This window comes from Prionailurus viverrinus, chromosome D4, assembly GCF_022837055.1.
Source record: "Prionailurus viverrinus isolate Anna chromosome D4, UM_Priviv_1.0, whole genome shotgun sequence".
NCBI classification, from domain to species: Eukaryota; Metazoa; Chordata; class Mammalia; order Carnivora; family Felidae; genus Prionailurus; species Prionailurus viverrinus.
The window spans coordinates 25,103,037-25,346,829 of record NC_062573.1 but is presented as its reverse complement, the minus strand read 5'-3'; the positions used below and the strand labels follow the sequence as shown (position 1 = coordinate 25,346,829).

The 243,793-nt window shown below is 40.1% G+C and overlaps 2 protein-coding genes across 7 annotated transcripts; both read left to right on the top strand.

Moving 5' to 3' along the window:
• The first annotated feature begins 11,759 nt into the window (after positions 1–11,759).
• LOC125150876 (tomoregulin-1) lies at positions 11,760–138,638 on the top strand. Of its 6 annotated transcripts, XM_047831321.1 has the most exons (11): positions 11,828–11,944; positions 26,954–27,404; positions 78,421–78,530; positions 85,546–85,675; positions 90,207–90,233; positions 92,542–92,638; positions 108,723–108,871; positions 111,449–111,514; positions 123,760–123,883; positions 133,666–133,824; positions 137,614–138,638. In XM_047831321.1, exons 2-11 carry the CDS (start codon positions 26,987–26,989, stop codon positions 137,696–137,698), a joined length of 1,365 nt encoding a protein of 454 aa, XP_047687277.1. In that variant the 5' UTR covers positions 11,828–11,944; positions 26,954–26,986; the 3' UTR covers positions 137,699–138,638. The 6 variants fall into 6 exon arrangements, with proteins under 6 accessions (XP_047687275.1, XP_047687277.1, XP_047687274.1 ...); XM_047831317.1 differs by lacking the exons at positions 11,828–11,944; positions 26,954–27,404 and adding an exon at positions 56,660–57,112; XM_047831316.1 differs by lacking the exons at positions 11,828–11,944; positions 26,954–27,404 and adding an exon at positions 56,660–57,112 and having other exon boundaries at positions 92,539–92,638.
• CAVIN4 (caveolae associated protein 4) lies at positions 137,966–148,894 on the top strand. The gene is made up of 3 exons (XM_047831323.1): positions 137,966–138,053; positions 139,199–139,654; positions 147,273–148,894. The coding sequence occupies exons 2-3, from the start codon at positions 139,247–139,249 to the stop codon at positions 147,948–147,950; spliced, it is 1,086 nt and encodes a 361-aa protein (XP_047687279.1). The 5' UTR covers positions 137,966–138,053; positions 139,199–139,246; the 3' UTR covers positions 147,951–148,894.
• The last annotated feature ends 94,899 nt before the right edge of the window (positions 148,895–243,793 follow it).

The following is a 243,793-nucleotide window of genomic DNA, read 5'->3' as shown; positions in this document are numbered from 1 at the left end:
GAAAGAAAGAAAGAAAGAAAGAAAGAAAGAAAGAAAGAAAGAAAGAAAATTCCTCAGGGGAGAATGGATTGTCAGGGAGGCCAAAAATGAAATGGAGGTGGAGATAGCAGTAATCCAGGTGGGAAGTTAGACTAAGGTGGTGGATGGTGATGGAGAGACAAAGAAAAGTTTGAGAAATATGGGGGGACATAAAATTGAGAAGACTTTGTAATATACCCGACATGGTGGTGTGGGAGTGGGGACAATTACAAAAATTCTGAGATTTCTTGATTGTAAGACCGGAAAGATGGAAAGCTTTCTGGAACTGGGACATTATAAAATAGTCAATATGGGCCGCTGACTGGTTAGGTAGAGTATGCAACTCTTGATCTAAGGTGGTGAGCTTCAGCCCCACATTGAGTGCAGAGCTCACTGAAAAAAAATTTTTTTTAAGTCAATATAAGTAAAAAAAAAAAAAAAAAAAGAGATTTGGCTGCTTTTTTTAATGAGTGAAAGCCTCTATATTCTGGAAAGGAAGGCAGTTTAGGCAGTTAGAACAATGGGAGCAGAAACTATTTCTACAATTTAGGTTTGTTAATTACTAGGGGAATGTGATACGCCTGAGGAGGAAGAACTGGAAGGGAGGGCAGAGGGGTGACATGAAGTAGACAGTGAAAAAATTGGAATTTATGCAAAAATGGCTCAAGTTGCTGCAGATTTGAGAAACTAAAACTTTGGACAAAATAGAACTGCAATAAAAATAGTTTTTCACAAAAATACAAATAAACAAGGGAAATCATATTTTTCTATCCATTACTTATTTATTTTGCTTTCTCCTAGTTAACAGCACAGCATGCTGTTTCCATTCTTTAATTTTTCTTTTTGTCAAAGATAGTGAGCTTCCTGAGGGAGGCGCCTCACTTTCTCAAGTATTTTGAATATGTCAGGCCTGTCTTTACCTACTTACTTTGAACCACAGTGATAATCCTGGGGACCAGTGTGAGGATTGTGTGTCTTCTACAAACCCTCTCCAGCTGTTTGCCCCTCCATTGAGCGCAGGCTTTCCTCATCTTATATTGTGGTGGAGTGTTCTAAGCCCACTAGAGTGTAAGCTTCTAGAAAGCAAGATTGACGTTAAGTGCGGAGTAAGTACAAGTGCCATGGAGAACAGAAGAGAGTGTAATGGAGGCTTTAGAAGCAATCTGACTACCATCTCCCTCGTAGGTGTGGACATGAACCCTGACTTAGGCCTATATTTCCTCCTACTGCGTTAGATATTGTCATGCATGGGTGTTGGGAGGGAGGGGGGAGGGGGATTTCAAGGAACATCTTTCACATTTCCTAGTCTGTCCCTCTCACATGTTCTATCTGTCAAATGCGGGAGCCCAGGGAGGACAGTATTCATGCCAGGTGGGCTTCTGCACACAGTAGTCACTAAGACTTATTTCTGGAATAAATGGATGGATGATGAAACTCTTGTGCATGGAAACATCTTGAGGTTCCTTCCCGGGAAGAAGCCCACTCCCCACCATTTATTTCCGCAAGCCCAAAGCCCGGGCCTCTCGCAGTTTACACAGAGGCCCCACCCACCTCCAGGCTTGGCCCCGCACCCAGCGCCCCTCAGCACCGGTCCCTTGCACTTGAGGATGCGCGGAACCTTAGTCAAATTCCAGGCTATAGTGCGCTTGCGTTGGAGGCGCCCCCCACCCCCACCCCGGCTGGGGGGCGGGGCCTGCGGAACTCCGCCTGCGGTCATAAGGAAAATACGGATAGGATCCGAAAAGGAGTCGGCTCTGGCTCCTCGGAGTTAGTGAAGGTGGGGCCGCGTAGGGGGTGTCGGCGGATACTCAAAGGGAACCTGTTGGAGACTGACCTCAGTTTGCACACGATGCGCCTTTTACCGCTAACTGTAGAAGTCTGTTGATTTTGCCTTTCAGTTAAATTTAATGGTCAAGAGCTCATGCTTTGTGGGTTCCAATCCATTTATGACTTAGCGTGACTGTGGCTTTGGGCAAGTTAATCGCCTGAGACTACCTGGCTCAATCAGGTGAGCATCCTACTTTTGATTTTGGCTCAGGTTGTGATGTCAGTTGGTAGGTTTGAGTCCTGGGTTGGGCTCTGCGCTGAGGGTGCGGAACCTGCTTGGAATTCTCTGTCTCCCTCTCTCTCTGCCCCTCTCTCTCTCTCAAAAATAAGTAAATAAACATTTAAAAAATAAAATAAAATGGAACCGATAATAGTCATGGACTGCAACAGGCTTTTGTGAAGATTAAATGAGACTGTGTGTAAATTGCTTAGCACTCTGCCTGGCACACAGAAAACCCCCGATAAGTGATAAGTACTATTATTATCATTATCATTATTAATAGCATAATAGTCATCATATTGTGGTTTTTGTGCCAGGATCTTTTGTTTGCCATTGCTATGCTAGTAATCCTTGGAAAATGTCAGAGTATGTGTGTAGTAACAGGAAATTCAAGACTGGAACATGTTCTGATTTTAAAAAGGAGAAAAAAGTAATCTTGAAAAATGCCATCTAGTAATCTTGACTTTTACTGAGCACCCATACACACCCAGAATGGATCATATCAAAGGTAATTTGTAGGCATTTAGAAAAAGAACTAGTGTTCATTATGCAGCAGTCTGCAGTAAGAATAAATCAATCCTGGTAGCTTACTTGATAGTCAAGTAAGCTATCAGCTCAGGTCATGATCTCACATGGAGTCCTGCCCTGTGCCTCTATGCTGACAGTGCAGAGCCTGCTTGGGATTCTCTCTCTCCCTCTCCCTCTCTCTCTCTCTCTGCCTCTCTCCCATGTGCAAGCGTGCTCTCTCGGTCTCTCAAAAATAAATAAACATTAAAAAAAAAAGAATAAATCAATCCATACTAACCTTTTTGAATGGAGAGTAATCTGATAGCTCAGTGGAAAATCTTTTGTCTTCCTGGGCTTCAGTCATCTGAAAAAATAGCCTGAGGTGCTACCCCATTGTAAGCTCCTTCCCTGTCAGCAAGTCCCTTTCCATTTGACATCAGTCTTATACAAAAAATGTTTTTTTACTTACATAGGTAATATGTGTATACCTTTATGTTGTAAGAGATTCAAAAAGTGAAAATGAAGCTAAAGCCTCCCAACATCTCCTCCCCATTCCACTCCCACCTCCAGTTGTCTTTTATCAGTTTAGTCTACACTTTGTTCAGATATTTTTAAATCTATTTCCACACTTGTATGACTCGTGGCAGTTAGGACTCTATTCAGCCAACTGAATACCCAACAAAAGAAGGCAGTTCACTGGTGTCTTCAGTAAGAAGCTCAGGGGCAGACAGGGCAGAGCCAGCAATGCAGGACAGCCCTGTGATATCATCAGGAGCCCAGGCTCTTTCTTTCATTTCCACCATCCACAGCATTTGGCTTTTGTCCTCACAAGCCACAAGGTGATTGCTGCGCCTCTAAGTATGTGTCCACACACTAGACAGGAAAGGACAAAAGTCATCTTCTTGCGAAGTTTTTTATTTTTATCAGGAAAGGAAGCCTACCAGAACATCTGCCTATAATTCATTGGCCAGAGCTGTATCACATGACCCATCTATCAACAAGGGAGTCTAGGAAAGTAATTTACCTTGCAAGTATCTGAAGTATAGAATGGCACAGTAAAAGCAAGTTGTGAATATCTTTTAGGTAACCAACTTTTCAGTGTCTGCTACAGAAATATAGAGGCTGATTCTGCTTTTTCCATAAATGAGCTCATAGTGTATATATTTCTTGCAACTAGCTGTTTTTCCTTTGCAATATGAATTAGAGCTTTGCATGGTAGCATATATGAAACTGCCTCGGTCCCTTTAGCTGTGGCCTGATATCCTTGTTTCATTATTCTAAGGCACACATTTTCATTCACATTTTATGATCTTTAAAATTGGTATGCACCTTACAATTGCTGTCAGCTAGGCAGCAATAGTGATGTATCTGTCATTGCCTGCTGGATATGCTTCAAAACTTGCAGAATGGATGTTAGCAGCCTGGAATATTGATGATTCGGAGTCTAAACATGATTCAGAAGGTTCAGGCTCTGAGAAGAAGATTTAGATGTGTCTTTATTTTGTGAATACTTTCCTTTTAGTGTATGCACAAGGATGATATGAAATTTTGAAAAAATCCATGCCTTAAGTCTTAGTTGGCTTTCTGAATAAGTATGAAAAAAAATATGAGTGATAAGTGTGTCATAATTAGGAGCATTTTTCTTAGTGATACATAAAATAATGATGTCTATAATTGATGATGCCTGTAGTCAATGAAATGTGGTGTTCTACACTATGGCTATTCCATAGTTTATTTAATCATTTCCCTATCAATAGATGTTTTTTACTTTTTTTCAAATAATGCTCCAAAAACCCTTGTCTGTACCCTTTTCCCATATGTGCAAGTAGTATTTCTCTAGATGGTCAGAATTTCACAATTAAAAATTCGAATAGTTACTTCCTTCCCCCAAATCCATAACCCCCATCTAATATTGAGAAAAACTGAGGGACATCCTATAAAATACCTAATACTTCCTGAAACTGAAAGTCATTCCAAACTAAAGATAGTACAGTGTTTGCATATACCCCCCACACCCAATTTTTCCTATTGTTAACCTTTGATACTAGCATGGGGCCTTTGTCACAATGAATGAACCAGTGTTGGTACATCATCATCAATATCATCATCATCATCATCATCATCATCATCATCATTATTGGATTATTGATTATTGATTATTATCATTATCATCATTTTTTTTAACCCAATCTGTTTTCTATCTTGCAGTCAGCACTCTCCCCACTATGTCCAGCCTGAGGTTGGGAAAAGGAACACTGATAACATTATTATTAACAAAAGCTTATACTCTATTCAGATTTCCTTTGCCTAATGCCCCCCCTTGGTTCCCGGTTTCATCCACACAGCACATTATATATATTTAATTGTCACATCCCCTTCAACTCCTCTTGGCTATGAAAGTTTCTCATATATTCCTTCTTTTAATGACTTGGTCATCAAATTTTTGACCTTGTCCAAATTTTAACATTTTTATTTTACTGAAATTATAACTGAGAGGATTAATAAAATCAATTCCTTTATGAAAAGTTTCTATTTTCTATTTAATTGGTTAGCTTTTCTGCTATTTGAGTTCTAGTTTATAATTAGCATTTCTAGTAAGTTCTGTTTTTGCAAGTCAAAGTTGGCAGATCTGACATCTGCCATGTGTACTTTTAGCCACTGTCAACTTAATTTTGTATTGTGTCCACCAGAAATGTTTATTATGAATTGGATAAAATACTGACAGTTTATACTAATTCTTAATTTGTGAGAATATGTAAGGAAATCCTTTCAGGTGTTCCAGAGGAGTAAAATCTCCTTGTCATCTTCTGTAGGTCTATTGCTTTTTTACCTTTGCTTACAGGACCAGCTATTCATATTCGCTGTAGAGTTAAGAGCAAGCTAACTTTTTAGTTGCATCAAAATGGATCACAACATCCTTAGATCACAATGTCCTGGGTGAAAATATGCCCAAGACTAAAATATGTACCAGTTTAAAATTGTGGAATCAAAATGACTGGGCAAAACCAAACAAAACCAAAATTAAGCAAACAAAAAACCCCACATCAATAGAATGCTTTGTTGTCCTATAAAAAAAAAATCATAGTTTATTGAAGTATTCTCCTATTGATGGACCCTTAGGTATTTTCCAAAATTTCCTTCTCCCTTTATCCTTTTCTTTCCTCATCCTTTCCTCCTCTCCTCCTCCTTGTTCTTCTTCCTTTCTGCATCTCTCTCTCTCTCTCTCTCTCTGCCTCTCTCCCTCATGCCTTCCTTTACGTTCCATCATCAAAGCTGCAGTGAACATGCCTCTTGGTAACCACAGGTAAATATTTTTCTAGAAGAGACACCTAGCAGTGGAATTGCTGTGTTAGAAATTGGATAGTGAAAGGAAGACAGGAGTGGCGAATAATGCCAAAACAGCCATCGAGGATGTAAACCAAACTCTTCATTTTTCAGGCACTAAACCTCCCTCCCAAGGTTTCACAGCCTATTAGTGGCAGAGGAGGTCTAGAAATACAAAACAGTGTCAAGCAGTTTTATGAAAAGTAATGCAGGCTTGCCCCAGTGTCTTTGGACAGTTTCAAGGGGTTAGGCCTGACGTAATTGTGACAGCTTGTGGAACAGTGTGTTCAGGCTGCTGTTGCCTCGAGTCTAGTGTTGAGCCTGGATGTAGATGAGATGAAGGACAGACGAGCACCTGTGAGGACAAATTCGGGTCTACAAAGAACATTGGAATCTGCCTCTTGCCCCAGCTGACATCTTGACTGAAACCATCTGACAGACCTGGAAGAACTGTTCAGCTAAGCTGCTTCCTGCCCCACTGAAACTGTGAGATAATAAATGTTTGTTGGCTTCCGCCTCTAAATTTTGGAATGATTTGTTACACAGCAATAAATAACTAATACACCTAGGTACCAACATGTTCCCCAAAACCACTTCAATGTTAACGTCAAATTACTATGGCACCAGCAATTTTAGTGGCCAGCAGCTTGTGAATCCAGCCACTTTAAAATAGACAAGGTGGGGCACCTGGGTGGCTCATACAGTTAAGTACCCTACTTCAGCTCAGGCCATGATCTCATGGTTCGTGGGTTCAAGACCTGGATTGGGCTCTGTGCAGACAGCTCAGAGTCTGGAACCTGCTTCAGATTCTGTGTCTCCCTCTCTCTCTGCCCTAGCCCTCTCTCTCTCTGTCTCTCAAAAATAAATAAACATTAAAATAAATAAATAAATAAATAAATAAATAAATAAATAAATAAATAGACAGGGTGGGGGAGGGAGTCGGTGCCTGGGTGGCTCAGTCAGTTAAGTGTCCAACTTTGGCTCAGTTCATAGCCTTGTGGGTTGTGAGTTTGAGCCCCACATCAGGCTCTGTGCTGACAGCTCAGAGCCTGGAGCCTGCTTTGGATTCTGTTTCTCTTTTTCTCTCTCTCTCTCTCTGCCCCTCCCCTGCTCGGTCTCTTTCTTTCTCAAAAATAAACAAACATTAAAAAAATTTTTTAATAAATAAAGTAAAATAGATAAGGTGGGTCTCAGGGAAAGGTAGAAGGCAGTGTTCAACTCAGGTTGAACTCCCTGAGTCCTGGAAGTTTCAGGCAGCCTGGATTTCACGTTGGCCTCTCCCCCCATCACTTTCTGATCTGACACTCCTCTAGATTGTTCCATTAACACTGGCTTTTGTTCTTAACAGCTTCACCTGTAGCCTCTTGTTCAGCGCTCCATGCTCTGTGCCCCTCATTCCTTCCCTCGACAGATAGGTCCTGTAAACTGAGGCATTTTTGTTGATCTCAGTGCCCACGTCTTATGAAAGATATTTGGATATATGTGGCCATTGAAGAATAATAGCCTACCTTTCTCTAACTTAGGGAAGGAGATGTTCAGATAGAATATTAACTCAATGCCCTCAGTGGTAAGATCCTAGGAGGAATCCCTGAAGCTTCCTAAAAACTATCTTTCTGCTTATCTGTGCTTAATATTGTATTTAAAGAGAAATGTGCCAAGAGACAGATGGACCAACAGTCAGGGATTGCCTGATAGTATAGTTGCACCTTAGTAGGATCACTACAGATAGGTTTTCCACTATGTGATAATAGCTTGTATTATATGGGAACTACTTAAGTGATTTTTATATACAAACCTCAGTCCTCTAAACAATTCTGTGATGTACGTATGCTGCTTTATAAAATCACTCACCATCTTAGAGTAACTAATATTTTCCAGAAAAGTCTCAAGTTCAAAAATCTGTGCTTATTATTGTCATTAGCTTTCAAAATGCTTCAGAAGTTTTGATATTTTAGCATCAGAACTAGATCTCCTAGATTACCTCTACCATCAGAGAATGGATTGCAAATACTCTTAGTACAACTTATCCTGATATTTGGCTCAGAAAGTATGATTTTGGTGCATCTATCCACCCATGCCCATATCCAGTGAATACCCCCACTCCCAGTGTCCGTTGTGCTGGGTGGTTATTTTTGTACTGGATGATACCTCCCTTATATCCCACAACTGCCGATTGAGTCAGAAATGGACTTCTAGTCCCAAACTAGTCAATTCATAAGCTGCCAGCTTGTGTCCTGGCGTGAAATGATAAGCTAGACCAATCACATTTTTTGTGTGGGTAAATATGAACCAAGAGACAAGGAGGAGGTTTCTACCCTAGGCCAAGGTACCCATGATGGTCAAGTGCAGGTAAGTAAGCAGAAGGAACAGGCTGGGAGATAGGGGAGTACATGGACAGAGGGAGACAAAGGCAGGCCACGACAAAGAGAGGGGACTGAGAGACAAGAAGAAAAAGTCAGAGAGGTAGAGACAGAAAGATACACCTCAAATAAGAGAGAGAAATGTTCCTATTGGCTCTTAGGTGCCTGTGAGGCCCTGTTCAACTTGGGTTCTTGTCTTCCAATTCACCCGTAATTCAATAAACATCTTTTTCTTTAGCAAATTTGAATGAATCTACTCCTTACCCCCCAAAGAGCCAGATGAAAGAAGTCTCTAATGTCTATACTTTATTAGATTTTAGGAAGACTGGATCTGGCCGGTCAAAATCAAAACAGGCACATGGATAAATGAAATACCAGTGCATTAATTTTCAAAGAGAACTGTACTTTCTCAGAACTCTAGAGTGTTCAGTTTAGATGATCCGTCTATTTTTCTCCTGTAAGGAAACTTGTGTAGAAACCAACTCCTATGTCGACTGCTTGGTGAGACTGGACCTGAGTGTAGAGGAGACCATTTGCAGAGTTGTTCTCCACATGCTATCAGAGCGCAGTCCATCGTGTGCCTCCAGCATGGGGATGGACCATCTGAGGCAAGCCCCATGCTCTTGGGGAAGAGATGAGTCACCTGGATGTGTTCTTTCTGTAGGACTTCCTTTTACTAGATATGTGGACCTTACCCTTCTGTTAATATTTTCTACAGAGAAGTTATAACAGCTGTATTGTTATTATTAAAAATTTTTTAATGTTTATTTTTGAGAGAGAGAGAGAGCACGAGCAAGCAGGGGAGGGGCAGAGAGAGAGAGAGGGAGTCACAGAATCCAAAGCAGGCTCCAGGCTCTACACTGTCAGCACAGAGCCCCATGTGGGGCTTGAACTCATGAACCGAAGTCTGACACTTAACAGACTGAGCCACCCAGGCACCCCAATAACAGCTTTATTATTAATAATGAAATAACAGCTAACATTGATTAATTATTTTCTATGAAACTTGCATTGTGCTAAGCCCTTTAGAGACAGATAACAGTACTGAGTCATCAAACAATCTTGTTAAGTGGGCATTGCTACTCTACTTTCCAGAGAAGTTTCAGACAGATTAAAGAAGTTTGTTCAAGGGAAAGGAACATGAAGAGAACTCAGTTAGGGACACGGAGAGAACTGGGAGGGCAGTGACCACATTACAGGTCTGAGTAGATTCCCTGGTCATGTTTGTTTTGGAAAACGTTTGCTCTCTTGATTCGGGGAGGAGACACATGATTAAATATGAGTTTTCTGGGGCACCTGGGTGGCTCAGTTGGTTAAGTGTCCAACTTCGGCTCAGGTCATGATCTCACGGCTCTGTGCTGACAGCTCGGAGCCTGGAGCCTGCTTCAAATTCTGTGTCTCTGTCTCTCTTTGTCCCTACCCCACTCACGCTCTCTCTCTCTCTCTCTTAAAAATAAACAAACATTCAAAAATGTTTTTTAATTTAAATATGAGTTTTCTGTGTTTCCTTAACAGCATTTCAGCATGTGACTCATGTCAATCATCATTACTTTAAATAAACAAAAATAACAATAATGATACTGGTCATTTACTGAAGTCAAGTAGGTTAATCTACCCTGCCAAGTTAGGTATTATTATTCCTACCTTAGAAATGAGAAAACTGAGATTCAAGGAGTTTAACTTAGTTCACAAAGATATAGGCAGTAAAGTCAGGATTCAAACCCAGAATCTATCTGTTAAATCCACCGTTTTTCCCATTCTGTGCCATCTGTCGATCACATTTCTAATCCCAATTGACACTCTTATTTTCACACCCCAGTTGTTTTCTCTGGACCATATCCCTCTTTAAGAAGGAAATATTCATGGATGTCTAATGTGGCACTGGGGTGGAAAACTATAGTAGAAATGGTATCTTGCCTTGGGTTCCAGGGACGTGATTGTCATAAAGTTTATCAATAGCAACTCCCTCAGGCTGGTCTTAGTTTCCAGGTTCTCTGGAAAATTTCAAAGCCACTTGGATACTAGACAAATTATTGTTATGATAATAAACAAGCAGTAAAACTCTTATAATATCTTCATTTTTACTGGAGCTTTTGATCCTGGGAAATCCTAGGTATGTATATCTCAAAGAATTGAAAACGGGCACCCAGTCAAATACAATTACAGGCATGTTCGGGGCAGCACTATTCACAAAGGATGGAAATAACGGAAATATCCATCAATGGATGATGTATAAACTAATTGTGGTATACATACAGTGCAATATTATTTGTCCTTAAAAAGGAATGAAGTACTGATAGATACATGCTACAAGATAGATGACCCTAAAAATATCAAGCTAAGTGAAAGAAACCAGACATAAAAGGCCACATATTGTGATTCCATGTATATGAAATGTCCAGAATATGCAAATCCAGAGAGACAGAAAATAGATTAGTGGTTGCCCAGAGATGGGGTGGGGGGGGGGGGAGTGAGGAGGGAATGGGGAGTCACTGATGGGTAATAAAAAATTTTCAGAACCAGACAGAGATGTTGGTTGCTCAACATTGTAAATGTAATAAATGCCACTGAATTATTCATTTTAAAGTAGTTAATTTTAGGTTATGTGAATTTCACCTTAATTAAAACAAAAAGTTCAACAGCCCTTTCCGCCTTTCTGAGCTTGGAATCTTCTCGACGGATACAGGACATAAGAAACACCTAGCCACCATCCTTGTGGGAGGTGCAATAAAACGTGCCTTGTTGTACACTTCGATCTGTTGTGCATTCATTGATCTGCGCGTGAATTTCCACTTACTCAGCACAAAGTGTCTGACCCAGGTCCTGGGCTCCAGAGGGCACACACAGTCCTTGCCCTAGGAGCGCGCAGCCTAGGGGGAGACACATCCCGCAAATAAAAAAACAAAACAAAACAAAACTCCGTGATGAACCAAGCACACGAGGGCCGGCTGTTTCGAGTAGCAGGGAGTCCCAAAAGAAAAGAGGAAAAGGGGGCCCTTTTCAGACAGAGGACTTGGACGGAGCTAACTCGTGTCCATGGCCGCCAAATCCCTTGTGACAAATGGATTCTTTTGTTGTTCAAGGAGATGAAACACAGTTTCTCGGGGCCTCCAGGAGCCCCTCCGCAGAGGTGGGAAGAGGGAACTCAATCAGCACTGGGATGTCAGCACGGAGGAAGACGGTCGGGTGGGCGGGGGACACCCCGCGCCCCGCCCCGCGCCTCGGGGGAGCCCGGCGGCCGCAGCTCAGGGAGGTGGGGACTGCGCGGGGCCGCGCTCCCGCCCTGCTCCGCGCCGACGGACCCGCAGCCGGCGGCCGGCCCGCGAGGGGGCGGCGGCTCCCGGGCTTTGTGGCCGCGGCGCGCGCGGCGGGGCCTGGCCGGCCGGGGGCGCGCCGCCGCTGCCCGGTGCTCCGGAGCCCGCGGCCCTCCCGGCCGCCCCGCCTGCGAGAGGAGCCGAGGCCGCCCGCGCTCGCGCCTCGCCGGCCCCTCCCCCGGTCGCCTCGGCCGCCGCGCCGCCGCTGCAGGTAGGAGGCTCCCCCGCCGGGCGGGCCGCAGCGGGGCGGGGGCGGGGGCGCGGGCCCGGCGTGCGGGGGCCGCGGGCCGGCATGGCGGGTTTCCGGGCCGAGCCACCGCGACCCCAGCCCCGCAGGCCAGGCGGCCGCTTCCGCGCGCCGCGATTGGGACTCGGTGAGTGGGGCCGGCCTGCGGCGTACAAAGCCCCAGGGCGCGGACCTCGGGGTGATTCGGCGGCGCACCCGGGGTGGGGGTGGGAGGACTCTGGTTTCCCCGGGCCGGGGGAGCAGCTAGGGAGGAGTCCAGGCGACCGCAGTGCCGCGGTCTTCGCATCCCAGGGTCCCTGCTCTTTGCCAGACACTGTGCTCAGCGCTTTTCCATACTTGTCTCCTTTAAGGCCCCCCGGTGCCCCGTCCGAGGGTATAATGGGAGGGGTCCCTCAGTCAGAGGCCGAGGGCCGAGCATCATCATATCGGTGCCCGCCTGACCTTGGGAAAGCTTCTTTACTCCGAGCCTGGGCTGCTGCTACTGTGAATGGGGTAAGGAGGAGGGGGTGCTGGGGTTTGGGGAATGCGTGATATAATACCCACCCCCTGGTACTATTGTGAGAGATAGTGTACATAAATGATCATAGCCAAATTTTGAGTACTTTTTGTGTACCAGGCCCCAGGTACTAAACAGTTGGTATGAGTTATCTAAATCATCACACCAGTGCTATGAGGTAGCTACTGTAAATTGCACGAATAATCTTTATTTAGGAGTAGGAAACCATGAAGAATTTATTTAGCCTACCTCTTCTGATCGGAGAGATTGGTTGTTTCTTAGATGTGGTAACACTTAAGATTACAAACGTTCCTGCAGTACGGGAGAGGGGTTGGATGCAGAGCTCTATTCGTCACACACTTAAAACCAGGTGGAAAAATACAAGAGCCAGTGATGTGGATTTCAGCATGTCAGATGAGAGTTTGTGTTACCAAGGGAATTGTTGAATATGAATTCAAAACCATAGTTCCTAAGTTAAGATTGAGGGCTGTTATGGGAGTTTGGGACCAGGGAGAGAAAGGGGTGGACTGGGGAGGGGGAGAGAGAAGAATTCTGAAGCTCTCGAAGATGTTGAGGAAGGGACCAGAGTTCACTACCCCAGAAGCATTCTGGACCAAGATTCCATCCTGCCCTTAGAGACCAGGCATCCTGCTCCCAGGGAGGGGAAAGGGATGCTGGGATGAGATCACAGGTTGTCTTTTCTTATACCCAGGCCACCCCAAAAATATTCAGATGGGTTGAGAGCCAGATGATTGGGCTTCCTAAAATGTCATTGTCCCTTCTTGTGAATCCTGAAATTATTTTCATGTGTTTCAAGAGATTGGGGTACTCACAGACGCTAAAGGTTGATAAGACACTTAAAATACAAAGGTCTGACCGATGTAATGAAGGAGTGTGTTTTGAACACAGTTCACTTGGGGTTCAGTTTGAAATGGGGAGAACTTGAAGGTTTTGGACCCTGAAGACTGGAGAGAAAGGCACGAAGGCCTAGTGACTGTACCCCAGGGAAAGGGACTGGCAGGGGGAGCCCAGGACCTCACAACACCATCTGCAGAATACCTATGCAGCCTGCTCAGTTCTCACCTACCCCTACTGAGAAGGTGCCCTTTCCTCTCCTGAATTGTGGCTGTTTCTTAGTTGAGTGTTGTGGAAGGTCTGGGCTGGACCTGAATGAGTAGGAAAGACTTCTTGGAGAAGGGTTTTTTTTAAACCAGACCTTGAAGGAGTGGATATTTGAGTAGATAGTGATGGTGAAGGTAGGGAGCAGTGTGCTAATGGAAAGAGCAGTTGCTTTGGAGAGATAGTTTGGGGTTCAAATCCTGGCTCTGCCATTTCTCAGCCATGTAATTTTTTTTTATGAGGATAAAACAATGTTTTTTCAAATGCCTGGTAGGGAGCTCACCCAACACTAGTACCCTCTTCCCTGTCCATGGTGACATTCATTCAACAAATGTCTGCTGAGTACCAGTTGTCTGCTGAGTCATATGCTTCCTGCTGGGGATACAGAGATGAGTCAGAAATTATGTATTCCCTTATGAATTTCTCAGTCCAGTGAGGGAGATGGACACAAAGAGCAAATTACAAAAAAATATGGGAAGTGCTACAGTATAGTCATATACAACTGGCAGTGAGCTCACAGAGGAGTAACTAATTCATTTTGGATAGAAAACTCAGGGTCAAATTATCTCTAACAAGGGGAGTATGAGACATTATGATAGAAGTTTTGAATGCTACACCACTCCCTAGCTTCTGGGTTTTTTTTTAACCCTTGCCTTATCTTTGTCCTGATATTCTCTCCCTTAAAAAAAAAAAAAAAAAATATATATATATGTATATACACACACATACACACAAATATATAAATATATACACATACATATTTGCAGTGTGTGCATGGTTTGTCAGCCACCTCAAACTCCTTTTAAAAGGAAACTATTGTAAATTAACATGACAGCCTGGACTTTAGTTGAAGAAGATGTCATAAAAATGCCATGAGAGCTGAATCTTGAGGGATGAAAATTAGCCCTTGGTGGGGCACCTGCTGGCTCAGTTGGTAGAGCATCTGACTCTTGATCTCAGGGTTGTGGGTTCGAATTCCATGTTGGGTGTAGAGATTACTTAAAATCTTTAAAAAAGAGAAGGGAAGAAAGAAAATGAACTCTTGGTGGACCTTGGATTCCAGCCAGAGGGAGCCCCATGTACAGAGTCATGAGAATACAGCATATTCAAGGGCATGAAGGTGAGTTTGGTCTGCTGGGTTGAAAAATATAGGGAAAGAGGGGTGGGGTGGAGGGGGTACTGTAATCGGGGCCAGATCTGAAAAGGCCTCGAATGCTATATGTGGAGTTTGGACTTGATCACTGAGGAGTGAGGGAGATGTAAGAGGTTTACGTGCAGGAGTTATGGCATGATCACTGAGTTTTAGGAAGAGCCCTCTGGCAGCTGTGTGGAAGAGGGGCTGGAAGGTGGGAGATGATTTTGAGAACTGGGGCCTGACCTCAGGAATATAAGGCAATAAGGATGAGAGAGGAGATAATAAACATTAAGGTAAAATGTACACTAGGTCTTAGTGATTGGTTACCTGTGATGGAAGAACATGCTGAGTTTTCTGCTTTGACCCAAGTTAATGTGGCTGAAATCATTGGCGATCAGGAGGTTTAGGAGTAGGGGAATAGTTCATTGCTTTTTGTGCACGGAGAATTGGAGATTTCTGAGGTGCCCACAATGGACAGCTAGACAGAGGTAGCTGGTGGACAAGTGGAGACGTGTGTGGTGCTGAGGGGAGAGAATGGAGCTGGGGAGAGAGGATCTCCCTGACACCCTTACTTTCTTTTGAACAAACACTGAGAATCTGCGGTATGCTAAAAATACAAATAAAACGTAGTTCCAAGCCTCAAGAGTTCACCCTCAGATATTGGTGACCCTTGAGAACATGGATAGATCATAGTACTGAGTAATTCTGAGTGCTGCAGAGGGGTAAATACTTGGGATCCCTGTCCCAGAGATCTGAGAGCCCCTGGTTGTTTTGAAGTAGTGGGGGGAGAGGAGCGAGTACCCACAGGCAAGAAGTGGGCTGGAATGGGAACTTACTGTATTATAAAAGCGCTTTGTGTAGATGATACTTTAAAAATGATTCGCGGGGAATTTCAGGGAGCTTGGGGTTGGGGTGGGGAGACGGTTTAGGTTGGAGCTGTGAGGGAGGGAAGGTACGGGTAGGGACTTTTAGGAACCTTCATCTGGTCTGTAGAGGAAAGTGTGAGGGTGGAAAGACAGGAGGTGTAAGTTCATGCCTTAAACACAAGGCTGGTTCTGGTCACAGTCACACTCAGACACAGATGGTAAAAATAAACACTTCCAAGTTACATGGCTGCCTGGGGTGGGTAGTGAAGGGGAAGACGAGGGGGAGCATTAGAGGAAGCAAGTTCATGGCAACGTATAAGACTGTAAAGCCCTCTGAAGGAAGGAGGCGGAGAGGGCCCAGGTGAGTGGCCATCTGGGGTGGTCAGGTCTGGACTTGTGAGAGCAGGTATACGGGGAGGTGGGCACAGGCACCGTAAGGTCTGATCACTCCTACCTCTGGATAGAATGAAATCATGAAGCCATCACCGTCATAGTGCAGCTCTTAGAAATTTGGCATACAGTACAATAGCATTTACAGGGAGAAGCAAGGAAGTAATTTCTATTATAAATCCTCTATAAAAGGGCAAATTTTAGGTAGTAGAACAATTAGATATAATTAGTAAAAAAAAATGCAAATGGCGAGCAGGTTAGTTTCAACATATATCCCACAAATATTTATCAATATTTATCAATATTTGGCGCCTTCTGTGCGCCAGCTACATTCTAGTTGCTGGGGCTACTGTAGTGACGAGGTCCAATCACCTGTTTCACCTGGAACTACTTAACATCTAGGTTAAACCTGTGTACGGGCCTTCACTGGCCCGTGTTCATAAAGTGCTGAAATGGCTTTACTCTGTTGTTTCAGTGTTCTCTTTCATTGGCCAGTAGCACCACCAGCTTCATAAATAACCAGAGATACCGTTGATGTGTATTTGGCAGAGAACTGTGGAAATTAGGTTGCAGAAAACCCATCATAGCCCCAGAGTTACTACGGACTGCCAGGACTGGATGGGGCTTTAGAGAACACCCACTTTAGCTTCATAATTTCGAGATGAGGAATTGACAAGGAGGGAAGTGGACTTGTCCTAATTGTCACAAATTTAATGTCAGAGCTGAGAGCAGTTTCCTTCAAGTTCCCGGATAGGATGGATAGCGGGGAAGGCTTGAGGGCACCTCACAAAAGGACATCTTGACCATGAGAGGGTCCCAAAGAGGAGATGTGGGGGGGGAGGGGTTGAAAACAAATGAGGAAGCTTCGCTTCTAGTCTCCTCTGTTGCTAGAATCCCAGGAAGCCCCCTATTTTGCTATGAGCCCCAGTTTCCTCATCTGTAAAATGAGAGGATTGGACTTAGTTTTAACATGTCAGGATCAGTGTTGTGGGGATGCCGAGTGAAGACACTGAGGCAACAGACCAGGTTAGGAAATAGCCTGTCATCCGTATTCTTCAGAGCCAAATAATCACGCATAACGTGTTGCCAAGCCTCTCTTAAGGGAATGGGTGCCACATCTGCCTCCCCTCCGCTTACCCACACATCTGTATGCGTTCCTTCAGTCTCTCCCAAGTCGTGGCCCTCCTTTGCTCCAATGCTAACTCTAATTCCAGTCTGTTCTAGTAGGAATTAAGGTTCTTAATCTAGATCCCCCCCAGTCCTGGAGTAGGGTCCCTAGGCACATCTCTGTCATTGTGCTTATCACTGTCACCAGCCTGCCCCACACAATAAGCTGTACTATGTTGTGTCTTCATTGAAATATGTATGACCTCCTCGATCCTAAACAATACCTCTCTTTCTGGTGCCTGCACAGAGTGGGGGTTCCTGTACCCCTGTTGCTTCTGCTTCCTCTTGATCCCCCCACCCTCGTGCAGACACACACACATGCCCTGGTAATTTCTCACTTTGAAACAGTCTCTGGTGTGCACCTTCTCCTTCCCGTTAACATGGTCACCACTCAGAGTCTAGGCCCTTATCAATTATTTATCTGAATGATCTCCTTCAACTCTCTGTGTTCATATCCTCTACATTCTTAAAGATCTAGCTCCAAAGTCCTCTTGTTCATGAAGAATGCAAATTAACCTCTTCCCTTCTCTGACTGCCCAAGGTGCTTTGTCCTCTTCTGTGGTGTCTGTGTCATTGTGCTTGCCTGTTATCAGTTTAGGCATGCCAGCGTTCTTTCCAGGCTGTAGGCTTCAGCTTGTTTTTGTGTCTCCTGCATGCTCTAGGACAGTACATAGCCTTTGGCAGGAATTCATTACATTTGTTGAATTGTGTGTCTGTGCAATAAAAGAGCCAATAAGTATTCGAGTATATCTTGTATATAGACCACTATTCTATTTTTGGAAGCAGCTTAATATGAGTGGGAGGGATGGAAGAAACTAAAATTTATTGCAGCTTTAGTCGATGTTTCTTCTTTATACCCATTGAAGGGTAGCTGAGGGAGTGAGACAGTGTAGGGGTTTAGCCTCAGTTTACAGTGAAACACTGGAGATTAATTGACTTGGCCAGAGCCACACAGCTAAGTGAGTGCTCAAGGCAGGATTTGAGCCCAGGTTTTCTGCATTCAATGTCTTGGTTCATGTCACTTCACGAGCAATAACTCATTAAGGTTTAAAAGGTCCTGACATCTCTCCCAGGTCTCAGCTCTACACAGATCTTCAGCCACGGTTCCTATTCTGAGTACTGACTTCAAAGAACTCCCTTTTCCATGAAAGGTAATACTAAAATCTGGCTAAGTTTCTCTCGTCTTGGCTCAAATTTTAGGACTTAGATTGACCCTTGGTGGACTTAAAATATCATTAGATGGTGTGTTAGTTTGGACTGTCATAATGAAAATACCACAGGCTAGGTGGCTTAAATATCAGAAATGTATTTCTCATAGTTCTGGAGGCTGGGAAGTCCAAGATTAAGGTGCCAGCAAAGTAAGTTTCATTCTGAGTGAACCTTCTTCTCTAGGCTTGTAGGCTGCTGCCATCGCTCTGTGTGCTCACGCGACCTCTTTGTGAGCCCCTGAGAAGACAGGGAGAAAGGGGACAGGGAAGGAAGGAGAGACAAAGGCAAAGGGAAAGAGAATGTTGATGTCTCTTGTAAGGACACTAAATCCCCTTGAACCAGGGCCCCCCGTTTATCACCTTATTTAACCTTAATTACTTCCTTAAAGGCCCAATCTCTAAATACAGTCACTGTGGGAGTTAGAGCTTCACCACATGAATTTGGGGGCTACAAACATTCAATCCATAACAGATGGATTTTTGTTTTAAAGTGATATTAAATGTACTTATAATCTTCTGGTGGTTTAGTCAATGGTAGTGTTTGGAGAATTGTGCTGTATTCTCTGGGGTTTTTTTGGTTTTTTTTTTTTTTTAGTTTTTGTTTTTTCGGTATTGGATTCATGCTCTTATTTAGTCCTGTCTATGAGTCTTTGCCTGGCCCAAGGGCAACTTTCATTGCATTTGGATTTTGCTATTTTTTTTGACCATTTTTACTTGAATGCAGCTTTTGATGTACAGACTATTATGTATGATACTCATTCTGTGCATCATAGGCAGTTTTATGCCTATATCAAAATGTATTCATCCATTAAATGGTTTTTAAGTTTATTTATTTTGAGAGAGAGAGCACAAGCTTGAGCGGGGAAGGGGCAGAGAGAGGGGGAGAGAAAGATCCCAAGCAGGCTCCACATTGTCAGCGCAGAGCCCAGTGTGGGGCTCAAACCCATGAACCATGAGATCATGACCTGAGCCAAATCAAGAGTTGGATGCTCAACCAACTGAGCCACCGAGGTGCCCCTCGTTCATTAAATGTTTAATGAAGGCCCACTCTGTGAGGGTCACTGGGCTGCTAGTTGAACCACAACCACGCATCAGGACCAGTAGCACTGTTGTCTCCAGAACAGCAGACAGAAAAGATGATCTATATTGAACAGAGTTGGGGGACAGGGAAGGCCCATCTTTCTCTAATAAAAGCTGATGCAGCAGAGAAGGCTTGTTATGTTGTCGTCTATAACTAATTATGGACATTGCTGAGTAGTTTTAAGCTAGAATGTATTTTCTAGCCTTGACATTTCTATTAACAAGCTTTGCCTGGAGATTTCTTACTTTGGGAAGTTTGTTTACTTAGGACTGTCAGATGCTTAAGCTAAATATTAATGTTCCCCTGGGGCTTAGACAATTTTTAAAGCTCCATATCATCTCTTGAGTTCGAGCCCCAATCGGGCTCTGTGCTGACAGCTCAGAGCCTGGAGCCTGCTTTGTTCTCTCTCTCTCTCTCTCTCTCTCTCTCTCTCTCTTTTCCCCTCCTCTGCTTACGCTCTGTCTCTTTCTCAAAAATAAATAAACATTTTAAAAAAAATTTTAAAAAGCAAGCTCCAGGGGCGCCTGGGTGGTGCAGTCGGTCAAGCGTCCGACTTCAGCCAGGTCATGATCTCGCGGTCCGTGAGTTCGAGCCCCGCGTCAGGCTCTGGGCTGATGGCTCAGAGCCTGGAGCCTGTTTCGGATTCTGTGTCTCCCTCTCTCTCTGCCCCTCCCCCGTTCATGCTCTGTCTCTCTCTGTCCCAAAAATAAATAAACGTTGAAAAAAAAATTAAAAAAAAAGCAAGCTCCATATCATCTCTACAGTTACGTTTCAAACATACGTTCCCATCAGATCAACAGCAGAAATTATTTCAGAGCTCTGGTTAGAGAACCGTACACTGGGGCGGGGTGGCTGTCTGGCCCTAGGTCTGAGACATAGAGGTAGAGGTGATGGGAGGGAGGGGAAGAGGCCCCAAAAGGAGATGGACAGAGGCGGGAACATCTCCTGAGTAGCTTTACCCTAAGACCTTTCCCTGCTAACAGATTGCTAATTGACATGTAATTCGAGCAGGGACACAAGCAGTCACTAGGTCTGAAGAGGAGAGCTAAGCAGGGTGGAGTGCAGAATCCTGGTTCTGCCACTTACTCTTTGTGTGGCCACAGGCAAGTTACTGAGCCTCACTTTTCTGATCTGGGAAATGGAAGTGGTTACTGGGAATAAAGAGCCTCCTTCATGAAGCTATTGGGAATCCATAGGGGACCTTTGGGGTACACCATCTCATACCAGAATCCTTTACAGCCCTGCAGAATGCAACCACATGGCCCAGGGAGGCCTGCTGTTCTACAAAATTAAGCAAAGTAAATTGGTAACTCTGGATTTACTTAGCTAGTGATTAAATAACAGTTTAGTTAATAGGCTATTAATGGTCCCCAGGTGTTAGTAATTCTGAGTTTGCTTTTGAGAGCAGTTGTATAATTTCTTCTGGTACTTTAATAAAGTCTTTTTTTTTTTTTTTAACAGAAAATACTGTAGTGTAACAAATGGTAGTCTCAGGGACTATTTTTGGGAGGATTAAATGATAGAGTGCATATTAAGCACTTAGTATAGTGTCTAACCCACAGTAAGGACTCAATAATGGTTATCTGCCACTGTTATTGTAGTTATTAGAGACTCAAGTGGTCACACACATCAGTAGACTTCCCACAAACGCACCACCACCTGGTGGTACCTTACGGTACTGCATACATTGCAAGGTGGAATCTAATTGCTTGAAATTAATTCTATGGGGTTTCAGTTCCACCAACTACCTCAGAGACTGTTTAGAGTGTGGCTTATTTGCCTAAGAGCAGGAATTCATATTTCATTAAACAGTGAAGCGACATTTTGCACCTCCACAGCTGGGATAGAATAAAAAAAATGTTAACAGCAAGAGTAAATGGAGTGGGGAAACAGAAGTGCTCATGTGCTATTAGTAGGAATGTAAATTGGTACACCATTGCTGGAGGACAGCTGGTGATGTAACAAAAGTCCTTTTTTTTTTTTTAAGTTTATTTATTTTGAGAGAGAGCACGAACAGGGGAGGAGCAGAGAGAGAAGGAGAGAGAGAGGATCCCAAGCAGGCACTGTGCTGCCAGCTGCCAACGCAGAGCCTGATTCAGGGCTCAGGTTCACAAACCATGAGATCATGACCTGAGTGGAAACCAAGAGTCGGATGCTTAATGGACTGCAACTCAGGCGCCCCAATGTAACAAAAGTCTTAAGTGTTTTCATCTTTTGTGGCAGCCATTCCTCTTTTAGGAATTTATCTTGAAGAAATAAAGTTATTTTAAAAAATGTTTTCTTAGAAAAAATATAGATACATATAAGTAAGATAGCATTACCTATGTTAGAAAAAAATAGGGAACAATCTCTTTTTTCATTTGTGAATCAGACTTCTTAATCCTTAGAGCAATGATTCTTTTTTTTTTAATTTTTTTAACATTTATTTATTTTTTGAGAGACAGAGAGAGACAGCGCGTGAGCGGGGAGGGGCAGAGAGAGAGGGAGACACAGAATCTGAAGCAGGCTCCAGGCTCTTGAGCTGTCAGCACAGAGCCCGACGTGGGGCTCAAACTCATGAACCGCGAGATCATGACCTGACCTGAAGTCGGTCTCCCAACCGACAGAGCCACCGAGGCGCCCCAAGAGCAATGATTCTTTTTTTTTTTTTTAATTTTTTTAAGTTTATTTATTTTTGACAGAGACAGAGTGTGAGCACAAGCTGGGGAGGTGCAGAGAGAGAGAGAGGGAGACACAGAATCGGAAGCAGGCTCCAAGCTGTCAGCACAGAGCCCGATGCAGGGCTCGAACTCACGAACCGTGAGATCATGACCTGGGCCGAAGTCGGACACTTAACCGACTGAGCCACCCAGGCGCCCAAGAGCAATGATTCTTAAAAAGAGTGGGAGTGTGGGGGCACCTGAGTGGCTCAGTTGGTTGAGTGTCCGATTTCGGCTCAGTTCGTGATTTCTCCATTTGTGAGTTCCAGCTCCATATCGGGCTCTGTGCTGACAGCTAGAGCCTGGAGCCTGCCTTGGATTCTGTGTCTCCCTCTATCTCTCTGTCCCTCCCTGCTCATGCTGTCTCTCTCTCTTTCTCTCAAAAATAAATAAACATTAAAAAATTTAAATAAAAAAAGTGGGAGTGTGACGGAAGGTAGGCATATTGACATCTGGTGCAGAAAAGCTGGGATGGGGTGGAATCGGAGTCTGCTCTAGGAGCTGTGCAGTTTAAGAACATTCAGTATACCTATTAATTTTATAATAAAAACTACATAAAGTTGGATATAGGTATCTTGGCAGTTAGAGATACTACAGAAGAGTTATATTGTAGCAGGTGTGTATTAATAAATTTCCGTTTGGGGAATGTTGGTTAATAGGGAATAGGAATATTGATGTAGGCAAAAAGTTTTGGACCTTTGGGGAGGAAGGGGACTGGTTATTATAGGGACATTAGAACAACACGATTTTCAAAAAAAATTTTTTTAATGTTTATTTTCTGAGAGAGACAGAACATGAGTAGGGGAGGGGCAGACAGAGTGGGAGACACAGAATCCGAAGCATGCTCCAGGCTCTGAGCTGTCAGCACAGAGCCCGATGTGGGACTTGAACTCACCAACTGTAAGATCATGACCCAAACCGAAGCTGGATGCTTAACTGACTGAGCCACCCAGGCACCCTGAACGACATCATTAAAATACAGGCCTGGGAAGTTAAGGGTTCAGTGATACATCCCCAAAGATACATTTCTCCTTGTTTAGCTTTGTCCAAGACCTGAGGGTCAAAGCACTTTGACATGTATCTGAATCTCTTGATCTGTGATACTGATATGCCCACAGTGAATGTGAGGCAGGGTATCTGGTATGTGGAGATGCCAGTCACACTAGTCCTTCATTCTAATCTTACCTTTTGGGATGAGGTGGTGCATAGTGAGAGACCCTGATCAGGTTCTATTGCCTTCATGTAAAGCCCACACTCCTTGGCCTCAATCTTAAGGCTCTCTGATATGGCAGGATCTCCTCCAGCCTCAGGTCTAAGATTTCAGCTCTTCACAACTCTCTTAGTAACCTCTCCCCAGGCATAGTATGTGAATAGCTAGCTTGTAATAATGTGATTTTAAATTAGTATACCATGTATTTAAAAGTCACTGCCTTTGTTCCTTAACTTTAAAAAAAAATTTTTTAAAGTTTATTTTGAGAGGGGTGCCTGGGTGGCTCAGTTGGTTAAGCATCCAACCTCGGCTCAGGTCATGATCTTGCAGTTTGTGAGTTTGAGCCCCACGTTGGGCTCTGTGCTAACAGCTTAGAGCCTGGAGCCTGGTTCAGATCCTGTGTTTCCCTCACTCTCTGCCTCTCCCATGCTTGTGCTCTGTCTCTCAAAAATGAATAAACGTTTAAAATTTTTTTTTAAGTTTATTTTGAGAGGGAGAGAGAGAGAGAGCATGAGCAGGAGAGGGAGAAAGAGAGAGAGAGAGAGGGAGAGAATCCCAAGTAGGCTCCACGCTGTCAGTGCAGGGCCCTATGTGGGGCTTGAACTCATGAACCATGAGATCATGACCTAAGCTGAAACCAAGAGTCAGATGCTTAACCACCCAGGCACATCCCCCTAACTTTTTATTGTGGAACTTTTCAAACATACACAGATATAATAATTTAATGAATATTTGTGTACCCATCGTCCTTGTTGATGTTCAGATATTCCATTTTTTGGCTAGTGGGACTCTTTTCAAGTGATTCCTAATTCTTTTGATTTGAGTCGATCAGTTTTAAATGGACTACATCATCAGAATCTTGATGCTTACCTGTTATTCTGAAAAAATCAGAGGCTTGGAAAATAAAAGGACTGAGGTGTCTTGGCTCTTTCCACAAAGGGAAATATGCAATGCTCAATTGCTGTATTCAGTGTTACTTAGGAACATTCTTCCCATAATGTATTTGAGAGATTAAGTTTGTAGGAAGCTTAAGTGGAAAAAGTGTGGGGTCACAAAACACACATAGGTTGAGGGGAATAAGACATTTACTAAGCACCTTTCGTTTGAAAGATCCTGGCTCAGTGATGGGGAGGATGGTAAGATGACCTAAGGTAATCATGGTTGTTGAGAAATTTGGAATCCTCCAACGTGAGAGTCCAAGAGATAGTTGTGAAATGACACAAACAATACCAGACTATTTAAACACACCTTACCGGGGATTGAGGATGCGGTGGGAGAAATGGGAAGATAATAGACAAAGGGTACAAAGTTGCAGTTATGTAGGATGAATAAGTCTATGACAAAAGTTACTAATACTGTATTGAATACTGGAGATACGTGAGAGAGTAGATTCCAGGGCTCTTGGCATACACACAAAAATGGTAGCTATTTTGGGGCACCTGGGCTGGTTCAGTTGTAGAACATGTGACTTTTGATGTCAGGGTTGTTAATGTCAAACCCCATGTTGGGTGTAGGGATTACTTAAAAAATAAAATCTTGGTGCACCTGGGTGGCTCAGTTAAGTATCCAACTCCTGACTTTGGCTCAGGTCATGATCTCAGGGTTGTGTGATCAAGCCCTGTGTCATGCTCTGCACTGGTTCTCTCTCTCCCTCTCTCTCTTTTCCCCTCTCCCCCACTCACTTGCTCTCTTCTCTCCTTCAAAATAAATAAACACTTAAAAATAAATAAATATATAATACATAAGATCTTAAGGTAACCATGTGAGATATGTTAATTAGCTTATAATTATTTCATTATGTATATGGCTGTCAAATAAAATTTATGTATGTTAAATATCTATTTTTTAACTAAACTTAAAAAGGTATGTAGACTTATTCTTAAAAGATAATGGAGAAAATGTATATTTCAAAAATTATAAATAATATATAATTGTAACTAATTGTAATATGGAACAAAGACTTTATTTTATTTTTTTTTTCAACATTTAGTTTTTTTTGGGGGGACAGAGAGAGACAGTGCATGAACGGGGGAGGGGCAGAGAGAGGGAGACACAGAATCTGAAACAGGCTCCAGGCTCCGAGCCATCAGCCCAGAGCCTGACGCGGGGCTCGAACTCACGGACGGCGAGATCGTGACCTGGCTGAAGTCGGACACTTAACCGACTGCGCCACCCAGGCGCCCCTGGAACAAAGACTTTAAAGGAATATGCATAATAAAATGGATATTTGGTGTGTTCAAAAAAAAAAGGATACCAGATTTTTAGGACAGTCCAGGTTCTTGACCTCCCAAGGTACCATCTTTGTGATCTTGGGCAGTCCAGTTCACTCGCCCTTAGTTCCTTCACTTGAAAAGAGTGGTAGGGGCCCCTGAGTGGCTTAGTCAATTAAGTGTCTGACTTTGGGGGCACCTGGATGGCTCAGTCATTTGGGCATCTGATTTCAGCTGAGGTCATAATCCCGCAGTTCGTGAGTTTGAGCCCCATGTCGGGCTCTGTGCTGACAGTTCAGAGCCTGGAGCTTGCTTCAGATTCTGTCTCCCTCTCTCTCTGCCTCTCCCCCAGTCATGCTCTGTCTCTCTCTTTCTCTCTCAAAAATAAATAAAGCTTAAAAAAAATTAAAAAGGGGTGCCTGGGTGGCTCAGTCGGTTAAGCATCCGACTTTGGCTCAGGTCATGATCTCACAGTTTGTGAATTTGAGCCCTGCATCGGGCTCTGTGCTGACAGCTCAGAGCCTGGAGCCTGCTTAGGATTCTGTGTCTCCCTCTTTCTCTGCTCCTCCCCCACTCATGCTCTGTCTCTCTCTCTCTCTCCTTCAAAAATAAATAAAAACATTTAAAAAAATTTAAAAAACTAAAAAAAAAAGTGTCTGAGTTTGGTTCAGGTCAGGCGGCTCACGGTTCGTGAGTTCAAACCCCACATTCAGGCTCTCTGCTGTCAGCACAGAGTATGCTTTGGATCCTCTGTCTCCCTCTCTCTCTGCCCCTCCCCTGCTCACTCACTCTCTGTCTCTGTCTCTCTCTCCCTCAAAAATAAATAACCATTAAAAAATTTTTAAAAAAAGGAAAGAAAAGAAGGGTACTGGCCCTTTCACCTCTGAAATTATGTGAATTATTTACATAGGACTGTATACTTAAAAGTGGCCTCAGACCTTAGGGATCATAGACTCCAAGCCCTCATTTTAAAGGTGAAGAGAAACTGAGGTTCCTATTGGGAGCATGGCCCTATCCAAGGTCACAGATGGAAGTGATGGAAATGTCAGTTCTTTTTCAGGTGATTTCCTGATGATTCTGAAATCTCGATGTTTATATTATCCATTCTATTTGGTTACTCGGTGGCATTTCTTGTTTTCAGCTGTGACAAAACTTTGAGAAAGCTGTTTAGTTGAAAAGCTGCCTAACATGAATTTGGGGAATGATCAGTTCCCTGATATTGAGCAGAAATGAATTAACAAATTAAGAGTTGTGCCTAGATGTTCAAGCTTTCTTTTCTTTTTTCTTTTTTTCTTTTTTTGCCGTGGCATACAAGATAGTCACAAAATGGCCAAGAACTACAACAAAGGACCTACTTGAAAATCTTCTTTGAAGTAAAACCCCACTCCTAGTGAACTTCTGAATGTTTTCCTGAGAATATCATAATTCAATACTAATGGGAAAGAAAGTACTGTATTTCAGGCAAGGGAATCAAAGTCAGGGATTAAGATTATGTGATTTGCTGACATTTTTATTGCTGGGGTTAGTAATTATTGTTTTGAACTTCCTTTTACAGGATAGCTAGCAGCCAGGAGAAATATAGTGGAAAATGCAAAACAACGAAATTATAAAACCTGCCAAATACTTTTCGGAATTGGAAAAGAGCATCCTGCTTGCTTTGGTAGAAAAGTACAAATATGTCCTGGAATGTAAGAAAAGCGACGCGCGAACTATTGCCCTCAAGCAGCGTACCTGGCAGGCGCTTGCCCATGAATACAACTCTCAGCCAAGTGTGTCACTGCGGGATTTCAAACAGCTAAAGAAGTGCTGGGAGAACATCAAGGCTCGGACCAAAAAGATTATGGCCCATGAGAGGAGAGAGAAGGTGAAACGGAGTGTCAGCCCTCTTCTGAGCACCCACGTCCTAGGGAAGGAGAAGATTGCCAACATGCTGCCAGAGCAGCTCTACTTCCTGCAGAGCCCCCCGGAAGAGGAGCCCGAATACCACCCCGACAGCGCAGCCCAAGGTACTGACTGGTTCTTGAGGCCGGCGTGCGTGTCCTCCCTGGGTACCTGCTGGACTTGGTGATTTTAAAATCTTTAATTTTGAGGCAGTTTAGTAAAGAGAAACTTTCACGTCAAACTTGATTTTCCCAAGTCAAAACCTCCAGATTATATGGAACATTCTAGTCGTGTAGCACATAAAAAACAAAAGGATTTGTTAATATCCTTGTTCTCGCTCTCTCTCTGAGATCTCTCATCTTTATTCTGAAGAATAAGGAAAAATAAGAGGCTCTAGTCGTATAGTTATGAATGAAGGACCCCTGTTGCTTATCTCAGCCTATGTCATGTATATTAAAGGGAATTTCTTTGAGAATCTGTATTTATTCACTCAATCTTATTTTTTGTGAAAATGATTTTTTTAGGACCTATTAGGTGCAGAGCACTGCATTTAGTCACTCAGAGGCCACATTAAAATAAGTGAACTATTTCAGACTTAAGAATTAAGTAGAAAACAGTATAGCAAATACCTATTTAACATTCATCTGGGTTAAAAACCAGCCTTCCTACCCATTATAGTATTGTGATGCACAGTTTTGGTGTGTGGTACTCCAGCTAACTTGAGAAATTCTGGGAAAAATTCATTTTAGCTTTTTTTCATCTTAGATTTAATATACTTTCATTGAAAAAGAAAAATAGGTTATGCGTAATTCTTAGGGAAGGAAAAGACTGTCATGGAATCGAGGATATTATGATAGTGTGTCATAGCTTGGAAAGGCTATTGAAATGACTCAGCAAGGGGAGGGTGGGAATGCATATAGATAAATTGCCAATAATTCTTGCCTCCTTTAAGATTGAAACGGCCAATTTATATAAAGATTCATTGCAGTTTGCAGAAGGCACATCTTGAAGCAGAGGAATATTCCTGGTGAGGCCAGAGGGCTGCTCCAAGGACCCAGCAAGCACTTGTCTAGGAAAGCTGTGATCCTTGGCTTGCAGGATGAGAAATTCACTTATTAGCGTCTCCAGAGTAGATTGAGCTCTGAGGCAGTGGTTAATTAAAAGTCACAAGAAACTATCTGAAACCAAGAACGTTATCCACGTGGAGTGAAAAAGATAATAACCAAGTGAATTGAATACATGTTTTTGATTAGCACATTTTTTCGCCCTGTAGGCAAATCATCCTGGCAAGCTGCATTGTGATCAAAAGTTTGCTGATCATTTACCAAGATTAAGTCCAGGGAACCAGTTAGATGACCATAGTGTCATGAACCTCACGTACTGTTTTCCAGTGTAGAAACCTTATGTGAGTTTTGATTCTTGAGTTCCCAAGCTGGGTATCTCCCAGCAGACAGCATTTATATGGACACGGCCAATTCTCTCTTTCCTCCCTTCCATGTTACTTCTGTGGTGGATGGGGCCCACTGCTAACTGACAGTGTCCATGCTTTGGAGATATCCCTAGCGTTAGCCAGTAGTTACTCTCCATCTTGTTGGCCTCAGAGCCATTCATTCTCTGCAGGCGGTGAGGGGAGTGGGTGCTGAGGGAGGGAGGCAGGTGAATCAGCAGGGCTGCTTGTCAAATAGCTTCATTCCCTGGGAGATGTTGCCGAGGAAGATGCTGATGTAGACCACTTTCAGTTAACTTTGCAGATCTTTGATCTGGATTACTGGGTATTGATTTCATAGGGTTATTCTAAGGGGACAGTCTTATTTCCCCATTTTCAAATTCTAGAGTAGGATCTAGAAAGTTCACTTCAAAAAACCCTTTCTCTTTCTTTTCAGAGGAACTGATGTAATTCATTTACTCTTAAAACACAACTTCTAAATTTCCGGCAAGAAGGGAATGAATGTGGATTCTCAGTGTCTGTAGTGACATTTCTAGAGACTCACTTGTAAAAGGGATTTATTTTAGAATTCAGTGTTTGTACTTATATGACACAGGAGACTTCTCTTTTTGCTAGTGATTATTAAAGTATAGCCTGTGCTGACTATTCTTGTTTCTGGGCCACACCGTGGAGAACCAGGGTGCTTTGTCAATTGGGGAGTGTGTCCAAAGTAATCTGTTAACACTAGTAGTTAAGGTGCTAGAACTCTCTTTATACATTAAAACAGCCTTGAGGTTACCTTACTCATTTTTATTTCAAATTACTTTCAAGAAAGAAGAAGAAAGCTATAATTGTCAGTCATCCCTTCAGGGTCTTGGGGGAATAAGTTGAAAACTTGCTGTAGGGTATGGCTTTCATTTTGTTGTATTTCATTTGACATGTGGACTCTGTGGTGTGTGTGTGTGTGTGTGTGTGTGTGTGTGTGTGTGTGTGTGTGTGTTAGTTTAGTTAGTGTCTCTAACCCTGGGCTGTCCAATACAGTAGTCACAAGCCACAGGAGGCTCTTTAGCACTTGAAACATAGGTAGACTGAATTGAGATATGCTCTAACTATTCACACTGAAATAGAAATGCTGTTTTTAAATTTTATTTATTTAACTTAATTTTTTTATTTTTTGAGAGGGAGAGAGAGCACAAGTGGGGGAGAGGGGCAGAGGGAGAGAGAGACAGAGACAGAGACAGAGAATCCCAAGCAGGCTTCATTCTCAGTGTGGAACCTGGCACAGGGCTTGATCCCACGACCCTGGGATCCTGACCTAAGCCAAAATCAAGAGTCAGACACTCAACCAACTGAGCCACCCAAGGCACCCCTCGAGAAGACTTTATACCAAAAAGAGAATGTAAAATATCTTACTAATAATTTATATTTTGATTACATGTCAAATGATAATGCTTTAAATATATTGATAAAAATATGTTATTAAAATAGTTTAATTTTATCTCCTTTTGCTTTTTAAAATTTTAAATTACACATGTAGCTAGTATTATATTTCCATTGGACAGTGCTGTTCTAACACCTTACACATTGCCTATTACAGAGTTAGGTGATTAGAGATTTGTGGAAATTCATTGAACAGGATGGAACCTGGCAGGATTCCACTAGAGGCCTCCCTCCAACTATCTCTTGTGCGAGGTGCTTTCAGCTGTGTCATCTTGATCGCCATTCCCTGGATGTTCTTAGCTTTGTCCACAACTTTCTTGAAATCTGCATCTGTATTTGAACACAGTAGTCTTAAGATTTAACACTAAGGAATGTATTTTCTTATACAAAACAAACAAACAGTATTTTCCCCTTCAATACATTCAAACAATTTGTACCCTATAGATTTATAATATGGCTTATTTGGCTGTGACACCTATCTCCCATTATCTTGCGGGAACAGGTTTGCAGAACAAAGTAAGGGAGCCAACAAAATGTGCTATAGGGGTGGTCAGGGGGGTAGGTTGACTAAACATCAAATACATTTAAGAAAACTAAGCTCTCAAGTACTCAACTATCTTAAGAGAACTTCCACTTAATTTCATATTCTATTATTTACTGTAAAGCTATATAAGCAAATAATGCAAACATGGGTACACAAAGCTATAATTAAATAATGCAAATGTTTATTAATAAATTCCATTATTATTGGGGTGCCTGGGTGGCTCAGTCAGTTAAGCATCAGACTTTGGCTCAGGTCATGACCTCACGGTTCGTGAGTTACGGCCCTGTGTTGGGCTCTGTGCTGACAGCACAGAGCCCGGAGCCTGCTTTGGATTCTAGGTCTCCCTGTCTCTGTCCCTCCCCCACCCCTGTTCACACTCTGTCTTTCTCTCTCAAAAAGAAACACTAAAAATAAGCAAATAAATTCCACTACTATCACTTTTTAATCCAATCCCCTTCTTTTGGGGATGGGAACTCCAGTACAGAGACTGAGTTACGTATCCAGTCATGGCACATTAACAATCATTGGTCTGTGAAAAGTCCCTATTTTGTGTTCCTTATGTGTTGATTCCCTTGTCATTTGTCACCATTCACCTCATTTATTCTTTTCTTCTGCCCCCTAATCATAACAATGTGCTCGTGCGTTCTCTCACATGTTCTTGAGAGCAGGTGTTGGTGTTTGGTGTACATTTATTTTATTTTATTATTAAAAATTTTTTTAATGTTTTTATTTTTTTTTTTTTTGAGAGTATGTGTGTGGGGGAGGGGCAGAGAGAGGGAGACAGAGGATCTGCTGACAGCAGCAAGCCCTACGTGGGGCTCGAACTCACAAACCATGAGATCATGACCTGAGCTGAAGCCAGATGCTCAATCGACTGAGCCACCCAGGGGCTCCTGTGTGCATATATTTTAAATTTACATAGATTGAAAATTGTGCTTTAGATAACATTCCTTTTCTTTTTTTTTTTTTTTTTTTTTTGCTTTTTTCATTTAGAATGTTTTTAAGATCTGTTCCCATAAATTTGTTTCTTTTAGTTGATGCATGACATTCTGTAGTATGCACTCACTGCATCTTATTAATCCATTTTTCTAGTCAGGTCTATTCCCTTTGTTCTACAGGGGAGAAGAGCTGGGGTTTGGCCTGTGCACAGTTTCCTTTCCATCCATTTATTGCCATAATAGGTATTTTCCTGCTGATATTAAACTTACTCAAATTGCCCAAGTGGAAGAATACCTCCTTGCAGTGTCCTCTGCCCCCAGGAAAGCCCTTAGGCCATCCTATCCATTTTGCACAAGACTGAGTTGTTTTCTATGTTGGGTGGCTTTGTTTTACCTGGGAGACAGATTACATGGTGTGTGTTTTTAGCAGGTTGCCATTCCCAGCATAGTCTTTTTCCTAATAATTAGGAGAAGATTCTCCCCATCTGAACACTAGCTTCCATTCATTGGAGCTAATATTTGTGTGAAAGTTAAGTAACTACTCCATCAGGCTCCTCTAGTTTTAAGCTCCAGCTTCTGCCAGAAGAGGCCTGGATTTTTAAGAGCTTCTGCCTCTTAAGAGGCCTGGATTTTTTTAAATATTTATATATTAGTACACATTTAAACTGCAAAAGAACAGTTTGAAAGTAGAGTCATTTATTTCTCTGCTCCCAGACATGACTGTACTTGACTTCATGTTCCCAGCTCTATAGAGACAAATTTGGAGATCAAAATTTGGAATATGCACCCATATTCTTAATAATAAAGGGGTTTGTAGTGGATACAACTTGGAGGCAGCATTTTAAGATGCATAAGTGGTCAGCTGAGCAAGGAAGGAGGGAGAGGCTGGGCGTTGTAGTGGTTGAGCTTGGATTTTGGAGTCGTGCAGACCTGGATTAGAGTGCTGGCTCTTTTAGCTAGCCAAATGACTTTGGATATTGTATTTGGTTTTCTCTAATAATACCTCCCTCAGAAGGTTGTTTAAGGATTAAATGAGGTGATGCTGCAAAGCACTAGCCTAGTGCCTGGTTAGCTACTCAGAAAATGGTAGCTGCCTTCACCATCATCATCATCATCAGGCCCCTAAAACTTGGAATCGTTTAGACAAAAATGAACATTTAGAAATGGGAAGAGATGAGCAGCATTGTAAGGGGATGAACTTTAAAGACTTAGAGGAACATACAGAACTATCTTCTGGAATGGAATCAAAGAAAACAGAGGCGGAAAGTGCCAAAAAATGTCGTATGTGTCCAGTCTTCAAAGAAGATACTTTCAGATCTAAGGCTAGATGGGACGCAGATGAGGTAACCTCTTTGCCGTTGTTCACACCTGAGGGATCTTATTCCCAGGGTGAAGCCTTTCCCATTTCCTTGTCCTGTGCCTTGGCTCCACTCAGAACACTGTCCTGTCTACACAGTTGTGCTGTGTTGGGAGGGATGTGACCCACCGCAACCAGTTCATTCCCACACATTTCTGACATGGCCAGCATCGTCCAGGCCCTGGAATGCGTTCTCCACGAGGATGAATAAGAGACACTTTCTGTCTTCAGAGTATTCAGAGACTGGATGGGGAGGTAGTTAAGCCACCAGTTTTAACAAGTGCTCTGCCAGAGGTACGCTCAGGAGGCAGCAGGAGCATGAAGGAAGGACATCTAATTAAGGCATAGCCCTTGGAGTTGGGAAAGATTCCTAGGGAGATATTTTCATTATCTCTGGATGACACAGAAGTACTTTTAACCTTCTCTTTCAAAAGTGAGACTTCTACCTTCTTTCTCTTTAATCTTAATTAGGGACCAGTTATGGTTGTTACCTAACCCCTTGGAGTGAAATAATCTAAACAGTAGCCATTTTCCTTTTATTAACAGAGTATTACGAGTTAGGTTTCCCCCAGTAGCCATTAACATTCCCGGCATCCCATCTTCTGGAATAATGGAGTGGACATAATAATGTAATCAACTCTGTTAATAAATTGATATTATTTTTCTCCAAGGAGACAATTCTCATTATTGGGAACATAAAGCTTCCCAAGAAAGCCTTGGAGTCACAGCTGGAAGACTCCATGGGTTAGTGGAGTTAGTGTCTTCCATATTGAAACTCCTTAATTGATAAAATGTCATTGCCCTATAAAAATACTAGTATGAATGTGGCACCAGCAAAACTGGCATCCTTTTGTATCCATAAGCTCTTCTCCCCTGTGTTCAAAGCTTCAGTCAATAAATATTTACTAGGCATCCTCTATGTACCAAGCAAAATAATTGGTGCCCAAGGATAAAAGAAATGAATAAGGCATGGTCCCAAAGTAATACTAGAACATGGTAAGTGCTATTACAGAGGAGTACTCATAGAGAAAGGAGCGATCTGGGGTTTCGCAGATGCTGAACAAAGTGGGGGTTGTGGGGAGGTTGAAAAGGAGAGTCTGGAATAAGAGTGCATGCTTGAGTGAGTGTGGGGTCCTGGGTGGGGAGGGAAGAGGGATGAATAGCTGGCCCAACTTCAGGCTGAAGGAACAGAGACAGAATTATAAAAAAGAGCATGGCCTTTAAAGAATGTGAAGTTTTTGGTACGATTGAAGGGCACCCAGGGTATTTTGGAGTAAGGCGAGAAAAAGGAAGGTCAGAAACCAGATTATGAGGGTTACTAGGCTGCAGTGAAAACTGAGCCAAAAATGGGAACCCCAGAGGAATATTAAGAGGTGAGTTGCAGGTGCAGTAAGAGTCTGAGTCCTGGAAGGAAGCTTGAGAAGGAGCAGTCGGAGAGGAGGTGTCGAAAACTGAGGAGAGAGCCATGGTGTGGAAGCTAACAGAGGAAAGAGATTTCAGGAAGGATTGTCAAGGGCTAGGGAAAGTGTTCACGGCCAGATGAGAAACTGAGACAGAGAGGTCAAACTGACGGAGAACTTAATCTGAAAACCCACCATTGCGCTCGTACCATGGTGTTCTGCTTATTCGGAGTTGTGCACACTTCGGTTTAGAACTTAGGTCAACAGTTCTTGATAAGCACAGTCTCGGACCACTGTTCCTATAGTTCACAGTTCTAGAAACCACATGACGAAACCCTTTATCATTGCTTCTGGAGGGAACACTGGTTTTGACTTGTGGGTTTTGAAAAGTCAGGTGTGGCAAGAGTACCCATAGACAAAGCAGGCCAAAGCAGACACTGTTTCCGCTACATCCTGTGATGGGGGACCTGTCATTTGGAATAGGATTGATACACTCTCTGCCTGTAAAATCTTTGAACGTATGTTTTCTGCTACTGTTTTTCAGAATCATTTGCTGTTTCAAATAGAGAACTGTGCGATGATGAGAAAGAGTTCATACATTTTCCTGTGTGTGAGGGGACCTCTCAACCTGAACCCTCGTGTTCAGCTGTCAGAATAACAGCCAATAAACACTACAGGAGCAAAACCTCTCAGGAAGGTGCTTTAAAAAAGATGCATGAGGAAGAACACCATCAACAAATGTCCATCTTACAGCTGCAGCTGATACAGATGAATGAGGTGCATGTGGCCAAAATCCAGCAGATAGAGCGGGAGTGTGAGATGGCAGAGGAGGAACACAGGATAAAAATGGAAGTTCTCAATAAAAAGAAGATGTATTGGGAAAGGAAGCTACAAACTTTCACCAAGGAGTGGCCTGTCTCCTCATTTAACCGGCCCTTTCCCAATTCACCCTAAGACTGTGGGGGCGGCTCCCTTGTAACCAATCTGTGTCGGCAAAGAAAGCCTGGAACATGAACTTGCGGTCAGTAACTTGTAACAGAGCTACAACTAGGAAAATTAGAGCGGTAGTAGTCACGTATTTAAGAATACATTCAGGTAAACTGCTGCACCCCATGTACCCCTTCAGTGGCAAAGAAGCTGATCCAGTCTCCTGAAAACTATCACTATGAGTGCTATGATTCTGAATGTAATGTCTCTTAATTAGAATTCATACAAGAACCACGTGTGAGTGTTGTTGTTGTATTTTTTTAATCAGATGCAAGTGTGACTATAAAGGAGTGTGGCTGATTTTTTTTGTTTGTTTGTTTAATAGCGGAACTTTTCTATCCAAGTGAACGCGTTCCCGTTGAAAGTGGCTGAAAGTCCCTGGAGGCCACATGTTTCTCCAGGGGTGATGCTATTGCTCAGAACTCGCTGGAGGTCTTTAGGGAAACCTCCATGAGAGCCTTTTTCCTTCCCCCCACCCCCAGTGTCATTCTTTGAGTGGCTTTTCTGATTTTAAACACCCAACATTTGGAAGGATATTTTCTCATGTGGCTCATGAACTGCCTTTGAAGTCCTTTCCCCAAAGAGGGGTTCCAAATAATGGCTCCAAAAGCAGTAGTTTTGTTGGAACTAAGGATGTAACTGCTTTGAGGGACAAATGTTCATTTAGATTTCTATAACTTATCATGTTTGTTTTATGAAAAGATAAGACTTGCAATTTTATAGTCACACTATGTATGTTTTTTAAAGGTGCTGCCAACCCCACTGTGCTCATTTTTGCTTTCCCTCTGTAGTTTCCTCCCAACTTTGTGCTACTGAGTTAATGGGTGCCCTGTTTTTAATCATTGGCCACCTAGGGAAAGGCCCTTCCCTCACCATGCTCATGGTGCTAGTTATTAGTAATGCTGTGGAGTTTGCATCACACGGTTAGCATTGGCTTTTTAAGAACCCGTTACCAGCATATTTGGAACTATGGATTGGCAAATGGATATTTTGATTTAGTTGTGAGATAGCTTCTCCTGTAGCCTAGTGTTAAAACCAGTTCTGGGATGTTGGGCACAGCAGTAGCTGGAACAAGAAAAGTGACACGTGTCAAGGCAGGTCAGCAATTTCTGAGCATGAAATTTCAAGGCCACGTGCTGGGGAAAGAAAATATGTGTGGCAGAGGCTATGTAGGGGGGTGTAGGGTGAGAAGCCATGGCCTGAATTCTGATCTTGGCTCTGCCTCAGAGTGCTGTGTGACCTGGGGTACCTCCTTTTAATCAGTGCCTGTAATAAAGTAAGGCATTGGTTTAGATAATGTTTAGAATCTTCTGCAACTCCTTGACTGTGGTGTGGTCTGCATAGTCTTGAATGGGTACTGCTAACATCTGAATCGTCCAGAAGGTATGGGTCATTAGGGAACAATTGATGACTGCTTTGGCTAAGCTTCCCGCCTTCCTAAGGTTTGAATTTGGGTCCTGGGGACTATAAGTTGAGTAAGATAAACATATACTTGTTATTTAATTTACGCACTACATAAAACTTAAATGGATATCAATTTATACTCTGATTATATTTTAAATATCTTAGAAGCACTGGTTATTTGAAGGAAAGCTATAAAGACTAGATTTGAAAGAAAGGATCCTTTTGTAAGGATTTGTATTCTTAATTTCATGTTTACAAAATGGACCCTTTAGAGAAGACACATCTAGGTAAAGTCCCAAGCTTAAATGGTTTATGGAAGACAGAACTTGATTCTCCATGCCCTCCTACCCGCTCAGGATTAGGGCAGGGAATGGCAGGCCCTCAACACAGATGTGAACAGAGTGAAGTTTCCCTTTGTTTCACCTACTGATCCATCTGGAAATCTTGTTAATATGCAGCTTCTGGAGTGGGGCCTGAGATTTTGCATTTCTTACAAGCTCCCCAGTTTTGCCAGTTCTGCTTGTCTGGTCCCCACACTTCCACGTAGCAAGGTTTTTTAGAGGACTTTGTGAAGTTTTTACTTATCATCCTCCCCAGACTCTCCCAAATTGGGTTAGGTACACTTTGTGTATAGCAGTGTGCTGGACATTATCCTCTCTCAGAATTTATCACTTAGGCACACAAACAGCAATGCAGAACAACACAAAACATGCTCACACACATAATGAAATTATAAAAACAGAATGAATTCCTAACCACATAAAGGATAATTAAACCGAAGCCTAAAGTACCATGCTCTACTGTTAACGGTATTTATGAGTTTATAACGGTAGTTTTCAACCTTAGCTATGCATAAAAATAGTATTTTATAAATAATTAGTCCCACCTGGTCCCAATCCCAGAGGATTCTGGTTCAGTTGACTTGGGTTGGGGCCTTGTCCTCTACATTTTTCAGAAGGTTTATTGGAGGTTATGATACATCACTGGGATTGAGAACCAGTGGTGTAGAGTTCACAGTTATGTCTCATTTGATCCTTAATCCTGTGAGGTCATGCAGAAGTCAGGAAATGATGCTCAGAGAAGAATCATCTGGTACCAGACCAGTGGCTGGTAGATGGCAAAGCAGAACTTCAGTCCTAGGTCTCTCGACTCCAAAACAGATAGTCCCACCTGCCTGCCCCTATCCCATCCTTCAAAATTATATCATGGATTTGTTTTATCCTGAGAGTCAGATCACACCTGCAGTGTACTTTGGTGTCTTCATTCATGGGCAGGTATATGTTCATTTCACCATTGAGCAGTTCCTTACTGAGGTGGATATGCAATAACCAATTCTTGGTAGGTGCTGTAGGGAATAGACAAATTTTAAGACAGTTCACCATCCCCCACCCTGCCAAATCGTGGACACACCCAGTCGGGGAGGTAAGACTTACACGCAGTTGTCATGTACTCCATTAGTGCATGTCTTCAAGTGCATTTGTAGCTCAGAGGAAATGCCTCCTCCTCCGGGAAGGAAGACCTCTTGGGAGAGGTGGTATCTGAGCTAAGTCTTTAGAGTTGGCATTTGGACAGGTGGAGGTTCAGAAAGAAGAGAACCTTTGCTAGATGCAACAGATGCAATCTGTTGAAGATTCAAGATGATGAGACACATAATTGGGAGGCAGTGAGAACATGGTGAATTTCCAAATTGGGCAGCAGCATGAACGCTGTGCTCCAGGAGGAAGATGAGAAGGTGCAACTGAGTTTAGGGAAGATGGGAGTGCAGGAGATTAGGTAGGAGGGTCTTGCCCTGGTCAGGATGAGATGATAGGATCTAGAGGAGGCTGTCGTCAGACAGGGAGACCAATGTGAAGGGCACTGCAGAGGTGGAATCAGTCAGGCTTGGCAGTTGATTGCTCTTGTTGGAGAGGAGGGGTGAGGTGTTAAAGCTATGTGCCAGAAAGAACCATGCTGCCGATTGAAATGAAGAAAGGATGCATTTCTAGCTCTGACCCAACCTAGGAGGTGCCGAGAGATGAACTAACATTGTTGCCTCCATGCAGCCTTGAACATGGAATGGGAGGGAGCACCTCTACCCATCTCTGCCGTGGCTGGCCTCTCTTTGCTCTGACTTCTTCTTCCACCTGTCCCTCCGATGACACTTTAGCCCAGGGTCTTCGTCAGCCCCCTCATTTGGTGCTGCCTCGGCCACCAGTACCTCCAATGCAGGTGGTGGTGCATGTCACCATCACTTACAATGGCTTTGCCCTAGAAAGATCAGAAAAGGTCCTTTCTTTAGTGTCCCACGTTGTATAAAGGGGCATTGGCCGAGAGGGGCTGTTCATGCCCATGTATGCCTATTACAGCCCCTTTATAAAAGTCAAACATGGAATTCTACCCTACTCATCAAAGTTTTAGGGAACGTTTTAGGAATTTTGCAGAGAGAATCTTGAAAGGCATTGACTTTGTTGTTGTTGTTTTGTAGCTGTTGTTGTTGGAAGAAAGAGACTAGAAGAAGAGGCAGCATGGTGGGAGAGTGCATTTGAGTTGTCAACAGCCTCTGCAGTGTCAGGTCAATTACATCAGCACTTGGTTTGGACCAGGGGAGAGGGAATGGCTCTGCCTCCTGGGAATGTCAGAAGGACCTGATAATTATATTTGGCAAAGCCACGAGGAATGGCTCTGTAATGTCATTGTGAAGAATTACCCTTTTAATAGCATTTCTGGATGCCTGAGCTTTTCACATGGAGTGACACTTCTTTTCTGCTCTGGCTTTCTTCGTTGGGCTGCCTCCTGTGGCTCCTCCTGTTCTTCCTCGCCCTTGCTTTGATACCAGTTCGTGTTTTCTGTCTTCCACCTTCCCAGCCCTGTTCCTCCAGCCCCTCCTCCTGTACCCACCATAGCTCCTACTCTCCCCTGTTTTAGAGGTGGAGTCATGTGAGAATGTGTGTGAGGGAAATACTGGCCAAAGGGCAGCACATTCAACATCTGGTGTCAACAAGGAGAAGCGTAGCCGTAGACTAGCCACACTGAGGACAACCTGCTTCCATGCTGCATCTGCTACTTTTGTGTTGGTGGGACTCAGAAGTCATGGGGCAAGATCACCAGTGATCCGTGACTGCAACAAATTATTTTCCTAATCGTGCCATATATTATGCCCTTCAACACAATTTACTAATCTTTGCCTCCGTTTCTCCATCTGTGAAAGTGGTGTAATACTTATCTACCTCCCTTAAATGTTGTGAAGATTAGTCTATGTTAGTAAAGCACTTTTGAAATAAAGAGTGATGTAAAGCATTTTAACATTATTGTTGTCATTGTGGAATGGATGCCCTCCTGTAGAGAAACTCCTTTATAGGGGAAGTACCCAGGTGCACTATGGTTCAGGAACACCCAGTGTAGAAAACTTACATAAAGTTACAAGAGTGAGATTATTTTCTTTGTGAAAAATTTCAACATGACATTTCCTAAAACAGCCCTTTGGTGCATTTAGAATGAGGTTCAATTTATAGAAGGGTGATTTAAGTAAATTTTTTAAAGAACATACCTGTTGAACCTCCATAACCCACTGTAACTGTCAGGATTGCAAGCTGACTGTTACCCCAACAGTGCAGTTTATCATCATTAGGTGGAAAACTTATATTCCTACATTATCCAGATACCCAGATTCTGTGTGAGGGTTCCCTCACTGTTGCCACTCATTGGAATGGACGGAATGGTGATCCACTACTTCTGAACGAGAGGATCAGAAGCTCTAGTTCTGCTTGCAAGATGCCTTGACAGCACTGCCACTGTGTGTGTGTGTGTGTGTGTGTGTGTGTGTGTGCGCGCGCATGTGTGTGTAAGATTAACCTGTACCTTTATTAAAGGGCTCAGGGCGGGAGGTTCTCCATCCATAAATATGGGCTTCCTTCTCCTGGTGACTGCCAAGAGATTTAATTGGGTTCTGTTCTGAGTTTTCTTTTTGTGGGTTTATTGAGGTGGGGGGGAGATTCCAAACCCTGTTAAGAGATAGGTTACTTTTGATAAAAAGAATGCTTGTTAATAGAGAAAGTACTGTAAGTAGCAGAAGTCAGTAGAAGTAGAAGGTGTCAGGTTTTGTCCCATTCTTATGGTTCAGCTTCCAGAGTAACCAAGAAGGAAGCTCAGTGGTTGTTGCTCTGCTGGTGAAATACATACGGATCTAGATTCTTATCCTTGAGTATTTTGTTTGTTTGTTTAAGTTTCTTTATTTTGAGAAAGAGAAAGAAAGCACAAGCACTCGTTTGTGGAAAAGGGGTAGAGAGGGAGAGAGAGAACACCAAGCAGGCTCTGTGCTGTAAGCACAGAGCCCAATGTGGGGGTTGATCCCATGAACCCTGAAATCATGACCTGAGCTGAAACCAAGAGCCAGATGCTTAACTGACTGAACCACCCAGGTGCCTCAAAATTCTTACCCTTGAGTCTTTTTTTTTAATTAAAAATTTTTTTAATTTATTTATTTTGAGCGAGAGACAGAGAGAGAGAGGAAGGGAGGGGCAGAGAGAGGGAGAGAGAGAGAGAATCCAAGCAGGCTCCACATGTCAGCGCAGAGCCTGACATGGGGTTCGAACTCACGAATCGTGAGAGCATGTCCTGAACTGAAATCAAGAGTCACCAAGCCACCCAGGCACCTCTTAATTTTTTTTTAACATTAATTTATTTTTGAGAGAGACAGCATGAGCAGGGGATGGGCAGAGAGAAAGGGAGACACAGAATCTGAAGCAGGCTCCAGGCTCTGAGCTGTCAGTACAGAGCCTGAGGTGAGGCTCGAACCCATGAACCCCAAGATCATGACCTGAGCTGAAGTCGGACATTCAACCAACTGAGCCACCCAGGCACCCCTCTTATACTTGAATCTCGAAGAGTGTCTTTGATTTTTATTTTTTTTTTTTTCAACGTTTTTTAATTTATTTTTGGGACAGAGAGAGACAGAGCATGAACGGGGGAGGGGCAGAGAGAGAGGGAGACACAGAATTGGAAGCAGGCTCCAGGCTCCGAGCCATCAGCCCAGAGCCTGACGCGGGGCTCAAACTCACGGACCGCGAGATCGTGACCTGGCTGAAGTCGGACGCTTAACCGACTGCGCCACCCAGGCGCCCCTCGAAGAGTGTCTTTGGATGGGCTAGTATTAGATCTTCTGTAGGATTGGAGGGTGGTTACTTCACACTTAACCACTGAGAAGTCTAGGGAGTAGCAGGGCAGAAGCTATTCAGGGGAAGCTCTTCTCAGTGTGATAGCAGAAGTACAAGAGGACAAGCCCAACTGTAGAAGCATTTTTATTTCAAATTCTGGTGTTAAATCTGCTAATATTTCCTTGGCCAGAGCAAGTCATATGGCTGGGCGCAAAGTCAAGCAGAGGGAAGTAGAGTCCTCCTAAGAAGGTGAAGTGAAGAGGTGAATATTTTGAACAATAATTTAATCTACCACAGTATCACAAGTCGAAGGGAACCAGTGGAATACCAGACTTGAGACCATATAATAACAGAGAATCTAGGAGGAAATGCTTCCCTGTTTTTCATCTTCTACTGAGGCACTCCTTCCTTACTTCTTTCACTCCTCTTTCTTCTGGAGGAGAGCTTTTAAAGTAGTGATGATAATAGATAATAGGGATGTTGGATTAAATGAGTAATATGTATTTAGTTCTATGCATTTAGAACAGAGCCTGGCACATAATTAACACTAAGTTTTAGCCATTATTTTTTTCTCTCAAGTTTATATGGCTTCTAAATGGGGCCAGACAGATTTAAACCCAAGTGGCCTGGCTCTGGAGCTTATGCTTTTTTTTTTTTTCAACGTTTATTTATTTTTGGGACAGAGAGAGACAGAGCATGAACAGGGGAGGGGCAGAGAGAGAGGGAGACACAGAATCGGAAACAGGCTCCAGGCTCTGAGCCATCAGCCCAGAGCCCGACGCGGGGCTGGAACTCCCGGACCGCGAGATCGTGACCTGGCTGAAGTCGGACGCTTAACCGACTGCGCCACCCAGGCGCCCCTGGAGCTTATGCTTTTAAGAATCATAATACACGTGGGGCACCTGGCTGGCTTAGTCAGTAAAGCATGCGACTCTTGATCTCAGGGTTGTGAGTTTGAGTCCCACATTGAGTGCAGAGATTACTTAAAAACAACAAAGACAAGCAAACAGACAAAAAAGGGATCATAATACACCGCCTTGCTATTCAGAGCCCTAGTTCAAATCTTAGTTTTGCAAAGAACATGACCTTCTGAATATTAGACCATCATCTGTATAATATCTATTTCCCAAGATTGCTATAATGAGACTACAGATATGGAAGAGCCATATAAACTATAAAAAAAAAAATCCCTAAAACTCTCTTCTGATATTCTGTGTTACAAGAGAATCCAGGACTTTCTTCTAACGTCACAAAACTTCATCTTAATCTCTCCTTCCAGCCTCCCCACTCTGACACTTCCTGAGTACATTCATCAGTCTCTCCATTTCAGAGCCTGGCTCTGTGAAATTACTTCCATTGATCCCTCTACCAGGAGTGCTGTCAGCCTCTCCATAACCCTTTCCCATCACCTATGCTGCTGAAGTGTCACCCATTCTTCAAAGTCAAGTGACACCAGGACACACTCCTGGAACCTGGGCTCTGGTCCCAGGTTTGCTAGTAACTCATCATGTGAGTGAGGGCCAGTTACTAGGTCTTTCTTGATATTAATTTCCTTATTTGTAAAATAAGGCTGTTGGAGGAGAGAATCTCTAAATTCCCTTCCCCTGTTCTTTTTTTAATTTTTTTTTCAACGTTTATTTATTATTGGGATAGAGATAGACAGAGCATGAACGGAGGAGGGGCAGAGACAGAGGGAGACACAGAATCGGAAACAGGCTCCAGGCTCTGAGCCATCAGCCCAGAGCCTGACGCGGGGCTCGAACTCACAGAGTGCGAGATCGTGACCTGGCTGAAGTCGGACGCTTAACCGACTGCGCCACCCAGGCGCCCCATCCCTTCCCCTGTTCTAATTAGTCTAATTCTCAAGGTAAACTAATCTTTTCAATTTACTGCATGTAACCCAAGTTTTCAATTTAGCATCTCTTTAAAAGATTATGTGCACATAAATGGAATTCAAATACTGCATCCGAGTGGATCAGCCCCAAGGTTGAAAGCTCCACTTGTAAAAGTTATTGATGTTAGGATAATGATTGTACTTGAATTGTTTCTAAAGCAATCTAAGTACAGTCAGTGCAAGAACTTCTATATAATGGGCACAAAAGGGTTGCTGCTTCCCAAAATGTAATTTTCCCAACAAAATGCAATTGGGTACTCTTTCCTTTAGCTATTTCAAACTGGCAAATGCTATAGATTATAGAATAGTTTTATTTTACAAATTGCCCTGTTCTAAGGCAATAATATGTACATTTTTATATATGCTTTGAAATTCTTATCAGTTGATTTCAGTAGATGACATCTGTTGTAAAATCAGCGCTGTCTGAAATCTACTTAGAATGAAAGGAAGGGAGTTAGCATTTATTGAACATCTTCTGTGGGTTCTAGGCATGTATGTGTATCACTTAATTCTTTTTTAAAATCTCATTTAATGCTTAAAATACTCTGCAGGAGTAGGTAATATCACCTATATTTTAAAGTTAATGAAATGGAAGATTAGAGAGGTTAAGTGACTTGTTCAGTATCACATATCTGAACTGTATGCTTAAAAAATTGTTAAAATGGTAAATTTTATGTCACTATAAGAAAAAAATCACATACCTGGTAAATAGCTTAACTAGATTTAGATACCAATTCAGTTTGCTTTGATTGTCCGTTTACAGCATGTGAGAAGATAAGCAACTTTGGTTATGTTTATCGAATATCTTCCACCACTGAGGAGCCAGAAACAAAGAGAAGCCGAAAGAAGAGCTAAATGAGGTTAAGGGTGTCAGCAACAGCAAAGCTAGTAGCTCAATTCTGTCTGACAACAAGCGGAGAATCAGGACCAAGACGAAGAAGAGAGGTCACCGATCAGTTTTGACGTGTAGATTAGTGTTTCTCAAACATTAGTGTGCATGGGAGTCACCTGAGCATCTTGTTGAAATTGCAGATTCTGGTCCAGTAAATCTGGGGTGGAGCCAGATTTTGCATTCCTAACAAGCTCCCAAGGTGCTGGTGATGTTGCTGATCCACGAACCAAACATTGAGTCCAAGGATTTTAGATCACGGTAACCTCCACGGCAGTGAAGTGTGGTTTTCAGATCCCTCTCACCAGAGAAAGTGAGGGTGCTTTCACAAAGCAAATTCTGGGCCCAACCCAGACCTACTGAATCAGAATCCCTGAAGGCCGGACTGGAAATCCACACTTTTTTTTTTTTAATAAATTTTTTTAATGTTTATTTATTTTTGAGAGAGAGAGCGCAAGCAGGGGAGGGGCAGAGAGAGGGAGACCCAGAATCCCAAATAGGCTCCAGGCTCTAAACTGTCAGCAAAGAGCCTGACATGGGGCTCAAACTCACAAACTGTGAGATCATAACCCGAGCTGAAGTCGGCCGCTCAACTGAGCCACCCAGATGCCCCTATACTTTTTTTTTTAAGTTTATTCACTTATTTGAGAAGGGGGGCCTCAGAGAGAGGGAGAGACAAAATCCCAAGCAGGCTCCACGCTGTTAGCCCAGAGCCCAGCTCAGGGCTCAAACCCATGAACCATAAGGTGAGATCATGGCCCGAGCCCAGATCAAGAGTTGGACACTTACCTGACTGAGCCACTCAGGTGCCCCTGTAGATCTACACTTTTAACAAGCTTTCCAGTTGCTTGTTAGGTATAATACAGTTCTGGAACCACTGCTAATAGGACATCAGCATGGCATGATAATAAAAATCACTTCACTTGCATACTCCTTTCCAGTTGATAAAGCCTTTTCACATTCTGTTTCTCCTGTACCTACAGCAAGATGATGAAGGCAATACCATTAGCCCCACTTTGCTGACAGAGAATCTAATATCTCCTGTGGTTAAGTGCTGGACTCAAAGGTCTTCTGACTCCTAGGAAAGTGTTCTTTTTATTATTTTGTGGCTCTCTCTCCCACTTTACCATATCTTCACTTATACTCCTACACAAATTAGAAGTTCTTTTATGTCTAAAAAGCTTTGCAGAGCAATTTTCTTGCTATGATGCTTTTAAAGATTTCAATCTAATTTAATTTAGCACATTAAGAAGCACAGTTTATGCTTATAAGCATAAAGCTACCCAAGGTCATGGCAAAAAAAAAATGTTTGATGAAGAAATAGACTGCATTGAGTATTTTAAAATATTTTTTTTTACCCTCCACCTAGATTTACCAATTGTTAATGGCTTTTCTCTCTCTCAAGCACTTGAAAGCTGCAGATATTATGACACTTTGCCCCTAAATTCTTCAGCATGCATGCACTAAGAACATGTTCCTACATTACCATGATCCCATTATCACACCTAAGAAAACTAATATTAACTCAATAATATCATCTATGTGTAATCTACATTCAAATTTCTCAAGTTGCCTTAAGAATGTCTTTTATTGCTATTGATTTTCTCAGATTCAATCAAGGCTTATTGCATTTGGTTGGTTTTGTCTTTTTAGTCTATTTTAATGTAGAACAAACCTCTCTTCTCTCCTTTTTTGTTTTTCATGACATTACATTTAAAGTCCAGGCCTTGTCAATGTGCCCCACATGCTGGATTTATTTGATTTCTTCCTCATGATTAGATTTGATTCAGGTTAAACCTCTTTGGCAAGACTAGCATGTATATTATGTTATATTCTCATTACATGATGTGGGGAGTTACATTGGTGAGGCTAAATTTGATCACCTGGTGAAGGTACTATCTGCTAATTCTCTCCATTATAAAGTTGTGTTTTTCACTCATAGGTAATAAGTTATCTGTGGGGTGATACTTTAAGACTCTGAATATTCTGTCCCCAACAAACTTCCACCCAATGGTTTTAGCATCCATCAATGATCATCACTCTGATGTTATTTCATGGGGATTACAAAATCATTATTAAATTAGTCTTGACTATTTGCCAGCATTCATATGGAAAGAAGGTATGCCAGATCTGAGAAAAATCTGAATTTAGTTCAGAAAGCAAAGGGTCCCCTTTGCCCCTTCTTAAGAAGCTGTCTTCCTTAAGGGCGCCTGGGTGGCTCAGTCAGTTAAGTGTCTGACCTTGGCTTAGGTCATGATCTCGTGGTTCATGAGTTCAAGCCCTACATCGGGCTCTGTGCTGACAGCTTGGAGCCTGGAGCCCGCTTCAGATTCAGTGTCTCTGCCTCTGTCTCTCTCTCTGCCTCTCCCCTGCTTGTGCTCTGTCCCTCAAAAATGAATAAACGTTAAAAAAAAGAAAAAGAAGCTATCTCCCTTAGAACTCCTCTGCTGGAGGTGAGTAGGAAGAGGGGTAGGTTTTTCCTCTCCCCCCACCCATGTTAATAAGTGCACACCTGAGATAAAAGGCTCCTAACTTCCTTTTCCTAAGCACTCCTGCTTCTGGGTGCCTTTCTCGTCTGTGCCTCTGGTGCTGTGGATCTCTCCTGAGCTATGCTGGGAAAATCACGTTTTCTTTCCCCTTAACATCAATGACCACTCTTCTCAAATCTGACCCCATGTTTCTCTGTAGTAGAGCAGTAATATGGCTAAGAGAGAGGGCTAGGTACCTGATTTGAAGTGGTGTCTAGTACATACATTGCATGTTTTAGGTCAGTTTTTTTTAAAAAAAGGAACTTTGCATAAAAGATAGGGAGAATGAGATTGTCCACATCAATGATGGTTGATGAAGACTGGGGTAGAAAGGCTAAGGAGGGAGTTTATGGGATTACAGTGGGGCCAAAGCTGCCTTCACCTGCCTTTTGATCCAGCCACTTCCCCCACCCACCATGCCCACTCCACCCCTATTTCCCTTTCTTGTCAGAGAACATCAAAGCCAGGATCCAGGAATTTCTTCGATATCTCAATACCATATGTGTGATACCCACATGAGTCAGCCTCCATTCTATCTTCCCTCTTGTTACAAAGAAAGTGTCTTCTCTCAAGTCAATCCCTCCATCTGTGCTTTGAATTCCACCCCTTCCTGTCTTCTCAAGTATCTTGAAATTATCCTTATCCCACTACTGGTTATCCTTTATCCTGTTTGTATACTCAACTCCCCCCACCCCACTGGATCTTTATCATCATTATTTAAATACTGTACAGTCTCATCTCTTAAAAAGTCCCTCTTCTACCTACAGTCACCTTCTCTTCACAGCCAAGCTGTTTAAACGGTCTTCTCCATTTTCCACTTATTACTCATGTCTCAACATGCTCTAATCTGGATTCTGCCCCTACCACTTTATTGATGGCTTTTGCTAAAATCACCGATGACTTCAAGTGGATATAGCCATTGGACACTATTCAGGACTCGTCTGCTTGATCTTTCAGCAACATTTGACTGGTTGACCATGTCCTGCTTCTTGAAATACCTTTTGGTCACTATGACATTGTTCTTTCCTCATTTTCCTCCTAATTTTCTGGCAATTCTTTCCTAGTCCCCTCCATTGGAGTTCCTTCCTCCGGGCTTCAGCCTAGGCCCTCTTCTCATTTTGTAGAATCTCCTACACTTTCAAGTCATCACATCCACTTCCGTGACTTCAATTAATTGATCCTTTGATGACTCCCACACTCTATGCCCAGTGTAAATCTCTTAAGAACACCAGACTTATAAATCCAACTGCTACTGATGGCTTGATACAGATACCTCACTGGCCCCTCAGACTCAGTGTGCCTACAACTGAACTCATCATCCTCTCTCCAAACCTGCTTCATCTCTGAAAATGGCTATTTTAGTGAATGCCACTGAAGGTAGGGCTAACCCTGGCTTGACACTTTCTCTCCATCAGCCCCTATATATCTAGTTAGTCACCAGATTCTGTTGATTCCCCCCTCCCTTAATCTAATTCATTTACTTGTCCACATCTTCTCTAGTCCAAGCTACCATCATCACTTACCACTGCAATAGCTCTCCCATGGTTTTCTTGGGTACACTGTGCCTTTCCAATCCACTCTGTACACTGCAGCCCAAGTGATTTTTTCAACAGCATCACTGAGATATAATTAACATACTTTACAGTTCATGCCTTTAACCAAGTAATCTTTTAAAAACACAAATCTGAGCAGGCTATTTCCTGTTTATAATCTTAGGATGGAGTTTGAATCCTTATCCTGGTTTAAAAGGCTCTGTGTGATCTGGCCTGTGCTTCCTGAAGTCTCCAACTTCATTCTTTTTTTTTTTTTTCATCTTCATTCTTTATGTCATTCACCTCCTCACTTTCTAAAACTTCGGCCACAGCTGTCTTCTCTGTTTCTAACCTTGCCATATTCTTTCGTTTTTTTAATGTCAAACTTTCTTCATGGAATACTGTTCTCTTTCTACCTCCTTCTAACTCTTCATCAGTCTTCCAGCCTTAGCTTAAATGTCACTTCTCTGGAGAAGTTTTCCTTGATACTCTTAGCCCCTGGTATGTAAGGGGTCTCTGTCTGATGCTTTCACACATACTTTGCAAAACCCTTCACAATTGTAATGGATTGTTTAAACTCTGACTCCCTATTGGACTCTAGGACAGGGACTGTGTCTATCTTGTTCACTTGTGCATCTTCAGTGCCTAACACTGGCACATAACAAACACTGTTGGATGGATGTTGGATGAATGGCACTACTGTCCCCACTCTCCATACCCTACCCTGACCCCTGCTCCCACTGTTGTTGAAACCACCACTACCAGAGCTGCCCTGAGTCTTATTATGATTGTTCTGTGTTGAGAGAAACAGCTCCAGCATGCAGTCTTTGTTTCACCTTTATAACTTCCTTAATTAGGAACCCAGACTAAGTGCCGAGTCTAACTGTATTGACCCTGATGTTGAGTCCTAAGGCCATCAGACTGTAGGAAATAATTTTCAACTTAGAACCAAAGGAGGAGAAATAAAAAACAGCTGACTCAATTTAAGCTCACATGTACATGTACCGATGATTTGCTATATATGGTGATGTGTGCATGGATACACACATGTAAATGTGCATGTACAAACACAGAGCCCAGCTGTTACACTTAGATTTGCATACATACACCCTCTCAGAGAGGCAACCTGATATATACTCATTCCCCACATATGTACACAGAGAATAAAATGGCATATGCTTGGCACTTTTGCATATGTACAGAGGCAAGCTGATATACTCATTACATATGTACACACACAGGCAAATGACATATGTTCCATACATATGTATACATACAGAGGCAAGCTGACATACTTAAATACACACAGTGGCAAAATGTAGTTATTTAACTCCACTGGGCTCACTTTAATTCCTCCACGTAGTTAGCTCCTTGCTTTCTCTCTTTTTCATGATTCTTAGCTCAGTGGATGCCATTCTCAAGTTCCCAGACTCTTGGCTGTAACCTCGTGTCCTTCCCTTTGACCCACCTGGCTATTTGTCACCACTTTCCTCCTCCTTGTTTGGCTGCCTCCGCCAGTCAGGAGGCTGCCCTCCTGCAGGTCTCTCCGGCAACCAGCCAGCTCATATGAACTGTTTTGACTGCTGACTTTATCTCTTTTGAGTTTTTTTTTTTAGACCATAGGCTTTCGAGTCAGACAGACCTTGATTTCAGCATCAGTCCTGCTGACCGCTCACTGTGTAACCTCAGGCAAATGATTTAACCTCTCCAAATCTCAGTTTTCTCATATACAGAACGAGGATAATAATACCACCTTCCCCATTAGGTTTTTGGAAACATTATATTAGATAATACACATGAAGCTCTTAGCCTAGTATATAAATGCAGTTAACGGCTACTGCCACTAATAAGAACTATCACTTATTATGTGCTTACTTTGCCACGACTACTCCTAGCCAATTATTTATTGAGTACTTACAATGTACTAAGCATGAACCTAGGCATTTTGCCCATACAAACCCATTTTCTTCTTAAAACAACACTGTGAGGCAGATAGAAGTTTGATTTCCACGTTACAGATTATGCAACTGAGGCATAAAGAAGTTCAATAACTTGCCCATGGTCATAGAGGTAGCAAGTGGCAGAGTTAAGATGCAAAACTAGATGGTTTGGTTCCAGAGCTTACACTCTTAATTACGATGCTATACCTCTTACTACCATTTATGTGTGATTGTCAGAGAAGCTATTTCTTTGGTACAATCCTTTATGAGTTAAACCCTGGGAGAAATTTTTGAATTGCAGCTGAAAATTTCCATTTGCTGGAAGATGAGGAAAAATCTTAATTCTGTATTCAGGGCAATACTGCACAACTGAACGACAAGAAGACCTGCAGGAGAAACCCAGAGATGCCGCCTCCGTCTCCCTACCCACTCATAGAGACTGTTTGGGTGAGAAGCCTTTCAAATTGACAGAATTATAGTAGTGAAGCCTGTTCTCCAGGCGGAGTGAGGCTACTTCTCTGGATTCCCATAGCACTTTTTTGTTCAGATATCTGTAACCCTTGCCTCCTTGGCTTCTGCCCATCTATGTAATTGAGGACCATTAAGGGGATGTGGGTAACAATCATAGTGCTTTCAACTGGAGTTGTAATTACAAGCAGTGTAATCACATTACTGTAATCCCTGCATGATCACAAGAAGCCCCAACTAAAGTCTCCTGACATGCTGGCAGGGGGCTCAGGACTGTTTGTGCACACTCCTTGGTGCTGCAGTCTCAGTGGTGACAATCTTTGCTCCATTTTGTATTAGATGATGATGCTTCTCCACCAGCTCGCTCACCTTAGTGATGTGGCGGGGCTCTGGAAGCAGAGTCAGGTGACTCCAACTTCCTAGTTTTGTAGTTTGAGTAGTCACTTACCCTCATAAACCTCAATTTCCTCATTTATAAAATGGAAATAATACCTACCAACAGGTGGGTGGGAAGATTAGTGACAACAAATACAAAGTGGCTGGCAGTACCTGGGATGTAGTAGGTCTTCCGTGAATTATAGTTGCTATTGTTATGGCCTGATCCAACAATTATTCTCTCCCACTGGTATTATTGTTATGAGGTCTCCTCACTAGACTAGAAATTTTATAAGAAGCAGGGACTTTGTTTTGTTCACTGCTGTTTCTTGGCATCTAGAACAGTGCCTACATCATAGTAGATACTCAGTAAATATTTGTTGAATCAATGAATGAGGTTTAAAACAAGCTGACCTTGCTGTCTTTACTACACTGGCTGACATTCAGACCCTTTTTACTCACAGGCATTTGCTCATGATGTTCCCTCTGCCTGGAACACTCCCTCTTCACTTGGTTAACTTTATTCACCCTTTTTGTAAACCTCTGAACTTCCCCTTCATAGCATTTATCAACATTGTTGCAATTTCACTTAAAAAATGTTTTTTTATTTATCTTGAGAGACAGAAAGAGAGAGAGCGAGCAGGGCAGGGGCAGAGAGAGAGAGAGAGAGAGAGAGAGAGAGAATCCCAAGCCAGTTCCATCGGCTCTGTCAGCACAGAGCTTGATGCCAGGCTTGATCTCACCAAGAGCGAGATCACAACCTGAGCTGAAATTGAAAGTCGCTTATGCTTAACTGATTGAGTCACCCAGGTGCTCCGCAATTTCACTTTTATTTGCATAATTGTTTAATATTTGACTGTAAACTTCATTAAGACAGGGACCAGGTCTGTTGTGCTCACCATTGTATTTTCAGGAATGAGAAGTAGGTCTTCAGTACAGACTTAATGAATGAATGAATGATTTCACTCTTTACTTTAAAAAAAATTTTTTTTTAATGTTTTATTTATTTTTGAGACAGAGAGAGACAGAGCATGAGCAGGGGAGGGCAGAGAGAGAAGGAAACACAGAATCTGAAGCAGGCTCTAGGCTCTGAGCTGTCAGCACAGAGCCCGACGCGGGGCTCGAACTCACAAACCACTCACAAACCGCAAGATCATGACCTGAGCCGAAGTCGGATGCTTAACCGACTGAGCCACCCAGGCACCCCTACTTTTTTTTTTTAAAGGGTTGCTTTCTCTAGGAAGGGGAGTCCAATTTCTCAAGAGGGCTAGAGGTCAGCCCCAGGCTTGTGTCAGTGCTGTACCATAAATCATTTCAGTGTTTCTGGACTGAGCTCAAGTGCTGGGACTCTCTCCTACTAGGGCCAATTTGTCAGTCCAAAATTGTCTCATTACCATTTATCAGGCCTTCATTATGCAGCTAGACCCTGCAGCGGGAGGTCCAGAAAAGCCCGAATTTTGGCCAGGCTGGGAGTGTGGAGTAGGATTTGCCATTTACTCCTACCCCCGCCCTCATGCTCCATTTCAATCTAGTGTTTATCACACTGAGTTGTAATTGCTAATTTTCAGATGTCCTCCCCTCCTCCTCCTGAGACAGTGAGGCAGAATTATCTCTCACCCCTCAAGGCTACTGTGGTGCCTAGCACACAGCAGATGCTCACAAAGAATTCTTGAAGGAATGCGATGTTTTCCATGAGTGAAGCCTTATTGAGGACAAAGCCAACTCATAGGAGAGGGCACTACTTTTTGCCTTTTTTTTTTTTTTATTTGAGCCCATAAATCCTTTTTTAAGTTAATTTGGGTTGGTTTTCCTGTTACTGGGAGCTGAAAACATTCTGACAGAGCATAAATAATGACATTCAAGTACAGGATTTCTGATAGATTATTTTTCAAAAATATTCACCCCGTATTCACTCCCTCTCACTCACCTCCACAGAGTAGAGTTCCTTACTTGTTGTCTTTGGGTTCAGCTAGGAGACTCGACTGAGCCAGTGGAATTTTAATAGACAAGTGTAAGCAGGAGTGTGAAAAAAGCTTGCACAGTTGGGCTTCCCCTGCTGCACCACTGCCAACTCCATAAGAGTTCCTCCGGGTAGCTGCTTGCTGCTCCTTCAGCTGGGACCCCCAAAAGAATAATATTGGAGAAGATCAGAGTCAAGTTCAGCTAGATCTGCAGCTTGAAGCAGAGCCATTCAGCCAAGCCCAGTCTAGATTAATCAACCCCCAGATTTATGAGAAATGAATGTTTATTGTGGCACACTGCTAAGGTTTTATGGTTGTTTGTTTTGGAGCCGTGACTGATCAAGGTTAGATCAGGGGTTTCCAAACTGGCAGTGCATGTGAGGTTCTAGAGAACTTTAATATAAATAAGGGATACTTGAATAACCCCCCCTACCCCCTGACTCCAAGCATGTCTGGAGTGGTGTTCAGAAATCTACTTTCTTCTAAAACTCTCTGGGTGGTTTTCATGTAGTGAGTCCCATACTCTTTTGCTACCTGACATTTTGGGGTCACCAATACTAAAGCACGTGATGGTTGTATTAGATGACCACTAAGATCTTTTTTTCCTGAGGTTGGATAATTAAGGTCAGAGAAATCCTATTTCTGAAGTATAGTCCTTTTCAATTTGACAACTTTTGAGAAATCTATGCTGAATTTTTCCTACCTAATTTGGAGGAAGGTGCAGATGTAAATTAATTTGTGATTTATGGCCACAGTGTTTTTGCTTTTTATTTAAGGGTTGTCTCCTCTTAGTTTTTATGCCTGAGCTGTGGTTAGCAGTCAAATGAAAATTAAAGGCAGAATACAGGGGGTGAAAGAGCCAAGACAGAGGGCAAAAAAGAAGCATAGAAGAGGTCAAGATTAGCAGAGAAGCTATTGAGGGAATGGTCTGAGAAGGAGCCTTTAGCTAGCTGTGGCTTAGCAGTCAGGAACCTGGGATCATACCTGAACTGGAAGCCAGAAGCTGAATTTTCATTGTAACAATTGCTATGCCACTGCTAACAGTTCAGAGGTTTGAGGCAAGTCTTAACAAAATGTTAACAATATGAATTTATATAAAAAGTCTGTTGAAAATACAATTTGAAAGAAAAGAGAGTTTTAAATTATAACAAAAATTTTCATTGAAAAAAAATTCAGACAAAACAGAAAAATATAAAAGACAAGGGCCACTCATAAGCCCAATAGTCACAGTTAATATATAGCTGTATATTCTTCTTGACTTCTTTCCTATGGATATGTGCACACACACGTATATTTTAGAAATACAGGATTTTATTATACTCATCAGTAGCCTGCTGTTTTCCATGTCAGTAAACTATGATGTCAGTTAATCATCATAGTTAAAACTGCAAAATACTCCTGTGTACAAAGAGGCAGGATACTTTGTTTTCCAGATGGACATTTAGATTATATTTACTATTATAAAAAAGCTCTGATGAACATCCATATGCACATTTTTGGGTGCTTGTACAATTATTTCTTTAAAAAAATGTTTATTTTGAGAGAGAGAACATGTGTGTGCGAGTGGGGGAGGGGCAGAGGGAGAGGAGAGAGAGAATTCCAAGCAGGGTTCACGCTGTCAGTGCAGGGCCCACTCGGGCTTGATGTCATGAACCATGAGATCATGACCTGAGTGGAAATCAAGAGTGGGGTGCTTAACCTACTGAGCCACCCAGGTGCCCCATGTACAATTATTTCTTTTGGATAAATTCCAATACCCAGAATTCCTAGGTTTAAAGGGTACACATATTTTAAAGGTTTTTGATATATATAGTCTAATTGTCCTCCCCAAATGTATAAATTAATAGTGCTAGGTTTTGTCAATTCTTTTAACTATTGTTAATCATCTTCAGGAAAAAAATCTTGTGGTTTTAATCTGCCTTTCATTACTAGTGGGTTTAAATATCTTTTCATATATTTACTGTATTTTATGTGAATAAGACAAATCAGCTCCTCTTCTCATTTTTCTGTTGTGTCAACTGTTTCTTCTTGATTTATGTTCTTTCTATTAAGTACATTGTCTCCTATTCACATTGAAAACATTTCCCCTGATGTGTTTTTGCTTGTGGTGGCTTGTCCCACACGCTAAAAATTTTGAGTCATATTTATCAGTTTTTCAGTGAGACTAAGAAATTTCTTCTTAGGGGAGAAGCAGCATAGTCTATGAAAAAAGTCAGAGACCCTCGAACAATTCACTCCATAATCTTACTACCTGAGGCTAAATCTCATCTATCATGATGTGATAGGGAGAGCACTGGATTGGGAGTCAGATCACCTTACCTCTCTGGGTCCCAACTTCCTCATCTGTGGAATGGGGATGAGAATGAAAACTCCCTTGTAGGGCTGTAAAAAAGAATTGGAGGGAATGCTCTGCTCGTAAAGGGCTTCGTCCAGGTCTTGCATATGGCAAATCTGCTCTCCACGTTGGCTATTATGAGTGGGAGAGGGCAAAACAGATTTTTAAATTCAGTTGGTGTCTGTGGGAAAGGGTGGGGGTGAGGAGCCTAGAAATTTAGCCCATCTCTAGGAACTGCAGAATTGGGGGTCGGAACTTGGGTTCCAATTCGCGTCCTGGCCATTTCTTGGTTTGTGACCTTGGACAAGTCACCTTCACCTCCCTGTGGCTCAGTTGCTTCACCTAGAAAATAGATGTATAATAGACCACCTGCCCTTCTTTCCCAGCCTGGCTGCTGAGCGAAGGAAATGCTTCAAAACCACTTGCAAAGGGCGGCAAAAATGTCTGTCAGGGTAATGCCTGCGGAGCATCCCCGCGCCCGCCAGCTCCCCGCGGCCGGGCGGAGGAGCGCCTACGACCCCCGCCCTCGGCGCTCCCGCCCCGCCGCAGGAACAATAGCTCCCCCGGAGGCGGCGCCGGCCGCGGGCGGGGGCGGAGCTGCCGACGCGAGCGCTGGGGGTGTGCGCGGGGCGGGGTCGCAGCCACCCCTCCCGCCCGCGGCTCTGTCACGCGCCCCTCACCGGGCGGGCCGGGGTCTTTGTGACGCGGTGGCGACGGCCGCGGACACAAAGGGAAGGCGAGCGGCGAGTGAGGGGCTGGGTCTGCCCCCGCCCCGCGACCCCCGCCCGCCGCGCGCGCGCCCGTTCACGCCCCAGCCTCGGTCTCCCCAACGCGGGCTCGCACCCTCGCGCGCACCCTCGCGCGCCCGCGACCCTCGCACGCGCCCGGACCCTCTGACTCCGTCCCGAGCGCGGCGGGCCGGGGCCTGGCGGGCGCTGCGGGTGGGACCGGGATGCTGAGGGGCTGCTCCCAGGCGCAGCGGCGCGGCTGCTAGGAGGCGCCGAGGCAGCGGCGGGGCTCCCGGTGCGCGGCTGGATGCCCCGGGCCTGCGGCTCCCTGCGCTTCCCGCCGTCCAGGGGCGCCAGTCATGGGCGCCGCGGCCGCTGAGGCGCCGCTCCGGCTGCCTGCCGCGCCCCCGCTCGCCTTCTGCTGCTACACGTCGGTGCTTCTGCTCTTCGCCTTCTCTCTGCCCGGGAGCCGCGCGTCCAACCAGCCCCCGGGTGGCGGCAGCGGCGGCGGCGGGGACTGTCCCGGCGGCAAAGGCAAGAGCATCAACTGCTCAGGTAGGAGCGGCCGGAGCCCGCCTCTGCGGCCCCTCCCTCCCTCGCCGCCGCTGCTGCCCTCCCCGTCCCGGCGGCCGCGCTGGGAAAGGCCCGGGCCCGGGCTTCCCGGAGAGTGTGGCCGGAGGGTGAGCGAGGGCGGAGGGCAGGGCGCGAGCGTGAGGCGCGGGCTCGGGGCCCGGCGTTGGGCATGGGGAGTGGCCGTGAGTGCGACCATGTGTGTCGAGTGTCTGGGAGAGAGCGGCCCGGCCCGGCGTGCTCTGAGGTGGTGGGGACGGGACCCGGCGAGGCGGGGGAAGCCGGCCGGGGTTCCTGGTGTGACTGTAGGTGTGCACGCGGGAGCGCGTGTCTGTGTTGTGAAGGCACAGGGGAGGCAACGAGCGTGTGTGTGTGTGTGTGTGTCTGTGTGTGTGTGTGTGTGTGTGAGAGAGAGAGAGAGAGAGAGAGAGAGAGAGAGAGAGAGGGACAGAGACAGACAGAGACGGTGAAGGACTGGGGGTGCCGAGCCTGAGGGCCAGGGGAGTGACCATGTGCTTTGGAGGTTCTTAGGACACTGGGGAGTGGTCGTGTGGGTAAAGGTAACGGGTGTCCCAGAAGACGTGGTTTGTAGAAGTGACTGTGTGTGTGTGTGTGTGTGTGTGTGTGTGTGTGTGTATGTGTGTGCGCGCGCGCGTGTGTGCGCGCGCGCGTATGTCCTTTGGGTTTAGAGGTGGGCTCTGGGGGCTAGGAGTGACGGCGGGTCTGTGGATGTGAGCAGGGAAAAGTCCTGGGGCCCAGGAAGTGACCCTATGTTTTTATGCGTCTTGCGTGGGGCTCAGGGGTATACCCTGGGGTATGCATTGAGGAGAAAGGATGGGAGTCCCGGATTGAACCCCGTTAGTATCCTTCCAGAGGGAGGGAGCTAGGGAGTCATCCTGTGCAGGGTTTGGGTATTGAAAGAGGTAATTAGATCTCAGGAAGTGCTTCTGTGTGACCCTGGGTTTTTAAGGTGGTGTGGAAAGAGGGAACCGGCTCGGAGAGTATGGTCCTGTGCGAGTGTTTGTGTTCTGCTGGAGGGCCTGGAGATTGGCAGCTACGGGAGCAAGGGAGTGACCTCTCCCCTTCTCCAAGGCAGCCTGTCCCGACCCTCCCCCCCCCCCCCCCCCCAGCTCTTGGAAACAAAGAGCTTGCTGGGGCTCTAATGGATAAGAATGGGGAGGAGGTATCTGAGCAGTAAAGTTCCTTCCTCCTTTCAAAAGGGGTCCCAGAGGAGCCCTGGGGCAAGGAGAAGCTTCCAGGTCTCATTTAGGAGTGGGTGGGTCTTCCTGGAGCTGGCCTGGCAGATGGTAGTGGTCCTCAGCCATGCCTTTCTAACTTACCCTTTTATCAATTCTCAATTCTCCACTTGTCTTCTTTAAACCACAGGGGCGGAAGAGGAGGCGTGGTGGGGGTGGGGAAGGGGGAGGAGGGGAAAGGAGGAAGGACTTCAGGCCACCTGGGATCTACTGGTCTGTCTGCCTGACAACCTTTGTACCTTTGGGCAATGGAAGGGGCATTGTTTGGGGGGGGGGGGAGTGAGGAGGGAGTAAGAGGGCCTCAGCACAGATGCTGCCCTCCATGAAGAAAACCTTTGGCTTGCTGTTTAGATTTCAGGGTCTAAAATCTTTCAGTAATTTTCATAATGGTGTGTTTTATGTTGGGGATGGGATTTTGAGCACAGTAAACAATGGCATGTCCATTAAAAGCCTTTCCATCGTGTAATAACTTTAACTTTATTCTTCTAATGTTAAGTGGGATATGGGATAATGTTTAATAAATAATCACGCATTCATGGTTAAGAATAAAAACCATTTGTATATTAGAGTGCCTTTTTGTAGTAAATATTTGTTATCAAACTTGTAAGTGATCACACCATGTCAAAATATTTCACTGGCTAATGTGCAGTGATTATTTGTTCTTGCTAAGCTAATTTGTCCTTAGCAAAATAGTGTGTTGACGGATGTTTTTGTGTATGTATGTTTTCTAACTCTTTAGTGCAAAGTATAACTTTTAAGAAAGGAAGCAGAGGGCTGAAAACCCACATGGTGTAGGAAAAGGAGACAGATTTGGAGATCCTGACCCTTGCTAAGCAGCTGTGCTATTTGGAGCCAAGTTACTTAATTTTTAAAAATTTCCTCTTCTATTAAAAGACGGACTTGGATTTAATACCTAGCCTTCTTTCAAGGATTTATTGATATGTCAATAAATTAGGCTTATCAAATGAAATGTTTTCTAATGCTAAGATGCATTTGAATGACTCTGGGTCTAAAGCTAGAGTTTTAACTAAGTGATATTTGTAGATTCTTGTTATAACTATTTCTAGGATGAAAATCTGGGAGTGATTCATATGGAAAAAGATAATTTTTTTTAAGGAGTATAGAAATCCAGTGTGGTTTTCTGCATCTATTAATGAATGAATGCATCTTGAGATTTTACATAGTTTTTTTTCCTAGTTGCTTTTGTTACCCAGGTATTTCCCCACATAAACCGAAGTTTAGTCCTTCATAGATTTGAGTTTCAAAATCTAAATGCTGGTCTTGACTCCCTGTTAATTTTCATTTTGAATTTTGGATCATTTCAGCCTACTCTGACCTTTTGGAGCCTGATTCTGTCAGGTTGTTTGTCTTTTGGGTCACTCAGCATCGTGGCCCTTGCACGTCTGAAGACCAGGTCTGTGCTTTATTAAATTAATAGAAGATGTCTAGATCATGGGAAAAGATACCACTCTGCGATTTTTTACTCGAGACTTCCTTTCAAATGGGTTGATGTTGATACATTAATCAACCAGATGTTCAATCGGCTATGCACGCTTCTGGTAGGGTTGAACAGATTTTTGAACTTCTGCTGTTCAACATTTTCTCATTTTGTTCACTAGCCTATTATTTAAAGATTCTGTCAGATCATCTTGTTAGAATCAGTTATGTATATGTATCATCCTCTGTTTTTCCCATTTTAGTGATCCTATCAAAAAGCAAATGTTGTATAGCCTGCCTTAATAAAGAGCCCATAGTGGCTTTTTACTTTTTATTGTGTTCAAAAACTTACCTACACATTCTAGACTTTTTCAGGGGATACATGGCAAGTTTACCCACTGATGTTTTCCTGGATCGGCATTTCTCTTTTTTTGAAAACTGAGAGTTTTCTTCGTTTCTGGTCTTCTGGCATCTTGTCATCTAAAAGTTTTTCAGTGTCGTAGAGTGTAATTTGTTTATATCAGGATGCAAATTCTTTTGAACTAGCTCCATATTCTGTTACTGTCCTTTCTTCATTGCACTTACCTGAGATGTTAGCTTCCTTTTATCAGAGTTCTGCCCTTCCCAGTTTGAAGATCATGGTCCTTGATGAAGATTACCAAAGCAAAGAAGAAACTGAATGGGTCTGTATTTGTCCTTGTCATCTCTTGACTATTACAACATCTTCCCAAAGCAGTGGACCTTTTGTTTATTTCTTCTTGTTCTAAACACACCTTTTTTTATTGTTCTCATGCCTCGAGTCTTCAATCATTCTGGACTTTATAATTGTTGCTTTGGTCTTCTATTTTTTTATTTGTACTTATTCTTTGAAAATTTAACTTAATCAAAAATTTCCCTGTTCATCCAAAGAGAAGAAAGTTGGGAAATACATGATTTACGTGAAGAAAGATGAATTTTGAACTTGAGAGACCAGGTGACCTTAGACATGGCATTCTTTTCTTATTTGCAACATGAAGATAATGATGGTTCTTTTTGACTCTAGGGTGTTTGAGGAGAACAGTTGAGGCTAAATGTGAGCATTTTTGTCTTAAGGAACGTGGTTAAAGGAGTGGAAAAACATACTGAGAGACCAATAAGTGGCATTTGGTGATAGATATAAGGTAGAGAATTTGGATTGGATTTAAAAAATGTCACAGAAGTTAGAAGTGGGTCCTCTGGATTGTGATATGGTGGTAAGGATGGTATGAATGGATGGTGTAAACTTCATATTAAGAGACATGCCTTGTTAGTGGCAATTCAGGATTTGGGGGCCAAAAAGTGAGTTTTTTCAGTCTGTTTGGAATCTTCTAGATCTCTGGTATGTAATATGTGGGTATTTAATAATTTATTTATTGAACTTGATTGAATACCAGCTTAAGGTACTCTACTATGCTAGATGTTAAGGGAAATAAATGAGAGGCCATCCCTGCCTTCAGGGGCTTTATATTCTAACAGAGGTAGTTAGTTAGCCTCTTATAAATCTATGTGAAGAAATTTCTATTTAATACATCTGGGCTTTCTCTCCTACCCCAGTTAATAAGCTGCTTATTGAACACTGACAGCAATGGGATTTTTTAAAAGATACACAATTAAATATACTCACAAAGTTGTACAACCATCATAATTATCTAATGACAGAACATATTCATCACCTCAAAAAGAAAACCTTTACTCCATGTTCCTTTCTTTCCACAACCCCTGACGAATGCTAATCTACTCCGTCTCTATGGATTTGCCTGTTTTGGACATTGCATTTAAATGGAATTATATAATATATGGCCTTTTGTGATTGTCTTCTTTCACTTAGGATAATATTTTCAAGGTTCATCCGTGTTGTAGCATGTATCAGAACTTCAGTGCTTTTTTTTTCTTTTTTTTACAAAATATTTGAGTCTTTCATAGCATTTTATTTTTTTAATTTACATCCAAGTTAGTTAGCATATACTGCAACAATTATTTCAGGAGTAGATTCCTTAATGCCCCTTACCCGTTGAGCCCATTCTCTCCCTGACAACCCCTCCAGTAACTCTCTGTTTGTTCTCTATACTTAAGAGTCTTTTATGTTTCGTCCCCTTCTGTGTTTTTATATTATTTTTGCTTCCCTTCCCACGTGTTCATCTGTTTTGTATCTTAAAGTCCTCACATGAGTGAAGTCATATGATATTTGTCTTTCGGAACTTAAATGCTTTTTATGGTTGAGTAATATTCCATTGTATGGATACATACCACATTTTGTTTATCCATTCATCAGTTGAGGGACACTTGAGCTGTTACCACTTTTCATCAATTATGGACAATGCTGCTATGAACATTCATGTAGAAGTTTTTGTGTGGACATATGTTTTCAACTCTCTTGAGTGTATACTTAGAAATAGAATTTCTGAATCACCTGATAACTCCATGTTTCACATTTTGAGGAACTCCCAACCTGTTTTCTAAAGCAGCTGTACCATTTTACATTTTCACCAGCAATGTGTGAATGTACCAGTTTGCCCATATCCTGGCCAACATTTGTTACTGTCTTTTTGATTATAGTCAACCTTGTGGGTGTGAAGTTGTATATCAACGTGGTTTTGATTTACATTTCCCTAACAACTAATGACGTTGAGCACATTTTCATGTACTTATTGGCTATTTATATATCTTGTTTGGAGAAATGTCTATTCAGATACTTTGCCGGTCTTGATTTTAACTTTCTGGATTAGACATTCCCTTAGTAAACCATTCTAATCGATTCCCACAGCACACAGATGCTCAGGCTGGTAGATTAACTCTAGTTTGCCCATGTATCATTTATTTCTTTGCTTACCAAGAAAGAGTCAGTTGTGTTTGTTTTCAAATTTATTTATACCAGTGGTCCTTTGAGTATAAATTAATAAAAATCTCTCAGATTGGTGCAATATAAATGTAAAATGTTGTTTTTTATGAAATACTTCAGAAAGAGTTGATAAAGATGAGAGGCTGAGAGAATTGCCTTTCAGTGAATTTGACTGTGGTCAAGACAACTGAAACAGATTGGGGAAATCTTACAAATCTCTGGAAGGATTCTGCTCCTACAAAATTTTGCAGGTATTTTTAAGTCTCCCTTTTACTTTAAAGGAAGGGAAAGTGGACATTGTAGATAGTAGATTATGGGTGTGGCTTATCCAAGAAAGGAGGGAACGGCATTTTGTAGACCCAAAGGTTTTGGTGCTACATAGGAAAATGAATATATGTTTATATGTGTGAAGTTAAAAACAGTTAAAATGTTTAATTTTTAACAAAGTATGTCTTATTTTTAAATGATTTTCTCCTTTACAAGACTTTTCATTAATTGATCAGCAACCACTCATATATGTTTGAAAGGAGTTTTCACTGTACAAGTGTTCTAAGAAAGATAGTAGTACAGTGTTGAGGGCATGAATAATTCTGATTTGAAGGAATCAAAAAACAGTCTTCCCAAGTACATGGCACGCAGTTGGGCCCTATAGTCCCAAGCTGAGTAGAATGTCAGCTTGAAACACTAGGCACACTTTTGCCTGAAGCCTTTGCTGTTGATATTCTTTGCTTGGAAACTTCTTGTCCCAATTATTTATCTCCTCAGCTCCTTCAGGTTTTTAATGTCGCTTTCAAAATGATGCATTAAAATTGAATCTTTTTCCACCTTCCATCCCCTCTGCCCCTTTCCCACCTTAATCTTTCTTAATGTTTTTTTCTTGTGCCAAAGCACCCTTTCCTGTGTGACTTAACTATACATGTTATTATCTGTCTGCTCTGTGTAGCTCCATGAGGGCAGGGGTTTTTCTTTGTTTTGTTCACTGCTATATTGACTGTACCTAGTTAAGGGCCCCTTATATATTTACTTGTAGAATGAATTAATAACTGAATAACACAGAAACTGAGGAAATCTGGGAAGGGTAGGTGTTCTAGGCTGTGGGAATGGTGATAGAAAAGATGGGGAAGCAAAGGGAATATTTTGAGATACTGAAGTGTGGGGATTAAGGCAGGAGATGAGTTGCACATTGCCACATTAGTGGAAGGCCTTGAAGGCTGAGCTGAAGGTTTGGCACTTGCCTTGAAGACAGAGGGAAACTTACAGGATTTGAGCGACATCGTGGTTTTACTTTATTTTTTAAAGTTTATGTATTTATTTTGAGAGAGCGCGAGCACGTGTGAGTGGGGGAGGGGCTGAGAGAGAGGGAGAGAGAGAGAGAATCCATGCAGGCTTCAAGCTATCAGTGTAGAGCCCGACTCCGGGCTGGAACTCACAAACCTTAAGATCATGTCCTGAGCTGAAACCAAGAGTCTGAAGCTTAATCAATTGAACCACCGAAGTGCCCCTGGACTATTTGTTTTTATAAATATTCACCCACTTAAATGGGTGTAATTAAATGAAGTAATTATGATATTTGTGTTACCCTCCATCATCATCATATAGCCTTCTTTTTGGCTATTATGAATACTGTGAACATTCATATACAGATTTATGTGTGGACATATGTTTTCAGTTCTCTTGGGTTTATAACTAGGAGTAGAATTGCTGGGTCATTTGGTAAACCCTATGTTGAACATTTGAGGACCTGACAAATTGTTTTCCAAAGTGGCTGTGCCGTTTTACATTTTCTCCAGCAATGTGTGAGGGTTCCAGTTTCTCCATATCCTGCTCAACACTTGTTACTGTCTGTTTTTATTATACCCTACCATTTTCTTTTTAGTTCATTTCTTTAATCCCTCATTTCCCCTGTATATGTAGTTTCTTTAATGGAATTTTAAATTCTCAGTTTCTTTTAAGCTGGATTGGGAGATAATGTCAACCCATTTATCCTCTTCCTCCCCCTCCTCCCCCTTTTTTTCCTGGTTGGAAACATTGTTTTAACAGAGCTATTTTCGTTATTCCTACAATTAGTTCCATTATTAGCTTCTCTCATGGGATAAATGAGGCATTTAGGAGTTGGCATACATTCTCTTCTCATGCACTTTGAAATTGTTTGAATCTTAAAATTCCCTCAGTATTTGCTTTTAGTTTATTAGATGCTTTACTGTTAATCCTTTGTTACTATTTGAATATATTTCTTTTTTACAGGTGTCATGTATTTTTCATGGCTCAGCTGTTTCATCATTTTTTGAAAAGTCATTTCAGGTTCTGAAGTTCTTAATACATTCTTCTGCCTTCAGAAACTTTGACAGGTATTATGTTTTCAACCATAGCTCCATTTCTCTTATTTTTGTGCAGATATTCTGAGTTTTCTTTTCCATGGTTAAAAAGAAAGAAAAACCCATCTTTTTTGTTGCTGTTGTTGTTACAAAGGCAGCATTTATTGGATGTTAAACACATGAGGAATATGGAAAGATATAAAGAAGAAATCTGTGATGATTGCCATTCTCCTGTATAATATTTTAATGTTTATACTGAAATTGTTTCATTTTATACCAGAAAAAATTTGAACTTTTCTCTCGATTTCCCCTATTTGCTTTGTCATTTTTATGTTAACCTGGAGATCTTGTTCACAGGTTGGATCACCTTTTCGAATTTTTAAGTTCAGTTTATTTTGCATGGTCAGCTTTCATCTAATACTGCTTTGCAAGTATTATCTAAATAGATATCTATCCATGTCTAAACTGCTGATATTTCTTTATCAGTTTGGTTTATAGCCTAAATGATACGTTTAGATTCCCCATTGTTCACAAGACACTTTAGTCTGTGTTTAGTGTCCTGTGTTTGGTTTTTCATACTTTTTTTCTTTGAAGTGGTTTAAGGTATTTTTTTAGGTGGTGCTGTGTGTTTACCATTATTGTTCCCTTCTTCAAGTTCAGATCATAAGCATTTCCTAATTACAATTAGACCTAGTTGTGTGTGTGTGTGTTTTAATTTTGTAAATTATTTATTTATTTTTTAAATTGTTATCATTTCTTTTTAAAAAATATATTTATTTTTAATTTACTTTTGAAAGAGAGAGTGCAGGGATAGGGGGACAGAGGATCCAAAGCGGGCTCTGTGCTGACCACCCAATGCAGGGCTCAAACTCATGAACTCATGAGATCATGATTTGAGCCGACGTTGGACACTTAACCGACTGAGCCTCCCACGTGCCCCTGTGTGTGTTTAATTCTTCACTATTTTACAACAGTTTTTTGAATTTTAAGGTTGTGATTGTGTCGTTTTAAAGTTGTGGTTCAGCGCTTGGGTATCTCAGTCTGTTGAGCATCTGACTCGTGATTTTGACTCAGGTTGTGATCCCAGGGTGATGCTGAGCGCAGAGCCTGCTTAAGATTCTTTCCCTCTGCCCCTCTCCCCCCCACCCCCCCACACTCTCTTTCTCTAAAATAAAAGCTAAAAAAATGTTAAAAAAAAAAAAAAGTTTTGGTTTTAGTTGTTTCACCTAAAGAGGAAAAGTATCCTGTATAGTTTCCATTTCTCTTTTGTAAAGATTTCATTTACTCCTTGCAATCCAATGAGGGATTGTTAATACCATTTTTACTTAAGGGAACCGAGATTTGTGAGCGAGATTTATTTAGGGCTTGGCCAATATCATATAGTTATTTTATCAAATAATTGGAACTCCAAGTCTGGAACTCTTCTTAATGCAGCAGAGTTTTGTGAAGTCTTTTTTAAATGCACTTTGAAAATAATGTCAGATTCCCCAGTGCCAACTTTTAGCTTGTTTTATAGATTTTTGTCTTTGTGGGTGACTTCCCTGGATTCTGGCTACTGCCTATTCCACTTAGTGTTGTGCACACTAAGGAATAGTGGTTGAAAATTGAGCCAGAGGGGGATATTGTTGTGTTTAGATTTATTTATTGATATTTATTGATAAAAAAACTTTGATGGAGGAAATGTGTTAATTGTACCTACAAAAATCTTAAAATACATATGTAAACATGTACATGTTGTAAAATCTAAATTGGATTATAGCTCTGTATAGTTTTACAACCTGCTTTTCTTCACTTCACAGTGGATCTTGGTCTTTGGATATCAGTGTATATGTTTCTAGTATCTACCTTAATGGCCACGTAGTATTTCATTAATAGTTTATTTAACTAATTTCCAACAGATGGATGCTTAGGTGGTTTTCTACTTTGCTGTTATAAAAAATGCTGCTGGGGCGCCTGGGTGGCGCAGTCGGTTAAGCGTCCGACTTCAGCCAGGTCACGATCTCGCAGTCCATGAGTTCGAGCCCCGCGTCAGGCTCTGGGCTGATGGCTCAGAGCCTGGAGCCTGTTTCCGATTCTGTGTCTTCCTCTCTCTCTGCCCCTCCCCCGTTCATGCTCTGTCTCTCTCTGTCCCAAAAATAACGCTGAAAAAAAAAAATTAAAAAAAAAAATGCTGCTGTTAACAATCACCTATGCATTCATTTTTGTATGTTTTTCTTCTATCCCTGTTATAATTTCCTAGAAATAGAATTGTTTAGTTAAAGGGTAAAGATTATTAAAACTTCATTGTTTATTGCCGCATTATTCTGTGAGAGGTTCTACCAATTCACACTTAAAAAAATTTTTTTTTAATGTTTACCTTTGAGAGAGAGAGAGAGAGAGAGTGTGCGCGCACACAAGCAGGGCAGGGGGAGAGAGAGGGAGACACAGAATCTGTAGCAGGCTCCAGGCTCTGAGCTGTCAGCACAGAGCCCCACGTGGGCCTCGAACCCATGAACCATGAGATCATGACCTGAGCCAAAGTCGGCTGCTCAACCAACTGAGCCACCCAGGTGCCCCCAATTTACACTCTTATAGTTGGTTTGAGCGCTCATTTTCCATACCTTCTCCAGCAATGGTGTAAAAAATTAAAAAACAAACAAAAAAAAGCTAACAGTATAGCACTTATGATGTGTCATGCACTGCTTTGGGTGCTTTCCATATCTTTATTTAATTCTTTGCCAACATTATGAGATAGGTACTTTTATTATCCCCATTTTACAGATGAGAGAATAGAGGTAGAGAGTGGTAAATTACTAAGGTTACAGAGCTGATAAGTGTAGAGCCAGGGTACTGATCTTGGCGGTGGGTCCTAGGGTCCGTTTCTTAAACATCAAATTATAATCCCTGTTCATTTCTGTTTGTTTCATTTTTTTTCACAATTTAATAAGATTGTTTTATCTGATTATAAAAATTGTTTTTTATTGAAATATAATTCACAAAACTTAAAGTTTTGAAGTACACAATTCAGTGGTTTGTTTTTTTTTTTTTTTTGAGAGAGAGAGAGAGACAGATTGAATGAGGGAGAGGTGGAGAGAGAGGGAGACACAGAATCTGAAGCAGGCTCCAGGTTACATGCCGTCAGCACAGAGCCCGACATGGGGCTTGAACCCATGAACCGTGGGATCATGACCTGAGCCAAAGTCGGAGGCTTAACTGACTGAGCCACCCAGGTGCCCCAATTCAGTGGTTTTTAACATATTTAATATGTTGTGTAACCATCACTACTATCTACTCTGTAATTATAGAACATTTCCATCACCCCAAAAAGAATTTCCATGCCTATTAACAGTCAACCCCAACACCTCTCTGCCCCCATCCTCTGCAACCATGTAGACTTCGTGTCTGTATGGATTTACTTATTCTGGACATTTCATATAAATGGAATCATACAACATGTGGCCCTATGTGCCTGGCTTTGTTCACTTAACATAATTTTTCAAGAGTCTTACATGCACATATTTGTTTTATCTGATTAATTTTTTTAAAGTTTATTTTGAGAGAGAGAGAGTGAGCGCTCAAGCACACATGAGTACGAGTGGGGGAGGGGCAGAGAGAAAGGAGACAGAGAATCCTAAGCAGGCTCCACGCTGTCGCTCCATGCTGTCAGCGCAGAGCCCGATGTGAGGCTCAAACTCACCAACAGTGAGATCATGACCTGAGCCGAGGTCAAGAGAGGGACGCTTAACCAACCGAGCCACCCAGATGCCCGTCTTTTGTCTGATTTAAAAAGTAATACAAGTTCATTCTGAAACTCAGACAATTCAGAAAAATACAGAATAAAGAAGAAAGTTCAAATTCCACCAAGTGATAACTGTGGCTTGTATTTACATGTATATACCTTTCAGATTTTTGTATATAGGCATTATAAATTAGTTTGTGACATACATTTTAAAAAGTCTGCCTTTAAGAAAAATTTACTGTGTTATGTCAGGAAATAGGGAGATTCTTCATCATTCTTTTTAATAACTACAATGTAATAGTTTTTAGATCCACAAGAGGGAAAACTCACACAAGTTTGCCAAGCTAGTCAGAAAAAGGAATAGGAGAGAGTATTGCAGTTTGGGATCTGTGGTTAGTACTGGGTAGGGCTGGGAAGACCCTGAGTATCTAATACCCAGCTTGAGATCTGGATTTTTTGTTCTTTCTGATCCTGCAATAGACAGTCCTTCCCATCATTGCCAGAAGCAGAGGCATTTAGAATTGAGGCAGCAGGGAATGATTTTAGGTGTTGGGTGGAGGATTGACACTTTCAAAGTGGTGCTTAACAAAGGGTAGTTTGGCAGTAGTGTGTAGAACGGGATGAAAAATATCAGAGTCAATTAATTGGGTGGCATATGTAAAATTTTTTTTGTTAACTATAGCTTAGAGAAGTTTTAGTCATCTCTACCGTTAGTGCTTTTTAATATTAATGTAAACTACTTTTGGATTTGTATCATGAAATACTTAGTTTATTTTCCCTCATATCTTTATCATAGGGGATAACTAATATAATATGGTTAATTTAATAAACAAGCTGAAGAGAGTTTAATTCCTAATTCATCTTATTTGCTTGGACAAAAGCCATCATTTACTAAACTTACTGTTTGATTTTTACCCTGAAATGTATTTTCAGTGATTTGTGTCATTAAAGGTGTTCCTTAGATTGGTCTGGAGAAAGAAAGACAGAACATTTTTTGTTGTTTACCTACTTGTTCTAGGCATTGTTGCTTTTTAGTACATATCTATCATTATAATATCTAGGAAAGAGAAGGTGTTATTATTCTAAGAGGTGAAGAGCTAGCATGTGAACCTGGCCCTTGTTAACGTATAAACTAGTGCTTTGTCCATTATATAGGCAACCTCTCTTTGGGGCTGTGTTTGGAATCACATTGAGTTTTTTCCCCTATTAAGTATAACCAATATAGAAGCTTAAAAAGAAGGGAAAATAATCTATTGCTCAACTGGTATAAAGACAGTACCTTTACCATTTTGTTTTTTTCTGGCTGGGTTTTCCTATATGTGTTTTTTACACAATTATGGTCCACGTGTTGTCTTCTGCTTTTTCACTTGACATTTATAAGCATATTTCCATAGTGCCACATAATATATGCAGCCTTTTAAATAGCTCTATAATATTCCATGGCTGTACCACACTACTTCCTGGTGTAGGGTGTTTTAAATATTTAAATATTTCAAATATTTCTGCTGTTTTCAGTGTGGATATTGTGGACTTTGTCAGAGACTTTCTCATCAACAGTTGGATACAGGGTCAGGAACATGCCTGCCTTGTTTTGGGAGTGAAACCATCCAGCAGGATGTCTAGTCAGATTGGATTGGTGTGTTTTTCTGAAAAAAAAAAAGGGGGGGGGGAAGGTTTTCTCGAACACTGTTAACATATAGACTTGTGTATAAACCCCTTGAAATGAGGTTATTCTTAAGAAGAACAAGGTAAAGAGTTTCAACATGTCCTGTAGGGAGTCAATAAGAAATTAACTGGAGATGAACTAAAGATTCCCACATGTTGAGTACTTTGCATTCATTATAGGATGTTCCCCCTGCAGTGCTCTGAGGACTGGCAGTGACAGGTGAGATGATTTTAATAAGGTTGGGGGAAAGCAGGTTTGAAGACTTGAAGTGGTGTAAGTGAGATGAGAATGCTCAGAGAAAAGAAGCAAGACAGGACACAGTGGGATGGCTAAGAGCAGGACATTTTTATACATAGTAGGAATCCTCTTGTCCTGGTGCCTTAAGATTCTTGTAAGTTAGTTGGTTAATCAAGAAAGTCATTTAAGGGGCGCCTGGGTGGCCCAGTTGGTTAAGTGTCTGACTTCAGCTCAGGTCATGATCTCACAGTTCGTGGGTTCAAGCCCTGCGTTGGGCTGTGTGCTGACAGCTCAGAGCCTGGAGCCTGCTTCAGATTCTGTGTCTCCCTCTCTCTCTGCCCCTCCCATGCTCATGCTCATGCTCTGTCTCTCAATAGTAAATCAAAGTTAAAAAAAAAGTCATTTAAGATGGGAGTCACAAAAATGATTTATAAATGTGTGTAGAATTTTATGTGAACCTAAAAATATACATACATTTATCACTTTTTAAATTTTAATTTTATTAATGTTTTATTTATTTTTGAGAGAGTGTATGCAGCAGGGGAGGGGCCAAGGGAGAGTGGGATAAGAGGATCTGAAGCAGGCTTTGCATTGACAGCATAGAGCTGGATGCAGGGCTTGAATCCACGAATCATGATATCATGACCTGAGCCAAAGTTGGACGCTAAACTAACTGAGCCACCCGGTGTCCCTGGAGGCAATATATTTAGGTCCCTCTATTGAAATGAAAAATAGCCATGGTCAATGAGAAAGAATGAAATCTGGCCATTTGCAGCAGCGTGGATGGAACTGGAGGGTATTCAGCTAAGTGAAATAAGTCAGGCAGAGAAAGAGAACCATATGTTTTCACTCATATGTAGATCCTGAGAAATATAACAGAAGACTATGGGGGGAGGGGAAGGGGAAAAAAGTTACAGAGAGGGAGGGAGGCAAACCATAAGAGACTGTTAAGTACTGAGAACAAACTGAGGGTTGGTGGGAGTGGGGGAGAGCAGAAAGTGGGTGATGGGCACTGAGGAGGGCACTTGTTGGGATGAGCACTGAATGTTGTATGGAAACCAATTTGACAATATATTTAATATAAAAAAAATACCCATGGTAATGTGCAGAGCTCTTGGAGATTGCTGCTTATTTGACTTAATTTTCTTTATAGTGAAGAGAATGAAACATAAAGCCTTTAATCAAGGCTTTGGTCATCTTTGATAGTGGTTCTCAGTGGATGGTAATTTTCTTCCCAGTGGACATTTGATAATGTCTGAAGACATTTTTGGTTGTTACAGCTGGGATAGTCCTGCTGGTATCTAGTGGGTAGAGGGCAGAAATGTTGCTAAACATCCTCCAGTGAACAGGATAGCCCCATGCATCAAAGAATTATCTTCCCCAAGATGTCAGTAGTGCTGAGGTTGAGAAGCCCTGAATTCTATTGTAACATTTTGCAAGGTTTGTTCACTTTTGGCTCTCCATTGGTGTTAGCTATCTTATAAGATTCCCTTCTGTTTAATGGAGTGGTGGTAGAAAAGTCCTATCATTCTGGAGGGCTAAGGGGGTCCATTTTTTAATTAAAAAAATTTTTTTTACATTTATTTTTGAGAGACAGAGAGAGATAGAGCATGAGCAGGGGAGGGGCAGAGAGAGGGGGAGACACAGAATCTGAAGCAGGCTCCAGGCTCTGAGCTGTTCGCACAGAGCCCGATGCGGGGTGTGAACTCACAAACCGCAAGATCATGACCTAAGCTGAAGTTGGATGCTCAACCAACTGAGCTACCCAGGTGCCCTCTAAAGGGTCCATTTTGAACTGTAACCTGAACCTAGTTAGCGCTGCCAAAAGTTGGGGATTTTGGCTGCTCAGGTTCAGAGTGATTAGGGTTCCTTTCTGTAGTGTTTATGGTTTCCCAGCTTTGAGATCTTAATGAAAATTGAGACAGACTTTTTGTTTCTTTGTTTTTCTGAGAGAAGTTTTACATTTAGAGAATTGTGTGATGGGCACATTTGCAACCAGAGCAAAATATTTTTGTTTTGAGCCACTTTTCTGAGTGCTTCTTTGTGTAAAATATTTCTGTTTGGAGAATTGATTTTTGAGGGCCTTAGTAATGGCTCATCTTTTTTGCTGAATTTCCATTTTGGGTTCAGGAAGGCAGCTATGTAATCATCATCATCATTGACAGGTAGTAGAGTGCCCTCTTGATGCCTGGTATTGTACAGAATACTTGAAAAGAAGTAACATTCAGAAGATGATCCCAAAATAGAATTCCTTCTGTACTGAGTTTGAGCTAAGGCATTGGTTCTCAAATTTGTGATAGAAATTGGAATAGCAGGAAGTCATGTTCATGATAAATTAATTTTATCATGTGGACTGGAATGTACCACCAAATTATTTAAGGTTTTGGCTTAGAAATATCTATCTTAATTAAATTTATATGCAGTCATTATGTCAGGATTATGTTTTACTACGTGTATCAGTGACCTGACCAATGGTGGCTTAAATGATAAGGGCTTTATTTATTTATGTGTTTATTTCCTATGACAGTAAGTCTGGATGGGTGAAATCCAGGGGAGGTGTGGTGATTTTATAATTCTCTCTTTCCACACTCTTGCTCCTGTCCTTCTGGTCTACCATCTTTAGCTTGTAGCTTTCGTCATCATATATGTAGGATGGCTGCTACAATCTTAGGCAAGGGTTTTACTCTCCAGGCAGGACAAAGAATGGAAGAATGAAGGAGGAAGGGACAGTGCTTACATATGGAACTATGGTACATTGCAAGGGGGTCTGGGATATACAGATTATTTAGCTGAGCATCTTGCTTCCTTGAACAAAGTTGGGGTTCTTTTACAAAGTAAGAGTAGATCCAGGGTAGGCAATTAGCTGTGACTGCCACGATAACAAAACAACTTAAAATGTACATTCATGAGCTTGTGTTCTCATAAAACACTGTTGGAGTTTTGTTTATTAATATTCTTTATTTATTTGAGGAACATTGGTTTTGTTGACAACTATCAAGGAAGTAATCTCAGATATTGAAGGTTTAAGAAATATGTGAAAAACTTTTAAAATGAGAAAATTCTTTCCATTGACTTTTTTCCCCTTGCAAATGAGAAAATGAAACTCTTACTTGATTTTAATGTACATTAAATGTATATTTAAGGTACAATGTAATCTAAGAGAGCAGTTTTCATAAGGACCATGGTTTGGGAACCGCTGGTATTCATATTTATGTGTACGGTTTATTTATTTGTGTCTCTACTTTCACTTATATTGTTTTCCTAGATAAGAACATTCTCTTTCAGTATTGTATGGTGTGGGCAATTAAAACATTATTTATTAAAAAAATTTTTTTTTAAATGTTTAGTTTTGAGATGGAGAGAGAGACACACAGAGTGCAAGTGGGGGAAGGGCAGAGAGAGAGAGGGAGACACAGAATCCGCAGGAGGCTCCAGGCTCCGAGCTGTCAGCACAGAGCCTGACATGGGGCTCGAACTCAACAAACTGCAAGATCATGACCTGAGCCTAAGTCAGATGCTCAATTGACTGAGCCACCTAGGCACCCCGAAAACATTCTTTATTTTTAAATGTTGTTTCTAAATTCTGTGTAATGATCCTGTATTTTTTTTTTTTTTAAGTTTATTTATTTATCTTGAGAGAGAGAGAGAGTGCACACACTAGTGGGGGAGGGACAGAAAGAAAGGGGGGGAGAGAGAGAGAGAGAGAGAGAAAATATCCCAAGCAGGCTCTGCACTGTCAGCACAGAGCCCAATGCGGGGCTCAAACTCATGAACCACAAGCTCATGACCTGAACTGAAATCAGATGCTTAACTGACTGAGCCACGCAGGTACCCCTGTTTTGTTTTTTTTTTTTTTTAAATCCTGTGGTTTTTTTTTTTTTTAATTTTTTTTTAACGTTTATTTATTTTTGAGGCAGAGAGAGACAGAGCATGAATGGGGGAAGGTCAGAGAGAAAGGGAGACACAGAATCTGAAACAGGCTCCAGGCTCTGAGCAGTCAGCACAGAGCCCGACGTGGGGCTCGAACTCACGGACCGCGAGATTGTGACCTGAGCCGAAGTCGGACGCCTAACCGACTGAGCCACCCAGGCGCCCCTAAATCCTGTGTTTTATAATCAGCAAAAAAGTCTTACTAATTTTTCAAAGTCAGTGCAAGTCTTGACATCCTTGACCCTGCATCCTCTGCCTCAAATCCATTTTTATCCACTTCTTTTTGTAGAAGTTTATTTTTTATATTTTTATTTAAGTGATCTCTATACCCCATGTGAGGCTTGAACTCAAAACCCCGATATCAAGAGTTAGATGCTCTTCTGACTGAGCCAGTCAGGCAGCCCTTTATCTCCTACTTCTTGAAACTCCTAGAGCAATTATAGCCTGTACAACAGCATTTTCTCCTTATAGACTATATTGAACGCATTAGTAATTGTTCCATATGTTAGCAAGATCACAGGCTCCCTGTTAATATTTTTCTGTGTGCCCCAATTTCTTAGCATAGTAATAGATATATAGTAGATACTTGTTTCCTGATCAACTAAATCACATTTAACGCATTAATACACACAAAAATATCATGAATTTAATAACAGGGTAGGCATAAAATGAAACATGACTAATAGCCAGAGTAATCAGAATTTCATGACTTTTGCCCTCACCTATTAATGTGGAACCTCTAGCTTCCCCAGATTGCTCTCCCTCCAGGTTTATTCTTGGAATCACCAAAGGGTGTTTCATGTGGGCTCACTAATGTATTCTGGCCACTGCCACATGGCACATCTTTTTCCTCCTGCCATGTTTGCTGCCCCTAGATATCAGAGGTGTATCTCTACGCCTGATTATCTCTTTGGCTTTGTGCCATCCTGCCAGGTGTGGTGCTGATGCTGGGGCTTTTGAGGTGTCCCAGCCTTTTTTCTCCCCCGCTATTCTGTCTTGTGTGGACATCAAAGCAGAACTCTTTATACCTTGTTGTTTCAGAGCTTTCAGCGAAAGCTGCTATTTAGTTTCTCACTGTAGCTCCTCTGTTATGTTGAGTTCTTGGGGCTGGGCTGGGGGAGTAGTCCAAGTGATAGACACCATCTTGTGCACAGGACCACTCCTCCTGTTCAAGCTCTGTTTATTGAACCAAGCTTTTCTGCCTGTCTTTAGTAAGGATGATTATTGTCCTAAAATGTTTCTTAGTCCTTCATGCAAATAGATGCTTTGAAAAAAAATTGTTTTAATGTTTATTTTTTTTGAGAGAAAGAGACAGAGCGTGAGAGGGGGAGGAGCAGAAAGAGAGGAAGACACAGAATCTGAAGCAGTCTCCAGGCTCCAGCTGTCTGCACAGAGCCGGTCGTGGGGCTCAAACTCACTAACTGTGAGAGCATGACCTGAGTCGAAGTCGGGCACTAAACCGACTGAGCCACCCAGGTGCCCAAACAAATATATGCTTTGAACAATCCTCAGTCTCCAGAGATGTGTGCATCTTAGTATCAGGGGTTGTTTAGGTTCTAGATTTCAAGGCCATTGTATAATTTTATTTATTTATTTGTGGGGTGGGTGGGGAGAGGGGCAGAGTAAAAGAGAAAGAGAATCTCACGCAGGCTCCATGCTCAGTGTAGAACCTGGTGCGGGGCTGGATCCCACAACCCTGGGATCATGACCTGAGCTGAAATCAAGAGTTGGATGCTCAACTCACTGAGCCACCCAGGCACCCCACTGCCATTGTACTTTTAAAATACAATAAGTAAAACATACCTCAAAGATTCTCAAGCCCAAGTAGCAAGTCAGAGCTACTCAGACCATGATCTTGATCCCCCCCCCAAAAAAAAAATTTATCCCTGTTTTATATGTCTGATTGTATTGGAACCCAGTGTAAACCTTAAGGCTACAAAGAAAAGGAGGAGAAATGCACTCAATTTTATTTCTCAAATTGTACAATTCTTTTTATTTCTATGGCCCGTAAAATTGACTAAGCCTGTAGTTGAACAAAAATATTATGCATTGTTATCCTCTTCTCCAAAGCGGTTCTTTATTAATATTTAGTTAATCTTCCTTGGGTTTCAAGATGTACATTAGAGTGTATTTGGAACGGCACCTTGTGCAAATTCCCAGTAGGAATGAGGGTATATAGAAAAAAAGCAAGCCCCACACTTAGGATTGAGTCTCAAGTACTAATGCAGGTCATCAAGGAGGAGATGGATTAGTAAGCAAAAATTGGGAGATGAGGGGAACCAAGAACATAGAGCCTCCATAGCCAGACAGCCAAGGTGAAAGGAGTTAAAAGATGATCATCTGTGCCTGAAATAGTTTGTGAAACAGTGAGAACAACAAAATAGCTCTAGTAGTTTCCTGTTGTTTTAAGTTTCAGCTCATGTCTTTTTTAAACATGTGAGTTTCATTTAAGGAAAAGAAAAAAGTTTTGTAACCTATAGTTACATAGATGTATACTTAACCTAGTGTGCAGTGCTTGGTTGAGAGTGGTTATTCAGATAAGTACTGTGGACTCCTTGGGTATTTAGGTACTTGACTGCCAGTTCCTTGGAGGGTCAGTTCTGAGGAGTAGGACACCCAAGACACCATTGCAGAGCAGTGAGAACAAACGGGGCAGAGAGATCCAATGAAATGTCACCAGGACAGATGCCATTAGATACAGAGACACTGGACTCTGTGTCTCTGAGTCCACTGAGTCCTGCTTTGAAATCTAGAAATAGAAAACAATGGAGGAAGGGGGAATGCTGGAGAAATGCTCCCTGAGATCTGTTTGCCAAGACTTCATCATGATCTAGAGGTTCAGGAGACCTTGTGCCCTTCCCAGGGTCCCTCAGTTACTGAGTGACAGAGTCAGAAGCTACTTTAGGCCATCCTGCTCCCAGACTTCTTTCTTTACCTGTACAATGGAATGGGTTTTCAAAATAATCATTTATTTATTATTTGTTATTGTTGCTATAATTTTATTGTTTGTTGTTTGTTGTTATATGTCTCATTCCTAATAGAATATAAAAATTGCATTATAGTGGTTTTTACTTACTTCCATATGATTCTAGGTAGCTTAATTTGATAGTTCCAGAGCAAGACCGATGGTCTTGGAGCAGGAGCAAAATGGCCACAGAATGCTAGTATTGTTGATTGGAGCTACTTCCTGTGGTAGAGTGAAATTAAGTCATTAAAAAATTTTAAGAGTGAGATTTTTAGTCTTTTTAATTCTGTGCACATAAATGCTCCATATATATCAATTGTATGATATTCAGGTTTACTTTAGAATTCTTTTCTAATTAAATTAGTTGGTCTAGAAAGAATTATGTTCACCTGAAATTTATTTAGGTACCAAAAGAATTAAGATTTCTTCTAATTATTCTTATTCTCCTTAAAAGTAACTTAATCACTAGAAAAATGATCTAAGGGAGTGCCTGGCTGGCTTAGCCGTTAGGGCATGCTACTCTTGATCTGGGGGTCATGAGTTTAAGCCCCACATTGGGTGTAGAGATTAGTTTTTAAAAACCTATTAAAAAATAATCTAAGATATTAAGACAATGGTAAGAAAACTGTCTTAAGCTGTTGGTAGCCAACTAGAAAAATTCTGAGATTTACCTTTGGGAATTCTGTGAAATCCTGAAATTTTGAGTTTTATTTTGGTTTGGGTTGCTTATTAGGCATATTATTATGCAAGGTTCTCTTTGGGGAATTTTGAACATTTTGTGTCCTTGCTTTTCGTATGTTATGCCTTGTTACACTGTGAATGAGACGATGAACACATTTTAAGGTTTTTTTTCCTTTTATATATGGACATTTGGATACAAAAAGACATGAAACATTTTTTTCTCTTTTTCAGAATTAAATGTGAGGGAGTCTGATGTAAGAGTTTGTGATGAATCGTCATGTAAATATGGAGGAGTCTGTAAAGAAGATGGAGATGGTTTGAAATGTGCATGTCAGTTTCAGGTGAGGAAACCAATCCTATTTTGAAGAATTTTACATTTTTAACATTTTATCATTCTACATTTTTCAAATTAAAAAGCTTAAAGCATCTTGAATCCCATAAAGAAGTTGGACTTCCCAGCCCACTGATTTTTTTTGTCAGATGAAATACTATTATTTGTACATTCTTTGCTTCTTTCTTTGAGTTAAGAGGGCAGACTGGCAATAATAGATATGAAGATGCTTTGAAAAAATATTAAAAGTTCTATTCAAATGTAAGTTCTACTTGTCACTGAAAAGAAATGAGTTTCTTATTTAAAACGTTGGCAATTTTCCCCCTTTCCTTCTCTTTCTAGTTTTTTTGCTTTCCATTAAATTTTTTTTTTTTTAAATTTGAGTGTAGTTGACCCACAGTGTTACGTTAGTTTCAGGTGTACAATATAGTGATTCAGCTTCTTTTTTTTTTTTTTAATTTTTTCTTCAACGTTTTTATTTATTTTTGGGACAGAGAGAGACAGAGCATGAACGGGGGAGGGGCAGAGAGAGAGGGAGACACAGAATCGGAAACAGGCTCCAGTCTCTGAGCCATCAGCCCAGAGCCCGACGCGGGGCTCGAACTCAAGGACCGCGAGATCGTGACCTGGCCGAAGTCGGACGCTTAACCGACTGCGCCACCCAGGCGCCCCAATGATTCAGTTTCTTTATATGTTATGCTCTTCCCTTCCATTTTTATTTGCTACTGTCTCATCTCTTTATGCCAAAGAACATGGCTGACTCAGTGCCTCAGGGTAGGTCAGGGTTAGAGGTAAACTAGACAGAGGAACCTCAGACTAACATCTTTGCTTTTCAGATGCTCTTTTAGGTTGTGATTGTGTTGTCTAAAAAAAAGCTAAAAAGAAGGAATGCAAAGGCTGTTACATTCAATTCTTTTTATTTGCTGGGATTAAATTATAATCTGGCTTCAAAAAGTTGCTCAGAAGATGGTCCCTGATTTAGGATTTGAGATGAAACAAAGACAAAACTGGAATTTTTTTCACTTATCATTTTATTCTAATTGGACCCATCATTTTGGATTTTAAAGGAAGGAAAGGGTACAGAGATTAGAGACAAAAGCATAAGACAGTCAGTATTTCCAGTAACCCTATAACCTCAGCAAGTTCTTAGATGTTCCATCTGAAAAGAGATGTTTTCTACCTTTTTTCTACCCTTTTTTATGTTTTCTACCCTTTTTTATGATACTGTAATGAGAATCAAAATCAGAGAGGCTGCATATGAAATCTCTGAAAACTTTAAACTATTGAAGGAAGAGTAGGGAGGGAGATATACTATTGTCCAGCTACATAGACCCTTCATAGTCAAAAGGGACTTTATAATGCACTATTTATTCACAGTAGCTATCTTTGATGTGGTTTAGCTGACCTTGTGCCCGCACCTACCTGGTAACTCATGCAATGAATGTTCTCTTCAATGTGTTATGTTTGGCTTCCCTGCCTGCTCCCTAAACACTCTTGAAAGGGATAGCAACTAAAGTGGGCTTCTTTCCTTAAAAGAAGGTATTGGTGTATATAGTGTTACTAAGCCCTCATGAACTTTTACCTCTTTCTGTTCTTCACCTTAGATAATTTTTTTATGATCTGCCTTCAGATTCCCTAATCTTTTCTTCTCTTCTCCATTCAGTACATCCAGTGAGTTTTTATTTTCAGATATTTTATTTCTAGAATTTATAGTTTTGATTTCTTGACTGAGATTTCCTGTCTTTTCATTCATCACAAGCATATTTTCCTCTAGCTTAGATCCTATTGCTGCTTCAAAATCTTTGCTAATTTCAGCATCTGGGACATCTCAGGGATCATCTCTGTTGATTGTCTTTTCATTTGAAAATGGATTGTGTTTTCCTTTTTCTTTGTATTAGAGTAATTTTGAATTTATTGTACACATTGTGAATGATATGTTTTAGAGTGTTTGAATTTTGTTATGTTCCTCTGAAGAGTACTGTCACTTGGAAGCAATTAAGTTGGCTGAACTCAAACTGCACATTCTCTTCCCTGTTGTGGGAAGCAACACAAATATCAGTTCATTTCTTTTAGTCTTTGCCTGGGCTACTTAGAATCTGCCTCATGAGTGGTTTGGGAATCAGCCAGAAATTTGATCTGAGTTTATATACAGAATCTGGAAGGCCCTTCTGACTCTTTCCTTTCTGGGTTTCTTTTTAGTGGCTCTGATTGCCCTGAACGCTATTCTTTGGTTCATTGAGCCAGAAAGATTGGAGGTTTCTTACTGGTGTTTTAGCCACTCCTGTATTGGGACGACTGAAGCTGTTCCCTCTTCCAGCTGTCTTATATTTCTTTAGGTTAAATTCCTTGATGTGGAATTGTTGAGCCGGTGGATGCTTATGTACAGATAACATTCTCATCAATAACAGTACATTTGACTGCTGGTTTCCTCTTAGCCTCTTGGTAATGGGTTTTGTCAATCCTTTAAAACATTTTTTTATTTTACTGTTTACTTATTTTGAGAGAGAGTGATCATGAGAGGAGAAGTAGAGAGAAAGGGAGAGAGGGAATTCCAAGCAGGTTCTGCGCTGAAAGTACAGATCTCATGAACTGCAAGATCATGACCTGATCTAAAGCCAAGAGTTGGACTCTCAACTAACTGAGCCACCAGTCACCCTTCAGTCCTTTTAAATTGTAAATCTGTATGGCCAAAAAAAAAAATTTTTTTTTAATTTTCATTTGATTGTTAGAGAAATTGAAAATTTGCCATGTGTTTATTGACCATTTTTTTGTGAATTCATATTTCATATTCTTTGCCCATTTTTTGGAGTATTTTCTTTTTTTTTTTTTAATTTTTTTTTTTTTTCAACGTTTATTTATTTTTGGGACAGAGAGAGACAGAGTATGAACGGGGGAGGGGCAGAGAGAGAGGGAGACACAGAATCGGAAACAGGCTCCAGGCTCTGAGCCATCAGCCCAGAGCCCGACGCGGGGCTCGAACTCACGGACCGCGAGATCGTGACCTGGCTGAAGTTGGACGCTCAACCGACTGCGCCACCCAGGCGCCCCATGGAGTATTTTCTTTTCTCCTTGTGTTGATATGTGAAGACATATGCATACTCTATATATAGTATACCATTTGAGTACTTATATATTGCTTACTATGCTGAGCATTATCCATTAATAGTTCTAAATGTGTATATACATATGGATATATATATACACATGTGTATATATATATCCATATATATAAAAGCCTCTATAACTCATAAACTCCCATGAGAACCTGTGATATAGGTACTGTTTTTATGTTTTTTAAAAGAGTAATGTATGCCCATTTACATACATTGAAAGATTGACAACAACTTGAACATTATATAAGAAGATGTATATGGGGTGCCTGGGTGGCTCAGTCAGTTAAACGTCTGACTTCAGCTCAGGTCACGATCTCGCGGTCTGTGAGTTCGAGCCCCGCGTTGGACTCTGGGCTGATGGCTCAGGGCCTGGAGGCTGCTTCTGATTCTGTGTCTCCCTCTTTCTCTGACCCTCCCCCGTTCATGCTCTGTCTCTCTCTGTCTCAAAAATAAATAAACTTAAAAAAAAAAATTAAAAAAAAAAGATGTATAATACAATGAAAAATGTCTTTCACTCCAGACTACCAATTGCTCTTCTTTTTTTTTTTTTTTAATGTTTTTATTTATTTTTGAGAGAGAGAGAGCATGAGCAGGGAAGGGGCAGAGAGAGAGAGGGAGACAAAGAATCGGAAGCAGGCTCCAGGCTCTGAGCCATCAGCACAGAGCCCGATGCAGGGCTTGAACTCACAGACTGTGAGATCATGACCTGAGCCGAAGTCGGATGCTCAACCGACTGAGCCACCCAGGCGCCCCTCAATTGCTCTTCTTAAAGGCAACATCTGTTACTTGTATTTCCTTCTAGAAATATTGTACGTTCTATAGGCATATGCGATTGACCCTTGAACAACACAGGCTTGACCTGTGTGGGTCCACTTATACATGGATTTTTTATAGTACAGTCCTGTAAATGTATTTTCTCTTTTATGTGATTTTTTTCATAGCATTTTCTTTTCTCTAGCCTACTTCATTGTAAAAGTACAATATATAATACATGTAACATACCAAATGTGTGTTAATTGTTTATGTTACTGGTAAGGCTTCTTGTCAATAGCAGGTTATTAGTAGCTAAGATTTTGGGGTGTCAAAAGTTATGCATGGGTTTTTGATGTGCGGGGGATTGGTACCCCTAACACCCATGTTGTTTAAGAGTCAATTGTAGGTATTTTAGTTTCTCTTTTAAGTTTTAAACCACTCAGTAGTATTTACCTTAGAGTGTTCCTTTTTAATTGAGAGTACAAAAATTTTGAAGAAGTTATTCTAGCGTCATTTTCATTTTGTTTATAATTTTTAATATAAATAATTTTTAATTTAAATTCATGTTAATATATATATTATATGTGTGTGATATAAAGAAGTTTAAATTTTTGTATCATATTTATTTTATTTTTGTCTTTATGATTCTGCTTTTCATTAATTGAAAGTCTTTCCTTGCAACTTTAAGATTATAAAGAAATAGCCTCTTTGACCTTTGTCACATATTTGGACAGCTAGAAAATCCTTGTATGATCTGTCTGAATCCTTTGCATTCTTACCTGGTGGCAAAGCAAGAAAGAGAAATAAAAGTTAGGAGTTGAGATCACTAGATATTTATCCAAGCCTTTATCCGAGGCTTGCTTTGTGCTTGGTGCTAGATGCTGAGGATATAAAGATGTTTAAAGACAAGTTGCTTGCCCTGTAGGAGCAAACTGCCTCAGGGCTTACAGCATGATTTGATCCTGCTGCTGAACAAACCTTCCTTTGACTATTCTGCCTTCTTATAATTTATAAATCCGTTCAATTTAGACCTAGGTGATTGCCAGTTGAAGAAAAATCACCTCCTATGTCCATTAAACACTTATTTGCTGGTTTCTTTAGCAGTATCTTTCAATTAATTTAAAAAACTTGCTTATGATTCAGCATGCTTTTAGTGTTAATATTGTTTATTAACCATATTATAATTTCTGGCTTATAATTTAAATACATTTTAACAGATAATAACAGGATTTTAAATAAAGTCTAAAATTGTTTTTTTTCAGTCTGCTAGTAAGAGCTATTATATCTTGTGACATTATATACACAAAACTACTTTTATTTTGTACCAAGAAAAATGATCAGTATTGCATCTTTCTATGAATACTTGGATTATATCCAAAGAGGAGTGCCTACAACTTTCCTCCTATTTTCTTTTTTCCTCTTTGTCCTTCTCCCTGGAGTACTCCAGACTGTGTTTTTTTTTTCCTGAATTTATCAGTGTCTGCTATTGCTAGGTGTTGCATGCCCTCTTATTAGACCTTTGTATTAGAGTTCTCCAGAGAAACAGAACCAATAGGAAATACACACACACAGAATGAGGGGAAAAGGGAGGGGACGATATATTTTAAGGAATTGGTTTGCTTGATTATGGAGGCTGACAAGTCTCGTGATCTGTTGTCTGCAAGCTGGATGTCCAGGAAAGCTGATAGTGTAGTTCCAGTCCAAGTCTGAAGGCCTGAGAATCCGGGGAGATGAAGATGTAAGTCCCAGTCTAAGACTGAAGTCCTGAAAACCAGGAGAATAGCCTTGTCCCAAATCCAGCAGTCAGGCAGGGAGACCCAGTTCTCCTTTCCTCTACTTTTTTGTTCTATTCAGGCCCTCAGATCGATTGGATGATCCCACCAACATTGGGGAGGGCACTTAGTCAGTTGATTCTAACGGAAATTCAATCAGAAACACCCTCAGAGAGCATCCAGAGATAATGTTTAATCTGGGCACCCTGGGGCCTAGTCAGGTTGACACATAATATTGACCATCACAATCTTGTTGCTATTTTCTTACTTATTATATTCAGCAAAGTTCTTGACATATAATAGGCACACAATACATGCTTGAATGGATGTGGCTCAGAGTTGTACACTCCGCACCTTTCTAAACTACTTCAAATTACATTCTTCTAGCTAAATAGAAGGTATAGGGAGAATTGTTTCCCCCAGCAAGTGTGGCAGTATGGAGGAGGCAGACCTTAGGGTAGAGTCAGTGCCCATGTCAGAAGTTGCATGTTGTTAAAATCGCCAAATCCTTTCATTTGCCTAGAGCATAATGAGAGGCTCCTAAGAGAGACCCCTGGAAACAGACTGACCAAAGAACAGCAGGTCTTCTCCTTCCATCTCATGCTCACTCCTGGGTATGTGCTTGTTAGGTTGAATTTCAGGCACGATTTTAAGCTCCCTGTTCACTACCACCAAATGACACATGGTAACACCCTGCTGAATAACTCAACTGTGTAGTGGTTAGAATACATCACTTGTGAGAAATTGTGGGTCTCCCACTTACTAGCTATGACCGTGGGCAACTACGTAAGACTCAGAAGTGATGATAGCATAGCAAAACCAGCTAATATTTACTGAGAATTTACCATGGCCAGATATAAATGCTAAAGATGGATTTCTCTTATTTAATCTTCACAACTTTATTAGGTAGATGCATTAGGTGGAAGAAATGGCAATGATGCTAGCCTATAGTTACGTGGATGGTAGACCCAGAGATCATGTATTTCTTTGTGTTTTCTATAGCATTTATCTTGGGACTTTGCATTCCAGTGATATTGAATAAATGAATTTTGATTTTAATAAAATGACATTATATAATTAGTGCTTATTAGCTTATTATAAACATAGCCAAGAATTTCTCTCTTACCTCATTGGATTTTTATAGCAAGCAAATGCACTAGATAGCACAGGGATTTTCTTATCTTTATGGATAGTTGATAGTTATTTTCATTATAAATGTGAAAAAAGGTGTGAGAAAATGCTATAACTCTTTTATTTAAACCAAACAAAAGAACAAACTATTCTGTAGAAGTATGTCACAGTACTATGGTATTACATTCATAAATATGAAGTGAACTATTAATATTCCTGCTTAGTTTTGAAAGTTTATTTTTGTTTTTTTTTGCAGTGCCATACAAATTACATTCCTGTCTGTGGATCAAATGGGGACACTTATCAAAATGAATGCTTTCTCAGAAGGGCTGCTTGTAAGCACCAGAAAGAGATAACAGTAGTAGCAAGAGGACCATGCTACTCTGGTATGTGTGATACTCTTCTGAATAAATGTTAGAGATGATTCCATCATAGTTTCTAAAAGGCAATTTCCAGTCAAAGATGTATTCCCAGAACTGCTCTATGGATTAGTTGTTTGGGGAGTGGAGGGGCCCTTTTTTGTCTGCATTTCATGTCATTGCTTTAAATTTGTTTTTTAATGTTTGTTTATTTTTGCAAGAGAGAGAGATAGAGATAGAGAGAGATAATGTGAGCAGGGGAGGGGGAGAGAGAGAGGGAGACACAGAATCTGAAGCAGGCTCCGGGCTCTGAACTGTCAGCACAGAGCCTGATGCAGGGCTCAAACTAATGAACTGTGAGATCATGACCTGAGCCGAAGTCAGATGCTTAACCGACTGAGCCACCCAAGCACCCCTTGTGTTGTTGCTTTTTAACCCCAGGTGGTGAAATTTCGTGGGGTCTTTGCCTGTCTTTTGCCTTATGGTTTGAATATTAGAACGAGATTTGGGGTGGAAATTACATGGGATCCATTTTGTTGGGTTTTATTTTCATGGCAGGGGAAAGGGGTGGAGAATATTTATAGAAAGTCATTAGTGGCATCCCAGGATGTGTCTCTTTCCAAGCTTGTCTCTTTTTATATCTTCTCTATTCTGTCTGCCAATCCTTGTCACCTATCTTCCCCCAGGTTTTTTGTATTTATTTCTCTTTTCCTTCCTGAATCAGTAGTAGTTAATTTTGGAAGGCACTAATGTAAGTTTCTTACTTGCATTTGTATTTGGGGACAGGGATGCAAGTGAAGTGTTGTAATTAGAATTATCGTATGAAGGTTAGCAGTATAGGTGTAGACACTTCCTATATGATATACTTTATTTATTTATTTATTTTCCTATGTATTATAGTGCCTGTGTCCAGAATTTTTACTGGGGCTCCATTTCATAAGCATGAATGATCCATTGTCCATGTGGTTGATCTCAAACTCCAGGTCCACTAATACCATATGATTGAAAGCCCCCACTCTAAATTAGGTGGCTGGTCTTTGTGGTTGGCCAGCCCTCTACCCTAAGGCTGTAGAGTGTGGCCAGCCCTACCCTAACATCTGATGTGGTTAGCACCCTCCTGAAACGAGACACTTCTGGCAGGTATGATGTAGATTACCTTAAAGGAGCTGAGGGCAGGGGTGCCTGCGTGGCTCAGTCGGTTAAGCCTCTGACTTTGGCTCAGGTCATGATCTCATTCATGGCTCTCGGGGCTCTGTGCTGACAGCTCAGCTTTGGATTCTGTGTCTCTCTCTCTTTCTCCCTCTCCCTGGCTTGCGCTCTGTCTCTCTCTCAAAAATAAGTAAACATTTAAAAAAATTAAAAAGAAAATACGAAAAAGCTGTGGGCAAAGACCAGGCCTTTCTTTGGACAATACCAAATTCTTTTCCCTACATCAAATAATTATGTGCTTCGTGAAACGATTATGTTCTCAGGCCAATAGACTATCATTTGTTGTGATTCTTGTATACTTCTCTAAGTACATTGTGTTTCACAGACTTGGTTTAGAAACTAAAAAAGAGGGGCACCTGGGTGGCTCAGTCGGTTAAGTGTCCGACTTTGGCTCAGGTCATGATCCAACGGTTTGTGAGTTTGAGCCCCATGTCGAGCTCTGTGTTGACAGCTCAGAGCCTGGAGCCTGCTTCGGATTCTGTGTCTCCCATACTCTCTGTTCCTCCCCCTTTCGCACTCTGTCTCTCTCTCTCTCTCAAAAATAAATAAAATGTAAAAAAAAAAAAAAAAAAGTAAAAAAGAATATGGAGCTCTTTACAATCCCAAATTAATTATGTGTCTCTTATGAGGAGCGTGTGTTTAAGACACAAAGTGCTTTGATAGGCAGTGAATGGTAAACATTAGAATCAGGGTGGTAGATTGGAAAGAGCACTGCACTGGGGTTGAAAGACCTAATTTTAACTCCAGCTCTTATTTATTTTGTATTAAAAATTTTTTTTATGTTTATATTTGAGAGAGAGAGAGAGAAAGAGAGAGAATGCATGGGCGGGGGAGGGGCACAGAGAGACAGAGACAGAATCTGAAGCAAGCTCCCGGCTCTGAGCTGTCACTCAGAGCCCAACGTTGGGCTTGAACTCACAAACTAGGAGATCATGACCTAAGCTGAAGTCAGATGCTTAACTGACTGAGCCACCCAGGACGCCCCCCTCCAGCTCTTGTTTACTTATTTACCATATGACCTTGGACAAGTCACTTAGTTACTCTGAGCTCCAGTTATTTAAAGTGTTAAATGGATACCATCTCTTGGGATTGTTAAGTGAGGATTGAATAAGCTAAGCTGTAAGGTTCTATATTGATCTTGTTAGACGCTTGGTGGGACATTGCTAGAAATAAGTCTTTTGTTTACTTGCAAAATGCTTACTTAGAGCTTTAGCCTTTTTTCCTCTGTGAAATTTTTCTCCTGTGGCATCTCCTGACAGAGTTTTTTTCACACTTTGTGCGTATCTCTATGTATATATCATACTGTATTTCCTTTATCTGACACATCTGTCTTCAGCTGGATCAGTTGCTTCTCAACAGGAGGGCAGGATGCCCTATCTGGGGAGGTATATTATAGTCTCAGGGTTTGGGTGGAGTTGTGTGGATGGGGAAAGGCATATGAACAATGAAAATACAATCTACAAGAAGAACTCAACTCATTATCAGAGTAGTCACAATATTTCAGAATTTTTATCTTACTTTATTTTATTTATTTTATTTTTTAATGTTTGTTTCTTTATTTTTGAGAGAGTGCAAGCAGGGAGGGGCAGAGAGAGGGATACAGAGGATCCAAGGTGGACTCTGTGCTGACAGCAGTGAGCCCGATATAGAGCTTGAATTTACGTACCGCCAGGTTAGGACCTGAGCCGAAGTCGGACGCTCAACTGACTGAGCCACCCAGGTGCTCCTATTTCAGAATTCTAAAGGACACTAAAGGAAAGTTTGAGGTATTATATTCATTAAAATTTAGCATGGGTTGAAAACAGATTGAGAGCATCTCATGCACTGGGGCTATCTTATTCAATTTATTCCTACCATTTACTATGTTGCCTACCACATGATATGTACCCAGTCAATGTATGTAGAATGGAAGGAAAAAAGGAGTGTTTTCCTTTTTTTTTTTAATTTTGTCAAAAAAGAATTTTTTTGTTGTTAACATTTATTCATTTTTGAGAGTGAGACAGAGCATGAGCAGGGGAGGGGCAGAGAGAGAGGGAGACACAGAATCTGAAGCAGGCTCCAGGTTCTGAGCTGTCAGCACAGAGCCTAATGTGGGTCTCTGACTCACGGACCATAAGATCATGACCTGAACCGAAGTCGGATGCTTAACCGACTGAGCCCCCCAGGCGCCCCAAAAAGGAGTGTTTTTCTAAAAAAAGTTTGGTCATAGAACAATTTTTTAATTGAGTTCCCTTCTTTGTCTTTTTTCTGCTCTTCTACTCTTTCTTTTTCTTTTCCTTTGTGTGCTCAGATCTAATTATTTGTGGTTGGTTAATCAGAATCGAGCACAGTTTTAGACTTTATAAAATCCCTTGAAGATTTTGCAGTGGATATTACAAAAAACATGTATTGTTCCGGTTCCTCCTATTTCCACTATGTTTGAGAATTTGATTATTGTCTGAAGGAGATTAAAGGGAAAGGGACAATATTGTGAACGCTGTTATCTCCCACTCTGGGGAACCATTTGAAGAACTGGAGCGGGTTCCTGATGATGTGTCTCCCCCCCAACCCCTGAAAGTGCTGGATAAAGTGTGTCAAGCTCTTTTGCCATCTCTGCTTTTTTACTGCATCATGCTGATGATATTATAGCACTACCCTCTCTTCAACATGCTCTGCATCATATGTTGGCCTTTTTAGGATTTATAAAATAAACATTTTATATTAATTACATTTTAGGCCGACTTTTTGCTGGTAACTTTGAGGGAGGCTTTTTAATTTCACTAGTAACAAGTGTCCCACCTACACCTTGGTGTGAGTCCTTCTGGTGAGGTTTCCTAGAGGAAGCTAATTTCATCAGTAATATGAAAACCTCAGCTCAGAAGTTCTTTTCTTTTAAGCCTTGAGGCTTTTTCTTACCTTTTGGCTTTTGGCCTTTATCCACAGATTTCATTAAGATTTTTGGAGCAAGACCCAAAGCTCTTTTCCTCCCTTTCTAATAAAAGCAACTTATTCATTATTCCTCTTAAGCTTTTACAAAATTAAATTTTTTTCTTTTTTTACCTTTTAAGTGAGTTAATTAAAATTATTTTTATATAGCCACTTATTTTACAGTATTTATTTGTCTTTACTCGGTGCAGCACACCTGGATACTTCCTGAATATGCTACAAAGATGTATGAGTTATAGATGATTGTGTGTCCAGGGAATTAACATTTGGGAAAAACATGGAATAGGTACATAAGAATAAATGGTTTGATATCAAAAAATGAGAATTGCTATTACAGTTTGATTTTTGATGAGAAATTTGACTATTGGATAAGATGACATTTCCAGCGAAAGTATTTCTATTCACTGTTTGTTTTTCTTCTTAGATAATGGCTCTGGATCTGGAGAAGGAGGTAAGTTTCAAGTACCCCTTAAAGGACATTTGTTTTCTGTCATTTTCTGATTTTTACAGCTTTATTGAGTTAAAATTCACACAGTGTACAATTTGCTCATTTAAAGTGTGCCATTCGGTTGCTTTTAGTGTAGTACAGAGTTGTACATTCATCACCACAGTCCATTTTAGAACATTTTCGTTACTCCAGAAAGAAGCCTTTAGCCATTACACCCAACCCTTCTGTCCCTTTTAGCCCTAGGCATTTTGTTTCATACAATTATGTCTCACTAAAGCTATGTTGACAAACAAAGCAGAAATGTAGCTCCTGTTAAATTGAGATTGCACCAAAGTGCCTTCCCCTTGGGATCATCCACACAAGTGATTTTGTGTTGGACCAGAGTATTTGTAACTCTCCCACCCCTTGCTTACAAATTTTTGCTCCTAAGGAATTTTTAAGGTGCTGGGTTGTAAAACTCTGGAGTGAATTGTGCATGGCAAAGAGAAGGCTTACAGAATAATTGTAGTGGAATCTAGACTTTATGCCATTAAAATTCTCCTGTGTATGTTTTTGATTTTATTTTACAAATATATAAATTATTTCTGCTGTTTAAAAAAGTAGTATCTGGTAATAGTGTATAGCAAGAGCTTAAATTGTCAGAATTAAAAATGACTCCTTTATTTCATAGTCTAATAAAGCTGTAGGACTTAGTGAGTGTCTACTGTATACAAAGTAATGCTGGAGGTACTGTGGGGATACCTACACTGAAAGAAAACTTACTCTAGTAAAATTCACACTCATACAAATGAAAACTACAGTTATGATCCTTTCAATACTATCTGAAACCTTATTCCAGATTTCCACATTTCGTAGAATCCTAAAATATCAGAGTTGGAAGGCACTTCAAAGGTCACTTAGAGAATAGAAGAACCATCCTGAGGAAGAAGTTTGGGGATGAAAGTTTCAGGGGAAAAAAAAAAAAAGATTAAAGTTATCCTACAATAGAATGTGTTTTAAAGGGACATGTTCAAGCAGAAGCTTCATGATCACATGTGAAGGATCAGACCATCAATTCTAGATCTTAGAGCTGGAAAGGATTTTAAGAGAGATCATGTAGTCTAGTCTTTGTGGTCAAATATTCAGTAAGGAAACAGTCATGTTCCCATACTAAAGAAGTGGAAGTTGATGTCATGATTTTTTTTTATGTCATGTAAATACTGGATGTCTTGCTCTGAGAATGTAGGTTGACTATTTCTTTTCAGGGAGTATGAGTTTAGAAAGGCTAAGTTGTTTGCTCAGATTAGCTTACAAACTTAAGTGAGCTTGTGGTGGCCATACGATTTCCTGATGTTTCTGAAGCCTCGGAAATAATAGGATTATGATCCCTGGAATCTGGGAGTGTTCGAGAGAATTTGGGAAAGATTTCTACTTAAAGTGCATGCAGACACTAAAAATGGAAAGTTTGGAAGTATTACCAAATAGGTATATTAGGTTTTTGGACTTGCCTTGTAATGTCTTCTTTACTGATAGACACCCCCTGAAGAAGGTGTTATTTCCTAAACCAGAATGAGAGATCCTTTGAGTAAACTGTAATCCCTAAATTGGCTTCAGAACAGATCTCCCTGCCCAGTTTGAGATTATCAGGGTAGGATTCATTCTAGTTGAGCCCAGAAATGTAGAATCCCTTGAAAGTGGGATATGAATTGGAGACTTACTGGTAACCACTGGTTTTTTGTGCCAGATCATAGGAGATCCACACACTTCTGTATTCTGGGTATTTTTGGTGTGCTAAGTGGGCAAACAGAAAAGGAGGCAAGTCCTTTGTAAAGAGACCCCTTTCCTTTTACAAATTTGGAGATATTTTTTTTGAATCCTGTTAGTTATGTAATAAGAAAGGCAGGTATGAAACTGATGTGAGGAACAAGTGGTTATACTCTATTGCATTTAATCATTTGTTAACTGGCATTGCATAGGGTAGGGTAATCACTGTACCAAATTTATTGCTCATGTTTTATTTTCTCTCTCTCTTATTTAATGTTATATGGTAATTCTTTTAAAGGCAATTAATTATCAAAACCTGTAGTGTTCTTTCGTACATAGATTAAGGGATTATTTTGCTAGCACCAATACTTGTTTTCCTCATAGAATATGTTGTACTCAGTATTGGCAACATTTTTGGATGCAAGCATTGATAGATTCTGGAACTGATTGTTTTCAAGAGCGCAGGTACATTTTCTGCAGAAATGGGATAATGGCTGCTGAAAACATGAAGCTTATCTGGAAAGGAAACCAACTTTTGGTTGAAAATTTAATTTTTCTTTTTAAGCAGAAGAGGAAGGGTCAGGGGCAGAAGTTCACAGAAAACACTCCAAGTGTGGACCTTGCAAATATAAAGCTGAGTGTGATGAAGATGCAGAAAATGTTGGGTGAGTTGATTGAGGGAAAGGGATGCACTTATGTGGAGGTTAATCAGTACTGTTCTATTGTAGAGAGGTATCTTTTAACCTGGTTCTAGATATTTCGTGTGTGCCTTCTTTATTTTTTTGTTTACTGCTGGTCTGTTGACTTTCTTATGTTGATATCATATCATAGCTCTTTAAATTAAAGTGTTATATTTTAGAATGAGACTCCACATATAATATTTTCAGTTTTACCTGTCTTTATTTTTGATCGTTTTATATATTTTATGCTAAGTGCTAATTTTATTCATCAAAAATACCCTTATTCTGAATTATCCTACCATTATACTTTCTAACAGTATCAATAAGTTTTTCTTTTGCTTAACTTGCATTTTTACACAGAATTTTTCATATATTTCAATGTGTTAAGAAAAATCCAAAATTGCTTCAAAAATCCAAAATTGCTTCAAAATTTTAGATGCAGTAATTATTATACATAAGTCAAAATATTTTTATAAATCCTAGTTGTACAGACTGACATGCCTTGTGGTCAAGGCATTATATTGTTTTATTTTCTCACTAATGTTCAACCTTCAGGATTGTGGGTTTTGTAGCTGGACAGCATTGTCTGTCCAATTTCCACATGGGTTTGGTTGAATAGTAATGATACTGACATCATCAACATAGCCATGCTTGTTTCTTCTTTTCATCAGATTCCTGTTTGTTTATTCCAGTCTCAGACTTTCATTTCCCTGTGGTGTTTGCTTTTTGCATAGTTTTTTTTTTTTTTTAAAGTATATTTGTTTTGAGAGGGACGGGGAGAGAGAGCATGAGTGTGCAGAGGAGGGGCAGAGAGAGCATCTCAAGCAGACTCCATGGTGATGCAGGGCTCAATCCCAGGGCTCAGTCCCACCACCACAAGGTTATGACCTGACCCAATACCAAGAATATGATGCTCAACTGACTGAGCCACCCAGGCGCCCCTGCTTTTTCCATAGTTGATTCTAAAAGCTTTAATGCTGACTTCAGGACCTTATAGCACAAATTGATCTTCACTTCCCCAATTACCCCTTAGCGCATGTTTTAAAACATTTATTTTGTAGAGATTTGCACTTTCTTCCTTACACATATTTTCACTGTGTGTTTTCTGGTCCCATGTTTTATTCAGCCCTAAACATATTCAGGTCTCTCACTGAATAGGAGTAATATGGTTTAATTAACAACCCAAAGTGAGTTTTATAAGTCAAGATGACACCATTTTCAGGATTATGGTTCAAAATCAGCTATTTGGGTATGTGGTAAAATTAAATTGTGATAATTTACTTGATATATCAGAGTTGGTGAGAATTGGCACAAGTTCAGTAAAAAATGAATTCTGTATAACTTCAATTTGCTCTGTTTCTACATGTTGGTCACTTGGATTGACATGTGTCCATTCATTTCATTCATTTCAGTAAGAGTGATTTGATTAGGAAGAACATGTTTTGCAAAGTAGATGTGGGTCTATAGAGCAATGAGAGATATGGACTTACAGAGAGAAGAGATAATAGATGTTATGTTCTCTTCTTCTCACTTTGTGCTAATGATATGGCATGATGAAACGCTGTTGGGTGTGTGTGTGTGTGTTTGTAGAGATTTAGTTCTTTTTAGTGTTTTCTCTCAGGACTGTTACATGAAGGTATTCAGAGTCAAAATAGTTGTCAGTGATTGATTGGCTTGGTCCATTGATCTGTTTCTATTCCTTTGATGGTACCTCTGTTCAGTCAGTCCTGCTTTAGTCATTTATCTACTCTGATTTTTCATCTCTTAATTGAAAGAGATAGAGATCTTTTGCTTAGAAGTAGAACAGATTCCATTTAGTCTCAGAGGCAGCCCCAAATATGACATCTATGGTAAAATACACATCTTTCTATGTACACCACCTCATGATATGACATATACCCTATGCCCAATTAGGGCAACTCCCTTGTATGTACTAAATTCATTTTGTGTGTCTATTTGAGAGCTTGGAACCACTGTTTTTGCAGATACAGGCTTTAAGCATAAGAAAGTGGGTACAGACCACGGAAGAGCTTACCAGTAGAAAGGAGCATGCAATCCGAGGAGACAGCCAAGGAGCACATAGACTGCGACAGGCAGCCAAGTCCAGGCCAGGAAATCAATGCAAAGAATAGGAAAACATTAAGGAAGCAATTGAAAGCTTTACCTAGAAAAGTCATTAAACTAAAATGGTTGATCCTACTAGGAAAGGAGACAGAAGGAAATTTTAGGAACATTAATCTTTGAGTGTATAAAATACTTCTTACTGATTGCAGTTGAGCTTAACAATTTAGATGTATCTCAATGGTTATTGTAATTTTTTTTAAAAAACTTTTAAATGGGCATGGTATCAAGAAAGTTATACGGAGGTTATTTAACTCCTTCAGAGCACCTTCTGTGTCTTTTCGTGGTTACTTCCAGGTGAATACTGACATGTTTGCCTAAGGGTAGTTTTGGCCTAGCCAGCCAGACCTTTTCAGTAAGGAAATTTGAGAGATGCCCAGATGTGGTAGTAGCCATCAAGCCTTGATTAGGAAGATGTAATATAATTTTTAAATTAAAAGATAATATTGTAGTTATTAAATACAAAAGGTCTTACTTACAGAACAAGTACTCATGTCATGTTTTAATTATTATAAACTCTACCAGAATCAGAGAATGTTGAGTAGGATCTTAAAATTTTTTAAGTTTATTTATTTATTTTTGAGAGAAATAGAGAGAGTGTGAGCAGGGGAGGGACAGAGAGAGAGAGAGAGAGAGAGAGAGAGAGAGAGAGAGAGAGAGGAGAGAGGAGAGAGAGAATCCCAAGCAGGCTCCATGCTGTTCGTGAAGAGCCCGACTTGGGGCTCATTCTCATGAACCATGAAATCATGAGCTGAGCAGAAATCAGGGTCAGACACTTAACCGACTGAGCCATCCAGGTGCCCCTAGGATCTTAAAATTTATCTTCTATTCTAGTCCTCTCATTTTACAGTTGTGAAAATTAAGGATTAAATTCAGAGAGTTTTAGGGGGCAGATTCTCCTAAGTTCCAGTAGAGTGTTTTTTCTGTATTGGCCTTTTTTATTCCTAGAAGGAATGCTGTTATCTTTTTCTTTTTTTTTTTCAATATATGAAATTTATTGTCAAATTGGTTTCCATACAACACCCAGTGTTCATCCCAAAAGGTGCCCCCCTCAATACCCATCACCCCCCCTCCCCTCCCTCCCACCCCCCATCAACCTTCAGTTTGTTCTCAGTTTTTTTTTTTTTTTTTTAATTTTTTTTTTTTTCAACGTTTATTTATTTTGGGGACAGAGAGAGACAGAGCTTGAACGGGGGAGGGGCAGAGAGAGAGGGAGACACAGAATCGGAAACAGGCTCCAGGCTCTGAGCCATCAGCCCAGAGCCCGACGCGGGGCTCGAACTCCCGGACCGCGAGATCGTGACCTGGCTGAAGTCGGACGTTTAACCGACTGCGCCACCCAGGCGCCCCTGTTCTCAGTTTTTAAGAGTCTCTTATGCTTTGGATCTCTCCCACTCTAACCTCTTTTTTTTTTTTCCTTCCCCTCCCTACTTCAAGGACTGCTGCTTGATGACTTAAAACAAAACAAAACAAAACAAAACAAAACAAAACACTGCCCTCTTCAGTCTGGTCCCACATGACATTTCTTTACTTTCCTTGTCTTCTCCTAGTTACTCTGAGTACTAGCTGCTTTTACATTCCTTATTTATGCCTTAGCTGCCATCTAGAATGCCCCATACCTATCTGTCTGTTTTGTATTAGTGACTTTCAGACTTTTTTTAAACTCAACTCCATATAAGAAATAGATATACACTGTGACCCAGCACTGTGTATGTGTATACATTATGATAATACATATTAAGTATAACAAAAGTCTATGAAATATATACCTACCTTTATTAAATGCAAGGTACTCAAATATTTTCTGTCCTATTTTCTTAAAAAATGCTGGAATTGGCTTCAATATCCACTGGTGATTATGACCTACAGTTTGAAAAATATTCCTTTATAATATATCTGTAATGAATATTGTATTTTATATTTTTAGGTATGGGTATTCATTTAAAAAATATTTTATCTTTTCTCATTTTGAAATGTCATTTCGTTACAAGAAATGCTTATAAGCTATCTGGTTTCCAAAGGGCAGCTAAAATCTTTCTCTTGCTTTAAAGCTCTCTTTCTTGTTAATAGTTTTTTTTTTTTTTTTTTTTTTTAACATTTACTTATTTTTGAGACAGAGACAGAGCATGAGCAGGGGAGGGTCAGAGAGAGAGGGAGACACAGAATCTGAAACAGGCTCCAGGCTCTGAGCTGTCAGCCCAGAGCCTGATGCGGGGCTTGAACTCACAGACCACGAGATCATGACCTGAGCCGAAGTTGGACGCCCAACCGACTGAGCCACCCAGGCGCCCCTCTTGTTAATAGTTTTTAAAAAACCCTGGCGTTTTGGGGGAGGGGATCAGCACTATCATGTAATTTATTTTTTTGCTATTAAGAAAACTATTAATTTTTTATTTAAGCCATTTAAATGGGAATTTATTTAAATATATTATGTTCATGTTACATATTGTATAGTATGTTACATATCGTATAGTATGTTATGTTTTTCAGATAATGTTACATGAACTATTTTTTTAGCTCTTTATGGCAGTTTTGTCTGGTAGCAAGGAAGTATTATCCTGATTTTACAGGTGAAGCTGAGCTCAGAAGAGGCTGAATGGCTTGCAGTTAAGCAGCAGAACCAGAACACAGGTCTAATAATAATGGATTTATCCATTGTGTTGTGCACACACATGTGTAATACCATGATATTCTCAGTGGTGATGGTTTTATCCCTAAGCTGAAAGCTCCATTCTGTCTTGTGTTTTGGATTCTTTAAAAATAAGTTTTACTTCTCCCAGGCTCTTAGCTGCTGCTTCTGGGTTTTGTCAGTGTGCCTTGACAGTGAGCCTGGGTGTAGATAACCCCAGCTTTTAAATTTGCTTCTCTTCTTTTCTGGAATAGGAGATAATACAATTATAGAATAAATAATTTAGAATAAATTCTAAACATAAACCAGAGTAATTAGGTTCTTTTTGTTTTTTAAGGTTTATTTATTTTGAGAGAGAGAGAGAGAGAGAATGAATCCCAAGCAGGCTCTGTGTTGTTAGCACAGAACCTGATGCAGGCCTGGAACCCGCGCACCTTGAGATCATGACTTGAGCTGAAGCCAAGAGTTGGACACTTAACTGATTGAGCCACCTAGGTGCCCGGTAAATAGGTTCTCCTGAGTGAAGTGTGTGAACTGTATTTATTACATATGTTTTCTCTCTTGTCTGCTCAGTGGCTAATTTATTTATAATTTAAATTATTTTTAGCTTTTGAAAGGTTTTTCCCCCTTTTCTTCCTGATGTATAGTATGCCTCTCCAATGACACTCTGGTGTTTGCATGGGCTAGTGATGGCTATTTTCATTGATGCTTACCTTTTAATTTATACCTAGAGCTAGGTAGTGAGGTTCTAAGAAATTTAACTTCCACCTAGGTGAGATAGATTTCAGTGTTTCATTGTGACCATTGTGAAGTACAGTGGATAGACCTTGTGCTTAGTCTTTTTAAAATTTTTTTAAATTTATTTATGCGTTTAAGTAGTCTCTACACCCAACGTGGGGCTCAAACTCACAACCCCCGAGATCAAGAGTTGCATACTCCTCTAAGCCAGCCAGGCACCCCTTCTGCTTAGTCTTAAAACTCAGAAACGGCACCTGCTTTACAGCACGTTATATTTCTTAAACCATAGGGATCTTAGCAACCACACCCCCTCTTTTTCTAAATGGTATTTCTAATCTGACCAAAGCTGAAGTTATTGTTGCAAGATAGCCATCAGCTGTTTGTCTGGACATTGGGGCTGAATAATCCTAGAACTCCTTTACATCAGTACCTTTTATATTCCTGACCTAAATCTTGGCCCACAAATGGTTTGTGGAATCTGTAGAGTCATCAGGCATAATGTCAATACAGGTAAGTTATAAAAATCCTCTAATTATTTCTTTTGAACTTTGTGTATGGTACACTTTATGGAAATAGCTCCTGTTCTGCCTGTTTGATGTCAGTCTCTTTGGAGATGCTCTTTCCTTGAATGATAGGAGATCTTAGAGTTGCTCAGAGAATCATTGTAGGTATGCAGTATGACAGACAACATTGATAAAGTTAATCTACTTGCTGGACATCTTTGTCATTTGTGGGACCATTTTCTGTTTGACACAGCTGGTCAGTGTCACAATCTGATGAGTCTCCCCCTTAGAAGGTATGATGAAATCTTTTTTCTTGTGTAAGCAAAGAGAATGATGCTTATATATGTGTGTCCTCTGTCATGTTCTCCTTTCTGGAGGCCACATATACTTCTTAGCAAAGAACCAAAGAAGTACCTTTCCTACCATTATCTTCTACTCTTATTTCCTCTAATCAGACAATATTTTTTGTCATTTAACATTGCCTTACTCTGGATACATAGAATATAGACTTAAAACTATTTAGGCTTAATACATTCCTATGATGATCCCTTAGATTATAATGGAAAAATAATTGTATGCTGTTCTTTTTCTTCTGATAACAGGAAACAACACTATTAAACATAATTTTGTACAAAGTACAAATTGGATATTAGCAATGACAGGCTCCTTTGTCCAGAAGTATCTTCCTGTAGTGCTACACAGCTGCCAGTAAAGCTTTCCTATGAGAGGTTTGTTTTTAACATGCAGAACAGGGGCGCCTGTGTGGTTCAGTTTGTTGAGCATCTGACTCTTGATCTCGGCTCAGGTCCTGAGATTGACCCTGCATTGGGCTCTGCACTAAGTGTGGAGCTCTTTCTCTTTCTCTCTCTCTCTCTGCCCCTCTCTTCCATTTGTGTGCTCCCTGCCATCAAATAAAAAAAAATTAAAGTGCAGAACACCGTATCTCCATGACCTTTGGCAGTTTTTTGAATGCTCTGTTACTCTTTGATAGTTTGTCTGTTATTCCCTCTTCTGGACTCGCATCCCTATTTATGTACTTGTTTAATACCTACTCTTCCTTCTTGACTTGAATGAAATTTAACTCAGATCACAGGATAACACCTCTTCTGGAAGCCTCCCTTGCTGTCTTCCATAGTCCCTATGAGTTAGGTGACTTTATTCCCTGTTACTCCTTGTTCTTGAGAAATAATCTCTTCTCTTGGGATCACTAGCAGAATGTGGGCTCCCTAAGAGCAGGGACTTTGTCTTGTGGATTTCTATACTGGATGAACTTGCCATAAGGTTGGGTTGTAGGGTCCCTCTATAGGTCTTTGTTGAACTCATGGCTGTTCACATTAGATCTTTATTATTCACTTAGAGCTGCACATGGGGTTGTTGTAAGGATTTAATGTATGTGAAAAAGACTGGTATTAAACTTGTTGAAGGCTTCATAGGTGTTTGTTAAATCTAAATATAAATAACTTCACATGAATTAGTTTAAAGCCAGTGTTTTCTTAACTGCTAAATAAACTTACCATATCAAGAAGGAATAATACTTTCTGTGTAAAGTAAGGAGAAAGAAGGAAAAGGATAGATTTTTTTCAATAAAAATACTACTACTTTCAGATGTATGTAGTATTTGATTTCAAAGCGTTTTTTTTTTTTTACAAAAGCTTATTTGGTTCTTTCACCAGTATTAGGAGGTATCATCCCTATTTTAAAGACTTAAGAGTTGTGATTTGCAGAAATCATAGAAGTCATTGAATTCATTTATTTATGTATGTATGCATTCATGCCTTTGAAATTTGCAGTGTTAGAAATGCAAAAGCTTTAAAAGACTTTACTGTAAAAAGTCTTTTTCCTACCTCTGTTCCCCAGCCACTCAGTTGTCTTCACTAGAGGCAGTCACTGTGATGTTTATTTAATCTCTCAGCCATTATTTTATGCATGTACAAGCAAATATATACACATATTCTCTTTCTTTCCTTTTTTAAAAAACTAATGGCAGCACACTATACATACTGGTCTATCCTTTATTTAAGACTTTTATTGTAAAATGAATATTTACATACAGAAGTGCTTAAAACATATGCATGCAATTTAAGGAATACTACGTCTGTGTACCTAACATCTAGGGTACAAAATAAAATATTGCCATATTACCAATATGGAGCATTAATCCAGCCATGGATGGAAGGGGCAATAGTGCCACTATTACGTGAAACCTTCCAGAAGAAGATACATTGAACAGTCTCTGAATCAGAGTCTGGCTTTTAGTTTCCCAGAGAGTTTACAAGATTCCCTTCTGGGGACGCCAGTGGGCAAGAACATGAGTGAGTCATGGGGAACATAGGGCTCACCACAGTTGAGACATCTGGCAGGATTCTAGTGTTGCCAGGTACAGATGACTGGCAGGAATGTGGTCAGGGAAGGGCCTGCCCTGTGTTTTCTACTTCTCCTCCTGCCATAGCTGACCTCCAGCTCTCAGGAGTCAATTAAAGGAGTATGCTCATTTGAGTCAGGCAGTAGGACATTGGAGGGGAGAGTGGGAAATTCACCACCATACAGTTAAGACAAGCCAAGTATGAACCAGAATCTGGATCAGGCTTACCTGGGCATTCTGTCCCCTGGCTAAAAAGGGCACAGTGGCACTGGGCCTCTTAATAATTGCAGCCATCAACAGAACTGTCTGCAGAGTGAAACTTTGAATGTGGACTGGTTGCCCTGTACATCTTGTATATAGCTATCACCCTGGGATCTTCCTTTAGTGTTGTATCTTTTTCAACAACAACCAATTCTTCAGTTTCCTACGCCAACCAGGTGTCTTATGATTTAATTCAGTTCTGACACTCTACTTGGAGTTTGCATAGAGCCCACAGATTGAAGGCACAAACCCACAAGACACCATCTGCAAGTGAGGTTCCCTGCATTTTGGCCGAACATACTACTAATTTGAAGATCTCCTGCAACCTTCCCTCAGGTTTGGTAATTTGCTAATATGGCTCACAGAATTTAGGAAAGTGCTGTGCTTACTGTTTATTATAAAGGATGTAAATAGGCAGGCAGATGAAGAAGTACATAGGATGAGGTCTGGAAGGGTCTTGAGCACTGGAGTTTCTGTTTTCTTTCCATGGTGTCAGGTATACCACCTTCCCAGCACGTGAATGTGTTCACCAACCTAGAATGTTTCTGTTTGAAGTTTTCTACTGAGGTTTCATTATTGGTTAAATTATTGGTATTGGGGATAAACTCCATCTCCAACCCTTCTCTCCTTCTCCCCTTCTCAGAGGTCAGGTGGGTTGGTGGGGTGGGGAAATGGAAGTTCTGATTCTCTAATTACCATGGTTGGTTTTTCTGGTGTCTAAGTGGCCCCTCTCTCCCCTCACCCAATGATGCATTTCCTTAGCATTTCCTTAGACTCTCCTTTGACAGTTTTGAGGGTTTTTAGGAGCTCGGTGTCAGGAACAGGGCGTTATACCATGAGTATCCTAGAAATTCATTTACCTCTCTCCTATATAGGATAGTCTGTTTCTTGCATTTTTTTGCCTTTAATTTCTTGGTTTTAGTCTCCCATTTTAGCATATTTTTCAGTACCTTCTTGAAAAAGGGTACGAGATGTTAAAAAAAAAAAAAAGCCAAAAAACTTTTTAGACCTAATGTTTGAAAGTGTTTTATCCTACGCCTAATACCTGACTTATAACTTGTCAAGTACATAATTCTAGGTGGGAAATAATTTTCCCTCAGACTTGAGAAAGCATTGCTCTACTGTCTTCTAGCTTTCAGTATTGCTGTTGAAGCCTGAAGCCATTCTGATTCTAGAACCTTTGCGTATGATTTTTTTTTCTCTGTATTGAAGCATGTAGGATCTTTTGGTCCCCAGTGTAGTGAAATTTCACAATGTTGCACCCCTTCTTAGAAAGTTACTTCCTTTTTTTTTTTTCCTTTTTAAGTTTATTTATTTATTTTGAGTTAGAGAGCGAGCAGGGGAGAGGGAGAGAGAGAGAATCTCGAGCAGGCTCCACACCACCAGCACAGAGCCCAATGTGGGGCTTGAACTCACGAACCATGAGACCATGATCTGAGTTGAAGTTGGATGCTTAACTGATTGAGCCACTCAGGCACCCCAAAAGTTACTTATTTCTGACTTGAGAAATTTTCTTCAATTAGTTCTCTGATGATCTCCTTTCCTCTCTTTTCTCTCTAGTATTTCTGTTATTTGGTTGTTGGGCAGCCTGGACTAGTCCTTTAATTTTCTTTTCTCCCATTTTCTATGTTTTAAAATTTTTGCTGTACCTTCTGAGAGGTTTCTTCAGCTTTATCTTTCGGTCCTCTTTTGAGTTTTTTGTTTCTGTTTGCTGTAATTTTGATTTCTAAGAGCTTACCTTTATTGTCATGGTGCTCCTTTTTCATTGCATCCTATTGTTGTTTTATGATTGCAGTATCTTTTTGTGCCTGTGCGTTATTGGTTGGTATTCTGTCTGCTGTAAGGATAGATTTTCTTTTATTCATTTTTACTCAGTGAGTGCTATTCTGTTAACTTTTGTGTATTTTTTAAAGTTTATATGGCCTTGGTGAGTTAGGGAGTGTTCCTTCTATTCTCTGGACAACTTTGTGCAAGAATAGAATGACCTATTTATTGAATGATTGGAGTGAATGTGTTCATGAATTTTCTTTTTAAAAGACACCTGGCTCTGAAGCTGTCTTTGAAGGACACATTTTTTCAAACAGATGATTTAATTTATTTAATGATTATAATACCATTTAGCTTCTGTTTCTTTTTTGGTTAAATTCAATAGTTAATATTTTTAAAAAGTTACTCATTTCACATGTTTTCAAACTTGCTATCTTAAAGTGCTTTATCATAACTTTTCATTATTGATTAAACCATAATCCCCATTGAATCTAGTCTTTTTCACTGCTTTTTCTCTTGTTCTTTTTCTTTCTTTCTGGATTAATCCTCCTTTGTTGATTTGAAAGTTTTTTCAAAGGATCAGCTTTGGCTTTATTGATCTTTTCTGTTGTAACCATGTCTTCTATTTCTGCTGAGATATATTTGTATATCCATATCTCTATCTCCATGTATCTATATCCATATCATCTGTTTTTCCCTTCTTTTTTGTTTTCATTGGATTTATTTCATTGTTTTTTTCCCCTAGCTTCTTAAATGGATGCTTAGTGATTTAATTTTCAGCCATTTTTTTAAGACTTGAGAAAAAACGTGAAGGAAGTGATGGATTGAACCTGGTGGGTGTCTGAGGGAAAAGTGTTCAGGGAGAGGGAAAGCCCTGAGGCAAGAGTGTCGCTGGTGTGTTTGAGGGAAAAGCAAGGCCAGTTTAGTGAAAGATTTTTCATGATAAATCATGAAAATCATGTGGAAAATACTTACTTTCTTTCATTTGTTACTTTCCATACTGAGATATCTATTTTACATAACAGCTATGAGTAGAGAGAACACTGTCCCAGCTGCTTATTACTGATCTTGGGCTTTTTAACTTTGTTCATATTCATCTTCCCTTTTCATAATTATTTGTTGTCGGGATTAATAAGGCAAATGTGAGTATTCCTGCACAGTAGGTACAGAGTAAATGGTTGTTAGATGTCTTGAATTTGGCATATTTACTGAAGTGATTTCTTTCCCCGTTAGTGCACACTCCTAAGCTTTGGGCATCCTGCCCTCTGCTATGGTTGCCGTGTGCAAACAGCTGTAATCACTGTAATCAGTAGTATCAGCAGCCTTTGGAGTCTAATATTTTCCTCCTCTGCTCATTGTTTCCCTGGACTTTCCTTGACATGGTAATTTGATTTTCTTTCTGCCTGTGCCATTGAGAAGAGCAGCCTGGTGTGTTCTCACAGTTTGCAGTCTGACAAGCAGTGGTGCCATCCCACCGAGGAGCGCTGACTTTCTCTTACACTTAGTCACAGTTGTGCTCAGTGCCCACTGCTCTATCGCTTGTTTCTCCTCACTGGATTGGTGTGGTATCTTGCCTTTGTTGTTGAGCTGTTTCTGATTCCTGGAACAGTACTTTAATCTTTCATCAGCCCACCTTTCTCTTTTATTGCCATTCTACTTTTGCCCACTCGTATCCTGTCAACCTGAGGTCCACAAGGATGTTCTGTAAAGGGCCAGCTGATAAATATTTTACACTTTGCAGACCAGATATGCTCTCTGTCCCATTCTTTTTGCCTCCTCCCCCCCCCCTAAAATGTAAAAGCCATTTTTGATTTTAGTAAATAGGAATTCTTAATTTTTTTTCTGGTGCCTTGATTTTTAAATTGTGAAATAGCGTATACATTTAAAAGTGCATGAAAACTTACATACTTGGTTTAGTGCATAAAAATGAAACAAAATTTTGTGAATCCTACCTCCCAAGCCAGGAATAGAATATTACCAAAACCTCAGAGCTGCCCTCCCATGTTCCTCCCTGAATACATCTGGTATACTGCATTTTGTGGAAATCATTTCTTTGGTTTTTAAAATAGCTTCACCACAGATGGTAAATCACTTAATATATGATTTGGCTTTTGATTGATACTTAGTTTTGTATAAATGGAATCATCACTATATGTACCTTCTTTTGCTCAGCAGTTATGTTTTTGGGATTCATTCATGTTAATGCACATAGCCATAGTTCATTCAATTTCAGTGTTTATTGAATTTAATTAAAAAAATTTTTAATGTTTATTTTTGAGGGAGAGAGAGTGTGTGTGCGAGCGGGGGAGGAGCAGAGAGAGAGAGAGAGAGAGAGGGAGACACAGAATCCGAAGCAGGCTCCAGGCTCTGAGCCAGCAGCACAGAGCCCAACGCAGGGCTTGAATTCACGAATTGTGAGATCATGACCTGAGCTGAAGTCAGACGCGTAACTGACTGAGCCACCCAGGCGCCCCTATTGAATTTAATTTTTTGACTATACCACATCCTTTTACAGTCCATTTTACTGTTGATGGACATTTGGATTGTTTCCAGTCTTTTGTTCTCATGAATAATGCTGCTGTGAACATTCTTATGTCTCCTGATGAGCAAGGAGCTTACCTACCAAAGGCCTTACCTACTAGTGAAATTGTCAGGTCCTTGCAAGGCTAGCTTTGGTAACATTATGTACAGATTTACACTTTTGTTCTTCATTTGCATTTCAGATTTTCTTTATAAGATCGGTTTTCAACTGCCTTTATGATTACCTTTACTGACAGCCAGCGGGTAACAAACTCTTTAAGTTTTAACTTCTTCCAAATTTCTTTTATTTTACTTTCATTCATGAAAGTTATTTCTCTTCATATACATTTCTTTTAATTTCAGCACATTGCAGGTATTATTTCACTGTCTTTTGCTATAAATAAACAATTTGGCTTCAGTATTGCTTTTGAAAACACTTGTCCCCCTTATTTTTGCCTCTGTCTTCTTTCTGGCTGCTTTTAAAATACTCTTTTTTGATGTTTTTATAAAATTCCATTGTGACATCTCCATGTCTACATTCCTTTTTAATAATCCTGTTTGGAATATATTAGTCTTCTTGGGCATTTAGATGAGTATCTTTTTTAGTTTTAGAAAGTTTGACAAGAAATTGCTGAGAATATTGCCCTTGCCTCATTCCTTTTACTCCTTTTTGAGGTCCAATCAGATTTTTTCTAGATTCTGTTGCTGTTGTCTTCCATATCTCTCTCTCTCTATTTTTTCTTGATGGCCTTTTACCATTTTTAAACATGTTTTTTATTTTTAAGAGAGGGTGAATGAGTGTGGGAGAGGCAGAGAGGGAGAGAGAGAGGATCTGAAGCAGTATCTGCACTGTCAACGGAGAGCCTGATACGGGGCTCAAACTCATGAAACTGTGAGATTGTGACACGAACTGAGGTCAGACGCTTAACTGACTGAGCCACCCATGCGCCCCAGTCTTCCGTGTCTCTTAATCTTTTTTTCATGTTCCATCTCTCTTTGCTGTGGTCTGGGTAATTTCCTTTAACCTGTCTTCTGCTTCCCTAACTCACGTTTAGTTTATCTAATCTGCTGTCAAATCTAAATAGTTTTTTATTTCTAATCATACATTTTTTATCTATTAAAAATGCAATTTGGTTCATCTCCTCTCCTTTCCCTCTTCCTCTCCACTCCCCTCATTTTTTTTTTTTTATGTTTATTTATTTTTGAAAAAGAAATAGTGTGAGCAGGGCAGGGGCAGAGAGAGGGAGACACAGAATCTGAAGCCGGCTCCAGGCTCCAAGCTGTCAGCACAGAGCCCAACACAGGGCTCACACCCACAAACTGTGAGATCATGACCTGAGCTGAAGTCAGAGCTTGACTAACTGAGCCACCCAGGCACCCCTCTCCTCCTTTTTTTTTTAAAGTGAGCTCTACTCTGTTGTGGGGCTCAAATTTAGGATGCCGGGATCAAGAGTCTTATGTTCCACTGGTTGAGCCAGCAAGATGCCCTGCTTGGTTCATTTTCAGATCAGCTTGTTCCACTCATGGTGTTTTATTTCCTTATTTCTTGTAGATATATGACTGAGTGAGTGTGTGTGATCTACTTATTTTTCTCACAACTGTATCTTGGAAAATGTGTGAGGCTGAAGATAATAAAATTGGGTTTCTCCAGAGAAGATTGCATTTGCTTCTGTCAGTTGCCTAGGGCCCCTTCTAGTCCTTGGCTCTTAAAATAAACTCTGGGTTTGAGGTTTTTCAGAACACCCAAGTAGTATTTTAAGTTGTAATTACCCGTGTGAGGGCTGGCTTATGGTTTTTAATTCTCAGGGGAGATGTTTTTCTTCCCTCTCTTCAATGCCATGGCTCAGGACAGCATTTCCCCCCCTTTAAATAGTCCTTGTGGAACATGACAACTCATTTCTAGTTTACCCCATGCTGAGAGTTGTTACTTTTTGACATACCCACTTATCTAGGGTCTTCAGGCTCCCCATTTAGGTAGGTCAGTATTCTTTGTCTTTTGTTCCCAGAGGCCTGCAAAGCCACAAAAGTTGATAATTGAGTTTACACAATTTGGCAACCACTTTCAAGGTGAAAATCAGCTTTAGCAAACTCAATTGACCTTTCTCTCTTCCTGTCTTCATTTAACTTTTGTCAGAATATTCCCTGATTTCTTGTCAACTTATGAATGCATTTGAGAGAATATTTCTCTCAATATTCTCTCAACAATATTTTTTGTTGTTTTCATCAGGAATATTAGTTTAGCTTCTAAGACTACAGTGATGCTAGAAGGAGAAATCTCTGGTTTTTTTTTTACTTTTATATTCCCAGTTAAATTTTATTGTTCTTGAGAGGAGTGGCCATGTCTTAGATTTCCTTATGCAATCTTAGTATTGAGTGGACACTCAGTGGTATAGGTAGATATGCAGCTAGTAACACTTTTGAGGGCTTGCAAATTACATGTTTTATATCAATTATATTTTTTAATCTTTCCAGTTATTTGGCGAGATAGGTATATTATTATAACCTCTATTTTGCAGGTAAGTAAACTAAAACTTAGGGGAAGAATCTGGACAAAAATTTGGTAATTAGTTGGGCTAGGATTTAGATTCATGACTTTTGATTCATAATTTTGTGTTCTTTCCACTACACCATGTTGCTTTTTAATTAATGTTGACATTTGACATCTTTTGATTATTATATCTAGATATGAAAATTTCAGGGAAACCACCGGATTAACAATATCTAGATGAAATTATCCCTAAACTCTCACTTGAAAGAAATTGTTAGGGGTACCTGGGTGCCTCAGTCGGTTAAGTGTCTGACTTTGGCCCAGGTCATGATCTCACGGTTTACCAGTTTAAACCCCGTGTCAGGCTCTGTGCTGGCATCTCAGAACCTGGAGCCTGCTTCAGATTCTGTGTCTGTCTGTCTGTCTGTCTGTCTGTCTGTCTGTCTCTGCCTCTCCCCCACTCATGCTCTGTCTCTTACTCTCTCAAAAATAAATAAAAACATTAAAAAAAAGAAATTGTTAGCTTGTTATTGTTAAACTTTTGTTTTACAGTTGTTAAACTTTTATCACTTAGAATAATATATTGACTTCTGTTAACAGAAAGCAGAAAAGAAAATGAAATGCAGCATTGTGAAATTTTGTTGTATTAAAATATAGGTAATTTATATCTTTTCCAACAGGTGTGTATGTAATATAGATTGCAGTGGATACAGTTTTAATCCTGTGTGTGCTTCTGATGGGAGTTCCTACAACAATCCTTGTTTTGTTCGAGAAGCATCTTGTATAAAGCAAGAACAAATTGATATAAGGCATCTTGGTCATTGCACAGGTAACAGCTGTTCTACTCACCCAGAGACCTGTCTTTATTATATTGTGTGTCTGAATTCTTATTTGTCATTTTGGTAGTGTTCCATACTTGTAAAATGAGAAATCTTTGCTTTATTTATTTTTTTAATTACTTTATGTTTTAGAATTTCTTTGTTCTGTTACTAATTTAGAATTTTTTCCATTTATTTTCATCTTCTTAAAATTCAAACCATGCTTTTTTGTTGTTCATATAGTTACTAAGCTATTCCTTACATGGACTTATAGATACATTTATAGTTCTTAAAGGTTGTCTCGAATTTATAGTAATAAATATAGCTGTTTAAGAATTAGTCAACTTATTTCAATTATAATAAAACTATAAGCATTGCCATGTATTTCTTCATCTTTTTTTCTACAGCAGAAAAGTTTTCACATTCTATGTTCACATTCACATTTCACATACTATGTTTTCACATTCTCTCTGCAGTTTTTGCCCCTACATATTATATACTGTTAAGAGATTTTGGTGTGAAGTTACAGAATATAAGGAAAAACTATCACCTTCGGTTTAAAATTCTTTTTTCTCTTTTTGCTTTATGTCATAGTTTGGAAGCCATGATACCAGCTAAGAATTTATTTTTGTTTTCTATTACAACTAGAAATATCCAGTCACTAAAGGCAGAGGTTCTCAATCTTCTTTCCCTAGTAATACACGTATGGGTGAGGATAATGTATCATTCCTAGTAACATACAAGAGCCAGGCACATTGTCATGGACTAGGATTGTGGTCCTAGTAGTCCTGCTTAGGAAGTCCATCCCTCCTACCTGTTTTGGATTTATTAAAGGGATATGTTTTTTATCTAAGCTAAGAGAAAAAAGTGGTAAGGCAAAGTTTGGTACTTTATGTTGGTAACAAATTATTTGTGGAATACTGCACCAGGGATTGCAATACCTCTGGTCTAAGCTACCAGAGAATGCCCAAGGGGCTCATAAGAGGATTTCCAGTTGGGGGTCAAAAATGGGCAGGAGAGTGGCCCCTGGGTGGCTCAGTCGGTTAAGTGTCTGACTTAAGCTCAGGTCATGATTTCATGGTTCGTGGGTTCGAGCCCCGCGTCAGGCTCTGCGCTCACAACTCAGAGCCTGGAGCCTGCTTCATTCAGATTCTGTGTCTCCCTCTCTCTCTGTCCCTCTCCCATTCTCTCTCTCTCTCTTTCTCTCTCTCAAAAATAAACAAACATTAAAAAAAATTTTTTTTAATGGGCAGGAGAGCAAACCATTTGCTGGTAGAGGCCCTTCTTAGGTCCCTTGATCTTAAAGAAGTATTATGGTTTGTTTTTCTGTTTGTTTTTTTAATTTTTATTATTTTTATTTATTTTTTTTTATTAAATTTTTTTTTTCAACGTTTATTTATTTTTGGGACAGAGAGAGACAGAGCATGAACGGGGGAGGGGCAGAGAGAGAGGGAGACACAGAATCGGAAACAGGCTCCATCAGCCCAGAGCCCGACGCGGGGCTCAAACTCACGGACCGCGAGATCGTGACCTGGCTGAAGTCGGACGCTTAACGGACTGCGCCACCCAGGCACCCCTAATTTTTATTTTTTTAATGTTTGTTTATTTTTTGAGAGAGAGAGGGAGACAGAGCGCGGGCAGGGAGGGGCAGAGAGAGAGAGAGGGAGACATAGAATCCAAAATAGGATCCAGATTCTGAGCTGTCAGCTTGACACAGAGCTCCAACTCCCAAACTGTGAGATCATGACCTGAGCCCAAGTCAGACACTTAACTGACTGAGCCACCCAGGTGCCCGGGTTTGTTTTTCTTTCCTAGAATGGTGTTTAGAGCCTAAGTTGAAACAGTAGCTTAGAGAAATAATATCTTTTATGAGGAACTGGCTCATGATTGAATGGTACTACCAGAATTTCAAACTTCAAATTGGTCAAACTTGAGAATTTTGATAATTGAAGTTCATGCAGATTTAGAATCCTTTGGAGTAGTTGGTCCTTAATTTTTATCTTGGTCCTCTTGATAATATTTCCATTCATCCCTAATGATACCTTCCCTTTCCTCCCTCACTATGTACTGGGAAGCTGAAGCTTGTGTTTCCAACAGGCAATTTGTGGTTCATTTATAGTCTTCCCAGTCCAAATACAATTTGCCAGTCTGAGGTCATTTCTATCATAAATTTTGTCTGATAACATAACTGAGATTCCACATTTATCTTAATCTGATATGTTTCTAGGGAAACAGTGGTAGGAGAAGGTAAAACTTGAGACCATTGTCCCTTGGATACAGGGTTAATCTTTTCACGTCAGGATATCTGTTATTTTAGTTTGCACAGGAAAGACTTTTTCAGTAGAGGACATTTGAGCCGAAGTCTAGATGAAATTAGGCTGTTCATCATGCAGAGCAGAGCGTGTATATATTTGGGATGTCTTGAAGCCTAAGATAGAAATGGCACAATAGTCAAGAGATTGGAGGGAAATGTAAGCAGGATAAGTGGATGAAGTTGGGAAGGACCTGGAGCATTTGGAATATTTGGAAGTTTCATGGTATGAGTTAAATATCATATGTGTCTTAATTTGAAAACTTTTCTTTTATAGACACAGATGACACTAGTTTGTTGGGAAAAAAAGATGATGGACTACAGTATCGACCGGATGTGAAAGGTATTGAATCACGATTTTCCAAATTTTGGCCAACTATTGAAATATGGTCAGTATCTGTCTGTAGTAGTTCTATTTCCATTATAATGACCCTTCCAACTTTGCTCTCTGTAGCAGTATGTTGTAGAATATATTATTAGTAATAATATGAACTGAAATGGCTAAGGCATTTATTCTCAATTTGCAGAGTACTCTCACATATGCTTTGTTTTTGCAATTGAAATTTTTATTGAGATAATTGCAGATTCACATGTAGTTGTAACAAATTACATAGATTCCCTCATATTTGCTTTTTAAATCCTCTTTACTTCTCTAGAATCTACTATTAATGCTTGCCCTCTGTGTACAGGTCTTGTTCCCTCTGCCTGGAACTTTTCTCTAATTAATATTCATCCTTTCAGTCTTAGCTTAGAAGTCATTTCCTCTTAGGAAATACTCCTTGACCCATAAGTCTAGATTAGGTGCCTCTCTATTATACTCTCCTACTTGATCACTTAACCAACTTTAATTATAGTTGTCTCTTTTATTCATCTGTATCCCCTTGTAGGCTCTGAGTTTTGTAGGGACAGAAGACTGTATCTATCATGTTCACTTTTGTATTCCTAATTCCTGGCAAAATGTTTGGCACATATGTAGGTGCTTTGTGCTTGCAGAGAATGGATGCAGCTCAAAGAAACTGTAGGATTTGTTTGTACAGAGTCTTAGATATAGTAAAGGTCAGAGCTGCAGAGACTGGATTCCTTGACCTTAAGTCCAGTGCTCTTTGATTTAATTTGATTCTTCAACTACTCAGGGCTGCTAAGGATCAAGGGGAATGTTGAGACTCCATGAGGTTCTGTCTAGTGAACTGAAATAGGTCTAGATCTTGGGACTCCTAGTTTGGCACTAAGTGCTCTTTCACACATGCATCTTCTATCCATTCATTAGGTTATACTAATGAACAATTGTTTTTAGATGTGTGATCTACCTTTTATGTCTAATTTCCAAAATATATGTAAAATGAGAATAGTAATCGTACCTATCTCATAGCTTTATAAAAATTAAATAATATATGTCAAGTGCTGAGAATAGTATCTGACATACTCATAAGTGCTCAATAAATGATAGCTGTTATTATCACTGAATTTGTTATTCCCTCAATAGAATCATATCATACCTGAATCATTTATATTCCATGAGCTCCTGAAATACTAGTTTGCTATGTTGATACAAGTGCTGTATTTAAAATGGAAAATCTCCTGTATTCCCATAGGAGACATAATAGATCAGCCCCAGTTTTATTTCTTTATACTGTTAGTACATGACCTGAATAGGAAGGCTATTTTTCAGTAGCTAGAGGCTCATACTTAAGGTAATTTGGGGAATTATGTATGCCCCAAATACTTGCCTGCCTTTGATAAAACTACAGGGATAATTTAGTGCCTAGGCCACTTTTGAGATACTGAAAATTCTTTACACATAAGAACTGGTCTATAACTCAAATGAAATTACCATAATCAGTAGATATAATTTATAATGTGCCTATTCTATACTGGTTGTTTTATCAGACATTGTTGGTGGATAGAAAGATAACTAACACATGACCTCCTTCTTTAAAGAGTTTCTTCATAATAAGAAATGAATATAACCTACTTCTAACAAAGTAGAAATTGGCTATTGTTATACATGTAGTGTGGTTGAAAAGTGCAATGGACATTCAGAAAAGAAAAGATTGCTATTTGGTGGAGTATAGTGAGGATCTGAGAAGCTTAATGGAAGAGGTGAAATTAGGGCTGAACCTTGAAGGATGGTTAGGATTTTAACAGAGATCAAAAAGATATTTAAGGAGAATGCAAGAGCATGAGCAGAGGTGTGGATGCAAACGTTATGATAGAATGTATTGGACAGTGGTAAGGAGTCCTTTTTTGGCTGGAGAGTAGGGGGCTTAAGAGGTAGAAAATGGAAGAAGAGATTAGAAAGGTTGGGGCCAGACTATGTAGTGTCTTACTTAAATGCTGTATTATCCTAAGACATTTAAACTTTATTTGTAGAATTATTAATATATTTGAAAAAGACAAGGCTGCAGAGTTAACCAGTTGAATGAATGGTATGTGGTAGGTACATTGTGCTTATTATTATATATATTGGACTAGAGGCAGGGAGATCAGTTAGGTTGACTCAAAGGGGATAGACTTCTGCTTAGATCAGAGGGATAGAGTTGAGATGACTTGGATGATAGATTCTATTTACACAACTAAGGATGTTGGGAGAGGCAAGGTGTTTAAAGTAAGGGAGGAGTTGATGGTGGAGGTGATTAATTTTGGAGTTTGAGTTTCTTGTGGGACTAAATAAGTCCATGTGACTTGTTTAGCATAAATTTGCAAGTCAGTCCTTTGAGACAGAGGTGATAGGTAACTGAAGTCATGAGAACGAGTAAGAGATTATAGAGCTGCATTGTGTAGACTATTGCACACTTGAAATAGGGCTAGCATGATTGAGAAACAAAACCTTTAATTTCATTTCATTTTAATTCATTTAAATTTAAACAGCCACATGTGGCCAGTGGCTATCGTTTTGGACAGCACACACATAGAACATATCGAGAGTTGTAGAAAGTTTCATTAGATGGCACAGTTATCCAGATCCAGAGAAAACCAAGAAAACTACAGTGGCACAGAAGCCAAAAGGGAGAAGCTGCATAAACATTTGAGAGGATGAGTATTGAATTTGAAGACAAGGGAGTCATTGGTAATCTTGGACCAAAGAGTTTCTCTAGAGTTATAAATGTGAAATCAAATTGTTGAAAGAGTTAAGAAATGTTCTAGTAGGGAGGAGTAGAGGTCAAAAGGTACTATTTTGTATTTTCCCATTTGCTTCTATTTTTTGTCCTCAGAGGCATTTATAGGAGGACCTTAGTAAATATTTGTGTCCCCAGGACACAAGACTCGCTAGGTAGATAGGGCTCTAGGGATGGAGGCTACAAAGTGAAAAGCAGCAACACAGCATCGGCAGGTAGCTGGACAGATTGGAAGGTAGTGCTCAGTAGGGAAGATTTTTTTAAAGTTGAGCTCTTAGAAAGTAGTGCTCATGAAATGGAACATTTCAGTGTCCAGCACGGTGGCTGAATTAGTGCTTGTCTTGGGCTGTTAGAAAACCTGTGGTAAATGCTGAGATTGTAGTGTTGGAAGCATTGTTGTAGATCTTTATGCCGTACAGGGTATGATGGTTGAACATGAGGTATGGGAGATGGGTATGTGACATTTTAAAAGCTTGATTATAGAAAATTTCAAATGTATGTAAACAGAATAGTATAATGAACCCTCCTTTTCCCAGTACCCACCTTCAACAGTTTACAGCATTCTGCCATTTTTATTTTGCCTGTATACCTCTACCCTCTTGATGATCATTATTCTTATTTTACAGGTGTTTCTTTGAGGTATAATTTACATACAGTGAGATACATGAATGTTAAGCTATCAGTTTTCAAAAATGAATGCACCCCAATATACCCACGTATACCCACAGTCTCTAATATTTCCATCTATCCAGGAAGTTCCTTTGTGGCATATGACATTTCAACGTGACCATTTTTGTCCAAAGATATTTTCGTACAGCCTACAATCTAACTGTAGCACCTTCTTTATTTCTAAGACATTCTCGCTTGTCTTAGTTCCTGAGCCTCACTTCACCCCATCCCTCATCCCATCTTTGACCTCCTTCTCTCAATATTCTCTCTTCCTGCTAACCAGTGATGATACCAGAGATACTGAGATATTGGTACTATTTTTTCCATTACTTGGCGACTGTCACTTAACATATTTTAATACAGCTCTTTTGATCTGCTCCATTTTTAAAGTCTTGATAAATTCCCCTCATTGAAAGGTAAGACTGAGACAGTTGCTAAAATCTTTGAGAGAAGTCTGAGTGTGTGTGCTGTGGAGTGTGGGAGAGAGTCCTGATGAGTTTTAGAAGGCTGTCTGGGTGGATGGCACAGACCCCTAAGAGATGAAGGTCCCTGGGAGATGAGAGTGGAATACTGATCTGGAGGTGATGGGTAGGAAGCACAGCAGGGGAGGGTGGAAGGAAAGGGGATGTAGGAAGTAACGTGATCTTGGTATGTCAGGGAGATGAAAGGAATACTTTCTAAGGGAATGGCTGAGGAAGTGGATGAGTTTGTTCACATTAGAAAATGTGTTTTGTTGGGAAGAGTGGAAAGGCTAGGAAAGGAAGAGTTAGGGTTAGTATGGAAAATGGGATTTAGAAATGTGAGAGTTAGAGGTGTTGGAGGGTAGGTAGCTTTTTATACCTACGTATTCTTTGATGGGGTATGAGGAGACTGGTGTAGGGAAGGTATGTATGGAGGGATATTTAGTAATGAAGATGAGGTGCAGGATAGTATAGGGGAAACAAGAAAGAATATATTAAATTTTTTAAGTGTAGGGATTTGTAGAAATGAGCCAGAGTTACTGATGCAGTGTTGGTGTGTTGTTGTGGCCTCAGCAGATGACCTACCAGGTGCATGTCTTGGTTGTTAATAGCAACTCCTTATGCTTTATTTGGGTTGTATGTTGATGGACCAGGACAGCCAGCCAGTGGAAGATGCCTTTGCAGATAGGCCATCTGGTACTGGATTTTCTTATAACATCATCGCTTAGAACCATACTCTCCTTTGTATTTGAAAACACTGCCGCTGGTGGTAGATTTGTTTCTGAATGCCTCTGTGGGTGGAAGGAGCCACTGAGTGACCAAGTATACTTTTTATATCGCACACACACCAACATTGTTCAGAGACTAACAGTTGCAGCTGTTGTTCGTGGAGCCTGTCACCACTTGCCTGAGGGCATTGTTTGGAGAGGACCATTCTGTGCCCAGTTCTTGCTGTGCGAGGCTGCATCTCTGCTGTGGTTTCTGAAACTGTGCTTTATTCCATCTTTAAAGCCTTTTTATATTTCCTTTTTGAAGTTAATCTAATTTACTTGGCCCAGAGAGCAGGTGCTTGGACATTCTGCTTTTGTCTATTCCCTTCACATCTCCCAGAGTGGCTGGTGAAATAATAGCGTGATGGTTAAGAGCTTGCTCTGTGGAATCAGACTTGGTCTACACTTAAAGGCTCTGTGGCCTCCTTTCTCTGATCCTTAATGATATTATCTATATAGTGGGGATACTACTATCTACAGCCTAGGATTACTCTGATTATTAAATGCTGTATCACTAAATTCCTTATGGAGGTTATTAGGGTGATTGTTAATACTTGTGTTTTCTGTTTTCATTGTTGGTACTTGACTGCGGTCAAAGGTCTCACCATTGGTGAGTCTACCTATCTGCATCATGTTTAATGTGGTTCATGAGTGACATCAGTGTGATATTCATTCATTCAACAATTATTCTTGTGTGCCCTTCTGTGTGTCGGGTGCTTTCACATATTTGTGTTATTATTTGATCCTTATCACAACCAAGTTATCCTCATTTTGTGGACAAAGAAGCTGAAACAGTGAATTGGTGGCTCATGTAGAATAGCAGAGCAAAGACTGGAATTTAGGCTTTCTGACCCTAAGCCCTGGTGCTCTTTTTTTTTGTATCACAACTATTCCAGAGTTCTCTACTGCTGCTTTGCTTTCTTTCTTAATTTGCTTCAGAACTTTAATATACTTTCAGCCATCACCTTGGTGAACATTTGTTTTCTAGCTTTAATTAAGAGCTTAATCTTTTTTTTTCTTAAGTTTATTTATTTTGAGAAAGAAAGAGGGAGAGAGAGTGTGCAAGAGGGAGAGGGGCAGAGAGAGAGGGAGAAAGAGAATCCCAAGCAGGCTCCGTGCTGTCAATGCAGAGCCCGATGTAGCGCTTGGTCTCACGAACTGTGAGGTCATGACCCGAACTGAGATCAAGAGTTGGCCGCTTAACTGACTGAGCCACCCAGGTGCCCTTAGAGCTTAATCTTAAGCTCCAGTTTCATATATTCATATGTAGAGCCTGGAACATAATAGGTGCTCAGTAAATACTTTTGGATACCTAGAGGTCTAAATTTGAACTTCATTTACTATGTTCATTCTACTGAACCTCCTGTCATTAGGTTCACATTTAGAGTCATTTTTTCCCTAATTTTTTAATTATGGTGAAATGCATGTAACAAAATTTACCATTTTAATCATTCTTAAATGCACAGTTCAGTGGTATTAAATATATTCATGAAGTTGTGCAATCACCACTACTATCCATTTCTAGAAGTCTTGCAGCTTGTAAAACTGGAACTATACCCAGTAAACAATAACTTCCCACTTCTTCCCTCAGCCCTGGCAACTATCATTCTTTTTGTTTCTATAATTTTGTCCACTCTAAGTGCCTCATACAAATGGAAACCTACAGTGTTTGTCTTTTTATGACTGGCTTATTTCGGTGCACATAATGTCCTCAAGGTTAATCTGTGTTGTAGCATAAGTCAGAATTTCCTTCCATTTTGAGGCTGAATAGTGTTCCATTGTATATACGTCCCGTGTTTTGTTTATCCATTCATTCAATGATGGACACTTGTATTGCTTCCACATTTGAGCTATTATAAATGTTGCTTTGAATATGGGTTTATAGCTATCTCTTTGAGACCCTGCTTTCAATTCTTCTGAATATATCCCCAGAAGTGGAATTGCTAGGGGCACCTGGGTGGCTCAGTTGTTTGGGCATCTGACTTCGGCTCAGGTCATGATCTTGCAGTTTGTGAGTTCAAGCCCTGCGTGGGGCTCTGTGCTTACAGCTCGGAGCCTGGAGCCTGCTTCGGATTCTGTGTCTCCCCGTCTCTCTGCCTCTCCCATGCTCTGTCTCTCTCTGTCTCTCGATAATAAATAAACATTAAAAAAAAAAAGTGGAATTGCTAGATCAAATAGTAATTATGTGTTTAATTTTTTGAGAAATCACCGTACTGTTTTCCACAGTGGCTATATCGTACATTCTCATCAGCAGTGCACAGGGTTCTAATTTCTCCACATGCATGCCAACACTTAACTATTTTCTTTTTTTTCTTTCTTGGATAGTAGTCATCCTAATGGGTGTGGGATGCTGTCTTGTAGTTTTGATTTCCATTGCCCTAATGATTAGTGATATTGAACATTTTTCATGTGTTTATTGATCATAGTTTCTTTGAATTCATGCATATTTTCTTCGGAGCATAATTCTGTATTGAAAGCATCTTTAATAAAGACAGTTCTGTTCTACTAAATGCTTAAGGTACATTTAATGGGTTAGTGCTGGGCACTACTTGTGAAGATGGTTGTTACAAGTTATCTAAAGGGTGGGATTGGGCAAGTTTGACCTTAAGAAAAAAAATTGTTGGACAGTGGGCTATGGGGTAAACAGACATGGAGAAATCAATAGTTAAAGAAAGAGATTTCGTTCGACATAAGGAACATTTGATAATACTGGAATTAACTGGGTTGATTTTTTTTTTTTTTTAAACTTCTGGAAGTGGTCAAGTAGAAACAGGACCTTGGGGTTGTAACTTTATAAAGAGATTCCTTCATCAGACCAGACAGGCCCCAAAGACCCTTTCAGCTCTGAGTTTCTGAGAGCTCATTCCACAGCAACTTCAAGCTGTATGTATTTTTTTCTGTATCTCTAATATTTATTCCTACTGCTAAGCCCTAGCTTAGTTTTTCATTGCCACAAGTTTGGATTATGTAGTGAATTCCTAATTGGTCACCTGGTCTTCCTAGTTCCCCTGCCCCTTTATCTTGCATGCTGTTATCCAATTGAAAATTTTAACAACTTTTTGACGTACAATTTACATACCACTAAGTTCACCTCTTTAAAGTATGCAATTCAATGTTTTAAAATAAAAAACCAAAAAACATTTTTAAAGTAATCTCTATACCCAACATGGGGCTTGAACTCAAACCCCGAGATCAAGAGTTGCATGTTCTACCAACCGAGCCAGCGAGGCACCTTCAGTTCAATTTTTTAAAAAATATATTTAGGATTGTACAACTATCATATCAAAATCAAATTTTAGGCCATTTTACTTAGCCGAAAAAGAAACTTCACATGCATTAGCATTCACTCCCCATTCTCCCTAACCACCAGCTCTAGGCAATCACTCTTAATTATGCAAAACATGGCTTTCATTGGGCTGTTCTTTAGCTAGAAGACTGTCAGTGTCTTCCTTGTCCATATGATTAAGAAAGCATTTCTCGGGGCGCCTGGGTGGCGCAGTCAGTTAAGCGTCCGACTTCAGCCAGGTCACGATCTCGCGGTCCGTGAGTTCGAGCCCCGCGTCAGGCTCTGGGCTGATGGCTCAGAGCCTGGAACCTGTTTCCGATTCTGTGTCCCCCTCTCTCTGCCCCTCCCCCGTTCATGCTCTGTCTCTCTCTGTCCCCAAAAAAATAAATGTTGAAAAAAAAATTAAAAAAAAAAAAAAAGAAAGCATTTCTTACCTGGGGGGTTCATATTTTTCCATAATCTGATTTCAGCTTATTTTTCCAATTTTGACTTAAACCCTTCCCTGGTTTGAATATACAACTCTTGCTAAGGCTCATCTACTTCTCGTTCTTAAGAATGCTGTGTGCATTATACCTTCCTTTTGGTTTCCACTCTTCCTCTAAATAAATCTGGATATGCTTTGAGACCTAACTTGAGTCCTGTCCTTTCCATGAATACTTCCCTGAGTAATATCACCTACAATGAGTTCTCCTTTAAACTTGAACTTCCTTGGGCACTTGGTCGAAGTGTGTAATGATCTTGTGGTTCCTGCGTTTAAGCCTCGCCTCAGGCTCTGTGCTGACAGCTCAGAGCCTGGAGCCTGCTTCGGATTCTGTGTCTCCCTCTCTCTCTGCCCTTCCCCTGCTCGTGCTTTATCTCTATTTCTCAAGAATAAATAAACATAAAAAAAAAAAAAAGCTTGAACTTCCCTTAGCACCCAGTATTGTACAACTTTTTTTTTTTTTTTTTGGCATTTAATTGTAAACTGTCATGTGGAAACCCTTCTCTTGTGTTATTCAGCTTTTCATGTGTATACCTTAATTCCCTAACTTGATTATAAGCTTCTCAAGGGCAGGGACCATGTATACTTTTTCTTTATATCTTCTGTAGCTTAGCTGAGTATATGGCTATGCACAGAAATAGTGTGTTTATGTATAATGGAATGAATAGAGCTAGCACTGAGCAGAATGCGAAATTTGGGCTCTGTGACAGCCACAGATTTCAAAGTCTTACTGGACATGTCTGTGTTTTTAGATGGCTTTGCCTTGTCTACAGCCTGATACCACATTCTTTCATTAATTCATTCAGTAAATGCCACTGGTGCTATGCTTTGTTTACTAATTTCTCAAAACGCTGTTCTTGATTTAGTTAACTTTTTCTTATTGCTGTGATGTAGCTGAATTCTCTGATAGCATTCAGTTCTGCATTATTCTTGAGATTTCCTGCTGTTGATAGGACTTTTCTTATGGTAGATTAGTACATTACCACAGCCTCTGTAGACCTATAGAGTACCATTATGATACACATTACAAGATCTTATTATTATAGGTTAGTCTCTGTAGTCCCATTATTATATACTTCATGGTGTAACACACCATGACAGTATCATGTTCTGAGAAGTTGCAGGGTGATGAGTGCTACGGGAGACAGTTGTATTGCTCAAGTCACTTATGGTTTGATTGCAAATGTGGAATAGCACTTTTAATTTGAAACCATAGCAAGAAAAGTACTATATTCTAAGTGTTAGGAGTTATACAGAAATAAATGATACAAATGTCTAGATTCTTAAGGAGCTCACAGTCTCATAGTAGAGACTGAGTTAAAAAACCCAAATGGTTGTAAGACAATATCATGAGTATTGTAGTGGAGAAGTGGGTGCTTAGGATTATAGCAGCCCCAAGGGATTTCTTCTGTCATGGCAAAATTATAGTTTGGGAGCTGGAGGAGACCATATAAGCCCTTTGAGGACAGGATATTTTTCTGTCCCCAGCACCTACAGAGTACCTAGCATATGAAAGATGATCAATAAATGATAAATGAATAGTCATCTATACTGTGCTATCTTATATGGTGGGTACTAGCAGTATGTGGTTATTGAGTACTTGAAACAAGATTAGTCAGAATTGAGATGTGCTGTGAGTGAGTGTTAAGTGGTCACCAGATTTTAAAGACGTATTTAAGAAAATGTGTGTAAAAAAAAAATCACAATTTTGTAATACTGATTATATGTTGAAGTGATACTTATTTGATAGATTAAATAAATATAGGATTAAAATTAATTTTCCTATTTCTTTTTACTTAAAAAATATGGCTACTAGAAAACTAAAAATTACACGTCTCATATTATGTTGGACAATGCTGATCTTATTCAGCTGCTTTAGAGAGACAGTGTGATTTGACCAAGGTCACAAAATAGGAGAGGGGCGCCTGGGTAACTCAGTTGGTTAAGTATCTGACTCTTGGTTTTGGCTCAGGTCATGATCTCACGGTTCATAAGTTCAAGCTCTACATCGGGCTCTGAGCTGTCGGTATAGAGCCTGCTTGGGATTCTCTCCCTCTCTCTTTCTCTCTGCCCCTCCACTGCTCATGTGCACTCTCTCTCTCAAAATAAATAAATACTTAAACAGAGCAAAACAGCAGAGATACCTTGAGAATTTCCATGTTGGATTTCTTGATTTCTGGTTCAGTTTTCTTTACAGGCATAAGTTAGTACAATGTAAATACATAAATTTTGAGGTAAAATAGCATCAGTTTCATCTTGTGAGGGATGACATGATCTCTCTGCTTTTAGGTATCCTATTATTGAGCCTAATAATCATTACGCATTTTTCCTTTTGTATGTGAATTTCAGTCTCCAGAAAATCTGCATTTTTAGTACTCAGGTTTCTTTTCCTACTTAGTACCTCCATTCCTTTTTCTCCCTTGCTCTTCCCCTTTCCTACACATACATATTTATACACACAGTCTTCTATTTTATTCCTTCTTAATTTGGTTCCATTAATAATTTCCACATTATAGCAATACCTTTATTTGTATTTGGGGGAGATAGCCTTTGCTGTAACATGGTGTGGTATATAGATTGAGAGCTGGTTGTTCTAGTGGTCTTGTGCATACATCAATTATCTCACATAATCCTCTCAGAACTACATGAAGTGTAGATCCTGTTAAGATCCTGACTTTACAGTTACGAGATCTCAGTCTTAGAGAGGGTGGTACTCTCAAGGTCACACAGCTGATCACAGAATTTGTAAGCTAGAAATGTGAGAAACTGACAGGAAGCCTGGGGATTTTTCCTACATAAGCACAGGCCTGTGTAGGAACTCTTGAGTCCATAGACTAAGGATGAATATATTAATGTATATGCCAGGAAAAAAAGTTTAAAAGTCCATTGCAGAATGTGTGGGTATTAGGTATATGCTTATGTAAGTACATGAGAGAGGCAAGAGAGAAACAGAGGGCATAGGGAGAAATAGAGAGGGATAGAGATAATGAATGGTGAAATGATTTATTTTGAAGACCGAGTCCTTATGCCTCCCTCCCTCCTGCTCCTTTCTGTCCTTCTTTCCTGATTCTCTTCCTATTTATGACATTGAAATTACTCACCATACTCTCATTTTCTTCACTTCAGCTCAGGTCATTTCAAATCAATATACCTAATTGAACAGATGTTCATCAACATGTTTTCAATGGTTCTATTTGGATAGAGGGGTTTCAGGTGATTAAAAATTTTTTTTCATTTGTTCCCTATGTTATTGAGTTTTTTATACAATAACATATACTAAGAACAGCCAGATAAAAAATCAGCATTTGGAAAAAAAAATCAACATGCATAATAGTTTTCATTCCCAAAATATTTCACCCTAAAATTTCAAAGTGCCATACCTTGCTCTCTGCCATTCCAGGTTTTTTTACTTCAATTTCATAGTCCCCAGGTTAATGACTAGACTAAGTCAGTTTTTCAAAACCCAGAGCTGTAGTACACCATTTCTGGTTCATAGAGATGAGCTTTCTTATCGAGCTAGCATTTATTTCTTTAACCAAGATGTTTATGTTTTGGGGGCAGATTGTTTGTAAACAACAGTAACTCATAGTGGTCATGTTTTGCAAATATTTTTAAATGCTTTGAATCTAAACAGTCTACTTATTGTGTTTATGTCATAATGAGACCTTGGTTCTTATCCAGCCCCCTATCTGATAATTTTCTTTTCCAAATTACCAGCCAATTTATTTGTTGTTAGAATCTTTGAAAAGTCCATATTTTTCAATTGCTTTTCACTGTTTATTGCCCTGGTTTATGTTCTTTTAAGATGCTAGTGATCAAAGAGAAGATGTTTATATTGGAAACCACATGCCTTGCCCTGAAAACCTCAATGGTTACTGCATCCATGGGAAATGTGAATTCATCTATTCCACTCAGAAGGCTTCTTGTAGGTAAGTCAGCATCTCCAGATCAGAGGTGAGGAACTTTTTCCTGCAGTCACTGCTCTATAGAAAGCTATAGTGAAATATAGATTAAATATTACCAAAAAGTATTATTTATTTGCAGTTGAGTCAAAAATAAATTAGCAGTATCATTTGGAAAAAGCTGACATGTATAATATGCAAAACCAAAAACAGATGTCATATTAGGATTTTAAGATTATGGGCTTAACATTTTTAATATGATGTCCATTTTTTATATAAGAAATAAATATGCCATATTTCAGCACTATTTTGGTTTTCAGGCAATCTGTCACAAGGTGATTTAGGGACTAAAGAATGTGTTAAGAACAGAGAATTCGTAACTCAAAACATATACTGAAATAGATTTCTAAAAATAAGGGAATGGGGATGTAGAACCAGGTGTGAAGAGAGAAGTAGAAATGGGAAAGGTGTAAATCTTCTACTGTCTGAAGCAGGAGAGGTTATGAAACTTGTTCAAGGTCAGCAGCAGCAAAACTAGATCTCGGATTTCCTGACACTCAGCCTAATGATCGTGATGCGTTTTGCTGTTCTGTGTCTGTTTACCAGTAACACTTCTTGCTGGTGCTGGGAGCTCATCCTCTATCTCAGACTGGTCTGGTTAGCCAGGGTACAGTATTTCCTTAGACAAGGGGAGATTGCTGTCATTCTGCACGTTCCTGCCTCTTGCAGTTTGGCCAGAGTCCTTTTTTTCCTTTCTTAGTCAAAACACCAAAAGATGGAGAAATACTACACTTTTCCTTTGTTCTGTCAGCCTGGTAGGCCAGTGAATCTTTCTCTCCAGAAAGTAAAAGAAAGCTGTTTGAAAGCAGGTATCCTGGTCCCTCTACCCTTAGCTCCCTTCTCCAGGCTCTCTTTTTCCTCTTCTCCTCCTGCTTTAAAAACAGAACAATGGGAATGCAAATTGGTGCAGCCGCTCTGGAAAGCAGTGTGGAGGTTCCTCAGAAAATTAAAAATAGACCTACCCTATGACCCAGCAATAGCACTGCTAGGAATTTACCCAAGGGATACAGGAGCACTGATGCATAGGGCCACTTGTACCCCAATGTTTATAGCAGCACTCTCAACAATAGCCAAATTATGGAAAGAGCCTAAATGTCCATCAACTGATGAATGGATAAAGAAATTGTGGTTTATATACACAATGGAATATTACGTGGCAATGAGAAAAAAATGAAATATGGCCTTTTGTAGCAACGTGGATGGAACTGGAGAGTGTGATGCTAAGTGAAATAAGCCATACAGAGAAAGACAGATACCATATGGTTTCACTCTTATGTGGATCCTGAGAAACTTCACAGGAACCCATGGGGGAGGGGAAGGAAAAAAAAAAAAGAGGTTAGAATGGGAGAGAGCCAAAGCATAAGAGACTGTTAAAAACTGAGAACAAACTGAGGGTTGATGGGGGGTGGGAGGGAGGAGAGGGTGGGTGATGGGTATTGAGGAGGGCACCTTTTGGGATGAGCACTGGGTGTTGTATGGAAACCAATTTGTCAATAAATTTCAGGAAAAAAAAAAAAAATAAAAGCCATTTTATGAATACTAAAAAAAAAAAATAAAAATAAAAATAAAAACAGAACAAAACACTATAAACTGTTAATGATTAAATAATTCTTTGTTAAGCTTTTGGCTTTTTCCTGTTTGAAAGTGCTATCGCTCCTTTCCCACCCCTCTTTCCTAAATGTTAAAAAAATACAGCTGTGCAAAGGGGAACAAGCCAGTTTAAAATTTTTTTGTCTTTATTTTTGAGAGGGGGTGGGGGAGGGGCACAGAGAGAGGGAGACACAGAATCCGTAGCAGGCTCCAGGCTCTGAGCTGTCAGCACAGAGCCTGACGCGGGGCTCAAACCCACAAGCTGTGAGATCATGACCTGAGCTGAAGCGGACGCCCAACCAACTGAGCCACCCAGGCGCCCCAACAAGCCAGTTTTAAAACAAAATCATTCAATGGATTCCTCATTTGTCCCAAGTGGCATACATAATCTTGATAGAAATTCAGATTATGTTGTTCTTAGGATAGGGCATCTTTCAAGATATCTAAAAGTGAGGGATGAGAGAGGACGGTGTCCTGATAATCAAGTGATACCAGGTCACTTTGCAGTATTTACTGTGAGTAATTGACAGTGAGAGGATTCAGTGGTATAGTGGTTAAAGGCTTTGGAAGCAGGTACGCCAGACTGGCCAGTTACTGACTGTGCTCTTCTGAAGTTACTTAAATTTCTAAGCCTCATTTTCTCATTTCAAAAATTAAAATAATAATGGTACCTATCTCCTAAAACTTACTAAATTTAAATTTAAATTGTTGCTAAAATTAAATGAGATAATATATGCAAAGTGCTTAGCACAATACCTGGTACTTAGTATGTATTTAATCAATAGGAGTTGACATTATTAGATTATAATTGCCTTTAGGTTTGAGACTGTTTTGCTAAACCTGTCTTCCCATTGCCTCGCAGGGGGCCTATTCCAGTAGCTACTTAGGTAACTTTAAAAAAATGTTTATTCATTTATTTTGAGAGAGAGAGAAGAGGGAGAGAGAGAGGAGGAGGAGGGGCGGGCAGAGAGAGAAGGAGAGAATCCCAAGCAGGCCCTGCACTGTCAACGCAGAGCCCCATGTGGGGCTCAAACTCATGAACTGTGAGATCATGACCTGAGCCGAAACCAAGAGTCGGACGCTTAACCAACTGAGCCACCCAGGTGCCCCAGTTAACTATCTTTTGAATGCCATGTGATGATGATCAACTCCACCTTCTTCTCCAGACCAGAGTTGTTTCTTAAATGCCAGAGAATCTCTTTTCTGCATACGTATAATCCTAAAAAGCAGCAGATCTTTTTCTTTTGTCTAAGCATTTACAAAGTCTATAAGAATCAGGCCATAATATCACATGCACTTCAACTAATAGGTGGGTATGTTTGGGTAACAGTAAGCAGGCAGGGGTGAACAATCGCTAGCCACAGTCCTATTATTAGGCTAAAATCTTTTAGTATTATCCCACCGTTAATTTGTTTGTTTGTTTATTACTTACTTTGTACCAAATTCTGCCTGCCCCTGGCGTCTCAAATTCAGGTATGACAGGGATCCAGGCATCTTGCCTTCCAAAAAACCTACCGTCTATAGGTTCCAAAAACCCTAATGTCTGGTTGAAGACAATAATAATAAACAATTAAAATATAATATGAAAAATGCTGCCACACAGAGATAGATATACTCAAGATGATTTGGGACTTCAGACAAGGCACTTCACCTTGATGAGGATGAGGGACATTGTGGGAAGAGGGGCAGGTCTTACAGGAACATTTGTGTCACTCCAGGAATTTGCCCTTTATTTTAAAGGATGTTTGAGAAGCCACTGAAGGATTTAAGTTAAGGAAGTTATGATCAGATCTGAAAGCCGCTGGTCTTGTGGAAAATGGATCGGGAGACTGAATGTTAGGAGACTGTGCGTTAGTAAGATATTAGAGCCTGAACTAAGTAAAGGAGTTGTAGTGACACTGAGATCAGCAGATGAATTGCAGAGAGAAGATAAGGTAGTTCAACCCCTAGGTTTTGGTGACCAGTTGTTTGAAGATGGAATGTGGGAGTTGGTGGAGGGTGGTGGGAAGGAAGAGTCAAGAGAGTCTCCCGGGTTTCTGGGTAAGGCAGAAGTGAGTGGGGACAGGGAACGGGAAGACGGAGGAGGTTTGGGTGGAAATGATATATTCAGTGTAATATGCTTGGTCTCAGGTGCCTGTGGGGGATCCACCTATGGAAGTCTAGCAGGCTGATGGATGTATGTTGGTTTGAGAACTCAGGAGACAGAAGCAGGTTGGAGGCATACGTTTGGGAATCGTTCTACTCTAGCATATCCCTTGTAGTTCCTACCCAGCCCTGCTTCTGTTCCTCTAGGCCTCCGGTTTGCCCATCCTTTCACCTTTTTTCCGTGTCCCTAGCCCCTTGAATGTCTTCATCCCCTCCTTATCCAGCTTAAATTCATGGTCAGTCATGGTCGTCCCTCTCTTGTTTCATCATACTCACTTGACAAAACTATAATCCTGGTTCATTCCTTCCTGCCTAATGTGTACCTGTACAGCTATTCTGTATACCCATCCAGCTGAACATGACTGTTGATGAAAAGCACACCACCAGGCTAATGCATCTCACCGATGTTTGTACTCAAAATGGGCCCTACGAGCTGCCAGGTTGTCTTTCTGAGCTTCAGTCCATTCATCCTCCTCTTGTCCCAGATGCTGGCTTTCTGTTGTCACCCTTCTCTTCAGATTGTCCGTACCTCCTTCTCCTCCTTAGCTGATCATCTTGTTTCTGAGTTCACTGAGAACATTGAAGCATTATGAGGAGGACTCTCACAGATTTTTCACCCGCACCAACCAGAAATTCTCCCTGCTTTTCTGTGTTTCATATGTTCTTGTATAGATATGTTTATTTATATATATATATATATATATATATATATATATATATATATATATAATTTAAATATATTTTCATTTCTTCTGTCTTTGAAAAAAATTCTCACTCTCTCATCAGCTGCTGTCCCATTTATTTCCTTTGTAGAAGAACGCAAAAGAGTTGTCTGTGCTCTCTCTCCAGCTTCTCACTTCCTGTATCTCATGAACCCACCCCAATGAGCTTTTGCTCCAACACTTCCCTGAGGCTGTTCTTGTTGCTAAATTCAGTGATCAATTCTTAGTCTTAAATTACTTTTGAACAGTCAGTAGCATTTGACTCCTGTGCAATATGCATAATAATACACTTGGCTTTAGGGATTGCATTCTCTCTCTCTTTTCTGCTGCCTCACTGGCCATTTCTTTACATCTTCTTGGCTGGTTCACCTTTTGCTCCTGACCTCTCATTGTTGGGATGTCCAAGGGTCCAGTCCTGGTCCTCTTCCTTAGTGATGCCACCCAGCCTTAGAGCTTTCCATGACATATGCTGATGACTCCTACTTTGCATAAATCCCAGACCCCTCTCCTCAACTTGAGACTCATAGATCCCTCTCCCTCCTTGGTATTTTCCTGTGGATGTCTTGACTCCTCCATTTCAATAGGATCTAAGCCTATCTCCTGATCTGCCTTCCCTCCTCTAAACCTGTTCCATCTGCTGCCTTCTTCATCTTAGTTGATGCCAACTCCATGTTTTCCTTTGCTCAGAGAAAACACCTCTGATACACCTTCGAGTTCTCTCGTAATCCATACCCAGTCAGTTGAGAAATCCTGTTACCTCTGTTTCAGAATATGTCCAGAATCGGAGTTCTTCTCCCCATTGCCACTGCTATTCCTGGTTCAGATCACCGTTTCTTCTCTCTGGCATTATTGCAACAGCCTCCCTGTATCCTACAGTCCATATTCAACTTAGAAGCCAGATAGAGACTTTTCTTTTTTTTTTTTTTAATGTTTATTTTTGAGAGGGCGAGGGAGAGAGTGAGCATGCTTGCAAGTTGGGGAGGGGCAGAGAGAGGGAGATAGAAGATCCAAAGTAGGCTCTGTGCTGACAGCAGAGAGCCTGATGTGGGGCTTGAACTCATGAAACATGAGTTGGCTGTTCATGACCTGAGCTGAAGTTGGGCACTTAACTAACTGAGCCACCCTTGCACCCCGAGATGGAGACTTAAATGAAAGTTCATGTCATTTCTCTGCTAAAACCCTCCCAGTGGCTCCTCTATCTCATCGAGTGCAGAAACCCTACACAATTGACCCCTTCACCTCTCTGTCTTAATTCTCTGTATCCCTTCTGCTTGCCCACTCCACTCCAGCCATGCTTGCTATTCTTGGACATGGCCATGTGCTAATAATGCTCCCTCCTCAGGGACTTTGCACTGACTCTTCCTTTATCTGATATGTTCTCCTTCCTGTTGTCCACATGGCAGATTCCCTCACCTCCTTCACATCCTCACTTACATGTCAGCTTCTTAGTGAAGCCTACCCTGACCATCTTGTTTAAAGTTGCAACCCTCTCTTCCTGACCTATAATTTCCTTTAACTAACTCTTTTCTTTCTCTTCGTGTAGTGCATATCACCTTCTAACATAACCATTTAATTCATGTTTATTGACCCTTCCTCCTCCAGCTAGCCGTTAACCAGACCAGCAATCTTTATTTGTTTTGCTCACTGATGTATCCCAAATATCCACAGTACTTGACACATGTCAGATGTTTAGTAAATGGACAAATGGAAGAATCAGCACATGAGGGCATGGTAGTGAACGAGATTACTATGGACGTGTGTAGGATGAAAGAATGGAGAGTGTAGAAGACCAAATGCCTGGATCTGCCTTTAATCAAAAACAGAAGAAGTAGTAATAACCTAGAAGTTATTATCCAGATATTTGGAGAGTGTAACCCAAAAGTCAGTTGCAGAAAATAATATCCAAGGAGGATTGCCTGAATGATATATGGCCTATACATTCTTTTTGATACTCTGATTTTAATCTTTGGATTAAGCTAAACTGTCGGAGAGCTGCATATCTAGGACACTGTTATAGCTCCCTATGGACCTGTTTTTATTTTACTGAGCTTTGACTTTTTGCCATTAGCTTACCACAAAAGACATTATTTTAAAAATCCTATAAGATTTCATTATATTGTTGAATTTATTACAACTATATTATTGAGGATGATGTTCTCTGCATCAAAAAGTGCCCTCTTTAAATCAGGACCAATGAGGTAAAATCCCCTTGAATCTAATATTAGTAGTAACTGTGGTTCTTTTGAGCAACTGGTTTGATTTTATTTTATGAGAGATTGCATTTTATGTTAATAATCTTACCATTTTTTCCCACTTATTCTTTTTTTTTAAACCAGTGATTTTTAGTATTTAGTATTTTTTTTTCACAGTTTTGTAGTACCACAATCAATTTTAGAACGTTTCATCGCCCCCAGAAGAAACTCTGTGTTCTTTAGCTGTTACTCTCAAATCGCCCTGCCCACCGCCCTTAGTCTTAGACAATCACTGGTCTGTTTTGTCTCTATAGATATACCTGTTTTGGACATTTCATTTAAGTGGGCTTGTATAACGTGGTCTTCTGTGTCTGGTTTCTTTCACTTAACATAATGTTTTCAAGGTTTATCCATGTTGTGGCATATGTCAGTACTTTGCTCCTTATAATACCACATTTTGAATCTGCTTACCAATTGATGAATATTTGGATTGTTCCCACTTTTTGGCTATTAATGAATAATGCTGCCCTGAATAATTGTTGGCAGGTTTTTGTGTGGACTTGTGTTAATTTCAGTTGGGTAAGTGTCCAGGAGTGGAATTGCTAGGCCAAATGGTAACTCTTGTGTTTAACTTTTGAGGAACTGCCAGGCTGTTTTCAAAAGTGGCTTTGCCATTTTTCATTCCCTACAGCATCTTCATCAACAGTTATTATCTGACTTTTTGATTCTGGCCATTCCAGTGGGTATGAAGTGATCTCTTATTGTTGTTTTGATTTGCATTTCCGTGATGACTAATGATATTGGTATCGTTTCATGTGCTTACTTGCCATTTGTTTATCTTGTTTGGAAAAATGTCTATTCAGATCTTTTTGCCCATTTTGTAATTTTTTTTTTCTTTTGGTTGGAGTTTGTAATAGTTTTTTAAATATATTCTAGATACAAGTCTCTTATCAAAAATATAATTTGCAAAAATATTCTCTTCTTTTGGTTTTTACTTTCTTGATAGTGCCTTTAAACACAAAAGGTTTTAATTTTGATTTAATCCAGTTTAACTTTTTTGTTGTTGTTTATGCTTTTAGTATCATATCTAAGGAAATCTTTGCCTAATCCAGATCATGAAGGTTCACTTTTTTTTCTAAGAGTTTTATAGTTTTAGCTGTTACCTTTAATGTTTATTTTTTGAGAGAAAGAGAGAGAGAGAAAGAGAGAAAGACAGAGTGTGAGTTGGGGAGGGGCAGAGAGAAAAGGAGACACAGAATCTGAAGTAGGCTCCAGGCTCTGAGCTGTCAGCATAGAGCCTGATGCGGGCCTGGAACTCCCTGACTGCAAGATCATGACCTGAGCCTAAGTCCGACGACTGACTGACTGAGCCACCCAGGCACCCCTATAGTTTTAGCTGTTACCTTTAGATCTGTGATCCATTTTGAATTATTTTTTGTGTATGTTGTAAAGAAGAGGTTCAACTTCATTCTTTTGCATGTGGACATCTAGTCGCAGCAGCTTTGTTGAAGAGGTTATTTTTTCTTATTGAATTGTCTTAGTACCCTTGTCAAAGATCAGTTGGACCATAGACGTATGGGCGTATTTCAGGGCTCTCAGGTTCTATTCCATGATCTATAAATCTGCCTTACTACTTTGGTTTTTTTTTTTTTTTTTTTTTTTTTGTCTGCTAGTAGACTTAGACCCAGTGTGAAATTTTCTGATAGGTGTGTAGGAACCTCAGGGATGGGAGGAGTGGACTCACATCACCCCTGGCTTCCTATTTCCCTATTCCTATTTCTTCTTATTCTTTATGTGTGCTCTATTAAAAAATCTTTTTTTCTAATGAAGTGTGGGATGTTAGTAACTCGACTATCCTCACACTTCAGAGGTTTTATTAATCAGTTCTAACTGAAGGCTGGCTAATTTATACATTTTACTTCTGTCAGCTACAAAGTGTGAAATTTGTTAAATATCTTAAATGTTTCCCCCTGTCAAATTATTATTATCAGCTGATGTTGCCTTTTTATTTACTTGGAATTCAGATAATTTCTAAGATTAGCTTCTGTTTGGCTGCTTGACTCTGCTTTTGTCAATAACTTATTTTACTTTTCCCCCTGCATCTTAAATGATTATATTTATGTACACTAAAGTGTGTTGGATATAATATAAAAAGTGCAATTTTCAGAGAACTGTAAATGTTTATATCTATTTATTTAGTCATCCCATTTCCAAGTACCTAGCCTTTTGAATAACACTAAATATAGAAATGTGCACACTCACCAATATTTGTTACACCTAATTCATAGTTGTGAAAAATGGAAAATAGGGGTGCTTAGATGACTCAGTCAGTTAAGCATCCAACTCTTGGTATCAGCTCAGGTCATGATCTCAAGATCATGGGATTGAGTTCCTTATGGGGCTCCATGCAGAGCATGGAACCTGTTTGGGATTCTTTCTCTCTCTCTCTCTCTCTTTCTCTCTCTCTCTCCCCCCCCCCCCCTCAAAATAATTAAATAAACTTAAAAAAAAAAAAAGGAAATAGCTGGCATGTCTCTTAGACTGAGGAATAGATGTTAGCTATATGATAGCCAGTGAAGGTACTATTATGTACCTTTTTTTTTTGAGAGAGAGAGAGAGCATGTACTTGTTTGAGTGGGAGAGGGGCAGAGAGAGAGAGAGAGAGAGAGAGACAGAGAGACAGAGAGACAGAGAGAAACCCAAGTGGGCTCCACACCCAGCGCAGAGCCTGACGTGGGGTTTAATCCCACGACTCTGAGGTCATGACCTGAGCTAAAGTCAAGAATTAGACTCTTAACTGACTGAACCACCAGGCGCCCCTTATGTATCTGTTTTTTTAAAGGAGGTGTAATAAAGACCATTTAGCAACTGTAAAATTAATGTCCTATAATGATAGGTGAAAGATGCACTGTGAAATAGACATTGAGTAGCGTTTAAGGAAATACACAGATGGAAGTTTTGGGTTTTTTTTTCAGATAGTGGGAAAGTACCTGATTTGCTATTTTTGTATAAATTTATTATTCTTTTGTATGTTCTTCTAAAACCTAGAATTATTAGAATCTGTAATTCTCATAGGAATCTTTTTTCCTCCCCTTTTCAGATGTGAATCTGGTTACACTGGACAGCACTGTGAAAAGACGGACTTTAGTATTCTCTATGTTGTGCCAAGTAGGCAAAAGCTCACTCATGTTCTTATTGCAGCAATTATTGGAGCTGTACAGATTGCCATTATAGTAGCGATTGTCATGTGCATAACGAGGTAGGTAATGGCCTAAGAAATACCAACCTTAAATTAGAGTTGGATAGCTGTTAAAGTAAAGAAGAACCTTGAAGCACACTCAAAATGATAGGGGCTTTAAGTCTTCCTGTCTATTAGGAAAAAATCCTAGGATCAGTTCCTAAGATTTCTAAGTAGGTCTGACCTGTCCTTATCTTGCTTCCTTAGAGTATTGACAAGAACTCATTCTCAGGGTTACATGTGTAGCTGGGCAGCTGGCAAAGGGAGCATGGATAATATTCAGTGGCATAAAGAATGTAGGGATCTTAGAACTGCATTCTGGAATGATGATTGTAGTAGCAGAATGGCCTGCACATGCACAGAAGGGCCTGCCCCAATTTTTAAGGCGCTGATGAACTGCAAGGTGTTTTTTGCCCTAAGGATATACTTTATCCATAGTAAATATAATAAGAAAGGAAGAAACCAGAGATCAAAGAAAATGGCTTTTCTTCGTATATCATTGTCTTAACATTTCATTACTTCATTTTCTGGAACACAGTTATAAGTAATCTTTAAAATTCTCCATCATAACTAAAACCATTGGCATTTATCATAATTGAACTCAAAATTAAGGGACATTCTTGGATTGCAACAGGGAAAAAATGGGTATTTTCCAAACTTAGTGGAAATGTAGAAGTCAGAAATGAAGTGGACCCAAGAAAAGTCCAGCTAAATCCAGTTCATATTGTCTTTCTGCTTCCCAGTGTCCTGTTTTTTTTTTTGTTTTTGTTTTTGTTTTTGTCTTGCTTGGCTATTCCTGTCTCCTTTAAGATTTGGTTCAGAAGTCCCATAAACATCATTTCTGTACTTGTCTGCATTATTCTGGGCAGAGGATCGGAGCATATCAAGTACAGATATTGGCAGGCCATAATGGATTTATAGCTCTTCTATCCAAGGTCTGGATAGAAGCCAGACCTTCACTAGTCTCAGCCATCTGGAGCTGAAATGATAAATCTAGAAATGACAAAAAATGTTCTCTGAATAACAGGTATTTTTCATAAAATTCAAGTGCTAAAATCAGTGGACTTTATTCCACTGAACAGATGATCTGCCCTTAGGCAAGACTACTGAGTATAAAATTGGGCAGTAGGAAAAAAAAATGGGCAGTAGATTAAAATTGGGATAATAATATAAAAAATGACAGCAGAAAGGGAAAATAGAAAAAAAAAACCCCACGTAACAGCAGAGCTGCCTGTGGCCATTTAATATCGGCTTAGAGGTTAAGTAGTTTGCCTGTGGTCATCCCGCTGGTAAGTGGAAGTGCTGGATTTGGATTCAGTGCTGCCTGGTTTCCAAACCATTCCTCTTTCCACTGAACCATCAAGAGGAGGGTCTATGTTGAGTCACCTCAGGAAATACATTTGCCAAGTATGACCATTGCTTGCTAGCAAGGTTCAAACTTAATTTTGTTAGAGGGACAGGGCTTTTGAATAGAGTTGGGGGGAATGACTTGGTATGAATCATTTCTTCAGAGCATTAATCTGGGTGTCATCTGCAAAATTTCACTGGAGGAGAGAAAATATGAGGTCAGGGGAACTATTTAGGACGTTATTTGAGTAAAGCAGGAGCGGAGTAATGAATTATTTGGAGGGTGAAAGAAAGAAGGTAAAGATGAGGGAAGCTTTTGAGGCCTGGTGACGATGTCATGTTTAAGAAGATCAAAGGATGTTAGAGTTAGCAGGAAGCAGCTTTGAGTCAATGCCTTCTATTCTAGAGAGGTGAGGAGACTGAAGGCTTAGATGGGGGAATACCTTACTCAAGATACTTAAGCCCTTTACAAATCCCAATCCAGCCTTTTATCTTGTTCTACACTTCTGTTTTCAGTGTGCTACAATCTTCAAAATTCTAATTCTACTAAATTTAAATTACCTGACAAGTAGTTTTCAAGTTTGTGCCCTCAAATTTATATCCCAAATCCATGTGCTGCCTTCACAGACTTTAGACATCACAGTGTTTTTATAACTGTGTTGCAGCCGTCTTTTGCTGCCCACTGTCTCCGTGACTGAAGGCTCATCTCATTGAATTTATCTTACATGTCTCCTCATTGAGGCCTGTCTTTTTATTGTGGTGTTGTCTCCCCTCAAATGTTTTGCTCTCTTGAATTTAGAATATTATAATTATGTACTTGGACTTAGCTCCACTGAATTTTTAAGGAGTGCCTCTCCCACACGGTCCATTATGGGACAGCTGTTCACTTATCCCATGGTGGCTGTTACATGTGAGGAATCTTCCATTAAAAGGATGTTCCCACTGACTCACTGAGCAAGACTGCATGAGTAAAATTTTCTTCTTTTATACTTGGAATCTTCTTTTATGTTTTGAGACCCCTAGAATGACAATAGCAGGGACCTCAAACATCATCTTAGCCAAACACCTTTATTTTATAGATGACAAAACCATGGCCCCAGGAAGTTGGAATTTTTCCAAGGTCATGGTGAGTTGGTGACAGTTAAAGAGGTTTGCTTGGCTTCTTAACCATGAAATGGATGTGATTTCATCACTGTCTACCTCAAAGTGTTTTTTTTTTTTTTTTTTTAATTTTTTTTTTTTTTCCAACGTTTATTTATTTTTGGGACAGAGAGAGACAGAGCATGAATGGGGGAGGGGCAGAGAGAGAGGGAGACACAGAATCGGAAACAGGCTCCAGGCTCCGAGCCATCAGCCCAGAGCCCGACGCGGGGCTCGAACTCACGGGTCGCGAGATCGTGACCTGGCTGAAGTCGGACGCTTAACCGACTGCGCCACCCAGGCGCCCCTACCTCAAAGTGTTTTTATGAGGATTAGTGAGATAAAATTTGCAAAAAACAGCATATAAGATGAAAGTGTTAACACCAAGGCTTTTAAGTCAAGCCAAAGCAGTGCTCTTTGAAACTGAACTAGAAACAGAGAACTTTAGGAATATTCCTTGTCACAAGACTTTCTTTCCATTAGATTATAAATACCTTGCTGGCAGAGATTTTAGAGGTTGGTACAACTTTTAATATTTCATATGTAGGAAAAGGAGATTGCACAGCTAGTTTTTAGCAGAGTCCAAACTCAGAATTCCCAGAATTCATCCCAGTGCCTTTGTTCCACACTGCATACCACAGCACTTTGTGCATAGTAAGAGCTCGTATGTTTGCATTCTGGTGGGCAGGCACAAGAGCAATTACAGCACAATGAGATTGATACCACCACGGAGAAACATGTACACTAAAGGGAAAGCAGAGTCCAAGACTATCCCTTATCCCCAGGATGACAGTTCTTTATTGGGTTCTGTGATTTGCCCAAGCAGGGTGCAGAAAAACTTCTTTCGACTCCTTGTCTAAAATCGCTAAGCATTTCCTGTCTATTCATATCTGAGGTTAATAAGCCCACTTCTTCCCGATTACTCCCTCGTCCAAGCTGTTCTTGTCACTTTGGGGGTGTCATAATGCTCAGAGGAAGTACATGGATCAGGATCCTTTCTACTATCCTAGGTTTATATGTTATTGGTCACCGCAGCTAGGGAGTTGTCAGGCCCGAAGAAGGGCGGGGAAGTGCATCTGCAGCAGTAGAGACCCAGGAATGAGCTTTGCTTGTGCTTACACCTGCATTCTGTACCTAACCTCTAGTCCCTAGCTGTGTAGGGAAGATAGCAGTCTGACACGTTGGTCCTCAGCTTGACTTGCATCAAACAGCATCCTGTTTCTCATTAAGGCTTTATGTGTGAAATGTGTATTACTTTGGAAACATTTGAAATATCTTAAACAAAATGACCTTTTTCTTTTCTTTATTTTTTTAATTCAACAGAAAATGCCCTAAAAACAACAGAGGACGGCGACAGAAGCAAAACCTAGGTCATTTTACTTCAGATACGTCATCCAGAATGGTTTAAACTGATGACTTTTATATGTACACTGACCATGTGATGTACATTTATTATGTCTTTTTTTAAAGAATGGAAATATTTATTTCAGAGGCCTTATTTTTGGACATTTTTAGTGTAGTACTGTTGGCTCGTATTTAGAATATTCAGCTACAACAGTTTTGGACTGTTTCGTAGTCTTTGTTTTATGTTTTTAAATACAGAAATTGATTTCACAAATTTATACCACATGGTAATTCTAAGACTTGTTCTTTACCCATGGAATGTAATATTTTTGCAAAGATGGACCACTTCACAAATGGTTACAAAGTCATACCCACTTCTTCCACAGTGACCACAACAAATGACCAAGCATGAACTAAAGGTAAAGATGTTTACAGATTACTTTTCTTACAAAAAAAAGATTAAAAATCTAGAAGACACTGTGTTTAAATAGACATTTAAATGTTTTTTGAGATTTAGTAACTGATTTTTTAGACCCTGCCTATCGCATGAACTGTAGAGCTGTGTGTTAGATGTAAAATATTTATAAGCTGTATGGATTGGAATTTGATTATTCCTCTCTTTGAAAAAATAATTCTGATGATTCGGAAAGATATCTGGTAGCCAAGATGGAACAGATCACTGAAAAGTAGGTTTAGGTATCGTGAAAATGGTCTGTTTAACAAACAGATTGGAATAAAGCCTTCTCTATTAGTTAAACTACTTTAATACACATTCATTTTTAAAAAAATATTTGTTTTAACATAAATAAATTGTATCAGTGTTTGTGAATAAAATGCAAAAATGATTGTTAATGATGGGTGCTCTTAAAGTGAGCTTAAAAATTATCTAAGACCTCTATCCAAATTTGTCCTGTAGTAATAGTTATATTAATAGATTGTTGGTGTTTAAAGATCTGAAGTGTGAGTAGAATGTATTCAGCTGTTTAACATGTAGTTTAGATAATCAGAAGTATGCATGTAGAATTTAAGAATATGTTAAAAATTAAATATTAATTTTAATATTTGGTTTGGAAAAGCATGTTATAATATAATGTTTTCACTATATGGCCTCTGTTTTGGTGTGTTTATTTTACTACATTCTTTGATATTGATAAATCGGTACATTTAATGTGTGAAGTAAGTACAAAAAGATTTCAGTTCAGAATTCCCCTTTGCTTTTTCAAATACTGCTTCAAATTATTTAATGGCAAAAGCTTCCCCCAATATTTAGTGTTTGCTTTTTTTTGATCATTTGGTTTCTAGGCTTAATATTAGTAACATGGTGGCTTCAGGGAACTTTTTTTTTTAAAGCTTTCCTCTTCTCTCCACACAGTCTTATTTGAGTCCATTAGTCAGTCACCAAGCATGTTTGGAACAGTACCCAGTGCTCTGCAAGGATTCATATTGCAGACCAGTCACGTGTGGGTATTTGTAGTTATAAATACTTGACCAGTCTCCAGGGGTGGGGTTTCCAACCCTTTATACAACCCTGTTGCCTGTTATCAAGCTAACTTTTTGCTCTTAGTGCCAGAATTGATTGTGGTGGGACATCTTTCACTGAGAAATAAGTAAAATGGAACATAATGGGTCTGCTTCAAATGCTGATAAAACCCATCAGAATCGCCTGTCAAGTGTTACAGAAGATGAAGACCAAGACGCTGCTCTTACCATTGTGACTGTGCTGGACAAAGTAGCCACCATCGTGGACAGTGTGCAGGCAAGCCAGAAGAGACTAGAGGAGAGACACAGGGAAATGGAAAATGCCATAAAATCTGTCCAGATTGACCTGTTGAAGCTTTCACAGTCACACAGCAATACAGGCTACGTCATTAACAAGTTGTTTGAGAAAACTCGAAAAGTCAGTGCTCACATTAAAGATGTGAAGGCCCGGGTGGAGAGGCAGCAAACTCACGTGAGAAAAGTTGAATCCAAGCAAGAGGAAATAATGAAGAAAAACAAATTCCGTGTGGTAATATTCCAGGTAAGATTGCCACGTGTGTTTTGCTTGATTACTGAAAAATCTTAACATCCTTGAATTGCCAACCAGTCCTATCAGAAGTTTCCAGCATCTCGTCATTACTATTGTATTTATTCACGGAGTGGCATTCTGTATCAGCAAGAATCTCAGGATAAAGCCATTACTGTGTTGACTAATGTACTATCCTATCAGTATTTTGAGCCTCTCAACCATTTTGTGTAATATGAACTGTGGATCAGAGCTGAGGCTATTTCTTGCCTTTGAAACTTAATATTGGTAAGACTCCTCCAGCATATTAGCCATATCAGCATGATGCCCTTTCATACATTGAGAGTGTTAGTTCTAGAAGAGATCTAAGAAGCCTGTAGTTTAAAACACCTAAAAAGAGAAATGGAGGATAGTAATCCCACAATGTGGTTTTCCCCCTTCTATGGAGACCCTGGAAAGTCCTAAACAGTAAAATGTAAACTTCTCAGAATGTTGTTTCTCTGTTGGAATTTTTACATGTGAGAATATGTAAAATAATTACAATAAGCAAAACTATTACTTAACAATCAGGCAGTTGTTTTTATGTTTCTTATAATATAGTTTTGTTACAGTTTTACAAGCATAGGAGTCAATTATATAAGTAATTGCTTATAAATGCTTATAGTCTTTTGACTTAGCCTATTTAATATAGTAGTTTTTGTGTGGCATTGTGTATTGTGCTAAGTTCTTATATTACTCTGCACTTGGCACTCATATTTTTTGAAATAGGAACACATCCATGGCAAGATGCATAATATTTATAATATGTTTTATAACTCTTACAAATCAAAAGGAAAAAGTTGAACTCTCGTCCTGTGGTAGGAAAACTGAGAGTCATTATCAGACTGTTCACAGAAGACAAATGAGAAGAATTCCATTTTCACTCATTTAAATATTTTCAGTTATTAAAACATATACCCAGAGTTTAAGGGTACTTTCATATTCTGCTGGTTAGGAGTATTAACTGGTACAACATTTCTGGAGGGAAGTTTTTGTAGTATGTTATTAAGAACCTTCACAAACCTTCGGGCACCAAAATTTTACATCAAAGAATTTTTCTAAGCATAAAATCAGGAATGTGTGTAGGGATGTTCACCAGTGTATATATAATACACAGTGTTATCGTGGTGTATTTTAAAAATAGATGGCTATCCGTATGCATAGGAAAAAACCCTAGAAGAGCAAAACCAAAATGAAATAAGAACACAGTTGTATTATGTATGTAGGCAGATATTTGTAAGACACTAAGGATGTGGGCCACAACTCTCCACAGCATTCTTTACACATTAGGCAGTTCTCCATAGCACTCTATTGACTGATATAGTTACACTGGCATGAAAGAGTAGTATTTTGGGTCTGTTTTTAAGAACGTGTTTTATTTAAGAAGAGACCAGTCCCAGTGTTAGTGCATGTAATAGGGATCTAGATTTGGTACTAGAGAATGTAGGATCCATTCTTCAGTTCACCTTCCAAGGGCATCAGCAGGAAGGGGTTGTGTTGCACCCTTCACTTGCATGGGGCATGCCCGGCAACATTCTTGGCATCTAGCATTTCTCCTGAGAACCTTTATGGAGAGTGGGCCATGTACCAATCAAGATCTACAAAAGTTAGAGGAAAGAAGTTTCTGAAAAGTTCTAATTGAACTTTTGTCAGTTGGTCTGTGACCTAATTTGTTTATTATAGTTAAGATTATTTTCTTTATTCACCTATTTATTACCTGACGCTTGCTATTTTTTTCTCTTTGAACTCCTATAGTTACTTGAACAAGTCAAAGATTAGTATGTAAAAAACAACTGAGAGGCACTAATTTAAGTCAGATCTTATTCCTGGTAAGATATAATGCTGTGAAGGTTCTATGAAATTAAGTTGCTCAGGGTCAGCAATGGTTTGTCAGTAAGCAGTTGCTCTTTTATGATGGCAGAGCTCCTAGAGAAAAGATAAAGGCAATTAAGAATGGATTTGATGATTCTTTAGCTGTTAGAACACTATATAGTATTCACATGGTTATTCTTAGTTAAAATTAGTTTCTACACTTCATTCTCATAGTTAATACGTGTAAGTGGTTATTTTGAGATCACCTGTCCTTCTAAAATGAACTTAAAGCTGGAGTAATTCAGCTGTAGTATACTTTCATTTCCATTTGGGTTTTTCCTCAAAAAGTTTTCCCTACTTACATCTTTTGGTAGCAATCTTTTTTTTTTTTTTTTAATTAATGTTTTATTTATTTATTTTTGAGAGAGAGTGTGAGTGGGGGAGGGGGCAGAGAGGCGCGGACAGAGGAGCCGAAGTGGGCTGTGTGCTGACAGCAGCAAGCCTGATGCGGGGCTCGAGCTCACGGACTGCAAGATAATGACCTGAGCTGAAGTTGGACACTCAACCGACTGAGCCACCCAAGCGCCCCTTGGTGGCAATCTTTATTGGCATTTTATTTCCCACAGTTGTGTATGGCTGAGCTTTCACCTAATCCTGGACATTTGCATTTAAAAAACTATCTGCTAGTTTTCATTAATTATCATTTCTCCTTAACATACATCCACTTTGATGACCTTCTCATGAAAGCCAGCAGTCTTACCATCTCTTTTAACATTTTGCTTACAAACCACATGTCTACAGTTACCAAATGAGATATTTGGTTATTCCCTAGTGACAAATCCCAGACTTCTGTGTATTCGGAAGTCCCCTGACTATGTTACTTTGATAGGGCCCACTTTACTCTTATCATAGTACTCGTTTTGTTACAAAAATCATCGTTTTATCTGGTCTTTTACATAAAAAGAGATAATAATAATTATTTGGAAATCAACCGTAACCCAGCCTATAATCTTTAATTATTATTACAGCATATTCATCATTAACTCATGGTATCTCTGACTCATAGGAATTGCAACAAATAGATCCGTGTAACAAGTACTTTCTCTTACTCTACCTCTGTTTTGTTTTTTAAGCCTGATTTTGTATAATTTGTGCATTGAAGAGAAGGGTATGTGATTCCTGAGTTAAACTATATCTGATTCCTTCACAGCAAGACTGTGAGGGTTTTTCCCCCTACTAAGCAGTAATTATTCTTTGGCTCCTTCCTATTCTAATTATACCTTCTCAGGCCATACCAACCCACTTGGTGTTGCTGAAGCTACTCCCTGTAGCAGGTGTCAGGAAAGGAGAGGAATAATTTTGCTGCTTTCACTGATTCATCTGAGAGCTATGACACGCCCACCTGCCTTTTCTTCTTTTTTTCAAAGCTGCTAGATAGACTCTCCAATCCTGTAGCCAAAGAATTTAATTTTAAGCAAGTATCCAAAGAAATCAGGTTCCAAGGACCTTCTTGACTATCAGGCTGATAGGTTTTTGGAATAAACCTGTTTCTTACATATTTATTTAATTTATTTTATTGAACAGATTAAAAAAATGTTTTTATGTTTATTTTTGAGAGAGAGAGAGACAATGTGAGTGGGGGAGATGTAGAGAGAGAGAGGGAGACACAGAATGCGAAGCAGGCCCCAGGTTCTGAGCTGTTAGCACAGAGCCTAACATGGGGCTCGGACCCACGAACCTCAAGATCATGACTTGAGCCGAAGTCAGATGCTCAACCAACTGAGCCACCCAGGTGGCCCTTATTGAACAGATTTAATTTAGATCTCAAGTAGGAGCACAGTTTCTTTTAGAAATTGTAACTCATGAGGGGTGCCTATGTGACTCAATTGGTTAAGTGTCTAACTTTGGCTCAGGTCATGATCCTAGTGGTTTCTAGAACCCCGTGTCAGGCTCTGTACTGACAGCTCCAGAGCCTGAGGCCTGCTTTGGATTCTGTGTTTCTCTTTTTATCTACCCTTCCCCCATTCGTGCTCTCTCTCTCTGTGTGTGTGTGCCCCTCATTTCTTTGTACTCTCTCTCTCTCTCAAAAAATAGTAAACATTAAGAAAATGATATATGCAAAGGCATTATACTGGAAATTCAAAATAGAAATTTTAACTCATGGATTCCCTTAAGAGTCTCATGATCCTTAAAGTCTTGCCTGTTTAGTTTTGGAAATAATCCCTAAATAGTAAGTTGGGATTCTTTAGCAGCTGTGTTTCTGGGCTGGTTCTCAAGGGTCCCCAGTGTCTGCTTTGTTCCCAAACCCAATCTTCATCCTTATCTTTGACACATATGACATAGTTGGTCCCTCCCTCTCATCCTGAAACTTGTTTTCCCTTGGCTTCTGAGGGTGCTACTCTCTTGGATTTCTTCGTGCCTCAATAGCTGATACTTCTCCTTTTTTGGTTCTTTCTCATCTTTTCCTTCTACAGTTTCGAAATCTATCTTAGAAATCCAAAATCCAAAAATTTCTAAAAATTAAAATTTTCTCATAACATACTGGGTAGCTTGCTACCTAGGGTTGACCTGAACCCATTTGGTGGCAAAACCTGACCTGAAATAGCACAAGGCTGTTTATATAACTCTTTTTTGTTTCCTTTTTTTTTTAAAGGCAACTGCCACCTTCTTCTTCTCCTTACTCCTCCTCCTCCTCTTCTTCTTCTTCTTCTTCTTCTTCTTCTTCTTCTTCTTCTTCTTCTTCTTCTTCCTCCTCCTCCTCCTCCTCCTCCTCCTCCTCCTCCTCCTCCTCTTCTTCGGATGTTTATTTATTTTTGAGAGAGAGAGAGAGACAGAGTATGAGCAGGGGAGGGGCAGAGACAGAGGGAAACACAGAATCCAAAGCAGGCTCCAGGCTCTGAGCTGTCAGCACAGAGCCCGACGTGGGGCTCGAATCCATGAACCATGAGATCATGACCTGAGCCGAAGTCGGATGCTTAACTGACGGAGCCACCCAAGTGCCCCCTACTCTTTCTTTTCCTTTTTTTAAAAATGTTTGTTTATTTATTTATTTATTTATTTATTTAGAGAGTGTGTGCATGAGTGGGGGAGGGGCAGAGAGAGGGAGAAGGAATCCCAAGCAGGTGCCACACTGTCAGCACAGAGCCTGATGCAGGGTTCTATCCCCAAAACTGTGAGATCATGACCTGAGCTGAAATCAAGAGTTGGATGCTTAATTGACTGAACCACCCAGGGTGCCCCTGTTTATACTCTTTATTGCACCTTATAGTGAACATTCATTCATATTCATGTCACAAAATTGTTTCTTCACAAGATCTGACTGGAGATGTAATGTAAAAGTTATTTTCCTCAAATCTGAAATGTTCTGAATTCTGAAATGTACCTTGGCCCCAAGGAGTTAGAATAACATTAAGTGTTGTCCCATTCAGTCAGTCTCTTAATAGTCTCCTCCATCTGGTCTCATGATTTTTAATTCTTGACATTAATAACTCCAAAAAAATTTTTTTTTTTTAATTTTTTTTTCAACATTTATTTATTTTTGGGACAGAGAGAGACAGAGCATGAACGGAGGAGGGGCAGAGAGAGAGGGAGACACAGAATCGGAAACAGGCTCCAGGCTCTGAGCCACCAGCCCAGAGCCCGACGCGGGGCTCGAACTCCCGGACCACGAGATCGTGACCTGGCTGAAGTCGGACGCTTAACCGACTGCGCCACCCAGGCGCCCCAATAACTCCAAAATTTATATCTATCTCCAGTCCAGACCTGTTTCCTGAATTCCAAGTTTGTATACTCAGCTGCCTACTTGACATCTCAGATCTCATCTTTCCCTTCCAGTTTCTTCCACCTGCTTTCTTCCCCATGTCAGTTAATGGGAAATCTAACCTTGTGCTTGAAAATCATCCTTGACACTAACACTCCACATCCAAATCTAGCAGTAAGTCCTGTCAGCATCTACCTTCCCAGTAGATCTGGAATCAGACTGCTTCTTACCACCGCCTCTGCCAACACCCTCATTCATCTCTCACCTGACTTACCTCAGTGGTCTCCAACTGGTCTCCTTGCTTCTTATCTCGCCCCCTAGAGCCTGTTTTCAGTAGAGCAATCCTCTTACAGCATGGGTCAAATCATGTTGCCGTTCTCAAAAGTTTTTAAAAGGTTTCCTATCAGACTCAGAATAAGAGCCATGGTCCTTATTATTAGATATAGAACCCCTACATAAGCTGGCCCTCTCGCTACCTCTCACCCTCTTTCCTCTTTTTGCCCCTTGATCTCTCTGCTCCTGCCATGCTGCCTTCTTGCTGTTTTGGTTTTCCTCTCAGATATATGCATTACCTTCAGGTCTAGGCTAGGATGTCATCTTATCAGTGAAGCCTTTCCAAGCATCCTCCTCAGTCACTGTATATCTCCCTTCCCTACCTTATTTTTCACTTTAGCATTTACCACCATCCAACAGACTATATATTTAACTTGTTTATTTCTCTCCCTACAAGAATATAAGCTCTTTTACTCTGCTTTCTCCACAGGAGTTTCTCAGTTCCTAGAACATTGACTGGTGCATGGTAGGTGCTTAGAAACTATTTGTTGAATGAAGGTCTGTGCCCTTTTTGATTGAATAGTTATTTATTGAGTATAACTACTATGCACAAGGCTCTCTGGTAGATACTGGGCATAAAACATAAATAAGACACATCTCTGCTTTCATCGAACCTATTATTTAGTGAAGGCCTCAGTATATAAATGAGCAGAGTTCCAATTCATTCAAACAGTGGTATTAGTGGTATTATAAGTAGAGGTATGCACATGTCATTCTGGTATAAATTGGAGAAAGAATTAGCTTCTTGAGGAAAGTTGGGGACTTTTTAATTGATTCTTGAAGATTTTGTTGACAGAGCTGAAAAGAGGTGAAAGGGTTAAAGTGAGCAAAAAAAAAAAAAAAGAATAGTGAAAAAGAAAGATACACACAGGCATGGAGGGATGAAAACACTGTGTTTGAGGAGTAGAGAGTGGTTGTGTGTTGCTGGGCTGGAAAGTAGGTTTAGCTCAAACTGAAGAGCCTTCTGATCATACTAAAGAACTAAACTCTCTCCTTTGAGTATTTATGAGTTCCCAAAAGTTTTAAAGTAGAGAAAGGATGTGATAAGAGCTATGCTTTAGAAATATTTCCTGGGAAATACTTAGGTGATGCTTTGGAGGTAGACATATTATTGTACAAGCTCAGGTCTGAGGTGACAGGGGCCTGAATTAGGACATTGGTAGTGGTAAGCAGGAGGGGACAGGAGTTATTAAGCAGTGTTATTGAGAGTGCTTGGTGACCTGTTGGACATGGGATGACAAGGAGGGGAAATATTGGGGTTGAAAATTCTTCAGATTTCTATTTGGGTGGCACCTGGATGGGTGCTGGTGCTGAGAAACCCAGGAAAAGAAGATGTGGAGAGGATGCTGGGTCAACCTTAATTTTTGGACATGTTAAGTTTGAGGTGTGTCCCTGTTACATCCAGGTGAAGTCTATCATTTAGAATTGCATCTTCATCTTAGGAGAAGAGGAGAGGTGAAGATAAAATATTTGTGAGTTTGCTTACAATTGGATCTGAATACAGAAGAGTGGATCAGTTTGATCTGATTGAACTTGGGAGATAAAACAGGACACAGAGAGAGAAACCCTGAGAAATATTAATAGTTAAGGAGCAGGCAGAAGGTGAACAACCCATGGAGGAGATTGAAAAGGCATGGCCAGAAGGTAAAAGAGCTGATGTCTAACATGCTTTCTTTTTCTCTCCTTCAGGAGGAGGTTCGGTGTCCGACATCCCTGTCTATTGTTAAAGACAGAAACCTAACTGAGAATCAAGAGGCTGAAGATGATGCCTTTGACCCTCCAATAGATCTGTCTTCGGATGAAGAGTATTATGTTGAAGAAAGCAGATCTGCCAGACTTAGAAAGTCAGGCAAGGAGCGCATTGATAATATCAAAAAGGCATTTTCCAAAGAAAACATGCAGAAGACACGGCAGAATTTTGACAAGAAAGTGAACAGAATTAGAACTAGAATAGTGACCCCGGAGAGGAGAGAAAGGCTAAGGCAGTCGGGAGAAAGGTTAAGGCAGTCGGGAGAGAGGCTGAAACAGTCAGGGGAAAGGTTTAAGAAATCCATTTCTAACGCAGCTCCCTCAAAGGAAGCTTTTAAGATGCGTAGCCTTCGGAAAGCTAAAGACCAAACTGTGGCTGAAGATGCAGAAGAGGTCAGGGAGATGGGTGTGGACATCATTGCCAGGAGCGAGTCTCTGGGCCCCATCACTGAGCTCTACACTGATGAGCTCAGTGAAACAGACCGTGAGGAGGCCAGGGCTGTATATCCTCCCACAGAAGGAGGGGAAATCTCAACCCCCGAGGCTTTAAAAGTTACTTTTAAACCCCAGGTGAAAGTGGAAGATGATGAATCTCTTTTGTTAGATTTAAAGCAGTAATCATGAAGAAGAACTAAGTATATTATAGGTATAAAAGTCTTTAATCACAAGGTTCTAGTTTAATAGCATAGTCACTTACATTGATAGTATAGTCATTTAAATTTATAAAATAGTGAAGTCATTTACATTTATTTATGGGAAAACATGAGTGATATAGCTGGATTCATTTCTGATGTTTAAAATCTTAAAAATAACACGAGTATTGTATACATTTCCTTATAACTTCCTTGGGAATTCTTTTTTTCTCCCCTGGGCTAACAACTTTCCCTTTTATGTCATTCTCCTGGCAGCTGTGGATTTTTAAGTTCCTTTCTATTGCCCAGCAGAAAAGTAGTCTCCTAGTGAGGGCCAATTAGGTATTTGGTGTCTAAAACAAATGAAGGTAAATTTCTGGCCATCATTTGCAAGTAAACTCTCAGTTTTGGCCTAGATTGATGTTGTGGCCAAGCTCCAAGGGGAATAACCCATGTGTGGATTATATCATCCATATGTTCAAATAGAGTCATTAGTAAATTAGTAGTCCTACCTCTTTTTGATGTTTTTGCATAAAAAATGAAGTTCTGGACTTGAGCATTTGGTTCTGGCATCTTAGCTTTGCTTACAGCAAGTTATTTGGCAAGTCATTAGTAAAATGGAGAGAGTTTGTCTATCCTATCTCAGAGGACTGTTGTGTGAAGATCAGAGGAAATGTGACACATTCTGGGGGAACAGGGAGCACATCCATAGAAAACAAACCCCACTGGTTCCTTAGGAATAGAATTGAAATAATTACACCTTATGAAAAAGACTTGAGCTCTAAGCATTGAGGACCTAGGTTGGACGGAAGCTAAAGTTGGTCTTCAGAAGCCTTTTCACAGAATCAGGAATGAAAAATAAATGTTTGAGTGACATCTTTTCGTCAAAGACTAAAATCAGACCTTGGGTTTCAGTAGGGTCTTAAAATGTTTTCTGGAAACTCCTTTTTTTAATGTTTATTTACTTTTGAGAGGGAGAGAGACAGAGCATGAGTGGGGGAGGGGCGGAGAGAGAGGGAGACACAGAATCTGAAGTAGGCTCCAGGCTCTGAGCTGTCAGCACAGAGCCCGACGCGGGGTTTGAACTCATGAACTGTGAGATCATGACTTGAGCTGAGGTCGGAAGCTTAACCGACTGAGGCACCCAGGCGCCCCTGGAAATTCCTTTCCTAATTTTCTTTTTATTTAAATCTATGGTAGACTAGAGCTATCTTTGAGCAGCATGAAGCATAAAACTATGGCTGTGTCTTCAAGAGGTTTTTCTAAATTCTTCCCTGATGCAGTGGATTTGGAAATGACCTCGTGTTTCTGTTTTCCAGAGTGAACCCCTCAGGGGCTGTCTGTCCAAAACAGTGTTCAAAGGAATTCATCATAGCTGGTTTGGGAGGATTCCAGATTCCATTTAACCATTAGCCTTAGATCTAGCCAATCCCAAAGTAGATATTATTGCTATCGAGAGGAATGGTCATACTGGTCCTGCACTTCTGCTATGTTTAAATCTTCTGGTTTTTTAATGAGGAAGAAACGATGAAATTGTTGAATTTGAAAAGTTTAGACAAGCAGCTTTCAGATCGATTTTGGATGCTCCTATGGTAGTTAAAAATTGTTATAAATGTACACACACACACACACACACACACACACACACACACACACCAGCTTTAAAGTATTTGACTATGTTACCCAGATATTTGGGTTTGGGAGTTTGATTCAATATCATTTCCTCTTCACTCTGTATGATTATATAAAATCATGAATTGTTCATCCCAAGTATCTTTTTATATTGAAAACTAAAGTGTTTACAACATTCTTTGAAAAGAATAATTTAAAAAAATGTTATAGTTTAGAAAGAGCTTAGATGCCTATATTTCCTTAAAGCCATAATAAAGTTGAATTTTAAAAAGATACTATTACAGAGTTTGATGTTGGTATCCTATTTGTAAATATTTTTACTAATAACGAAGACAAATAATATGGCATGAATTTGATATAGTAACCCTTTTATTTATTTTTTTTAATGTTTGTTTATTTTTAAGAGAGAGAGCATGAGGGGGGCAGGGGAGGACAGAGGGGAGAGGGAGTCAGAGGATCTGAAGTGGGCTCTGCGCTGACCAGAGAGCCCAGTGTGGGGCTCAATCTTATGAACTGTGAGATCCATGATCTGAGCCAAAGTTGGACGCTCAACCAACTAAGCCACCCAGGCACCCCTGATACAGTAAGCCTTCTTATAATAGATATGTTTCTAAGTTAACACGAATATAGAAAGTTAGAATCTCTTTGTTTTTTTCTAGCCCTACACAGAATAAATATCAATTGGGCTAAAATATTTTTCTGCAAATATTGCTGTCAAGGAATTTTTGTAAAGATTGCTTACTGACCCATACAACCAGACCTGACATTATGGAACATTTCCCATATAGATACATTTGAATTTTGATGTGGAAGGCATTATAATCTGATAGGCTGTTCATCATGGTAGACTTTGTACAATGCTAGAAACACAATTTTATGTTGCCAGAAGTTCACTGAAATCTTATACTGCTTTCTTGGTACTAGGATTTTCCCCTCCATGTCGCTTATGTCTCTTGACATTTTCCACCATATTTAGGGTATTTCTCAATTCCACATTCCTAATTTTTTCTCTTTTCACCCTGTTTTCTTAATATAAAGAATGTCATTTAAAAAAACAATTTTTTTTAAGTTTATTTTGAGAGACAGAGCAGAGGAGGGGCAGAGAGAGAGGGAGAGAATCCCAGGCAGGCTCCATGCTGTCAGAGCAGAGCCCATGTGGGGCTCGAACTCACGAACCGCGAGATCATGACCTGAGCTGAAACCAAGAGTCAGACGCTCAACCAACTGAGCCACCCAGGCGCCCCAAGAATGTCATTTTTTATAGGCTGCAAAATCACACACTGCCATTTAATGCAGAGTATTCTAGTCAACATTCCTTATTTCAAAAGTTTCAGACAACACAAAATAGATTTTCTGTTTACTTTCTGTGTGTTAAAGAAATTTTTTTTAATGTTGATTTGTGTTGAGAGAGAGAACACAAGCAGGGGAGGGGCAGAGAGAAGGATAGACAGAATCCCAAGCAGGCTCCGCACCATCAGCGCAGAGCCCGATGCGGAGCTTGAACTTGTGAACCACCAGATAATGATGAGCTGAGATCAGGAGCCAGACACTTAGCCAACTGAGGCACCCAGGTGCCCCATTCTTCTGTGTTTTTGAAATTATACATGTTAGATTCTAAATAATGTATTCAATAAAACCATGAGTGGGATTTATCCTTTTTTTTTCCTTTTATGAGGCAAAACCATGCAACATCTATAGACACTGAGGCCATGGAGCCTCGTAAGTACAGCTCTGTCTTATATGCATGATAGATTTAGGGGCTTTCCTCTAAGAGTTTATGGTGGTCTGGTTCTGGCTCATTCGTTAAAAAACAGGCCAAATGTGAAATAGTGATGAGGAGCATGGAAATTTAGAGAGTGTATTGGTGTTTGTGTGAACTTCCTTCAACAAGTTTTCATAAATTAAAAATATAAACTGGAATACAGTATTTTCATTTTGACTTCATTCTTTGCCATTGATGCACATTTAAGGGTTTGGTTTAGAACAAAGCCTGAAGCTCACTGTCACTCCGCCAGCTAAAGAACATGGGTTATGTTACATAAAATAATTTCACAGAACCATTGTTAACTGTTCATGTAACTGTCCATTACGTGAAATTACTAGGCCTTTTTCTCTTTTGATACATGTTTTCTATAGCTCCTTTTATTGAACACTACTAAAAAAGTTACAGCTTACATTACCAAAATAAGTTGTTTTGGCATATTTGAGACAAGACTATGGGGAATGACAACTATGGTCTGAGTTCTATTTGAATTTTGGGCATGCTAGTACCTGGTCTGTAGTGAATGAAAAATGCTGAATTTTGTGTGCCATTCTTGTGACTGACTACCTCTGAGTTATGTGATGTGAGGTCAGAATTCTTCAGTGTATTTCATAAGTGAATAGGGGACCTAGGGTAAGTATCTCTTCACTGTGAGTCTCTTAGGACATCCAAGGATCCCTGAGAGGATGGAGCGGAGTGGCAGAATATACTCAGGCTTTGAATTTACTTTGGGCATCTTCCTAAAATCAGCTGTGCTTGTTTCCCCGCCCCCCTCCCCCCACCCCCGGCTCTGCCTCTTGATGCCTTTGCTCATGTCATTTGTCTTCCTTTCATTCTGGGAGATGACTTTCAGGTTCAATGATAGTGTCAATTTTCTCATTTTAGCTTGCTTTGGTCACTTCCCACCCCCTAGGAAAGGTATGATTAATTTCTCCGTATATTCAATATACACAGCACCTTTATATGCCAGCTTCTTCTGTGTGAGGCACTGAGGATTCAAAGATGAATAGGATACAGTCTGTGTCTCTCCTTCCCCTCCCCTTTCCCAACCCTTATCTTGGGCTTACAGCATTCTGGGAGACAGTCAAGCAAAATTTCAGCAGTGTGACTAGTGGTATGTATAAGATGATGGCACTGTATGGATGGAAATTGCTTATATAGAATTTTGATGATACATCTGTCATAGCACTTACATTGTTCTAGTTAATTTGTTCTAGTTTATTTGTTTAACTGCCTTCTAGGCTAGACTATGCTTCTCAAGGGCAGGAGATGTATTTTATTCATCTTGGGTCACTAGCACTTGGAGAGCCTCCCATGTGCTAGCAGCTATCATTAGATATCATGAAAGACATGGTTCCTCCACTTACCAAGCTTTTCCCTGGGTGGAGGAGCTAGGTAACCCAACATTATTGTGATAGGATCCACAGATGTAAAAAAAAAAAAAAATGATGGGAGTATAGAGGAAGAGCATCTGACAAGCTGGTGAGGAGCTGCCAGAGAAAGCTAAAGAAGATATTTCAGTTGCCATTTGAAGACTAATGAAGAGTCAGCTAAATAACAGAATTCAAAGCAAGATTCAGCTAGAGAGGTTGTATGAAGTGTTTTGGGTTTTATGTCAAAGGCCATTAGAGACCCACTGATCAATCTTAAGCCATGGAGTGCATGATTTATGTTTATGAAAGGATGCTGTTGTTAGCATGCCAGAAGCAGAGACACACAAGTTTCTAGCGCCCTTGAATATTTCTAGATGGGAGAGTAGCACCTAACCTACAGTATCAACAGAATTATGAATGGGATAAACTTGGATGTGGGTTGTGATGGAGAGCAAATGATAGCTAGAGCTTGGGCAAGCTATGCCATTCATTGAGATAGGAAACATGATACTCTGTCCAGGGATTCTAAGACTCCATTCGCCTGCTGCTCCTTTTACTCTCTGCTCTGATAGCCTTGGTTGCTAGTCCCTTGACATAGCCTGTATGCCAAAGGAGAGCCATGCCCATACTCCATAAGTTCCCACACTAGAGGTCTGCCTAATCTAGCCATTACGGTTCTCATCCATGCTTGAAGAAGAAAAGCCTGATTTGAAGGGATCCTTTCTTGGCTCTAGCAAGCATGTTGTCCTATCTACTGGGACTCCAAAGTCCGTGAGAGGTAGCATTGCCTTTTAGTTTTAAGGACGCACAGTTTCTCTCCCACCTGTATCTGCTTAAGGCCAGATTTCTGCTTGCTCATTGTATGCTACAAAGAAAAGCTATTCCTGATTCTTAGAATGTATTTTTTTTTTCTGCAATCGTTTGGCACCTAAAGATTCCAGCTAGAGCTGTGATTGACACTCCAGTGTCAAAGCAGCTGACATTACAGTGAAAGCTGCTATAACTTGGTACACTGACCAAGGCCAATTGCCCAGTTTTATGTAGCTACTCCTATCAGCTGCCATGGTTGTGGCATGAGCCTCAATCTCATTGTGGGTACTTTGGTTCTAATTCCCTGGTGTCTGTAAGTGTTAGATCTGAGTTAGGGCATCACAAATGTATTAGGGGTTTGAAGATGAGGTTTGATGGCAACCCATTTTCTTTTCTCCAAGGTTCTGGCTGATAAGAGTTTATATAAGAACTGCCAGCAAAATGGAGGCCATCTTTATTACTGGCTGGGCAGAGGTCCAGTAAATCTCCCAAATGTAGAACATCTGGTAAATTCTGTTGGAAAATAGGCTTAGACCTAAGACAGGAAATAGGCTCTCCTGTCTCCCTGCCTGCTCTAGAGTGGCAGTGGGAGAGAGCGGCAAGGTTTGTGGAGTAGAAGCAGAGTTCATTGTATCAGCTAGTAGTGAAGCCCACAGGCCTGCCTCACATGCTTACCCAGAGGGAGCAGTGGAAATGGAAGACCTCTCCTCAGGTGAGCAGATAGCAAGGAGACTGGAGGCAGAGAGATTGGAGCTCCTGGGCTAGGAGCCACACAGCCTGGTTTGTGCTATTGGGGCCTAATGTGCAGAGTTAAACAGCCCAGTGAAGGTAGTTACTACTTCTTGGAGGCCTAATTTGGACACACAATTGAGGTGCTCATCTCCTTGGTAGAACCAAGTGGAGGATAGGAGGGTAGGATATTATAGAACCCAGCCCAGAGGAGGAGAGGGCTGGAGGAACACAGTTGTCAGATAAAGTACAGATAAGTGAAATTGTGTATTTTTATGAGAAAATTGGGGCAGTTGGACTTTGAAGGAAGGGGTGGGTAAAGAAGTTGGCTGACTTCTAAATTAAGCTATTTTTCCGAACAATTCTTGGACTCTCGTCTCAAGAACAATTTGTTCTGATCAGTCTGACCATTACCTTTGTGAGAGCAGAAATTCCCTACCCTCAAACATTGGCTAGTTTCCAAACCTTCCTGATATAATTCACTTTAAAATAGGAGAGACAATAAATATTGTCCTAAGCTTAGATTTAGAACTACAATGAGCACCACAGTCTGGGGAGTTTGGTTCAATTTCTTGCTGTGAGTCCAACTCCTGGCTGAAGTTTGTCTACAGCATAATGTTATAAAGCAGCCAAATTATCCTTAAAATCTTAAGGGCTAATAATATTCATAACTTAGCAGAGTCTCATTAGGCCTTTTATCTAAATAAGCTTTAAATTCTCAACAAACTGGTGATGTAAATATCTTGTTTTAAAGTAAAATAAAATCCATTGAAATGAGTTTGTCATTTTAATTGTATTAGCACCTTTCAAGTGGCCACATTTATTTGGAATGTTTCCATAAGGAGAAGAAATAAATTAACAGGATTATGCATGGGATATGTTTGGCTGTACTTCAAAGCAACGGAAAAGATTTCAGAGGGAAACAGCCATATGCTTCTCTACTTTAAAGAAATAGGAGTAAATTTTCTTTAAAAGGAGAGAAAATATCCAAATAGATCATAGGTTGTAGATCCAAGGAAAGTGCACCAAAATGTTCTCTATTGGAACTCATACATGTTCTTATATTAAACATCAGCAGCATTACAGACAAATCTGTGTTGGAGAGTAAAGCTGTTTAAAATTTACTAGTTATTCTTCCATATTCTTAAAAAATCATCTTCGAGTGATAATCTGCTCAAACATCTCCCTCCCCCCTCCCTTATTTATTTATTTATTTATTTCCTTCCTTCCTTCCTTCCTTCCTTTCTTCCATTAGAATGACAGTGTCTGTGAGGGTAGAGGGGTTGGAAAGAGGCTAAATAATTGATTTCGGTCCAGAGGAGCCTGAATTTACTCCTAGTAGTTTGGTGGAACCCAGGCCATATGCATATGGTGGATTATTTTTCTTGACTTTCACTTTTTGTTTTTCTTTCGCAGAAAGGACAATGGTTATTTTTTCCCCAGGGGCATGAGGTATAGGAATGGGAGAATGGACATGGAGATAATGAAACTTAATTGAGTCTTCTGGGCAAAAATACAACTCAGCTTCGAATTAAAGATCAAAGCAAAGAACACCTTTAAATAGTGCATATTGAATGATCTGGAGACAGGTAACTGGGTGGTTTTCATTTGCATTGAGGACAAACCAAAATAAATGGGTTTCAAATGCAGGGGACGGGAATGGGTTACCCACGAAGAAAGGCTCCTACTCTGCAGAAAGCATCTTCCAAGGAGGGTTTAAGAATTGAACAATCTTCTATTTGGAGGCAGGGTAGTAAATAGGCCTAGAGGTGAATGCATGCATCACGTTTTTGTTGTTCCCATAGTTTTCCACAGTGGGCAGCTATGATTGTCAAATAGTTCTTTTTGTAAAACCTTTTAAAATATTGTGCATGCATTCTCTCTGAGATGTTATATGAGTTAAGAGCAAGAGACTGTGCTTCTCATCAATAAGATAATGTCTCTCATACTTCCCATAATTCAGTGCCTTCTTTATATTAGGTTTTTAATAAGCATTCACTGAATGAAAACAAATGACTCTTGGAAGTCTGTCCCAGAGAGACACTGACAGTAAGTAAATGTAGTGTGTCAGGTGGTGATAAGTATTAGACGAAAAATAAGTCACTATGGGTGGTGTGGTGCAGGCTGGGTGCCATTTTACAAAAGGTGTCCAGGAGGACCTCTCCTGAGAAGATGGCCACAGTGTCCAGGTGTGTTCAGGGGAGAGTGTGGCTGAAGTGGGTGAGAATGGGGATGGTAGAGTGGGGTATTAATAGGCTGTGGTAAGGAGTTCAGTTTTTACTCTGAATGAGAAGGGAACATATTGGAGATTGTTGAGCAGAGAAGTGACATCATCTAATGTATTGGCCTAATTATACTTGTTGAGAAATCAAACTACTGTGTTGGTACAAAGAGCTAACTACAATTCCAGTCTTAGTTTACAGTACAAAAGAAATCCCCCAAACTCTAAACCTTTTTTTCCCATTTCTTGCTCTCTCCATAACAGCTTACCTTCCTGGCCACGTCTCAGTAAACCCCATTGCAGCTCAAGGCTGACATCTAGTGGGTACTTTCCTAACTTTATAAACCTACAATTTGGAACATCCTAGCTCTTGATTAGGAATAGAGAGAGGGTAGAAAATCAAAAGCAGGATAATAAAACAATTATTAGGAGAAGACTGATTTGCCTCCTTGTTTCTCTTTGGCTCATATTCAGGTAAGTTTGTATTTTTCTAGCAAATATTTTTTAAAAACTGTTGGGTTTAGCTACCAGATGACTGGGACATCAAAATCTTGGGCTGGTGAGGAGAGAATGAGCCAGAACCAATGGAATCAATGCTTTGGTTCTAGGGGTGGCCTGTGGTTTATTGTATGGAGTTTGGTTGACAATCAATTTACAAAACAGGTGTGATCTCATGAGTTGGGCATGATGGGAGAAAGTCCAAGACAGTGTGAAAAAACCCAAGTCAGGTGAGATTGGGTGTTTCCGAAGCTTAGGCGGGATATTTCGGTGTATTAGTTCAAGCTTTAGCTTTATAATTGGACGTCTGGCTTCATGTCTTATTCTGCCATTTACTGTCTGCGAGAACTTTTACAGGTTGCACTCTCTGTATCTCAGTGTCGAAATAGTGCCCACTTTGCAAAGATGTTTTATTAAGTCATTTAATTTATGCAAAGCACTTAACACACTAGCATTTAGTATACAGTCAATAAGAGCTAAGTGTTACTGTTCACAGGAACCACAGGTAGGCATCAGAGGTAGAGAAGCAGGTTGTTGTAGTAATACCACCTGCTTTGAATATATATAAATATATTTTGCCCCCAGCACTTAGCATTAACAGAATTTAGGTTTTAGCCATTTTGTATATTTATATGATCCATTTTATCTACATCGATTGGGGTAGTTGAATATTCTGTTTGAGGTATATCATTTATGCCTGACAGATTAAAACTGTTTAGTGGCTTTCATTACTTTTAGGAAAAAAGACCCAAATATTTAGCTCTGCATCACCTGGCTCCTGCTTGCCTCTTCATTTTCGTCTCTTACTGCTCCTCCCTCTCAGTGTCTGCATTCCAGATTTGCTGGCCTTTTGGGTCCTCCAGCTCCTTGTTCCATCTGTCACAAGACTTTGCAATTTTGTTACCTTGTCCACACTGTTCCACTCCCACCCCAGCCTCACAACCAAGCTCATACCTAGTTAATGCCCACTCATCTTTGACACTTTAAAAAATTTTTTTATTTTAATGTTTATTTATTTTTGAGAGTCAGAGAGAGACAGAGTGTGAGTGGGGAGGGGCAGAGAGAGAAGGAGACACAGAATCTGAAGCAGGCTTCAGACTCTGAGCTGTTGGCACAGAGCCCAATGCAGGGCTTGAACTCACAAACTGTGAAATCATGACCTGAGCTGAAGTCAGACGCTTAAAAGACTGAGCCACCGAGGCGCCCCTTGTCTTTGACACTTCTGTGGGGAAACTTTCCCTGCCTCCACCCCCACCCTCACTCTGCTGGGCAAGCCTCCCTTCTTGGTAAGATCTCATAGCATTCTGCACTTTTAATTTTCCTTCAGAACACTTACCATAGTTTTAAAGTATATATTTGGATGATTATTCACTTCCCAACTAGACTGTAAATATCTTGGAAGCGAGAACTATGTCTATTTCACCCATTACTTTGTTCCTGCCACAGTGCTTGGTGCATTTAGATTCCTATTTTTGGGGGGAGCCTGGGTGGTTCAGTTGGTTAAGCATCCAACTTTGGCTCAGGTCATAATCTCACAGTCTGTGAGTTCAAGCCCTGTGATGGGCTCTGTGCCGACAGCTTAGAGCCTGGAGCCTGCTTCGGATTCTGTGTCTCCCTTTCTGCTCCTCCCTTGCTCAACGCTGTGTCTCTCAAAATTAAACGTTAAAAAATTTTTTTAATTAAAAAAATTTAGACATATTTTTTGAATAGTGAAGAAACTAGTCTGAAGGATGAGGGATCTTATTTTAAATTAAAATATAGAAATCAGTAAAACACTTGGTAACTAATGGAGTATGGGGATGTAGTGGGTACTGTGGTGTAATGCCCAGTTTTCCTCTTGTAGACTACTCATCCCTCCAGATGCTGAGAATTTTTTTAAAAATGTTTACTTTTGAGAGAGAGAAAGCACACTCATGTGCATGTGAGTGAGGGAGGGTCTGAGAGAGGGAGAGAGACAGAATCCCAAGCAGGCTCCATGCTGTCAGTGCAGAGCCCGGCGTGGGGCTCAATCCCATGAATGGTGAGATCATGACTTGAACCAAAACCAAGAGTCAAACGCTTGACTGAACCACCCAGGTGCCCCACATGCTAGGAGTTTTGATGGCCAATGCTTCTCACCCTAGACCCTCTATAGGAATTGCCCACAGGAAAGAGAGCCACCTTACCTAAGGTCACGCCCCTTCCTGAAAGCAGGTCACTTGCAGTGACAGGTTAATTGGGGGGCATGTGCTCCACTCATTGCCTCAGTGAAGGGCCATTCCAGGTCGTGGTAGGATTGACTGAGGCCACTGTTTGAACTGCATCAACTGTTCAACCCCCTCCCTCTTCACCTTTCCTCCCTCAGGCCTCACATGCTGTTCCTGAGAGCTTGTCTCCTCCCTCTCCCCCCAATAAACCACCTGCACACAAGTCTCAAGAGTCTGTTTCCCAGGGAACAGACTGAGAACTGTGGGCGAGGGAGAGGGAGGATCCTAAGGTAGCTCCTCAGTTTCTGTTTTGAGACAGCACATGATGCCATGCACTGAGATGAGCACAGGAAGGTGATAATGTACAGGAACTGAAGCAGGTTTGCTGGAAAAGGTAAGTTTTAGAGGTGTTAAGTCTGACGTTCCTGTGGGATAACCAAGAGTCTGAAGCTCAGAAGAAAGGTCTATGCTAGAGGTGTATGTAGACTTGGGGTCACTGGCACTCCAAAACGACATGAAAAAGCTTGCCTATGAACGGAGAGTGAAAGGAACAGGACTAGGGTGGCCTGGGAGCCAACAGAGGGAGACAGGACAAATGAGACAAACTTGTGGCAGATAAAGAGTGATCAGAGAGGTAGGAAAATGAGTGTGAGCATTAGGAATACCAGTGGGTGTGCAGAGGGGTTTACAGGGATTACAGGCATAGATGTGTCAGGTGTAGATAGTATAGCATGTAAGTGTTCGTTCACTAGATCTAATGTCACTTGCTGGGGATAGTTTTAGTGGAGCCAGATTCCAGTGAAGTAAATGGAGTGGGGGTGGGGGATGAAGAAATGGATGTGGTAACCTTTTTACAGTTTTCGTGAGTTAGGAAGAACGAGATAGCATTGAGGATCCAAGACAACAGGAGGATATTTGTGTATAAATGATTCCGGAGATGGGCTGAAGGAGAAAGTCCAGTTAGAAAAGTATAAAGTGGAGGCCATAGGAGTGAGAACTAATAAGTTCTTGAGAAAGTGATACATGATCGAACACACAAGATTAATCTTGGCGAAGTGAAGCCAAATTACTACTAACACCGGAAGGAAAATGAGTAGACATGGAGGCAGTTAATAGTAGCTACAAATTATCTATGGTCTTTAAGCATCAGGAAGTTTTAATAATTTAACCCTCACAACAAATCTTCAAGAATACCACCCTACCAGTCTGGAGCAGGTGGTGCGAAGGGGGCGGGGCCTCGGTTCTGATAGGCTTCCTGCCTCCTTGGAGCCCTGCCCAGTCCCCCAAGCAGGCCGGTAAGCACACGCTTTGGGGCAGGTGGTTCGTGGAGGGGCGTGCTCTCTAGGACGGAGTTTATTCCGGAAGCCACCCTTAGCTATCTTGAGGCAACTTCCACAAGGAGGAAAGACTGTATTTTCCGAAGAGGGCAACACGACCCGGAAAGATGGTTGCAGAAAACGGGACTGAGTGACGCATGCGCGTTGCGGAAGCGACGGAGAGTGCGCGGTGCCGAGGCCGCAGGGACCTGGCGTTTGTCTCCGGAGAGTCAGAATCTGGGTGGTGCGCCTGACTGGAGCCCCACGTGACCCCGCAGTTTGATTTGTAGGAATTGTGTTAATAAAAAAATTGATGGCGATCTAACCGTCTACCAATAGGTAATTCATCATTTAAAATATAGTTATGTACATGTGGTGGAATATTTTGCGGTCCCACCCATGCAACCCAGAAATTTAGAGTGTGTGTGTTGGTCTGTTTATGGTCTAAGTACTAATATTTTTTTCTTGAACCGTTAATTATGGCTGGCAGCCAGGCTTTTACTTCAAAGTTTTGGAGGTGGAGCAAATTCCGTTACTTTCCCATGGGTGGAATTAGTTTTAGGAACCAGTTGCAGTTATGAGAGGAGGGCAATAATGAATGAGTTCTGTCTGTGCGAGGTGGGTCTGTGGTAGGGAGCTGGCGTGGTGGTCACTTGGAGAGGAACTCTCCTAAAGGGCCTTTCTCCAAGGTGAGGGGACCTCAGCAGAGGGGGCTGGAGTTGTACTGCTAGATGCAGATGTTGAGTGGCTTGCTGGAGGAGAGGCTTTGCAGGAGGAATCTCTGAAAGTGCTCCACAAATAAAAGAATCAGCCCTGATAATTTGCCACACCTGGAAGGCACCATTATTCTCCATATTTCCTAGATGGGAGTCAGACGGCAGTCCACTGTGGCTCCTCACTGCAGGCTTGCTGGCGGATCCTGGGGAGGTCTAACCTTGAAGTTAGAGGCAGGCCTCTCATACCCACCACCTTTGGTTGGAAGATCAGCAGCGTTCTCCGAAGACATCCTCCAACTCCTCTTCCAAACTGTATCCTTACCCTTTTATATCTTCTTTATGGGCATGATGATGGATTCAAGGTTTTTAGCCAAGTCCTCCTTTGCAAACTCAACCACCAGGATGATCTATTTCACTACTGATTCGTGCCTCCAGAGATTTTTATATATTGATTAATGCCACCAAAACAAGAGTTTTGTTTTGATGAGACAGCATTATCACACTCCGTCTGCAGGAAGCAAGGAAAACTTTCATGGAATAAAGGAGCTTGTTCAACTCTATCTCAGAAACCAAGCCTAGATTCAGACTTGTCCAAATCTTAGCTCCACTGAACAAGCAGAGCTCAATTCTTTCTTTTTTTTTCTCCCAAGTTTTAATTTAAATTCTGGTTAACATACAGCATAATACTCATTTTAGTTTCATGTGTAAAATTTAGTGATTCGTTATCACTTAAATACAACACCCCGTGCTGATCACAACAAGTGCCTTCCTTAATAGCAGAGCTCAATTCTAAACAGTTCTTTTTTTGGCGCACTTGCTGTGGATGCCCTTATATTGAGAGAGCTGAGATCAAAGAAGTGCTAGCAGAGGGACACTGTGTTCTTTCCCCACAGACCATCTCAGCCATGTCCTATATCTTTTTCAGCCACTCTCAGATAATAAAAAGTCCTTGAATCACTTTCAGACCCAAGAGTAATCTTTGAGTAATTAAAATTCCAGTCCAGTATTGTAATGATATAATGACTTTACTCATTTGAATGCTTCTCTCCACCTTTATTTCAGGGCTGGTTAAAAGAATATCAAACCACATAAAAGGGTGTATTTAAAAGAATCACTGCCCCCCTCCTCTCCCCACCCTTAGTTCCACTACGCAGAAGGAGCCATTATAACTTCTGTTTGTTTTTGTGTTTAGTAAATTTTGGTTGTTGACAAATTTACTTCAAACCCTGGCTTCTCAGGCAGTATTCAAGATCTACCAGCTGGTGATATTAATGCTTTGGAGGAATGAGGGATGGCTCCTTACAGATAAGCTATGGCACTTTACCCCCTTCACCTGGACCCTGCCCCCCTGATGATCTTGAGACAGTGGGTGAATTGAAAGCCTGTATGAAGGCCAGATTTGCTGGCTGTTAAAAAAAAAAAAAAAGTCATTCATTTAAAAGCTTTTTAAAAATAGGAATGATGTTTTGTTACAAATTGTGCTCATTTTTCTCTAGTAACTTTTTAGACCCAAAGGCCTGCTTTTGCAAGCCTGACTGTGGTAGTGTTTGCATGGATTAGATGTAGTTTTCATTGCACCTGGTGTGTAGGGTAATGTCTCTTGGGAGCAATACCACTCCTGTGCCTTATGAAGCTCTCCTGTGCTTCAGTGCAGCTGATGCTATCAATTTCTTATCTAAGGACCCATGACAGCTGACCCTCTTCGCTTTCTTAGCTACGCCTTCCAAGGCAGCATGTATGCAAATCCAGTGAGCACAGCGACATAAACCACACTATTTGGTGTCTTTTCTGTAATCCACGGTAGAACTTACTAATGTATACTGTCCAGCACCTTATAGGTTAATATCATGTTCTCCTCTCTCTCCTGGACTACTTAGTACCTCCTAACTGGTCTATTTGCTCGTCTCTCAGGAGGCTCTCCACATAGAGACCAAAATCAGCTTCAAATCCATTGTACATTTGAAACTGAACCAAATGAGAGTTTGTCAGTTCCATGAACAGCGAGCCAATAAAAGACTGACACTGAGCTTTTGGAGTGAAGAAAGATAGGCTATTTATTGGTGTGGAGAATGAGGAATTAATGATCAAAGTCCTGAACTCCCTAGTGGCTTACAAGTGAGGGGTTTTTTTTTCCTTCTTTTAAAAAAATATTTTTTGATAGAAAGGGGGGCAGAGGATCTGAAGCAGGCTCCGCCCTGATAGCAGAGAGCCCAACATGGGGCTCAAACTCAGAATCTGTGAGATCAGTGCCTGAGCCAAAGTCAGAAGCTCAACTGACTGAGCCACCCAGGTGCCCCAGAAGTGAGGATTTTTAAGGGCAAAATTTGAGGCAGGGGTCTCCTGAGAAGGTGGATGTTGTTGATTGAAGGTCCCTGTAGAGTCATGTTAATAGATGTTACTTAGTTACTTCCAGTCCCACGGAGGCCTGTTCTGTCTCAAGAGACTTGGACTCTGAAAAATATTCTGTTTGAGATTTCATTAGGTGCATCTGGTGCTTATGTGTTCAGGATAGTGCTGATTAGCTGCCTGTCAGCACTCTACCAACTACTTGTATGTCTCTTGGGCCTGGGTCTGTGTCCTTTCTGGCCATGCCTGGGGACAATATAACCTCTTGTGTTTTTTCATCCACACTAACAAGATGGGTGCTGGCTTCAAACTGCCTGCTCTGCTGGGGCCTTTAAATAATTTTCCTTTGCCAGAAGGCACGATGCTAACCTTTGTCAGTAGAGGGCACTGGAGAGACACTGGAGGAGGAAGGGGTTTTCTTTCCTAGTTGGGAGTACTGCTCCATGCAGGCTCCTGCAGTGCGCACGGATTTTCAGTGCCCAGCTTCTCCAGAACTAGGTTCCTGAGCCCAGCTTCTGCAGTGCACTGTGGCCAGCAGCACCCAGCAGTCAGAAACTTCTTGTGGATGCTCCCCTTACGTGGTTTCCTAGTGGAGTGCCTCCAGAGGGTTACCTCCCTTTGAAGGGCTTCCCCTGGCACCCTAGAGGGGGCATTTGCAGCAAGTTGCAACACTGTGACTTCTCTGCCAACCAGGGGGCCATGGAGGTTTCCTCTCCAATAAGGTCTGGGTCTCAGCCCTGGGAGTGGGAGGCCCTTTCTTGGGGAGTGGCTGCTCCTTATATGTGATATGTGTATATTTTTTAGAATTTTGCTTCTATCTTATAGACCAGTCCCTCATTACTTCAATCTCCTGTTAAAGAGTTAGTAATTCTTGATTTAAACTTTCCCTGTTCAAATTACTGTGTAGTTTCTGTGTCCTGACTGGACCCTGACTGATACACAGTTCAGTCTTTTTGAAATGTAGATCTGATTTTGTCTCTCCTCCTTGCTTTAAACCATGTTATGGTTTCACTCTGCTTATACAATAAAGAAAACTCCCTTATTTTCCTGGTTTCTGAGGCTCTGCACAATCCTGTCTTTACCTCCCTGGCCTTATCTCATGCCAGAGCCCCCCCTTGCTTTCCTCCTGCTGCAGAGTTTTTATGGCCACTGTTCCCTTTCTCTGAAATCAACTTCCCTCAGTTTCTCACCTGAAACATCCCTGCCCATATCCAGGCCTCACGTTAATCATCTCATCTTCAGGGAAGCTTTCTCCACCTTCCGTGTCCAGGTTGAGTCCCTTATATTCATTTTCAGATCATGTAAGCTCCTTCAGACCACTTTACATGTGTTTGTGCGAATTTTTTTTGATTAATACCTCCTGTTCTATAGATTGTAAGCTCCTTGAGGACAACGGATTGTGGCTTTTTTGGCTGCCTATATAGCTCCTGCATCCAGCACATGAACAGAGTAGAGTGCCTGTTACAAAGTAGGCATTCCACCTGTGCAACCATTTCCCTTTCCATACTCCAATCTGCCACAAGATGGCAGGATAAGACCCTCTGGTACTTGATTTCCTTTGGGATAAGAAGTGGTGCTTCAGTTTAAAATGACTTTCTGGGCCAGAAGAGGATCCCTTTGAAGTGAGATTGAGTCACATATTGCAGAAGATTTCTCTGAAAATGTCCTCTGCGTCTTCACTTCTTCCGCTGAGTCTGTGGAACAATCAGGAATATGAACAAGGAAGACAAAGGAGAGATCCTTGTCTGCTTGCCTGAGGTGCTATTTAGAAAGCAGTTCTTGAAAACAAGAAGGCTGAACTCTGATTCGTGTGGGAAAATAGGGTCGGGGATGTTTCCTGCCCCTCTCACACTTTATTTTGCAATAACTGAGTTCTAGAGGAAAGGCCAGCAAATTATGGCCTAGGGCTAAATCTGGCTCTCTGCCTGTTTTTGTAAATACATTTAATTGGACCCCAGCCATATCCATTTGTTGACATATTGGCAGCCTTTTGCACAACTATGAATAGTTGTGACAGAGACCATATGGTCAGCCAAGGCAAAAATATTTACTATCTGCCCCTTTAAGACAAAAATGGGGGAACATTTGGTCTAGAAGGATGTAAACATTTAGAAGCCTTAATATCTGGTTAGCATTTAGCTGACTTTTCATAAAAAATAGTAATTTGGTCTTTTGGGGGAAAGATCTATCTTTCTTTCCAAAAAGCAAATATTCTGGTTGAGGATGATATATTCCCTGAGGTTTCTTAGAAGTTGTACCCATGTGGAGCACCTGGATGTCTCAGTCGGTTAAGTATCTGACTTTTGATTTTGTCTTGGGTCATGATCTCACAGTTGGTGAATTCCAGCCCTGAATTGGGCTCTGCACTGACAGTGCAGAGCCTGCCTGGGATTCTCTCTCTCTGCCCCTCCCCCACTCACTCTTTCTGTCTCTCAAAGTAAATAAATAAACTGAAAAAAAAAGAGTTGTACTCATGTAAGTCAGAATTATATTTATTAATTCTTTTCAGGAATTATACATTTAAGTGTGCTATATCTTTTTTTAAGTAGAAAATATTGGCATATGTGATGTAAATTTTTTGTAGTTTCTTAGCACACTTTCCTGTAGGAGGACTAATAAGTCACTGTTATACTAATTATTTCGTTTGTCAAGATATCAACAAAAGGCTCTGTGGCTATTTACCTTTCATTCAACAAATAGTCTTGTGACGGATGGCGTGGCTTATGTTGGAGAGGAAAATTTTTATTCTACACTTCAAGTTCTTTTAGCTGGTCTAAGAATTAAATTGACGTGAGATAGTTTAATAGGAAAAATGAAATTTAATTACGTATATATGGGGGAAACCACATAAAAATGAGATTACAAAGAAAGGAGAAATGAGGTATATATGTCATTATGGATTAAGGAGAAGACGGTAGGGGCCTGAGGCTTGAAGGGAAGGAATGCAATTCACAAAAAGAATAGAAAGAGTAAATGTTGGGTAAATATGTTTGTTGGGCCATACAGAAACAATGGGACATAGAGACAATTTAGGTCAAAGGGGTATTGCTAGTTTCCTCCCTGTCTAGCATACCTACTTCATGTTACACTATAGGTATCTATAGTGATATCTCCCTTCCTGGAATAGGTCCTCTATCTAAATTCTTTTAGGTGGTTACAAGGGAGGTAAAAAAGAAAAAACTCCTTGAGTCTTCTGTTTTTTAAAAATAACCAACCTAGGTGGCACCTGGGTGGCTCAGTCAGTTAAGCATTGAACTTTGGCTCAGGTCACGATTTCACCACGTGTGGGTTCGAGCCACACGTGGGACTCTGTGCTGACAGCTCGGAGCCTGGAACCTGCTTCAGATTCTGTGTCTCCCTCTTTCTCTCTCTGTTCCTCCCCCACTTGTGCTCTGTCTGTCTCTCTCTCTCTCTCTCTCTCTCAAAAATAAACATTAAAAAAATTTTTTTAAATAATAAAACTACAATAATCCACATGCCAAAGAGGCATATGTTGGGATAGCAAATTTTGGCCCCTACACTTATTTATGAGTTTGTAAGTGCTCAGCTATTGCTAAGTCAGAATCATGGTAATTCATTTTGAATTACAAGTTTTGAATAGTAAAATACACTTTCTACAGATCCTCTTCCTAACAAAACATTTTGGGTAAAGATAGTGGTAGTCCTTACAGTTTCTTAGTGTTGTTATACTTACAAAACTGGCAAATCAGAGCAAAGGTAATTAGTTTGAAGTGTACATAGACACGAGATTATCTATCCCCTTTTAGATCCCTTTACATAGGCAGATCATTGATGTGGCCCAGTGGGAGGGTCTGCAGAAAGGAGCTACCAGAAGGGAAAATTCTGTTTATGAGTATTGGGGGAGAACACGAAGGTAGGCTCTCCACCCTCCTCACCACTGCACTTTATTTGCAGAAACTTTTTCAGGTATGTAGGGGAAACCCTTCTGTATGGCAAGGTGGTTATGGAATAGGATTTCCTCATCTACTTAAGGGAATTGGGGGTGGGATAGAGTGTCTGTCTGGCTCAGTTGGTAGAGCAAGTGACTCTTGATCTTGGAGTTGTGGGTTCGAGCCCCACGTTGGGTGTAGAGATTACTTTAAAAAAATCTTAAAAAATAAAAGAAGGGAATTGGGCATGGGAGGGTGTCAGAATGTTATATTTTCATCACATTTCTCCAGAATCCTCCCTAGATTATTGTAGTTTAATTTATTTTAAAACTATTGTGTTGTTTTCAAACCATGTTTTTCCTATTTCTGTAACCTCTAGCCATATATATTTATATGACTTATATTTAAGGAATTTCAATGTTTAACTTCAGTGCTTTCCTGTTCCAAATTTCTCAATGTTGATTTATGTTTCAGTATGCTGATTTCTTCAAGCACTTTTTTATTTTTTATTTTTATTTATTATTATTATTTTTTTAATATATATATTTTTCAATGTTTATTTATTTTTGGGACAGAGAGAGACAGAGCATGAATGGGGGAGGGGCAGAGAGAGAGGGAGACACAGAATCGGAAACAGGCTCCAGGCTCTGAGCCATCAGCCCAGAGCCCGACGCGGGGCTCGAACTCACGGACTGCGAGATCGTGACCTGGCTGATGTCGGACGCCTAACCGACTGCGCCACCCAGGCGCCCCTCAAGCACTTTTTTTAAATGAAGGTGTGTGTGTTCTATATTTTATATGTATACCTGTGCCCTTGCATGTGTGAGAATACCTTTGTGGTTTTTTTTATATAAAAGAAAGTGGGCACAATATTTTTGACTCACAAGAGTTTTTTTTTTAAACATTATAATTATAGTGTTAAAAGATACTTTAAAATGGGGAATTTTGACTCACATACAAACATACAATGAACATGTATCAAAGATTTTATTTAACTCATTAGTTAGAGAACCAGTAAGATGCTATGGTTGTTTCCAATGGAAATTTGAAGAACCACATATTATACAGGCAAATAAGGAATGCTGGAATAGATTTACCAATAGAATCAAGATAGGTCTATCTATGAGGCAATAATCAATTATATTCCACTAGATACAATTATTTTGCATTTTTATGGACAAGGATAATTTACATTATTCCCCATTTTCTAGAGTTGTGAAGTAGCTCAATGACAATGAAAGGTTGATATAACCTGGATGGGCGTGCTATATGGGATTACACTCGGTAATTGGTCCATTTCAATGTCTTTCTCAATTTTTCCCTAAAATAATAACATTTGGTAATGTTCATTATGCTTGGTATAGTTATAAATACACTATTATACCCGACTCAATAAACTCTTACAAAATTAGCTTTATTTTACAGATAAAGAAACTGAGGCATGCAACTCTGGTCAGCTGGTGGGCCTCACTCACATGTTTGGTGGTTGGCAGGTGATAAGCCAGAGAGCCATGATTTTCTGTCTGGTTTTCATCTTCTAGTTGGTTAGCTTGGGTTCATTTACATGCTATCTCAAGGTTTTAGGATCAGCAAGAAGCAAGCCACAGAGAAGAAGTGTTTCTCAGGTCTCTGCTTATATTACATCTGCCAATGTCCGTTGGCTCAATGAACGTCTGTGGCCAAGCCCAGATACAAGGTGATGAAAAAGCAGACCTCTTTCTCCCCTCCCCCAGCTTAATTGAGATATGATTGATATGTAGCATTTTGTAAGTTTAAGGTGACGATGTGATGATTTAATATATGTGTATATTGAGTAATGATGACCACAATTAGGTTAGTTAACATATCTATTATCTTATACAGTTACCATTTGTGTGTGTGTGTGTGTGTGTGTGTGTGTGTGTGTGTGTGAGATAAGGACTTTTAAGATCCACTCTTTTAGCAACTTTCAAGTGTAGAATATAGTATTGTTAACTGTACTCACCATGTTGTGCATTAGATTCCCACAATCTCCAGGTCTTGATGGGAAGAGCAATGTCCCATTGCAAAGCACTGTGGATACTGGGGTAGAAAAATTTGTGGCCAGTTTTGCAATTCACCACATTCTGTTCATCCCATATTTCTCTCTTGTAGTGTCAGGAGGTATTTTCTGTCATGGGAGGGTTTTCCTGACATTTTTTCCATGTTAACAGTCACATTTTCTACCTCATAGTCCTTTTTGTTCTTAGGGAACACATTTTCATGAACATCAAGCAAAAATGCTTCCCAGAAGTCACTTTTTTCTTTCACTTAATCTGAGCAAAATCTCATATTAATATTTAGAGGATTTTCTAAGAAGGAAGATCCTTATTTAAAATATATATTTATGGGGGCGCCTGGGTGGCTCAGTCGGTTGAGCGTCCGACTTTGGCTCCGATCATGATCTCGCAGTTTGTGAGTTTGAGCCCCACATTAGGCTCTGTGGTAACACCTCAGAGCCTGGAGCCTGCTTCAGATTCTGTCTCTCTCTCTCTCTCTTGCTCTCTCTCTCTCTCTCTCTCTCTCTCCCTCATTCTGCCTCTCCTCCACTCACGCTCTCTCTCCTTTGGAAATAAATAAACATTAAAAATATTAAATATATATATATTTATGGATTTTAAAAATAAAGATGTGAGTAATACATGTTAACTCACAAAATCTAGAACATAGATTGAGTGCAAAGGAAAAAAAATATTCAACCACAAACATACTAGTGAATGTCTGTCTGGTTGTTTTCCCTTAGAGACAGAGAGAGAGAGAGAGAGAGAGAGAGAGAGGCATAAGCAGTGGTATAGAAAAGATGTAAAGAGCATAGACTTTGGAGTCAGATTGCTTGGGTTAGAATTCCAGATCTTCTACTCACTAGCTGGAGAGGGCAAATTAGAGAACCTTGTTGTCCTTTGGTTTCTGCATTTCTATATAACAATACCTCTTCGCAGTTGTTCAGAGGATGAAATGAGTGTACATAAAGAACAGTACACAGCTCAAGGTAAGTGCTTTGTGTCAGCGTTTCTGTGTGTGTGTGTGTGTGTGTGTGTGTGTGTGTGTGTGTGTTCTCTGCTCCCCAGTTGTCCAGCCTCAAGGCATGGCTTTTCCCTTTGAAGCCCAAATATTGAGTCTGTGCACTTATTCTGCTGAACACTGCAACTGCAGTCATTTATCAGGTTCACCTCCCCAAGTCCTTTCTGGGGCTTGGAAGGAATTGTTGAAAGTTCCACAAATCCATCTTGGCTGTTGTTTATCACCTTTGTCTGCCTCTCCAGGGTTGCAGGGCTTCTGGCTGGTGCCCAAAGTTCCACCAGGGACTGCTGTGTTACTGGCCACCTTCTATGGTACCCGGACCATTGTCTCCGGAGAAATGAGGCTGCATAATATCTCTTCCCAGTTAAGAATTCACTCTCTTAATTTATTGAATGCTAATTAAAACAAAGCGAAACATTTTGTAAAAATGTACTAAAGGCTTTGAGACAGAGGAAACAAAATATCTCCGTGTCACTCCTCAGCCCACTGCAATTTGGCCTCTGTCTGCTTTTCCTCAGTTTTAAAGAATATACCAAAGTTAAGAGAAAAGTGTAATGAATTCCTATGTACCTATTACCTAGACTCAACATTTACTAATCTGTCGTGTTTTTTAAAAATATAATTTATTGTCGAATTGGCTTCTATACAACATCCAGTGCTCATCCCAACAAATGCCCTCCTCAATGCCCATCACCCACTTTCCCCTCTCCCCCACTCCCATAAACCCTCAGTTTGTTCTCTGCATTTAAGAATCTCTTATGGTTTGCCTCCCTCCCTCTCTGTAACTTACTCATCTTTTGTCAACCACATTTCATTTATCTTATTCCCTTTCTAGATCATTAAAAAGCAAGTCCTGGGGCGCCTGGGTGGCGCAGTCGGTTAAGCGTCCGACTTCAGCCAGGTCACGATCTCACGGTCCGTGAGTTCGAGCCCCGCGTCAGGCTCTGGGCTGATGGCTCAGAGCCTGGAGCCTGCTTCCGATTCTGTGTCTCCCTCTCTCTCTGCCCCTCCCCCCGTTCATGCTGTCTCTCTCTGTCCCAAAAATAAATAAACGTTAAAAAGCAAGTCCTAGACATCATGTCATTTTACTCAAAAATGCTTCATTATACATCACTAATAAATAATGGCATTTAAATATATCTTTTACATGCCACTATCACATCATCACACAAAATGTCCCCATGTCATCTGATGCACAGTCCTTATTCCCCACTAGACTTGAATGATCTGCTTAAAGTCATTGGTTCGACGAGGACCAGACAAGTTCACATGGTAGGAGATAACGTCTCATCTTTTCCCTTCACCTGTTCCTGCTTCTCCTCCTTTTTTCTCTCTCCTTCATCCCTTACACTTTTGGAACACAACTTTTACCATGTATTTAAAAATCTGCAAAAAGGAAAAAGTGAGGGGAGCATCCACAGCAAAGAGCTAGATGTTTTACATCATGAGTTTTCTGGGTTACCTATAATTACTGAGTATAACTTAAGGTTCCCTGCCACCTCCTTCATTTTCAGAAGTTGTTTTGGGACCCACGGAGGAGGCAGTCTTTGTATTCATAAGAATACTTATATCACACATTCAAAAAGTGACTGAAGCAGATGTTGCACAATTAGGAGAGTAATGACAAGATGAAGTATACATTTGCATGGGGACACAAATGTACCTCTTGAAAAATAAGAGAAGTCATAGTAAAGAAGATTAAATGTGCCTCTGAAAGGAAATTCAGATATATATTTGGAATGAAAAGAAGTCACAGTATTCCCATGGTTTATAAATTTTAGAATAAGAGATACGAAGCTCTTTTGTTTTGCTGATCTTATTATTCTTCCTTCTGTGTAAGGTCTAATCCACACACTTAGAGCTATATATTTGCTAGGTTGTAATTATGCTGTAGGAGACACTTGAGGGAGGTTATGATAATTTGACTGTTCTCCCCACATTGATTTTGACCACCCCCTTCCACCATGGCTGCACTGTAGCCAGGGCAACTTTTTAAGGCAAATAATCTAATCATCCCCCATTAGTGGTTTCCCATTGCACTCAGAATAAAACCAACATTTTGTAGCTTGGCTTACACGGCCTTGGATGGTTCACCCCCTGCCTGACTCTCAAGTTTTATTTTGGACCACTTGTCTTTCTTTTGATTTGGGCACAATGTCCTTCTTACAGTTTCTACAGAATGTCATGCTTCCTCCTGCTATCAGGCTTTGCCCAGGCCATGTTTTCTGATTGGAATATTCTCCTCATCCCCTACCTTCCATCTAAGTTGGGTGACTTCCTTAAAAATTTTATTTATGTATATATATTCTTAAATATTTACTTTTGAGAGAGAGAGCACGAGCAGGGCAGGGGCAGAGAAAGAGAGAGGGAGAGAATCTCAAGCAGGATTGGCACAGTCAGCGCACAGCCCAACATGGGGCTTGAATTCGCGAACAGTGAGATCATTCCCTGAGCTGAAATCAAGAGTCGGATGCTTAACCCAAGTGAGCCACCCAGGCACTCCATGGGTGACTTCTTTGTTAGAGAACCATATTCTTCTCTCACAGAGCACTTAGCTAAGTCTGTGATTATTAATTCATTAATGTGATTATTTGGTTACATTTGTATTTTCTAGTCAGGTTGTGCATCATATAACATATATGAATGGTGGCCCTTCCCTGCTAGACCACAAATGTCCAGAAAGTCATGGCAATGTCCATATTTGTGTACCACTTTTATCTCCAATATTCATTCATTGAAAAAATGAATAGCTATCAGACATGGATCTTATTCAGGCTCATTTCTCTAGCTTAAAGGATTAAAGTTCCAGGAGCACCTGGGTGGCTCAGTTGTTTAAGTGTCTGACTTCGGCTCAGGTCTTGATATCACGGTTTATGAGTTCAAGCCCCATGTGGGGCTATGTGCTAACAGCTCAGAGCCTGGAGTCTGCTTTGGATTCTGTGTCTCCCTCTCTCTCTCTGCCCCTCCCCTGCTTGTGCTCTGTCTGTCTCTCTCTAAAATAAACATTTAAAAAATTTTCCTAAAGTTTGTTATGTATGTATGTATGTATGTATCTATGTCATTCTTGTTATCTGCTGGTAGTTATATTCTATAAACTTGCTTTGAACAGAATACTGCATCATTGCCCCTAGGGCATATTCAGTGTTAGGTTCCTATGAGCCTCTGGTCACATTTTTTGTCAACTGATCAATATATAACCTTGTTTTATATGTGTTTCTATTTAGGGACACTATTTAATATCATTGCTGGTTTATTAATATTGAACTCGTAGCTAGCAGCATTATAACTAATGCCTGAATGAAGCTTGTTTAATACATGCTTTTCTGCATCAGGCACATCACAGCCTTCTTGCACTTAGGAACACTAGACAGCACTTTAGCCCTATGTCTGGGATCCATGTAAAATCACCAACAAAAATGTGAAAAATGTGAAAAGCACAGAAATGTGAAAAAGATGGCACTAAGTAAACCATGATCGCCTGTTTAACCTCAGTTGACAACATAAATGTTGGGCAACTCAAGATTTTCTTCCCTTTTTGAAGGTCAGTGAATGACTGCAAGAGTTCCCTTAGTATTAATTTTGGTGTTACAAGTACATTTTGGCAAATAGACAAATTTGCATATATGGAATCTAAGAATAATGAAGAAATTATGTATGTGTGTATAACAAAATATATACTATATAGCTTACATATATTTAGATATATAAATAATTAGATAAATAATGTATCAATATATAATAACACAATTGTTACTATCTTATACATAGTGTTGGACTACTTAAGGCAAATAATCTAATCATCCCCCATTAGTGGTTTCCCATTGCACTCAGAATAAAACCAACATTTTGTAGCTTGGCTTACACGGCCTTGGATGGTTCACCCCCTGCCTGACTCTCAAGTTTTATTTTGGACCACTTGTCTTTCTTTTGATTTGGGCACAATGTCCTTCTTACAGTTTCTACAGAATGTCATGCTTCCTCCTGCTATCAGGCTTTGCCCAGGCCATGTTTTCTGATTGGAATATTCTCCTCATCCCCTACCTTCCATCTAAGTTGGGTGACTTCCTTAAAAATTTTATTTATGTATATATATTCTTAAATATTTACTTTTGAGAGAGAGAGCACGAGCAGGGCAGGGGCAGAGAAAGAGAGAGGGAGAGAATCTCAAGCAGGATTGGCACAGTCAGCGCACTCATGCATGTCAATAAACATTCTTCTATAAAATATATTCCAAATGGTGTTTTCCGGGCCAATGTTAAATGTGCACTGGGTTATAAGGATTCTTTGGGAAGTCAGTTTGGAAAATGCTGATGTTAAGAAATTCTTGGGGCTCCTGGGTGGCTCAGTTGGTTGAAAATCCGACTTCAGCTCAGGGCATGATCTCACGGTACGTGAGTTCGAGTCCCGCATCAGGCTCTGTGCTGACAGCTCAGAGCCTGGAGCCTGCTTCGGATTCTGTCTCCCTCTCTCTCTGCCCCTCCTTCCCTGCTCATGCTCTGTCTCTGTCTCTCTCTGTCTCAAAAATAAATAAACAAAAAAAGAAACATTAAAAAATAAAAAAAAAGAAATTCTCTGTGGCATTTGAAAAAAAAAAAAAAACCAGTGACTCAGACTCTTCTAGTGATGCTTTTGATGGGAACAGGGTCACTTGTGCCAAAACAGAGGCTAGAATCAATCTCCCTTTTGCAGCTGTGTATTTTGTCTGTTGTTTGGTGCTTTGCTTTGCCAAGCTCTTACAGCTGTACTCTACAGTGGTTCCCCTTATCCATGGTTTCGCCTTCCAAGGTTTTCCGCTCGGTTCAGCCCTCCTCCCTGGTCTGGAAGCAGATGCTCCTCCTTCTGACGTAGCGTCAAGTGACGTCACAATTACGGCGTCACTCACGGCATTTCAGCGCTTCGTCTCGTCACTCGGGCTTTTTATCATCTCCACGTCATCGCAAGAAGGGTGAGTGAAGTACAATAAGGTATTTTGAGAGAGAGAGAGAAAGAGAGAGAGACCACATTCACGTAACTTTTATTGTTTTAAGTGTGTATTTTAAGCGTATAGTGTAACAGGATATTGGTTTTTTTTAAATGTTTATTTTGTGTGTGTGAGAGAGAGAGGGAGGAGAGAGAGAGAGAGAGAGAGAGAGAGAGAGAGAGAGAGAGAGAGAGAGAATCCCAAGCAGTCTTGGTGCTCTCAGTGTAGAGCCCGATGTGGGGCTCCAGTTCAGGAAACGTGAGATGGTGAGTGACGTGAGCGGAAATGGAGAGTCTGATATTTAACCGACTGAGCCACCCAGGAGACCCAACAGTATGTTGTTATGGGTGTTATATTTTATCGTTAGTTATTGTTAGTCTCTGACTATACCTAATTTGTAAATTTAACTCTGTCATAGGTATGTTTGTATAGGAAAAAACATATATAGGATTTGGTACTATTGGGGGTTTCAGGAACCCAGTGGGGGTCTCAGAACGTATCCACCACGGAAAAGAAAGAATACTGTACCCCCTTGGGTGGGGCATAACTTCAATCTTTTTTTTTTTTAGTTTTTTTTCTTTTTTAACATTTTTATTTATTTTTGAGACAGAGAGAGATAGAGCAGGAATGGGGGAGGGGCAGAGAGAGAAGGAGACACAGAATCGGAAGCAGGCTCCAGGCTCTGAGCCATCAGCCCAGAGCCCGATGTGGGGCTTGAACCCATAGACCATGAGATCGTGACCTGAGCTGAAGTCGGACGCTTAACCGACTGAGCCACCCAGGCGCCCCATAACTTCAATCTTTTTGATAAACATTGACAAATATGATTGAGCAAAATCAGGGTTGCCTGTTTTTCTCATATTTTGCACAGATTTTATATGCAGCTTTCACCTGAAAATGTTTAATGTAAAATTCCAATAAGTACCTTGGTTCAGTCAGTGCCTCAGCATCAGTTCAGTAAGTTTTGCATCCTTACAAGCCTTGTTTTGGGTTTTCTTGTATTTAATAGGAGCTTCATTTGACAAGAAGCCATGGGCTGTCCTCAATTCAAATGATTTCAAAATCTCTTCTTAGATGGCTCTTTTGGAAATGTCAATAATTTCTAAACTGTCAATGCTACAGTATAAACAATGCTGCATATACTGTTAATAATGAAGGTAATTTCTGGTCCTAGTAAAACAGACCTCAGGGAAGTTTGTTGTGGTGATACGTTTTTTGCCTGCAATCGCGGACGACTCAAGTACAGGCTGTGTGTTTGCAGCCTGGCATCTCATTTCCTGAGACCTGTGTGTTATGGATTACATCTGGCATGTTAAAGCATTATCTGATCATGGGTGCAATATCATTTCAACTACATACCACTTCTGACAGTGAATATGTATAATCTTTGCCTTTTAGAATCTATATACCCTCCCTGCTCCCTTATTTTTTCTTTAACCTTTGAATTGGAAAAAACTCAGTTATTCTAGTTGAGAATATCCTCGTGGTATGGTTTTTATGTTCTTTGTTTAATATTCTATAATTAATCCAAGAAACAAAACCTAACAGATAATGTGAGTTGGTAATTGTGCTGTCCTGATTTTGTTTTCTCTTCTATATTTATGTACTAAATCCAGATACTAAGAAAAATACATTGCAGATGCAAAAAAATTGACAGTGAAAAAACTCCCTGTAAGAACCCACAGGATATGACCACAACTGCCCAGACAAATCCATGGCCTTATTACTTTCCTTATTAAATGACAATGAAAGTAAATAAACCTAAACAGAATTAAAAGGTGAGCAAGAAACTCTTGTAATGTCAGTCTGAAATACTACAAATATCCCAGAGGAAAAATGGAAGAAAGAAGGGCTGTCAAGAAGGCAACCTACGTGCAAAAACTTTTAGGGTTCCTAGAAAGGAAACACTATCTAAAATATTTTGGATGGTATTGTTGAAGGTCATCATGACTGCTGGCTGACCCTGGAGCTGGATGTGGGCTATCTTAGGCTCCTCACTCCCTCCCTCCCCTTTCCCTGGCATGTACATTCTGCCGTACTTCCCAGAAGCAGGAGCCCTTTTCAAGGCTGCAGGCTTGAGAGAGTAAGGTGCTGTTGGGAACATCAAATGTTATACGGACAGAACCCGATTAAAACCTCTATGTAAATTTAAGAATCTGGTGGGCAGGTGTGGAGCTCTCTCTGTCTTGCAGCTAGCCAAGACAAGCCTCCTAATACGTTCCCTTGCTTTTTAAACATGCCATCTGCCAAGCTGCAGTGGCCTGTCTCTCCTGTCTATCCTTACCCTCCGTGTGAAAACCAACAGGGGGGCGCCTGGGTGGCGCAGTCGGTTAAGCGTCCGACTTCAGCCAGGTCACGATCTCGCGGTCCGTGAGTTCGAGCCCCGCGTCAGGCTCTGGGCTGATGGCTCGGAGCCTGGAGCCTGTTTCCGATTCTGTGTCTCCCTCTCTCTCTGCCCCTCCGCAGTTCATGCTCTGTCTTTCTCTGTCCCAAAAATAAATAAAAAACGTTGAAAAAAAAATTAAAAAAAAAAAAGAAAACCAACAGGTATTTGCTTTGGAACTGCTTGACTGCCATTACTGTGTGATGTGCCCCAGTTTTCCTTTTTTCCTTCTGCTCTGGTAAAAGGTATGAAATGGCCATTTATGCAGGGACAGTTTCAGATGTCAATAGATCTAATAAATGTTCATCCTTACTAAATAATAAATATAATCCAAAATGAATTAATACTGATCAGCCACTTTGTCCTAACAAATTGGCAAAAGTAAAAAAGGATAATATCCACGTGGCCAAGGGTGTAGGAAAATGAGTACTTTTTTTTTTTTTTTTTTTTTTTTACTGTTTATGGAAGTGTAAGCAGATTCAGCTTTTCTGAAGGACAGTTGGACCCTATGTGTCATGAATCTCTTGATCCATTAATTTCATGTCCAGGATTTTACTCTAAGGAAATTAGGGACGTGTGTAAAAGTAGATAAGGATTTCTTGCAACATTTGTAAGAGGGGAAAAAAGGCTACCATGCAGTCATTAAACATATTCATTGCTATCATTATCAAACATTTACTAGATTCAAGACATTGTACTAAGTAAATGTAATGTCTCACCTATTAGTCATAGTTTTAAAAATTGTAGTATAAAGAGGTTAAATAACTTATCAAAGGTCACATGATTAAGAATTAATAAAGCTTAAATGAAACCCCAATCTTATAACTATATTGTAATAAATGTCCTCTGTCACTGAACAAGGATACTTAATGACATAAGGAAATGTTTATAATATATTGCTGTATGGAAAAAATACCAAGCTGTATTCAATTTCTCTAATAGTTATAGGACTTATCAGATTTTCTGATACTTTTGCTAAGTTATATTTTTCTAGGAATTAGTCCACTTAATTTATTATGTCAAATTTTTTGGCATAAAGTTGTTAATATTTCCTTATGTTTTAATGTCTGTAGACACTGTAGTTGATGACCTTCTTCTTCTTCTTCTTCTTCCTCTTCCTCTTCTTCCTCTTCTTCCTCTTCTTTTAGCCTTTCTCAATTTTCCTATATGCACATAAGGCCATAAATGTCCTTCTAAGTGTGACATTAATTCTTCATCTGGAAAAAATGAATATGCAATTAAAAAAATTGTCATTCATCTCAAATAGTTCTCATTTTCATTATCTTCTTTAACCCATGAACTATTTAGAACAGCATTGGTTAATGTCCAAACATACGGGGATTTTTTAGTTATCTTTTTGGTATTAATTATTAGTTTTAATTCCACTGTGGTTAGTCAGGACATGTGTTACTTAAATCTTCTAAAATTGGTTGGAACTTGATTTTTGCCCCAGATCTGAGATTATTTGGTAAATATCCTGTGGTATTTGAGAAGAATGTGTAGTTGACACTAGTTGGTGCTCTGTTGTCTGTCTGTCCACTAAGTCCTTTGTTAATCTTGCTCTGTATCCTTACTGATGATATATTTGCTTTTTCTCTCAGTTACTGAGAAGAATGTGTTAAAGTCTCTAACCATGATGTGGATTTTTCTGTTATTCTATTTCTGCCAGTTTTTGGCTTTACGTAGTATTTTTAGATTCATCATACAAATTTAGGCATTGTATTTTCCCTTTAGATCTATGCTTTTGCCATCATAAAACATCCAAAAAAATTGATGATAAAATTTGTAATATGAAGAGTAATGTTTATTGCCTTTAAATCTGCTGTATCTTACAGTAGTGAAGATATACCAGCCTTCTTTTAGTGAGTGTTTGCATGGCGTATATGATTTTCCATCCTTTTGTTCCCAACCTCACCTATTGATGGTGTATCTTTTCTATGTAATTGAGTTGCTTGTTTGTGATGATAGTTTGACAATTTTTCTAAAATTATGTATTTGATCTATTCACAGTGTATTAATTATATATTTGGTATAAAGCTATCTTAATACTTATTTGTCCTACTAGTCTATGTTCTTTTATCTTACCATCTTTCTGTTAATAAAATATTTATTCAAGTATTGTATGTAGTACTACCTTTACTAGTTCTGGGAAATGCAAAGAGGGCAGAGTAACCCCCTCATGTCTTATGTGCTACTAATGTCAAGGTTATTAATGATATCTTTTAAACTCCAGATGATATTGTTCCTGTTATTTTCTAGTCAATATTTACTTAGATGTACTGACATACTTTACCCTTTCCATTGTTCTGCATTCTGTTCTGTATCTTAGTTCTTCTTTCTGGGATGATTTTTCTTTCTCTTGAAGCACTCCCTTTTGTATTTCCATGAGTGCATTTGTGCCAGTCACACATCCTCTCAGTTTTTGTATTAAATGTATTTGTCTTAAACTTTGAAGGATATTTTTGGTGGATAAATAATTCTGTGTAGGCAGGTGTTTTGTTGTTTTGTTTTTAGCACTTTGAGGATATCATTACATTGTCTTGCTTTTTTTTCCCTTTCTTGTTGAACAATCAGCTTATGGTTTTAGTGTTGTTGTTTTAATTTTTTTTTTTTGAGAGAGAGAGAGAGAGCACAAGCAGGGGAGAGAGAGAGGGAGAGAGAGAATCCCAAGCAGTCTCCACACTGTCAGCACAGAGTTAGATGAGGTGCTTGAACTCACAAACCATGAGATCATGACCTGAGCTGAAATCAAGAGTTCAACACCACCCAGGTGCCTCAGTTGTTCTTCTAAAGGTAATACATCTCTTTTCCTCCAATGGATTTGAAGCTTTTTCTCTTTCTCTTTGTTTTTCAGTAGTCCGACGATGGTGTGCTCAGGTGTGGTTTTCTTTGTATTTACTCTTCTTGGAGTTTGTAGCACTTATTGGTGTTTTGACATTTTTTGGGGGAAAAGTTTTGCCATTATTTCTTCAAATATCCCTTCTGCTTTATTTTCTCTTATGCTCGGACACTTTCTCCTTATCCCTTATGTCTTTTAGGATCATTTCTCAATTCTTTCATTTTGATTTTCCATGCTTCAGGGTATATATTCCCCTCTGATGACCTCTTCACTAATTGTTTTTTTCAGTTGCATGTAATTTCCTGTTGTCAATTGACCATGTTTTATTTTCTAATTTTAGACTCTGTTTGATTTATTTTCTGTTTTCCAGTTCTCTGAAATTCTCCATCTTTATCCATCAGTTATTGATTGAACATAATAATAGTTTATCTGGTCTTTGATACTTCAATATTTGTATCACTTGTGAGTTTATTTCCATTGTGTTTTTTTGTTGATTTGCAGATAAATCTTACCCTCTTACATGCTTTCTTCCTTTTTAAAAAATGTTTATTCATTTTTGAGAGAGAGAGAGAGAGAAACAGGGGAGTGGCAGAGAGAGAGGGAGACAGAGAATCTGAAGCAGTCTCCGGGCTCTGAGCTGTCAGCACAGAGCCCAACCAACGTGGAGTTTGAACCCATGAACTGTGAGATCATGACCCGAGCCAAAACCAAGAGTTTGGATGCTTAACTGACTGATCCACCCAGGTGCCCCGTGCTTGCTCGCTCGCTCTTTCTTTCTTTCTTTCTTTCCTTCCTTCCCTCCCTCCCTTCTCTTTCTTTTTCTTTCTTTCTTTCTTTCTTTCTTTCTTTCTTTCTTTCTTTCTTTCTTTCTTTCTTTCTTTCTTTCTTTCTTTCTTTCTTTCTGTTTATTGAAGGCCAGGCATTGTTTATGAAAAATTTTAGATAAAGAAATTGTGGTTTATATACACAATGGAGTACTACGTGGCAATGAGAAAGAATGAAATATGGCCCTTTGTAGCAACGTGGATGGAACTGGAGAGTGTGATGCTAAGTGAAATAAGCCATACAGAGAAAGACAGATACCATATATTTCCATTCTTATGTGGATCCTGAAAAACTCAACAGAAACCCATGGGTGGGGAGTTGCGGCAAGATGGCGGCTTAGGAGGACGCTGGGCTCACCGCACGTCCTGCTGATCACTTAGATTCCATCTACACCTGCCTAAATAACCCAGAAAACCGCCAGAGGATTAGCAGAACAGAGTCGCCGGAGCCAAACGCAGACGAGAGGCCCACGGAAGAGGGTAGGAAGGGCGGCGAGGCGGTGCGCGCTCCACGGACTGGCGGGAGGGAGCCGGGGCGGAGGGGCGGCTCGCCGGCCAAGCAGAGCCCCCGAGTCGGGCTTGCAAAAGTGGAGGGGCCGGGCGGACTGTGTTCCGACAGCAAGCGCGACTTAGCGTCTGGGAGGTCAGAAATTAACAGCTCTGCTCGGAAAGCGGGAAGGCTGGAGGACAAAGGGAGGGAGAGCTGCTGAGCCCCCTGACAACAGAGCTCAGTTTGGTGGGGAACAAAGGCGCTCGCCAGCGCCATTTCCCCCGCCCATCCCCCAGCCGAAATCCCAAAGGGAACCGGTTCCTGCCAGGGAACTTGCTCGCTCCGCGCAAACACCCAACTCTGCGCTTCTGCGGAGCCAAACCTCCGGCAGCGGATCTGACTCCCTCCCGCTGCCACAGGGCCCCTCCTGAAGTGGATCACCTAAGGAGAAGCGATCTAAGCCTGCCCCTCCTGCCCCCGAGCACCTTGCCTACCCACCCCAGCTAATACGCCAGATCCCCAGCATCACAAGCCTGGCAGGGTGCAAGTAGCCCAGACGAGCCACACCACCCCACAGTGAATCCCGCCCCTAGGAGAGGGGAAGAGAAGGCACACACCAGTCTGACTGTGGCCCCAGCGGTGGGCTGGGGGCAGACATCAGGTCTGACTGCGGCCCCGCCCACCAACTCCAGGTATACACCACAGCACAGGGGAAGTGCCCTGCAGGTCCTCACCACGCCAGGGACTATCCAAAATGACCAAGCGGAAGAACTCCCCTCAGAAGAATCTCCAGGAAATAACAACAGCTAATGAGCTGATCAAAAAGGATTTAAATAATATAACAGAAAGTGAATTTAGAATAATAGTCATAAAATTAATCGCTGGGCTTGAAAACAGTATACAGGACAGCAGAGAATCTCTTGCTACAGAGATCAAGGGACTAAGGAACAGTCACGAGGAGCTGAAAAACGCTTTAAACGAAATGCATAACAAAATGGAAACCACCACAGCTCGGCTTGAAGAGGCAGAGGAGAGAATAGGTGAACTAGAAGATAAAGTTATGGAAAAAGAGGAAGCTGAGAAAAAGAGAGATAAAAAAATCCAGGAGTATGAGGGGAAAATTAGAGAATTAAGTGATACACTAAAAAGAAATAATATACGCATAATTGGTATCCCAGAGGAGGAAGAGAGAGGGAAAGGTGCTGAAGGGGTACTTGAAGAAATCATAGCTGAGAACTTCCCTGAACTGGGGAAGGAAAAAGGCATTGAAATCCAAGAGGCACAGAGAACTCCCTTCAGACGTAACTTGAATCGATCTTCTGCACGACATATCATAGTGAAACTGGCAAAATACAAGGATAAAGAGAAAATTCTGAAAGCAGCAAGGGGTAAACGTGCCCTCACATATAAAGGGAGACCTATAAGACTCGTGACTGATCTCTCTTTTGAAACTTGGCAGGCCAGAAAGAATTGGCAAGAGATTTTCAGGGTGCTAGACAGAAAAAATATGCAGCCAAGAATCCTTTATCCAGCAAGTCTGTCATTTAGAATAGAAGGAGAGATAAAGGTCTTCCCAAACAAACAAAAACTGAAGGAATTTGTCACCACTAAACCAGCCCTACAAGAGATCCTAAGGGGGACCCTGTGAGACAAAGTCCCAGAGACATCACTACAAGCATAAAACATACAGACATCACAATGACTCTAAACCCGTATCTTTCTATAATCACACTGAATGTAAATGGATTAAATGCGCCAACCAAAAGACATAGGGTATCAGAATGGATAAAAAAACAAGACCCATCTATTTGCTGTCTACAAGAGACTCATTTTAGACCTGAGGACACCTTTAGATTGAGAGTGAGGGGATGGAGAACTATTTATCATGCGACTGGAAGCCAAAAGAAAGCTGGAGTAGCCATACTTATATCAGACAAACTAGACTTTAAATTAAAGGCTGTAACAAGAGATGAAGAAGGACATTATATAATAGTTACAGGGTCTATCCATCAGGAAGAGCTAACAATTATCAATGTCTATGCACCGAATACCGGAGCCCCCAAATATATAAAACAATTACTCATAAACATAAGCAACCTTATTGATAAGAATGTGGTAATTGCAGGGGACTTTAATACACCACTTACAGAAATGGATAGATCAACTAGACACACGGTCAATAAAGAAACAAGGGCCCTGAATGAGACATTGGATGAGATGGACTTGACAGATATATTTAGAACTCTGCATCCCAAAGCAACAGAATATACTTTCTTCTCGAGTGCACATGGAACATTCTCCAAGATAGATCATATACTGGGTCACAAAACAGCCCTTCATAAGTTTACAAGAATTGAAATTATACCATGCTTACTTTCAGACCACAATGCCATGAAGCTTGAAATCAACCACAGGAAAAAGTCTGGAAAACCTCCAAAAGCATGGAGGTTAAAGAACACCCTACTAACGAATGAGTGGGTCAACCAGGCAATTAGAGAAGAAATTAAAAAATATATGGAAACAAACGAAAATGAAAATACAACAATCCAAACGCTTTGGGACGCAGCAAAGGCAGTCCTGAGAGGAAAATACATTGCAATTCAGGCCTATCTCAAGAAACAAGAAAAATCCCAAATACAAAATCTAACAGCACACCTAAAGGAACTAGAAGCAGAACAGCAAAGGCAGCCTAAGCCCAGCAGAAGAAGAGAAATAATAAAGATCAGGGCAGAAATAAACAATATAGAAACTAAAAAAACTGTAGAGCAGATCAACGAAACCAAGAGTTGGTTTTTTGAAAAAATAAACAAAATTGACAAACCTCTAGCCAGGCTTCTCAAAAAGAAAAGGGAGATGACCCAAATAGATAAAATCATGAATGAAAATGGAACTATTACAACCAATCCCTCAGAGATACAAACAATTATCAGGGAATACTATGAAAACTTATATGCCAACAAATTGGACAACCTGGAAGAAATGGACGAATTCCTGAACACCCACACGCTTCCAAAACTCAATCAGGAGGAAATAGAAAGCTTGAACAGACCCATAACCAGCGAAGAAATTGAATCGGTTATCAAAAATCTCCCAACAAATAAGAGTCCAGGACCAGATGGCTTCCCAGGGGAGTTCTACCAGACGTTTAAAGCAGAGATAATACCTATCCTTCTCAAGCTATTCCAAGAAATAGAAAGGGAAGGAAAACTTCCAGACTCATTCTATGAAGCCAGTATTACTTTGATTCCTAAACCAGACAGAGACCCAGTAAAAAAAGAGAACTACAGGCCAATATCCCTGATGAATATGGATGCAAAAATTCTCAATAAGATACTAGCAAATCGAATTCAACGGCATATAAAAAGAATTATTCACCATGATCAAGTGGGATTCATTCCTGGGATGCAGGGCTGGTTCAACATTCGCAAATCAATCAACGTGATACATCACATTAACAAAAAAAGAGAGAAGAACCATATGATCCTGTCAATCGATGCAGAAAAGGCCTTCGACAAAATCCAGCACCCTTTCTTAATAAAAACCCTTGAGAAAGTCGGGATAGAAGGAACATACTTAAAGATCATAAAAGCCATTTATGAAAAGCCCACAGCTAACATCATCCTCAACGGGGAAAAACTGAAAGCTTTTTCCCTGAGATCAGGAACACGACAAGGATGCCCACTCTCACCGCTGCTGTTTAACATAGTGCTGGAAGTTCTAGCATCAGCAATCAGACAACAAAAGGAAATCAAAGGCATCAAAATTGGCAAAGATGAAGTCAAGCTTTCGCTTTTTGCAGATGACATGATATTATACATGGAAAATCCGATAGACTCCACCAAAAGTCTGCTAGAACTGATACAGGAATTCAGCAAAGTTGCAGGCTACAAAATCAATGTACAGAAATCAGTTGCATTCTTATACACTAACAATGAAGCAACAGAAAGACAAATAAAGAAACTGATCCCATTCACAATTGCACCAAGAAGCATAAAATACCTAGGAATAAATCTAACCAAAGATGTAAAGGATCTGTATGCTGAAAACTATAGAAAGCTTCTGAAGGAAATTGAAGAAGATTTAAAGAAATGGAAAGACATTCCCTGCTCATGGATTGGAAAAATAAATATTGTCAAAATGTCAATACTACCCAAAGCTATCTACACATTCAATGCAATCCCAATCAAAATTGCACCAGCATTCTTCTCGAAACTAGAACAAGCAATCCTAAAATTCATATGGAACCACAAAAGGCCCCGAATAGCCAAAGGAATTTTGAAGAAGAAGACCAAAGCAGGAGGCATCACAATCCCAGACTTTAGCCTCTACTACAAAGCTGTCATCATCAAGACAGCATGGTATTGGCACCAAAACAGACACATAGACCAATGGAATAGAATAGAAACCCCAGAACTAGACCCACAAACGTATGGCCAACTCATCTTTGACAAAGCAGGAAAGAACATCCAATGGAAAAAAGACAGCCTCTTTAACAAATGGTGCTGGGAGAACTGGACAGCAACATGCAGAAGGTTGAAACTAGACCACTTTCTGACACCATTCACAAAAATAAACTCAAAATGGATAAAGGACCTAAATGTGAGACAGGAAACCATCAAAACCTTAGAGGAGAAAGCAGGAAAAGACCTCTCTGACCTCAGCCGTAGCAATCTCTTACTCGACACATCCCCAAAGGCAAGGGAATTAAAAGCAAAAGTGAATTACTGGGACCTTATGAAGATAAAAAGCTTCTGCACAGCAAAGGAAACAACCAACAAAACTAAAAGGCAACCAACGGAATGGGAAAAGATATTCGCAAATGACATATCGGACAAAGGGCTAGTATCCAAAATCTATAAAGAGCTCACCAAACTCCACACCCGAAAAACAAATAACCCAGTGAAGAAATGGGCAGAAAACATGAATAGACACTTCTCTAAAGAAGACATCCGGATGGCCAACAGACACATGAAAAGATGTTCAGCGTCGCTCCTTATCAGGGAAATACAAATCAAAACCACACTCAGGTATCACCTCACGCCAGTCAGAGTGGCCAAAATGAACAAATCAGGAGACTATAGATGCTGGAGAGGATGTGGAGAAACGGGAACCCTCTTGCACTGTTGGTGGGAATGCAAATTGGTGCAGCCGCTCTGGAAAGCAGTGTGGAGGTTCCTCAGAAAATTAAAAATAGACCTACCCTATGACCCAGCAATAGCACTGCTAGGAATTTATCCAAGGGATACAGGAGTACTGATGCATAGGGCCACTTGTACCCCAATGTTTATAGCAGCACTCTCAACAATAGCCAAATTATGGAAAGAGCCTAAATGTCCATCAACTGATGAATGGATAAAGAAATTGTGGTTTATATACACAATGGAATATTACATGGCAATGAGAAAAAATGAAATATGGCCTTTTGTAGCAACGTGGATGGAACTGGAGAGTGTGATGCTAAGTGAAATAAGCCATACAGAGAAAGACAGATACCATATGGTCTCACTCTTATGTGGATCCTGAGAAACTTAACAGGAACCCATGGGGGAGGGGAAGGAAAAAAAAAAAAAAGAGGTTAGAAAGGGAGAGAGCCAAAGCATAAGAGACTGTTAAAAACTGAGAACAAACTGAGGGTTGATGGGGGGTGGGAGGGAGGAGAGGGTGGGTGATGGGTATTGAGGAGGGCACCTTTTGGGATGAGCACTGGGTGTTGTATGGAAACCAATTTGTCAATAAATTTCAGAAAAAAAAAAATTTAAAAAAAAAATAAATAAATAAAAAGCAAAAAAAAAAAAAAAAAAAAAGAAACCCATGGGTGAGGGGAAGGAAAAAAAAAAAAAAAGAGGTTAGAGCAGGAGAGAGCCAAAGCATAAGAGACTCTTAAAAACTGAGAACAAACTGAGGGTTGATGGGGGGTGGGAGGGAGGGGAGGGTGGGTGATGGGTATTGAGGAGGGCACCTTATGGGATGAGCACTGGGTGTTGTATGGAAACCAATTTGACAATAAATTTCATATATTGGGAAAAAAAAAAGAAAAATTTTAGAGATAATTTTGGGCTCTAGGTAATGATTTTTGTCCTGGGAAGATTTCCTCTGGCTCTTGTATACAGTTCATTTGAACAGAATCAATCTCATCCCATCAGAAACTGAGACCAGATTCAAATCTGAGCTTCAGTTCTTGTGAGGGCTGTTCTGTTCCTAATTCCTCTTAAGCCCTTTCAGAATCTCACTTAAAGTACAGGGTATTTATTTACTAAGTCCCTCCTTGTTCTGATGCCGTGTACTCAAGTTTTTATTTTATTGTGCTCACTTTCTTAGCCTCTCATTTGTTGTTTTCATTTTCAGAACTGGCAGTTTGCCTCAAGGGGAAAAGTGCCTGAAGTTCTGGATTACCCCTCTTGGTTTCCCTCTTCTCTTCAATCTTGTCTCACCTCTTCTCACTGTCTTGGTAGTTCTTTGAGGCCAACGTATATTTCAAATGTATATTTTATTTTTTTTAAAGTTTATTTATTTATTTTGAGAGGGAGAGAGAGAGAGAGAGTGAGGGAGAGAAAGAGAAGGTGAGCATTAGTGGGGGAGAAGTAGAGAGAGAGGGAGAGAGAAAGAAGCCCAAGCAGGCTCCTCAGTGTCAGCATAGAGCCTGACACGGGGCTCAAACTCATGAACTGTGAGATTACGACCTGAGCTGAAAACAAGAGTCAGATGGACGCTCAGCCGACTGAGCCATTCAGGTGCCCCTCAAGTGCACCTATATATAAAATATATATTTTAAAACACTGTCCATCTTTTAGCTGTTCTCAACAGGATGGGTGTTCTGACACTATGCATCATTCTTTCCTTGAAGTGGAACTCTTGTTTCTTTCCTCTATTCATATAAATATGCACAGACACAAAAGACTCAAAGAATTTAGAATTTTTGTAGGATTATGGATGCTTTTGTTTTCTTTTTTATTTCCTTGTGATGTATATGTTTTCTGAAAAAAGCATGGATTGCTTAGATTTACTAAAATTAACATATATAGATAGGATATTAAAATTAACATATAATAAGATTCTAGTAGCAGCATTTATTTGTAACTGTTTACAAATATTATTATAAAAATAAAAGGTAAATAAACCAAATCACCCATAATCCCCTTACCTAAACTTACCTCTTTTATTTTCTAGTCTGTGCCTTTATTTTATATGCAGATATAACAGTGCATGAGTGTTCATAGTGAATTTTAGTAAGGTACTTTGGGATAAAAATAGCCTTCATATATTTTTTCTAATATTGTGTTTCTAATTTTCACCCAACATCTTATTCTTTGCCTAGAACTAAAAAGATGGGCACGTTTATAGATATATTTTCTATCCAACAGACATCTAGTTAAAATGTTGAATAAAAATGGTTACAAATATTAACATCACTAGAGGATGTATATGGTATCTCTCTACAATTTTTTTTTCAAATCAGAAGAGGCATAGGAAAATTTTGTTTTAGAATATATTTGACTTTGCCAGCCTTTAAAAGCTTTCTTTTAGCCTGGTTAAATTATTTCCGCTGTTTGTTTGAAGTCCATTTATCAAACTCTGGATACATATCCTTTCCCAGAACAGTGCCTGTGTCTCATTAATGGTGATGGTATTGATCTTTAATAATACTAGACTCTGATGACCTGAAATCTTTTGGTGATATCTCAATTATCATTTACAAACTTTTGGCACAGATAAATTATTGGTGAGATTCACATTATTATCATTATGTTTATAGGCATCTTAATGAAATTGATGACAGTATAAAAGGAAGCTAAAATTTAAGTGGAGATTGCCCTTAAAAATGAAAGAATCTAATATTTTTGGTAGTTAGGTAACAAGTAGGTGAATATAGGAAATAAAAATGGGTTTGAAATAAAAAGTTTCAAACATTAGTGAACTGGATTTTCTCTGAAAATCATGCTAATAATTGGTGGTACATAAAAACATTGGTGGTACATTAAAAATGGGTTTGAAATAAAAAGTTTCAAACATTAGTGAACTGGATTTTCTCTGAAAATCATGCTAATAATTGGTGGTACATTAAAACATCAGTCATATTATGAAAAAAACATAGGGATTAATCTTGGCCAGATATCTACTCTCTTGAAATGTAGTGACTGTAAATTATGTAGTGAATCTTACTTTTCTGAATGGCTTCAGTAAGCAACTCATAATAGAATGCCAGCTCTGGAAACTTACTTAGAGGTCATAGATGAGACCCAAGAGGTTTTTCTGGGCATCTGGTTGGTGGATAATTTTGTGAAACTCCTAGAACAGTAGTTGGCCTTGAACAAAGTTTCCATAAATGTTCATTTCTTTTTTCTTTTTGTAGAACACAGAAACCTAGTCTCCCCATTCTTGGGATAAACACATCATGATTTGTTTGTTGTATTAATCATCTGTTCTGTGATGAAAGGCACCCCCCCCCCCCCCCCAAATCTCAGTGGCAAATAACATGCATGTCCTCCGTGCACAGGTTGAAACTTGCCACTGTTGCTGTTGGTTGCCTGCAGCTGCAGCTGTGGCCAAGGCTAGGTTCCATATGGCTCTTTTCCATGAGTCTTCCTTTTGGAATCCAGGCTAATGGAGCATTCCATCAAGGATATGCTATTATTTAGGTAGAGATTAAAAAGCAAGAGCAGACCTCTTAAACAAGCTCCTGCATGGAGTAAGCACACTGTCATTTCTGCTGATGTTCACTGGCCAATCAAGTCCATGGGCAAGTCTGACTATGGGCAGTGAGATTTGCTCCGTCTTACAGGAATCAGGGAAAACAACAAAGATGTGTAATTCTCTCACAGGGTAGGGAGCAAATAGTTGCCAACAATTACATGAGCTACCACACAATTGAGAGATATTTTAATGTGGCGCCCTAATTTGACCTGCTATTCTTTCTCAATTCCAGTTCTGCAGAAATGTAAGATCTTGGCTCTTGCTACATTTTTCTATGGCAAAACTGAATTCTAATTTTTTCACATTAGACTAGTCATTTTGGTTACTTGGGAAGAATGTTTCCAAAGCTGCAACAGAATTTGAGGACCATCTGCAGAAATCAATTCTCCTTTGAATCAAATTGTTTCTACTAAACTTGAGGATGTTAATGTTCTTATAAAAAATGCTTGATGGAAGAGGGACATTATATGAAGGAGACTGTTGTCTTTTATCTTCTGAAAGAAGACTTTCAAGGCTTCAACTTAATCCTCAGAGAAGGTTTAAACTTTAGATAGTTAAGTATTACTGGTCATACTCATATGAAGATGAAAAGCCATGAGAACAAAGGGTATGTGTCCACATAGTCTTTAAAAAATGTTTCAAGGTCAATTTAGCAATCAGTAGGGTATTACACATCCCTCAAGGGCATTCTTCAAAATTTGTTTTCAAGGAGAGGAGAGCTCTGGGTAAAGTGGGGGTAAGTTGGGGGAAAGGAATAGGGGGGAAATGGGAATTAGTTATCTAGGGTCTATTATATTTCTTTTATACTTTAAAAATACATTTAAACATCACAGCAAACCTTAAATGGATGGATGCGTGAAGACATGAGTTACAGTGATAGAAAGGGAGAAGGGTCATCTTTCTCATGCCGAGAATTGGATGATCTCTGCAGATTCTTCATATTAAAATTTGTCTATTTCACATGTATCCATCTGTATCTATTAAGTGATAAGCACATTCACATTTTTAGGGGCTGAGAGAGGAAAGAATAGAACTTCAAGTGATATAAAGGGACTGTAGGGAAGGGGCTCTTAGAGGCATAGAGCGCAGATGGAGGCAGAGGAATGAATGATGAGACAGAACCAGGGCCAGAGATCTGTGTGGTCCCCTAGAACACTCACCTTTTCTTTCCTTATCCTTCACAAGAGCCATATTGGTGGAAAGAGAATTTGCTGTCATTTTGAATGTAAATGGGAAATCTGCATCTGTTCAGTGTGCTATTAAAAGAAGAATCATACCAAATTACAGGGTATGAAGTGGTAAGTCATTTGAGTGAATTACCTACTAAATGTCAGCCATGACCTAATAATATGTTTTCCTTTATATGGAAAAGCTGTGCCATTCACTGCTATCACTAGGACCGTTTCTCCTCTGTCTTGCTTTGTCCCCCTTGCCACCAGCTGGAGTGAGGGGTCAGGTGGCTGTCACGAAACACAGTGATCCTGAATAGCCTTCATAAGAACTGACCCTTGGCTATGGCTTCATTTACACCTTGTCTGGTGTTCTAAGATTAATCAGTCTCAGGCAATAATACAATAGTTTTATAATTACATAATGCTTATTCTCATAATACACAAGACCATGAGTTATTATTAAAGAATGTGTACAGTTTTTTTTCCTCTTAGTTTTTCTAGATTGAATTTTTTATAGATGGCAAACAGTGATATAAACGGCTAAAATGAGGATCTGTAACAATCTATTCGGATGGAAGAATTTTACTATATCCCATTTAGTCTGAGTTTTTAAAAAATACCTTTTATTGGGGTACCTGGGTGGCTCAGTCGGTTAATTGTCCAAACTTCAGCTCAGGTCATGATCCCACAGTTTGTGAGTTTGAGCCCTGTGTCGGGCTCTGTGCTGACAGCTTGGAGCCTGGAGCCTGCTTCAGATTCTGTGTCTCTCTCCCTCTCTGACCCTCCCCTGCTCTCTCTCTCTCTCTCAAAAATAAACATAAAAAATACCTTTCTTTAAGAGAGGTTGCATCTGCTAGTGAGTGGGCACAAGCATTCTCGATGTTTGTTGGCACTGATCATCTGTCTACCTAACGACTTGAAAGTACCACTCGGGAGCTCACTCCTCAAACCCTTTACCCTTAGCTTTTCATGCTTTCAACTCGACAAATCCTCTTCTGAATTTGTCTTCTGTTTAAAGTCCAGAAAATATAAATTGTACAGAGCTGTGTCTTCCAGACCCATGCAATGGCATTTTCAGATACCATAGCACATTGTGAAAATCCTGATTTCTTCATCCTAATAAAGAGTATTTACTAAATGGTGGGCTTTCTTCAACATATCAGTGAACTTTGGCATAACCATGCTGGCTTCTGTGCTTTTATGCCTGTCTGTACCCTAGAGTCCCCTACTTTATTTTCTCCCTCAAATGCCTGCAGCCGGACTTCCCAAATCTCAGGACTGTTGCAGCAGGAGCTGTTCCAATGCTGGCAAGGGGAGCAGCAGCCTCAGCCTCCATATTTCATCCAAGTTAGAATTAAACTTTGCTTCAGACCAGACCTTGGATACGTCATTCCCTGAGGTGTTTGCAGTAGGTTATTTACCCTCAGCCCATATTTTATGTCCACGTGAATGAGAACCCCCTGGATCTCAGTGTAGTCCCTCTCCTGTTGGCCTCACACGGTTACCTTTGCTTCATACCTGAGCCAGAGTGCTTTGAAACTTATGTGTGACTATAGTATAGCCTAGGGGGTAAGAGTTTGGATTCTGGAGTCAGGATGACGTGATTTTAAATTCTTGTTCTACAATTTACTAGTGGCATGACCACGGGAAAGTTATTTACCTCTCTGCAAGCTTCAACTTTTCTCCTCCATAAAATGGATAGGGGCGCCTGGGCAGCTTAGTTGGTTGAGTGTCTGGCTCTTGATTTCTGCTCAGATTGTGATCTCATGGTCATGGGATTGAGCCTTGAGTTGGGCTCTGCGCTGACAACACAGAGTCTGATTGGGATTCTCTCCCTCTCTCTCCCTCTGTCCGTCATCCTCCACTTATGTGTGCGTGTGTGCATGCACACACACTCTCTCTCTCAAAAAAAAAAAAATGAGGATAAGAATAGTAACTCCCTTAGAGAAATGCTGAAGGTTTCAGTGAAGTAATACATGTCAGATCCAATGGTTCAATAAGTGTTAGCTATTATTATTATTATTATGACTGAGATGTTGACTATTTGACTCAACCAGTAGAGGTGGATATAACTCTAAAGCTCCTTATGGGTAAAGACTGGCATATTAATTAATGTTCATTAAATGAGTAAATGATGGGAATGCCCTTGTTATATAGTTTTCAAGATAGAGATTGAAAATAGGACCAGAGTCGTTTGTTCTCTAGAAATATTTTTAATTGCTTTCTGTATGTAAGATCTCATTAGTGATACAATAAGGTAAAGTTTTCTCCATCTAGGGAAGTCATATTCTTCATCACATTCTTCTATATGACAGCATAGCCATAGACAAAATAAACACAGAAGGAATAAGGCAGATCTAGTAGGATTATGATTTTCTAAATCATAAAGTGATTACAAACTGAGTATGTTTTCTTAAAAATGAAAATAGCATCATTGTTTGTCAGATTATTGAAACAAATTCAGAAAAGATTGTAACTTGAGTATCTGTAGATAACTACTACTTAAAAAAATACGGTCATCTAGAAACTTGCCTTTAAGTGTCTTAACAGTATTGGCCTCACCTGGGAGCTTGTTAGAAAGGCATACCCTTCAACCCTATCCAAGAGCTAGAAGCAGAATATATGCCTTTTATCAAGATCCTTAGCTGATTTTATGTAAATGAAAGTCTGGGAAGCATTGATCTGGTGGACTGTATAATATATACCAAATTGAATTAATTCTCTACATACTGCATTTCTCTTTGGGCAATTTAGAGATTAGATAACCTGAAAACTTTCCTGCCGCAGAATGTCTGGGAAACTAGGTGAAATCTAACAGATATCTCTTTGAAGGATAACAGAGTGCAAGAGAAAGAGAAATTGTTCAGGAGCAAAACAAAAACTAAAGACAGGAACAAGTGGATGCTGAAGTATGAGTTACCCTGAGTGGGTTTGCTGGTAGTCAGGGAGCTTAGGTTTGAGTGGCTCTGGGGATGGGGATGAGAGCTTGTGCTGAAGATGTGGGACCCATAGAATGGAGCCCCAGTCTAAGGCCGTGGTTCTCAAAGGCCGAATGGCTAGGAAAGGACAAACTAGAAAAAAATCAACCCACATACAGAGGGAGATGAAGTTGTAATTTGTGTGTCTCAGTCTGAGCTCTGGGCAGGAAAAAGGTATTCTCTGAGAATGTGTAATCACAGTGCTTCTTTTACTCACATTGGGCATTTGAATTCATATCAAAGTAATCCTCAAGCCAAGAAGTTAATATGAAAGTCCTAATTTGGAAAGAGCCCCAGGGTGTCTGAAAGAAGCAAATGCACATCCTCAACTCAGCCCCAAAGGATGCCCATAGCTCTACTAAACATGAGCTCTTAATCTAAAAGTACAAAGCACATAAAAAAAAGTGATCCCCCTTGAGTTAGACTCACTAGACACAAGTAACAGAATTAGAATTTCAAGAATTTTGAACGATACAGTTATTGGGTACAAAATAAGTATGTTAAGATGCTTTAAAAAAAAAGAATCGTAGGTGGGGGGGCGTGCTCCTAGGTAGCTCAGCCGATTAAACATCCACTCCTGGTTTCAGCTCAGGTCATGGTCTTGCAGTGGGTGAGGTTGAGCCCCATGTTGGGCTCTGCGTGGCATTGAGAAGAAGCCTGCTTGGGATTCTCTCTCTCTTCCTCTCTCTCTGTCCCTCCCCCACTTGCACTGTCTCTGTCTCTCTCAAAATAAATAAATAAAAACTTAAATTAAAAAGACCAGAAACAAAATCTTATATACTCTAGTAATTTCTTGTAACCTCCTTTTGTTCTTCTTAACATCCCTTGAGAATAATTTTATTGTCCTAAGACAGCACATATCCAGGACATGGATCAACTCTCACTTCAGCAGTAAACAATCAAGAGAAAGAAAAAAACACCATTATATGCTGACCTTTTCTGCATGGTGGCTCCACCCACTAGCTTATGTTGTATGATCTGTGCCCTGGAATATGATTTATAATTAGGATTTTCCCTCCTTGGAGAAGAGAATGGGGTGAGGGTGGGGTTCAGAGCAGGGGTGTAAAGTGGGCAGGGGAGGTTAGAAAGGAGCCCAAAAAAGTGTGTCTTTTCATAGAAGACTATAATATCAGAGGATATATTTAAGGGAAAAAATGATTCCATTGAATTCCTTAATTGTAATGAATTTACTTCTGCTGTTTATGTTGTAATTATGTTAATTAAAAAACCATTCAGGGGTGCCTGGGTGGCTCAGTCGGTTAAGCGTCTGACTTCAGCTCAGGTCATGATCTCATGGTCCTTGAGTTCAAGCCCCATGTTGGGCTCTGTGCTGTCAGTTCGGAGCCTGGAGCTTGCTTCGGATTCTTGTCTCCCTCTCTCTCTCTGCCTCTATCCCACTCATGCTCTGTCTTTCTCTATTAAAAAATGAATAAATGTTAAAAAAAAAAACATTCAAAGTGCATGTCAGCAGTGAAGACCCTGACCTGTTTAGGTGATGATTAAAAATGAAATGATCTACAAGCCACTGTTTTCCAAAGTCCCTCAGGATTGCTCAGTTTGAGAACCAATAATGATTGCTTGCCATCTTGAGGCAACACAAGAAAGTTCCACATGTGAACATTAATACTGCATTTGCTGCTATGTGTTCTTTACCCACAGAGGGTTTCTGCTCCTCTTCCCCCATGTTGCTGACCTTGGTAATTGATCCCTCAGAAGAGAAAAGGCACCATTCCATTGACGTGGACATTTCTCCTCTGAATGGAGGTCTAGGAAAGCTTCCTCATCCCATAGGAACTCAGCAGTATCCTAGTTTCTTCCCACGAGCTCTTTCTGTCCCTCCAGGGACTCTTTTGGACAAGATCTAAGAAGACCCATGCTAGCTCTCTTGCGCATGGTCTCCACCTGGTCTACAGCAAATACTCACATATCTTTTGTTCCACAAGCTCCAGGAATGCAGGCTGCCCCAAGAAGCTGTATCTTATTTGCTTTTCTGTTAAAGCCTCTAGCTAACTGGTTTCTTGCCTTTTAGATTTTTCAGGTGGGAGTCAGTCTATAGGGGCCTCATCTTTAGGGGCCATATATCAAAGTCTCTAAGCGGTCTTCTTAATTTGATTTGCAGGTCGTCTTCTATTATTTGCAGGGATGGGGAAACAGCCCCTTAGTTCACTACCTTGGGAGGGAGGTTGGGTCTCTTGGTACACTGTTAACTTTCTCCAACATCCTAATCTCTGACTTCTGACCCTTTTATATCCTGATATAGCTGAGGGAGTAGGAGACATGTAACTGGTTTTCTTTTTTAATTACATTTTTGATTTTGACATAGTTATAAATTCACATGCAGTTGTAAGAAATAATTCAGACAGATCTTGTGTACCCTTTACTCAGTTTCCCTCAGTGGTAACATCTTGCAAAACTAAAGTACAGTATCACAGCCAGGACACTGGTTTCATTCAGTCTAGTCAAGATACAGAATGGTTCCATCTTCACAACGTCCTTTGGCTAGAGAATGCAGACTTTTGGGGGGCTTTTTTCATCACCTCCATTGGTGTTTCTTGGTTGTTGGCTTCTTCAGATCTACTCTGGGATTTATGAGGCAAGAAATATAAGCCAGGAAACTCACCAGCATGTTATTCTCTGGCTAGTCTGTCTCATCTCCCTGCCTTTCAGAGTCTTTTATTTGTTTAATGTATAATGTCCAGGGTTTTTAGTTGTACTTAGTGGGAGAGACAGGGGAAAATATGTCAGCTCCATCTTCTGAGAAGTAGAATTCTACGTAACTGTTTTTTAATCACCTCTTTTGCAGGTTCTCAGCAAAGCATTGCTCTTCCTTGGAGTATGGCTTTTATGTCTTGGTGCCTCAGCCAAAATTTCTTACTAGCATTTAGTTATGTACATGTGATGAAGAAAGGGTTACAAAATGCATTGTTAGCAATCATGATTATGAAAAGTACCTGTGTTTTCACTGCTTTAGTAACAACACATACACATGTTCCTAGATTTTTCTTTCTTCTGGCTTCAGGGAGATTATTCTAGAAAGATAGGTCTTAGGAAAATGATGAAAGAAGTGACCAAATTCCATTGGTGAAAAAAAAGAATGTTGTTATTTTGTATTCTCTTCCCCTGTTACAACTTGAGGACTATTTATGACTTCTTATAACATGGCAGCTGCAGTATATAGTATAGATAGTGGTGGACTGGGGTCAGTTTGGACTGGCTTGTAAAAGGCAATTGTTTTCAGGAATTCTACAAGGCAATAAACATAGTCATTATTAACAATTAAATTAGGGGTGCCTGGGTGGCTCAGTTGGTTAAGCATCCAACTCTTTGTATAGGCTCAGCTCGTGATCTCTCAATCGTGGGGTCGAGCCCCGCATCAGTTTCCATGCTGAGCATAGAGCCTGCTTGGGATTCTCTTCCCTCTCTCTCTCTCTCTCTCTCTCTCTCTCTCTCTCTCTGTCTCAAAATAAATAAATAAACGTTAAAAAATAAAATTATGTAAAATTTCAGTAAATTACATGAAAAACAAAGGTAACAAATATTCAAAATTTGCCACTTCCTAGTTTTTTTAAATCTACATTCTTGAGATTATGTCCATATTATTTTACTAACTATGTTCTTGTGTGTGCGGGATAAATACTGTGTGTTGGCATCCTCCTGTGCATCTCCTTCCAATTCTGTGTTCAGTGGTGTCACCTTAGTAGCCTGACCTCATCCACAGTGAGGGTATTTACAGAGATTGGAAATGTTACAAGTTGGGACTTTCTTCCTTTTTTTTTTTTTTTTTAATTTTTAAACAATATTTATTTTTGAGAGAGAGAGAGAGAGACAGAGCGCGAGTGGGGTGGGGCAGAGAGAGAGGGGGAGACAGACACAGAATCCGAAGCAGGCTCCAGGCTCTGTCAGCACAGAGCCCAATGTGGGCTCAAACCCACAAACTGCAAGATCATGACCTGAGCCAAAGTCGGAAGCTTAACCACTGAACACCCAGGCTGGGGCTTTCCTCCTAATCAGCCTATTGTTAAACACTTTCCAGGACACCAGTGAGTTTAGGTTATTTCCCCAGATTCTCTCTATTCCTGCGAATAATTTTTCTCATTCTCCAAAAACTTGCCGTATCTTAGGAGCTTTTGAATTTCCAGACTTAAATTACTTGCATTTAATATAATGTAATAGCAAGATAAGAGCAAGTATTTCTTCAATCTTCACAATCCACAGTGGGAAACAGATAGATGTTTCCTATTATTCTGCCTTTTGAAGAAGCCTTGACGATGGAGCTGATGTTATGTTCAGATTAGCTATGTGAGCAGAAGGGGTGGGGGAAGGGGAAGACAAATGAATTGTTTTTTCAATACAGCTGCTCTGGCTATTGTCTTTAATTACACTCCTGCTGGACTGATAAGAAAACTGGCTTCTGACAGCTGTGAGGAACTACCATGCCGCAAAGCCCTATCTCTTTTTGGGTGTAAGCAGTCTCGTGCACTGAGCAACATAGACATGAATTATTTTTGGTGACTGTAATTGGCTATGTTTCTACTATGTTTAGGGCCTTCATTTTCTTAAAGCTACATGACTCCCATTTGGAAGTTTACCTATTGCATTTAGTGAGGCAGGAGATGTTACTGGTTACAACGTAGATGTATTTATTTCAGCTTTTCGACATACTCCTTATATTATTCAGCATTTAAAAATGTGCTGATACCTGCTTGAAAACATGACTGATAACTATACTGGTGCCTTTTCCTTTTCGGTTTGGCCAGAATATTCCCAGGCTCTTCTAAATATCCTCATGCTATGAACCCAAAGCAAAGACACACGATATAGAGAGCATGTGCCTTAATTTTTTTTTTGTGGGAAAAATAGGTAACAGAACTACACACTTCTGTCTTTTATCCCGGTCATCTTCACTTCTTTTGTGGCAAATGACCAAATGCCAACGCAAAAAAGAATTATAGAAAGACAGACACATTACCATATGTCCCAAGTGCCAAGGGAATATCATTTGGAGAAGAGGTCCACCTGACACTCTTGTTGTGCGCTGCAGGGTGGAAATGCTGTAGAAATCAAAGTCCCTGGAGGTTTTGTTTATTAATGAGTTTTCAATTTAGAATCTACCAAAATGTGATTAAAAAGTCCTGCTCCCTGCTAGAGTATTTTAGAATAACCTATATAAAATTGGGCATGAAATAATTAAACATTTAATGTGGAGCTGTCACATGGTATTTCATAAGGAATGTCGTTCCCTCCAGGTTTCTGTCTGATGAGGAAGTCATTTTAACTTTCTACTTCAAGCAGATACATACTCCACGTCAAAGGGACTTTGAGATATACTAATCCTGCTGCCAGTACTCAGCTATGCAGCAGGGAACACTGGGGCCAAGAGAGCCAGCTGTAGAGCACTCAAGTTGGAGAGCCGGGAGCTCTAGCACCAAGCAGACATTATAACATTACCCAGAATCTGTGGGAGGGAAGCAAATCCAGATGGGTAGGGATTAGGAAATGATTAAATCACTTCTTTGAATAAGTACTTAAGCAGAGATTCAAGACTTTATAACAAGAGTCCTGAAACAAACATAAGACCTCCAGGCATCCCAGCAGAGGACTAAGTGGGATGGGAGGCACATATGCTGAGCTAATCAGAAAAAGACCCAGAGAGAACCATCTTAGAAAGTCTGACTAGTCTCTCTGACCCTGCTGGTTAATTGAGGCTAGGGCTATGGTTAAGTGTGTGGGCTCAGGAGTTAGGTCACCAGGTTGATAGTCTGAATCTGCCATGAAATAACTATGTGACCTTGTGTTTCTCAAACTCAGTCATGTTATCTGTGAAATAAGAATAATTATAGCACACCTCATGGAGAGCTCTTAGCAAAGTTTCTGGATCCAAGTGAATTCTCTACAAACGTTAGCTGTACAGATACTAATGCAATTATATTATTATTAGTTCCATAGTGAAATGAGACATATCAGAATCCCCTTGGCATTTTTTATGGCTTTTAGTGTGTTAGTGTACTTAGTGAACTGTGTTTTGTTCCCATTATAAAATAAGGGTTTAGGAATCCCCCATAAATCCTTTTATATTCTTCATAGAGTTTTTTTAAATACATATTTTTTTGATGTTTATTTACTTTTGAGAGAGAGACACACACACAATCTGAAGCAGGCTCCAGGCTCTGAGCAGTCAGCACAGAGCCCGATGTGGGGCTCAAACTCTTGAACCATGAGATCATGACCTGAGCCAAAGTCAGTGGCTCCACCGACTGAGCCACCCAGATACCCCTCTTCATAGTGTTTCAAAGCAGAGAATCCTTAGGGTGTTATTCTACATTGACACTAGTTCGGGTGGACCCCACCTGACTACTGGACTGACGAGAGTGAACACTAGTCATATAAGCAGCCCCCTTACAGAATGTGGGCTTAACTGAGTCTATATTTATCTGAATTTGCTACCAGTTAATTTAGTTTGTACCTTGTATATGCCTCTCATGTGTGGTGGGGCAACATCTGAGGATACAGTGATGCTACTGTCCTCTTTTACTCATTCAAGCCAGGTATGGGACAAGGTCAAGAGTTAGGAAGCAGGAAGAAAGTCTTTGAAAGCCAGGTTGACTTTTATTCTAAGAGCAACAAGGTATCATTGATGGGTTTTAAATAGGGGGATGATGTGGTCTAATTTACATTTAAAAAATGTACTTCTGGCTGCTGTGTGGGGACTAGATTATTGGAGGTGGTTGCAGTATTCCACATGAAGGAGGGCAGTGGCTTGGATTGCAAGGCAAACAGTCTAGAGAGGGTAGATGTCAATGCATTTGGGTGTGTTTTGAAGGTAGAGCTGACAGGATTTGCTTATAGGTTGGATGTGTGGAGTGAGGGAAGAGGAATAGGTGCAAGGTAAGCTCTGAGGTTTTTGGCATGAGCAACTGGGTGAATGAAGGTGCATTTTAGTGAGATGAGGAAGTTTGGGAAAGGAGCAGAGTGTGTTTTGATGGGGATGGGGGGAAGCTGTGGGGAGAGGTGTATTCTGAAATAGCTGAATAGCTGTATGGAGTTTGGGATATCTATTAGATGCACAAGAAAGAACATGCCTTCCACTTGTGGGACTGGCATGGCAACTGGCACATTCTAGGTTGGGTCAGCAACCATATTTGGATGAAGGGATGAATGAATGAAGTAGAGGATAGCCTACTCTGTCACTACATCTGCACTCTTGTCAGATGCTGCCTCATCATCACATGTGGGAGCACAGAAAGACTAATTCAAAAAGTAACACATTCAGACAAAATTAGGCTTAGATAAGTCTGCATTTGTAAAGGACTACTATTTGTTTTTGTTCCCCACAAGTACTAATTTGAATATACAAATCTGAAATCCTGGGGTGAGGTGAGATTTGCTGAGAAAGATTTAGAAATTGTGGAATATAGATGTTTTTTTTAAAGCCACAGGATTGCCTTGAGGTCTCTTAAGAAGAACATTATCAATAGAGAAAGGAATGGGATCTGTATTAGTGCCCAGTTGAGGCTATAACAAATTACTACAAAAGTAGTAGCTTAAAGCAACAACACAGATTTATTATTCTATTAAAAAATTTTTTTTTTAAATATTTTTTCTTTTTTTTTTTTTTTGAAAGCAGTACATGTTTGCAAGTGGGGAAGGGGTAGAGGGAGACAGAGAGAGTCTCAGGCAGGCTCCATGCCCAGTGCAGAGCCTGACACAGGGCTGGATATCACAAGCGTGAGACCATGACCTGAGCTGAAATCAAGAGTTGGATGCTTAATTGACTGAGCCACTCATGCACCCTACAAATTTATTATTTTACAGTTCTAGAGGTCAGAAGTCCAACATGGGTCTCACTGGGCTGAAATCAAGGTGTTGGCAGGGCTGAATTCTCTTTGGAGACTCCAGGGTAGGATCTGTTTTTTCGCCTTCTCTACCTTCTAGAGGCTACTTGTGTTCATTGGTTTGTGGCCCCATCTTCAGTGTTTATAGTGTATCACTCAATCCCTGTTTCCATTCTCATAGCATTTTCTGACTCTGACTTTCCCGCCTCCCTCTTTCCTTTATAAAGATCCTTGTGATTTCATTGGGCCCACCTGGATAATCTGGGATAATTTCCTCATGTCAGGATCCTTAATTATACCTGCAAAGACCCTTTTGCCATGTAAAGTAGAATATTCACATAATCTGAGGATTAGGATGTGAGCAATTTTGGAGACCGTTATTTTGCCTACCAAAGAGCCCAAACTGATCCCTGGAGTGGTCTGAGGGGGCTGAAAAGAGAAGATGCAGCAAAGAGGAAAAGGAGGAATGGATAGTGAGAGAGGAATAAAACCAGGAAAATGTAGTGTTGCAGAAGCCAAGGGTAGGCAGTTTTAAGAAAGGGAATGTTGGGGCGCCTGGGTGGTTCTGTCGGTTAAGTGTTGGACTTTGGCTCAGGTCATGATTTAGTGGTTCATGAGTCAAGCCCTGTGTCAGGCTCTGTGCTGACAGCTCAGAGCCCGGAGCCTGCTTCAGATTTTGTGTCTCCCTTTCTCTCTGCCCCTCCCCCACTCCTGCTCTGTCTTGCTCTCAAAAAACGAATAATCATTAAAAAAAAAAAAAGAGGAATGTAATTGTATCAGTTAGCTTTGGGTTTGGCTGTAGATAATAGGAAACCCTATTACAGTGGTTTAACCAAAGAAGGGCTTTACTTTTGTCCTGTAACAGTAAGTCTAGAAGGAGCTATCTTTGGATGGGGTAGTAGTGCAAGGTACCTATGTCTTCCTCCTTTGCTGTGTTTAGCGAGTGACTTCCTTTTTATCACATTTCCAAGATGGTGGCTACATCTCTAGAGTCAGAAGAATGGGAAAGGGTAAAGAGCAAAGGGCAAAGGGTAAAAGGAGGATGACTGCTGAGTCTGGTTCCTTTCTGTAAATCTTCCTTAGAAGTTCTTTCCCAATCACTTCAGCATACATTTCATTAGCCAGGTTACATGGCCATCTCTAGAAGCATAAGAGGAGTCTGTTGGTCAGGAAGAGGGAAGCGTGGATATTGGGCAGGCAAATATCGTCTGCTGCTGTACTACAGTATTTGTTAATCATAGAATTTTTGTGAAGGATAAGGCATCAAGAAGTCTTTCATTCAGGATCACTTCTTCCAAGGAGGTTGGGCTTTAAAAATACACTTAACTCTTTTTTAAAAGAATATTGATGATTGGTGTTCTATAGCCTTCATAGAAACTCTTGTAACATTTGATTTATACACTTAAGAAGCTTTTTCCTTCTGTCTCAGAATTTCCTTTCAGATGTGATTTAATTCCATTTCTTTTTGTTCAATCTTCTGGAGAGATGGAGTAACACCAGTCAGCATCAATCAATCATCTGGGCCCTTGAAATAGTTTGAACTAGCAATCCTCCAATGAATTAGTGGAAAAAAGGCATTGGGAGATGAAATATAGGTGTCATTTTGTTAGAACTTACTGAGGGAATTAGTGAAATACAAAGTGAGGAAAAGTGCACTTCATTTTTATTGGGAAAGAGCTGGTTGAATGAATTTTCATACAAATTGAAGGGGGTGTTATATATGGTTTTTATTGATGAGGAAGTAAATTTGAACACTTACAAAAAATGGAAATTAAATAAATATTCTAAAAGACTACAGACAGATAACTGCAAAGCGAGAGAAAATGGTTTGGCTGTGTTGAAGTGTCCCCCACAGGAGGAGCGAGAGAAGAGAGCACGGCACTCCAGTGAAGGCATTTCTGAGCCTGTATTAAGTGAAGTTGCCATGTGCCAGTCTCTTCTGACAGCTGGTGTTTTTCTGGGTTGGTGGTTTTATCTCCTATTTGCTCTCATTGGCAGGGTGAAGGCTAGTTTGGGCAATCATTATAAAAGAGAAACATTTTAAAATGTCATCTTTTGGTGAATTTTTCAAGTATGCCTTAAAAGGTGGAAATAAATGTCCTTTGAAGTTCTTCCCCACCCCCCCCCCCCCCCCCCATGCTATTTTTTGGCCTATCCACCAGGCTGGAAAATTGTTGTTCTTTCCTTCCCTCACCATAAGTGATCCAGACTTAAATTTTGTAACTCTTCAGAATGTTATAAAAGGGTTCCACAATCCCAGAAATTCTGTCTAGTCAGTATGTGCTACTCTCCTTCACTCCCAACACACACATACACATACACACACACACACTCACTCTCTCTCTCTCTCTCTCTCTCTCTCTCTCTCTCTCTCTCTCTCTCTGTAGAGTGCTGGTTACATTTATCCTGAGTCTAAACCCCTATGTAACACACATACACACTCTTACTTTCCTGTCAGGATGAAGTTGAGTGTAACTTTCCCAGGTAAAATGGCTGTTCTCATTAATGAGATTTGCTCATAGTAGATCCTAACTAGAATGCCAATGAATATTAGACACTTTAATTTTTGATTGATTTGATAGCAGAAATCAAACCCCTGAGTATTTGAAAATGTAAAAAGGTTTTAACCGTAATCATTCTGTAGACTGATTGTCATCATTGATTATAGAAAAGGTGGTGTTTGAATTGGTGTTGAAAGATTTTGTCAAGAGGAAAGGGGGAAAAAAAAGAGCAGTTCAAGCTAAGAGCACAGTGTCAGCACTGGTAGGAAGGCAAGACATTGTATTGCATACACAACAAATAGCAAATACTCTGGCAAGGCTGGTGCACAGAGTTTGGGTAACATTGGGATGGAACATAAAAGTGGAGATATACTTTGGAACTGGATTTTGGAAGGCCTTGAATGCCAGACTAAGGGGTTGAATTTTATTCATTAGGCAAGAAGATTTTTGATGATGGAAATGATCTGAACTATGCATTAGGAAGAGAATTTATAAAACAATAAAGGTAATTTTAGTGTACAGAATTCTCATATGTGTACAGAGTTCTAGAGTTTACATAGCTTTTCTACCTACTTGAAAAACATTTAATCTTATAGAATGAAGTAGATAAAGCCCTACATGGGGTTGGGAATTCATGTCATACAGAACTTGTTTGAAATTGTTCGAACTGACTCTCACTATTTGGAGGGTTCTACGTAGAAAGGGTATAGATTTGTTCTGTATTGTCTCCGTATGCAAGGCATAAAGCTGAGAAGATTAATCCAACTCCTCCAAAAAGTCTTTAAAAGTTAATAAGATGGAAAACACAAGTAAGGAACAACTTAGAAAGCACAAAAAGTTATCTCCCAAAGACAGTCATTCTTAGAAATCTGGTGTATTATCTTCCATTCTTTTGGCACACATATTCATCTGTTTATCCATTCACCCACTTATACAACAAATATTTACAGATATTATGGTAGGTTATATAGATACAAGATAAATAAGATAAACATGGTTCCTGTTCTCATGGGGTTTGTGGTTTAGTTTATTCTTTTTACAAAGTTATACTTGCATATTCACCTCCTGATTTTTCACATTAACGATTTAAAGTATCACACCACGTGCACTTGCAATGCCTTTATAGATGCATCATCTGTAAATATTTTACCTTGTGCATACGCCATGTTTTTTTCCTACTGTTAAACATTTAGATGGCTCCCAGTGTTTTTGCTATTATAAACAATTTTAATAAACAAATACCTATTTTTTCCCTACACTTTACATAATTTTCTTAGAAGAGATTTCTACAAGAATTACAGGGCCAAAGGCATTTGACAGTAGTTGTTGGTTAACAAACAGTGCCCACATTTATTCTCTGTGTAGCAATGTAAGAATCAGTCCATCTTATAGCAACCTCACCACATTGGTCATTGCATAGAGAAAATTAATTTGGCATGAAAAAAGGTAGCCAATATCCTTAATCTTCATTAGAAAAGACTATGAGATGACTCATTCCAGCTGTCAGAAAATGCAAGGTGATAACCTTGTGCTTTTGTGGATGCCTTGTGACTGGAGGTGTGCAATCCCGACTACACAGCCGTGTGATCTTCCGTCTAGAATCATTCTAAAGTCTCAATTATTGCATGGCATTTTTATTCTCTTCTATGATGGTAGTCCAAAGTGATCATGAATGAAAATGTGCTATTTTGTTGGTTTTGGAATGAGTGTCAATGGATAGGGAAACATGGAGGACATGTGAAAAAACAAAACTTTAAATAATCCAAATAGGATATAATTAGAAATAGTCAAGAGGCTTGCTTGCAAGAGTTAGCGAAAAGAAGAAGCACCACAAAGAGAAACAGAAGCACCTACAGAAGCAAAAAGGAAGGAAACCGAATGCTCAGCAGTTCCAAGAGACAGAACAGGTCACCAGGGCTTCGATACAGATACGCCATAAGTATTAATTGCTTTGTTACAAGAGAAACGGCCTAAAAATATGTGAACAAGGCAGGGCCCTAGAGGTACTAATGGCAGTGGAAACGGTTGCCATGACAACGGCAAGGAAAAGTCAACCAAAGGAATTACTAATACATATGAGTGTAAATGTGCCTGACATTGAATAATGTGAGCTGATTCCTTGGCAGATTCCAACCTATTTTTGAACCAAAAAAAAAAAAAAAAAAAAACCTCCAGAAAAACCATTTAAGCATTTATCACGTGCAGTTTTCATTGTATGGAAGCATGGTAAGGGGTAACCAACTTTTTCCTAAGAGGTGGGCTTTGATTTTAAAATAGCTTTTATTATTAGGGACCCCTGGCTGGCTCAGTCAGTGGAGCATGCAACTCTTGATCTCGGGGTCGTGAGTTCGAGCCCCACGCTGGGTGTTCAAATTGCTTACAAATAAAATCTTTAAAAATAAAAAAAGTAACTTTTGTAATTAGAATATCATAGGAACATTAGAGTGTATTTTCAAAAGAAAAAAAAGAAATTGCTTATCATTCTCCCTATCAACAGCTTGCCTTTTCTTTCCATCTAACCGCATTATTATGTGTCTGTAAGCTGAGTATTCTGACAGTTTTGCATTTTGCTTTTATCATTAAATCTTAATTCCAAAGCATTTTCCATATTTTAAAATCATCTTCATAATTGGCAATTAAAATTTTTACACAGTAGTCCGTCAGTTGGATTGTATCATTTACTCAGTCATTTGCCTATTGGAAGGAATTTATATATTATTCACAAGTTGTGTTATAAGCAATGCAAGAGGGAATAGGTAGGGTTCAGATTAATGTTACTGAAATGCTGATTCTCAGCATTACATAGAATTGAGCTTGTGTTGGGGCCATGGTGCATTACAATACACAAATATCTGCTAGCTGGAGGGTGGGAGAGGTCAGTAATTCTTGATTATCAGGTAGTGCCAATGATTAATGGGATAGGGACGAGTGCTTTTCTCATTATGCCTCATATTGCTTTATAATGCACATCTGCTCCTGGGCTCTGCTGAATCCCCTCGTGCTTTTCTGGAAGACCATTTCTTACCCCAAATGAATCTGTCAATAATAATTTTTATGGTAAAAGTAAAAAACCCAGCTAACATGACTGAAACATTCCCTCATAGTCTGCAGTGAAGAATAGTAGCTGTATACCACAGGATGACAATTGTCTCTTGAATTCATGCTAAATCAGGTGTCTTTTCCATCCGGTATTGGAAGGGATTCTGCTTGGCCTCATGTACTGTACCATTCATCTTGTTTTGTGTATGTAATGGTACTCCTGGCTCAGAATGACTTTCAGTGTTTCAGGTTGTTAATAGAGCTGTTTGCTTCCATGAAGATGCCTTCTGAAAGTATGACTATTCTATCAGCCTGCATGATTAGCACATCAAAGGGCAGCCTGTAAGTCACTTGTAGAGGTGCTGCTTGAATTTGGGAAATTCAGTGCAAGCTTAATGCTCTGATGATGAGTTGATGACAGATTGAAAGTGGAAACAATTTTTACCAAAACTACAGTTTCCATGACCATTCAATTACTAAAGAGTTGTACTGACTCAAATCAACTAAAAGATGGTTTTGTGTAACTGTGGTTAAAAATACTTAATGAAGAATTATAAATTAGCATTTTGCATTCCAATAGGCTATTTGGCTAGAAGGAAAAATAGAAGGATTTGAGGAGGGAAAGGAATAAGCAAGAAAGGGTTGAGAGAATGAGATTAAAATAAGAAAGCCAGATGGGGCACCTGGGTGGCTCAGTCGGTTGGGCGTCTGGCTTTGGCTCAGGTCATGATCTCACAGTCCGTGAGTTCAAGCCCCATGTCAGGCTCTGTGCTGACAACTTGGAGCCTGAAGCCTGCTTTGGATTCTGTGTCTCTCTCTCCCTCTGCCCCTTACCCGCTCACACTCTGTCTCTCTCTCAAAATAAAATTAAAAAAACATAAAAAAATTAAAAAAAAACAAACAAAACAAGAAAGCCAGAAAGAAATAGGATGAGATCATTGATCTCAATCATCAGACACACTCGGGAAATTTTTTACATACTTAGGGTTATTAATAAGCCACTTGGTCAGAGGACTGTGTTGGGCTTCTGTGTCCAGGGATGCCTGTGGGGCAGCATTTGAGAATCAGACTGAATATCTGCTGCTTTCCTTTGAGGGGAAAAAGTTCTTGGTTTCTTTTTCCCAAATCAGAAAGGACCAGTTAAGAACAGTTTATTTTCTTGTGGTGAGTATATTCCTAATGTCTCTTCAAGGAAGCTTAAATTCTGAAGAAAAGGGGATTCTTCTCATTGCAAGAGGGAAAAAAGAGGGCATAAATGAACCCCAGAGATCTCAGAGGAAATGTTAGGAGGGAGGAGGGTTAGAACAGTGGCCTTCAAACTTTGGCTCCAACTCACAAGAACAAACACATTTTACATGGTGACCCAGTGTGTGCATAAGCACACAACACTAGACAAACAGTTTTTGAAACAGTGCTTATCCTCACTGATCTCTTTTCATCAAACACATCACCACTAGTCTACTGACAAGATGACATGCATTAATTTACCAGATCTCATCCTCATGATAACCCTAAGCAGGTATTATGTTGTTTTCTAGATAAGGAAATAGGGCTTCAGGAAGTGAAATCACTGGCCTGTGTTCACATGGCAGTTAAGGGGAGGAACTGAGATATGGGCCTGTATCTGACTGATCAGAGCTAAGCCATTTGCCACTGTGCTAAGTGCCCTTTCCCCAGGAAGTACTAAAAACTGGTCCTGATTTTCTTAGCAACCAAAGAAAGGAGAAAAAGATGATCAATGAGAAGAACTGTAATATCTCAGGAACTTGCTCAGAAACCCAGGCTTTCAGAGTCAGTATGGTAGCAGTAGAGCCCTGGGATTCAAAGCATGGGCTCCATCAGTTAGACTGCTTGATTTGACTGTTGGAGCTCCACACTGACCAGCTGTTGTACCTTGGGCAAGTTAAAACTCTCTAGACATCACTTACTTCATTTATAAAGTATTTATATTAATAGTAGACTCCATGTAGGTTTGCTGTAAAGGAGAAGATCCATGGAAGTATTTAATATGGTGTTGACAACAGATTTGGCATTCCATAAACGTTAGTTGTTACCATGGACATGGGAAAGGTGCATGAGTGTGTTAGCAACCCCTTCATTTAAAGCCAGGATCCTTGAGCCTGTAACTCGGTAACTTTGTTTATGGCACTCCAAATCCTACTGAGAAGCCAAATGTATTATTTGAACCAATTAGGGCTAGATGGAATCTCATAATAAACATTTGCTATTCATGCAAAGACCCCTAAGCAGTTACTGAGATGAAGGGGACAAAATTGCTTCTAGGTCATTACTTTCATTATTGCTCTTATAACTCTGACTAAATACAGTCATGAGTTCTCTTGTTGATAGTCCCATCTATTGGAATTAGTGGCTTCAGTTCACTTTTCATTACCCAGGTCTCTCAATCACAAAATCATAGATCCCAAAATTGGAAACTCACATTCTAAAATGAATAGAGTATATTTAGGAAGCCTGGGAGAAACTAAGAATCCCCACTGTAAGTAATTGCTTCTCATATCTTTTCCTAAGATATGCTGTTAGAACAACATGAGGTGATGTTCTTTGATTTTGATTATATCATAAATACCTTTTCAAACAAGGCACTTGCGCCAGGCATTTGATGTGAGAACAATATCTTTTTCTCTTGTTGAAGCACTTCCAGTTTTGTTAGTAACAACTCAGCCTCCAGGTATGGAAGTCATCATCAAAAACTGTTGAGTAATACTGTCCCTGGTCAAAAGCAAACCAAGCTATTCAGATAACTTTATGCATGAGTGTTATTATTATTATTTTTGAGAGAGAGAGAGTGTGTGTGTGTAAGCAAGGGGCAGGGAGAGAGAGAGAGAATCCCATGAAGGGCAGAGGGAAAGGGACGGAGGGAGAGAGGGAGAGAGGAAGAGAGAGAGAAGTGGGGCTCATCTGAAGCAGGGCTTGTGTTTAGGGGGCTCGTTCTCACCCACAGTGTGTCGCGAGCTCAACCGATGTGGGACTTGAACTCACGAACTGTGAGATCATGACCTCAGCCATGCAGGTGCCCTGCATGAGTTTCATTTTGTGAGTTAGATCTCATCAGATAATATTCCCACCTCTGTCTCCATCTCAACAGCTGGAATTCTTGGTAAATAGTATAAAGCTTAGGGAAGCTTGGCCCATGATCATCTCAAATTCTTGGAACACATTATTTGGAACTTGGGTAACTAACTTCACTGGTGAGGTCCTCCAGTGGACCTACTCTCTAGAATGAATTGGAGAGAGACAAGTGAAAGACTTAATTGATATAAGCAATTTGAATCTTATTATGCTTTCAGAATTTCTGGAACATGTTTTATTCCCATATATATGCTTTCTATGAAAATACATACTATGTGGCATTGACAGGCTCATAAAATATCAAGCATTGCAATATTGGTGATAATAATGATTACATTTTTTGAGTGCCTATTGTATGCCAAACTGTGCTAAGTATTCCACATTAAAAATCTCAGTTCCTATTCTGTAAGGTAGGTACCATTACTACCTCCATTTTATAAGTGAGAAAACTTGAGACGCAGAAAGTTTACTCATTACTCAAGGTCTTACAACCAGTGCTATCTCACATTGACAAGCTATTGACAGTGTTTTATATCCCTTTTTTTCAGCCTTGATTGCTCTTTAGTAAATCTCTTGAATAGTAACTACAACTTGTGGTGGCTCCTAGTCACCCAAGAGGTCTTCTAAAATATATTGTATCTTTGCTTTATTATTGTCACATGTGGATCGCTAACAGCTGTGGATGACAGCCACAGCCTGAATAGAGCCATTGGTGCCAGGTCATGTTCTACAAAGTGTAGAGTATAGATACTACAAAGAGTATCTGTTGACATGAGCTTTTGCCCCTGCAAAAACATCTCCAATTCTAGAACCCAGAAGTTACTGGGTCCTACAAGAATAGATAGGCCTATGTGCACAGTAATGCCTCAATGGCCTCTATACGCACCATGACCATACTTGGAATGGCTTTCATTTCCTTTCTTTTAAGACCCAGATGAGGAACTCTGCCTCTGTAAAACCTTCTCTGACCTCTTCATATCTTCCCCAGCCAGGGTGGCAGCATGCACTTGGACAGGCACATTCAGGGTGGCTCTCTGGTATACCTAGACAATAGGATGCTTGGGGAAGGGTATCAGCAGAAAAGGAGGAAACTTATTGATAAGAGAGGACCTTGCATGTTTATTCTCGGAAGTTAGGATTTTATCTAGAGGGCAAGAGGGAACCACTGACAAGTTGTAAGCAGGACAATTGACATAAGCATATTTGCATTTAGGAAGGTCATTAATAGGGAAGGAGTGGTAGTCCTCAAATGAGTAGGCATTAGAACCTGCCAGAGCGCTTATTAAAACACAGACTCCTGGGAGCCTACCCCAGAGTGTCTGATACAGTGAGTCTGGGTGGAGCCTGAGAATTTGCATTTCTGAGTTCTCAGGTGATAGTGATGTTACTGGTGTGGGAACCCCATACTGAGAACCACGAGAACAACTGTTGCAGGGAAACAATGGTGATTTGATGTAATGGTGAGGTTAGGGATGCAAAGATACTTTTAAGAACTATTTAAGACATAGAACTTGACTGTGTTGGTGATTAGTGGAGGGAAGTAAGGAAGAGAAACCTTTTGAACTGGGTAACTGGGTGGGCAGAGGGGCCATCAATAAGCTGGGGGAATCAAAAAGAAACAGCATCTTTAAAAGTACAGTAGTCTTAGGGTTAATGCATTTTTCTGTACCTCACATTGAGGGCTTCCTTTTAAAGATGACTCCATTTTTCCACTTCAGCGACTTCTACTTTTCTGAGTATTTTTATGAGGGCCTTTCAGTAAATTAAGTGGCTTCCATGAATGGTTTTATGTTACCAAGCAGGCATGTGTAAGGGAGAGGAATCCATGGAGAGATGAATGAGGCTGTCAGAGGGTGTGTGTTTGGGGCTACATCATATTCTTTTCTCCTTGCTTGTCCCCTGCAGTGCTGTGGTTACAGTGACAGTAGGAAACGCCCACAAACAGATTCTCCTGGTTGGCAACAATTATAAATATTATCACTCAGCAAGCACGGAAGTTGTTCACCATTTTTAAAAAGGATGAACAATAATTTATTGTTCAAATATAGCACAATGGAAATAGTGCTTGAAAGCGGAATCCTAAGTGGGTTAAGTCAGCAGCAGCAGGACTTCCCTATGTTTGCAACCAAGCAGGAAGGAGAGAAAACCCCTGTTCATCTTGGCTTTGAGAAAAGAACATAAATTAACTGCCTGGTAAACTCTCCGGCAAGGGATTGGTCAGCAGATGCAGAAGCTGCCAGTGTTTTCCAATACTGAGCTCTTTCACCCCGGCAACTCCATTGGAGGTACGACCGTGACCGCAAATGAGAAAAGATGTGCTTGTGGAAAGATGCTTGCCCACCAGGCTGGTCATAATTCATGCTCCAGCAACGCTGTGCCTGGGGGAGGGGGAAATGAAACATTTATGAAAATGGCACTTTCCCAGCCGCATATCATGTTTGTCAAAGGGAAGAAGGCAAAGGAGCAGGAATCGTCTCTGAAGAGAGGCCATGCTGGCTTTGATTTTGTTTGTTTGTATCTTTTGGGCTAGACGGCATGTGCGAGGATTTGAATGTGAACCCACTGAGTGGTTCCTATCCTTGACTGCCATTTCACTGCATCTCAAAATATCTTCCTGAAGTAGAGGATAGAGTGGAAGAGAGTGGATTTGATCTTTAGAGGGTGGAGGTGTAGCCTGAAGCATCCCCCTAGGAGTGAGAAATTCTTTGCAATGTCATTGGAACACTAAAAAAAACCCCGAAGTGCATTTTGCATTCTATTCCCTGATATGCTCTCATTTGTTGTAATAGTAACAGTCATCTGTACTCTCCTACTAGAAGCATAAAATTTAGAAAATTCTCCCCAGATGACACCAAGGCAATTTGACATTCTGTAATTCTTCCTGCCACTCAGTAAGCAATTAGGGGCATTTTCTCAAATTCATGGTGATTTTATCCAAGGAGAAGGGCCCAGTAGTTCTCTGGAAGGAGTAGAATCCAACTTTGGTCAGAAGACAATGAGATCTGTTTGGAATAAGAACAGCGGCTTAATCAGCATGGGCCCTGTGCTCACGCAAGTTTTGCTGACATTTTCTTTCTCCCAGATAATTTTAACCATGCTCAGGCTTTCTGGTATTATCTGAGAATATGTGGAAAGAACACTGGGTTGGCAAAGGAAGCACCGTTATGATGAGCCTTGTGCCCTGGGACAGCCACTTCACCTTGGTTTCCTCACCCATAAAATGAGAAGCTTAAGCTCAGTCATCTCTAAAATCAATTCCAGGTACTAAATCCCCATTTTTCACGTAGGGAGCAATGTTAACTACTCCCTATGCACTGACTGTACACAGACTTGGTGAAAACAACTGGAGGGGAAAAAAGCAGGCTCAAGAGTCTGAATTTGAGCTGTATTTTCTTCTCTTTTGAATGACGTGGCACAGGTATAGGTCTTGAATAATATTTATTTCTCAAACAAATATTTAAAACAAGTGTTTATTTAGTTCCAGGTCCTCTTCTAAGTTCTTTACAAATACTACCTCATTTAATCCTCATGGTCTTGCTGTGAGGTGGGTGCTATTGTAATCCCCATTCTACAGATGAGAAAACTGATGCATGGAGAGGTTAACTGACTTGTACAAAGTTGTAACTGGCAAAGGCAGAGCCAGATTTTGAACCCAGGCAGTCTGGCTCCAGAGTCCCTGCTCCTCCCTGCTGCATTATGCTCTCTTTCCATGGAACAATGGACATGATATATTTTTTCCCTGCTTCCAAGTTACACTGCAGTTGTGCCATGACATTTATGCTCTTGGCATGAAGATGAATATGATTTGCCCCTACCCTCTTGGAGCCCCCAGTTCGGGGGGAGGAGAGAGATACAAAATCAGCAAACCATAGTAGGAGTGCTTTCAAAGGCATAGTGACGGAGGCAGAGGTGGGAGTGATTCTGTCTGATTAGGGGAAGGTTAGAGGAAGGTGGGGGATAAAGTGAAGGATGCAAGGAAGGCCTTGAAGGAAATTTGGATAAGAATTTTAGGATGCTTATAGATTTACCAGAGAGGGAAGGGAGTGTGGATGAGTCTGGATGGGGATTCCAGCTGAGGGTGCAGAGGGCACAGAAGTGTAGTGAGACCTCCAGTGGGTCTGAAGCTTTGGGGATTCCCCCTGAACTGAAGCTCTTGCCATGAAGTAGGAGCAAAAATTTCTGTATTATTTAAGCTTTTTACATCGAAGATGTATTTCTTTTACAAAACCAAAAATAAAGCTATTTTATTTTAAGGCACATTTGTTCACTTTTAAAAACAACTTGTCTCTGTTCCTTTAGAGAAATCAAAGCTATATTATGTACTTGGCTTCCCTAAAATGTGAGCTTTGAAAACAAATCCAAGCACTTACACTCATTGGCTGTATGTCCCTGCCTTTTCTGGGTTTCAGTCTACTTTTCTATAACTTGGAGATAGTTATAACTACTCTACTGACTTGATGGGAGAAATATAAATGAGACAATGAATATAAAATATATAATAGCTATTGGAGCTTGGCACAGAGGGGATCAGTAAATATTATTTTGCATCCCCCTCACGTTTGTAAAAATAGTTTTCCCACATATATTGGGTTAAATCTTAGTTAACTTACGTGGTTGAAGAATGTTGAGAGCACAGCTTCATGGCCACACACGAACTTGTCCTTGTACATGCTTGGTGCCTCTGGTTTCAGGATGGATGGTAAGCAGGTTCTTGAGATGAAAATATCTTATGTAGATTATAATTAGCCTTCTCAGCTTGTATAGCTCTGGGAGAAATGTTGGCATGTAGCCAGGAGCACTTAACAACTTTTCCCAGTACATGGAGGACTCTCCTGAACCCTAAGCAAGGCAGTGACATATGACAAACATCAGGGCACAGATAGATGATCATGCCTGCTCTGTTAGAGTTGTACGCACACCCCTCTGCTCTCTCACACACAAGCAATCAAGGGATGCTCCAGCTTTCTGTGCTTGTGGACTCAACTTCTATTGTTTTTTTCCCCAAGGCTGTATTGTAAAAAGATGTATTTGATTTCCTATTTGTAATTATTCACCTTTTTTTTTTTTACAGTCAGTTTTCAATCTGCTCTTAGGAAAGATTGACATGGTCCAAGCCATCCTCACGGGGACAACACTAGGGCTTCCTTTTGCAATCCTCCTCTTCCCCTACAAGCTGTTCTCCATCCTGTAGCCTGAGTGACCTTTAAGAAAGTCCCACCCTGCTTAAAGCATTCCAGTGGCTTCCCATGCACTAGAAGAAAATCTGAACACTCTACTCTCACTTACAGAGCTCTTACTGAGTTCTTACGGCATGATCATTTGAAAACTTGGAGGAGGACAGTGGTTGATTTTCTACCGTGTACAATAACAAAATACAAAGGTTTATTTTTCTCCCAGAGTATGGATGGTTTTATGGAGTGACACCTTTTCTCTTGAAGGGTCTATTGTTATACTGGACAAGCAGAAGGAAGTGCTAGACATAGAAAGTAACCCACATACACATTTCTTTGACATAAAATTACTTGTGAGGCCTGTTAGGATGGCTTTATAGAAGATCCACACTTAGAATATATCACCGAAGTGTGGCTTATGACTTAGTAAAATGTGCCAGATGCGAAGTGCTGAGAATCCAAGGACTGTGTGGATTGGCCAAAGAACTGCTAAGAACAAAACTTAGTGTGAACAGTGTGAACAGTGAATCGTGAATTGAATTCTTACTGTCTATGACATGATGTGTCATAGGGAAATCAACAGTGGGTCAGTGGAAGGAAGTGTACTCAAAAGGTGGAACAAGTGTTTTCCTGAAGGCACTCATCATTAAGGAGAGATAAAATATATGTTAACCATGTATAGCTTGAGAAAACTGGAGGGGACCCTAGAGATATCAGGGCAACTAGAGCAGACCTAGTGTGTATGTGCTGAGGGGTGAAGATCAGTGAGGAGGGGTGTGGGGTCCTGGGGAGAGATTCTCATAAGAGGCGAATTTTGAGCTGGGACATAAATGATTCAGATTGTTGTGAGTAATAAGGAGGTCATCTGAGGAGAAGGTAATGTCTTGAACAAAGGTAGAAGAATCCTAGGGAAATACATACAGAACAAAGGTCGGAAGGACAGAAGCCGAGGGGCTATGATGGCAAAGAAGGCTGTACTTTTATAAACTACTGTCAAATATCTACATAAAGATGAGCAATATGGAAACAAATAGAAATTTACAAGAAATATACGATACTTAAAAATAAGCCAATTGCTTTGGGCTTTGAGTATTTTGCAATATAATTCCTGGGAAAGAGATTTTGAGTTGCTTTGCTGGAACATTCGTTCCTTCAGCATCTGTTGGGTACTATGTTCCAGGCATCAGGTTAGATGCTCCATCCTAAAATATAAACACAAATCTTTTTTTGGAACAAGGAACGGTACAAAAGCTAAATGAATACATACATACCCAATTGTTGATAGTAATGCGTTCATTCCCAGAATAATACGGTGCCTGTGTGAAAAAGGAAGAAAGATATTTTTAGAGAGCTGATCTCCCTATTTTGGAATATGAGGACAACACCTGCCAAATTTGGCACAAAATGATCATTGCGCCCCAGCAGAGATACACATGAACAACTGACTCAGCCATGATGGGTGGTTTCAAAATCAACAGCAGTTTCTGGGCGTAGGATTTCAGCTCTCAGCGCCTGTTGTAACCCTGTGCTAATTCCTTCAATATTTTTAGTAACTTGTAGTTACAAGTACTAAATTGTTAATAGCAAGAGCATAAAGGACAGATTTATGATGACTGGAAACTAGTGTGCTTCGGTTATTGAACAATCAAGTCAAAAATTTTTTAGAGAATGTTCTTTCTTAGGCTACACTTAATTAATCTCTAATATTTCACCAAATGACCTGGAAGAAGTAAAATGCATTTTTTTTGTCCATTGCATTTAGTTCATTAATAAATTATCCTCATCATTTAATAGTATGAGTTGTTAATTTATAACCCAGATCATATCCTGCTCTCCCAGCATTCTTTTTAGTTTAATTAATATTTTCTCTAGGAAAAATATTTAGGGAACAGATTCACATATGAAAAGGAATGCTGAACATGGATACTAGTTATTCTGTTTTTCTTTAAATTCTCTTGATTCAAGTAGAAAATTATAAAAACTCATGTAAAGATAATTACAATCAGCAACCAGAAAGGAACTGATTGACACTAGGTCTTCTCTGTCACCTTGAATGACATGCTTTGAATAATCATTCCTTCAGGTTAGAGGAGGTGTTTGGCCTTATGACAAAACTCATTTTCCTAATTAACCTCAAATTAATGCATGGGGTATTTTAAAAATTGTGGCTGCGTGCCTTTAGCCAATCTTCCCCATTTAACCTGTGTGAGTTTCCAGGTTCGTGCTTCTATCATGCTGGAATGGGCTCATGTGTAGGAGAGGAGTGGGAAGGTCACTGTGCACCACACATTTCACTGGCTCTCATAGACTCTCTAATTGGGCCTAATGATAGAAAATTGCAATGTTTAAAATAGTGTGAGGTTAGCTGTCTCTGACATAGCCTTTCCTAACTTTGGTTGGAAATGTCTATGAGGTGCAAAGAAAATCCTGAAACTATATTATACTATCTAAGAAGATTTAAGAAAGAAAGTTTATTGGCAGAAGGTGGATTAAGAAATACCTCCTCATCTTCCCTTCTGGCACACCCATACTTTACCTTATGGAACAGACCCATTTGAAAAAAAAAAAAGAAGGATAGAAAAATACTGATTTTTCCTACCAACCATTTGTCCTGTCTTCAGGACCTAAGGTCTGATCTTCTTTTCTTCAGAATCAATGATTTTTTAAGATGACAAAAGGACAAAATTACACCTCTCTATCCTTCTATATTCATTAGCACAAAAGGTTACTAGAAAATACCAGAATTTGAAGAAGGGTGTAGGTGCTGGCAGGGACATGGCTTGGTATAGAGGAATGAATGAACAGAGGGGGCAGGGTTAGAATCTTACCTCTTCCACATGATACCTGAGAGGCTTTGGCAATGTGACTTACTCTTCTGGAGCTTGTTTCCTCATCTGTAACATGGAGAAAATAATATTTAGCTTACAGAATTATTTTATAGATTTGATATATAAAGTATCTTATACAGCGTTGGCACATGGTTAGCATTCAAGACGTGGTAGTAGCAGTAGTAGTTGTTGTTGATGATGTGTAGATTCCAATAGATAAAACATTATGGTTAAAGGAGGAGACTTGAAGATAGATGCTTGTTGGAGCTCATGCTGGGGGAAATGGTTTTTATTCATTGGATTGGTTTAGTATGTCAGAGATCCGGGCAAGGAGAACCCCTCATCTCAGAATAGTAGAACTGTCTGTTAGAAGCCAGGATGGAGACAGTATAACCCACTGCTAACCTATAATCTTTTTTTATATTAAATATACTTTATTGTCAAATTGGTTTCCATATAACACCCAGTGCTCATCCCAACAGGTGCCTTCCTCAGTGCCCATCATCCACTTTCCCCTTTCCCCCACTCCGCATCAACCCTCAGTTTGTTCTCAGTATTTAAGAGTCTCTTATGGTTTGCCTCCCTCCCTCTCTGTAACTTTTTTTCTTTTTTCCCCCCTTCCCCACCCCCATGGTCTTCTGTTAAGTTTCTCAGGATCCACATATGAGTGAAAACATATGGTATCTGTCTTTCTCTGCCTGACTTATTTCACTTAGCTTAATACCTTCCAGTTCCATCCACGTTGCTTGCTGCAAATGGCCAGATTTCATTTTTTCTCATTGCCAAGTAGTATTCCATTGTATATAATCTATTCTCCAGCAAGTAAAAGGTGGGAAAAGAGGTTGACTTACCTGAGTTTTGGCAAATACGTCACTTAAAAAATCTCACTGCATTGGATGTGTAGATTACTTTGGGTAGTATTGACATTTTAACATTATTTGTTCTTCCAATCCATGAGCATGGAATGTTTTTCCATTTCTTTGTGTCTTCTTCAATTTCTATTATAAGTTTTCTATAGTTTTCAGCATATAGATCTTTTACATTTTTGGTTAGGTTTATTCTAGGTACTTTATGGTTCTTGGTGCAATTGTAAATGGGATTGATTTCTTGATTTCTCTTTCTGTTCTAGTGTATAGAAATGCAACTGATTTCTGTACATTGATTTTCTGTATCCTGTGACTTTGCTAAATTCATTTATCAGTTCTAGCAGCTTTTTGGTGGAGTCTTTCAGGTTTTCCATGTAGAGTATCATGTCATTTGCAAAAAGTGAAAGTTTGACTTCTTGGCCAATTTAGATGCCTTTTATTTCATCTTGTTTCTGATTGCTGCGGCAGGACTTCCAACACTATGTTAAATAACAGTGGTGAGAGTGGACATCCCTGTCATATTCCTGATCTCAGGGAGAAAGCTCTCAGTTTTTCCCCCTTGAGGATGACATTAGCTGTGGGCTTTTCATATATGGCTTTTATGATGTTTAGGTATGTTCCTTCTATCCCGACTTGAGGGTTTTTATTAAGAAAGAATGCTGTATTTTGTCAAACGTTTTTTCTGCATCTATTGACAGGATCATATGATTCTTATCCTTTCTTCTATTAATCTGATGTATCATGTTGATTGATTTGCAAATATTGAACCAGTCCTGCAGCCCAGGAATGAATCCCGCTTGATCATGGTGAATAATTCTTTTGATACACTGTTGAATTCGATTTGCTAGTATCTTACTAAGAATTTTTGCATCCATATTCATCAGGGATATTGGCCTGTATTTCTCCTTTTTTGTGGGGTCTCTGTCTGGTTTGGGAATCAAGGTAATGCTGGCTTCATAGAATGAGTCTGGAAGCTTTCCTTCCGTTTCTATTTTTTGGAACAGCTTGAGAAGGATAGGTATTAGCTCTGCTTTAAATGTCTGGTAGAATTCTCCTGGGAAGTATCTGGCCCAGGACTCTTATTTATGGGAAGATTTTTGATAACTGATTCAATTTCTTCACTGGTTATGAGTCTGTTCAAATTTTCTATTTCTTCCCGTTTGAGTTTTGGTAGTGTGTGGGTGTCTAGGAATTTGTCCATTTCTCCCAGATTGCCCAGTTTGTTGGCATATCATTTTTCATAGTATTCTCTGATAATTGTTTGTATTTCTGTGGTGTTGGTTGTTATCTGTCCTCTTTCATTCGTGATTTTATCTATCTGGGTCCTCTCTCTTTTCTTTTTGTGAAGTCTGGCTATGGATTTATCAGTATTGTTTATTTTTTCAAAAAACCAGCTCTTAGATTCATTGATCTGTTCTACTGTTTGTTTTTTTTATTTTATATTGTTTATTTATGCTCTAATCTTTATTATTTCTCTTCTACTTCTGGCTTTGGGGGTTCTTTCTAGTTCCTTTAGGTGTGTTGTTAGATTTTGTATTCGGGATTTGTCTTGTTTCTTGAGACAGGCCTGGATTGCAGTGTATTTTCCTCTTAGGACTGTCTTTGCTGCATCCCAAAGGGTTTGGACTATCATGTTTTCATTTTCATTTGCTTCCATGTATTTTTAAATTTCTTCCTTAATTGCCTGGTTGACCCATTCATTCTTTAGTAAGATGTTCTTTAACCTCCATGCATTAGGATTCTAGTAGGGTGGGCATGCCCCTTGGAAATTAAAGAGGTTAGTTTGGATGGAAAAGTACATGGGAAATTTATCTTTCCAGGTTGTATCATTCTTAGTTTAACACCACATCCTGCCATAATATCCCTCCAATGACTTTTAACAGTCAGTAATATTGAAAACACCTGCTAACTGAAAGATTATTATGGATAAATTTAACTGAGGGTAATGATTGATCATGTCCAATGGCACCTTCATTTCAGAGGCAGACCTCCAACTACATGAAAGAGAGCATTGTATTGAAAAGACTTAATGAAATATAAAGGCTATTTCACTATATTCTTTCTCTCTCACACACACAAAATTAGTTTGAGAGAGGCATTGATACAGAAGTCTGAGAAGAAACAATGGTTTTCTAAACAAATGTGTTATCTCAGGATCCAAAGCCTTAAATACAAATGCATTGCAGAACAGAGATACTCACAGTGACAGTTCAAACATGACCTTTAATGTCATCTTTGTTCTTTTAACTCAAACTGCAACCAGCAGGCTATGTGATACGAGTTGGATGCTGAGTCCTAGAAGCAGATCATTAGTACGAAGCACTGACAAACCTGGGAGCTCTCATGAAATCTCTCAGGCAATAATTGTTGCATGGAATTTAGCTTGGAGACAGTGAATTAATCTCTTTAAGGATGCTTAATTTAAATAGGATGGTAATTTGCCCAGATAGTTAACAATGTTAAAAGTCCTTGAAAACACCTGAGAGAAAATGTATTTATGGGACCTCTAACAAAACATATAATGAAGAAACAGACACATCAGAAGCAGCACATTGCCTTAATTGTACCCTTCGTATTCTTCCTCTTCCATTATCCCTTTAAAGCAAAAGCCCAAAAGGGGTGCCTGGGTGGCTCAGTCGGTTGAGTGTCCGACTTGAGTTCAGGTCATGATCTCACAGTCTGTGAGTTCAAGCCCCGTGTTGGGCTCTGTGCTGACAGCTCAGAGCCTGGAGCCTGCTTTGGATTCTGGGTCTCCCTCTCTATCTCCCCCTCCCCTGGCTCACGCTCTGTCTCTCTCTCTCTCTCAAAAATAAACACTAAAAAAAACCAAACCAAAACAAACAAAAGCACAGAAGATCCAATCAGCCCTGGTATTTGACCTAAGTGGAACAACCTTAAATAAAAACCATAAAAAAAAATCTCACTGCATCTAATGACAAAATCCCAAAACTCAACATAGGACATTTGGAAAAAGATTATAAAACAGAGGAGAGTAAATATGATTGGTAAAGACTCAGAAGAAGAGCACATCCCTGAAAATGAAATAGTGTGGAGTTCAGAAGAAGATTTCAGGTATTTATTTTATATGTTTTGTAGAATTTAAGAAGATTTGTGAACCAAAAAAAAAAAAAAAAAGAAATCATAGAAAACAGATTGATATGAAAGGATAGGAGGACAAATGAAGAGGAAAATAGATCTGATTAAGATATAATTGTTTTTTACATTTTTTTAATTTTTATTTATTTATTTTTTTAATTTAATTGTTTTAAAAATTTACATTCAGATTAGTTGGCATATAGTGCAACAATGACTTCAGGAATAGATTCCTTAGTGCCCCTTACCCATCCCCCCCTGCCAAAACCCCTCCAGCAACCCTCTGTTCTCCATATTTATGAGTCTTTTATGTTTTGTCCCCCTTCCTGTTTTTATATTATTTTTGTTTCCCTTCCCTATGTTCATCTGTTTTGTCTCTTAAAGTCCTCATATTAGTGAAGTCATATGATATTTGTCTTTCTCTGACTAATTTCACTTAGCATAATATCCTCCAGTTCCATCCACGTAGTTGCAAATGGCAAGATTTCATTCTTTTTGATTGCCGAGTAATACTCCATTGCATATATATACCACATTGATTAAGATATAATTGTAAAAAAAGAAAATGCAGTAGCAGAATTGATTATAATAGTTAATCGTTTTTGAGTGTCAGCTTTGCTTTAAATGTATTAACTCATTGTATTCAACTCTGAGATAGTACCTATTATTATCTCTATTTTACAGATGAAAAAACCAAAGTATGGAGAGGATTAGAAATGCAGCTCAAGTCACAAAGTTGGTTATGAGAAAAACCCAGATTTCTAATCCAGGGGATGCAGGGGGTGTGCTCTCAACTAGTGTGCCTTACTGCTAAGAGAGAGTGAGAGCAGAATTAGCACTACTGAAAACTAAAATGGTTATGAGAAGACAAACCTAGGAACATTCACAGAATATCAAGAAAAAGAGGAATAGATGAAAGAAACAATAGAAAGAAAAGGTGTAGAAAACAGAGATTGATGAGCAAACCTAGGAATTATAGGTATTCCTGAAAGGAAAAATAAATACATAGAACAAAAACAATTATCAGAGCTATAATTGATAAAACTGTTCCTAGGTTGAAAAGATGTCTGTGTCTATAGACAAAATAGGGCTCCTGTACTCCAGACAAGGTCTAAAAAGAAATCCACACATAAATATATACCAACAAAGTTTCTGAATGAAAGGAAAATAAACTCTCAAATATTCAAGGAAAAAGAAAAAAGAAAAAAGAAAAATCCTGGCATCAGAGTTCCTTTTTCTGTGTCATTAAATGTCAGAAGACAATGGGATAATATTTACAGAATTCTGAGGGAAAGAGGTTGTGACCAAGAAATTTGTACCCAAAAAAACAATCTTTCAAGTGGTGGAGTCAACAGAAAAAAACAAAAGAGAACAAAACTCAGGTATTCATGAACTTAGAAAATGTTTTACTTTTATTTATTTTTAATATTATTATTTATTTTTGAGAGATAGAGATAGAGCTCGAGCAGAAGAGGGGCAGAGAGAGAGGGAGACACAGAATCCGAAGTAGGCTCCAGGCTCCGATCTGTTACCACAGAACCTGATGAGAGGCTCAAACCCATGAACTGTGAGATCATGACCTGAGGTGAAGTCAGAGCCCAACTGACTGAACCACCCAGGTGCCCCATACTTTTTAAAATAATATTTGAAGGTGTATTTTAAATAACAAGTAGATGAAGCAAAAATAGTGATTTGCAGTGATAAATGAAACAGAAAACATAATTGGCTGGCAAAACAGACTATAAAACCGCCAAGTGTAAGACTGATCCCAGAGTGTTTTAACACCAGTTCATTCAGACCCACAGCTAAGCTGATAAGACCACAGACAAACTGTCTTCACAGTAACTCCACATAGACTTGTGTTCCAAAGATAAGACCACTGATTATTCCAGCAACTGGCCCAGTTATAAATCGTGACCAATTCCTGCCTGGACCATACTTACTTCCACTTGAAACTCTATAATTAACACCAGCTTCTGAAACCTTGAAACTTTCCTTCCTAGGCTCGTCTTCCCTTTAGCAGACCCTTCTGAGACCTCTTTTAGGTGATGCTCTGTTCTGCTGAGCACGTTTAATAAAACCCAGCTTTGTATGATCAACATGCCTCCCTCGTGTCTGTGGAGTATGGGAAGGCTGGTAGTGAGCACTGGAATATATTAAACACAGCAAATCAGATTATAAAACTGAATGCAAATCCCAAAATAGTTTTCATGAGAACAAAATTAAGGTAAAAATGATAACAGATGAAAAATATAAAGAATGGAAAGTTAGATTATTAGAAAAGTAGTAGTATGTACAATTATGCTAAAATTTTAGTTTTAATTATGGTGGACTCTAAATATAATTTTTCATTTTAATGTTTATATCTAGAGAAGTGTCAGTTTAAAATATTTTTGGAAAGTAAATATAACTTAATGGAACTATACATAGATTAGTGCTTCCAAGATACCAGTGAATATCTAGTAAAGCCACATGCCAGTAAATAAAAATGAGTAAAGTCTCCTTATTAAAAGACTAAGATTCTTGGGGTGTCTGGGTGGCTCAGTCAGTTAAGCATCTCACTTTGGCTCAGGTCATGATCTCATGGTTTGTGAGTTCAAGCCCCGCATTGGGCTCTGTACTGATAACCCAGAGCCTGGAAGCTGCTTTGGATTCTGTGTCTCCCTCTCTCTCTGCCCCTCCCCTGTTCACACTCTGTCTCTGTCTCTCAAAAATAAAATAAAATATATTAAAAAATTAAAAAAAATTTAAAAGACCAAGACTGTCAAATTGCATGTAAAAATATAATCTAATTATTTGTGTCTATCTACAACAGACATACCCAATTAAAAATTGACTTATTAAAGTTAAAAGAAGGAAGATGGGAAAAAATATTTTGTAAGTAAAAATAAAAAAATACTTTGTGATATTATCAGATAATTTAAATATTTGATGAAAAACGTTAATTTTGTTAATAAAGAGTATTTCTAATAAAGCCTTAACTATCATGGAATTTTATGTGCTGGAAAGAAATGACTAAAGCAACAGTGAAATTTGGTTTTCCCCATTAGATTGGCAAAGATTTAAAAGATTCTCAATACTTTGTGTTAATGCCTAGTGATGTGACTGCAAAGAGATGGGAACTCTAGATATTTATGTCATAGTATAACTTGGAATCAGCTTTTACAGGCTTGTCCTGCAATGTCTACAAAGAACCTGAACAGTATGTATACACTATACTATATATACCCATTAATTCCACATTTAACAAATTTATTCAAAGCAAGTAATTGGAGAACTTTTCGAAGATGAAGATAAAGGATATATATTGCAAAGTAATATATGGTAATAAAAATGGATAACCATTGTACTCTCCAGTATAGGGAATTGGTTAAATAAAGTGTAGAATATCCATACAATGGAATAGAATGTAGTCATTATATTATTACTAATGTAGAATGTGTGCCTTAGACAAACAGTGGGCAGTAGAACCAGGACTTAATTGTTTAGAAGTTGGACCTTGATAAATCCAATTTTTTTTAAATAACAAACTCATAATATATTATGAAATGAAAATAAATTTCACACTATATAAAATACGTAATTTCAGGTATGTATATGTACATAGAAAGGAGAAATGGAAGGATATCTGTCAAAATTAAAGCAGTGGATATCTTTGCATAGGGAGACCAGGGTGGCTCTCTGTCTTCTATATGCTTCTTATAGTATATCATTTTCAAAATTATTTTTTTTCATCATGGTAAGTATACTCTTTAATACCCATCCCCTATTTCTTCCATCCCCTGACCTAAATTCCCTCTGGTAACCATCAGTTTGTTCTCTATAGTTATGAGTCTGTTTCTTGGTTTGTCTCTCTCTCTCTCTCACTCTTTTCCTTTGTTTGTTTGATTTTGTTTCCTAAGTTCCACATGTGAATGAAATCATATGGTATTTGTCTTTCTCTGACTGACTTGTTTTGCTCAGCCTTATACTCTCTAGATCTATCCATGTTATTGCAAATGGCAAGATTTCATTCTTTTTTGATGGCTGAATAATATTCAAGTGTGTGTGTGTGTATGTGTGTGTGTGTGCGTGTGTATACCACCTCTTCTTTATCCATTCATCTATCAATAGATACTTGGGCTGCTTTCATAGTTTGGCTATTGTAAATAATGCTACTATAAACATAGAGGTGCATGTATCCCTTTGAATTAGTGTTTTTGTGTTTTGGGGTAAATACCCAGTAGTGTGATTGATGGATTTTAGGGTACTTCTATTTTTCATTTTTTGAGGAACCTCCATACAGTTTCCCACAGTAGCTGTACTAATTTGTATTCCCCCCAACAATACAAGAGGGTTTCTTTTTCTGCACATCTACTTGTTTCTTGTGTTGTTGAGTTTAGTCATTTGACAGGTGTGAGGTGGTGATATCTCATTGTAGTTTTGGTCTGCATTTCCCTGGTTATGAGTGATGTTGGCCATCTTTTCATGTGTCTTTTGGCCACCTATATATATTCTTTGGTGAAATGTCTGTTCATGTCTTCTGCCATTTTTAATCAGATTATTCATTTTTTGGGTGTTGAGTTGTATCAGTTTTTTATATATTTTGGATCCTAACCCTTTATTGGATATATCATTTGCAAATATCTTCTCCCATTTAGTAGGTTGCTTTTTAGTTTTGTTGATTGTTTCCTTTGCTGTGCAGAAGCTTTTTATTTTGATGTGGGCCCAATAGTTTATTTTTGCTTTTGTTTCCCTTGCCTCAGGAGACATGTAGAAAAATGTTGCTACAGCCAATGTCAGAGATTATTGCCTGTGCTCTTTTCAAGGATTTATTTATTTATTTTTTTAATGTCTATTTATTTTTGAGAGAGAGAGGGAGCACAAGTGGGGGAGGGACAGAGAGAGAGAGAGGGAGACATAGAATCCAAAGCAGGCTCCAGGCTCCAAGCTGTCAGCACAGAGCCCAACATGGGGCTTGAATTCACGAACTGTGAGCTTATGACCTGAGTTGAAGTCAGACACTTAACCAACTGAGCCACCCAGATGCCCCTCTTCAAGGATTCTTATGATTTCAGGTCTTACATTTAGGTCTTTAATCCATTTTGAGCTTATTTTTGTGTATGGGTAAGAAAGTGGTCCAGTTTCATTCTTTTGCATATGGCTGTCCATTTTTTCCAACATCATTTGTTGAAGAGACTGTCTTTTTCCCATTGTATATTCATTCCTCCTTTGTCAAAGATTAATTGACCATATAATTATGAGTTTATTTCTGGGTTTTAGGTTCTATTCCATTGATCTATGTGACAGTATTTATGCCAATATCATACTGTTTTATTTACTACTGCTTTGTAATATAACTTGAAATCTAGAAGTGTGATACTTCTAGTTTTGTTTTTCTTTCTCAAGGTTGCTTTGGCGATTTGAGGTCTTTTGTGTTCTGTACAAATTTTAGGATTGTTTGGTCTAATTCTGTGAAAATGCTGTTTGTGTTTTGATAGGAATTGCATTAAGTCTGTAGATTGCTTTGCATAGTATAGACTTATAACAATATTTGTTCTTTTAACCCATGAACATGGAATGTCTTTCCATTTCTTTGTGTTGTCTTGAATTTCTTTCATCAATGTTTTATAGTTTTCAGAGTACAGGTCTTTCACTTCTCTGGTTAACTTTATTCCTAGATGTTTTATTGTTTTTGGTGCAATTGTAAATGGGATTGTTTTCTTAATTTCATTTTCTGCTGCTTCATTATTAGTGTAGAGGAATGCAGCGGATTTCTGCACATTGGTTTTGTATCCTGTGACTTTACTGAATTCATTTATCAGTTCTAGTATTTTTTTGGTGGAGTCCTTAGGATGTTCCATATATAGTAACATGTCATCTGCAAATAGTGGAAGTTTTGCTTCTTCCATGCTGATTTGGATGCTTTTTCTTTTTGTTGTCAGATTGCTGTGGCTAGGACTTTCAGTTCTACGTTAAATAACAGTGGTGAGAATGGACATCTAACAGTATATTAAAGAAAATTAAAAAAAAGAAAATCATATACCGCAATGAGATGGGAGTTATTCCCAGGATACAAAGTAGTTTAATATTTGGAAAACAATCTGGGGCACCTGGGTGTCTCAGTTGGTTGATTTCTTGATTTCTGCTCATGGTTCATGAGATCGAGCCCCGGATCAGGGTCTGTGCTGACAGTGTGGAGCTTGCTTGTGATTCTCTCTCTTCTCTCTTTGTCCCTCCCCTGCTTGTGCTTTCTCTCTTTCTCAAAATAAATAAATAAACATTTAGAAAATATTTGCAAAACAATCAATATGGTGTGTCACATCAATAAGAGAAAGGATAAAAACCATATGATCATTTTAATAGAGGCAAAAAAGCACTTGACAAACTACAACATCCACTGATGATAAAAAGCCTCTGTAAAGTAGGTCTAGAGGGAACATATCTTAACATAATAAAGGCCTTATATGATAAATCCACAGCCAACATCATGCTCTATGGTGAAAAACTGAGAGCTTTTCCCCTACAGTCAGGTATGAGACAAGGATGCCCACTTTCACCACTTTTATTCAATATAGTATATGATTTTTAACATAGTAAGAATGGTTTAATAATCTGTAAAACACTATAAAGCCATGTCCTTTATTAAGTTTATTTATTTATTTTGAGAGAGAGTGCACATGTGTGCAAGCAGGGGAGGGGCAGAAAGAGAGGGAGAGAGAGAATCCTAAGTAGGCTTCAAGCTGTCAGCACAAAGCATGATGCATGGCTCAGTTCCACAAACCTTGAGATCACGACCTGAGCTGAAATCGACTCAGATGCTCAACCAACTGAGTCACCCAGGCTCCCCTAAAACCATTTCCTTTAAATAAGCTCTTTCTGAAGGTCATGAAATGGAGGCTTGAAAACATGCACAGACACACCAGATTCTTTTTTTTTTTTTTTTGAATTTTTTTTTCAACGTTTATTTATTTTTGGGACAGAGAGAGACAGAGCATGAACGGGGAGGGGCAGAGAGAGAGGGAGACACAGAATCGGAAACAGGCTCCAGGCTCCGAGCCATCAGCCCAGAGCCTGACGCGGGGCTCGAACTCATGGACTGTGAGATCATGACCTGGCTGAAGTTGGACGCTTAACCGACTGCGCCACCCAGGCGCCCCAGACACACCAGATTCTTGAATGAGAAGTCATGTGTGTGTGTGTGTGTGTGTGTGTGTGTGTGTGTGTGTGTGTTTAAATTAATTTATTGTTTAATTTACAATTTTTAAGTTAGTTTAAATTGTTTAAGTTAGCATATAGTGCAACAATAATTTCAGGAGTAGACTCCTTAAGCCTCTTACCCATTTAGCTCCATTGTATATATAATCCACATCTTCTTTATCCATTCATCTATTGATGGACATTTGGGCTCTTTCCATACTTTGGCTATTGTCGATAGTGCTGCTATAAGCATTGGAGTGCATGTGCCCCTTCAAAACAGCACACCTGTATCCCTTGGGTAAATACCTAGTAGTGCAATTGCTGGGTTGTAGGGTAGTTCTATTTTCAGTTTTCTGAGGAACCTCCATACAGTTTTCCAGAGTGGCTGTACCAGTTTGCATTCCCACCAGCAGTGTAAAAGGGATCCTCTTTCTCTGCATCCTTGCCAACATCTGTTGTTGCCTTAGTTGTTAATGTTAGCCATTTTGACATGTGTGAGATATCTCATTGTGGTTTTGATTTGTATTTCCCTGATGATGAGTGATGTTGAGCATTTTTCATGTGTCTGTTTGCCACCTGGATGTCTTCTTTGGAGGTGTCTATTCATGTCTTTTGCCCATTTCTTCACTGGATTATGTGTTTTTGGGGTGTTGAGTTTGATAGTTTCTTTGTAGATTTTGTATACTAACCCTTTATCTCATAGGTAGTTTGCAAATATCTTCTCCCATTCCGTTGGTTGCCTTTTAGTTTTGTTGATTTTTTCCTTCGCTGTGCAGAAGGTTTTTATTTTGATGAGGTCCCAATAGTTCATTTTTGCTTTTGTTTCCTTTGCCTCCAGAGATGTGTTGAGTAAGAATTTGCTGCGGCTGAGGTCAAAGAGGTTTTTGCCTGCTTTCTCCTCTAGGATTTTGATGGCTTCCTGTCTTACATTTAGGTCCTTCATCCATTTTGAGTTTATTTTTGTGTATGGTGTAAGAAAGTGGTCTAGGTTCATTTTTCTTCATGTTGCTGTCCAGTTTTCCCAGCACCATTTGCCGAAGAGACTGTCTTTATTCCATTGTATATTCTTTCCTGCTTTGTCAAAGATTAGTTGGCCATATGTCTGTGGGTCCATTTCTGGGTTCTCTATTATGTTTCATTGATCTGAGTCTGTTTTTGTGCCAGTACCATACTATCTTGATGATTACAGCTTTGTAATACATCTTGAAGTTTGGGATTGTGATGCCTCTAGCTTTGGTTTTCTTTTTCAAGATTGTTTTGGCTATTTGGGATCTTTTCTGGTTCCATACAAATTTTAGGATTGTTTTTTCTAGCTCTGTGAAGAATGCTGGTGTTATTTTGATAGGGATTGCTTGAATGAGAAGTTATATTAAGTGATAACAATTATTTTCCAAATATTGAGGAAAATTTTATAAAGGAATGATAATTTACATGGTTGTCCCCCAATAAAATATTAAAATGCATTAAAAGTTAGAATATGGAAAATAAAAAGTCCTAATGAGACACATATTGATGGAATAGGAGAAAGAGTCCTGAAATATATTCATGTGATAAAGGTTACATTTAAAATCAGCAAGAAAAGATTGAATGTGTCATAAATCAGGCTAGACATTGATTAAACAACTTTGGAAATGTTACGTCATACCACATCAAAATAAATTCTACTTGAATTAGAGATATAAATGTTTCAAAAGGAGTGAAATAAATAGGATATAGAATAAGTAAATAAATGTAGAAAAACTGAAGTACATGTAGGTGACTATCTATATCCATATATCATCTAGAGGCATGAAATCTAAGTATGCCACCACAGGCAGAAAATATACAATGGAAAGGTATGGTACATAAAGAGTAAATTTTTCCCTTATGTCAGAAACACCATAAATGAAAATAAAAGACAGATACATGAATGATGGATTGCTTCTGTATTCCGTGCTTTCTAATTTTTCCACAGTGAGAATGCTACTTGGTAGTCTCCATGAGGACCTGATGTACAAATGATGATGGGGAGGCAGAGTATGGGGGTTAAGGGGACTTTGGTGCCAGACAACGTGTGTTCCAATCCTAGAATATTTTTTTGTGTGACACAGACAATTTAATCTAACCTCTCTGTGCCTCATTTCTCTGATCTTTGTAATGAAGATAGAACCTACTTGAGAGTAGTCAGGATTAAGTGTGTTAATTTTTATGCATGACTCTCAGAATACTGAATATGTAGTAAGCACTTTAAATGATAGCTATTATTATCTAAGACCTTTTGAGTTCCAACATGCTTTGATTCTATGGATGACTAAAGAGTGAATGGGATCTAGGAGCAAACTGCTCTTTCCCAGTAGAATAATTGACTTCAGGAGAGGACAACAGAGCCTAATGGATTGTGCTTTTGCCTCAAGGTTTAAGAGAAGCCTGTGGTTCTAGGCACTGGACAAATAGGGCCAGTTGATAGGGCTGAAGTTACATTACTGAGATAGAAGAGGAAACAGAACAAGAAACAGCATGTCTCTTTTATTTTCTGCATAAGCAAAGCAAATGTATTAAATGATAGCACAAATTGTATTGCAGTGGGAGGGAGTAGGTGAGCAGACAAGCTCTCTTTGTTTATTCTAACATATGGACAGTAAATGCAATTCCAATTTTCCCCTAATTTTTCTCACTACACAAAAGCTGAAATTCTGGATATACCGGCTACAAATGATGCCTCTTCTCAACTTAGCCTTTTATTTCCTGTTTGACTCTGCAGCAGTGTTGATGAGCTGCTTCATTGTTTTTCCATGGTTGCCCACATGACACACACCTACTAGAGCCATGATGAAAATAATAGACGTGTTGAACAGAGGATGAGTAATTATAAATCTGCCGTGTGTCCACATGATATCTGCACCAGGGAAAAGAGAAGAGAAGTAGCAATCAACTGAAATACGACTGTTTTGAAGCAGATTGAGAAGAAACATATGACCAAAATACATACTGGGTTTGGAGGCTCACTCTTTTTACTTTTGAAATTATTGTAATCTTTTTTTTTTTGGTATTCTTTTTTTAAGTACAAAAGCAACATATACTAATTGTAGATAAAAAAGGAAACAGAGACAATAAAAATAACATGACCTACAATCTCAACCCCAAATCTTGCAGAGGATTAAATAATGAATGTGGACAAGGAGCAAACCACTCTTTTAAGAGTAGAACATTTTGGTATATATCCCTCTGATCTTTTACTTTATCTTTGTGCAAGAATGTAGTCAAATGATATTGGTATTTTATACTTCGTTTCACTTAATATATATTTGCTATATATTACAAAGGAGTTGTAAAATATTTATGAACCAAATTTTAATATCTGTATAAAATTCTATTATAAAATCTATTATAAATAGCACAGTTTATTTTACCTATCTCCTGATTTTGGACATTTTAGATTACCTCTTTCCTGTGACTATTGTGGTACAGAAATATTTGGGCACATGAGTTATTTCCTTAGCACAAGTTCTTAGAAATTAAATTGCATATATATATATATATATATATATTTATATGCTTTTTAAAAAATGTTTATTTTTGAGAGAGAGAGACACACACACAGTGCAAGCATGGGCAGGTAGAGAGAGAGGGAGACACAGAATCTGAAGCGGGCTCCAGGCTCCAAGCTGTCAGCACAGAGCCCGACGCAGATTTCAAACTATGAATGGTGAGATCCTGACCTGAGCCATGTCGCTTAACCGACTGAGCCACACAGGCACCCCATAGTTTATATATATTTAAAAGAACTTGATACCTTGCCAAATTGCTCTGAAGTCAGGTACTATAAATTTATGATTTACACACACACACACACACACACACACACACACACACACACACATATAAAGATTTCAGTGTAGAAATATAGAATAATGAAATTTAGGAGCATATTTTCATAACCATGGGTAGAGAGAACTTCCTAACAGGAAACCCAATTGCAATAAGAGACTAATAAATTTCAAAAAACATCAACGTTTGTATGTTTAAGTATAACATAAATGAAAGCAAAGGATAGAAGACAAAAAGGAAAAAAATATTTCAACATCTATGATGGACAAAATTTAAGAAGCTTGATAAACAAAGGCTTCCTATAAATGGATAAGAATAAGGCAAATGACCCAATAAAAATGGGCAAAGTATATGCACAGATAATTCACAGAAGAATACAGATAGCTAGTAAAGACATGAAAAGATGCTTATTTCACCCGTACTCAGGGAAATCAGAAACAATTAGTGTGGTAAAAATGGGAAACTTTGGAAACACTAAGTGTTGGTGAAAATACAAAATGGGTAGTTGTACATTGCTGGGTGAAATTTGAATTGCTAGAAGTTGATGGGAAAGCATCTGGCAATATCTGTGAAGATGTAAAATACATGATATCATCTGATCTTGTAATCCCTTTTTGTAATTTATAATAAAGAACAGAAGTGCAAGTGTTTAAGGATATATGAATAAGGATATTTATTTAGTGTTGTTTGTACTGGCAAAAAAAAACCCCCAAGCTGGAAACAACTTGAATGAACATTAATAGGAGAATAGTTGGATTGATTATAATAATCTTTACTACAAACTGTTATACCAAAATTAAAAAGAGTAAACCAGATTTACATATTTTGAACTGTATGGATTCCAATGATATAATATTATGTGGAAAAAAAAGTGGGAGATTAATGTACAAGATAGTATCACATTTCAGAATAAAAAGAAAAAGAAGTGCTAATCTAATATGTACTTTATTGGAGAATAAACATGTAATGCTTGTTTTCTTCAGTAACTGTCACTTTCATATCTTTTTCAGATTTCCTCCCTACTGTAATAGGAATGCTTAGTAATATTCAGCCAAATCCATAACTTTTCAGTTTTTAGAATCTTATTTTAGTTCTTGAGACTCAACCAAAGATATGCATGTGCTATGCATTTTATCCCAATTTCAACAATCAGATAGGTTGCTTCTCCTCTCTTCCCGAAGAGCAAGAGGGTGGAGTTGTTGATGGAAGTTCCTCAAGAGGGTGGATGTGTTGGTGAAAGTTTCTACTTTATGAATCCAGAGAGGACTTCATGGGAAGAAAGAGACTGGCTTAACCTACACTGATTCACACGTTGTTGATAAAAGATGGAATTACAAGATTGCTGTTAGTGATCATTCCACTTGCTTTTTCACTATATCCATTTAATTAATTCCTTGTTAAATTGAGATTAGAGTAGTAAAAGTTAAATATCTAATTGGAAAACTGGTTCCCATCGTGTATGATACAGAAAAGACTATTCAGTTGAAAGGACATCTAGTGAAGTAAGTTAATAAAATGTCTTCCTTAAAAGCCCATATAGAAATTATGACTCCTAATGTCCAAAGTCTGTCTGTCTAGTAGCAGGGGCACCTTTGTTCACTGGGTTTTCCCAAAGCATCAGAATTGATCTTATTACTGTGCATTTATAGGACTTTCTAAGGGCATTTGGACTATTTTCAAGAGACTTAGCCCTGAAACATAGATGCAGGAAGTCATACATATGACTACCGCCTTTCTTTCTATTTTCCTCTGGTTCACATGAGTGTTGTTATTCCCTCTCCCACTGAATGTAGCAATTGTCATTTCCCACGTGACCTCTATTCTCATACAGTTGCTGAGATATCTCTGTTGACTTCTCTTGCATCTGTTCTGTTCTTTCCTCAGCCCAAGGATAAAGCCTCCTATATCCTAAGACAGTTTTTATTCTCTTTGTCCATGGTTAAGATTATTCATTCTCCTTTCTTCCCATGCATCAATATCACTATTCAAAGTAGGTGAGAGCTTGGCACAGTAGGTGAAATCTCCACCTGATACTGACCCTGGCCATGATTCTGATTTCTAAGGGTGGTCCACCAAGATGGCAAGTTCCATGGTGCTCAGGATTTGCTACCCCATAAACAAAAATCACATGCAGGGCATCTCTGTATAAGCAGTTGCTTTCACTCTTGGCCTGATCCTATGGACACAATACCTGCTGCTACTGCCAGAGAGAAAAATCTTGAAATGTTTACAGAAAGTCGTGATTCATAAAATGCAAATCATGTTTTTTGCTTTAGCAAAAACATGTAGAGCAGGAGGGGACACAAGCCAAACCCTCTCATTTTACAGTCAAGAAAGCACACGCTCAAGAGACTTATCCAAGGTCACACAGCTGGTTGACTTGCAAGCTCAGAACTAGGAGTCAAGTCGTGGTACTTGCTGTTGAGTTGTTTATTTGTGAAATGGAATACCAAAACAGCATGGGAAGGAAATCCTGATAACCTATGTTTCTTTCTGTTCACTTAAAAATAACTCCCCAGGGGTGCCTGAGTGGCTCAGTCCATTGAGCATACAACTTTTCATTTCTGCTCAGGTCATGATCTCAAGCTTTGTGAGATTGAGCCCTGCAGCACAAAGCCTGCTTGGGATTCTCTGTCTCCCTCTCTCTGCCCCTCCCCCCTCAAAATAAATAATAAAAAAAAAACCTCCCCAAACAACCTGAAAGTGTTAAATTGTGCTTAGTCACATTGTAGGTTTTAGCAATTTGAGAGTCTTAAGAAGAAATCCCCTTGTAAAATTCTTGTCTTTGTGTGTTAAGGTGCAGGTTTTTCACAGATAATTGTAAATTGGTTCATTAACATTTCTGTCTTCCTAATGCTTTGCCATTGTCATTTAGGGAATAGAAGGTAATTTTGTAATGTGCACATACTGGGATGCACTTTCAAATTACCTAGGGAGCTTTTAAAAAGTATCAATGCTGCCAGGGCCCACCCTTAGAGACTGTGATTTGATTGGTCTGGAGTGAGACCCAGGCTTGGGTATTTTTCAAAAGACTCCTGAATAACTCTAACGTACAGCTAGAGTTGAAAATCACAACTCTAGAGTCTTGATTCCCAAGCTGTGGTCTCTGGTCCAGCAGCTTTGGCATCACCTGGAAACTTGCTTGAAATGCAAATTCCCAGACCCTTGCTTAAACCTGATCAGAAACTGAGGGCAAGGATGAGCAAGCAAGTTTTAACAGGTTCCCAGAGTGATGCTAATGAATACTAACATTTGAGAAACCACTGGTCTAGCCCATAGTAAATATATGGCCTGTTTCAGCAAATAGTTTCTTTAAAAAAATTTTTTTAATGTTTATTTATTTTTGAGAGAGACAGACAGAGAGACAGAGCACAAGTGGGGGAGGAACAGAGAGAGAGGGAGACACAGAATCGGAGGCAGGCTCTATGCTGTCAGCACAGAGCCCAACGTGGGGCTTGAACTCAAACCGTGAGATCATGACCTGAGCCGAAGCCGGTGGCTCAACAGACTGAGCCACCCAGGTGCTCCAGTAAATAGTTTCAAGGGAACACAGCCACACACATTCACTTATATATAATACAATGACAGAGTTTAGTAGTTGTGATAGAGACTGTATCACCCATAAAGCCTGAATTATTTACAATCCAGCCTTTTATTAAAAAAATTTTTTTTAACGTTTATTTTTGAGAGAGAGAGAGCATGCGTGCGCACGTGTGCACAAGTGGGGGCCAGAAGAGAGAGTCAGAGGATCTGAAGCAGGCTCCTTGAGCGCAGAGCCCGACACTCAGGAATTGTGAGCTCAGACCTGAGTGGAAATCCAGAATCGACCACTTAACTGACTGAACTACTCAGCACCACATGATCCAGCCTTTTAAAGAAAAAAATTTGACCCCTGAACTGTGCTTTTCAAAAATTTTTTAATGTAATGAGATTTTTAAAATTGTAGTTGACACACAATGTTACATTAGTTTCCGGTGTACAGCACAGTGATTTGACAATTCTAAACATTGTCCTGTGCTCACCAGAAATGTAGCTACCATCTGTCAACATTCAAAGCTATTATAGTACCACTAACTATATTCTCTATGCTGTACCCTTCATCCTCACGACTTTTTCATTCCATAACTGGAAACCTGTATCTCCCACTCACCTTCACCCATTTTCCCCATCCCCCACTCCCCATCCCACTCCCCTCTGGCAGCCATCAGTTCTCTGTATTTATGGGTCTATTTCTGCTTTGTTTGTTCATGTTGTTTTTTAGGTTCCACATATAAGTGAAATCATATGGTATTTGTCACACTTATTTCACTTAGCATAATATTCTCTAGGTCCATCCATGTTGTTGCAAATGGCAAGATCTCATTTTTTTTTAAATGGCTGAGTAATATATACGTGTGTGTGTGTGTGTGTACACATATATTACATTTTCTTTATCCATTCATCTATCAGTGGACACTTGGGTTGCTTCCAGGTCTTGGCTATTGTAAATAATGCTGCAATACATATAGGGGTGCATATATCTTTTTGAATTAGTGTTTTTGTTTTCTTTGGGTAAATAGTAGAATTGGTATTATATGGTACTTCTGGATCATATGGTATTTCTATTTTTATTTTTTGAGGAACTTCCATATTATTTTCCACAGTAGCTGCACCAGTTTACATTCCCACCAGCAGTGTATGAGGGTTCCTTTTTCTCCCATTTTCTTTTTTCTCCTTTCTCACCAACACGTGTTATTTCTTTTTGATTCTATCCATTCTGACAGGTGTAAGGTGATATCTCATTGTGGTTTTGACTTGTATTTTCATGATGATGAGTGATGTTGAGCATCTCTTCAAGTGTCTGTTTACCATCTGTATGTCTTCTTTGGAAAAATGTCTATTCCAGTCCTATGTACTTTTCAAACTTCAGTGTAGAGATGAATCACCTGGGGATATTGTTTAACTGCAGATTCTAATTCAGTGGACCTGTGATGGGGCCTGAGATCCTGTTTTCTAATAGCTTCCAGGTGATATTCAAGTTGTTGGTCTGTGAAGGACACTTTAAGCAGTAAGGGTCTATAGCAATGTTGTCTGATAGAAACACAATGTGATGAGACTTCTCAGTTGGGACTCTTAAAATATAGTTAGGGAGATTTTTGTGGGGAAGTTTCTAGAAGCCCTGAAATCTTTGGTATGGGTATGTGAAAGTCACATTAAATCTGGAAAGGCCCTTATAAAGGGTGACCATATAAAGTACATTCCTAAACTGGGACACCTCTGAGAGGGAAAAAGGATGTTATTAATAAAATAGGAGAACAGATGTCAATTGGAACTGTCCTGGGCAAATTGGGTGTATGTATGGTCACTCTGCTTACAAAGGATCTAATTCATAGTTCTTGAAGGGACCAGCTACATACTGTGAGGAACTTTTTCCAAAATAAAAATGCAGCTGGGAATGGGAGGGGAGTGTGGTGGAGAGGGGAGCTGTTTATCAGAATTTGGTAATAAGAAGGGCCGTGTAGTTTACAACAGCGCTCCACGTGGCTATCTTGTTCCCCTCACCCTCCATCCTGAAACCCACACTGAGGACCACGGTATTAGGGTCACAAGGCAGCACAGTCAGGACCAGAAGCCAGAGCCCAGCACTGCACCCGGCACAGAGAAGGTGTTGATTGTGCGTTTATTGACTGCTTGACAGAATGCAAGTGCCTTAACCTCTAGTCTGTAACCCTTCCTATGGGATTCTGTTTCTGGGGCAGAGCAGCCTGAAGCTTGCGCATGTGCGTGCGTGTGCACAGACTCCAGGGGGCGCTCTCACCGGGGTCACTGCAGTTCCCTCCACAGGCTGTGACCGAATCTTCCTGCCACTCGCCTGGGTAAATTCCTGAGGCGAGGCACACAGCCCTATCCCCGCAGGACCGGGAGCCATTTGTTAGAAATTGCTTTGCCTGGGGAGACTCTTATCTTCGGCTCGTACTGGTAGCCCATGACTGAGGTGCTGGGGAGAAGGGCTGGGTGAGAAAGAGGCAAAGGACTGCAGAACAGCGCCTCCAGCCACTGTGTGCGCGCCCACGTGATGAAGGGCAGCCAGCGATACAGGCGCCATATTTTCTGGGTTTAGTCTGTCAGTAAATAATAGGGCACAGATGTTGCTGAATATTTTATGATTAACTTGCCCCAGGGGTCCCTAAATGTTTTATAATTTCTGAGTAAAGAACGAAAGCATCCAAGGCTGTGGATTTTTAGCAGCAAGTTCAGCATCATTTTAATGTCTAATATAAGGAGACATTCCTTCTCACAATCGCACTTAGAAGAGGGCGGTAGCCATAGAGGTCACAGCTTCCGTTTAATGTGAACAGCCTGAACACAGGAAAATAACATCAAACCAGAGGACTGGATGCTGATTTCAGGACCACTGTAATGACTCTGTGCCTTGAATTTGTACAAAATTTTGAAAACTGACATGGAAGTCTTGCTTCTTTTAGTTGAAGGCTTTTTTTGGGGATAGACCCATGGAGCAGAAGCGTTTTCTTTGTGAGCAGGAGGTACAGTTGTTTGTTTATAAGGGACAAATTCATCTCAAGCTTTGGTCTCCTTATTATAAGGAGGCCCTCTGAATCTTCCTGGCCCGCGGTTCTTAACCCACATCTACATCATCTTTAACAGCAGAGGGCACCCTGCTTCAGCATTCTGAGGGATCACCCCCTGAGAGGATCAGATGATCTGGGTTATATGTGTGTCTATTCTTAATTTACCTCTTCACATCCTTTGAGTGAACTCAAAGTGGAGTCATCCACAGGTCAGGGAGGGTGTGGGGGTGTGGGTAGATGGCAAGATGTCATTAGAGAGTAGGGAGGAATGGCCGTACCCTGCAGGGTGATGGTGAAGCACATGGGTTTGGGAGGATGAACTTGGGTTCAAATTCTAGCATTGCTTCTTACCAGCTCTGTGTTGTTGAGGGAGTTATTTTTCCTCTTTTCAGTTTCTACATTAATAAAATGGTGATGTATATTTGTAAAGTCCTTGGCACAATGCTTGGCTCCTAGGAAGTGCTCAATAGCTTTGAAAACTGGCAAGCAAGCAAACAAGCAAATGTCTTCAGGTTCAAGCTAGGGGAAGAGAGAGGCAGAAAATGAGTAGAGAGCTGCTTTCCTACCAGGCTGGAGTAACTCATTTTGGGAAATATTACACAGACTCAGGTTTTCTGTATATTCTCATTGACTGATTGATTAAAAACAATCCCTTATAAGATGTGAATAGACTTTGTTATATTTCATTTTAGTTTTCCGTTTATTTGGGAGGTGCTGGTATTCTTTCACTTCTAAATGATTTAACAGTGTGAAATTCTAAAATAGGAGTTTGAAATCATTCTCTGAAATAATCCTGTGCTTTTTCAGAGAGAAGCTTGATACGCTCAAGGATTAAACCAATTTAAAGAAGAAGAGTGATATAAGTTGTTTGGAGGTACTTTCCAAACGTTCCAGATTTGGGGTCTGAGGATATAAAGGAAGTGGTTTTACCACGCTTCACTTTGAATGGTAAGAACCTCCTTTGACACAGTTGATAGAATTTCAGAGCGAGAAGAATCTTTAAGGTTTTAGCATTTAAGAAAAAATATCGTACCTGTTTCTACCCCCTCAACTAAATAAAAATCTCTTAGCATCAGGCTAGGTTAGCAGTGCTTTTACAAGTTTCTCAGGTGATTCTAATATGCAGCCAGCAGTGTGAACCCTTGTTCTACACAACTTATTTTACTAATGGGGAAAGTACTTTATGCTGGTGGGGGAAAGTACTTGTCTGTCTTCCATGCAGCCTCTAGAGTAGAGAGGCTTAAAATAGAAATCCAACAGGTTAAAAACCTTCAGTGACCTCCCTCTCCCCTTCCCCCCACCATCTCTTTTCAGTTTTTGGGACAGAGTTCAGGGTTTTCAGCCTAGCTCACAACTCTTTTCAGTGTTGGCCTCTTGCTAAGCATCGCACCTCAATTTTTCTATTCCCTTTACTTCTCCCCCTACACTCTTCTGTATAGTCATGCACGACTGCTTACATCTCCATGATGTGGCATGACACGTCCCAGTGTCATACTTTACAATACTTTCCTTCCTCGTGCTGGACTGCCTTTATCTCTTCATTTTCAAAATGTAGCTCAAGCTGAGATATTCAAATAGGGAGGGAACAAGGAAATACTAGCTGTGGCTGCTTGGGTGAAAACACTATAGTTTTTTTTTTTTTTTTTCTTTTTTTTTAAGACTGGGAAATATTCTTTGAGATTTTAGCATTTCTAGCCCAAATTTTTCAGGGCTAGGTTGGTTTCATAAATGTGTAAAGGAGGATCAGTTATGAGAAAAAAAAGTGATGGGGCTCTGGCCGCCTGGACAGCATGTCCTCCATTTAAATATGGTTAAATTAAACTTTTGAGAAACAGGGCAGTCATTCCAGGGACTGCCAATTCACAACTCTGAATCACTTTGTTTTACAGACGAGGAAACTGCGAACCAGAGAGAACACTGGGAACATGGTAGTATATAGCAGTGCGAGAGCCCAGGTCTTCTAAATTTAGGTCCAGTCTTCACATTGCACCATACAACTTGGCACATTTCCTTTTTAAGTTCTAGTGTATTTGTTCCAGATAATAATAATACTCATTAACATTTAGTCAATGTTATACAGTTAGAAAAAAACACTAATTCCATTTTATAAACTGTAGCTCAGGAAGGTGCTGTAGAATGATGTGTCTTGCTTCCTGGGTTAGACTTCTTGTGTTCAGAGGCAGAACAGAGGGCCGCCTGGAGTGTACTACTATGAAATGCAGTCTTGGCTCCCAGTGAGACCATGTAGGAGGCAAGTGAATCCCTGCCATGCTTCCCTCCCAGCTCACACTTACTATATAGTGAAATCTTAGCTCTGGTGTCGGATTGATTGATTTCCTTCTCTAGGCTGTGTGGGTAGATTTTACCCTTTAAGAATTTCTGAAAATAAAAGCCTTTCCCCCAACCTTCTTTTCTAGAAGAGATTTTATTCACCCAGACGAAAGTACACAGTAAAATGTGAAAATTATCCTCCTACATACATACATATGAAGTTGAAGCTGGACATTTACTTTGGTCTGGTGAACAGCTACTGTACTGGATGGGTTTTGAAAGCTTCCTTGCTGGAAGGAAGATAAGGCTTTGTTCTGACACATGGACACTCTGGGCCCATTTGCCTGCTTCAGGGGCCATGGTCCAACCCAAGGTATGGAGAGCACCTAGGTCTGCTTTGGCTCTTCTAAATAGAGCTTTCCCAACTCCCAGTTTCTATACGTCTCAAGAGACAACTAAAGAAAAGCCTTTAGCTTTGCCAAGAGACTCACTATTGGGGATAGAAGAAAGTCTTACATACATGATACAATCAACAGGAATGGGAAAGAGCAGAAATAATAACCTGTGAAGGGAGGTGTATAGGATAAAATTATGCTTCTCCATTGATCAGGAGATGCTACAGGTGTGGAGAGGAGAGGCTGGGAATTTGGGATGTCCATTGGTTGGCAAGACTGCCTTTGCTCCCTACATGAGAGCATCTCTCACCATAGATAGGAGATTTCCTTCTT

Coding starts and splice junctions, on each gene's coding strand:
- CAVIN4 (XM_047831323.1), top strand. CDS start 139,247: ATGGAACATAATGGGTCTGCTTCAAATGCTGATAAAACCCATCAGAAT. Junction 139,655..147,272: donor TCCGTGTGGTAATATTCCAG/GTAAGATTGCCA, acceptor TCTCTCCTTCAG/GAGGAGGTTCGGTGTCCGAC.
- LOC125150876 (XM_047831321.1), top strand. CDS start 26,987: ATGCAAAACAACGAAATTATAAAACCTGCCAAATACTTTTCGGAATTG. Junction 92,639..108,722: donor GAAGATGCAGAAAATGTTGG/GTGAGTTGATTG, acceptor CTTTTCCAACAG/GTGTGTATGTAATATAGATT. Junction 108,872..111,448: donor GCATCTTGGTCATTGCACAG/GTAACAGCTGTT, acceptor TTTCTTTTATAG/ACACAGATGACACTAGTTTG.